The sequence below is a fragment of the Festucalex cinctus genome, chromosome 21 (genome assembly GCF_051991245.1).
Source record: "Festucalex cinctus isolate MCC-2025b chromosome 21, RoL_Fcin_1.0, whole genome shotgun sequence".
In the NCBI taxonomy this organism is placed as follows: Eukaryota; Metazoa; Chordata; class Actinopteri; order Syngnathiformes; family Syngnathidae; genus Festucalex; species Festucalex cinctus.
In genome coordinates, this window is record NC_135431.1 from 4,931,500 (window position 1) to 5,165,881 (window position 234,382).

The window sequence follows — 234,382 nt, forward strand, 5'->3', positions numbered from 1 at the left end:
CAATCGGATGATGGAGCTACTTGATCGATCGGCTCGAACAGATACGTGGTTTTCGAAAAAGAATCTCTTTTTTTTTTTTTGTACATATTTCGGTGAAAATAGCATTTGAGGAAGACGAGCTTTCCAGGCGTCCGGCGGCGGCGGGCCGCCCCCGTTCGCGTCCATTCGCGCTTGTTCGGTCACTCACGCATGCTACTGCTATGGCATTTATCATGGACGTGGGTGGGAGGGGAGATTTTCCATTTCTTCCTGTTTTTTTTTTTTTTTTTTAATAAAACGTGCCTTTTGATAGAAAAAATCGCCAGAACAATTTCTGATTTGCGTCTGCACCAATGAACTTTACAGTAACTTTGAAGAGTTCCTTTTTTTTTTTTTTTTCTCATTTAAAGGACAAAAACAGAATTTTTTTTTCTTTTTTGCATAAAGACATGCACTTTTCTTTCAGGCTGCTTCAGGACGTCCTCAAGCAGGAGAATTGAGGAAAGTGTGAGGAGGAGGAGTCATCTCTGACCCAGGATGATGCCATGCCGCTCCACCCCAGATACCAATCAGGTATTTCGTGGTTGCCGTCTTCATTGTCATCACAGCTAATTAGCTTGATGTCTCGTTCTGGGCGGCCATATTGTCTACTGAGTGACCCAAACTGGGTGGCCCATGTGAGCTTGGATTTGTAGAAGAGGGAAATATGGGTCATCTATGCTGTACTGGACCTGCCCAGTTCCTCCCTGATTGCTGAGGACAACACAAGAACAAGACAAAAATTAGCTTTAGATTGGCATGGGTCAGAGTTCATGACCTGCTATGTGTCTGTTTAGGTACTGATGTAACAAGTGTCTGTTTACAAGACGCGATGCTCGTGATGTCAACATTTAATCCTTTAGGTGATGTCTGGACCTTATGTGATGTCGTTCTTAAGTCCTTTACGATTCACTGTCTGTAGGTGCTAAAAAACACACAATAGTGTGTTTTGGACATTACAGCAATAAAAAATATAAATATTATATATAAATATAAAATATATGTAAAAATATTGAGGAACTTACTGGCTAATGCACGCACACATTGAGTTCCTCCACATATTGAGTCGACTCACAAGCATATTACAACCGTCATCTGACGAGTGGCATAGATTTTAAACATAGAAGGGCCAAAACATCCCTCATGAAAATTAAATTGCACTAAAAAAAAAAAGTAGCCACCAGAGGGTGCTACAACTGCACAAAAATAAAAAATAAAAATCAGTGTAATAGACAAAAGAACAGAAAAGCGTGATTTACCATCAATGAGCTCTTCTTTTAGCTTCGACAGCTCCTTCCTCATCTCGTCCAAAATGTCCTAGAGGGACACAAAACATTTGCATTTCCATATATGGTACTCCAAGTGTGATCAATGTCATTGAATCATAAAGAAAAACCTTATTGTGAGATTACTGTGCTGTTATTATGCTTCCCCCCCCTTGACCAAACTTTCTGCAAATTTTTCAAACAAATTCATGAAAAATGGAAGACAAACAAATAAATAAAAGGGTGATTTTTGTATAAATTAAATAACACCCAAAAATTGTGTCATTCATGCTTGGGTTATTCATTTAACTCAAAAAGTCAACAGAGAAAGTTGGGTCAAATTGAGCCAAGTCGCAGTTTGGTCCCTTTTTGACCCAAATTGTGGACCCAACTGTTTTTTTTTTTTTTTAAGAGCGCACAGAAAATGATCTGTCCATTAATGCTTGCTGAACTACTCAAAAGTAACCCAAATTGGATGAAATATCAGCCCAATACAGATTAAACCAATGCTAGCTACGCATTAAGTCATGTGTTCTGTGTGAGTTTATATTAAAAGCATATTTTGAACTGGAGTGGATTGACTGTCGAGGTTTACATACAATGCTGCTTCACAAAACTGCTCTTTATATGCATGCCTAGTATAAACCATCAAAGTAACTGAAACGTACACAGTATTACCGTCTATTATTATTATTATTATGATGTATATTTCACCAACCTGTTTCAATCTGTCATAGTCAACAGCTTCTGTTGGCACGCCGTTGGCACTTAAGGATGCAGAAGGTGTTGGAGTCGATTTAGGTCTGAAAGAGAAGAGTGGGAGAGTTCAACGGCGGACGGAAAGAAAGATGGAGGTCAGAAATCAGCACAACGTTTGTATGCAAATCAAGTCGCGTATCGAGTATGAACGCGTCTTATGTCTGATGCTATTCAATTAGTGCTGTCACACGATTTCAACAGACCCCAACAGAAGGGAAAACTACTAAATTACTTCATGTCAACATTCCCATCAAAAGTCGAGTCAATTTGAACAACTGAATATTCATCTGCACCTTTGGTAGCATGTACTCGCCACAATAAACGATTCCAAATGCAACCGACATACAAAGTCTCAATGCTACTGTTGACAAAAAGCAAATACTGCAGCTTTAAGGAGAGAGAGAGAGGAAGTAAGACAGGAAGGAGAAATGCAACCAAAGAAACGTTTGCTGGTGGGTCAGTCATTTTTTGTTGCTGTTAAAAGATATTTAAAGGGATACTTTACTTATTTAGCCATTTTTTGGCAGTCAAACATTAATATTTTGCCTAGAATAAATTGGATATTTTCATTATTTTTCCATGTACAATTAGTACCTTTAAAAACACGTTTTGCAACTTGCTGTCGACTGAAAATGACATCACAAGGGCTCAGGTAACCAATCACAGCTCAGCTTGTGAATGTCACATGACCAAACCTAGAAAACAGGTGATTGGTTACTGAGCCCTTGTGATGTCATTTTCACTCGACAGCAAGTTGCAAAACGTGTTTTTAAAGGTACTAATTGCACATGGAAAAATAATGAACGTATCAAATTAATTACAGACAACATATTAACTTTTTATTGCTATAATTGTCTAACCAAGTGACGTATCCCTTTAATTACTGTACACCATGTTATCCTTGCTTTTGTATCTTCTTTTCCACAATTTTGTACATCTGCAGTGTCTCCCACAAACCTCACTCTCAATGTGGGACACGTGAAGTCTTTTTCAAATCAAAATTGCAAAATGTAAACTGCAGTTGATACAAGCACACAAAGTGTACATGCATACAGACGTGCAACTGACACAACAGAGCGAGGAGCGCTTATCTCTGGAAGCCTGCTGGCGGTCCAACGATAATTACAAAGTCGACACTGCACTGGGCCTTCCTCTATATTTAGCGGGAAGGTATGCACAAGTATGTGACGCGCGTACGGATTTCCCTGCTTTCAGTTTAGAGCAGCAGGCCGAGCGACATGCACAAAAAGTGTCCATATCACACAATGCACACAATGTCGTTCTTCAAAACAACCGATGAGCAGAGCTGCACTGCAAGTTGGTCATGTAAGATAGTGTCGCGACAAAGAAATCCGGATTCAGTCCAAATGCTTGTATGAAAGCATTTCAATGTCACTTTTCCATTCATATCAAAACAGGGGAAAGGACTTTTTAAGTAAAAGGGTTTCTCAAACGCTCACAGGTCCTCAGTTCTACCTGTTGGAGGAGTCTGTTGCCATGGGATTTCTCCACGGAGAATCTCGTCTGTGTGAGCAGCAGAGACACTGGCTTAACATGGAAAACGTTCGTGTCTGCCAAGCGTGGAGAAATGGACCTAAAACTCGCTCGCGTTTATCGATTCATTGTAAGGAGAAAAAGCGTTATGTAGTAAAAACAAATTTCCATTTCACTTCAACGGGGCCTGTTGAGAGCAAACACTTTTACAGCGAAAGAGAAAGAAAGGTGAGATATTTGATAAGTTAGAAATTGCAGTTGAAAGTACTGCGGGAGGGAGACACTCTATAGTCCCACAACAAGTTTTTCAGTTAGCGTTGTCACCAGAGGTGGGAAAACCAGGTTAACTCATTCACTGCCAGCCCAGGTGTAAAATGGATCTTTGACGTGTATGGCCGTCAATGGCAGTGAATGAGTTAATAGTGTAGTGGTTCAGTTTTGTACAACTTCGATCCGGAAAGTGTCACAGATACAGTTGCCTTGTCAGCTGGGAGATGAGCGATAGAAGATGGTTGGATGGATGCATGATGCGTTGGCTGTTTTTAGCGTAGTGGTTCACAAAGCTGATTTGTGCAGCTTGGCTCAATCTGAACCCTGTAGTTTTGCAGTTGACCAGTTTAGTTGTTCACAGTCAACTTGGATAGGCTCATCCACAACCGTAAGCAAGCCCAGGTTGTAAAATGGATCTTTGACGTGTATGGCCGTCAATGGCAGTGAATGAGTTAATAAAGTCAAAACCATTTAGCCAAAAGGTGCTTCTCGTAATGACCTCGTTTACCTGTTAGACTTTATTGACCCCTTTGGGATGGCTCCGAGAGCCGCAGGTTGCATACCACTGAACTATACTTATAGCTCATATTCGAAAGTGGCAGTCATATGAGCGCATTAAGCCAACATAAGCAACATTAGTGATATTAGCAAGCACTGAGCAACCCCAACAGTGCATCATGCTGAACCTCGCCAAAGCTACTTCAATGATATGACTTATTTTTTCGGGTTCAGAAGCATTTTTTAGAACATGTACTCAAACCAAACAATAAATATAATAATAGAAAATTTTCTTAAGAAAAAAAAAAACAACTATTCGAGCAGGGGTGTCAAACTCATGTGGGCCACATCGGGGAAAAAAACGGTGTAAAAACGATTGCCGTCATTTATACGCAGATTTTCGTGAACCAGCCCTAAATTACGGTCAACTGTAATCACATTGTTCCGAAAAATAACACAAACGCAAATGGAACGCGGAGTTCTGGACGAGTTAAATCGACCTGTTTTCCCAGAATGCATTGCGTGGCGCAGTTAATGACGTTATAAGGACGTTAATCCTAGTCATATCTATTTGTGTTACCAGTAACTGAATTTGTGTCGTATTGAACGCGTTTATGTCGGCGTATGATTACAAAAAAAATCATAATTAAACAAACCGTAGCTGAAGTTGTGTGTAATTCAGGACGACGATTCCCCGTACAAGTTGCATTGCTCACTTGAGGACTGCTTGTGAAATTACAAATTTTGATTGTGGCCAGCTGATTACTTAGCCCAACATTTTTATTTTTTATTTTTTTTTACTTCACAAAATCATCTCGCGGGCCTGATCTGGCCCACGGACCGTATGTTTGACACCGCTGTTTCAGAGCATCAGTAGTGCTAGCAGAAATACAGTACCTTCCTATAACTGGTGATTTGCTACCATTCATAGTATTGTTGTTTGTTCTTTCCCATGGCTTCCTCGGCATGTCTGTAAGAAAAAAAAACAAAAAAAAAAACAGAAATATTCCTTATACGAAAGGTATGTGATGCCAGTGCAAACAATATACAAACGCTTTTGCTTTTGCTTCATGGCCCTTCAGTGTTATGACTCTCCCGACACTCACCTGGAGTGCTACATGCAGACACTTTGGGGGTGGCTGTTATCTCACACTCTTCCTGTTGGATGGACAGGAACGTTCTCAATGATGTCATGGCAGGCATGAAAGTGAACACAACAGATCCGACTTACCGATTTCTGGTCAGGCTCAGGCGAAGAGCCCTTTTCTGCAATTCTTCTTCTATAATAGAAAAAGAAAAGTGGCGAGACCATTTCACATACAATGCGACAGTTTAAAAAAAAACAAAGAAACAAAAAAAAAAAAAAAACACCCGATGGTGGTACCTTCTTGCCAATAAGGCGCTCATCTCCTCCATGAGCCCGCCCCCTCCAGGTAGGGGGCCATTGCCTCTGGACTCTGATTTGGCCCCCGCAGCCCCAGCTGTCCCCAACAAGGCTGCCGCCAGAGCTGCCCCTGCATCATCACTCTGCAAACATTTTCCCCAAAAATATCATGATCTTGTGACATTCGGGGTGTGAATTGCCTAGTACGACGATTCGATTCGTATCACGATTCACAGGTCACGATTCGATTCGATACCGATTAATCCCGATACGAATTTATAAGTCGATTGTCGCGATTTTTTTTTCATTCAAATTTAGAAAATACTAATCAGTAAGCTTGTAGAGTGTAAGATTTATATGAAAATGTCTTATTTATTTATCTGAAATTTCAGTCTTATAGAGGTTGTAATCTGTTTCATGTTTGAACAGCATTAAAATAAAATATTAAGGCTTAATGTTCCGTTCATATAACATTCTTCCATGCTCAAGGTGTGAATCCTAAAAAAAAAAAAAAAAAAAAAAAAAAAAAAAAAAAAAAAAAAAAAATTGATTCTGCCGATTATTGAATCGATTCGAGAATCGCGCGATGTAGTATCGCGATATATCGCCGAATCGATTTTTTGTTAACACCCCTATGTGATATTAAAACTGCCACAATATCGTCGTCGTCATGTTCACAATATTTAAAAGTAGCACATCTTTTAAAAAGTCAGGTTGATTTCCATTTGTGCAATTCTAGCAAGCTCTAGTGGCTAGTTTATTAGTGCAATTTAATTTTCATTAGGGATGTTTTGGCCTTCTATGTTTAAAATTATGAAATCATTAAAGGGATACTTCACTTATTTAGCCCATTATAGCAAAAAAAAAAAAGTTCATATTTTGTCTATAATTAATTTGATACTTTCATAATTTTTCACGTACAATTAGTACCTTTAAAAACACATTTTGCAACTTGCTGTCGACTGAAAATGACATCACAAGGGCTCAGGTCACCAATCACAGCTAACTTATCGTCCTCGTCATGTTCACAATATTTAAAAAGAACACACCTGTTTTAAAAAAAAATGTCAGGTTGATTTCCATTTGTGCAATTCTAGCAAGCTCTAGTGGCTAGTTTATTAGTGCAATTTAATTTTCATTAGGGATGTTTTGGCCTTCTATGTTTAAAATCTATGCTCGTTGTCAGATGAAGGGGAACCGAAATTGCTTGTGAAGCGATCAATGTGTGCTTGCATGAGCAAATAAGTGCCTCAATATTGTTATTAGAGATTGTAGGTGGTTTATATGCATTGCTGTTATGTACAAAAGCACAATATTGTTTTTTTTTTTGTTTTTTTTTTAGTATGAGCTCTCTTTTTTACAATATTATGATTTTTTTTTTAAATATCGCCAACCCCCTCCACAATATTGTGATAATTACCGTATCGTGATGTTTGGATATCGTTACATCCCTAATAAATACAGTCGAAACTGGTGTAAATCATCAAGGTAGCGCTCACCCTCGGCACTTTGCGCAGTTTCGCTCCTGCCAGGGCTGCAGCCAGGCCTGAGACGGGGCGGTCTTCTCCAGGAGAGAAGAGGCCAGCAGGGAGAGGAGGTGCCGGGGGAGGTGTCGGGGGCCCGAGAGGAGGAGGCGGCCCGGGTGGGGAGGTTGGGGTCCCAACCGGGGTCAATGCGGGAGGCAGAGGGGGAGGCGGCGGCGGGGGAGGGTGTCCGGACGGCGTGGTGGGGGTGGCAGCCGGGGTCGCCGCCGCAGATGTCACAGTAGAGCCGGGTGGCAGGGGTGGAGGTGGGGGCGGGGTGGGCGTGGTCAACCCTGCTGGCTGCGCGTTGTCTGTGGGTGAGGTGGGGGTTGAGAAACAAAGAAGAGTTTAAGGATAACACTGTTGACTTTTAGTTTACAATGCAAAAAAACAAAAAACAAAAAAAAAACATGGTTTATAAGCTTAAGAATGTCAAAACAATAAACAAGGATAGATTTTTCTCAAAACTGTGCAAAAAAATAGTTAGTCGTTTAGGGGCAGCATGCAAGAGTGAGAATTGTATAATTTAACTCATTCACTCCCAAAAACGTATTTATACGTTTTTTAGGTTTTTGTTTGCTAGAGTTTTTGTATGAAGGCTTTGATGCAGTTTCTAACCTGAAGTGGTCGCTTAACGCGATGGTAGTTATAAAAAAAAAAAAAAAAAAAAAAACGGCCAGCAGGTGGCAGCAAAAAGTATAAGAGATCAACCAGGTCCATTTTGCAGCAAGCTCTTTTTTCCCCAGTATTTTCAACAGGTTTGTGAATAATGATGAAACTTAGTTAATTCTAATACTAAATGCTACAAAACATAAAAACAGATAAAAAATACACCGTACTTTATTTTATTTTTTATTTTTTCTTCTTCTCCCTGATGAAAGAAGAGACACATTTTTCTTTTGGTAGGTTCCATGTTTTTATAGCAATAGAACATAAAAATGGCTGGGAGTGAATGAGTTAATCTACATGCCATGTTAGTGTGTGTAAGGCAGCAATAAGTGGAGTAATCTCAATATTTCAACACTCCAAAACAAAATTTCCAATCACATCTAAAGAGCCCTTCAGCACACAACAGGAGCAAAAAAAAAAAAAAAAAAAAAAAAAAGCACATTTAACACACTTAAAAGGGAAGTCAACCCACAAAATTTTCTTTAAAATTTTTTTCTATGCAGCCCCACTAGTCTAAACTCGATATTCTGATAAAAAAGGACACTAATCCTTACTAGGGATTGAATTTTTTTCGTATTTAACACGTTTGTCGATCTATGATAAAAAAAAAAAATATAATAATAGTAATAATAATAATATTCTTAAAAAAAAAAAACTAACTTTTTGTCCCCGTACAAGTTGAATTGCTCATCTGAGGACTGCTTGCAAAATTACAAATTTATACATTTTGATTGTGGCCGGCTGATTAATTAGTCTAACATTGCCATTTTTTATTGTTTTTACTTTACATTTACAAAATCATCTCGCGGGCCGGATTAAAGCCCTTTGCGGGCCTGATCCGGCCCGCGGGCCTTACGTTTGACACCCCTGCTCGAAATCGTCTTTTTGGTTAACGTTTAGCAGTCAAAGAGTTTGAAGCAGACAGACACACATTGAGAAGTAGGGATAGACCGATTATCGGCTGGGCCGATTATCGGCGCCGATATTCAGCATTTTGAGAAATATCGGCATCGGCCATTTTGAAGAATCATATGGCCTTTTTTTTTAAGTGTTAAATTCAGGGAACTAATTTAAATGTAAATTAAAAAAAAAAAAAAGTTTTTATTTTCATTTTTGTAGACCCTGGGAACTCTCTGCACCTTCTGTTTTTGATTGAAATTAAAACTAAGACAAGTAAACATTTAATACTTTGGATATTTTGAAATTTTGGAAGACTTTTATTTAAATTGTTTGTTTTTATTTAACTTTTAAAAACATGCTCCTGCGCCTGGGAGATCCCAGAACTTGTCTATTGACTAAGATTTTGTAAAAAAAAATAATAAAAAATTAAAAAAATATATTTTTACTAACCCTAAAAGTTGCTCAATAAACATGTGCTTGAGTTTGTATTTTTTCCAAATTTTGATGTCCCTTTTTAGTGAAAATGAATATCGGCTCCAAATATCGGTTATCGGCATCCTTCACTACTAATAATTGATATCGGTATCGGGCCCGAAAAAACCTTAGCGGTCTATCTCTATTGAGAAGATTATCGAATCGGGATGTGGTAAAAGTCACAAGATATCAGCTATGATATCGATCATCAAGAATGATTACTGTTAGTGTGCGAGTTCAAGGCGGTGAACGACAGCAGGGAGGAAAGCAGTCGAAAGTGGACTGGAAGTCTTACCCTGGGCCTGGGGCTGATCGGAAGACCCTGAACGCAGTTGCTGGGTTTCTTGGCTCGCCGCTGCGTCTGACTCCCCCGGCCCGGATGGGCCCACGCCCAGAGCGAGGCTGAGGTGCTCAGTGGAAGCGACCGCAGCGGTCGAGGGCGCTGTAGTGGGAGAGGGCAAACCAGGAGCATGGGATGAGGAGGGGGGAGACGAGACGCACGAAGACGAAGAATGGGGTGAGGCGAATGGCGGCGGGGTGGGCGGAGGCGGCGGGGTCGGGCAGGCTATGTGGCTGTGTGGCATGATGGTGACCGGGGAAGGCGCTGGGAACGTAGGCGGGCCGTTGGGTGATGGCGACGGGGGCTTCTGGGCGAGCGGGGACGGGGCGGCGATGGGGACGAGCGGCCGCGGCCCCGCAGCCTTCCCTGGCGGACTGCTTATCATGACCGGGGGCGACGGGGGCAAGGGAGTGAAATTGTAGGCCGAACACACCACCGGGCTGGGGGCGGGAGCAGGAGCGGGAGGCGGGGCTTGGGCAAACGCCTGCTGTCTCCTTGGGACAGTGGCGTAGTGGGGGAGGACCGGGTGGAAGGCGGAGCCGAGCGAGGTGGCAAAACGGGACGCCGAGTGCCTGAGGGGTGGCGTCGGGGGCGTCGCCGGCGAGGACAAAATGGCCCCCGGGGCTGGATAGCTCAATGTGGATGGAGATGTCGGCGTGGATGATGTCCTGCTATACTCCTGAGGGGCGGGGCTATACAGGCTGCTTTCGAATGCTAGTTGCACGGACAGACACGGTGAAGGACAACAACGCGGGAAGGAGGCAGCCATCGTGCACACAACGGAAGGACGACAGGTCAGGAGAGAGAGATGGAAGGAAGGTGGGAAGGGAAAAAAAAAAGAAAATGGAGCAGTGAAGCAAGAGAAAAGAGCACAGAACCTAAACCACAGTTGGATTCCAAATGCATTTCAATTAGCTGAGGCGATGCAGCTTTGTTAGTGGACAGAAAACAGAGACGACTTGCTGAGAGAGACGACTAAAACGGACATTATTAACAAGCACAAAGCCAAAGAAAAGTTAAAATAACACAAATTTACAAATTCACTACCATACAAAAAATATCAATCTGTAGCGCTTATCCTCATTCGAGTAGCAAGAAACGACCTCATCTTACTCAGTTTGAGCATTTTGGTCCATCTTTCTGGTTTCTTTTAGTAAGTAATGTACATGGGTGTGAAATCATTAAAGGGATACTTCACTTATTTAGCCCATTATAGCAAAAAAAAAAAAAAAAAGTTCATATTTTGTCTATAATTAATTTGATACTTTCAGAATTTTTCACGTACAATTAGTACCTTTAAAAACACATTTTGCAACTTGCTGTCGACTGAAAATGACATCACAAGGGCTCAGGTCACCAATCACAGCTAACTTATCGTCCTCGTCATGTTCACAATATTTAAAAAGAACACACCTGTTTTAAAAAAAAAATGTCAGGTTGATTTCCATTTGTGCAGTTCTAGCACCCTCTAGTGGCTAGTTTATTAGTGCAATTTAATTTTCATTAGGGATGTTTTGGCCTTCTATGTTTAAAATCTATGCTCGTTGTCAGATGAAGGGGAACCGAAATTGCTTGTGAAGCGATCAATGTGTGCTTGCATGAGCAAATAAGTGCCTCAATATTGTTATTAGGGATTGTAGATGGTTTATATGCATTGCTGTTATGAACAAAATTCTTGTTCTTTTTTTAGTATAAGCACTTTTTTTTTTCTTTTTTTTTTTTTACAATAATGTGATCTTTTTTTAAATATCGCCAACCTCCCCCACAATATCGTGATAATTATCGTATCGTGACCTTCATAACGTGTTACATCCCTACTATAAACAAAAGTATTAATTGCACACACATGATAAAAGTTAAACGTTAGTAGCACTATCTTGTCATCATGGTCCAAATAAACCTGCGTCGTTTTGCATCCTCACTACACCCCCTCTGATCTGAAGGATTTTGCAAGCACACTTACTAACACACACAATCACCCCCGAGGGTCTTACCAGCATTTTCCCTGATGTATTTTTAGCTTGTGAGTAACACTGCTGAACTGTGTCAGCCTTCATGTGTGGTCATGCGTGTATATGCTAATAGGGCCAAAATAGCAATGAAGCATGCCACAACGCTGACATTCTTTTTGACCCAGTAGTGAATCGTAATTCCGCTTCTTCTTACGGCAAATCAAACCCGAACCAATTTCATCGGTTTCTCATGGATTACGAGCGTTGGGTCCGCGCTGTAACGTCCTGCAGCTCCACTGTAATCTGCTAAGTATCAACATTTGAATCTAACAATGTGACATTTTTATAGTTCTGGATATGATCAGATATGGATGTCATGGCAATATTTGGCTTTCAATGATTTTCAATAGTAGTCTTATTATATAGTACTTTTACTCGTCGCTAAACTGCAAAAATTAAGTTTTAGACACCAATATTGTTTGCATAAAACAGTATCAGCTGCCCTCTTGTGGCCAAACAGGGAATATAAATTACAAATGAGAAGAATAATTTAATGCAATTTTAAAGGGGAAGTCAACCTTAAACATTGCTTGATAATAATTAGGGATGTAACACGAAGGGCAATATCGTGATATTAAAACTGCCACAATATCGTCGTCGTCATGTTCACAATATTTAAAAGGAACACATCTGTTACAAAAAAGTCAGGTTGATTTCCATTTGTGCAGTTCCAGCACCCTCTAGTGGCTAGTTTATTAGTGCAATTTAATTTTCATTAGGGATGTTTTGGCCTTCTATGTTTAAAATCTATGCTAATTGTCAGATGAAGGGGAACCTAATTTTTTTTGTGAAGCGATCAATGTGTGCTTGCATTAGCAAGTAAGTCTTTTTAAATATCCCCCCCCCCAATATCGTGATAATTATCATATCGTGCCCTTCATATTGTGTTAACTCATTCACTCCCAAAGACGTATTTACACGTTTTTAAGTTGTTGGGTTTTTTTCATTAATGAAACAGATGAAGCACACTTTTTTTTGTTTTTTGTTTTTTTGTAATAACTACCATCGCTTTAAGCTTCCACTTCAGGTCAGAAACTGCATCAAAGCCTTCATACAAAAACTCTAGCAAGCAAAAACCTAAAAAAAACGTATAAATAAGTCTTTGGGAGTGAATGAGTTAATATCATATGGTGATGTTTGGATAGCGTTACATCCCTAATGTGTTATATGTGACCTCACATATAACACATTGTGAAAATATGAGTTACGCAGCAAAATCCAGCTGTTTTTATCTCTCTCAGGGGGCAGCCATTTTGCCACCCACTGTTGACTGAAGATGATTCATACACTGTTCGCAAGTGTATGATGTTCCCCTTTATCTGACCATTATCATGGATTTTAAACATAGAAGGGCCAAAACATGCCTTGTGAAAATTAAACTGCACTAAAAAAAAACTGGCCACCAGAGGGTGCTAGAACTGCACAAATGGAAATCAACCCGACTTTTTTAACAGATGTGCTACGTTTAATGTCGTGACATGACAACGACGATATATTGTGGCAGTTTTAATATCACGATATTGCCATTATCGTTACATCCCTAATACACACTCCTAAAAAAAAGAAAAAGAAAAAAAAACTTGCAAAAAAGGCTTTGTTAATTTCCCCCGAAATCCATGTTGACTTCTCTTGAAAACGTACCCTTAGGCACCTCTATTCATCTTCAGCATCTAATTAGTTGAGGAACACACTATGTGGTATCCAATATTGGAATATGTAATACAAATTTGGGGAATTTAACTCTTTGTAACAGATAACATCAGATAGTTCTTCAAATAACCAAATATGATTCCTCACAAATTATTGAGCAAATACATCAAGACATGAACTGTCTTATCATATGAAATTAGGGGTGTGAATTGCCTAGTACCTGACGATTCGATTCGTATCACGATTCACAGGTCACGATTCGATTCGATACCGATTAATCCGGAGACGAATTTATAAGTCGATTGTTGCGATTTTTTTTCATTCAAATTTAGAAAATACTAATCAGTAAGCTTGTAGAGTGTAAGATTTATATGAAAATGTATTATTTATTTGTCTGAAAGTTCAGTCTTATAGAGGTTGTAATCTGTTTCATGTTTGAACAGCATTAAAATAAAAATATTAAGGCTGAATGTGCCGTTCATATAACATTCTTCCATGCTCAAGGTGTGAATCCTAAAAAAAAAACAAAAAAAAACGATTCAGCCGATTATTGAATCGATTCGAGAATCGCGCGATGTAGTATCGCGATATATCGCCGAATCGATTTTTTTTTAAACACCCCTATATGAAATACATTCGATTGTAGTTACCACAAAGTGGATTAGAAGCTCAAAAGCTGCCATGCTTTATTAATAAATTAGAAAAGGATTCGGGAGAATATTAATATCATCGCAAGTTTCGCAACAGACCCCACAGAGTATGAAAAAAAAAAAGCAAAGCGCATCACTCACCGGCATTCGAGATGCGTCTCCCTCGTTCCCAGTCTTGCTGCTCTCTGTCCAACTGCTCCTGCTGCTCCTTCTCCTGCCGCTCTCTCTCCACCGCCTCCCTCTCCAGCCGCTCGCGCTCGGCGCGCTCCTGCTGCTCCCGACGTTCACGCTCCAGTCGCTCCCTCTCGGCCTGCGCCTCCCTTTCGCGGAGCTCCCGCTCCTGACGCTCCCGCTCCTGACGCTCCCTCTCTTGCGTCTCTCGCTCCAGGCGCTCGCGCTCCTGACGTTCCCGTTCTTGACACTCCTGACGCTCCCTTTCCACCTCCTTCTGCCTCTGCAGCTCCTGGAGCTGCCTGGATAGGGACAAAAAAATAATGAAAGGAGACAATATCAATACACATGGATTGAAATTTTGTAATTCACACTGAGTGAAATTACAATAAAGGCCAGAATACGTAGTAAAAACATCCATATATTGTAATGGCTTTAACTGCTGTGAACATTTAAAAAAAAAAATACATAAATAAATGTAAAAATCATAATAATATTAATGTCAGATGAAAAGAAATTCATTAGTGTGGGCCAGGTCTTGACCCTTACTGACCCACAAGCAACTACTGATGACATTACATAACGCTCAATATTATTATATAACACTTGCTAGTTGCTGCTAGGCATAACAGCCATGTTATGCAATCTGAAATTTAGGTACACAGGATGCTGAAGTCACAACACGATCCTTAACTGAACAAAACAAAAACAAAAAAAAAGATAAAAGAGCATCAATTATTTAAAAAAAATATATGTACACATATTTTAAATGTTTAAAATGGTCAATAACATGTTGAGCAAGGATGCAAGTCATGAACGTTGCTGTGCATTTGAATGCATATTTATTTTGTGAAGTCCCCAGATTGGTCGGTAGGTGTCAGCAGAGGCAACGGTATGAAAACCGGACTGCGCGTGACAACAACACGTTTTCACGGGCTCGAGGCAAAAACACACTTTTTATGCTGAGTTTGTATCTCATTTGGCCAAACTGCAATAATGCTTGTAGAGAACTGAGCTGTGGTTTCAGCAGTTGGCTTGCACAAGACTAGAAATGTCTAGAAAAAAAGCAGCCTCAAAGCATGATGCCACTCTCTGCTGTGCCTTTTTTTTTTTTGTATGTCCTCCTGTGACATCAACTTTTGTTTGATTTAACATCGATTTGTCAACAAAGATTTTAGCGCCTACCCTTAAAGCGTTTAGCAAACAGTCTGAGATTCTGCTTCAACACATTTAGCATTCTGTACTCATGTAGTCATCAGTCAGAGGGAGATTAGAAACAATGCTGACTTTTTTTTTATTTTATTTTTCTCCATTTATAGTCTTATCATGGGCTGATGACCATCAAGGTTTTTAAGAGATACTTTCAGCCTGATGCAAGTCATTGTCGGCATTCTGAGAGCACATTTGTGTGAGTCGTAGTTCACATCAGGCAAAGCTACTCAAAGACGGAAAACTCAGAACTGGTGTGCATTTTATAGGGCAGGAAAGTTTGACTAACATCTGCAATCTTCAAACTCCTGACTATGATTAAGTGGTGACGAAATCCTTTGCTTAGGGGTCTACATACTTTTTTTTTTTTTTTTTTTTGTCATCATCAAGGATTTAGGTGAAAAAAAGCACCCATTATTTATGTTATTATATAAAGGGAAATAGACTGGAAATGCTTTACAACTCTTACGATCAAGGTCAGAAAATGGTCAGTTGGTCACTCGTACTGATTTCACAGAAATATGACTCAAAAAAAAAAAAAAAATAATCAAACATTGCTTCATTTTAACACAGTTGTTCCCTTTTTCCATTTGTACACTATGTTCTGTGAAGCCCAAATGAACGACTTAAAGCAGGGGTGTCCAAATGTTTTCATTTGAGGGCCACATGTTAGGAAGAGAAGTTGTGTTTAGTCCTAAAAATTGTATAAATAATTTATTTGTGCTTTTGCATATTTAGAAAAATGCTACAGTATATAAACCAATTTATTTGTAATATGGCAGTAGAGTTATTATAGTGTTGGAATTTTTCATTTTAGTTAGTTTTTATTAGTTTTCAGGGTGATTGTTAGTTTTTATTAATTTAGCTAAAAAATGCTTAGTTTTAGTTTAGTTTGTTAGTTTCAGTATAAGTTTTTTTTTTTAAATGTGTATTACTTATGTGCAATATTTAACTCATTCACTGCCATTGACGGCTATAGACGTCAAAGATTACATTTTTACTGGGCTGGCAGTGAATGAGTTAAAAAACAGCATGGGAGCAACATCATCTTTTGGTGCTTTTCTATTGGCTGCTGCTAGATGAAGTCACTTCTGTGTGACATACTTTCAAACGTTATTATTCCGGTTTATATCAAAATAAATCACTAAAAATCACATTTAAAATCATCTCCAAAGGCTCATGCATTAAATTAATTACCAAAGACTAAAACGAAGGACGTTTACAATAATTATAGTTAATTTTAGTTAGTTTTGTAAACAACAAATGTAGTTTCAGTTAGTTTTCGATTTTTAAAAAGCATTTTCGTTTTTATTATATTTCGGTAACAATATTGTTTTTTTTATTGTAGTTTTTTCATGAGTTTTAGTTCACTAAAATTACCTTTAACGGCACCTGTTTTTCGATACCCTCCCTTTCTTACTTTGACCATCTCCAAACATTTTTGTTTTGTTTATTTTAATTGAACTGAGTCAAACGCCATTTTTTGCATGTGTAGTGGGCCGCTGAAAAATGGACGGCGGGCCGCAAATGGCCCCCGGGCCACAGTTTGGACACCACTGACTTAAAGTATAATTTAGTCCAAATACACACGGTATCTTCCATTCAGAGCAACCCTGCCCACAAGTGCTACTTGTATGGATCGTCACCAAGTACTTCCCCACTTGGTTTCAGTGGTTATTTCAGTGAACAAATAAATCATAAAGTTGTAAAGTAAAGCAGGATTCTCTTTCTGTTGCACCTCTTTGGTCTTCCCCCCTCTCCACTATTCACCCAGATAATAAATGAGGCCCAGTGGGATCATCTGCACTGCAATAGCGGCGGCAGAACATCTTCATGATTAAACACGGCATATGATATGATGAAACGGAGTTACGGTTGTCACAAACGGGGTAATTGGGCAGATCAGAGAGGGCCATGTTTTATATTCATTACACAAGTATGTTTAAAAAAAAAAAAAGAAAAGATGGTCACATTGCCCAAATTTACGACTGACAAACTTGTGTAGTGGCATTAGACTTCCACCATGCACAGAAAAACCTTCCGTAAATAATGTCTTGCCATGAATTCAAGAATTGGGGTGGGTCTAAAATATGGATATATCGATACCCACTTAGAAAGTTGCTAAAAGGGAAAAGTTGCAAAAAAAAAAAAAGAAAAAAAAGAAGGTGATCCCGGTGAAGAAAAAGAAATGTGAAACTGTGTACTTTGTCTGAAGCATTGCTTCATTGTCATTCAACACATCAGTTGATGAAGTGGAAGCGCTTGATGCTCAAGACTCCTTTTGTAGCCATAAAAAAACAAAAAACAAAAAAAACACTCTTCTGGCGAGCTGAGAAGCTTTCAAAAGACAGCAACCTTTGCCAAACTCAACATCAAAAAACCAACAAAGCTGGTAATTGTTTGCTTTAACCACACAGGAATCTTTTCAAAAGAAGATCCAGACAAAAGCAACTTGATGTAACAGGAAATCAGCATTTTTCGACTCAAAATGACTCACAGTACAAAAGAGGCTGTCGTTTATCACAAATGACACCTTCGGTTTCCTGTCCATTTTGGCTGTTCGGCAGATGTCACGCGACGGTGGAAGCTATTCCAAGTCCCAACATTACACTCGCATTCTTCAATAGTAAGAACAGCGTCTGCCGCTTGCCAAGTTTACAAATAGAGCACAGTTTCATTCAAACTGGCAGAAACTTAAGAAAGCCTTCATGCATTCATGACTCAAAGCAACTGAAATATAAAGCACAAAGAAATGATATGTCATAATCACTCAATCAACCTTCTTTCATCATTTTTCTCATTCTTAAAACTTTGCAATTGAAACGAGAATGGAGAAATGTCTAACAACAAACACTAAGAGGCTGCTGCATTGATTAAATCAGGGTCACGTTAAAACAGTGCTCTCAATTATTTTATGTCATGAGCCCCCCCCCCAGTAAGAAGAAAACATCTTTAATAAAACTATAAACATTTTTTGACTGACCATGTCAAATCATATGATACAGAAAAATAAAATTACATAAAATCAATAAATAATAATGCATTCAAACTGATCACCAACATTAACTAAGGAGCACAATATTAAAAAAAAAAAAAAAAAAAAAAAAAAAAAAAAACCTAACCTGTAAAACAAAAATATGAAATAATTTGTGCTGATTTTGTTCAGTGCAAACAAAACCCCTACACCACCGAGCGAATGCTCCCTGCACACACTCTGCCAAAAATGAGTGCCACTGCCCCCTAATGTAGTGGAGGTGCAATTGCACTTTATTCTAGGACAATAAAAAAAAATAAAAAAAATAAAAAAAAATAAAAAAGCATGTTCCCCGAGGCCTTGATGGAGCCCGCCCCACTATTTGAGAAGAACTGCGTTAAAACAAGCTGAAAAACTTGTTATGCTGAAACGTTCAAACTCAGGTGAGGCCAAAAGTTCTCGCCTCACCCCCAATTGACCTAGAAGGGTGTCTCGATGCTTTTTTTGCGCATATGGAAAATAGAGGAAAAATCACCAAATGTCTTCCTGTTCAACTTGGTGGGAAACATCAGAGGGTTCAAACGCTGTGAAAAGCCCTCTGCTCTGTTTAACTGCCATCTTACTCGCCCCCTGACAAGAGTTGCCGAGGAAACCGTTGCCAGGGGAGCGTGGGTGGCAGTGAGGTCTGAATGCGATGTATACAATACATGCAACTAGCATACATGATTCTTTCTTTCTTACTATAAAACCCTTAAATGGCCACAGTTATATCCCACCTGGAAAGTGATGCTGTCGCTATTGTTTCGCAAAAAAAAATAAATTAGTGCTGTCAAAGTCAAAGCGTTAACTAATTAATTAATCACAAAAAATGATCGCATTAATCATTGTATTACCGCAGATTAATCACACTATTAATTTTGACCGCAGATGATCCTTTTTAGCCGACAGCGGATGGTTACGTTAAAGGTAGCTGTTGGAGTTTGAGCAATAAACATGACTACATGCATTAAAGTAAAGCATTTGATAAAATGTTTACATATACCGTAGGTCATTTTTCCCCATTTTAAATTATGCAAATATTTATTTTTTTTTCCTTAAAAAAAAATAAAAATAAAATAAAATAAAATAAAAAAACAATTATGCAAATAATTAATTGATTAGAAAAAGCAGGATGAGCGTGCAGTGAAATTGACATTTTTAAAGACGTCCTCATAACAGTAAATGTCGGAAAAAAATAACACGTAACAGGTGCGCTTCAAATTAGCGGGCAAAATATGTTGGGGGGGGGAAAAAAAAACATTTTTAAGTCAGTGATTTATCATGATTAATAAAAATTCTAAGATGTGATTAATCTGATTAAAAAATGTAATCGTTTGACGGCTCGAAAATGAATACAAATCTCCAGCAGTAAATTCAATTAGTTCGACTGACATTGGATCTATGAACCCTTTAAAATTAGGATTATGTTTTGCACATTTGCGGTAATATGTCATCAAATCATATCGTGGAGTCGTGCCAGGCTAAGAGAATTACGTGGCATGAAGCCCACAAATTACTCCCAAAAAATAATTGGTAGAGTTTTCACTCCATGTGACAATTTTAAAAGGTAAATAACACATTCAGATACAAATTGCAGCACTTCAGCAACAACAGGATGGCCCATAAAGTGTACCAAAAAAGCTTTGATTATTATTATTATTTTTTTTATTATTTGCTTTCAAGGTACCAACTACCTGTGATCCACACTGCAATGTCCCAATCCACAAGAAAACTGAAGAATGATTGGGAAAATGTTTATGCTCATTAAATAAGTTAGAGTGAGAAACTAATGAGCTTAATAACTTGTAACATGAAACGGAACTGTAAAGCAATGCTCGCTGGGTACAACAACCTCCCTCTGCTCTGTAAAACATTTACGCTTCAGGGGTTTTCCCACGTTCAAGAAACAAGCATCAGTTGCTGGGGAGAGCGCAAATGTTGTGAGCAGTTGCAAAAAAAAAAAAAAAAAACCCGGACAAACTGGGAAAACCGGGCGCAAATGTCATCAGTTATCAGAATGAAACAAGACACCAAAACAGGGCAGGCACTTTCAAGCCATTCCATTGGAGAACTTAATGTGAGATGTCTTCCATAATTTAATATGGCACTTGTAGGATGTTCGAAAAATGTTAAAAGGCCCTTGATTATTAAAAAAAAAAAAAAAGGCTCTCTAAACCTGTAAAAAAAAATAAAAATAAAATAAAAAAAAATGCCATTTATAGCTTTTAGCAAAATGTGATACAAATCAAGTGACTGGTATATTATCAAAAAGACAGAAGACAATTCATATCAAGAGACGTCATCCATATTTTAGTCACTGCTTGCCATGTTTATACTTTCTTCAACATCACACCTCTGCACAGACTATTGAAATTCTGCCAATGGATGGCAAAGTGAGGACAAAAAAAAAAACAAAAAAACAAAAAAAACGGGCATTTAACTTTTCCCAGAAAACTACAGCTCTAATTTTTTTTACATTTTTTTTTTTTATGGTGGAACAGGATTGTGTATCAAACTGATAAGCCCTTCACATTAAGCAGTACCCAAACAGATTTCAGTTTAAAAAAAGTTTGTGACCTCGGAATGCTACCAAAATATTTGGTTGGGAAAAAAAAAAACACCTCCAGTGTCACACAAAATTTTGGCATTTGACCTGTCACCATGCATGACATCACACTAAACTTCAACATACATATAAGTGCAGTGTATGTCACAAAAGAGTTGATTCATTCTTACATTTTGGAAGAGACTTACATTGAGCTAGCAAAAAGTCACATGATCAATTATTGTAGATTGACATTTAACTATGAATTAGAGGAGCAACAATGAATCCAACAATCAATAACTAAATTCTAAAATTAATCAATGGGATTAATCGATAACCATGGGAGAAATGGCTGTATTTTGGCAAACCTACATTTTTCTACTATCAATTATAAAAGAACAGGACGAGGCGAGAAGTAGGGAGTCTAATTCTCTCATTTAGTAGATTCGGCTTATATATAATTACTGAACGTAATATCACGTGGGTATTGAAAATTTTGACATTTTCTAAAATGGCTGGCAGTGAATGAGTTAAAGCAGGGGTGTCAAACTCATATTAACTCAGGGGCCGCATGGAGGAAAATATATTATTAAGTGGGCCGAATCGGTAAAATAATGGTATATAACTTAAAATCAATTGCGGCCATTTATAAGCAAAATTTCGTGGACCAGCCCTAAATTATGGAGTTCAACTGTCATTATATTGTTGAAAAAAAATAACACTAATGCAAATGAAACGCGGCAACATATTGCCTGTATGAGTTCTGGGCGTGTTAAATCTACCTGTTTTGCATATATATAGTTCCCAGAATGCACTGTGTGGCACAGTTAATGAAGTTATAAGGACGTTAATGGGTTAGGGTTAGCTTAACCCCCCTAACCCTAACCCTGTCATATATGTATTTGTGTTACCAGTAATTGAATTTGTGTCATATTAACCTATTTATGTTGGTCTATGATTAAAAAAAAAAAAAGTTTTTTTTTTTTTTTTTTTTTTTTTTTAAACAAACCATAACTTTTAAGTTGTGTGTAAAATAATGACTTCCAGGGCAATTCCGTGTACAAGTTACATTACCCATCTGAGGACTGCTTGTGAAATTACAAATTTATGGCTGGCTGATTAATTGGTCCGACGTTCCAATTTTTTATTTTTTTTTTAATTTACAATCGTCTCGCGGGCCGGATTAAACCCCTTTGCGGGCCTGATCCGGCCCGCTGGCCGTATGTTTGACACCCCTGAGTTAAAGGGTCTTGACCTGAGAGATGATTTCTAATATTAGCTGCACAGAGGTCAGAACGCTATCATTTGATATGTGTAGTATACTGTACACGAGTCCTACATGATGTCATCCATCTTGCTTTGCCACAATTTAACAACTGTGCTCAATCTTCCACCACACTGCAGTCTGGCAGAATCTGTCGGCCAGCTGGAATTGGTGGCTTGCCTGGTTGGCTCAGAGAAGCACGAAAAGTCAACTGAAAGGATACGAGTGCAGATGGGCCATATGGAGCGACGTCAGTCCAAAGGGTCTCGTCAATATACAATACACAAACTATTGTCTCTCTCCATGTGGTGTGCGTGCCCTGCTAACAAAACACCCGGAATGTTATCCAAGCCGAAGGCAAACACATTGTAGTTGCAGTAATCGTGTCAAGTGTGACTGCCAATGTCAACATATGTTCCATTAGCAACAGCAGTGAGATGCGAGCAGTTTGACTGAAAATACCACTTCTTATGAACGTTCAATATGTTTTGGAAATCATGTATTCATTTTCTGTTTCAATTCAACACATTCACCAAGAGGCCTGCTCACCCGGACACACTCGCGCGTGCCGCCGCGTCGCTATTTATACCGCAGCCCATTATTTGCAGCTCATGTCTTTTTAATCTGAGGGGAGCGCCCCGAATTCTCTGCAAGTGGTTTATCTTCCCACTCCCGGCCTTTCGTTAATGTGCTCATGCATGAGATAAATATGTCCGCCAGACATTCGGTCACCCTTGGAGGGTTCATGACCAAAGCTCAGCATCTTCTGCCTACAAAAGGAGGATTAGAGCAATGCGTCGTGGGAGCTGGATGAGGGGGGAGGAATTATTTAGTGATTTTTTAACTCCTCATACTGTTGTTGTTTTTGCTCCGTTCTGTCTGTCTGTTGCCTCTCAAGCCTCATTTGTGTCGTACGGACTTTCCAAACAAAGCGAAGAGAAGGAATTCAGACATCCCTCGCTATATCGCAGTTCCCTTCTTGCGGATTCGGTGATTGCATGTACCGTACCGCCGCGCTTTTTTTTTTTTTTGGGGGCCTACTGCGACTTATTGTTGCGTACTGAGAGGTTGGATCCCAAATGCAGACACAAATAAGATTTGATTTATTTATTCACATTGAGAAGCAGAACCTATGAGAGCTGCACACAGGAACAGTAGAGCAATAATCCGGCCAACCACACACAATTCACGGACCCACCTAAAGGATTTAAGGTTGACATCTCGAACATCACGTTTTGTAAACAGACACTGTTACATCACACCTAAACAGACACATAATAGGTCATGAACTCTGGCACATGCGACCTAGGCCATGACGCTTACACTCCGCAGTGACTTATAGTCCAGAAAATACAGTACTTGGAATATCCTACTATAGCAGGTTGTCACTTTTGATACAAATTATAACAATTTTGTTAAAAAAGGGGAACAATTTTGGGACTGTAATTTTTCCCAGAAACTCTTTGTGAGTTTGAAAATAAACACAAACAATATGCCATTAAACAGCTCTAAATCTGCTGCCTGCTGCTGAAAAAGTTGGCCGGTTCCAACTTCCTTTCCTTCGTAGAGAAGCAAAGGGCAGAATAGCACCATTCAAATTTTTTTTTTCTATCCATTTTACGCCTTTGTGCGTTCGTCACTTTCTCTGCCACTATGGCTGATTATTATTATTATGGCAGATGACATCAGCAACTGATCGATTGCACGTGTATGACAAAAAGAGGGAATGGAAAGGAGCCAGTATCATGAGGCACACATACTTGGCAGTTGACCTAAAAAAAAAAATCAAAAATAGCCAAACCATTAACTCACATCTGAAGAATGCATTACCACTGAGCCATGTCACAGTATTAGTTATGATTAAGTTTGCATGGAGGGAAACCAGACCTCTACTTGTAGCGCTCGTATTAACCCTACTTTTAACAGGACGATGACATCACTCGATGACTAATGAACAGGGTAATATTGGGCCACGCGTCATAGGCTGCGTATGGTCTGTGAGTCAGATTACTTGGTGTCCTAATGGCATAGAGAAAAGAAGACATGACCATCCATATTTCAGCACTTCTTCAATGTCATTTAGACAGAGAACGTGAACACTCTCAAACATATTTTAAAAGGGAAATGTTTTGGTCATCAGTTTCACTCGAATTGTTTTCACCTGCATGGTCACTACAGTATGAATTTCAAAAACAAAGAAAGAAGATGATGCCAAGAAGTGTGCCTTACCTTCTCCGAAGGTCGATTTCATCTGGTGTGGGGCCGTTGGGAACATGAGGTGACTGCCTGGGCAATGTGGGACCTGTAGATGGCAAAACACAGACTAACTCATTTGCCCCCCAATAACGTGTAAATACGTTGTTTTGTTTTTTTAAATGTTTTAAGTGTCCCAAAGACGTATTTATATGTTTTTTTATGCTAAAGCATATACAAGGCTTTGATGCAGCCTCTCAACAGCAAAGAACGGTTGCAGAAATGGTAGTTATTACACAAACGGCCAGCAGGTGGCAGCAGAGCAAAGGAGATCAACCAGGGCCATGTTGAAAAAAAGCTCAATTACTCACAATTTTGAATAGATTTGTGAAAACTGCTGAAACTTAGCTCTCTTCTAATGCTAATTGCTGCAAAACGGAAACAGATAGAAACATACTTTTTTCTCCTGATGAAAGGAGACTTTAATCTTTCTTTTGATAGGTTCTTATAGCAATAGAACACAATATTCTGTGGGCCTTGCAAAATCAGTCAAAATCCAGCAAAGCAGCCGGCAGCGAACAGGATTGCTTCTGTGAAAATAGCTGGGAGTGAATGAGTTAATAAAGCGAAACAAAGTGTGTCAGAAAAGTTCCAGGACTGGCATCACGAACGCTACATTATACACATACGAGTTTTCCCTTTCAATGTCAACAAAACGATCAATGAGCACTTCTACAAAGAGATGTTGTGGCATTTGTTTCGTTCCGTGAGCGAGAAGAGGCAAGGCAGGACAACGTCACCCTATTCACCAGACCTAGCATGATGTGTGCTCTCAAAAGAACATTTCCAGAAGTGCATCAATGTGTAGCAGAGAAGGGAAATACAAAAAAGCACACAGAGCACACGAACCGATAAACATAAAGTCAACACGCACACAGTACAGGAAGCATTTGGCAAGAGACCTAATTTACACTTGCTAATGAGCTAACCTTTTTGCTCACTCAAAGCAGGAGCAGATGGACCCACATGAGGTGTTCCCTCACACATTGCGTCCTAAATAAACATGCAAACACAACAGCAGGAAGATCCACGATTAAATTGAGGCATCGCTCACTGCAGTTGGTATTGAAACTGCTGCTGACCATCTATGAAAATATAAATGACCATAATTTTTTATTCCTTACTCTATTTTTTGTTTTTGTTTTTTACATTATGCTACTTATACTTGTGCAATAATCTAATTGTAACATTTGTTACATATTTTGATGCATTTTTATGCTTTATAAAACATTTATGTCTGAATTTTGGGAGGCTTGGAACCGATTAGGGTATTTACATAGAAAATGCGTCTCTACTTACAAAATTTTCAACTTAAGAACCTTCTTCCAGAACCAATTAATTTCGTATGTAGAGGTGCCACTGTACAGGGTGTTCCCAGTGCTTTTATAGGCCTGGCCGGCCACCAACCTTTCTTGTCCCGTCGTCATATACAATTTGCCGCATGTTGCTCGTCATTTTCAAACACAGGCCGAATTTGGTTCACAGTCCATCCGTGATCACCAAGCTTAGCAGATGTTCTGTTTTACTCAGTAATCAGCTGACTAGTGATTTTGATAATGAGCAACACAGAGCTAAAAGTATGTTCCAGTGTGTCGTGATCCAAATGATGATGATTGACAATGTGCAAACCAATTCTAACATCAATGACTTAAAAAAAAAAAAAACGCACAAAAAAATCAGCCATATGCCAATAGAGAGTGACATTAGCCTTTCCTCCATCTGCCAAGAACATTATCTTCCGCTGCCTATGAGCGTAATTGTGTTACTGTCCTAATAGAGCTCGTGCGCTAATAGCACATCTCAGTGCAACAAAGAATCAAAGCCGCAATGATGGACAGGAGATGTTCATTGTATTCTCGCAGAAGGCGGAACAGTAATGGAGTAATAGTAATCATTCGGATGAAAAGTATGCAGTTTGTTGGCAAATGTACTTAAGAAGAAATCTGAATTGATTTACAAAGGCTTAAATAACGTAACAATGCTGTTTCCACAACTGGCCCGAAGAGCCCAAATCAGTAAATACAAAAACAGAGCCAACACACATCAGTAACTGTCTCCGTTCTATGTACATACATGAAGGCAGCAGCAATGTGGGCCTCTTCTGGCAGCAGACGTAGCGCCACAGTCCACGTGGGGTCCCGTCTGACCCCTTGCCAGGTCTCAGTGCAAATTCCATCCCGCTGCCGTTTGCTCCACTCACTTGCCCAGTACATTCCTGGGAGCTCACATACAAAACCATAGCTGAGCCCTCAACTTCCCATGTAGCGCAACTCCGCATGACCTCAGGTTCTCCGCCACCAAAATATATACCAAATAAAAAAAATAAAAAAAATCTCTTCATAGATGATCAAGCCTTCCGATGTGGCGGGATACTGGCAACCGTGTACATGCTGTGCAGTCAGATGACTCCCAATCCCTGTTTGTAGACTATTAACTCATTCACTGCCATTGATGTGTATATCCGTCAATGGCAGTGAATGAGTTAAGGCAATTCCGTTCCCATTGACGTGTATATCCGTCAATGGCAGTGAATGAGTTAGAGATGGCGCACAAATACTGGGTGTGGTTACTTTGTGCTGCTTCTCCAATCGAGTACTGTTGATGGAAACAAAGGAAGAGGAGAAGGATGCAAGGAAAATAAGGTGGACGGACTTGCATATCTGGAAAGGAGATGAGATAGATAGATGGATGAGATAGATGGAGAGAAAAAGTAGGAGGAAGAGAGAGAAAAATCTCGACTTGATGGGTTGCTACTTCCTGGACATGATCTATTATTCATAACGGTGTATTCATAACGGGAAAGATACATAAATTATGTCCCTGAAATAGAACCTGCGTGTTGGCATTTTCAATTTAAACTATTCGGCTAGTAGCATTAAAAGGGGAAGTCAACGCAATATAAATAAATAAATAAATAAATAAATACTAATATTAATAATTTGGGTAATATGTTCTATGAGTCTCCACAAGTCTAAACATGGTCTTCTGATCCATCTCAGAGGGTGGCTAATTTGGCACTTTTTATGATCTAAAATTGGTCTATAATTGCCGATAATTAATCGGCAGATTTCTTTATTATCGGTTTTATCTGTCTGACGTCAAATTGGTCGATAACCGCCGATAATTATCGGCCACCGGTATTATCGTGCATCCCTACAAAAAAAGCAATAAAAATGTACCCCCCCCCCCCCCAACAACTATCAAAGACGTAAGACAACCAGATATGACAGACGGGGCATATGGTTGTAAAGGAAGGATAGCTTGTTGAAACTGGAGAATGTCAGCGTCAATTGAACGTTAGTATGTTCTACGACGTCTATACCAGTGAATTTGGCACTAGGGATATCATTCTCGGACAGAATTAGTAGATTATGGCGGTAGACATCTCGCTAGTAGACTGTTTACATCCGTTCTAGCATGACGAGCCCGCCGAGTTTGACCCTCCTCGCTAGACTCATGAATATTAATCAAGTGTGGTGACGTGAACATTTTCATTTGCTGACATTAACGTCATTCAACAGGTCAGGCCCGCCTTTTAAAGGCACACACACACACACACATGCAAGGTCACAGATACTCCGGTGTCGAACGTGACGATGGCGACCCCAAGTGGACAAACATGATACCTGCGCCTCACATTCGTATTCAGCATAAAACTTTAAAATATGGTGTAAATAATGTCACACTAGAAGAGCAGCTAAGCACACAGGTGACATTTTTCTCTTATATGTGGGGTCTATCACACTCATGGTCAAAGAGCCACTTTCATGTTAAGTACAACAAAAACGAACGACATAAAGCCAAGAGTCAAACCAATCTTACTCACTTCTGAGGTTGATATGAGCACGACTAATCTTGTGATGGTCCTCTGAGAATATCTGAACTCTTGCTACGGCAGGCATGACGAGACTTTTAGGAAATGTCCGTCGACAAGCGCGCTTCAGAGGTTACGCTAAATAAAATTGCTCAAAGTTGAACTTGTCTCACTCAATCGCTCGACTTCATTATTTTGATATTTGTGGTACACGCAAATGCTCTTCTAGCACAAATCTATCACCGACTTCTTTTCTTTTTCTCATTTATCTATTTCTATCTGAAAGCTATTTAATTTCCGTCTCTATTCCAGTCCCTCTGTGCTGTTGTCCAGCGATGTCGCAGTCTGTAGTCTGCCTCTTTGCGGTATTGAAGCCTGTGACTTTATGCTCTAGAGAAAAAAAATAGGGCAGCCAGAGAGGGGGGGGTAGGATTCTTCGAATAAAAGTTTGCTCACATGCTATCATGATCCAAACTCTAAAAATGTTTACTCCGTACTTTCAAACACATGACCTGTAAAATAAAACTAGTAGGCTGTTTCCATGGGCTTGAAGAGGCTTCCTCTGGAATTTGATGCACAAACAGCTGACTCAGGTTTCAACCCCTCCCCTCCACAAAAAAAAAAAAAAAAAAAAAAAAGACTGCTTGCTAAATGGAGCAGCGCTGTCAGAGACCATGACGGCACCCAAAATAAATGGCGATCCCTAGTTAGTAACTCGTTAAATTTCGACATGGAGACACACTTCTGCTCCATCTGTCTCCAACCGCCAAAGCGAACAGGACGGATATTTTAAATCTGTTTGTCAAGACCATCGCAATCATAATTCTGCCATCGAAATGCCCGGCACAGGACCCAATATCGCAGTAGGTTTGCAAAATTATTTGGCCTTTATTTTGAAACGGCTCTACATTACTTTATTAACTCATTCACTGCCATTGACGGAAAAAGACGTCAAATGATGCATTTTTTTTTTCTGGTCTTGCAATGAATGTGTTAATAAATAACTTAAAAAAAAATATCAAAGTGGCCCTTGCAGCTTTCTATTTTTCTGTATGTGGCCCTCAGAGGAAAAAGTTTGGACACCCCTGCTGTACAATATATCAACAATTTATAATTGCTTCATTGATTTTTACCATGTTTAACTCATTCACTGCCATTGACGGAAAAAGACGTCAAATGATGCATTTTTTTTGCTGGTCTGGCAATGAATGTGTTAAAGAACTGCCTATGTTCTGCTCCTCAGAACACCTTTCAACCAAACAGATATGACTCCATTAAGAAAAACCCCAATGTGACCCATTTCATTCTTTCCACCTTTGCATTTGGACAAGATGGTTCTCGCAAAAACTAATTCATATAATTCCCCGAATCCATTCAGCCAAGCCTCACACTAATACAGTAAAAGCAAAAAAAATAACACTTACCCAAACCGCATCCTTTTTTAAATGTAAATGTCTAAGCTTGGAACAATAACAAAGATTGGGTAGATGGGTTAACCACTATTACTATGTTTTTACTTTATATCAACAGAGGTTCTCATTTAGACGCACAATGATGACAACGGTAGAACGTTAATTTTATTGCGATCGTCAATCCGTCACTCCTCGCAAAAGTGCATCTGTTTGAAATTAAACTAAGTACAAATGTAATACTTAGATATTTAAAAATTTTGAAAAACTTTATTTACTATAGAAAACTTACTTGATTACATTTTTATTTAACTTCTGAAGACATGTTACTGCCCCTTGGGAGAGCCCTGAACTTTTTGTTAGATTTTTTTTTTGTAAACAAAAATGTCTGTTTAGTAAGATTTTTTTAAACTCCAATATTTTACAAATCTTAAAAGTTGTTCAATAAACATATGTTTAAAAATTCAACAAATTTAAGAGCTGGAATTTTATTTATTTATTTTTTTTCGTGAAAGTGAATATTGGCTTCAAATATCGGTTATTTGGCATCTTTGACTACTGAAAAAAACATATTGGTCTAATATCTCTACTTTTTTTTTTTTTTAACCACTTTATTTTACAAATGCAATTTACAAGAACAAAAAGTGAACTCAACAGTTTACGTACGCGTGTGCGCACACTCACACTAGAGCAGTAAAATAATAGAGCATAATGAGGCATATTACCTAGTGATAGACCGATATGGCTTTTTCAAGGCCGATACTGATACCGATTATTAGTAGTCAAGGAGAACGATAACCGATATTTCAAGCCGATATTTATTTGCTGTAGAAGAGAAAATAGTGTAAAAATTAAAAAGTACTTTTTCTTTTCAATTTTAAACGATATTGGCAGCTTTGTTTAAAAATTATATTTAAAAAAAATTGCAGAGAGTTTCAACATTTCTTTTTACTTTTTTTTTTTTATTCTTAAAAATAAAACATGTAGGGAATTCCCAGTGTCAGCATCCTTATTTATAAAGTGGAAATTGAAATAGATCCATAAATGAAAAGTTCCTGTATTTCACTGTGCAAAAAAATGAACGCAAACGTATCAAATTTGGGGTTTTCATCAGGATTCATAAAAAGTTTCAAAAGATTTTTGCAGAAGGTGAACAAATTGTCAGAATGTGTTCAAAATACCCGCTTTATTGGCTTTCAGATTGGTCAAAAGGCCGATACCGATATTTGTCAAACTGCCAAATATCGGCACCGATAATCGGCCCGGCCGATAATCGGTCTATCCCTATTACCATAACGAGGCATCACTATTCAGTCAATTAGAAGGTACGATTCTAATGTGATGAGAGACTCGCTAGCGGAAGGGTTGCTGGGCATAATAAAGACGGGCGAATGAGAGGCCGAGCAGGTCACGTGGAGAGCCACTGCAGCTGCAATTACTGTACATCCTCCACTTTGGCTTTGTTGGATTATAGGCACAAACCAGAAAGTATCTTCAGTCAAATGTATTCGGAGGTGATCGATCGAGCACAACAGCCGAGTTGCAAGCTCCCCGTTCCTTCAACTGCTTCTTTATCTCTTCCAGCATGCCAATAAATGCTGTATGCCGCCACAGGATGAGATCACTGTATGCAACGAGTGCATGAGTCATAAACTGAGGCCAAACTGTAACACCAAGGTCACGGCCAAGGACTATTTGTAAGATCATTGAGTACAGCTATGAATACCAAAGTGCTCCAAATGTGTTGCGAATATTTTTAAACGTGAGATATAGCATTACAGTACTTGTTGCACTGTTCCGTCCAATTTATTGACATGGCCAATCTTTTATTGCTGCCACCTGCTGGCCATAGTTAGTGGGTGTTTTGGATTCCACAACCCATTGACCTGGCAGAGCTCCATTAGACATTGCACTGCCCATTGATTTAAAAAAAAACAAAAAAAACAAAACGCAAACAGAGCAACAGAGGATAGCAACAGACAAACACTACTTTGCACGCTACCTGTCTCCTGGGAGTTCAGCACTTCCAGGGCATGCATCATGGCACTGGCAAATACGTTGGCATCCTCCTTGCTGCCAAAATTCAGGCCGTAGACCTGTCGAGCATCTCGCCACTGGTGGAAGGTCTGTGTGGCCTGGTTGTATTTCAGACCCTTGGGAATGGCACAGTTTATCACCACCTAGTGATGGAAGGGGAGAACAGATAAAAGGTTCTTTACATCTGACATGTGTGGCGAGTTAAAGACAGATTGGTGTGGTCAAAAAAAGAAGTTTTGTGTTGCAAACAAAGAAGGTGAAAGGTAAGGTGACAGCAAAGAGTAAAGATGTAATGATGATGGAAAATGGAACTTATTGTGACATGGGAAAGTGGTGCGCACTGTACGGCTCCCTTCTGGCTCCACAATAAAATATGACTATTTTGACAGCAAGTAATAATTACAAAAGAAGAAAATGTACAGTGAAAAATGAGCTGCATTTAATCTTAAATGGGGAGGTGGCAGTTTAAAAAAAAAAAAAAAAAAAAAAAAAAACTTTTTTCCCCATTAACTCATTTGCTCCCAATAACGTGTAAATACGATTTTTTTTTATGTTTTAAGCGTCCCAAAGACGTATTTATACGTTTTTTTTGTTTTTTTTTGTTTTTTATGCTAGAGCATACACAAGGCTTTGATGCAGCCTCTCAACAGCAAAGAACGGTTGCAGAAATGGTAGTTATTACACAAACGGCCAGCAGGTGGCAGCAGAGCAAATGAGCTCGACCAGGGCCATGTAGAAAAAAAAAGCTCAATTACTCACAATTTGAAATAGATTTGTGAAAAGTGATGAAACTTAGCTCTCTTCTAATGCTAATTGCTGCAAAACAGAAACAGATAGAAACGTTACTTTTTTTCCTGATGAAAGAAGAGACTTTAATCTTTCTTTTGATAGGTTCCATGCTTTTATAGCAATAGAACACAATATTCTATGGGCCTTGCAAAATCAGTCAAAATCCAGTAAAACAGCCGGGAGCGAACGGGATTGCGAAATGTGAAAATGGCTGGGAGTGAATGAGTTAATAAGAAACTTTGAGATTTCATGAACTGTTAAAATGAGTACAATCATTACAAATTGTCAAATTTCATGCACATAGATAAGTACGGGCTGGCAGGACTTTGTTTACTTAGGATTCAGATATTTTTTCTGGCCAAACCTCGTGTGCTGGTACTGTCTGTTTTTTTTTTCCCCCCCATTACTTGTATATAATCTCAACCAACCTTGGGGCCCTGTTAAGTTATCGTCACCGCTGTTGGGGAATGTTTTGAATTCCCTCGCTCATTAGTCTGAACACAAGATGCCACCGAGATTAGAGGATTTTACTGCACTACACATCTTTTCTGGGTATTAACGCGTTATCAGCTCAAAAGAGACAAAATCATTTGCGTGTGCGCGCACATCGTCCCCCACATTTGCTGCCAAACTAATACAGCTATAAATATTTCAGTCAAAACAGTTCTCGACTGTGAGCATACGGAAGTGGAAAACTCTCGAGGCGTTCCTTCATGGCTGTGGGCCCAATGACTTTGAAAAACATAATGATGGCACTTCATGCACTATGAACACACTCATTGGTTTGTGTAACTATTGAAACGCGCTACAGTAGTATAGGTTTACATTTTCACTTGGCAGTTGGCAGGTATTGGTTTGGGTTTGGTAAACCACCTACACCTTATTGCAGAAGGTCCTAACAGTACCAGCACAAAAGTCCAGTTCATTTACTGTCGTTATACTGTACTGTATATATGGCCTAAAAGTGTTTTCCATATGAACATTTATTATAATTCTAATTTAACTTCTGAGTTAGATCACCTAATTGGCTTGTAACAGACTACGACATGTTCCGACAGATATGGGTTACATTGCCACTTTGAACCAATACCCCTTTAGTAGGGATAGACCGATTATCGGCTGGGCCGATTATCGGCGCCGATATTCAGCATTTTGAGAAATATCGGCATCGGCCTTTTTTTTTTAAGTGTTAAATTCAGGGAACTAATTTAAATGTAAATTAAAAAAAAAAAAAAAAAGTTTTTATTTTCATTTTTGTCGACCCTGGGAACTCTCTTCACCTTCTGTTTTTGATTGAAATTAAAACTAAGACAAGTAAACATTTAATACTTTGGATATTTTGAAATTTTGGAAGACTTTTATTTAAATTGTTTGTTTTTATTTAACTTTTAAAAACATGCTCCTGCGCCTGGGAGATCCCAGAACTTGTCTATTGACTAAGATTTTGTAAAAAAAAATAATAAAAAATAAAAAAAATATATTTTTACTAACCCTAAAAGTTGCTCAATAAACATGTGCTTGAGTTTGTATTTTTTCCAAATTTTGATGTCCCTTTTTAGTGAAAATGAATATCGGCTCCAAATATCGGTTATCGGCATCCTTCACTACTAATAATTGATATCGGTATCGGGCCCGAAAAAACCTTATCGGTCTATCTCTACCCTTTAGTCAACATTTTTGTTACCTTCCGAAATAATAGAAATTGAATTAGCACAGGGAATGTTTAACGTAACATTTTTAGCTGTCACACAAGTAAAAAAGAAGAACAGCTACATTTAAATGTTGCATCAAGTTCATTTAAGTAATTTTGTCTGAATACGGTATATTTTTGACAAAAAAAAACAAAAGTCCCACATAATCCGAACCAGAATCGGTCAACAATGACGCAAACCAGATTTAGCCAGCCCGACATTTCAGTGAATATAATTATTTAGCTTTTTGGCTTTAGTATCGGATCTTAATGGATGATCGCCAAATAATGTTCTTAGTATTCAATAGCGGTGTGAATTGCCTAGTACCTGACGATTCGATTCGTATCACGATTCACAGGTCACGATTCGATTCGATACCGATTAATCCCGATACGAATTTCTAAGTCGATTGTTGCGATTTTTTTTCATTCAAATTTAGAAAATACTAATCAGTACGCTTGTAGAGTGTAAGATTTATATGAAAATGTATTATTTATTTATCTGAAATTTCAGTCTTATGGAGGTTGTAATCAGTTTGATGTTTGAACAGCATTAAAATAAAATATTAAGGCTTAATGTTCCGTTCATATAACATTCTTCCATGCTCAAGGTGTGAATCCTAAAAAAAAAAAAAAAAAAAAAGGCAATGATGATAAGACGTTGAATCGGTAAGACTACCGAATGAACAATTCTGAGCTCTTTAAAAAAAAATAATAATAAATAATAAATTTTTTGAGTACTTTTACGAGCAGATGGAAACCTAATACTTTAAATGTTCCCGAAAGCCATTATTAATGAGGAAAGTATACAATGCAATTCTTTTTCGGGGGGAAAAAAGCATGTGGTGTTGTCCGAGATTGTGCCCACCACAGAATTCCCAAGATGTGTTGTCATATAGCATCATATCTGGGTACATAAAACTCTAGGCTACAGTAAATTACATTTAGACACACCATATTTGTTAAGCTGATGTTTTTCGGAACTTCAAGCCGACTTGAACTGGAGAGCTGCTCAATCAAAAGTTACGAAACTGACCTGATGATCTTGGATCTTGCGCCCCACCACACGGAAGGCATTGTTTCCTGTGTGGTGGTAGATGTGGACCCTGCTGAAGCCAGTCGAGCCGCCGGCTGGCACCCACTTCTTATTGGCATCGTCGTACACCATGACAGCCGCTCGTGCCTGGCAGATACTCTGTTCACTAAAGGAAAACACAGCAAACACACAAACAGAACAGACGGGATTATAAAGCAATGATTGCAAATGTCGTTCTTTTTTCCCCCACTTTCAGATTAATGCCAACTTGAAACCCGTGGTGCCCAACGGCAGGTTCTTTTTTTCTCTACTGTTTCTTTCTGTTCAGATGACACAACAAATTGTATGAATATCAAGGTTGAACCCCCCAACATGGTTGTTGACTTTCAAACAATTTCAGGGAACAGGGAGCAGTCAGCCTTTAATATCAACGCAATCAATGCAATAGCACAAAAATGCATTTACATACTGTGTACAATTCTCAAGCAGTTGCAGTAGATTGTACACCCACTTAAATCTGATTACAGAATAGGCCTGCACGACAGTTAGGTTGTTATTACACCGCAATCAAAAGGGCACTTCAGACAATTATATCTGAGTGGGAATCAATTATGTCAAATTTGCTGATTTAGATATGCGGGGCAGGAGATGAAGAGACCGGAGCTAATTTGCATCTCATTTTCGAAACCCCAACACAGCCGCAAAACGTTACGTGCCTCATTTTACAAGAGATTCCACATGGCACATTTTGTCGGGGATTTATCAGAGGTTGGAGTTGTGTGCAAGTACTGTGAGAGAGACGACGATATGTTTTGACTTTTGCACAAAATCCGCTTACGTCGGTCACCTATTATTATGGCCACATTTTTAGACCAGACGTGTGTGGAACCTTGTCAGCTCGTTGAGGTCATTATGTCACCGATGGATTATTCTCTTTTGTTAAGTAGCTGTTAAACTCGACTGATGGGATCAGTCCAGATTAACCCTCACCATCTTCTCGTACTCAAATCGTCTTTGCCTCTAATTGTATAGACCCCTTCAAAGTTTGCAAACAAAGTGACGCAATTTAAAGGGCGGGGCTTAGCTGGAGCCAAAAACACCTCAGTGGCGTGTGGTTCTAACAGCATATTTTCACTCATTACACGTTACATCCCTAGTAAAAATTGGATGTATAGTACCATAACAACACTACTGATGTATTTTTTTTATTTTTTTTTAACAGTACTCATGGATATTGCTTGCCGTTATTTTCCTCTTAACTCATTCACTGCCATTGACGGCCATACACGTCAAAGATCCATTTTACACCTGGGCTTGCTTACGGTTGTGGATGAGCCTATCCAAGTTGACTGTGAACAACTAAACTGGTCAACTGCAAAACTACAGGGTTCAGATTGAGCCAAGCTGCACAAATCAGCTTTGTGAACCACTACGCTAAAAACAGCCAACGCATCATGCATCCATCCAACCATCTTCTATCGCTCATCTCCCAGCTGACAAGGCAACTGTATCTGTGACACTTTCCGGATCGAAGTTGTACAAAACTGAACCACTACACTATTAACTCATTCACTGCCATTGACGGCCATACACGTCAAAGATCCATTTTACACCTGGGCTGGCAGTGAATGAGTTAAAAGGTCAGCGATGGGACAGAGGTGCACACACAGGCACACACGATGTATAAATCAGACCAAGAATAGTAAGTGCAAATTGTAATGGAAGATGAGAATAAGTTCCTCTTCTTCATTAAAGTTAATGAGGGTCTGAGAATGGTTTCCTGACTTCAAAGAGGAACAGAGCCATTTTGGCGTCATGATGTCATATGCCAGGATTAGTCAAAGCGGTACCTATTCTGTGAGCAAGTTAGTGTTGTTTTGAGCCTGGGCAATTATAGAAAACAAAAATTCTAATCACAATTTTTCATTTTGCATTCATTCACAAACCTTAAACATAACTTTAAAGAGCCAGAAATTAAATTAATCACAAGTGAAATAATATGCGAAAATAATTTATAAAATTAAATACCCGCTGTGCGTGCTTTGGCCTCTTAGGGGCAGTGTGGTGCACGCAGGGAGATACAAAATGTGCAGAAAAAATGAAAAAAAAAAATCGTTTGTTTTGTGTGTTATTCATTTGATTCATTTTGGGTTATTTTTTTATCCTGGTGTGTTTTTTTTTGTGTGTGTGTGTGGTGAGTCTTGTTCCATACATCGACTCTTAACTTGTTTTGCTTAATTTCTGAATTGTAGATGATGAACAGGAACTACTAGAAAAGACTACGGTTAAACGTTTCCGCTGCTTAGGCTGAAAATCTGTGGAGAGTCTGCTGTGAGAGTAGATGATATCAAACTATGTCAACTGAAAGAAGTAAATTGAGGGAGAGGATGGAGCTGAAGGGTTATCCTCAGTATCCGTCTGACCGTTTCAGCGTTCAGAGCAAAAAAAGCATTCTAATTATACATGCAATTTTTATAGCGCTTCAAATGATTAGGTGTGCAAAAAAAAAAAAGCTTTGGTATGCTGTCCCTCAAGTGTAATTTCAATTATTATAAGCCGAACATTTGGCTAAAATTACAACGGTTATTCAAATACTGTTCAAATGCGAAACTTGGAAGAATCAGATCAAGCTAAATAATTTCTAAACTTTTCCACCATTTTTATGACCTACAAAATAAGGCAGCTATTTTGATTGCAGTGTATACAAGTGAATTTTTTTTTGAAATGTCTTATCTTGGTCACTTTTTATATGACAAAAACCCGGCATTTGATCAGGGATGCTTGGACTTTTAAATCATTCATTTAAATCAGACATTTTCACTAAAGCAACCCCCTTCGCTCTCGGCTGTTCTACTTTGACTGATTTTAAAAGCCCACAGAATATTGTATCTATTGCTATAAAAACATGGGACCTACCAAAAGAAAGATTAAGAGTCTCTTCTTTCATCAGGAAAAAAAAAAAGTATATTTCTATCTGTTTCCGTTTTACAGCAATTAGCATTAGAATATAGCTAAGTTTCATCATTATTCACAAATCTGCTTGTTTTCATCATGTCCCTGGTTGATCTCTTATACTCTGCTGCCACCTGCTGGCTGTTTTTGTAATTACTGCCATTGCTTCACCCATTCTCAGCAGTTGAGAGGCTCCAGCATAAACAACAACAACAAAAATTCTGAACCACTCGCTCCTCTCAAGGGTCGCAGGGGGTGCTGGAGCCTATCCCAGCTGGCTATGGGCATGAGGCGGGGTACAACCCGAACCGGTTGCCAGCCAATCGCAGGGCACACAGAGACGGACAACCATCCACACTCACAGGCACACCTCTTGGAGCGCCCAATTGACCTGCCATGCATGTCTTTGGAATGTGGGAGGAAGGAGACCGAAGTACCCGGAGAAGACCCACGCGGGCCTGGGGAGAACATGCAAGCAACACCCAGGAAGGCCGGAGCCTGGACTCGAACCCGAGTCCTCAGTACTGGGAGGCGGACGTGCTAACCAGTCATCTACCATGCGTCTGTGGGACATAAAACGTTTAAAATAGAACGTATTTATACGTTTTGGGAGAAAATTAGTTCTATCTGCTGTAGATTGATTTTCTCACAGTGGACACCAATGTTACTACTTTAATCCATTTGCTGATGGAGCCATGAGAAAATACCCTCTAACCGTTAGCATGAGTCATCTCAACCAGATGGTAGGAGAAAAAAAAAAAGATGGAGCAGGAGAGAACTGACACGTGGCGTGATAATGGGAAAAACACCTCAGGTGTGACAAAGCAGCCATCATCGCAAGTGACTAAATATAGTAGCTAAGATTAGCCGTGCAAAATGCACATCGATGGTGTGGGAATGAATAACTATGGCAGGACAATGTGCAGGCCTAAGATGAAAAGACATTAGGATTTGTTTTGAGCAAAACTTACTCCCAATTCCAGCAACCTAAAAAGTTTTCTTTTGTCACTTGGTCCATTGAGGATGTTACCAATATATCAATCATTCTAATCTAGTTAGTTGGACATGGATGCTTCCCTGTTAATTAATCATCTAATTTAAGTCATTATGGCAGAAAGCTTCATAGACTGGTAATTACTGGACCATCAACGGATCTAGTTAAGTAGCAGGCTTGTTTAATGAGTAGAATACATGCAATCCTCCTGGATTCAATTAGTCGTAGCAAGTCACTTACAGAAACCATTAACCTCGATGAAGTTCCCTAGAGGAAGAATCCACATGTGGTTTTCTAGAATTTTACTGCCCTTTTCCATGGGAGGTAATACTGATGTCATCGCCTCCCGTAGAACAATATCGGAATCCCTGCAACAAACCTGTGTGACCTTTCACTGACTAATATAACACTTTGTCAAGCAATAAAAAGTATGGCTTATGCCTTATTGGTGTGAGAGAATGTGCAGTTCATGTCAAGTGTCAATTTGCAATCGGTTGCAAAGCTTGCAACTCTAAATTGCCATTTTAGTTTTTGTTTTGCATCAGTCAGAAATCGTTTTAAGTGATGCTCTGATCTCAAACTTCAACTAGCCTACTGACACAAAATTATTTTCCAGTTTTCAAGAGTCATTGATGAGATGAAATCTTTACAACTAACATCCACTTCCGCTGAATAAGACTTTCTTCCCAGGGTTCATTCCCAGTAATCATGACATATATATCAGCTAAACAAGATGGATTTGTTCCTGTCATGTTATGAAACTGTATCTTCTCAATAATTAACAAGTGTGGGCTTAGGTTGCAGCAGCTAAATGTGGAAGTTGGCAATGTAGGTGAGCTGTATTTGAAGCAAGCCTTCAGGGTACTGGCAGCACTGCACAGAAGGGAAGGGAAATCCTTGGGAAGCTCTGAGAGGAGCAACCTCTGACAGTTCAGACAACAGGGGGGGGTAAAGAAAAAAAAAAAGATTCCCCACTGTTACGAGGCCAGATGCAACGTAAAAAGAAAAGTGTAGCGTAATTAAATTGATTGCAATTATCAAAATTATATTTTTTTTTATCATTCGAAGACCAATGTGGTGATCGAATCTAGTATGAGCATTGGGGCATGGCAATATAGCGTTATTGTATCGTTAGAGATTGGAACATTCGAGATATTAACACATTTACTGCCAGCCCAGCAAAAATGCCTTATTTGACGTCTTTTTCCGTAAATGGCAGTCAATGAGTTAAGATGAGATGTAACCAAAATTGACGGATTTTTAAGCAAAATTTGGAAAAAAAGGATGCTGCAATATAATCACAAAATATATTGGCACATTGTGTTTAACACATTCACTGCCAGCCCAGCAAAAATGCATTATTTGACGTCTTTTTCCGTCAATGGCAGTCAATGAGTTAACTCATTCACTCGCCGCCATTTTCACAGAAACAATCCCGTTCGCTCACGGCTGTTTTACTGGATTTTGACTGATTTTGTAAGGCCCACAGAATATTGTGTTCTATTGCTATAAAAGCATGGAACCTATCAAAAGAAAGATTAAAGTTAAAAAAAAAAAAAGTATGTTGCTATCCGTTTCCGTTTTGCAGCAATTAGCATTAGAAAAGAGCTAAGTTTCATCAGTTTTCACAAATCTATTCAAAAATTTTTAGGACTAAACACAACTTTATATGGCCCTTGCGTCCTTCTAATTTTCTGTATGTGGCCCTCAAATGAAAAAGTTTGGACACCCCTGCTGTAAAACGTCACTTTTGAAGAAGATACAGCCACCTTCTGTTTCTGCTGTCGAACCCAAAGAGAGAGCGAGACAAACAATCTGAGTACTTCAAATGCTACAGTAGAAAAAACAAAACAAAAAAACGAGTGAATGCCAAAAAAAATCTCAACGAAGCCAGACAGTTTGCAGTCGAATATCATTTCACATTGTGCAGTCTTCGAGAAAGTCCCTCTCTCCAACTACACTGAGCAAGAGAAGATAGCAAAACAAAACAACAATGAGTCATCTGAAAAGCATCTTTCGACAACAGCTACCTACCGATGGATTTCCATTTTGGATGGAAGCACACATCTTTCATTGAGGGCGAAAATGGAGGATTTGCAAAGTGGACCGGAAGACTGGACCTGCATGTTTCCACACACAGGTTTGTGGACTGCTTCTTGTTTTCTAAAAGCCCCCACCAGTCTCACTCCTCACCAGTCCTGACCAGCTTCTGTTTCTAATCGGCGACAAACCTTTCCCTGACCCACAGTTGTGTCCCTTCCTCAGGTAGACCTTCCCTTTCTTCGTATATTTGTGGTTAGTACCCCAGGTAATCCTTCTCTTTACCGAACTGTTGTCCTCTTCGCCATATCTTGGTTTCCAGTCACCCCCTCCGACAGAATCTAGGAAAAGCCACAGTATCAAGGGGATTCCTTACTTATTCATACGTGCCATGTCAGCAAGTCAGCCAGTAAGTGGACGCGAGCGAGCCGTCGAAAGAGTTGCCGGTGCTTTTCCCATGGCATCGGCACCCGCCACCAGACATACACGGTTCATTCGGTCGCTGCAGCCCCAACAGCAGTCGGGTATCCAGGCAACAGGCTCTTGCGCTCTCGGGGCTCCGCGACAGAGGCTGTGGGGAAAGCTGCTATTGGGGGAAACACCCCATGGTAGAAGCAGACAGCCCAGTTTGGCTCAGCTGTGGAAGGTACAACGGTGGCGGGGAGTGGCTGTCTCTCTCGCTCTGCTGTAAGCAAACTCGCTGCTTGCGTCCCACTTGATGTCACCGTCTTTTTCATGTGTCCGTGGCTCGCTCCCTTCCTCCCTTTCCTATCTTCACTTGCAGCTTATCAGCATGACTCTCTGTATGCGCTATTTGTAACCCGCCAGACGCCCACCTAACTCTGCTCTCTCGCTCTCTCTCCCTCACAGAGAGATAAATATGCTAAGGAAGTTAGGAAGACTGAGCCAGTCAGAATTGATCATGTTTGATGGCACTGGAACAAAGACCATTCAAACACGATGTTCAACATGCACTGGTGACAAGAATTCAGAGCACTTCCAGATCTGTAAGATCGTATGTTAAAGCCTTTGAACTTTACATACTCTCTGCCTGCAATGTAATTCTCTGCATTTCTTTCAGAATTAAATGTGGCTGGCTACAATTATCATACCAGTTTTACGATCAGCGTCACTGTGAAAATGATACCACGAGAAGGAATTACCCACTCGGATAGTTTCGCTTGTCGAAGTCTACGGGGGTTTCCAGCCAAATGTTTATTGAAGATGCTGCAAATCTTACTGGCTTTGACTGGTTGCTATGCCGACACTTATGCTTGCTTGGGAATTTGCCCTCCAGTGGAAGTAAAAAAACAAAACAAAACAAAAACTGCTAGCACAATCATATTTTAGCACAGAGCAGCTGTGGGCTTTTCTAAACATCACATTTAACAGATACGGAATCTTTGGATTAGAAAAATGTGATTTAGAAAAGACAGTTTAAATATTGGCCCTGATTTTTTATCCTGGCAATAGCCAGATTGATATTGTGATTCACTCAAGTGAGTTCTTGAAAATATCAATCTGGGATGCTCCACGATGATTTGCTCGGGAAAGGCGGGACATTGAGCACAATACTCCGAGCTGATTGGACGATGCGGCATCGTGCACGTTTGTTTTGACCAATCACGGCCACGGATGAAAATGTTGTGTCGTTCTCGTCAAAGGGGTGGGGGGTCTTTACCTTACCAGCTAGAAATGCACGAAGCGCCCCTCGCTGTTCAACATTCAGCAAGGAAACGGTGCGTAATTCTGCGAGAACAGAATTAATTGCAGCGTCCGTTCGTCCATGTTGGGTTTGTTTGTTAGCTCCGGCGTCGGCGCTGGCTTCCTGGTTTCGTCACAGTTGCATATCCCGCCCCCAAACACAATGTCGCTCTGTGATTGGTTCGAACCATCAGTGGTTCGGGAACGGCGGTTATCTGCGGGAGCGGTACCAGATGTATTCTCCGGAGTTCGTTAACGGCTTCCTCTCATATAAAAAAAAAAAAAAATACGTTTTTTGGTGACGTTAATGAAACAGAGTTTTATGTCGTAAGTAACGTTGCAAGTTTTGGTATCATACAATAAATTTCACTAAATTCGCTCGTCAATCTTGGTCAACAGTAATGCTAAAAGGAATTGAATTCCCTTTTAAATGGGTATGAATCGCTATGACAACTCATGCGTTTGACATGCACTTGGCAAAAAACGGGACGCTGGGATGGGACTTGCATATTATCGGGACAAAACAATAAGGTTGGCAAACTCCACCAGGACACTGGGCCCAAGGCTCAAAAATTTGACTGTCTTGGCCAAAACGGGACATCTGGTCACCCTAGGCTCAAATTATTTTGAGGTAGTGAGCAGTTACAGCATACTTGATGATGATCTGTCTGTGACATATGCAAAAGTCCAGTGAGGATCAGGATTTCAACTACTGAAACTCCCATGATACAAATATAACCAAATCTCTGGCACTGCTTCTGTATAGCTTTCTGTGAAATAGTTTCCCAAAGTGAACTGATATTTGTTGCATTATGTTTTCTCGACAAGTCTAAAGGAGCATCTCTCTTTAGAATGAACATTGTGTTGTGTTCTCGGGGTAGGGCACGGGATAATGTAAACACCGGAGAGGGTAACGTTCTGACATGTACACAGATTTACAATGACAGGACTGCAAGCGAATATTGTACCAAATTGTCAGGGGTTGAACAACAAAGCTTGAGGATAATCCTCTGCCCCTTTCTTCCTGCTGTAGATTAAAATCGACTTTACTTCCTGTCAGATGCTGGATTTGTATTTGTTTTTCAATAAAATACAGACTATTGGGGTCATTAAGAAACGTGTACCATGTTAAGTTTCAAGGAATAAATGTAAACAGTCTTGTTCTGTTTTAATTCTTACTATTAATTCAGTGTCTCATCACTAGTTAGCTATTTTTAGAAGAAGGCTACTCATGTTGTAATTGGGGCTAACTAGTACTAGCGGGCACCACTGTTTGTTGTTTTTTTAGTACAGTGCACATTAATCATCAGAGCAAAAAAACATTCATGTTTGCAATGTCTGTGTAGTCTTGCTTAGTCACACTTATCTTAATCTTATTGTAACATGTATTTGTTAGATGTTTTGATGCATTTTTATGCTTTATAAAACATTTATATCTGAATTTTGGGAGGCTCGGAACAGATTTGGGCATTTACATGGAAAATGCGTCTCTACTTACAAATTTTTCTACTCCAGAACTTTCTTCCAGAACCAATTCATTTCGTAAGTAGAGGTACCACTGTATACTGTATGTGGAAGCAAGTGTTGCTCATTTGCAGGAGACAGGACAGTTCCCCCCCCAAAAAAAACAATCTGCTTCACATGGCTGTTAAAAAGAGGATAAGTGGGCTGTAATACTTGCAGTAGTTTTACAAGAGCATGTCAGAGACATTTTATGAAGACACCTAGGGCCTGTTCTAATTTGTGGGGAAATTGATTGCTCTAATCAACAGCTGTCAATGCATCTTGAGGAGGACAGTGGGACATCACTTGCTCGGCGGTAGCTTGGCATAAAAATATCTGACCCCTCCGCAAACCCCACATTCAGACACCCATGTAAACGTCTCAGGGGGGGGGAAAAAAGCAACAATTCGGTTCCATATCAAGTGGCAAACAGGTGCACCGAAACCGCAAGGCAACGAAAACTGATAACAAATCTATTGTCCTTCCACAACAGCTGCTGTGAGAACTTTGAATAGAGACGACGCCTCTTTAATATTTCTTTGACAAGAATATTTATCAGAATATAGAGGGCAGAATCAACCATTGTACTCCCGTCAATTTGTATTGAAACACATACAGATGAGTTTACTACTGTAATAAGACTTTTTTTTTTTTTTTTTTTTTTTTTTTTTTTTTTTTTTTTTTTTTTTTTTTTTTTTTTTTTTAGGCAAGTCAATTCATGTCATTTGTCAACCCAAGAGTTAGGCTAGCCTCGACTTTTTTGTATAATAGCCAACATAGATAAAACTTTAGGGTGGGTTCCTAACTAACCGACAAACAAGCGCTGTTAACATTAAAAGAACAAAATATTTTTCCCGCTCTTTAAATGTATTGCCAAAATTACACCGTTGTCATTCAGGTTGCATCAGTACCCACTCCCAGACAGCTGTGGCTTCATTTTCCATTATGTATTCAAGTGGACTCACGGGTCTCAGATAGCCACCTTTGGATTTCCTATTATTACATTATCACCAGTCAATATAAAATTAGCTCTGAATAATCCATAAAGATGCCAGAAAGACAAAAGGTTAAAACTTATAACTTACAATGCCACAGAGTATGCAAGCGGCAGTACACTTCAATTCTCTACGCATGGTCAGCAACATAGCGTTGTGTTGTTGTCATATGACCTGCACTCGTTTTGCTGCCCCGCCTGGACAATTATGTCATTGTTGCCGGGCGAATTTGCCACATAAGGCAAGTGTGACACCATGCTGGCAGATGCACAGTACAGTATTTTTTGACACAAGGACACGAGACTGGCAAGTAATGTTTACAAGCTTGGCCTTTGAAAAGCTGGTACGTCCAGTTAACTTTATTTCAGGAGTGAGGAAATTGGGTCATTGAGTAAATCTCCTGTTCCCGTCCTTTACAGGTTGTGACCAGAAGGTTAAACAAAATGGTCAAACCAAGTTAACGTTATGCAAATACTGTATTGATCTTTTCCATTAAAGTTAATTGCAACAATAAACACCTGACTTGGTTTAATATTAAAAAGACATCCATCCATCCATCTTCTGCCGCTTAGCCAAGGTCGGGTCACGGCGACAGCAGCTTTAGGAGGGAAACCCAAACTTTCCTCTCCCCAGCCACTTCAACCAGCTCATTCGGTGGTATCCCAAGGCGTTCCCAGACCAGCCGAGAGACATAGTCTCTCCAGCGTGTCCTGGGTCGTCCCGCCGGTGGACATGCCCGGAACACCTCTCCAGGGAGGCGTCCAAAGAGGCGTCCGAACCAGATGCCCGAGCCACCTCAGTTGGCTCCTATCAATGCGGAGGAGCAGCGGATCGACTCCGAGTCCCTCCCGGATGACCGAGCTTCTCACCCTATCTCTAAGTGAGAGCCCGGACACCCTGCGGAGGAAACTCATTTCGGCCGCTTGCATCCTTGTTCTTTCGGTCACGACCCACAGCTCGTGACCATAGGTGAGGGTTGGAACGTAGATCGACCGGTAAATCGAGAGCTTCGCCTTTTGGCTCAGCTCTTTCTTCACCACAACGTACCGACCGATACAGAGTCCGCATCACTGCGGACGCTGCACCGATCCGCCTGTTGATCTCCCGCTCCGTCCTACCCTCACTCGTGAACAAGACCCCAAGATACTTGAACTCCTCCACTTGGGGCAGGATCTCATCCCCGACCCGGAGAGGACACGCTACCCTTTTCCGACTGAGGATTAAAACAACATATCTTTGATTTATAAGCCATTTCATAGGTCGTTTAGTTGTTCAATCTTGACAGAACAGTACATTATGAAGGGGACTTAAATGATTTGCATGTATTGATGTTGAAAAAGCTTAAAGACGTAATTGGATCGAAGCACACAAATACCAAATTAGACTCTCGTTTGCTAACAGATGCTGCAATTGCTTTCCGTACGAAAGCTACCCTCCCAGAGAGCTTTATCGCTGCCAGGAACAGACCCTTTCCACCATAACCTGAGGAAATATGTCTGCAAAGAGCTTTTTTAATGTGTTTTCTCTCCCTGCACAACTCCTTTAGGAAATTACAGCAACTTCAGAGGCAATGAAGGAGAAAAGCGTTCCTGTCGCCACATGGTGTGATGAGTCCTATTGTGTAACAAGAAGAAGAAGAAGAATTGTCCTCTGATTAGACTCGAAGGAGTAGAGCAATCACAACTGTTCTATAAATATAAAGGCTCCCCATTAAAAAAGGGAATCCAAATAATGAATGAATAGATGATGGCACTTAAAGCTAAAGTTAGTCACTCAACTGAGAGGTTAAAGGGGGGCAACCAAAGAAACGAACAAAAGTGCAAGTCGGATTGGCAGCCATGATACAGCAAGATTATTATCTTCAATCGTAAAGCAGCACTGTGAACTGTAAACCAGCTCTACGGGGTTAATACTGTATAAGGAAGTGCTTCAAAGAGGGTTGCTGAATCCTTAATTTGACAACGTGACCGAGACTTATCATTTGATCCTGACATCCAATAATAACTCCAACTGAGCAACCAGAAACTTACGAGTCACGAGTCATCTTGGCAACAACAATGGGCGAATCCAGCACCTCCTCCTCGCAAGAAAGTTCTGTTGTTGGAAGTATTTGTTCGGATTGTTGAGGTCTCCACTTTCTCCACAGACTGCTTGGCAGGCTGGAGGACTGACTGGCTGAGTTCAAAAGAGGGAAAGTGACCGGGGGGTTAGACCAACGGTGACAGTGGGAGGGCACACACCCACCCAACGGTGCCAGCCGGCGCCTGCACCCACCCATACTCATCACCTCACTGGAGCCCGAGCTAAAAGTGGAGTGGCTGGTTACAACTGGTGTACTGCTGGGGGCTGTGAAATTCTTCTGTAGAATGTATCTCTCCTCTTCACCAAAAATAGATATTGTGACCTGCATGCATCATCAGCCAGGATTATCCTGGGGATTTGTCGGGAGCCACCAGTACACGGTCTGTTCATTCCATCCAGATGATAGCATCTTTTAGGAATGGAGAAAACAATTGATGAAGTCATCAAGTTGTCGTTTACCTCATGCCGGTCCAGCATTGTAACAAGATATGCCACTAGAAAGCTCAAGCTTGCGTTGGGATCAACACCGGCGACAACAGTATCAAGATAGTAGGACTAGAATTCCCAAGATTCTTAGACACAAAAGCATAAAGTAGTTCTAGTTCCAGTATGACGAAAACACGTGTGCTAGCGGGTACATGCGAATAAGAACGAGAACGCAAACAAAATGTGAACGTAAATAGGAAAGAATTTATAAGTTAACTTCCCTTTCAATGGGTTTATCGTATGAATCACTCTGTGTGGTTGGCCAAATCCACAGAGAATCGGGACCCTGCAAGTCTCAAAACCACAACAGGACGTCTGGCCACCCTATTCAAAGGACTTTCACAAAGCACAAATCAATGGTTCCTCAATTTCCACGCGAATACTCTTAGGCATGTTGTTCATCAACTGGCACAGCCCGCCAACACCCGGTGGCATGTACACCATTCCAGTAAGAGAATTAAGGAACTCTTGGGCCAATTAATGTATGACTATGAGCTAGAGGAACCAAACCTGTGTTAAACAAATCATCCTGCTTGTTGACATCGTCATTCATCCAGGTCATTTCTTTTTTTAGGGCATTGAATCGATCACAACTGGACTGCTCTGGTTTTCTTAGATGATGATTCACCTCTCATCCGAGAGGGCTTCATCAGATCATGCAACAAAGCTTGGTTGCCGAACTGGGTTGGTGTGGGAAACGCAACTACTTATACTCCAAGTTTGAAGTGGAAACTCCCTCATTAATAATTCATCCAGCTGTTTGAAGGTAGTCAAGGGGGACTGTGCTTTTGTTGTTTGCTGGAGGCGAAATCATTGTCTCTTGGCAGGGCTCTACGCTAACTTTTCCTCTACTAGCATTGGTGCGACTAACATTTTTAGTTGCTCACACAGCACAGGATTTGGTCGCACCGTTTTTTGTGGAGGTGCAGCATGACCTTAGGCATACGCAACTCCATATATCTGCATAATATTTTATTGGAAGATGAGGTCTGTCTGCAACAGCAGCGGTTATCAAAACAAGTCAATCATTTCGTAAAATTTAACTCATGTGAACATTACTTTGTTTAGATCCGTAAAAGTCAGTAGTTTTTTTTTTCTTCACCTGCTCCTCGGCCGATGTTCCCCTGCCCTTTTCATCTGTATCGCTTGATTTGGCACCTTCCGCTGGCCCTCCTTTACCACCATCATTCTCCTCCTTATTCTCATTTAGTTTTAGAAAATCTTGTTTTTTTTCCCCTTAGATCTGTTTTTCACAAAGGACCACTTGAGGTAAGCACAGGTTTTGAGGGCTTCCCTCACATGCCTATGCGCTTTCTCTTTGGCCTGTGGGATGGTTGGCACGTTATCAGCTCTGAATTGTCGGGTGATGATAACACCCAGTTTGCACTCCAGTAGGTGGTGTGAGTCAAAGAGTAAAAATCTCCCCACATGGAGGCCCGTCATCTCCAAAGGCAACTTATGGTCTTTGTCATCCACATGTGTGAACTTGATGTTGTTGTCAACTGAGTTAAAACGCTCTGTGAAGTGCCTTGCACTTCTTAGCTTTTGGTTTTCAACCATGTGTCAGCCACATTTCTGTACCAATGACTTGGCGTTGTTCCCTTTAATAAGCTCATAGCACATACTTCTAAGTCCTCCATGTGCAGGGTTGCTATAATCGGGGACACAGTGGAGACCAGAGTATGTGTCAAATGCCATTTTTAGCATATGTCGCGGGCCACTGAAAAAAGTATGGCGGGCCGCAAATGGCCCCCGGGCCGTAGTTTGGATTTTTAATTACATGGGAAAGTGACAGTAAGTTCCTGATCCGTGACGGGGGAATGTTCAGCAGCCTGTGGCATGATTGTAATTTCAATATTCGGCATACTCATGTCAACTTGATAAAGCTGGCTGGCTATCACAGCAGCAGTAGTGTACAATGATTGGTTGTTGCCTCTTATCTCAAAAGAGAAATTATCTTTCACCTTGTGGCTCAAAATTAAGGTCAGCCCAGTCTAGAGTCATTTGTAAAACACAGTTTTGTGAAGCTTACAGGTTGATTGAGGAGGACAGGGGCATGCTAACGCAGTCTCATTGGGGAAGCTAATAAAGCACCCCCGCACCTGTTGACAAGCGTCTTGCAGCTTTCAAATTACTCTAAAGAAGAGAGGGGAGCAATTTGTAAAATGTTTTGATTTTTATATGCAGCCTCCGCTTCCCCTGCAAACACTTTGAGCTGAGCCTGTTTTGTGGCGCTTGATGTAGGATTGTCACAAGCTAATCTTTATACAACCTATTAATTATTCCATTGGTGGATCGAGTAATCGCCTTGAGTTACACTAATGTTCTGTGTTTAGAGCTTGGAGGAATATTATTCAGTAATCATGGTCACACCGGTGAAACATCCATCCAAGGAGCACATCATGAAAACAAACAAACGGTAACCAGGGTCTCAATTTGCCATCTGACTACTAGAATGTTTTTGTTTAAGTGGTTGAAAAAAAAAAAGGGAAACTTCTTGTTCACTTGTTCAAGTCACGTCCCATCCAGTCCTGTCGATCAGTCTGCTCACAGTCACTCCAATCATTTACTTAGTCAGTGTAAATAAAAGCTCCTCACATTTCCCTTCCTATCTATCTCCCCGCCTTATTTCTCCGCCATTGGGTCCATCCACCGCATCCATATTCCACACAACGTAACAATATTATTTGTAGATTATTTAACCAATCTAAAGAGCTGAAAATAGTGTGTTCTCTCTAACTTTGAAATGTTAATGGAAGTAGTCATTTTGTGAGGATTCTACCCGATGCCAGCGATCTTCAGATAATAAAAAACAAACCAAGCTCGTAAAATGTACACAATTTTAAAATGATTTTCGAGTTGCAAGCATCCGGAAGGGTGGATTTATTTCCCACTTGAACACCAGCAAGTTTCATAGAGAATGGAGAGTCGAATGATAAGGAACTCGTTCATGCATCAATCTCAACAGCCAGCTGCAGTTTGAGAATTTAAAGAGCAATTAAACAGCTAAAACCTGCTTGTGTATTCTAGAGGGGAAGAGCGACAGCAGCTGAATAGAACAAGCTACACTTTATCTCACCAAGTGCTGAATGACTCAGACGCATTAAATCTCTGTAATTTGATGGGAATACTAATGTAAAAAGAAAAAAAGAAATGAGGACAGAACACAAAGAAACATGGGATGGAGAGTATAAAGCTGAGGGGAAGAGAAAAAAAAAGTGTGATAAGGTGTACAGCCTGAGTGAAGTTCTTTTTATCTTCACCTGATAAGAGCAGACTTGACAAACTCAAAACACTAAAACACATGCAATACTAGACTAAGTACAATTTCTGTAGAAATTGCGTGGGAATGCTGAAAGTACATTGAGAGATAAATTATGAAATTATAACCTACTGGACAATACGCGTTACCAACTGTGCCACCAAGCAGTATCAGTCACCTGGTAATGATGATAGGTTTTATATATATATATATATATATATATATATATATATTAGGGGTGTTAAAAAAAATCGATTTGGCGATATATCGCGATACTACATCGCGCGATTCTCGAATCGATTCAATAAAAAAAAATCTTTTTTTTTTTTGTTTTTTTTTTTTAAGAGCTCAGAATTGTTCATTCGGTAGTCTTACCGATTCAACGTCTTATCATCATTGCCTTTTTTTTTTGTGTGTGTGAATCGATTTTTAAACTTCCATTTTTAATGGAAAAATATTCAACAAAACGTCTGACTTCGGGTTAGGATTCACACCTTGAGCATGGAAGAATGTTATATGAACGGAACATTAAGCCTTAATATTTTATTTTAATGCTGTTCAAACATGAAACAGATTACAACCTCTATAAGACTGAAATTTCAGATAAATAAATAATACATTTTCATATAAATCTTACACTCTACAAGCTTACTGATTAGTATTTTCTAAATTTGAATGAAAAAAAATCACAACAATCGACTTATAAATTCGTATCGGGATTAATCGGTATCGAATCGAATCGTGACCTGTGAATCGTGATACGAATCGAATCGTCAGGTACTAGGCAATTCACACCCCTAATATATATATATATATATATATATATGGAAAGTGATACTTAGAAAAAGTTCAATGACTGTCCCATTGAAAATGAATGGGGAAAAGTTTATATTAAATGTTCAATTGTGCAAATAATGTACGTAATGTGGAATCAGACGATATATATCCCGGGAAGCGTGAATTTTTGAAGCTAATTTGAACAATGTAAATTGAAAGTATTATGTGGGAGTTGTGATGCGGCAAAAAAATGTGGAGAATAAAAATCACAATAAAATATGTGGGAATGCTTCAGTATTCCCACAACTAGACTAAGTGCAATTTCTGTAGAAATTGCGTGGGAATGCTGAAAGCACAAGCAAGGATTACACTTGAATTCCACCAACACTGAAAGCTTGTGTCCTCAGTACTACAAAACAACCACAATACCTCACCGTCAGAAACAAAATGATACATTATTCTATCCCCAGACAGGGAACATTTCGCCAAGAACACCATAAATTTGCTATGGTTTTCAAACATTCGCCTCTCAGCGAAATAACTTTGGTGAAGGGCAAAACAGTTCCTAGCTAGGAACAAATGGTTTATAGGTATGTACGTAGAGACTGACAGAGACTACAGAAGGTAGTTTGTGAGTCTCAACCTGAGTAAAAACAACAGGCAGAGACAGCTGCTGGGGACAAGAGCAGACAGATGGACAAACAGAGCAGCCACCTGTTTTAGTGCTCACACATACACGTGCCAAACCCTGATTCATTTCAATGGCACCGACAAGAACACATCACAGTAACCTTCCAAATTGACACCTCAAGATTTGGTAAAAAAAAAAAAAAAAAAAAAAGTCAATTGTGTAACATGTGAATTAGCTTTTAAAAGTAAACCTTCCACACAACGAGCACATAATTACCCCAAAAGTCATTCCGCATAATTCCCACCCCCCAAAAAAAAAATCATGGAGCTGTAATTCAAACACTGGATTCAGACAGGCTTAGGCAGGCGAGTGTGTTTAAACAAAATAAACCAATAAAATAAAAAAAAGGCAACATGCTTTTCATTTGTTGGCAGTCATTCCTGGGCCGAGGGAACGGCAGTGAATGCAAAGAGGAAGCGGAGAGCATCTAGTTTGGACTGGATTATCACACAGCTCCCTCTAAAACATACACCAACACACAAAGCCTGGCTGGCAGGGTTTGGGCATTAGGATGTAGACGGCATTACAGGCTGCCATGCGAGCCTCTTCCAGGCAATGACATCTGCTGCCCGGGGTGACGTGTGGATACGGCAACTCACTTACTCTGATGATATATCAAAAACATAGGGGAAAGCTAAATTATACTGCCGTCAAGTCAACCTTCTGTCAAATGTTTACGGCAGTTAACTCATTCACTCCCAAAAACGTATTTATACGTTTTTTTGTTTTTTTTGTTTTTGTTTTTTAGGTTTTTGTATGCTGGAGCATTATGACAGCTTTGATGCAGTTTATGACCTGAAGAGGTCACTTAAAGCAAAGGTAGTTATACAAAAAAAAAAAAAAAAAAAAAAAAAAAAAGCAGCAGGTGGCAGCAAAGTATAAGAGATCAGCCAGGGCCATGTTGCGACTAGCTGTTTTTCCCAGTATTTTCAACAGGTTTGTAAATAATGATGAAACTTAGCTGATTCTAATGCTAATTGTTGCAAAATGTAAAAACTAGGGGTGTTAAAAAAAAAATCGATTCGGCGATATATCGCGATACTACATCGCGCGATTCTCGAATCGATTCAATAATTTATTTATTTTTTTTTTTTTTTTAGGATTCACACCTTGAGCATGGAAGAATGTTATATGAACGGCACATTAAGCCTTAATATTTTTATTTTAATGCTGTTCAAATGTGAAACAGATTGCAAACTGTTTGTGTACAGTGGCTCACGGTTATAAGCCTCAAGTTTTAGATAAATATATTCATACAAATCTTACAGTGTACATGTACAAATTTACTGATAGTATTTTCTAAATTTGAATGGAAAAAAATCGCAACAATCGACTTATAAATTCGTATCGGGATTAATCGGTATCGAATCGTGACCATTCGTATCGGGATTAATCGGTATCGAATCGAATCGTGACCTGTGAATCGTGATACGAATCGAATCGTCAGGTACTAGGCAATTCACACCCCTAGTAAAAACAGATACAAATATACTTTTTTTTTTTTTTCCCTGATGAAAGAAGAGACTTTAATCTTTATTTTGGTAGGTTCCATGTTTTTATAGCAATAGAACATGAAAATGGCTGGGAGTGAATGAGTTAAGATAAAACATCAGGAGGAGGAAAAAAAAAAAAGGAGTTTTGTAAACTAGAGAAGTGGTGAATCCACTGGAAAAACCAACAACTAACAAACACCCAACTGTGTGTACACCTTCTCAAGTGTCAAAGCGTGGTAACCTGGCAGTTCACGGGTTCACAGCTGCCAGTAGACAGAGAAAGCTTTGTGCTGCAGACCTCTGAAAGTTTCATTAGGGTCTCGTTTTCTTCTTCTTCCTCGAAGAAGTTCGAGGTGAAGAGAAAATACAGTCAAACCTCGGTTTTTGAACATAATCCCTTCCAGAAGGCTGTTCCAAAAGCGAATTGTTCGAAATCCGAAACCATTTTTCCCATTATAATTAATGTAAATAATCTTAATCCGTTCCATGTCTAAAAAAAACTTTTTCCAAGTTTTTTTTTTTTTTTTTTACACCATAAACTGCACTGTAGTTTACATACCTGTCGCACTCTGTAAACTTTCAAGCACAACTGTAGCATTGCAGTTTACATCGGGGTATGTAATGTAGCACAATTTTTTTTTCTTCAAAAAAGTCAAGGTGTACGAAAAAGTGTTGAATGTTCAGACTTGTATTATCAACAAGCCTTCTAATTCCCTCGTTAATTCAAGTCTGTTGGTATCGCAGAAAATCGTTCTCTAATTGATTTTAGTCCAAACAAGACATGCGCCACTGCCCTGTTGCAGTGTCGACAAGCGCTGTGTGTGCGTACTGAATAATTCATTTGGGTTGGCTAAGGGAGCATTTTGCACCCAGCTCACGGCAGCTTTGGGTTGACTTGAATTTTCTGCATAGATTTGGCTTTTCATTGCAGATTTATGGAAGGAGAAGAGGAGGAAGAATTAAATCATATATTTACTTGTGAAAACTGGTTTATCTTTGATTTGTTTGCCAGTTGGCTGGCAGATTAAATGCGCTTTACCGCCTCTTTGAGGAGAGCGGAACAGGAGGAAAAGAAACTCAGAATACGCTTTCACCGTATCGATCACTGATCGTATCTCACTCTCCTTTCTTCTACAATCAAACCTCGGTTTTCGAACGCTTCTGTTCTCGACCCAATCGGTTTTCGACCAGAAAATTCGAGAATTTAATGTCTCAGAACTCGTTTCGCAATAAGAGCGCGTACCGGAAGTGATGTTCTAAATGTCGCTAGCTTAACTGCGCAAATTTAATTTGCTTTGTTTATTAATGCGAGTGCCTTAACTTCCGTTTATACATTTACTTATTGGCCTATTTTCTGTCTTTCTTTAGGAAACCACACACTCTCACTCACACTCACACACAAACACACGCATACAGACACAAACGACTTAAACCAAAAGCTGCAAACAATGAACATATGTATGAAGATTGAAGAAATACTGTAAGTCCATTTTGTTTGTTTTTTCATCATTTTAGATAGGATATCTTCTATTAGAATAAAACAGTGTCTATTTCTACCCTTTTCTATTTATGGTAAACAGTAGGGGTGTTAAAAAAAAAAAAATCGATTCGGCGATATATCGCGATACTACATCGCGCGATTCTCGAATCGATTCAATAATCGGCAGAATCGTTTTTTGTTTTTTTTTTTTATTTTTTTTTTAGGATTCACACCTTGAGCATGGAAGAATGTTATATGAACGGAACATTCAGCCTTAATATTTTATTTCAATGCTGTTCAAACATGAAACAGATTACAACCTCTATAAGACTGAAATTTCAGATAAATAAATAATACATTTTCATATAAATCTTACACTCTACAAGCTTACTGATTAGTATTTTCTAAATTTGAATGAAAAAAAATCGCAACAATCGACTTATAAATTCGTATCGGGATTAATCGGTATCGAATCGTGACCTGTGAATCGTGATACGAATCGAATCGTCAGGTACTAGGCAATTCACACCAACTAATAAACAGACATATCAAACATATTTCCAAAAATCTGAAAGAACATTTTCCACTATTACTAAGTATAGGTGTCTCTCCTTTCTCAATTGGGGCGATCTTGCAAGGTCAACTGGGTGATACTGCCCTCTAAAGGATTATGTGTACAATGCATATGTCAGATCATATACGTCAGGGTTTTAATTGGGGGGGAATATTATGAAATAAAGGGCTCAAAATGTCTTGTATTTAATGATAATTTTGGCTTTATCGGGTTAAAGTTGAGCAGTCATCTCAGCCATGACACAAATGTAAATCTCACAAGGTTATACAGCAGCAACTTAAGGGTAAAATGTCAGTTTTTCCAAAAATGTTATCACTTCAAAAGTGACAATCACAGTTTTGAGAGCTCCTGTTGACACCCAGCCGCTTTAAGATCTTAGACCAAAACGTCACAGCCCTGAAATCAAGGCATTGAAGAAATTTATTTGCATTCCAAATTGGCCTCGGGCTGACCTCATTAATGTCCCCTTTAGATCGAATAGCATCACTGGTCGCAGGCCAACTCAAACTCGTGAGTTCCGACGTAAACAGGTCTCCACTTCTGTCTTTTATCTGTGGTGTCAACGGCAGCGCCTGGGAGGCACGACGCCTGTCCACAGTTGTCAAGGCGAGTTACCATGACTCTTCACAGTCCAATAATCCTGACCATGCCGCTTATCTTTCTTGCCTCAATAAGCCGACATCGGCGTTATGTGCGGCTTGACACATTGCAGGCAAGTTTAATTCCTGCGAATTGGGTCCCGTTAATGGTAAACATGGAACGGAAAAATAAGATAATCAAACCTGAAATTGCACGAATTATTGTGGAGCGAAACGCCTGGCTGCTCAGTACAATATGGCAGCAGTAATGATTAACTCTTTGACCGCCAAACACATTTCATAACAATCAGTAAAATCACAACGTATATTGCCATAAACGTTAAAACTTTAAAAAAAAAAACATATATATAGTAGGGGTGTGAATTGCCTAGTACCTGACGATTCGATTCGTATCACGATTCACAGGTCACGATTCGATTCGATACCGATTAATCCCGATACGAATTTATAAGTCGATTGTTGCGATTTTTTTTCATTCAAATTTAGAAAATACTAATCAGTCCGCCTGTAGAGTGTAAGATTTATATGAAAATGTCTTATTTATTTATCTGAAATTTCAGTCTTATAGAGGTTGTAATTTGTTTCATGTTTGAACAGCATTAAAATAAAATATTAAGGCTTAATGTTCCGTTCATATAACATTCTTCCATGCTCAAGGTGTGAATCCTAACCCGAAGTCAGACGTTTTGTTGAATATTTTCCATTAAAAATGGAAGTTTAAAAATCGATTCACACAAAAAAAAAAAAAAAAAAAAAAAAAAAAAAAGGCAATGATGAAAAGACGTTGAATCGGTAAGACTACCGAATGAACAATTCTGAGCTCTTACACACAAAAAAAAAAAAAAAAAAAAAAAATCGATTTTTTTTTATTGAATCGATTCGAGAATCGCGCGATGTAGTATCGCGATATATCGCCGAATCGATTTTTTTTAAACACCCCTAATAATATATATATATATATATATATATATATATATATATATATATATATATATATTTTATTTTTTTTTTCTCTCTCTCAGTGCAACGTCTAAGTGCAGCGCTGCCTGGTTAATGGGTTGTGGAATCTAAAACACTCTAAACTATGGCCAGCAGATGGAAGCATTTTATCTCTTTTCGTCAATGATCAAAGCCTCGGTCATATCAAAGTTTTTCTTTAATAACGTGTGGCAGTAAAAAGAGTATAAAAAAAAAGAACTTATCATAATACCGGACGTTTTTAAGTAGACTCAACTGAAGTGCAAGCAGAGAGAGTTTATACAAATGTTAAGTGGGGCTGTGCTTCCCATCTGCCGCTCGGCGTCCTGCGTGAGTCAGCTGTGGGCAGCTGAGACTGCCATTCATAGAGACACGTTCCACACCAAACACAGACACAGTAAAACACCACCCCTTCGAGATACAGATCTGCAAGGAGGACAAGGAGACAATTCTTCTCCGCTGTCATCAGTTTTTCAATGCCGTCAGCGGATCCACTTCCAAAAACTACGTTTTAAAATCTCATCTATCCAAAATGGTATGAAGAAGATGGGAACAGTCAGAACAATAAAATAAAGTTGTTTTTCATGCTGGAAAGTGCACAGCAAGCTGCTCTTTAGCCAACAACTAAAGCTTTTGTTCACTTCAGTTTGGCCTCCAGCTGGATTCAATTAAGGCTTTTCGTTTTTTTAAAAAAAAAAAAAACAGAAGAAGCCTCATCTACTTTGTATGTCTCCTATTTAATACAAATTCACAATGGGTTTTCTCCCAGATTTAAAAAAAATAAAATAAATGAATTGAAACCACACACGTGCACTGAAGTTATTACGGAATGAAATGAAATGGAGCAGATGCATTCCTGCAGCTTGGGATCATTGTTGCCCTTTCAAAAGACAGCCAGCATCATGTTTTTCGTGTTCACAGACAAATAGTGCATCAGCCAACTCAATTTGCCTCAAAATGAACACCTGGTACGTGATGTAGAAACTGTGTACACTTCTGTCATTGAGGTCATATGCATGCAATACAATATTGGAGAGCTTTTGGCATTCTCCACATGTGCGTGTGTGTGTCCTTGTCTTTCTATATTTGACATCCCCCCCCCGTGGACATTTCAGTGGACATTTGTTGGCTGTTGCACAGCAAAAATTCCAGGATGAACTCATTTCACTCCATTTGACTTGTATTCGTGTACTGTATGTGTGCGACTGTGTGTACATTTAACGTTGCATCAAATACACGGCAAGCCATCATAATCCCTTGCTGTGTTTGTGTGGGAGTCGCAGCAGAAAACAGCACACGCGCCATTCCGAGCCCAAAATGCTGCACAAGCAAGTTGCCGTTTGACAAGGCAGTCGGCGTTCACAAAACAGGCACTATTCACAACATTCTTTTTTAAACAGGCCATCGTACATGACGTGTGTGGATATTCTGGCATCTCAATTACATGCCTACTAACTTTCGGGAGCGTTGTTGCCACAAAAAAATCCACACGTTTAGCTAGTTTGTGCTCCAGGCTGCTCCCAACTTCACCATCATGTTGTCGCGCGGGCACCCATTCGTCATTTAACACAAACTGGGACTTCTTACCTCATTTTGGAAGTGTTGTCACGTCGACTATTTCACAGAAAGGCTGATATATTTCGACGACGTGCGACTCGCTTGGTAGGTTTCACCAAAGTTCAGGGGTACAAGGCGAGGAGGTGAATGAGACAAGCGGCGTGTCAGCTTGTCGACCAGCCAACAAAAGTACAAAAAAAAAAGGAAAGAAAAAAAAATAAACCAGAGAAGCGGTCAAACCCTACATGGTCTAATGTTCTGCTGCTCCACTTTTGATGACGGCTAAATGGACGTAAAGTGAGAAAGGGGGTAAAATCGCAGTGTTTCTCGAGGTTTTCGTGGCGTACTTGAAGAGATGTGATGCGGCGCCGAGCCGCTCGGATATCACTCGGCTGCAGCTCACTGTTCGCCTGTAACAAGTGCTGCGTTCGGGGACATGGCGTAAACTTTACGCGCCTTCACTACGTCGCACAAAGTTGGAAATTCCAATCAAATGCTAAAGCACACCTAATAAGTTATTTTGGTTTAAAAATTTACACAGTCTTCACTGTCAAATCATGTGTAAATATTATTTGGAAGCCGCGCTAATTTTAATCGGGAATTCTCTCACATGCGTAAATGTTCTAGATTTCCCATTGCACTTTAACGCAACATGTGACGCATTGGCTCGAGAAGCACGTCTAGGTTGCTCCTGACAACCAAACTGAGAAGCACGTCGCTGTTTCAGTCTTTCACAATTGATAAAACACTAAACCTCATTCTCTTCCATTTTTTTTCTTGACATAAACCAAATTTTCAAATCAAACATCCTTATGGCCAAACCAAAAAACACATGCAGTCACTGAACAAGTTTGACCATGTGATACACTTGAGTTTCAAAAATTGTAAACACTGACAGCAAACTTTTAAACCAGCTCCAACACTGCTGTCATCTTTCACACTAAAATCATAATTTAACACACAAGATCAAGAGAATCAGCATTCTCCAGCATCAGCATCAGCATCCCCATTTTGAGAAGAACTTAATTGGATTGATGAAATACGGGGTTCCATGCAAGAATGGCCTGTCAACAAACCATTTTCAACACTTTAGATGGGTCAATAATTTGTAAATAATAATAATAACAACAATAATAACAATAATAATAATAATACCCACATGTGGATTGACCAATTGTATCGATTTTCTGAAGAAGAAAAAATTACCAAACTGTGACATAGGAGGTTTCAGTGAAAATTCTACTGAACCTGCATTCACAAAATCCCAGACTTTTCAATCACAATCAAACTATCACTTGAAAATCAGTTATCTTGGCTTCAAAATATTTAAATGTAGCTAGACTAAGCAATTTTAATGAAGTTATTAAAATAAGTGCCACAGTACTGAAAGCAATAAAGACAGGCAATGCAATGGCTCTCTCTAGTGGACAGTTTTATATTGCAAGGATGCACTAAGAGCAAACGACGACGCAAGTAGCGCTGTCAGAATTATTTTTATTGGCCAACGACAAGGACCATTCAATGTACTGTCAGTGTTGAATTTCTATTTAAGTGTTTCTAATAGAGAGGGAAGCTTTTTTTCCATTCTTTATTGCGATGCTGCTTATTGCCCGTTTTCAGACGCATGTGAAACATTAAAAATTGTTTTGAGTAGGCATTCACTTAATTTTTTAAAAGCATCCCATCATTTCCTCGTTTAGTGGTACGGTGTTTTCATTTTGAAATATATCCACAACTTCCTGTCTTAAAGTGCTTGTGAGACTGACACTCCATGGCTGTAGCCAAAATCTATTGTGTAAACTTTCTAATTACGGATAATTCTTCACAGTCGAAGAATATTTGTTGTTATACTGGATGGTATTTGAGTTCTTCCACTCGAACAAAATTCTCTTGTTTTGAAAGGCTAACCCAGAACTACTTATTACGTCAGATCCTTCCCCGGATTGGCTAGGTTCACGTTGCTGCTGATGTGGTGCTTAAGAGTTAGCAAAGCTGTCACTTTGTCTCACCTGAGTTATTTGGTATAATACGCCTTTCACGTCGTCCGACACAATGCCTTACTTTCAGACTTGGGAGGAGTTTGCTCGTGCGGCCGAAAAACTGTACCTGACGGACCCCATGAAGGTAAAACGCTTCTTGATGTATGAGTTACCAGGCTAACCACCTAGCATTTTGTCCTGGAATGTCGTTATCTTGGGGAAAACAGCTGCTGGATTTATTGTATTTTTTTGATTGAGGTTGTTTGTTGTTTCCTCTTTTTAGGCAAGAGTCGTAATCAAGTACAGGCACTGTGACGGCAAAATTTGCATTAAAGTGACTGACAATTCCGTGGTAAGTGGTGTTTTTTTTTTTTTTTTTTTTTTTTTTAAATTGTTTTTTTTTTTATATAAACACAACCAATTTCGGAGATATCAAACCAAAAGCATTGTTTTAGTCACCAACATACACTGTTAGTTAAATGATCTTTGCATACTTTTCCGTGCGTGGATATTTTGCCGTGACCGTACGCTATTTTGCCGTGAATCCCGCGACGACAACAACAAGTAAAAATTCTGCGCCAGTTTGGGTCCCACTTAGAACATATTTTTTTTTAACTGCAATTTCTTTACAAACAGCCTATAATGCTCTAGGCTAGGGGTCTATGAGACTGATCAAAGTACTACTTGCAACTCATGAAATGGAAAAAGATACGTACGCCAAACCTAAAATTTGATGGGCAAAACCTATTTTTAAACAAGTCAGAGTGCGTTTTTATGAAACGAGCCATTTGTCACAACAACCGCCTGCCTAACCTAATTAAGCCACCATAGGTATTTGTAACACTATAAACATTGACTACTTTCATTATTTTTGACATGTTTTTCTCTGTGTCCCTCCTCAGTGTTTACAGTACAAGACGGACCAGGCTCAGGATGTGAAGAAGATCGAGAAGCTGCATGGGAAACTGATGAGGCTGATGGTGTCCAAAGAGACGCACAGCGGCGCTATGGAAACGGACTAATATCAGTCCAGAAAGGAGTACTGCTGCCCGGACTAAGTTCACTGTGGTTGCTGGAAGCACAGCACCACCTGATTGATGGGAGAGTCTGATGGAGAAGAGCAACGGGGGGGAGATTGAACACAATCGCTGGATGAGCTTATGAAATAGTCAGAGATGTGATTTCTCCATCATGGTCTTTGGATTTTTAAACAATAATTTCCTAGTTATTCTTCTGCTTCTCCTCACAAGGAATCGGATCACATCTCTGATTGTGTGTGACTGTAAAGATGGGCAAAATGAGCGGTATGTGCTTAAAATGTATGAAATGGACAAAATGTGCTGCTCATGTGGCAACTTTGGCGCCATCATTTATTTAGAGGAGCTTTCAATTCATTTAATTTTCCAACTGTGATGATCATGGAATATGTTGACAGCCTAATTTATAATGAATTAATTAGATGAAATTTAGTTTGAACGCTCAATTTCCCCCTCCTCTTTTATGATTATGAACACAACTTGAAGAGGGACCTGTGTGTATTTTTATTTTATTTTATTTTTTGAAGAAACCTCAGCATCCTACATAACATTTGCTAACAAGTTACATCTTCAATAAATGTTTATTTACTCAAGTAGAACTTGGAGTTTTTTTTAATGCAAATATTGATGCGTACTGTATGTAATATTGTGTGGCAGGTACCTCATACAGTACTGTAAATAAAGCAGTGCTCAGGCACACATTGCACAAGCATGAGGAAAAACCACAGTTACAGTGGGAGATTTTTTTTCCAGTCATTCAGGACGATTACTATTTTAATCTAACAAACCCCAAAATGTTTACTTTAAAGGATTAATTTATTCATAAATAATACTTATGCAAAATGTTCAGACAATAATGTATACTGATTCTGAATCAGTTTTAACATAAACATAACATTCATAAATTGCGCTTAATTAAATAGTTGGTAGCTATTGTCAACATGTCTTTCTTTGTAAGCCACCCATCCAGCATTCTGCAACTTGTGGAAACTTACAACTCAGAATAACATCTGGATGTAACAGAACATAACAGCTTTTAATAATCCAGAAGACATAATTCGATTTCATGATGTAGTAAATTTGCAACGATTCTGTTTTCAATGCCCAGCCATAGCATGGATATTGGATAGTGTGCTTTAAAGGGGAAGTCAACCCAAGAATTTTCTTTACCCCACTAGTTTAAACGCAGCATTCTGATTAATATTGCGCCATTTAGCCATTTTCATAATAAAAGAGCCACATTTTTTCTATTAATTTTATAACTTTTTTTTCATGTACTTGTATTAAAACCTTTTAAAAAAATACAACTTTTCCGGCCAAATTCACTTGAATTTCTGGTTAAGGGTTAATGGAAACAGGGAGGGACTACACAGTGGACGTGGCCACTGCTAGAACAGAAGAGCTTTGGTCACTGCAACACTATCGCAGCACAAGATCAGGTAAAAACGTTCACTTCAACTTTCACATGCACCGTAGCTAAGGTAACGAACTAATAAAAAAAAAAGTTATTTATGCTCAATAACCATGAGCAATATGGTACGTCTATGTTTTAAGTATGTTTGTAATGTACAACAGTCGCTTAATTGTTATCAGTACGTTACATAAATTGGTTGTTTTGTAACAATGGTCGCATAATTGCCGTGTAGTTGGTTGAGTTCTCGAAAACAAAACTTTTTATTTTCATTTCTTGGGAGTTGGACTACGCGTCATATGAACACAGTCGCATATTATACAGTACAGTTATGTCAAGCGTGGGCGTATTGTCGTTAATGTGTGATCGTGTTTCCGAATGTCCTTTTGTCCATGCATATTTCCCGAACGAGGGGCCTGTTTACGGCTGTTCTTTCCACAGTCCTCTGCGGGCCCCCAACGCAACACGCATATTTTTGTTTGACTAACTGTTCCCACATTTTTTTCTGCTAACTCATGGCTCGTGCGCTGCGCGTTAAGCCCCAGAGTCAAAGTGTCTCATTGTGAGCCCAACATAAATAGATTGTTGCCGAGTGCCCACATACTATTGGAGCACGCACTTTCCCCTTTATGTCTGACGCCGTCCAAAACATTATGTGCAAATTGTTCATTAAATATATTTGCTTTTTTTTTTTTTTTATCCTTTTTTTACCTAGTGATAGACCGATATGGTTTTTTCAAGGCCGATACCGATACAGATTATTTGTAGTCAAGTTGGCCGATAACCGATATTTCAAGCCGATATTCATTTGCAGTAAAATGGGGAGGGGGGGGAATTCTTTCAAACTATATATAATTTCTCACTGAGTAACAAATTCATGTGAATGTAGCTCATTTGGGGTTTTTGTTAGGGTTCGTAAAAACGTTTCAAAAAGATTTTTGCGGTGAAAAATTGTGTGAATATGTTCCAAATGTGTTTACGACAAATAAAAACTGACTGCGAACATCTTACAAATCCTGATGAAAACCCCAAATTCGCTACGTTCGCAAGTATCCCCTGCTCAGTGAGCTTTATCGGCCTTCAGATTCAAAACATGGCCGATGCCGATATTTGTCAAAATGCCAAATATCGGCGCCGATAATCGGCCTACCCTTCACCTTAACCGGATACTTCAGTCTTGCCAGAGTCGTGAAGCTCAGAATGTCAGGAGACCAGAGGAAAGGTCAAAGGAAAGAAAGATGAATCAAAGTGAAATCCAAATTTTCTTAACCTAATTTGGCTTTAATGCTGCTTTTCAAATGACTCGTCTTCCCTGATGTATAAGTACAATTTTGGGGTTCGAGGTGCAGGTAAGAGATATCCGCCATCTACTGGTGAACTTTGTTCTTACAACTTTATCGTGAATATTTTTATTTTCAAAAATGAATCAAGGGCCACTCCGAAGGCCAGCTGCCTCTAATTGCATGTCCTGTTCAACATTTTAGTGAAAGTGGGCCAATTCCACTTTGTGCTACTGTGCTGAAATGAAGAGGAATTTTGTTAATCTCAGAATCAGGATTATTTCAGATTGGGGACAACATAGAGCATAACTGAAATTCTGTGGCCTTCAGACTTTTCTAGCAGGCAGATAAGTAAATGTGATTATTGGATTCTTGAAACAGTTGTTGCATTCTCCATTTGTTACAGGAAGCATGTTGATCGAGGTTCTGATTGGCCTGGTGGTGGGAGGAGTCATCTTCCTGCTGGTGTTTCGAAGAAGAAGCCATGTTTTGAAGACTGAGGATGGCTGGTGGGCGTTGGGTCCAGTTCCTGATGGCGAGCAGGACGCTACCATCCAGCCTTTTAAAGTCACCACCAGCGATGCAGAGCTGGCGGTAACGTTCCTAATCAACCTGACTTTTTTTAACAGATGCGTTCCTCTTAAATATTGTGAACATGACGACGACGATATTGTGGCAGTTTTAATATCACGATATCACGATATTGCCCTTATCGTTACATCCCTAGTTTCAATCATGCTTATTAGTTTTGTTTACGGTTCTGAAATTACTTTTTATGTTTACAAAACTAACTAAAACTATAATTATAGCAAAAATGTCCTTCATTTTTGTTTTTGGTGTGAATTTTAGTAGATTTATTTTGCTATCAACCGGAATGATGACCTTTGAAAGTATGTCACGCAGAAGTGATGTCATCTAGCAGCAGCCAATAGAAAAGCACCTTCAGATGACGTCGCTCCCATTGTGTTTTTTTTAAATATTGCGCACAAGTAATACTTTTTTTTAAACTAATACTAATACTGAAACTAACAAATTAAACTAAAACTAAGCATTTTTAATAAAAACAGGACCAGCCTGAAAACTCATAAAAACTAACTAAAATGAAAAATTCCAAAACTATAATAACCCTACTGCCATATTACAAATAAAATGGTTTATATACTGTCGCATTTTCCTAAATATGCAAAAGCACAAATAAATTATGTGCACAATTTTTCGGACTAAACACAACTTCTCCTCTTAACATTATGTGGCCCTTTCGTCCTTCTGATCTTCTGTATGTGGCCCTCAAATTAAAAAGTTTGCACACCCCTGGCCTATTGTTTATGAATGAGAATTTTAGTCTAGTCTAGTCTAGTTTTAGTCCGTTGAAAAATGTGTGTTGACGAAATGATTTCCGTTTAGTTTTCGTTGACGAAACGAACACGACTCAGAAACACCCAAATATTGTTTTGAGAATTTGTCCTCATGTTATTTTCATTCAGGACCTACACAGAAGAATAGACCAGACGCGCCCGGTCCCCTCACTGGAAGACAGCCAGTTCAATTATGGTTTCAACTCGGCGTATCTGGAGAAGCTCGTCTCTTACTGGAGGAACGACTTTGACTGGAAGAGACAAGTGGACAAACTTAACCAATATCCTCATTTTAAAACTAACATTGAAGGTTTGTTTTTGTCGCTGACACGCACTTTCTTGTCTTAATGGCTTATCGTCTTGATTTCTCCTCTCAATTCCCATCCAGGCATCGACGTTCACTACGTACATGTGAAACCCAAACGGGTGCCAGATGGGAGCGATCCGATTCCTCTCATAATGGTTCATGGCTGGCCCGGCTCCTTCTATGAATTTTATGGGATAATCCCGCTGCTAACAGAGCCGTCAGATCCTCAGGGCCTTGTGTTCGAGGTGGTGTGCCCATCCATACCCGGTTACGGCTTCTCGGAAGCGCCGCATAAGAAAGGTGCGTCGAGGGGCCTGCTGGCTTGAATTAACTCATTCACTCCCAAAGACGTATTTATACGTTTTTTTAGGGGTTATTTTTCATTAATGAAACAGATGAAGCACACTTTTTTTTTTTGTAATAACTACCATCACTTTAAGCTTCCACTTCAGGTCAGAAACTGCATCAAATCCTTCATACAAAAACGCTAGCAAACAAAAACCTAAAAAACGTATAAATACGTCTTTGGGAGTGACTGAGTTAATATTGAGGCAATGTTCAATTCTTTCTGGGCAAGATTGATTTTATTTTCCCGTCCATTTCTCAATCTGTGCATTTGAGCAGGTTTTGATTCGGTGTGCGCCGCCCGCATCTTCCACAAACTGATGAGACGTCTCGGATTTCAGCAGTTCTACGCTCACGGGGGCGACTGGGGATGGCTCGTCACCACCAACATGGCGCAATTGGAACCCAAGTAAGACAACCCACTCGCTGACAAAAAAAGGGTTATTTATACTTTTGGTGTTTTCATTATCGTTCATCTTTATTTCATTTTGAGTTTTGTGTCTCAGGACTCAAACGTCACAATATATTATTATGATATGAAGCTCACGATACGATAATTATCACACTCTTGTGGGGAGCTTGGCGAGATTTGCATAGAACATATTATTGGCTATTTTTTATTTTTTTTTGGATTGACTTCCCTTTAAAATCAACCCCAAAAAAGGCTCATGTATTAAATTAATTACCAAAGATGAAAACAAAGGACATGATTACTGTAATTATAGTTAGTTTTGTAAACATAAAATGTGTTTTTAGTTAGTTTTCATTTTTTTATTTGATTTTGTAATCTAAAATGAACTTGCCTGTTCATTTTCGGAGCGCTATTGTGATGCAACACTTCATTCTATCCACTAGATGTCACTGTTGGTTTCCAATCAGTGTGCTGTGGCTTCATTCGTGTAAAATGTTTTCGTTTCTTATCACACATTTGTGTGGCCACTTGTTGCTAGGAAGAGTTTTCCTCTCAATTATTACACACCAATTATACTTTAAGCATTAGGACACGTTTATTAGAATCAGTTAACTTCGTATGTTTTTTAACGTAAATGTCAAATGTAAATCATTCTTCCTAATTCTTCAGGCTCATCAAAGGCCTGCATGTGAACTTTGCGCCACCTCCCAAACCTGGGCTGACCCTAACTTTATCACTCCTGCTCGGCCGCTACTTCCCCAAGCTGTTTGGCTTCACCAGCGTGGACCTGGAGCGTCTCTACCCGTGCATGCAAAAAATGTTTGTGGAGTCCGTCAAAGAGAGTGGCTACATGCACATCCAGGCCACCAAACCCGATACTGCGGGTGAGAACCTGTCACAACTAACGGCTTTGTCTACTTGCGCTCCTATTTATTTATTTATTTTATTTTTTTTCACCTCCTCAGGTCGAGGGCTAAATGATTCACCAGTTGGTTTGGCTGCGTACATTCTGGAGAAGTTCTCCACGTGGACAAGTAAAGACTTTAGAAATCTGGAGGATGGAGGACTCACCAGGTAGAGTAATTGTGTGGCGTTCACAAAATGGCAGCCGGTGATGATGCGTTTGTGCGGCTTGAAGGAAATTCTCTCTGGATGATCTGCTGACGAATGTGATGATCTATTGGACATCTGGCTGCATCATTCCCTCAATGAGGTTTTATAAGGAGAACTTTTCCCGCCTCGACTCTCCTGCCGTCAAGTGAGTTCAGTCATGTTGTTGTTAATGGTGGCTTTAGATTGTGTGGCCTTTGTCACTGCAAACAGAATTGTGGAATAATTGATTATTATTCCACATTTTTCATCAGTACTACTGGGGGTCACATACGAACGCGCACTTCCTAACTAGATGTATGACAAAATGATATTTTAGATATAGAGAAAATACGAGCATACTCTACAGTGTTTCATTTTTGACAATCTGATCATTTCTCAATGTAAATAATATCAACTATGCTATTTCAACAACAGTATTTGAAGCAAACAATAAAATAACCACATTCTGTATATTTCCACCAAAATACAAAAAAAAATGATTCGGCCTACCATGGTAATATTACAACTTAAAAACTACACTTGACCTTTGCACATTCACAGTTCGGCACCCAATGACTTGCATATTCACAGATTTTTTTTGTTTCATTTTTTTTCTTCATGTATATATATACTATTCACGGATTTGCAGCGAGCATTTTTCACAAGGTTAGTATATCAATGTTCATACATTTTATTAGTAAATGTACACTTACTACATACACTCTTAAAAAAATAAAATAAAATAAAAAAACTTTACCTGTAGACCGGCTCCTTTCCTTGTCTTCTTTTTTACTTCCGCCGTCCATGGTGGGGCCGTCACGTGATCACGTGACGTCGGTGCAAACGGTCAATACAATGTTCAAAATGGCCGCCTTTGCTATGCCGCATATTGAATGAATTGTGAAATTGCAGATTAAGGTCAGATGGAAGTTGTTGTGCACAACAGCAAAGTTCTTCTTTTCAGCCAATTAATAATTGTAAACTACACTTTGAGGTTCATATATTTGGTGATCTGATGGAGTCAGAACTTCACTAGTCGCGAACCTTGCCGCACGTCACTGTGGGGAACTTGCTGACAACATGAAATGTACACCATTGTTTGGATTAACAATCGAGTTCACATGGACTCCGCTGGTTAACTCTTGATTGTCCGTGTGTGAACGATTGTGTCTATAAATGGAGGTCATCGCAGTTACCGCTTCCAACTGCAGATCATGTAACCCATGTTCCACTCTTCACAGGATGCCCGTGACGGTGCCCACTGGATTTGCATGCTTCCCCAACGAGCTGATGCACACCCCAAAGTTGTGGGTCCAGCAGAAATTCCATAACCTCCTCACCTACACACACATGGCTCAAGGGGGTCACTTTGCAGCCATGGAGGAACCCCAGCTGATGGCTGAGGACATCAACAACTTCATCAAGAAAGGGGAGAAGAAGAAAGCACAGTAGAGGTTATGCTGAGGATGAGGCCAATATGATTTTTTTTTTTTTACGCCTTAATTCACCATCACAATGCTTTGGAAATAAAAAAAATCTATAATTGGAAGTGTAGATTTTTACTCACATAATTATTTCAGCATAATTATTAAGATGTTTCTGAAAAATACATAATTTATGAAGTACAAAGAAAATGACAATTTCATATTGTGAAAATTCGTTCCTATACTTCAATCATGTTGATTTCTTTATTTCAAATCCATTGTGGTGGTGTAAAAAGGCACAATTATGATATCTGTTCCTGTATAATTCTATATCGTGTTGTATTCCCTCCAACGCTTCATGTTTAACTCACCCAATGTATATAAATATGTTTTTAATACTTTGTCATTCACTCCCAAAAACACATTTGTTTTTTATGCAACAGCATACAGAAGGATTTGAAGCATCGTCTGACCTGAAGAGGCCTCTTAAAGCAATGTTGGTTATTACAAAAACGGCCAGCAGGTGGCAGCGGAGTATAAGAGATCAGCTAGGGCCATGTTGCAACAAGCTCTTTTTGCCAGTGTTTTCAACAGATTTGTGAATAATGATGAAACTTAGCTATATTCTAAAGCTAATTGCTGCAAGAGGGAAACAGATATAAATATATATTTTTTTCCTGATGAAAGAAGAGACTCCAATCTTTCTTTTGGTAGGTTCCACGTTTTTATAGCTATAGAACACAATATTCTGTGGGCCTTGCAAAATCAGTCAAGATCCAGTAAAACAGCCGGGAGTGAAAATGGCTGGGAGTTAATGAGACATTTCCGCATCCTATTCCATTACAATTGAGTAGATTACCAGATTCCAAACAATTTACATGTACTTCACCTCTCACCCAAAATCAGCTTCGAGTGGCTTCATCCCAGCTTTAGCCCTCAAGTAAAATTTGGTGCTAACCCGTGTGACTAAACAGTATGTGAATACATTGAAACAGTTTGAAAGTGAAAACGTCCAGCGTGTGTTACTGTTTACTCTTCCCCCCTTGCTGGTGTTTATGGTTTCGACCTTCCTCTGAGACTCCCATCATCCTTGCGGGCCAGCAGCTGCAGATGGGAGTTGAGCGGGCACGTGGTGTGATTGTGTTGACAGCACCAGAGAAGGCACCAGGCATTCCTCCAACTGATATCACATCAGTCGGTTTTGGCCACATGGATGACGTGTCATACGAGTTGATTTTTTGCATTGTCTACAAATACTTGCTGATAAGAACATACTGACATTTTGTCGCAATTTTAAAGGGGAAGTCAACCTTTACAATATGTTGAATAACGCCCCATTAGTCTAAACACAGTGTTCTTATTAATATTGCGTTTGTGGAATATGAATGAAGCACAGGGCGGCCATTTTGCCACTTGCTGTCAACTGAACATGACATCACATGTGCAGTTGCTCAGGCTCATCTTCAGAAAACAAATTAGCCTTGATTTGTTACCTGAGCATCTGTGATGTCATTTTCAGTCGACAGCAAGTGGCAAAATGGCCGCCCCCTGAGATGGCTAAAAGGTTGGATTTTGCTGCACAACTCATATTCCAGAAACGCAATATTAATCTGAATGCCGTGTTTACTTGTGTGTGCACATGCAACATATTGTAAAGAAAATTTGGGGGTTGAATTCCCTTTTGCACTTCTGAATTAACTTTGGTTGATTGACTTTTTTGTTGTTGTTGCAGTATCAAGCTCATCACTTTTTGTTTTAACACATTTTGATCGAAATAATTTCATTTTACCTAGTGTTTACTTGTTTCTGGAATTTATATCTATATATAGGGTTCACAAATTTGTACATTCATATTCAAAAACATGGAACTCAACAAGTTAACAAGAATTATTTACCGTACTTTTTAATTTGAGGTGATGTGAATGTTTATCCTGGAAAATAATAAAATTATTTTGTCACTTTGTTCTGTCTTGTATCGGTATAACTATTATAGTTATTTATGTCGATTTTATTATTTCATTAGGCTACAGCTCATTTGCGACCCAAATGAGGATATTAGAGTAGTCAAACTGGCTAGAAGTTTATTTAAAAAGTAAAAAAATAAAACAAATAAAAAAGAGAGAGAAAACAAGTACTCATTTCAGAAATAACGGGTTTAGAATTATAACCATACACATTCACAACTAAAAAGATGGTGTGATAACATTCAACTACAAGACAAATATAGTGGCCTAAAGAGTCGCAATCTGAATATAGAACAGTTCCATCAAAAGTACCTTTGTGAGTTGTGACCCCAGCAGACCTCTCCGAACCATGCGAATACCACGTATCTTGACCCCAGTGTGCTTTCCAAAGTTTTTCATCATTTTTAACTGAGTGAGTCTCCTGGGGAAGGAAAAAATAAATAAAAAATCTGACTTTTGCCGTCGAGCAAATAAAAATAAGGCTTTGCGTTTAAGATTATGTCTCAACCCCTGGCATTAAGAGAAAACACAGAAAAAGACAAAATGAAAAAAGTACTACAAACAAGTACTATGAACAATAGAAAAGCTAGAGAGATAGATATCAGCTAGCTAGATGTCAGCTCGCTAGCTAGATATCATCTATCTAGCAAGCTAGCTAGATATCATCTATCTAGCAAGCTAGCTATCTAGCTAGCTAGATATCATCTATCTAGCAAGCTAGCTATCTAGCTAGCTAGATATCATCTATCTAGCAAGCTAGCTATTTACCTAGCTAGCTAGATATCATCTATCTAGCAAGCTAGCTATTTACCTAGCTAGCTAGATAGATATCATCTATGTAGCAAGCTATTTATCCAGACAGACAGACTGATAGATATGGACAAAAATTGGTTGACAATTACAAACCGTAATTGATGGAATAATCCAATTAATTCTAAAAAGATTCATTCGTGACAGCCCTAGCTGGTATTACCAATATAGTAGTACCAATATGGAACACTATTTCTATTAAATCCTTCCATTGTTTACCTTTTTCAATTGATCACTAATACAAAATTCCATTACAAAATTTGATGGTCACCATGCATGTCGCTTGCGCTCAGGAAAAACAAACTAACAAACAAACGTGAATTTGATAGACCGTGCTACACCTCGATAGGCATTTCAGCATATTGCATTGCACATCCCCTTGCACATCTGGCAATTTGGTGACAAAAAAGTAAACTAGATTTTCGACTACATAAAACCAGGTCTAAGTTGTGGTGCAGATGATGTAACACCATTTTAGTTTATTTGATTGAAGCGCAGCTTTACAGATTCTAAGCTCTGCAGACGTGTATGGTGCATGTCATCGTGTTTCATTCATAAATATGACAAGTGTGATGTAATCCTTCTGAATTATTGTAGAATTCAATTCACTGAGTGAATTCTTATCATTATTGTCTTTGAAAAAATAAAAAATAGCACCCCCTTGACCACGAGGCACAACTGTGTGTGGTGGTATTTATTTTTTTGTTTGTTTATTTATAGGTTAGGCTCAAAAGAAAGGCCAAAATAGCAGAATTGTTCAACTTCTTGGTCATCATAGTCAATGTCGCGCTGCCCCTGACCCGCTCTGTCCCACCCGAGTCCAGCTGTTGCCACAATTTTGAGTTTCCCAAGCCCCCCAGAGTGCCCTGGCTCAGGACCCCCTTCTTGTCCTGCACTCCCCCTGGCCTTACTGCCCGCCTGCGTGCTCCTCTTGGCAGACACAAACATCCAGGGAGGATCAGGACGACCGGGCGGCCGAGATAAGGACCACATGAAGTTCCCCACATTACCTCACTTGATAAGGGAACAAGCGAGAAAGCGCAGAAGAGGCGAGGGGTGGAGGGGGGTGGGGGGGGTCCTATTTCCTATTTTTTGGTATGCTCTGGATGGATGCTGATGCGCTGTGGACTTTTCACCACTTGGTCTGTGAGCCGCAAAGAGTTGGGGACCCGAATCTTCTGAACGGATGCTGATGCAATCAGACTTTTCATTGCGGACTTCTCACCCCTTGTTCTTGTTGAGGTTTTGGAGATACCATCTCAATACTGAAAAATTCTCGAGCTCAAAAGAATAAATGCTAGAAATCCTTAGCGGAGATGTAAATAGCATCAGACATCAATGCAAACTCTGGCAATCAACGAGTATCCGGCCAACGGGCGTAGTAGACGCAACGGTTTGATTTGGTGAGAAGCCACAGTCTGCTTCTTTGCCAGCGCTCATGGCGGGAAATCCTTTGGAGAGCCTCATGTCGGTCGCCGTGAGCCACCAACCAGCGGAACCTGAAAGCCAGCGAGCCTCCACCAGCCTGCAAAGATGCAGGCACAGCATACGCAGCAACCGGGAGTTGTGTTATCTGGTAAGCAAAAAAAAATAAAAAATCAGCTCAATTCCAAAACAATTGAATACTTGTATATCTTTGTGACACACTCAATTAGATATTATGCCCAAATTTAACAACAAAGTAATAATATGACTGTATTGAAGAGTTTATTATGGTTCTGGTGGAGCTTTGTTGATATTTCTACACAAAAGTTGTTCTAATACTTTGTATTGCGGACCTGACTGATCAATCTATGCCTATATAGATATTCTTTCATTGTTTTTTTTTTGTTTTTTTAATCCAAGTGTGTACCTTTCAGTTGCCATCTGCTTGCGGGCCCAGATCCAACGCGAGAGATCAAACTCTGAGCATCGACAAACGACGGCACCACTCGCCGGAAAACGCGGCACGAGAGAGAAGCCGCGTACGCAACCTCCGTCAGGCCTTCCACAGTCTGCAGGTACTCAACTTTTTGAATGTGAATGAACCAGTCACGAATTGTTCAATTATTATTGATAATAGTACTTTTAGACAGGGTGTTCCAAAAATGGCTGACCGCATAATTGCTCATATCTCGGAAACTACTTGATGGATCTTAATGAAACTAAATACACTTTATGTTGAAGGTCATAAGTTTTATCGGTTAAATTTACAAAGAAAAGTACAAATATTTGTTGGTTCTATGACAGATTTTCATAAATGTTCCAACACCAAGTGGTGGGTTGAGCCCAAGTGCTTTTAAGGACGTTCAGAACTTCCTTTCTTGTGTTTTGTGTAAGCTCGATGTTACACACAAAAACTTGAAACGTTTCTACACCAGCTGTGGAAATTTGAGCACATTTCAACGAAAAATGTCAAAATTATTGGCCTAGGAAATGGGGTCAAACATTTTGGAACACCCTGTATTTGTTTGACAAGCTGGTAAAGTGAGATGACTCAAACTAAATATGAAGATGAATTATGACGCAAACTGAATCCATTTTTTCATGATGAATTTCTTTCCTAGGCTGCTCTGCCATCGGTCCCTCGTGACACCAAGTTGTCCAAGCTGGATGTTCTGGTTCTGGCCACCAACTACATAGCCTACCTGACACAAACGCTGGACCAAGGAAGAACTCTGAGCGAGCACACCTTGCCACCGAGACCAGGTGGTTACCTACACCCGGTTAAGGTAAAGCTGAGCGACGGTACAACTTTGGTGATGTTAGATGGTTCGGATTATTTCATCCTCACCTCCAGTGCGTGCGATCAGCACTGATTTACCCCCTGACAGCGTTCTGTGACACGAATTCTGGTCCTGTGTTGGACGAGAGGAAAATAGTCCAGCAAGCTGGCGGGGGTCACGGAAATAAAAATTTGCGGCGCCCTGTAGACAGCTAATTGACGTGCTGCAGACAGCTGATCCTTCCGCCTTCGAATAGACAAACAACTTGTAGATTAGTGCGCGTCTATCAGCTGCATGCGGGGCGCCGCGCAGCGATACGAACGAACAGAAAAGTAGTGCCCGGCGGGAATGGCGTCTGACTTTTTCAGAAAGGAGTATTGTGATGCAAATTATCACGATATGAAGCTCACAATATGATAATTATCACGATATTAGAGATAGACCGATAAGGTTTTTTCGGGCCCGATACCGATATCAATTATTAGTAGTGAAGGATGCAGATAACCGATATTTGGAGCCGATATTCATTTTCACTAAAAAGGGACATCAAAATTTGGAAAAAATACAAACTCAAGCATATGTTTATTGAGCAACTTTTAGGGTTAGTAAAAATATTTTTTATTTTTATTTATTTTTCAAAATCTTAGTCAATAGACAAGTTCTGGGATCTCCCAGGCGCAGGAGCATGTTTTTAAAAGTTAAATAAAAACAAACAATTTAAATAAAAGTCTTCCAAAATTTCAAAATATCCAAAGTATTAAATGTTTACTTGTCTTAGTTTTAATTTCAATCAAAAACAGAAGGTGCAGAGAGTTCCCAGGGTCGACAAAAATGAAAATAAAAACGTTTTTTTTTTCTAATTTACATTTAAATTAGTTCTCTGAATTTAACACTTAAAAAAAAAAGGCCATATGATTTCTCAAAATGCTGAATATCGGCGCCGATAATCGGCCCAGCCGATAATCGGTCTATCCCTACACGATATTGTCAAAAGAATGAGCTCATACTAAAAAAGAAAAGCACAATATTGTGCTTTTGTACATAACATCAATGTTATGTTATTATTGTTATGTTTTATTATTATTATGCTATTATTATTATTATGTTATGTTGTGAATGCACACACACTGAGTTCCTCCACATAATGGCTTGCTTCACTGGCATTTTATGTTCACCTTTATCTGACAATTAACGTAGATTTTAAACATAGAAGGGCCACAACATCCCTAATGAAAATTAAATTTCACAAAAAAATTAGCCACCAGAGGGTGCTAGAACTGCACGAATGGAAATCAACCTGACCTTTTTTTTTTTTTTTAACAGATGTGCATTTAAATATCATGAACATTATTTTGGCAGCTTTAATATCACGATATCACGATAGTGCGCTTATCGTTACATCCCTACTGCCAATGGTCTATGGAGTTAAATTAGCTACATGCTAACGTCAACACAGTTACACCGTTGAAATACATTTGAGAGTGAAATAAAAGTATATATTTTTTAAATTCCCCAAATTCTTTAAAAAAGAACACCAACAAAACAAAATGTTTTCCAAAAACAGGATTATTGGAGCGGGGAAAAATATCGCTGAAATATTAAAAAACAAAAAAAAAAAAAACTGTAGTTAAAAAAAAGTATTTAAATGTAAAAATATCCATATTTTTATTGACTATTTTTTCCATTAAAAATGCAAGTTTAAAAATCGATTCAGCCGCCTATTTAATCGATTCGAGAATTGCGAGACGTAATATTGCGATATATTGACGAATCGATTTTTTTTTTTTTTACACCCCTAGCAACTACATTACATTCCTAATATCTTTTTATTCTTTCTGATGTAACTCACTATGATATTAGGAGAAATCATCATTAGAATTGTTAAGTATAATATAAAAATGAAGGTGCTTTTCATAAAGCCATGATTTCATATGTATACAATTAATAAGTTCATAATGGATAAACTGTTTGTAAACTAAAAAAAATGGTTGTCTTTCCCCAGAAATGGCCAATGCGTTCCCTGCTCTACTGTGGCAGTGTAGGAGAGGTGTTCTCTGGAGTCCAAGCCAATCAGCGACCTCCGTCCGGACAGGACGCATACATGCTTGATCGCACAATGGAAGGAGACAACGAGTGTTAAGGCATCAAATCAAATGTCTGAACCTTTAAAAGGTTGCTTTCTATCAAACATAGGAAAATGAATTTGACTCCACTTCTCTTAGCATTGCTGACATCAGTCCCGAGTGAAACTACTACTTTCCGATGATGCACTTTGAAAACAGGAAATTTCTTCAGCATGAAGCAGAATCCAAAGTCAAATACATACAGTCCAAATTTGGGTCATTTTAGAAAAATCATCCCCAAAGGCTCATGCATTAAATTAATTACCAGAGATTAAAACAAAGGATGTTTTTGCTATAATTATAGTTAGTTTTGTAAACATAAAATGTAGTTTGTTAATTTTTGTTTTTTAAAAAGCATTTTCGCTTTTATTTTATTTCAATATTGTTTTTTGAATTTTAGTTTTTTTCATTTCATTCTTTTAACGGCACCTGTGTTTTTCGACACCCTCCCTCTTCTTACTTTGACCACCTCCAAACATTTTTGTTTTGTTTATTTTATTTGAACTGAGTCAAATGCCATTTTTAGCATATGTCGCGGGGCCACTGAAAAATGGACGGCGGGCCCCAAACGGCCCCCGGGCCGTAGTTTGGACACCACTGTTCTAATATAATAAGTTATTGTTTGTCATTCAAAGCAATTCAATTTACCAATGTCTATGAATTCCAAAATTGATATTTGTCACTTGTAATTTCTGATTTTAAGTATTAAGCAAATGAATCACTGAAGTATAACTCAGACTTATATGAAGTGTACGAAGGCACTTACTTAGTGTTATGTGTACTTAATATAAGCACTCAAAACATCCTCTCTGTCCGCCCTCCTTGAGCTATTAGCCTGACAGGTAATAACACATTTTCACTGGCTCTGTCTTCCATTCTTTATGAATTTGCACTCCTGATTTAGTATGCGCTTTTATGATTACGCCGTTCTTGCGCAAATAAGAGCAACCGAGCGTTGGAAGTCCAAACCAGCTCGTAAGTCACGTTGATATGCGAGCGGGTTGGACTTCCAGCCCTTAATTTCTCTCTCTGCTCTCATTGTGGACCCGAGCCCGGACCGACTGAACTCATCTCCCCAGAACATGATGGGCTCTGATCCATGTACAACAGGCCAGCATTCAAGGCTACTTCCATAAATCTGTCGGGGGGGGGGGGGGTTTGAGGCCTGGGGGACATCATCACCCATTTCCAGTATGTTGTGATGACTAATTTGGAGTGTCTGGATACTGCAAGGTGGAACTTTGTGCACACTGCGGATTTTGCATATCAAAAAAACACAAAAAACAAAATCAATTCAAATAAAATTACAGCAACAACAACAACAACAATAATAAAAATAATATTTTTTCCCATCCCATTTATCATAGAAATGCATACTGAATATTTATCACGTTTTTGAAAATTTGGGCAGACATTTTATTTGTATTTCATAAAGCAGAGAATCTACGGAGCGCCGAAAGTGACATGGGGAAAAAAAATAAAAAATAAACATGTTTCTTGTCCAGACGAGAAATTTTTCTTGTCCGGATGAGAAAGTTTCTCGTCCGGACAAGAAACATATTTTATCCCAACATCACATCATGATTTCCGAAAACAATAGTGAAATGGGGACTCGTCAGACCACAGCATACTTTTTTTCCCAGTTTGCCCAGAGAAGTCGGCGGCATGTTGGTGTTGTTGAGATCTGGGTTTTGTTTTGCATGGGTAGAGTTTGAATTTGCATTTGTAGACTGTATTAACTGGCGATGTTTTTAGGAAGTATTACTGAGCCCACGAAGCTAAACCCTTTACACAATGATGGTGGTGTCAAAGGTCATGAACATTTAATGTTGGTATGTGTTCAGAGAGTTCTCCAGATTGTCTTGTGTCCCACCATTGACTATTTTGCTGTCAAAACATCCAATGTGGAAAAAAAGTCATAAAAAATTACAAAGCTAGTGGTGGTCCATTTGAGCACCTCCATCTGCAAACTGATGTCTTTAAAGTATGTTTTTTTTTTAATCCATCCATCCCACTGAATCATGTCGAAGACAGCAAAGCGTCTGCACCCTCATCCGCTCACGTTTGCAGATAATAACCACATTTTTACTATCCTTTTGCTCATTATGGCCAGAACGCTGATGGCAAGGGTGGATTTATGGAGCTCTGTGGCCACACTCCCCATTTTTGGCTGGACTCGTTGCTCCAAATGGCCAGAGGCAGTGGGAGAGGATAACGAGGAGGCTGACTGGGGAGACGAAAGGAAGAAGAAGGGAGGATACACCGGAGACTTGAGAGGGAAACGACTGAAATAGAAATAAAGACGACAGACTAGTAATTCAACAGGTCAAAATAATAAAATCAAAGGGACGACACCATGAAGGGGAACAGAAAAAGGATTTTGAGCAGATTTGGTTACTTTTACCCAAGGTTGGGTTAGTTGTGTTGATCCAGCAAATTGGGCGGAAGACTGGAATTGCTGTTTTTATTTAATTTATTTGTTGTGAAAAGTAGGGCGTGCAAAATTATTCACCCAGTGCTCTGCAAGATTAGATTCATATGGCCCAAACCTTCTGCAAACCTCCACAATTTTATCCTGGACCTGCCTGGTGTGTTCCTTGGGTTTAATGATGCTCTTTGCACCCCAATAATTTTTTAACAGATCTAATGCCGCATTCGAGGATAGTCGGAAGTCGGATATATTCGAGTTGGTTTTTCCTAGTTCCGACCTGAAAGCGTTCGAGACAAAGTAAACAACCAAAATGGCGGATAGTGGTAAATTGTTTTTTTGTTTGGTTCTTAAAACTCATTTTTGACCTCCAGCAAACTTTACCTTCTCATAATTTTGCTTCCTTTATTGTTTTTATCTTATTTCATAAGCATTCCATACAGTTCAGTCGTTCACCGTATAATTTCAAGCAGGGATATAGCGGCAATACTGTCACGTACGTTGTGTGACGTGAAGTTATGTCGAATATTTATGAATGAAGAAAGCTATCTAAAGTTATACTCAAGTAAATTATGTTTTACCATTCACGGTCTGTGGTCGCCATTGTAGTATGGGGTCCTTCTCCCCCCGACTTCGCAGGTGGAATTTCCGAGTTCAAGGGGGCGTTTCCGTACACACTTCCTGGTTTCAACTCCGACTTCCGACCATAACCCCTTGGAAGTGAATTTGTTTTTGTTTTGTTGAGCTTTGTATTCATTGTTTTGTATTTGAAAGTGTGAAATGAGTAATAATAATAATAATAATAATAATAATAATAATAAAAAAAGTCCGACTTCCGACCATCCTCGAATGCAGCATAAGACCATCACAGAGCAGGTGCATAAATGCTTGAACTGTAACTAAATCCTTAAATCCATAAATCCTTGAACTCGGAAATTCCACTTGCGAAGTTGGAAGAAAAAAAAAAAAGGACCCCGACTTCACCGGCGGACTACAATGTGACGTCACTCTGAATGGCAAAACACAATTTACTCGAGTATAAAACTAGATAGCTTTCTTCATTCATAAATATTCACCATAACTTAATGTAACACAACGTACGTGACAGTATTGCCGCTATATCCCTGCATGAAATTATACGGTGAACTACTTAACTGCATGGAATGCTTATGAAATAAATGACTATAACTATAAATGAAGCAAAAATGCAAAAAGATAAGTTTTCTAGAGGTCAAAATGATTTTTTGAGGATCAAAATAAAAAAACAATTTATCACTAGTATCCGCCATTTTGGTTGTTTACATTCGCCTCGAACGCTTTCAGGTCGGAACTGGGAAAACCCAACTCGGATATATCCGACTTCCGACTATCCTCGAATGCAGCATTATACTGAGACCAGATTCTATTTATCATCATCAGTCATTTAGCCAAACAATTTTGTTTCTCTTCACAATTGCACCCCACTGGTTGTTGATTCTTCAAACAAAAATCCAACTTCATATGTTTATGTTAGATTTAAGAGTGTACCATAAAATATGATCAAAATCTTGTTAGTGTGTTAGCAGTAGATATATATGCATTGTATATATAAATTGTAAATAACTACAGCGCTGGTAATGAGTAATCAGACACGAGAGGATGTTGAGGACCTTAAAATCACTTTAATACCTCAATTCAAGTAAATAAAACTTAAAAAATCTATTATTACATCCAATGACGTGTGAAACATGATTTAAAGTAGCCATCGAATCAAGAGGTTACACTTTTTTTTTGTTTTTTTGTATCACTCATCATTCCTCATCACAGACAGGAATATTGTTCAAATCTCAAAATCATTCATTCATGAAAAGATTTCACGTATACAATAAATGAGATGTTACAACAAAATAAAGGCACATCCAAAGCTGAGGAATCAGCTCGACATCGAGGATTTTTTTTTTTTTTTTTTTTTTTGGAATGCATAAGGTAGAACTCTTGTGTGATGGGGACACAAAGAACAATAAATATTGTTATGAACAATATTTATTTAAGGCAGAAATTACTAAGTGCCATGCTTTTCTTGCACAGAATGGAATTTCTGTGCAGTGTTGCCTGTAATTACAGCGTCCTTTTTTTTTTTTTTTTCACTAGGCTGATGACACGTCAGCTTCGACTGAATACGGGTCATGTCTTTATTGTGCTTTAAATGTTTTACAGGGCATCAAGGAATCATAACAATTAAAAAATAACAGCAAATTCCAGTGCTCCAGTTTGGTTTCCTCACAGTGTCTACGGGGATTTATCCATGTTTCATTAAAGGGATACTTCACTTATTTAGCCCATTATAGCAATACAATGTTGATATTTTGTCTATAATTATTTGATACTTTCACTATTTTTTTTACATACAATTAATACCTTTAAAAACACATTTTGCAACTTGCTGTCGACTGAAAATGACATCACAAGGGCTCAGGTAACCAATCACAGCTCAGCTTTGTTGGGTCATGTGACATTCACAAGCTGAGCTGTGATTGGTTACCTGAGCCCTTGTGATGTCATTTTCAGTCGACAGCAAGTAGCAAAATGTGTTTTTAAAGGTACTATTTGTACGTGAAAAACAATGAAAATATCAAATTTATTACAGGCAAAATATTAATGACTGCCAAAAATGGCTAAATACGTGAAGTATGCCTTTAATTAAGGTAACATTACAGGCACATACACTTCAAGTAATTTCAGGTACCATGAAGGATCCGCAAGAATGCAATCATAAAAAAAAAAAAAAAAAATCATCACGTACACAAGATCTGTTCAAATAATGACATTAAAATGTGAATGCAGCAGCCTGAATGTGGGTTGTAGCACTGCGAAAATAAAATAAAATAAAATAAACAACAACACAGCTACATTCCCAATTCGGCCTGGTATTCACGACATCATCAAAAATCAAGGGTTCTTGCATATAGAATTCCACATTTCTACTCTTGAAATGTGTAGAGGCTTAATGTGAAATTATATTAAAAAAATATATATATACACACAAATGTGATCTAAAATAGATACTCTGTCAGTAGAAATGAAAACGAATAGGCAAGCATTATATTCTATATGCGTTTGGACAAATTGAGGTATTTCATAAGGACAAAACATTTGCGTGGCTTGAAACAGGACCAAAACCGGCAAGCTACAGTCCAATTCTTGTACAAAAATGAGACGTGCTAAGCTGCTTCTCTTCTGCACTTGGCTTTGTCCCCTTGATTGTCTGGACTGTGCTTTAGTTTTATCTTAGGAGAGCGTGTAAGGCAACTCAAACTTTTCCGTACCACACTTTTTTTATTTTCTTTTTTTTTTCAGACTAGTTTTGAAACAAACCCTTGGAAGCAACATGACCAAACATGGAGTTTATCACATCTTGATAAAACTCTCATTTCAAAACAAAGACAATGGATGGTTGAGTTGTTATGGGATGGGCAAGAATTCTTTGATTCCAAAAAAAAATTAATGGCGATAAAGCGACAGCAGAAATAAAAAAATAAAATAAATATATCAAAATAAGACACAGAGACATGACTACAATTCGTCACATACTGGCAATGAAAGTCTCCGATCACATTTGAACGGGTCTTCATTCAGGGCCACTGTGTTAAAAATAACATGAAATTCTACTTCACTTCCCATTCTCATAAAATGAGGACAACAGAGTGTGATTAGTACCAAAGGAGGCACACGTTGACCTTTACTGGTCGTTGCAGGTGAATGAAATGTTGCCGTCAGTGCGGTGTTGTGATGGCATGCATGTCTTGTTATTAAATAACCAGAAGTTTGAGGTGCAACAGCTTTAGAAAAAAAATCACTATGGACCTTTACTTCCATCCCAATTTTCTTGTACCAAAAGTAATGGGACAAAATTAACATTTAACTTCTTTGCCTTAAAATAAATCAAACAAAAACAAACTTTATTTGGCCGAAATACTTCAGAATTCATCCTGTTTTTGTCAGCAATAAATACAAGGGAAACAGTTCCATTGGCAGCCATATACGTCCATTTAGCCATGCAGCCAACTGTCCCATTACTTTTGGTCCCTTAAAAGTAGGTCACACATCGACAAACTGTTGCAATTCCAACACTGTTCACCCGATTTGATTGGAAATACCCTCAAAGCTGAAAGTCTCTGGTGAAAACAAATGTTCCACTGTGCCTTTTAGAGCCATAAATACACGTAATTGCGTCCAATGTCCATGTCACAATATTTATGCACCCGACTATTCCAACCTTATCAGTGAAGCGTGATGGCGAATGTATCATTTTAAATATTGCGCAACATGAAGGAACGGTGATGAAATCTGCCAATACTACTTAAGAAGAAAACGTAGCAAGTACCTAGAAACAATCGTAATAAATTATTGTTTAAAAAAAAATGATTGTGTAAACTAACAGTTAATTTAAAAAGAATGCATTAATCTAATATAAAAAAAATCCACTTCATTAACATCTGCGTAATCTTTCTGTACAGCAAGTTTAAATTACTCCAAGATTTCATTGGCACATTCTTACAGAAAGGTTTGAACTGACTAATAATTTTTATATAAATCCATAACCATGTCTTCTGTAGTCACGTCTGTCACTTCAATCATTTTTCAGTTGACCACATCAGTACTTAGTGTTAAATTAAAACTGAGGAGTGTGCAACAGCAGGGCTAGATGATGGCCCGATCTCACAGATAGTTAGATAGATAGATAGATAGATAGATAGAAATCGCTAGCTAGCTAGCTAGCTAGCTAAAAGTAGCTGGATCGCTAGCTAGCTAGCTAAAGGTAGCTGGCTAGCTATCGAGATAGATAGATAGATAGATAGATAGATAGAATCTAGTTAGCTAGCTAGCCAACTATCATCTATCTAGCAAGCTGGCTAGCTAGCCAGCTAGCTATCATCTAGCTAGCAAGCTAGCTAGCTAGCCAGCTAGCTATCATCTAGCTAGCAAGCTAGCTAGCTAGCCAGCTAGCTATCATCTATCTAGCAAGGTAGCTAGCATAGCCATGGGCCGATAACCAGTATGACAGTTTACCGTGGGTTCGAAAAGTTGGTTTCAATAACCGCTCATCCTGCTTCTTCATCATCTTCTTCTTTTTTTTCTCTCTTTTTTTTTAAAGACATCTAAACAGGGCACAATCTGATATCTGATTGGCTGCTTACAGAGTTGAATAAACGAGCTGACTCTGAAGTTAATTGGCTACTCCCCCACCCCCTTCTTGGTGAGCAGTACAAAAAAAAAAAAAAAAAAGCACGATGCCAGTGGGTACAAGTTAGCCTCAAGGACAATATAAATAAAACACACTAAAAATAGCTCACCAGTGATGGGACGATGTGACTTACAATTAAAACAGAGAATGTTAACATTTATTTATTTAAACTTAATACAGTACTTGTTTCTTCCAAGCCAAAAATATTCTATATTTTATCTAAAAATAAAATTGTGCTCAATTAAAAAAAAAAAAAAAAAAAAAGTTTGTATTTACCTTTTCATTTTAGAGCTACAGTATAATGTTAATACCACAATTATTTTTGCTCACAGTCATCATACGTCATAATCTAATATTGGCCCATGCCTGCTTCATAACTGTGAGGCAAACACGTTAGCCACTCGCCTGCTATGAAAATATGGTGGCGCAAGACTGATTTCCAGATCGCAGATAAAGACTTTAGGACACTAGTTTCAAATAAGACAAATGAGAGAGTCAATTGCCAAGAAAGTTCCTCCCGGAACACTGTGTATCTTAAAAAAAAAAAAAGAAATAAAATAGTGTTGGCTAAAGATGAAACGTAGCCATCTGATTTCACTCAGACTATCTCTGCCCTGATGTGAACATGCAGACTGACAGGTATGAAACATCCGACGACGTGCATCTACATTTAGCAGCTAAACATCACTTGTAGTAAACAAAGGTCATGTAAGTACACGGCACGGCACAAGAACGAAGGATTTGTTTTGGTTCATTCGTCATTTCATAGGCTCATATTTTTCTTGTCAACGGGTCTATATTCTCTAGATAAATAGAAAATGTGACATTTTTCAGCTTGCTACCTGGCTGAAATCAGAACAGCTACGTGCGCTCCTTTGACGACACACACGGACCAATCAGAAAGGTAATTCCTTCCTGGGCACTGGCTGCAAGATGCCACTTGAGTCTTATTTTTCAAGATAAAAAAATAGGTCAAATTTAGACAGTACTCTCCCGCAACCGTTAACAGAACGCACACATCTAAATGATTGCAATACCCCACCACGAGTTTTAGAGGGCCGTTTCCTCGACGCAGTGAGCGGTCAGCTTGCACGTTGGCAGAGCCGCCCTGCTTTCCTCGTCTTCCGTCTGCGCGCTGTCGCTCTCCATTTCTTTGTCCTCGGTGACCGTGTCCTCTTTGCGGTAAGCCGTCCCGTTTGCGCCTTTCTTGGCCCTCTCGTAAGGCTGCGCGTTGATTTCGCTGGACTGGTTGAGAGAGGAAAAGGCGTCCCAAGGTCACCATTATGTTTATTTGGACAGGAGGAGGAGAAAACAGGAGAGGAAAGGACGACACACAAACGCGGTTGTACAAGATGAGCTGAAAACGCGGTAACATTTGGAGACATTTTAATTGGTTCAAGTCAGATGAGAGAAGGAGCCGGATCAGCCCGTCCAAGTTGATGTTTTTTTTTTTTGTTTTGTTTTTTAATGCAAATTAAAAATAAATCAATATCTTTTATCCTGGACCTGGTGAGTAGCTAATGTTTGTTTTTTCGCTGCTGCTGTTGCAGTTAAATTACTACTCACTATTTTTATTTGATTGTTGTTGGTTGAAGTTTTAATTTTGTTTCTTGTTTATTATCTTGAGCCTATTAATTTGTTTAATAAAATGAGAAAAAAATCATTTTCTTTGCTTGATAATTGTTGCTATTTGCAGTCAGTAGAGTGCAATATTTAGCTCACCAAGTCATTTATCAAAACGTACGGTAAATTTGTCGTAAAAATTTCAAAGAAAAGCTCAAGTTAAAAGAGCCGTTTGCGAGCCAAAAACAAACGGCTCTTTTCACTGAGCCGATTCAAATGAACCGGCTCACCGAAAAGAGCCGAAAATCCCATCACTATTGCTGACACACATTGGGCTCATTAGTTTGATTAGCCAACTGCCTACTTAACCAGCCTCTCCTACCAATTTCTCCTCGGTCCAGGTGTGTACTGACACATAAATCATACAAAATGATTCAAAAAGATTGATCGGCAAGGTCACCTTTTGTGCCAGAGGAGTGATGCAGCAAAGCTTCTCTTTGTAGCGCTGAGGCAGAAAGAAAAGCAGATTCCCCAAGACTGGGTAGACGGTTCCTGGGGTCAGTTGCTTCTCCTTCATTGGTCCTAAGGTCGGTAGATTTAGAGTTAATTTATATGAAGGAAAACGATTAAGTGAGCCTCACATCTATAATGTGATGAACAACAAAATATTTAACAACTCCACTTTATGAAGTCGTATATAATTTGGTGCTGAACGACAGCGGTACCAACGTATTTTGGACTATGGACCCTTTTCACAAAAATGCATATTTTGTTAAAGAAACTAAAACCCCAAATGATTAAAAATACAACTCACCATTACGCTGCATGTCGTGTAACGTTGATGCGGAGTTGACTAATTGGTTCAACCACTAATGATTGACAGTTAACACGTTAACTTTTTTTGGTCCCTTCCATTTTTCAGTTTCTTTTCTTGGCTCTCAACTTTATTTACCATATACAATATTAAAACTGCCACAATATTGTCATTTTATAATAAAAATAGAAGCACTTATGTTTGAAAGGGCATTCCAGTTGTGCAGTTCCAGCACCCTCTGGTGGTTGATTTATTAGTGCAATTTAATTTTAATTAGGCATATTTTGGCCACCTACTTTTAAGTCCCAAGGTAATCGCCGGATGAAGAGGAATCTTAACATGCTTGGGTTCCCTCACAAATTGTTTCACATGCATTAGCAAGCATGTGCCTCAATATTTGGTGTTATTATTGAATGTAGGTTGTTTATGTACAATGAAGTATATAAATCTGATATTATCTCTACTATTTGAACTACATGTGTAATTATGACCTCAGCTAATTAACATTGAAGATTCGACATTTACGTGCTGCTCTGATTATTGCGTCCACAGACAAAACTAACCGGGCATACTGCAGCAGTTATCACGCCGATAAATTAATCATACCAGCAAATATACAAAAACCAAATAATATACAGGTTTTTTTTTTATAACTTTTTTTTTTTAACAATATCTTAGAGTTCTTATACAGTATTGCAAGGATTGTTCTTATATCGTGACGTTTGGATATCTTTGCATCCCTAGTATGCAGCATAGCACTTTAGCAAGAAACATAGCTATAGTAAAGTACTATACATAACAAAAGAATCAAATAATTGTAAAAATCTATGTAATCTTTTCTAAATACGTCTAAAAGTGCTCCATTTAAATTGGAATTTAGCATACATGAGGCACAGAAATTCATTCCCTCTTGTTGGCATCCATCTATCCATCCATTCTCGAAAAGAGGAAATAAAAGAAATACAACTTTGAAATCACGTGTATTTACCTGTAAGCAGGCTGACGAGCAGTCCCACTACAACCACAGTGGTGGAATTGTGAGCGCTGTACCACATGTAGGACAATGAATAAAGCGCGTCGACGCCCGTTGGCCTGAAAAGTCAGAATGGGACTTCGTATTCTTTGCGATGCTCCATGCAAGCAGCTAAAGTTCCGTTTCCGAAGACTGTACCTCGGTTTGGCTGTCGCAGTAGCGTTGACCAGCGAAGTCATGACTGTGGTGGTCATGTTTTCGAAAGGGGGCGGCGCGACGGTACTGAGCGGTGAAGCAGGCATCCGCATGACAAAACTGCCAATGCCAATCCAGAAGGCCATGGCGAGACCGGCTGCTAAGCCAACCACTGCCCCCTAGGAATGTTCCATGAGAAAGAGATGGCGAGAGACTGAACCTCATCGTGACATCATGCTCATCCACCTCATTGCTGGATAAATAAAACTGCACACTTACAATGGAGTTTGCCCAAGGGAAGAACATTCCCAGGCAGAATAGGCCTAATAGGGGTCCACCCACCATCCCAAAGATGCTCAAGGCTGCCTGAGGGCGGAGAGGACAAACAGATATACATGTACAGTGATGTTCTTTACAGTAAAACAAATCTTGACTCCTCACAGAGGATAAAGAACACATTGAGCAGGATTACCAGTACATATTTTCTTTTACTGAAATGTATTAATTTGTTGTATTAATAATGAAATAAGTCAAAAGATACAAAGAATAAGGGGTAGGACTAGATAAGTTTCCAACTTCTTCCTACTCCTTTTGAATATGTAAACTATCACTAATAATTGCATGTTTCTTCTTTCATTTATACTTTTTTTTTTATCTGCTACTTGTTTATGTTTACATGTTTAATAATAAAAAAACAGTTTATATGTTTAATAAACAAACAAACAAGGTGTTAGCATTAGCATTAAGCTAGTTTTGTGCTGGTGTTAAATATACAATTGACGAATTCTCCAAGATTCTGTTTAGCTTGATAGTTAACGTCAACTGGGGGTGGCATAAAATACCTTGAACCCTCTTTTATGAAGAACTGTTCACCATGTGACAAACTGTTGCTTATTATGAACTGTGTTGGGTTCATCGCCACCATACAATCATCATATCTCAAATTTGCGCTCACAAACCAAATCACAAAAATTGGACAAATGACTGTGCTTGTATCTTGAAAAACTTGCAAGTTTTAATCCTATCTTTTTTTTTTTTTAATACACTTATCACTCTCACAAATTTCAGCTTTGCTTAATTTAACATTTTGGGCCCCTGCCCCAATACTTGGCTGGATCAGCAACATGGTAGTGGTCTCAGAAGTACCTGCCCTCCCTTCTGCCTTCCCCCCACTTCAGGAAACATACTTCGTGGTGCTTATGTACAATTTCCTGCCTTTGTGGTGCCGAATTATTAATGGATAGGAGAAAGCTTCATGAAGCTAATATAAATTTGAGGTGAGTTCATCAAGCTTCATCCAATTGAGTCCCACAAGCCAAAGCTTGATGGCAATCTGCAATGCCATCAAGTGGACAAAACAGGTATTGGTGTGTGAACTTTCACATAGAACTGCCGTATGTGATTCAATTTAATAACCAAGAAGCGGTAAAAATATGCATCTCGACAGTGAATATTCATTTTCTGTCGTCCTCCATAGAAAAGAGTCAAACAAACCAGTCAAGTGATGCAGACATACAAAAGTAAAATGCAGGTATTATGACCTTAGGACTAGACTGATAAAATAAAACAGATCTAATCATCAGGATCATGTGAAAAGTTGTCTTACCTGCAACACGGATCCCATTATGGAGGCGAGGTAGGCCATGGCCAGACATATCAAGCCATAGGCCAGCGCTGTGGGGGGGCACAACGACAAATCACTATTTTTTGGGGGGCAAAATTAAAAACAGAATTCTTTTTGTATACACATAAAACGGACCAAATTACCAAGTCCTTTGGATAGGAGTGTGGCTTTGGACTCTGTCATGTCGGGAAAATGTGGTTTAATTAGGTCCTCCATGGTTACTGTTGCTAGGGAGTTGAAGGCTGAAGAGATGGTGCTGGATGGCAGAAAGATAAGTCATTTAGAAACATGTGTTTTTGTTTTTATTTTACTAATCTGAGGAAATGAAAGTTTTATCTCCTGTTTTTCCAGTCGTCCCTTTGACCGTAATTCAAATTAAGGAGGCAGGCACACTATCACCATTTCAAAGATACGGCATTGATATGTAAATCTCAATTCAGCAAGGACAGTAAAACCTAGCAAAACAAAAGTAGTCGCTGTCTTAAATTAAAATGGAGATTGCAAATTAATAGTGGTGCAACGGATCACAAAAGTCACGGCTAGGATCGGATCATGCTAAAATCTAAACGGCTATATTTGACATTTTGACATGAATGCTTTTCTTTTTTTTTAATGGCCAAAGGAGTTAATTACAAAGTAGCCTTGGTCCAGAATATTGAAAAAGAATAATAGTAAGCCAGGTGCCAGCCGTCAAACTCATTAACAGCTATCAGACAGACACTCGTTGGTAATGCTAACAGCTAGCTGCTAGCCACTTACGTCGGAGACTTAGCCATATCATACAACGGCATAATTAATTAGCGTTTTCTTAGCGTCGTTTTCTTAGCCTTGTATTGATGCTGGTCGAAACTTTAAATGTCCATCAAAACTATGACATAAAAATCTTAAACATCTAAAAAGGGAAGTCAAGCTAGCCATCACGCCACGACGTGGGCCAACTTCAAGTACAAATCTACTAAGGCTATTTGCATTGCCGTCAATGTATCATTTGGCAAACTTTTATTTTGAAGTTAGCCTTAGGGTAGGCGGCGTGTTAACATTTAGTATGTTTCAGTTTGCTTGACATGTCTTACTGGTGTCGAGAAAAATGGCTGAAAAAAAATCCCGTATCATTAATTTTAGGACTAATTTCACCACAAGTTGCCAATTTTATTTATTTTTTTTTCAAAAATGCTCCTATAGTTTTCAACTTCCTCTGCTGCTATAATAGTGAATGTGGACTGATCGTGTTGCTTTCGTGTGAATGCACAGTTTGTTTGTTTTTTCGTTTTCATCCACCAAGCAAGCCGCGGATCACGCGCGATCCGAACAAACCACGGCTTAATGATGCTCCGTTGCGCCACTACAAATTCATCGAAAAATGGTTAGCCTCAAAGATGTTGGTTTCCTGAATTGTCTACCTGAGCGCTCCACTGAAGAGACAGGCCACAAAGAGGCCTGCGAGGCCGGGCAGATCCTTGAATACGTCCATGACAAAGTATAACACCATCTGCCAAAAAAAAGACACAAACTTTCATATCCACTGATATGATGAACCATAACAAAATCCATGTTTACCTGATCATTTGTTTTGACATAGCCTTTATCTAGAGGACTGTCCTCTCCGTAGCGGGCAAACATAACCAGCCCCATCAGACAACCTAAACACAGGACGATCTGCTGGCATGGGAAGACAACATAACACGACCTAGAACAGACACAATTATTTAAAAAAAAAAAAAAACATGAATAATGGAAAGACATAACTGCACTTTAATAAGCAGCACGACACTCACATAATAGCCTCTTTCTCGGTGCGGGAGCTAAGGTATCTCTGGACTTGGGCCTGGTTGACGCCATACAGAGCCAGCATCAGGAAGATTCCACCCACACCTAATGTCCAGAAGGTGTGGCGCTCCAAAGGGTCTGGATTTAGGCTAAAACGATCAATGTTGGAACGTCATTGGTAGTGAAATTGAATGGTAAGGTGCCTCAGCCCCATGCATCGTGTTTCCTCACTCAAGTCCTGCAATGCGACTGCCGTTCACTGCTTTCCTCCAGACCTCTGCGATCCCCCCTGCCTGATGTGCCCCGACAATGATAACTGCCAGCTGCCCTGCAAACATGACGACTGTCTGGAAGACATCGGTCCACATTACCGCCTTCAGGCCACCCTGAGGGACACCAAACACCGAAGGTCAGAACACCGTAATAGTCAGGTCAGGTCAAAGATTAACCGTGTTTTGTTTTATTCCTGTTGGGTTGGTGACAAGAGAAGAAAAACATCCACTACAATTTATGGTGATACTAAAGGTAGCTGTCACGCAGTGTTTTGATGTCATGATAGTCGGAAATATTTGCCAGTATCCATTAGGGATGTAACGATAAGGGCAATATCGTGATGTTAAAACTGCCGCAATATCGTCGTCGTCATGTTCACAATATTTAAAAGGAACACATTTGTTCAAGGGCGGCACGGTAGTCGAGTGGTTAGCACGTCCGCTTCCCAGTTCTGAGGTCTCCGGTTCGAGTCCAGGCTCGGACCTTCCTGGGTGGAGTTTGCATGTTCTCCCCGTGCCCGCGTGGGTCTTCTCCGGGTACTCCGGTCTCCTCCCACATTCCAAAGACATGCATGCAGGTTAATTGGGTGCTCCGAATTGTCCCTAGGTGTCCGTGTGAGTGTGGATGGTTGTTCGTCTCTGTGTGCCCTGCGATTGGTTGGCAACCAGTCCAGGGTGTCTCCCGCCTACTGCCCAGAGCCAGCTGAGATAGGCGCCAGCAGCCCCCGCGACCCTTGTGAGGAATAAGCGGTCAAGAAAATGGATGGATGGATGGACATTTGTTCAAAAAAAAGTCATGTTGATTTCCATTTATGCAGTTCTAGCACCCTCTAGTGGCTAGTTCATTACTGCAATTTAATTTTCATTAGGGATGTTTTGGCCTTTTATGTTTAAAATCTATGCTAATTTTCAGATGAAGGGGAACCTATTTGCTTGTGAAGCGATCAATGTGTGCTTGCATTAGCAAATAAGTGCCTCAATATTGTTATTAGCGATTGTAGGTGATTTATATGCATTGCTGTTATGTACAAAAGCACAATATTGTGCTTTTTTTTAGTTTGAACTTCTTTTTTTTTTTTTTTACAATATAGTGATCTTTTTTATGATTACTTTAACGTGGTCTTCGTATTAAGATAAGCAATAACTTAAGTTTTACACTATACATCTGAATCATTAACACTAACTTCCCAGAAAGTGCGAAAAAAAAAAAAGACAGTATGGAAAATTAATATTGTTAAATTCTTGAAGGAAAAGAAACAAATGGATCAAACGTGCATGCTTACATATTCAAACTACAAGATATTCTGTAACACGCATATTCTATGAACAACTCCAGTATAGAAAAATAATAGAAATAGCCATCATTAATAAAGCATAGGGAACAAATGATGCCATTGAATTCCTGACTTACCAGAGCAGTGTAGAGGGTACACACAAGTCCCATGGCAAGCACTGCTCCCCATAAGTCAAAACCTGTGACTGGAAGCAAATACAGCAACACCGTTACCAGCGCATTTACATATTCTGCCATATGGTGGACATAATCTACTTCGTCCGCCCATCGGTACTCACGGAATCGCTTTGAGACAAACAAAAGCATTTTACAAAAACAAGGACGGCAGAAACACGCTTAAAATACATACGTGTCATTATATTGCAATTTGGACTGAGATGTATGCATAACTTATGTGCACATTTACAGTACGATTTTGATGTCTTTTCTCTCACCTGCATTAAGTGCCAAGGCTGGAGCATACAGGACCACTCCCATATAAATGACCTGCAGATAGATGCAAGGTAAACATGTTAGCACAGCAAGCTAACTTCTCCATACTGCTTTGTTTTTGTGTAATATTACTATACATGGCTAGCCTTTGAATTAGAGTACAATTGATGATTTTTCTATGGTCAAGATGAGTGCTTTATTGGTTACACTTTAACCAATTTCAGTCATGATATTTCTTTTCCCATCATAATGTTGATCAACAGCTGAAGCCTTTATTGTCATCATACAAAGAGATGTACAAGATTGAATTATCTCCTTCCAGTGCAGCACACATGCAAAACAGATTTACCTAAAATGTAAAAATATTTTTAAAACTAAAAAAAAAGAAAATGACTGTAAATGTGTATTGCACAGTGTGTTTAACATATACTTGAGTGGAGTCATTGGTGATTAACTCTGATTATATGCTGAATTAATAAATAGCTTCAATAAAACAATATTATAGTCAAATGATGGCAATAATAGCAACAACAGATTCAAAAAAACTGATTAGCACAAATGGTTGGACGGATGTAAAATGTAAATAACAATTTTCAGATTTTTTAAAGGCTCGACTTAGACTTGTCTTAAAATCTCACAAACTGGATTGAAAGAAATAAAGGGATACTTCACGTATTTAGCCCATTATAGTGATAAAAAGTTAATATTTTGCCTATAATAAAGAAAACATTTTCATTATTTTTCACGTACAATTAGTACCTTTAAAAACACATTTTGCAACTTGCTGTCGACTGAAAATGACATCACAAGGGCTCGGGTAACCAATCACCTATTTTCTAGGTTTGGTCATGTGACATTCACAAGCTGAGCTGTGATTGGTTACCTGAGCCCTGTGATGTCATTTTCAGTCGACAGAAAGTTGCAAAATGTGTTTTTAAAGGTACTAATTGGACGTGAAAAATAATGAAAATGTCAAATTTATTATAGGCAAAATATTCATGTTTGACTGCCAAAAATGGCTAAATAAGTAAAGTATCCTTTTAACATTACAAAAACAACTAATTGCGACAAAAATGTAAATCCAAAGATTAAGATACCATCTGAAAGATGAAGGTCACAGTCCCACATATGCGGACTGTCTTGTTAAAGCGCAGCTCCAGATACTGTCAAGAGAAAGAGAGAGAAAACAAAAAAAAAACAAAAAAGGGGGAAAAATGCCTGTTACATATAATCTCAGAGTCATTTACAGTTATTGATGACCAAGCAACTTTTTTTGGGGGTCACAGTACACGACTGAGTAGAAAATAACTGATAAGAGTCCTTGAATTTGAGGAGAAAGAAAAAACAAACAAAAAAACTTTCAGCACAGTCATTCAGCATTGCCTCTGTTTTTGCTGATTGTTAACACATCAAGGATAAGACTGCGAAGAGGACAGATAAGAAAGCTGACCTCTGAGATTATCATGAGACGACAAACACAAGGGAACTAGGAGAAAGGGGCATTTTGTGAGACAAAACAAAGACAAAAAGGGAAGATGACATTAGCATCGACTGTGATTCTACTTTTTTTTTTTTCTTCCTCACTGTGAATCGCTATTCACAAAAAAAAAATACAGTTTGTTTCCAGCACTGCGTACCTCATATGCGCTGGAAAGCCGCAGCCTGTAGAAGACTGGTATGAAAACATGAGCTGGGATGAGGAGTCCCAAGAAGTACGAACAGCCCAGGAACCAGTACTGCGTCCCGAACGTGTAAACCTCCGACGGCGCGCCCAGAATCGCCACAGCGGACTGGAAAGTGGCGAGCAGTGACAGCGATACGGGCAGCCAGCTCATTGAGCGGTCAGCCATCAGGAACTCCTGTAGTCAATCAAATGATGCCAACTTGAGACTAAGAGCTCAGCTTTCGTTAAGCTTAAAAAAAGAAAGCCCACCTGTGTCGTACGCTGGCGTCCACCGGAGAAGGCATAATACAAGCCGATTCCAGCTGACGCCACCAACAGCAACGCAAAGATGACATAGTCCACCGTGGTGAAGTGCATCTGGACGACTCCCCCCATGATGACCCCCCGGAGGTAGGCCTGGTTTGGCGAGTCTGGAGACAGGAGGTCGTTGAAGAGGCCTTTGGGGGGTGATCACAGTGTTAAAGACGGTACATCACCCATTGTGATACCCAGAGAGCTGGAGGGAGAGAGAGGCAAAGACAAGAAAAGAATAGAATGAGTGGTAACCCTCTCACTACCTGAGGCAAGAGTGAGAGAATGGTTCAAGTGCCAACATCAACGGGGGTATGTGGCGGTTGGCTACACTTTTATTTACAAGGTCATTCGTGGCCCACTTGCAGTGGTAACTCAATCACAGAGCCTGCACCGAGTTAAAAAAAACAAACAAAAAAGCTTTTGTCTTCTCCACCTTCTACAAGGAACTTGCTGCAGAAGGACCGGAAATGAACAGAACTTATCTCTAGTTTGAATGACTTTAAATCCAGAAATTCAATCACAATTTCTATTATTACCCTCCATAATTACAAAATAGGCATAATCGTACAAAAGCGATTATTCTGAAATGGCTAGCCGCTGAGATAGTCGTAGTCAAGCTAACGGCAGTATGAATGAAAGCACACGGGCCTGTGAGAAGCCACATTTCAAAATAAACCTTACTTTACCAAGTAGTATATGTAGGTCAATGCATTGTAGCACTTTTATTTTGAAGTTGTTACCGGAAGGGTGTCATCGGGGCTGAAGATGTGTGCCTCGATACGGAGTTTGTGAACAATGGCAATATAAATGCACCAAACTGTTGGGCCAGACGTTAGTAACACAACTTAGTCCTGAAGTCACGTTCAAGCCCCAGGTAAGAGACTAATAAGACATAATTATGCTGATGCTGTATTGTGCGGCGCCTGTTGTCAGCGTTTAGCCGTGGCTGCTAGCTAACAGCGAGCTAACAGCAGTGTTAACCGTCATGTGCAACCCTAAACCCGACGCTGGTTTGGCTGCCTTTTCAGCCACGTTAAGTTTATTAGGGAAGAGCTAATCGAGTCATTTGAATGGCTCTTCAATGTGACCGATGGGAACCGAGTCTTTATTGACAGTTTTGAATAATCGTGATTTCAATTATTACCACAATAATCGTGATTATTATTTTTTCCATAATCGAGTAGCCCTACTTGAGACAGCCTACCTTACTTGTAACTGCTTTACCTCATTTATATGTTATTTTAAATTGTGTTGAAACTAACGTTATTTGTGTTGCAAGTCTAACTTGTGCCGCCTTTTGACCAGGACTCCCCTTGGAAAAGAGTTTTTTAATCTCAGTGAGACATTCATGGCGAGATAAAGGTTAACATACGTGCGCAAAAGGATTCTCTGCCATTGACTTGACAACTAGGCTGGGCAAAGACGCATGATTTTCAAGTGGGAGAACTTGAAAAGTGCTCTCACGTAAATCAGCCAAGCAGAGTGCCGGTGTTAGCACAGATTAGCCTTAGCTAGCACAGTGTTCTTAACGTTACGTGCTGATTTTTAACACTACTCACAAACATTAATTTTATGAAGATCTCCAACATAGCCTACAAACCATTCTGTGTTGTTAAAAAAAATGCAAAGTTAAAGTAAAAAAAAAAAGATATATGTATAAATCAAAACACAAGTCGAGCGCACGTGTTAGCACAAATTAGCTTTAGTGTTTTTCAGAATGTTACCTTCTGATAGCTAGATTTATAATACTACGTATGAACATTTATCTTATGAAGCTTTGAGACATAGTATAAACCCTTCTGTGTTAGTTGAAAAAATGTAATGTTAATATTAATAATAATAATAATAATAATAATAACAATAATAAAGATATGATGCTGCTGCTACAGGTCGATTCTGTTTTATTATTAAAATCATTTAAAAAAAAATGAATAACATAATTCTAACAAATTAATAATAGTAAGTTAAAGAGAGTGATAGTAGTGTAAATGTGGGCAGCTATGAGCTCGTACTCCTGCACCTGAACCCTTTGTCACCACATTAGCCTGAAAGGCAATATTATAACAAAGCAGGAAACTCAAATTCAACGCCCGTGTGATCTTTTTCCCCGCTAAGATTGTTGTTTAATTTTACAACCCACCGATTTAAACAAACAAAACCTAATCCCCCCCCCATCGTGTTTTTGTAAAAATCAAACCTCATCCTTTTACAGATGTCATAGTGTGGAAACGCAACAGGGATCATTGCTTTTATAGTGGCATGGGGAGTGAGTCTCAAATATTAACATTTGCACTCTCAAATACATCACACTACCACACATACAGTATATAACACGTATACACTTATAGTAAATAGTATGTAAGCTTGAACAGCCATTCGCTCTAGTCATGCGAATGGAAGCAGTCTTTCATCATGGTGACCATAGAAGCTGTTGACATAGAGACAAGATAATAAGATACTGGCACTGCTACCTTCAACCACAAATGAAATCCGCCTAATAAGGAATGTCATGTGACCAACCCGGAAAACAGGTTAGTGGACTTCCTGTGTGCACAGTGATGGGCTGATGACATGATGGTTAGAGCCCGAACTTACTCAAATAAATATTTTTTTTTCTTTCTTTCGCTGCCATCTATGGACAAAAGTGAAATACACGTACAGTAGATCATTTATGTAAACATAAGCCATCTTGTGTAGCTCTTGGATGGATCGCTTCCGTATAATAAACAACTATATTATTAATGTCCCGGCAGGTGCTCTGTTCCGATCTTCTGCTATAGTGACCCAAATTGGAAGCAAGTGTTTATGTCAAACATCTTCCCTGAGAAAAGTTAATGAATAAAGAGCCAAACATTAAGATGTTTTAAAAAACCCAAACCAGAAATCTTGAGATTGACTACTTTAAAATAAAATAAGAGTTGAAACTTAAGGGAAACATTGGAAAAGCTTCTTACATTCCCGTCTAAAGGTCTGCTTTCCCAGGCAACCAGTTTACAGCCAGTCACTCCACATGCAATCATCACATGCTAGCAACCGCAAATGGCACACAAAGTGACTACCGAGACTTCACATCTGAAGTTGATACCTTCTAGATCAGGGGTGTCAAACTCATATTAGCTCAGGGGCCGCATGGAGGAAAATATATTACTAAGTGGGCCGAATCGGTAAAATAATGGTATATAACTTAAAAACAATTGCCATCAATTATATGCAGATTTCTGAGATTTTTGGGCCAGCCCTTAAATTACGGAGCTCAACTGTAATCTATTGTTTAAAATAATAACACGAATGCAAATGAAAGGCGGCAACTCTTTGCCTGTATGAGTTCCGGACGTGTTAAATCTACCTGTTTTGCATCTATATAGTTCCCAGAATGCATTGTGTGGCACAGTTACTGAAGTTATAAGGACGTTAATCCCTGTCATATGTATTTGTGTTACCAGTAATTGAATTTGTGTCGTATTTAACACGTTTATGTTGGTCGATGATTAAAAACAAACAAACAAAAAAACACTTTTTTTTTTAAACAAACCATAACTTTAAGTTGTGTGTAAAATAATGACTTCCACGGCGATTCCGTGTCCAAGTTACACTACTCATCTGGGGACTGCTTGTGAAATTACAAATTTATATATTTTATTGTGGCTGGCTGATTAATTGGTCCGACATTACAATTTTTTTTTTTTTACTTTACAAAGTCATCTTGCGGGCCGGATTAAACCCCTTTGTGGGCCTGATCCGGCCCGCGGGCCGTATGTTTGACACCCCTGTTCTAGATTATCTACCTTTAGCGTACACACCAAGATGTCCAGATAATGGCAAAACTTGGGAGATGTTGCGTGGTCGCTAAGAAAACATTATATACTTGAGTTCTCAGAGTATTTCCACTTAAAAAACTACTTTGTATTAAATATAAGAGAGGTCTACCCTAAACTGACCTGTGCATGTATTGGTACAAAGTGAGCTAAGTGAACCGGTTCAGGGTGCACCTACTAGGGATAGACCAATTATCGGCCGGGCCGATTATCGGTGCCGATATTTGGCATGTTGACCAATATCGGCATCGGCCTTTTTACGAAACTGAAGGCCGATAAAAGCTGGAATCGCTTGTTTAAAATTAAAAGAAAAGGCAATTTATTTTTTTTATGCTATTATTTTCTCTTTTACTGCAAATGAAAATCGGCTTGAAATATCGGTTATCGGCCTCCTTGACAACTAATAATCGGTATCGGCCCTGAAAAAGCCATATTGGTCTATCACTAGGTTCAACCTACTCACCCAAAGTCAGCTGTTCAAGAGTTCAGGCCTCACCTACAACCATATTGAGAAAAAAACGGTGTAGAAAATGTCATGAAAATCGTCGGATAAATACTTACAGTCATCTTGCGGTATCAAGTATGCTACATTGATCACATTAAGTATCCTTAAAGGTGCTCTCATATGAAATACTCACTTTTGGGGGGGGGGTTGACAGAAGTATGTCTTACCATAGCTTGACTAAGTCCCCAAAGTTGTGAAATAAACGACCTATGTTTCCCTTTCCTATGGCCGTTTGTATCACATTAGCTCAAACAGCACTCTCAAATGGATTGTTTCAGCAGGTCGGTTTTACACGTCACTAGCCACACCTTTTTCGGTTTTACACGTCACTAGCTCAGCGCGAACTCCACCCTCAAAAACTTGTTTTTCCCAATAAATTAACTGCTGGGTATGGTCAAATCCTCATCCGTCGATAACCCAGATACAGCATTTTATTTATGATTTGTTTGTTTTGTGCGAAGCACTTAAAATAAATAAAATTCCAGTTAAAAGTTGAATTGGACGTTGGTGTTTTGTTTTTTTTGTTTGTTTTTTTTAAATAGAAAAATATAAATTAAAATATTACAGCTCAATGAACTTGGTTCCCAATCTCAGGGTCCTGGCCACAACACCTCTTCTATGACACATATTATCAATCATTCAAGAAAATATATTTTAATGTAGTTTTATAGTTTTTTTTGTGTTAAATCAGGGTTAAGTAAGTTATTTTTACACACCTAAATAGACTCTGTAATAGATTACTACATTTCATTGGACATGGAAAAACTGAAGGTCAACCAATGACAAGATACACACACACACACACGCTTACACAAGCGACGGTCTTCTTCGGAAATAGGCCTCACTTTTGTTTGTCTCTCTGTGACGCAGACTGCCAATGATTTGAACAAACATTAAACCTCGAGTTGAACCCTGGACAAAGTGATAATACATCTGACACACAGCTCACGTTTCAATCAGCGTTCATAAAGATGGGCAAAATGCAGCCACAATCAATGATAAGTGTGTAGTCAGCACTTCATCACCAATCCAAGAAATTAGATCTGTCAAGTGTGTAATAAATTCATGCATGCAGGGGACAAATCATCAAACACAAATCATTCCCACGTCAACAACTTCGCCAAACATTCAAATAGATGCCAGTTATCAGAAGCTTACAGATCTCCTTATGTTGACTGAAAACAACAGGAGATAAAAATCCACTGGAATTTCATAAATGTTCGTCAGTTATTCAAGCTGCAATTTAACGAGCCAGGATGAGTTAGTGACTATTTGTTCATACATGACCGAAATAAAAAGTAACCACACGCAATGGTTAAATCCAATGACAAAAGAGCGGTACATAAAACGCGGCCATGTTTTGCAAGTGTGCGATGACGTTCTTTCTAAGCGACAATGAGTAAGAGAACTACATTACCCAAACGACAGTAATGTGGCAAATATGCTACCATTGGCTAATTAATCCGCACGCGATTGGCGTGTCGTTCATTATGCAGTCCCATACTATATTTATTTATTTTTTTGCTAACTGTGCGAACTATGACAAGTAGTGGAGAAGGCAAAAGGAAACTACAATAAAGAAACAGCAGGAAAAAAAAAGCTAATTTGACAGCGCGACAACGTGGTGCTGTCGCCAACTCTAAACTTTGCTAAACTGCAGCGCGTGGCACTACACAAATTAACCCCCCCCGGTCTTTAACGTCCACCAAATTTCAAATTTCAATTAAATTACCTGAATAATTCAATTCCATTCACTTACCTTCCGGACCTGGTAAAATACAGGACTACGTCAAGGTCTAGTCTGGTCTGGTAGGTTAGTGCGGTCGAACGTTATTGGAGTGGACCGCCCATTCTCCTTGACGCGCTGGATGTTGCGTTCACTTACACTAAGTAAACTAGCAAATCATCACGACAGTGCATCTGTAATGTCTCCGTAGCCGAAGGCATCATTATACGTGAACGGTTGGCGACACACTGCGGTATATGACAATACTGAACTAGATTTAGAACATCCATTTGCTGGTTCCGATAGCATTTACAGGTAGTACGGTCGTTTACCAACACGACCGTCGTCATTGCGAGTGATGCATCTCGAGGGCAATATGTCGTGACCACGGCGGAGGTACGACTGGACACGATAGGTTTAGTACCTCCGACGCCAATAGTTCACCCTTTCCTCTTACCTGGACATCAATTTGGGTTCAGTTTGACCGGAGCATCTTTTTACAAAACCGCCCACCTCCAGTTAACGTGCATTTTCCTGCAGCTGCGCGGGTTTACCACCACATTGCAGCCCCCTCAAGCTGATGACGCATGGCTCTCCAATAATCGTCTGTGACACCAGCTACTGTTCATCCAGGACAGCTCACCACTTCACCATGTTTAATGGCAACTACGAACCAATCACTGCAATTTGTATTGTACAATTTTATTATAAACATCACAAATGTTTTAAACAACACTTCATTGTATCGTTTATCATGAAAGCAGTCTTTCTGTTTATGAATGAGACCGAAGAATGTATGAATGTACAACAACCGAACAAAACTTCCTAAAATTAGGCTCATTCAGCCTTATATACAGTACAATATATTACAGGTCAACAGATGAGCACCACTTCCGAGGAGAACAGCTCCCCCTAGTGGCACATAATTTCGCTCATTTTGTTCTTTGTCCATCTCGTGTATTTTTCCTCAGTTCTGTTGCCTGATGATGGTGTTAATGTCCGTGCCGCGAAATCCAGGTTTGCCGAGGTCCTTGAGGAGCCCCGCCTTGTCCCTGGCAGCATGACGGGCCACCGACAGCTTGAAAGGCATCAGGAAGTTGTTTGCTTCCTTGAAGGCCTTGCCAACCGAGTAAACCTCATGAATCAAGTCCTCCAAGCAGATGATGCCGTGTTTGCCTACAAATCAAGGTCAGAGTCAGTTTATAGTTGTACGCTGGGGTCGTTTCAGATTTGAAGTTCAGTAAACGTACCCATGCGTTCTTCAATGAAGGTGTTATCTGTTAACGGAACCGCCTTTGTGCCCACCTTGGTCTGTCCCCTCTTCAGAATGAGCTCGCGCACAGACTTTAAGTTTGGATATCTATTCGGTAGAACAGGAAGGTGTTGACATGAAAACAACCCAAACAATTTATCAATTGCAGCGACTTAACACCCACCCCCAGGCCACATAGGGCTCGACCATCTTCAACATGGTGAGAGAGGTCTTGCCGATTCTGACAAACGCTCCGCTGAAGATTTTTCTCAGCCTCAACATCTGGATAACCTTCATCACTTTGGGACTCACACCTTTAATACTAACAAAGTCGTAGAAAAATGTGCTGCGTTGAATTACTGACCAGGCGGTTTCACATTTTCGATCGTCACACTTACTCTCTAATGCGGACAGCAAAGGCTAATTTATACTTTGCTGGAGGCATCGGGGCGGGCGGCCTCTGCGTGAATCGACGTATGCGCGTATCATCGCGATGTTTTTTGTGGCTTTCCTTCAAAAAGTCTTCCAAGCGCTTGAACTTTATGGGCGCACCTTTACAGACCTGAAGCGAAAATACAAACACAAACATTATCACCATGATGTAATTGTGGATACTAGACATCCTTTTTAATTTCTGACCAAATGTTCAGGGAGCTCCCAAAGTTAAAAGTACATCTTAAAAAGTTGAATGGCAACTTAAACAAGAAAATAGCATAGCTGTCTATAGTTTTCTACAGTAAATAATTGTTTTTCCAAAATAAAAAAAAAATACCTGAAATCTTAAACTTTTAAATTTCTTTGTTTTAATGTCGAACAAAAACAAAAGGTTCAGAAGGTTCCCGGGATCAGCAGCATCACTTATAAAGTTAACTGAAAATTTAAATTAAATAAACAGTTGGCCTTCGTTGGGTACGTCCCAAAGGAAGGCCCGGGTACCAAAAGCAATGTCTACCACTTGTCCACAATGTAGGTTAGTGAGCAACTTAATTGCATGGACTTAACAGGGGGTTATCGGGTAAGCGCACGATTACAAAGCCAACATCAAATGACATACTCACCTTTCTCTTTTCAAGAAGTGCCTGCTTGGCTTGTCTGGCTTTAATGGCCTGGTACGCTTTCCTCTTTTTCAAAAGATACTCTGGGACCAACTTGATCACTTTCTCTGATCTGGGAGAAGACGGGGGAAAGAGAGAGATCAAGAAAAAAATACTCAAAATATTCGCTGGCTAGCATTTGACTAATTGTTTCAAAATTGTCATGGTCAGAAATACATATTTGATTTCCTGTACAGGACTTTACTATCAATGTAGCTTTACGCTACTTGGCTACCAGAATAGTCCCAAGTATTATCACCAAATTCTTTCCCACTAACAACTACATTTTAAACCATAAATAACATTCTAGCACTTTACTGTACATTGCACACGCTAACATTTCGCCCAAAATGGGAAGATGTCCGAAGCTTTACACAGTAGCAACATGTGAAACGTAATCAATTCAAAACTTATTTTCTAACAAAGCAATGTTCGAAATACAAACAGTAACCTGTACAGGGGTGTTATATTAATCAAAGCAAGTCAAACCAACAATATGGTATGAACAAACAGAGGCAGATGGACTACGATGTAAATAAACTCAATACGTACTCCGATTCTGCCATGTTGGAAACCTTCGATGAATTCGAGCTACTCTTCTTCGACGGCTTTTTTTCTTCCTCGCCTCATTTGCATTTGGTCAAGTCGCAAGGAAGGGGCAAAATCACGCCCTCTAGACGACCGGAGTAGAAGTATAAAAACATGATGGCACATGAAGACCGGTGGGGGCAGTAATGTACATGTTGTGCCTAGTCTACTTGAAATAAAAGTATAAGAAGAAGAAGTGTAGAAAACACGGTTAGCGGAAGCCAGCATATCCGAGCATCGAGCAGACGTGGCAAATATTGAAAGTACGAGCTTTATTCTTTGGTCTTATTTATAGAAATGTTTTTTTCTTTTATTCGACGAACTGCTAACTGTTTGATAACGTTATCTTAATTTACAGACGATGAAGCATATTTCTCGTCAGCTGTTTCTTGCTGAATGAATTTATGATGGTTCCCGCTAACATAGGCTGTGGTTTATATTAGCTACGTGGTATAAAGGCTTTTATTTTTAGTATTTATTGAATTATTCACACAACGCTAATTCGACACTTGTATACGGAACAACATGGGAGAAACCAATTCTTTGCATTCCCTCGCAGAAACGTTCCGCTTGTGTTTTTTTTTTTTTTTTTTTGTTTTTTTTTTGCGAGGGAACACAACATTGAATGAGCTTTTATGTACTTCCGGGGCAGCGTCAGTATGTTGGAGAGTGAGCGTCATTGCTCTTTTGGCTTCAATGGCTTGGAACTGTTCTTGGCATCAAAAAATAAACATCTCTGTGATTTTTTATGTCTTAACATTTTGCCAATTTAAAAGTTACACTCAATTGCACTCTCCCACGGGCGCTCCACATTTGTTGCGTTTACCCGGAAATACATAAACTTGCATTAAAAAAAAAAAGTTTGCAAAACGGACTGACGTGGGGGGGGGGGGGGGGGGGGGGGGGGAAGTTGAGCAGACGGCCCTGGACTGCCCCCATTGGAGAGCCCTGGTGGACTTTCTTGGCTCTACGCCTCTGATGCAAGAGCTCTAACTAACAATAAACTATAATAACCCCGTAATGCATTAATCCCATTGAAATGATTCGTGACAGCATGCACTTGGGTATCAAAGTGGCTTTCGACAGACCAGTAGCTCTGTTTTAAAGCATGAATGCGCTAAATAGTACAGTATAGAAAATTGTCAGTGTTATGTATAAAACATTATATTCACCTCCTCTTTTCTCCTTATCAGTCAACAGCCGTTCCTGTCCATACTGCTCAAGACGTAAGTAACAACCCAAGATGGAAGCAAGGATTGTTTCAAGGTCCACTCGTAGAAGACGCGCACAAAGAGACCTTGAGAGAACGCTACAGGATATTCGTGATTGCAACAACAGGTATTTGGCTGCCAGTACACAAGACAAACAGTGATGGGTTACATTTATAATGAAAACTTTGTTGGGTGGGAGCCTGGGAGGGACAAATCAACAAATATTGACATGGGCACCAACATACGATATGAATGCTAACACAACTCTCTGGATGCAGGCATGTATAATCTCCCTTTGTGTAGTAGATCATATCTCTAAGAATATTATCTCATCAATCAACTGTCTAAAAGTGTCAGAACTTGCGTACAAGAAAGCGCATGGACCTCCAGCATAACGAGGTTTTGTTGTCATGTCTTTATGGAAATTGCTAAAAACTAGTTGAGTGTCATTCAATGGGGTGTGGGCAGTCTAGTTTATGAAAACCAGTCATTGTCGATTCATATGAACATATGTCAAGCCAAATTTATATATCTATTTTTTTCCCTCTCAATTTGCAGGCTGGTTTACTTGGTCCAGTCTTTGGATGAGCAGGAGGATGCGTTTGTGGTGCCAGAGTCTCGGTACAGCAACAGGTCAACATATAAAAATGATGATAAAATCAACAGAGGTATGAAATTAGAAGAGCATCCAAGCCAGTCAAAACATGATGTCAGGAATCAAAAGACATGTGGTAAATGTTTTGGATTTCTAATGTGGCCTTTAACTCATTTGCTCCCTAAAACATAAATGCATTCTATTTGAAATATTATCATGCTCCCAAAGGCATTGTTTTTTTTTTTAATGCTAGAGCATACAGAAGGCTTTGATGCGGCCTCTGAACTGTCGAGAATGTTTGAAGCAATGGTACTTATTACAAAAACGGCCAACGGGCAGGGGACTTACGTTTTTCTAAAGGTGTCCCTCAGGGATCTGTTCTAGGTCTACTATTAATGATTTGTCAAAATATGGCAAATGCCTGTTTCTATTTGCATGCAGATGACATTGTTATTTATTGGTCTTCCAGGGTAATTGAAGAAGCTATAAAATCTTTTCAGTCTCATCTTGATTTTGTGCAGTCTCATTTATAACAATTAAATAGCTTTAAATCCAGACAAATCTAAATTAATGATTTTTTTTCCGTCTTCTTCAAATGGAAAACAGTTACTCTCAAGTGTACATCTAAGATTGAAACTGTTGGAGTACTAATTCAAATGGTATCTAGTATTTACCTAGGTTTGTTTTTTGTTTTTGTTTTGGGTTTTTTTTTAATGAACAAATCTTGTTTTTCTTTTCAGCAAGGACATGTCTTATTTCAGCAAAAAAAAAGATTTTCTTTTTATGAATGAATCCGCACAAAACCTGAAGCAATTGGACAGTGTGTACCATTGTGCTCTGTGTTTTATTACTCGTTTTGGAAATTGTGTTCCATGTTTTTGTAGCAATAGATCACAATATTTTGTGGGCCTTGCAAAATCAGTCAAAATCCAATAAAACAGCCGGGAGCGAAGGGGGGGTTGCTTCAGTGAATATGGCTGGGAGTGAATGAGTTGAGTACAAATTAGAATTTTGTCGTCATTACACATTTGTTTGTTTAACCAAATGAACCGTTTCCTAAAACTGTTTATTTTAGATCACAATTGGTCAGCGTGGCAGGTGCTGGACACTGATCATGCTGAGGAGGAGGTGGCGGGAACACAACGGCCCAAAAGGAAACGTAAAGCCACGTATGTCCAAATTGCTATGTGATTTTTACTGTTAAAATGACACATTTTCTTTGATGGTAATGGATATTACTTTTGTATTAATAGCCACTGCTTGGGCGATACAGATTCCGAAAGTGATCAGGACCTACATGAGACCAACTCAACAAGATGTTCCCGGAGATCTTCGCCAAAAGTGCCAGCTCCTTGCCCATCGTTTCCGGAGGCGGAGCCATCACTTCCCCAACCACCAATGTCCTCTCCACGGGCACATTGTCAAAGTCCAAGGTAAATTACATTTAAAAGATTGTATTTGCTCTGTCACAAAAGTAGAGAATGAGATTTTTTTTTTTCTTCAATTGATTGATTTGTCATCTTCTTTTTTTTTTTCCCATCATCAACCTGATCCACCATCATCACGCTCACAATCGCCTCATCGTCTGCCAAGATTGTGCCAATCGTCACCTCCCCGTCCCCCATCATCTTGGACTTCACATATTGAACTCTTCAGGCCGTCTTATAAATTGGGGTTATCTGGAGAAGATGAGATACCGTGCTCTGGTAAGTATTTATGACTGAACTTCCTTACAACATTGCTTGTCACTTTCAGTGTTTTTATTTTATTTTATTTATTTTTTGTTAATGAACGTTGTCTAACATCTATCAGTTGCGGATCTAGCATTCCTCTTAACACTTTGACTGCCAAAAACGGTTAATAGCGATTAGAAAAATCAGGACGTATGCCGCCATAAACATTAAATGACGTCAACTGTGTTTTTTTTGTTTTGTTTTTGTTTTTTTGTTTTTTCTTTTTTATCTAATTCACAGAGCGTCACTAAATTAAAAATATTAGTTTCAAAGTCACTGTTGTGGAGAAAAAGTATCTTCACAAAAAGCTTTTTTTTTATTTTTTTTTTATTCTTCTCGCTTATGTCACTCAAGTGACCTATTTTCAAATGGTGATTACTAAAGAACGGAATGGTAGAAACATACTTTTTTTTTTTTCTAATGAAAAGATGGAATCCGATCTTTCATGTGTACCCAAGTTGTATATGTAGTAAAAGCACACAATATTCTGTTTGCCTTGAAAAATGACTTAAAATGCTCGAAATCGGCTGGCACTGGAGGGGCAGTTTTTTAATGTGTGGCAGTAAAAGAGTGAAGATCATGTGTAACCCTAAAGGCCAAGTGACGGTGATGATGAATGACGTGATGCTTTCTCTCAGCTGCCGAATTTTACCTGCTCTCAATGACCGAAGACATGAAGCGTCAGCTTGATAACATGCAGCACCAGCTGACGCAGCTGACTGACGTGGTCAATAACCTGACCGCCGGCAGGACGGCGGATGAGCCGTGCTCCGCGGAAGAACCTCAAGACATCGAGTTTCCTTTGGCATCGCTGGAGCAGGTGGAACACATGGAGGATTGGCTGAAAAATAAAGACAACTCTTCAAAGAAAAATAACTTGGTATGACCTTTTTTGTCCTGGTATTTTAACAACAATCAAATGGTTATTCTCTTCACTCTTTCATAGTGGCTAAAATGAATGTCCTAATTTAGTTTTTCATTTCCCTAGATTTATGCCCTCAGTTCCATTGGCGGGCAGGACATCAAACATGTTACATGGAACATCCTGTCACATGTTTTTAGTGACAGTGTGGCGAAGAAAATCTGTTGGAAGGGAGTAAATGGGAAGATGGCATTCAGCCAGATGGTATCGAAGACAATGATTGCACGTGAGTATAGACTGCGTGAGCGTGTTAAAAAATTCTTCACAATAATATCTTATATGAATTGAATTGTAAGGAAAAAGTGCCTTTTTCCACAAAGTTTGTACCACAACTGCTAAAATATAGCTAGCTATATTTTATCGCTTTTACAGTATATTCTGCCCTTCCTAAGTAGACTGAGTACAGTTTAGCAGACAGCGAACAGTCCCTCAAAAAGAGTCTAATGCTGCTATGTTTCACCCTGTTCCATTTTCACTGACTATGTGGACGATTAACGCATTTGCTCACAAAACGTATAAATACGGTTTTTTTATGTTTGTGTCCCAAAGACGGATTTATACGTTTTTTTGTTGTTTGTTTTTTATGCTAGAGCATACACAAGGCTTTGATGCAGCCGCTCAACTGCAAAGAACTGTTGCATAAATGGTAGTTATTACACAAACAGCCAGCAGGTGGCAGCAGAGTAAAAGATCAACCATGGCCATGTTGAAAAAAAGCTAAAAAAAAAAAAAAAAAAAAAAAAAAAATGTCTTGTATGTGCCCATACTAGTTTAAACTAGTTTGTGTAATATGAGTTGAGGAGCCCACGCCAACCATCTTTATCTATCTCATGTGGCGGCCATTTTGCCAACTGAGAATGACATCACAGTTGCTCAGGGCTGACGTAACCACCAATCACAGTTCAACTTGCAGACATCACATGACCAAACTCCAAGGGAGCTATGATTGGTTGTGATAAAAAATTAATCAGAATACTGTGTTTAGATGAGAATCTTTTTGTGCAGACTTCCTCTTTTAATGATGTACCGATACTTTTTCGTTTGTAGGTGCTGTACGCCAATGTCATGTTGCAAGGGAAGCAACAGAAATGGAAATCAACAAACATGTGATCAGGTGGTTCAACTTGGCAAATGACCGAGGAGGTGGTCGTCGGAACCGTGAGCTCAGCAGGTACCGCTTGATGAAGCTGATATTTTTTCATCAAGTTATACATATGAAATATTTTTACACTTATTGTATGATATTGGCATGATTTTTTTTCTGGTTCATTCTTTCAGTTAAAATAAAAAGTCACGACTAAATTTTTTTTTGTAATTTCATGTTTGTTTGTTTCCCCCCCATAGGTCTGCAGCACACAACCAATGGCAGCCTGATGACTGACATATTAAGATGCGCAGCAATTAATTGGCAACTCATTTTAAAAATTTATCAATTATTGTTTGTGATAATTGATTGATTGACTTTAAAGCTGCCCAATGCATCAACAAACTGACATTCAAATCGCTATGGTCAGGTGTGGACAAAAAAATGAAACCGCACACTCCCTTTTTCCACATATGCATGACGTCACAGCCGCAGACAGAGAGCAGGAAATTTTAATCCCAAATTCAGTAGGAAAACTACTGGCCAGAGGCTTGCAAGAGGTACCTATTGCCAACAGCAATCAAATTAAAAAATATATATTGTCAAGAGATTTTTGGGCAAATTCCTCCATAGAGCAGTTTTAAAAGCAGCTTTTTTTTCTTTTATTTTTCACTGTACAATGTTAGGATGCTGTCATTTTAAATAAATGTAACCTTAAGTAAAAAAAAAATGTACATATTCATTGTCATTGTGTAATGAAGAAACACAGTACCCGCAAATGTACGAATGACTTAATTGTTTAGCCTTGTGGAAATGTTTTGGTATGACAAAAAGTCATTGGATCATTTGTATCCTTGAATTTTGAGGAAATCAAAATTAAATATAACTTGAAAATAAATTAGTATCTGATAAGTTACAATAATAATATGATGATAGCAATTAATAAAAACGACTATTTCTGTGTGGGTTGACCTCTTGGGGGCAGTGTGGTGCTGTGCATGGGTGGAGATTCTAACTCTACACGACTGTACAACGTGAAACGTTTTGTTTTTTGTTTTTTTCCATTCATTATTTGCCCACACTTACCTTCCCAGCCAGCTGTGCCATGTGGTCAAGACATGGAGGAAACCCCGGCGAAGGTCAATCAGAAGATGTGTACTTTACATTTAATAAATAAAATGATTTCCTGCCTCCAAGGACCATACTAATATCAATAATAGTGTAAGTCGCCTGCAATGACACTTAACCAGCCAGCAGGTGTCCTCCTTTAGCAACATGACAGACCGTGACTGAGTGTTGACGGGAATTTGAAAGACTTGACAAAAATAAATGCCTCTATAAAAACACTCGCAGTCACAATAGGTTGGTGTCATATTGAAATTACGAGTGCACCATATTTATGAATGAAAAAAGTGTCACTCACGCCTCACAACTGCGGTCAGATACTGAGACGGTTTCTATTCTCCCTCAGCGGACTGGGTACGTGACAACAGAGTGATTATTTTAGAGCATTATTTAAAATTGGAAGCATTGAAGTCCTTGCGTATTTGTGAAGCTTTTATTTTGAAGGTGACTAACACAACTGTCTTTCCGTAATGCACAATCGGCTCGACTTCCTCCACGTGGAGGCTGCCTGGCCTTAACGCAATCTGATAGGCCAATCGTACTGTCAATCAACAAAACTGGCACATTCGTGTACCATCTGTAAAATCCGAATTCTTGGAATTTAAAAATGATTTCAACAGACCCCGAGTTTAATTAAAAGCAATTAACAACACCAGAAAGACTTGAACCTGAACAAATTATCATTATTACCGCTTGTATGATATTTTACAAATGAATTTTATAATTTAGCTCACAGTCAAAGCATTCACAGCACTGTTTGATAAAAACTTTGTGTTATATTATCGTTCTGATAACTATAGAAAGACAAATAAAATGTATAAAAAAACCCGTAAAAATGAACAATATCATCACACATTATATTAAGTAGCGTTCATGAGCCCGCGTGTTATTGAATTTCTGCGTCAAATTTAATAACTCCCACCGTTCACGAAGGCACCAGTAGTTTCATTGTGGCCCTGCAGAGCTAACGCCATCACACACAGTGGCGACGACAAGAAGAGCTGCGATTTGATGAACACAACAGCAGCAGCCTTTATTGCACTTCTGTAATTCCATCACAACGCCCAATGGAATAATAGTGCTACGGATTATTAAGTGCACTTTAAACGGGTAAGATTCATCATTTTATTTATTTCACCTCGTGGTTCTGTTACTCCGGTGAATGCATTAGCCAATGAATTACTGCAACTGTCTAGTTTTTATTTATTTTTTGTTCATAACGTTAGATATCTCTCGCCTGGTGCTTACTTGACTATGTTTTGCTGAGGTTCTTTTAAACGTGATGTACCATGTGTGTTGAGTGGCAAAATATACACCAGTTTAAGGTTTGGTCGTTGAAAGTGGGATGAACCAAACGAAGTTAATTAGTCGTGTAGATAAAACATATTTGTCCCAGAAGGTTCGTAGCGTGTTTTGCTTTTAGGCTTTTCTTTTCTTGTTTTTGTTTTTTTGTTTGTTTATTTTCACGCCCGGTTCCGTTGTTTACCATTCCTCCCACCTTCAAAAGCCTTCTTCAGCATCATCAGCATCCCCTATTGATGCCTTGTGGAGTCATATGAAGGACACAACCTCTCAGGCAACTCAGGCTCTGTTGTGGGATGCTTTTCACTTCTGTATGTAGTAGAGACAAGAAAATTAGGTGAAGTTTTGATGAAAGGGAATGTCTTATTCCACTAAGATGTGGTTTGTTTTGGGGGGTGAGTCTACTGTTTTGTAGTGGAATAAACTTCAGTTAGTTCTCCTTGCATCCGCCTTTTAACTCATTTACTCCCAAAAACGTGTAAATACGTTCTATTTTAAATATTACCATGCCCCCAAAGATGTATTTATACGTTTTGGCTTTGATGCAGCCTCTGAACTGAAGAGAATGCTTGAAGCAATGGTAGTTATTACAAAAACGGCCAGTAGATGGCAGCAGAGTATAAGAGATCAAAAAGCTCTTTTCCCCATAGTTAAAAAACAAATTTGTAAATAATGATGAAACTTAACCATATTTGAATGCTAATTGATGCAAAATGGAAAAAGATAGAAATATACTTTTTTTTTCCTGATGAAAGAAGAGGCTCTAATCTTTCTTTTGGTAGATTCCATGTTTTTATAGCAATAGGACACAATATTCTATGGGTCTTGCAAAATCAGTCAAAATCCAGTAAAATAGCGAAAATGTCCCGGGAGTGAATGAGTTAATGACTCATTCGTCGCCATGTGGTTGTCTTATGTATATTTTTCTATGAAGGCTGGAAACTAGGCAGGGGATAAATAATTGATCATATTGTATAGCACAATCTCACTTGGTGAAAAGTCGTCAACTGTTGGAAAAGCGTCTTCATGATATTTTAAATCATTTGGCCTCAAGTGTCAAAAAGGGCCAGCAAATCTGTAAAAGCTCTAATCTTCAACTTTATGTAACAACTAATCCATGTTACTCAAGAATTCAAATTTCTCCGAAATGTCCTCAATCCTATCCGGAAATGGTTAACACGAGAGCGTAACAAATCGAAAATGAGGATTTTATTTATACGGAAATTGCGGCGTAAAAATTTTAAGTCGAAATGGCCATTCAAAATATTGATGATGGAAAATTACTGTAATTTTCATTGAGAACTCAATGTAGATTTTTGAGCAGCTTCCAAGAAGGGTAATTTAGTACGGTAAATAATACATATGGAATCTGTTCAGGGGTTTATGGCCAGCTGATTTCAGTTGGTTGACTTGAGTAAAGTACAAAATATTCGACAACTGTGGAAAAGGCCCAATGGTTCTGCGGTTTTATGTCGTCACATTGTTAGGTCAGATGGTCTGAACTCGTGTGTCTGCGTGTGTTCCCGTCCCGCAGCATCTTCCAGAGGTCAGAGTCATATCACAACAAAGTTGCCCCTTGTGTTATTCCTCCACTGAATAGATCAACTCAGTCTTTTTTTTTTTTTTTGTCCCTCTCGTACCGTTTATGTTCACAGAGGGTCTTCGGTTTATTTTTTCCGAGAGTAGCAACAGAACCCAAATTTTGTAAGTCTTGATGCTGAATGTGCGGTGGTCTATAACTAACCTACTGCTAACAGTCATCAAGTCAGAATCACAGTAAATACATTTAAAGCAATCAAATGGAGAACAGAAAGTGGTGGGAACGCAGCGTGCCTTTGTGCCATTTGACGACTTTGATACGCCACTTCACAAAGTACCTCATTGTGTATACTCGTTTAGTAATCTTAATAAATACAACAATTTGTATGGAAAGCTTTTAGTAGCGCTGTAACACAACATGCCTTCTTGTGCTGCGTAACAATGTATTCTTACGCCATTCTTAACCACGAAACGTCGCATTGTATTGGGACAAAGGGCTGTATTTTGGTATTCAGATATCGAATAATTCTTCTCGAGACTAAAACAGCAGTCTGGCCTGTTAAAACTGGATCGGCATGAACTGCAACTGCATCATGCTGTCATTATCCAAAGTTGTGGCAAGTCATCTTGGCCTATAAACCGCCTTTGAAAAGAAATTCGGCAGATCTCGCCAGCCCGTACGTGGCACTTCAGTGGCTAACTGTTAGCCGCTAGCTGCTAACACTTGGAACAGGCGCCGCATTTCACAATGTCGGTGTAATTCTTTTCTTTTCATTTTTTAAAATTGTCCTTTAATTAGCAATTGGACATGATTTCACGACGATGTCGTGTTCATGGCAATTTAATCCCGCTGATACGTTTAAGATCGGCGTTTAGAGTGTAGGCGACATGAAGCTGTGACGAAACCAGGAAGTGCCTCTCTCTCTCTCTTTCTAGTTGCCTCTCTTACCTTGCAAGATCTCCACATAACGTCACACCCAGCGACGCATTTTATTGGCTACGAGCTACTTCCTTGTCACTTGTCAACCTACGGCAGCAGCCGTGGTCCAAAAATGGCTAAGATGCCGTTTGATGTATTTCATGTAAGAATTGAGAATTATTTTACGGGACTTTTGAGATCTCGTACGGGACGTAACAATTTAGTAGTGATAGACCGATATGGTTTTTTCAAGGCCGATACCGATACAGATTATTAGTAGTCAAGGAGGCCGATAACCTATATTTCAAGCCGATATTCTTTGCAGTAAAATAGAAAAAAAAAAGAAAAATCCTTTTCAACTATATTAACAGATTTGTTTCAAAAATTATAACGAAATTTGAAGTGAGCTTCCAGGGTTACTATTGATAATAAAAATTATTGATCATAATAAAAGAATAATAAATCATTATATTATTTTTTGTTATGTATTTTTTATTTTAATGTATTAATTATAAAATAAAAATGAAAAAGCTCAGTGAGATTACCAGCTTTATCGGCCTTCAGATTCCAAAAATGGCCGATGCCGATATTTGTCAAAATGCCAGATATCGGCACCGATAATCGGCCTGGCCGATAATCGGTCTATCCCTACAATTTAGCCCAAAAATATGGGCCAACTGTCCCGGATAATACGGGACAGTTGGCAACCCTAATGATGAGACAAGTTAGCTGCCACAAACAAGTCAAAAAAATAAAAGCACAGCAGGGCACTAATGTCAGTGTATTGCTGTATTTGGGAAGATTTTATTTTGACAACGTTGGCATGGATAACCTTGCTACAACTAGCTTGACTGTCTTCTCAACCATGCGCACCAAATTAACAGGTACCCAAGGCAGATTTTATTTTATTTTTTTGGAATTGCGCTTCTCGGATTACTTGGCCTTGATTTATAAGCTAGGCTAGTCGGGACCATTGTAAATTTAGGGCCTCAATAGTTAGTGTCTAATTGTCCATCCATCCATTTTCTTGACCGCTTATTCCTCACAAGGGTCGCGGGGGCTGCTGGCGCCTATCTCAGCTGGCTCTGGGCAGTAGGCAGGGGACACCCTGGACTGGTTGCCAACCAATCGCAGGGCAGTGTCTAATTGTGACAAACATATTATTCTAAGTGAAATGCACAGATAACAGTTTCGCAGGGACATATGCTGACATGTGAGTGTAGCGCTACAGATGTGATATGAATTTCATGTGTGAAATCATAATGAAAAGAGTAATTATCCCCCGGGGGCTGCGGAGCAAGCGTTGGGATCAAAATCGATGCAGTCTGACATTCTGTTCATGCTTTGATCTTGTGTTGATAAGATGACCATGACATTGTTGCTGCGCTGATATTTACTTGAAAAAAATCCAGTAAAGTTTTTTTCCCACATCAGAAATTCTGGTTAAACGCTTTGTCAAATTTATGTCAAATGTTTTTCAGTGTGTTTTTGTCTCAACTTCCATGAATTCTATTTAAAAAAAAAAAAAAAGAAAAGATTAAATTGATTTGATTGATTTCATTTCAGTGACATGCGATGAGGCTCATGGCGGGTGAGATCATCGATTCTGTCACAGTCAGCGTTTCAAATCGATGAACCCAAAATAGTAGCTTCCAATTATTATTATTTGGCTAAAAAAAACAAACTTTATGCTTGTATAGTGGTGTGGGTGTAATTGCACCTCACACCTCATTTGTTCGAAATGTTCAATTAATTCTACAAGTCCTGCTCATTCAGTAAGTACAATGATTGTCGTACACATTAAAGTTTTGACCACCTTTTTTTTTTTTTTCAAGAGCTTTCAAGTCTGATGCTTTAATCAGTGTAATAGAGAAAATGATGATACAGTAACAAGGACAGCGAAAACCATTATAGTTATACAAAAAATACGTTTTTGAGTATTGTTTTAGGGCCCGACCGATATGCATTTTTTGAGGCCGATTGCTGATACCGATTTTTGGCAGGGGGGAAAAAACGATTACCGGTTAATCTGCCGATTATTTATTAAAAATATATATATATATAATACAAATACTGACAGCTAAGGCTGTTTGAAAGTACTACATAAATTAAGATGACTTGACTGTTCCTATGCGTTTTGGCCTCTTGGGGCAGTGTGGTGACGTGCATCCATTGGGCTACACACTTAACGTGAGTACAGAAGAAAGTTGCGATTGAATTCTGGAAGAATTTGTGCCTTTGCGTAGTGTTATCTGTGGATATTCTTTATTTGAAGGAAAAACACTCCCGAAGTCGACGCTAACTTCCTGTCTTCCTGTTAGCATTTGCTAACTTCCTGTTAGGGCTAGGCTAGCGATGTTTTCCAAATGAACCATGTTTTGTATTTAAATAAACAGTGGATGTAATTCTTAACGTTGTGTTTACAGTTAACGACTACTGCGGTGTCATTAAAAAACTTAAAAGGACACTTCGGGACAACATAACTTATGCTCACAATTGCTAGTTGCTAATGCTACGAAAGTAAAATGGTGCATTCAGGGCACTTTCACAGCGCCGGAAACTTTGTTTTTCTTTGAGAACGTTTTAAGGGGGAAATAATAATCGTCCATTTGGCCCAATTGGCCGATTGTTTTGGCTGATGTTTGAAGGCCAATAATCGGCCGACTATAATCGGCGGCCGATTAATCGGTCGGGCCCTAGTGTTTTTATTACTATAAAGTAGATTTATGTAAATGAAGTCCATTCTCCATTTCCTATCCGCAAAAATCTCCCCAATTTTCTTGTAAAATTCCTGATGAGCCAAATCAAATAAAATACAATCCTTACAGATGATCTGTTCTAGTTTAGAAAGACGCACAAAAACGTGATAACGTTCCTCGTGAAGTTTCATCTGGATTTCTTTTTCAATAAAAATAAATAAATAAAAATGTCAATGTTATTGCTGGTTGAAGCGAAGTTGTGGTTTCATTTCCTCTGAAAAGAATCACAGTTGCTCATTTACATCTGGCGCGCAGGCGAGGCATGGCGCGCAGGCGTTCTCTCATATATCCTGGTCGAGGTTTTCCATTTTTAATCTACCTCATTTTCTTTTTTTTTAATCTTTCAATTCCAGTCTGCTCTTAAGTCCCTTTAGCCCCTAGTCAGGGGTTCAATAGTGCGCTGATGTGCGCTGGTCTATATTTAAATTCTGAATAAATCGAAATCTTTAACGCAGCTAACCACCTCCAAGATGGAAAGTTTATACTGCAGCTGAAGCAGAGGTTGGAAATTGGGGGTTCTTATAACAGGTTTGAACCACAGGCGGGTGTGTGGAGCAGTTGTTTGAGAGGCAGTTATGTGTATTAAACTCCCAAATCACATGTCTGTGTATTTTGCGCTTTTCTCAAGTGTCTAAAGAACACAATCTTTGCCTAACTGTACACTTTAAAGCTTGCAAGTCAACTTTCCCGATATCAGTAAACAACATGCTATGCATGCTAATAAAAAAAAAAAATAGCAACTTTCCAGCCGTTGAAACGTTTCTATCAGAGCCGATTCCGTCGGATCCAATTCATTTTCAATGACCGTTTGGTAGTTTTGCCTACCCACAATGCACCTTGAATTCGGGCTGCACGATATTGGAAAAACATGCGATATGCGATATACTTGCTGAACATAGCGATATCGATATTATTGCGATATTTAACATGTACCTAAAGAAATTACATTTTTGTAACCTAATGAAAGAAAAACATTTTTCATGGGGCAAAATAAGCAACCTTCATGTAATCTTAGTTAATTAATTGTAATTATGTCTTGATCATTTTCAACTATTGAATGGAGATGCACATTTTAGTTGGCATCTGACTGGTCAAATTCATATAAAAAGCATAAAATTCCATATAAAACTTATTGTGTGCCTTTGCGATATGCATATTGCAAGGGCCAATATCGCAATATCGATATTTTTTCGATATATTGTGCAGCCCAAGTTGAAACGTTTCTGTCAGAGCCGATTCCATCGGATCCAATTCATTTTCAATGACCGTTTGTTAGTGTCGTCTACCCACAATGCACCTTGAATTCGAGATGCGCACTTCGCTATTCTGGTACGTCCAAATGTTTTTGTGAGTTGTAATTTTGCACGAGTGGCAGAATGCTGGATGGTCGGGTTACAAGAAATGTTTACAAATAGCTACCAACTAGCATTCAAAACATTAGGGGCATATTTTTTACCATGTCAGTTTCCTTAGTTTATTTTTTATTTTTTATACATAATTCCGCTAAAAATAGCACAGTGGAATGGTTGAAATTAGGGGTGTAAAAAAAAAAAAAAAATCGATTCGGCGATATATCGCGATACTACATCGCGCGATTCTCGAATCGATTCAATAAAAAAAAATCGATTTTTTTTTTTTTTTTTTTTTTTTTTTTTTTTTTTTTTTTTTTTTAAAGAGCTCAGAATTGTTCATTCGGTAGTCTTACCGATTCAGCGTCTTATCATCATTGCCTTTTTTTTTTTTTTTTTTTTTTGTGTGTGTGTGTGAATCGATTTTTAAACTTCCATTTTTAATGGAAAAATATTCAACAAAACGTCTGACTTCGGGTTAGGATTCACACCTTGAGCATGGAAGAATGTTATATGAACGGAACATTAAGCCTTAATATTTTATTTTAATGCTGTTCAAACATGAAACAGATTACAACCTCTATAAGACTGAAATTTCAGATAAATAAATAATACATTTTCATATAAATCTTACACTCTACAAGCGTACTGATTAGTATTTTCTAAATTTGAATGAAAAAAAATCGCAACAATCGACTTATCAATTCGGATCGGGATTAATCGGTATCGAATCGAATCGTGACCTGTGAATCGTGATACGAATCGAATCGTCAGGTACTAGGCAATTCACACCCCTAGTTGAAATCAGCCCACACAACTAACAATCAAGTGGGTGTATGCTAGTTGTACTGCAGACTGGTGGCGATTTTTTATTTGGATGGAGGAAACAAAAGTGCTTTCTGTATATGTAAATGGTTGCATGGTTTTAAACATAATTAACTTGTTGTGAAACTTTTTCTAATGCCATGTGGTGGGACAAAAGGGCGTGTATTTTAGTCCACAAAGCCCCCTTGTATTCATGAGCATAATAAATCTGCATTGCAAAGAAGCTGCCGCGAATTTGAACGCGGATGCGCGCTGCTGCAGATTTGGCTTCATGCGTACAACTGATGTCCTCCCAAGCCCCACAGGGGGAGGTTGTATAAAAGGCGTTAAGGTATTTTCCCAGCATCGCCTCACGTATGAACTTCTTGTCGGACGCCACGCTATGATACGAGCTGCTTCTATTACAGGCAATTTCCACCGCAGTGCACGGTCCGCTCTCGTCAACTCTGCCGCCTGCCCTTTGCGTTGCCCTTCGCGCTGTGCTCGAATGTGCCGTGTCATTTTCTCTGCATTGCTCATGCAGCTGTGGGATGCTGACAAAGGAGATGATGGCTCGTTTGCCTTATTTGCAATGTTAGCTCGAGACGCATGGAAGTCATATGGAAAAACTATCCCATTTTTACAATCCATATCATGAGATGATAGAGGTGGCGTTTGCGCTACGTTGTCGGTTAAGAGAATGGATTTATAGGTCATTAGAAAGTTGGATTCTGAATTCTCTTTTCATGGATTAACTGGTGTAACTGCAACATTTGGGCTCGGTAAAGAAAGATATGTTATGTCTTTTGGTTGTTTATAGTCAGACAGTCTAGTTGATGTTTTTATTTGTTATTATTAGGGGTGTGAATTGCCTAGTACCTGACGATTCGATTCGTATCACGATTCACAGGTCACGATTCGATTCGATACCGATTAATCCCGATACGAATGGTCACGATTCGATACCGATTAATCCCGATACGAATTTATAAGTCGATTGTTGCGATTTTTTTCCATTCAAATTTAGAAAATACTATCAGTAAATTTGTACATGTACACTGTAAGATTTGTATGAATATATTTATCTAAAACTTGAGGCTTATAACCGTGAGCCACTGTACACAAACAGTTTGCAATCTGTTTCACATTTGAACAGCATTAAAATAAAAATATTAAGGCTTAATGTGCCGTTCATATAACATTCTTCCATGCTCAAGGTGTGAATCCTAAAAAAAAACAAAAAAACAAAAAAAATCGATTCTGCCGATTATTGAATCGATTCGAGAATCGCGCGATGTAGTATCGCGATATATCGCCGAATCGTTTTTTTTTTTTAACACCCCTAGTTATTATTATTATTATTGTGTTTGATATAGGGGTGGGCGATACGGTAAAAATAAATTCACCATCTCGATTTTATCGCAATTTTTTTCATATTTCTAGACTAATCATCACATTTCTTAACATTTTTGTAAATTTTAAAACATATTTACAATGTGTATAAAACCCTAAAAGAAAAAAAAATAACTGACATCTTAAGCCAACTAAGCTTTCTGAACAGGTTTCAATTGAAATACAGTCTTCCCTCGCTATAACGCGGTTCACTTTTCGCGGTCTCGCTGTATCGCGGATTTTTTTTTTAAGTGCAATTTTGCATATTTTTTTTGCAGTAATATACCCATTTTATAAAATTTCTGAAGTTTTGAACATTATCAATGTTTGAACAAGAGAGAAATGTGAGAACATGTAAATGCCTCAATGAGAAAAGTGTCTAAATTGTGTGGTAGGGGATTTTAGAGCCTTAAAACATTTATAAGAATTGTAAAACATAAAGCTAACTACTTCGCGGATTTCATTTATTGCGGGTATTTTTTGGAACCTAACCCCAGCGGAAAACGAGGGAACACTGTAGTGCAATTATAGCAGCTGTGGTCGATATTCTCCCAGACTACAGGAGGCAGTAAAGAGTGCCAACGGTGTATGAACAGCGCTAGTTAACACCACAATAGAAGATGAACATATTTTTTCCCTCCATAAACTATCGACAAAAACAGTTTGGAATGAGTTAGCAAAGTAAATAAAACACAGAATTGGAAAGTAGAAAACACTGTTTACGACAGCGTTTGCTCGTCCGCGATTTCGCGTAGTTTACAAATTCTCGTAGGTGCGCGTGTGGGCAATGTGGACGTGTCGCGGCGCGGGGGAGAGTTGCGAACATGTCGGTTGTCGGGTAAGCTTCCGAGTTTTTTTTTTGTTTTTTGTTTTTCCCCCCTTTATAAGCTTCCGAGGTGGCCCGGCCGCGCTGGCTTTTTTTTTTTTGCTGAGGGCACCTTGCCCTCACCTGTCAATCAAATCACATGCACTAGAATTTGTGTGAAGAAAAGTTAAATGATGTAATTAGTATGCTAACACGAACAATGGAGGGCGACTAAGCTAGGTAAAAAAACACAGTATGCCTACTTAATCGTCCCACAATCTATAGTTTTGCTAAATCTTTGTAAACGATGTTGCCAGCAGTTGTAATCTTGGTTAAATTTTGACAAGTTAACCCAAAGATTATAGCCCTGAAATGAGCTATAATTAGTGACTGACAGTTGGTTATACAAGGCAATGGCATAGTGGTGGCATATAGAGTTAACAGTTAAAACAGTTAGCTAGGTACTAGCTACGTATAGGTAGCTAGCTTGGGCCAGTATATCAAGTATATCAAGCTTCGGATCATGAAAGTGTTCTGTCCTAGTCTGTGAAGTCTCAAAGTGAAGCTTTTAAATTTGGAATTCAACACACTTTTTTTTTTTTTTTTTTTGAGGGCTCTAGAGGCGAAATGTAACCTTTTCCTCAACAGAATAGTTGCTTGTCTACACTACATTTTTCTCAATCTGGTATTCTGTTTTTAGTATCTGCACTGAATTTGTACAGGTTTGGTGTTTCATCACAATTACAGCTAGTCTTTCCTACGCAGTAAATTCTGTGGAACAAATTTGACTCGAGAGTAAATTTGACTCCATTTAGAGTGGGACCAATTAGACTCAGTTTTAGAGTAGGCTAATATTTGCACTTGGAAGATAGTAAAATAAAGAATTAGCAAAAAAAAAAAAAAAGTAAAAGTCACTCAATGGTTGTGGAACAAACTCACAACCTTCAGCTTGGGAGACTGCCAGACTATCACCTGAGCTATGCCCCTCCTACTTTTTGCTTATCACCAAGAGGAGACAAAAAAAAACAAAAAACATTGTTGTTGTTTTTTCTCTTGAAGCTACGAAGATTCCAGCTGAGACAAGTGATATACTGACAAAAGAGCAGGAGCTACGTGGCTCATGGAGTATATCGGCTCTCTCCCAAGCTGTAGGTCATGAGTTTGTTCCTCAACCCTTGAGTGACTTTGATTTATTTTTTTCAATTCTTTATTTTACTGTCCTCCAAGTGTAAATATTACTCTAAAACTGAGTCTATTTGGTCCCACTCTAATTTACTGTGTATTCTTGTGTAGTTTGCATCTTGAAATCTGGAGCACATGGACGTCACCATTTGTCAGTAAAAAAAAAAAAAGATAAAAATGTCGTTCGCAGGAGCAAAAAAGTTTGGGCGCAGTTTGTGTTTTTTGTTTTATTTACTATACCTATACAGAGGAAGCACATGTTAAAATAGCTAATAAAAGGTAAGGCATCTCTGACTGTATTGTCCAACATTTTCTTTTTTTTTTTTTTTAAATTAATTTATGTATTCATTTGCAAGTCTGAATGGGAATCTTTTTTTTTTTTTTGACAGCTTTGTCAACCTTGAAAAACCAGATGGCTGAATTATTTTTGAAAAATACTTTGAGAGCAGGCACAATTTGATGTTTTTCCAATGTGATGTTGTGGCCTGACTCGCTGCCCACTTTGCCTCAGTGGCATCTCGGCACACGAGATTTTCTCATTTTGTATGGATGCTGCTGTCTTTCCGGCCAGTGAATTAGCCCACACATTTGTCCGCGTAGCTGAGCGACAGTCAGCAGAATGACAGAGTCCTGTTGTGTCTTGGCCGGTCATGTGACAACTCCGTGTGGCTGAGTGACTTTCCCTTTGCAGCCTGAGCGCTATTATGTTTTATTAGCCAGGGAGCTGATGAAAGGGTTCATCTCCCCCTCCCGGGGCCCTCTCCCAAAACTCGGAGCACACCCCTCTGAGATGCTGTCACCATTACTGTGTTAGCTTAGCAAGAGAGATCAATGGAGAGGAAGTTTAGAGTGCAGACAGCGACGTGAGTGGCGGCCAAATGGCAATTTTATGCTGGTAAAAGAAGACGCAAATCACATGTTTCGCTCACACTGTGGCCGGCACGAGTATTTTGGGACAGCGTTCGACACCAATCACGCGTGCGCGCAACCTGTTAAGGAGATTGAGAAAATGCCTTTTCAAGATTCAACATGATACTTAAGCGTTTCATCAGACGATTACTGTTTGAAATATAAAACAAAAGTGTGTCTTTTTATCTGCCTGACTAAAAAGTTAAAAAAAAAAGAACCTCAAACTTTGTTCCTTAGCACGTCCATGAAGATGAATATGACTCATATCTGCCCGAATTTGCTCTCAGATTTGAATTTCCTGTTTAGTTGACTTCCCCCATGAGGGATTAGATTACAGGGGTGTCCAAATTTTTTCATTTGAGGGGCACATACAGAAAATCGGAAGGACGCAAGAGCCACATAATGTTATGAAGAGAAATTGTGTTTAGTCCTAAAAATTGTACAAATAATTTATTTGTGCTTTTGCATATTTAGAAACATGCTACAGTATATTAAAAAATGTATTTGTAATATGGCAGTAGGGTTATTATAGTTTTGGAATTTTTCATTTTAGTTAGTTTATATGAGTTTTCAGGGTGGTTCTGTTAGTTTTTATTAGTTTTAGTTTTTTAATAAATGTTTAGTTTTAGTTTAGATTTAGTTAATTTCAGTATTAGTATTATTATTATTATTATTATTTTAATGTGTATTACTTGTTCGCAATATTTAAAAAAAAACACCATCAACACTTTATCGGCCTTCAGATTCGGAAAAGGCCGATGCCGATATTTGTCAAAATGCCAAATATCGCCACTGATAAACGGCCCGGCCGATAATCGGTCTATCCCTAGTTTGGACACCTCTGGATTAGAATTACTGGACTATAATAAATTGAAATAAAATAAATAATATTCCAACTTTATTCTCATTTAAAAAATATGAAAGATAAAGTAGTTTGGACACATTTTCTTCATCACTAGCAGATATTAACATATTCACCCTCACCCTTTTAATATAAACAACAAAGTTTTTCCGTTGCTATATCCTGTGTTGGTGAAAAAAACAGAGACTCTCGCAAGTGCAGTCTCATTGCCGCCTCACGTTAGCATTGAGCAAAGCCACAAGAGACAGATTAAATGAGATTAGCAGACCTCAGCCTTAAAGTCAAATGAGGCGCTAATGGGCTCTGAGATATTTGGCAGCCGCGACAGCACGTCTGGTGTAAATAAAGGACAGTTGTGGAGTGGCAATGCAGTTAACCTCTGCCCAAATATTACACCCACTTGTGTAATTCTGCTGTCGACATAATCCACTCATGATGGAGATGTACGTTCAAGTTTCCATGTACCACGTCATAAATTCCATTTTTTGTTTCATTTGCCACTTCCTTCAGATATTTATTTAGAAAGTTATCACACAAATATGCAATGTCGACTCTGCTGCCTTTGCTCATTTATATCTGCAGCCTTGAGTCAAAATTCACCCTGTTGATGTTTTTTTTTTTTTTTTTATTCTATCTTTATCTATGATTACTGACCTTGATCTTTTTCATCGCATAGTTTTAGCTCTTATCATTTTCATAAATATGTTAAAACGTAGAACACATTCATGGTGCTGAGTTGGTGCCACCCAAAGCATTCCGGTACAATTCACCAAGACCTACTTTTGACAGTGCATGGCACATTGACTTGATAGTCATGTATTATTAAATTGGACAATGAATAATTGAGGGTGTCTTTGTCCCTGCAGGGCCTCTGTTTTGGTGGCGAACAAGGCAATGTGGAGAAAATAAAGATCCTGATACGGAGGAAAAAACAGAGGTACGATTCTTCACACGTCAGTGGGCTCGTCTTTTTCTCACGCACGTTTGTAAAGTTGCAAAGCACACCTGTGGAAGAAGTCATTGACGTGTCCTTGTTTGTAAAGAATTTCGCCTCCTGTTTTTGCTTGCTTTGGAGCATTTGTATTACAAAGTACATGTTGGTTCCAAATATAGCAGTACGCCCGTTGGTATAATCCACTTTGCTGTTACCGTTTACTTGTACATCTCTCTCTTGTGTGTAAAACACAAAAATGAGAGTTTATACACATAATTGTGTTTGTGTAAAGTGCTACTGTGCATATTTGTGTGCCCGTGAGTGATGTTATGTCAGTTTGTGCTAGCTTGTTATTTAGGTATGCTAGCTCGGTAGTATCGCATGCTATTAACGAGGCTCATGTGAATGTGGTTTGCTTGTATTGAATAATTTAACTCTTACAAGCCCAAAAACGTGTAAAAACGTTTTTTAATACTTTGTCATTCACTCCCAAAAACGTGATTAGATGTTGTTTTGTTTGTTTGTTTGTTTGTTTGTTTTTAATGCAAGAGTATACAGAAGGCTTTGATGCAGCGTCTGACATGACGAGGTGGCTTAAAGCAATGGTAGTTATTAAAAACACAGCCAGCAGGTGGCAGCAGAGTATAAGAGATCAGCCAGGGCCGTGTTGCAAGAAGCTCTGTTTGTCAGTGTTTTTACCAGGAATGTGAATATTGATAAAACTTGAAGACAAGTTTCAATTTTGGTATTTTAGCAAGAAACATGAAGTCGTCGATTATGATTTGCTTTTGTGGGTCACATAAAACGATGTGGCGGGCCAAAGCCGGTCCATGGGGTTTGAGTTTGACACCTACAGCATGCTGTACATTAACTCTTTTACTGCCACACGTTATCAAAAAAAAACTTTGATATTGACAAAGGCTTTGATAATTCATGTCATCCTTGAAAACTGACTATTTCATCAGATTTCATCAAATTTCGTCATACAATGCTGCCATCTGCTGGCCATAGTTAGAGTGTTTTTGATTCCACAACCCATTGACCAGGCAGCACTGCACTTAGACGTTGCACTGCGCATTGATGAGAAAAAAAAGGGAAAAAAACTTAGTTGGCGTCATTTAACGTTTATGGCGGCATACATCTTGATTTTACTCATTATTAAAAAAATTTGGCGGTCAAAGAGTTAATTACAACTAACACATTTTTAAATTACTTTATTTGTTCTAATTTGTCAACTTTGTCTTTAGTATTACTTTTCCATCTCTTCCCTTTTTAAATATAGTCATATAAAATCACGTTCTTGATTTTTAACTGCAAGAATGGCATATACGCAAACTCGTCCACACGGCAGTAAATTACCTGAAACGCTCCGCTTCAATCCTCAAACAGTGCACAACCTGACCTTAAAGTAGTTCAACTTCTTCCATCTTTTAATCCGCAGTGCAGCAGTTAGGTCAGCCCATAAATTGCAGCAGAGGTAACCGTGAGGTCGGCCAGTGCAAGATGTGAAATCCCTTCCTTAGCCTCAAACTCCACTGCCGTATACCCTCCGTGATGACGTTCCTCTGTTCTTTGCAACTGACAGTTGACAATATGAAAATGCTTAGACGTAGACTTTGACTTAGACTTGGCTTTATTGATCCCTTTGGGATTGCTCCCTCTGGGAAATTTACATTTCCAGCAGCAATCAGAACAGATAATAAAATAAAAAACAATTCAATCAATCAACAAATAAGGTTATTACACCAGAGATTGAATTAATAATAATAATACTCTACTTTCACATCTACTACTAGCATTGTAACAAAACTTCTTTTTAAAAATAGACATTTATTCAAATCCAATAGTTGTTGTTGTTGTTTTTTTTTGTTTTTTTTTACAAAACAGGTCAGCATGGCATTGTCTGCAACCTTCACAGCATGTCTTTTCTGTCTCAGTCATTGTTGGCCTAATAGCAACTTGTATTATGTGTGTCCCAGTTTCATATCGTGCCCTATATCTCGCTGCTAACTGACATCGCCGGCAGAGCACAATCACGACTTTCTGTGAGCACCAGTACCTATTTCCTGTAAAGATGGCAGAGAAGAGAAGACATACCTCACTATAAAAAGGAGTAGCAAAAGAATCGCAAGCATTTTCAGTGTGCTAACGTGTCATACGTACATAGGCACAGTATGTATGAACTCAGGATGTCTCATCGAGTGGGTGGTGTTGTGGGCTGGTGAGAAACAGAAAATGAGTCACTAAAATCAATGGTGTTTCCGTTTCAATTTTCCCCTTTAAAAATCTCCTGTTTTGGGGTTACAAGAGGAGCCAAAATGAAGTTATGGAATTGGAATCATTTGTGAAAAACAAACAAGCAGTCACAGAAAAGAAAGCTGACATTACAATAATTTTTGATGAAGATGTTTTTGTCATGGTTTGGGTTGGTTTTTTTTTGTTTTTGTTTTTTTGCTTTTGTCAGGGTTCTAGTTTTGAGTGGGTGTTGTTGGAGTTTGTCATCATGTTATGAACTTTTTACTACGTTTGTCTTTTAGAAGTTTGCGTTTGTTTTATTTAATTAAACTTTTTTTTATTTATTTTTTTATTTTTTTTGGCTTCACCCCTGCCTCGGGCTGCAAAGAGTAGAAACTTCTTGCTCTAATTTAACGCATTAGTAAAAATATGAATATTTACATTAGGAATTGAATTCATTGCAGTTACATTAATCTGTTTTATTTAACATGGCATTATAAAAACAATAAATAATAGTAATTTAAATCAATTACAAACACAGTACAGGCTGTGTAAATGAATTGACAAAAATCGTGGGGGGTCGATATAGCGATACATGGTTTTATGTATCGATATTGGGATATGAAAAAGTGTATCGATACTATATCGATATAGCGATATTTTAAACCCAGCCCTACACCTGCCTCCTCGTCCTGCTTTCCTGCGTTTGGGTCCACAACTACACCTTAAACACGACAGTTTTGTTTGATTTAACTCGTCCTGAGAGTCTAATTTTTGTTTCTGGCACTTAAAAAAAAATGTTTCTCACCACAGAAACCTACAATCAAAGTGGAAGGTGGTCTACAAAGTGCCCACTTTAAATATCTGTGATCTCCCTTGTCATGCGCCCATGGGGGCCGAACAAATTGGTCCAGTCCGCAACCACAAGGGCGCAAAACTCACTTTCTAAAATGCACCCTTCTACGGCTGCAAAAATACCAAACCTGTCTCTAGCCTGCCCCTGCGTAGATTAATGCATGTTTCAGATGGTTTTTTTTTCACAGATCGTCTACCATTTTTGTCCTCTAGATATGGAAGGAGAGAGGGTTGCAGAGAGCCGCCATTGAACCATTTTATTGCCACATCTGGTGGCACTTTTCACGTTTTCATCTGGCTGTTCCTTCCTCCGCCGAGTTAAGTGATCGGCTCAGTATCAAGCCTGCGTAGTGGCGTGCGCCTGCCATAGCTCACACAGGATGTAGTGTACTGTCGGAGTCTTGAAAGAGGCCCCTTGGATTCCCAGCATGACACATCACCAGCAAGCCTAAGCTTGGCTTTTAACTACTGCTCACACTCTTTTTGCTCACACGATTTGTTCGACCATGTGTTCATTTGTCTCCTGATTCCGCGTACTGTATGCAGTGTGACAAAATTGGCTGTTTTCTATCGTAAGATGCTGACAGGAAGCTGCCCATGCAAGTTAATAAGTACACAAACCATTTAAAGTGAGAAAGTGAAGGATTGAAGTTGTAAGTTTCATGAAAGTAACTGTAATCCTTAATTCTGTGTTGTATGTTTAATATTTTAAAATATTTACCATTATGCAAACAAAGTGTTTTGAGAGAACATAGAGGTGAATACAGAGATCACATAAAAAATAAAGAGGGCAACTGCTCATTTTAGACAACTATAAAATAGGGATAGACCGATTATCGGTGCCGATATTTGGCATTTTGACAATATCTGAATGTATAGTATCTCACGCTCTAATTAGTTTACCAATAAGAGTAGAGTTAGGCCACCATGTGAGACGAAAACAAACGCACACATTTTTTTATTGGTCTGTGGAATCCAAGTGCCAGATCTGCAGCTGCATTGCCTTATATTCCGTGGTTACCACCCAGCCAGCCCGACTATTATGTTTTGACAGTTTGATTGGCTGCAAGGGGCTGCAAGCGGCTGCCGGTTGCACAAAACATTCACTTAATACTCTACTGGGGTTATTATGGATTTGGCCACACAGAAGCTCAGAACAGCATTTCAGTTAGCTGGGGTTTGCGGAATATTTCTGGAACTGGGGGTGGGGCAATAACATCAATCCCACAAAACAAATCTCTGAGGTAGAACACCCCATAAATTGTAAATCTAGAGCGGAGATCAAGCTTGTGACGTTGTTTGGAATGCAATGGACTGCAGATTGATTCGTATGAAATCCTCACAGCTCAGCATTTCTGTCAGTGTTGTTCTTACCTAATTTATTTGAGGACAGTTGACTGCAAATGTGTCGTGATGTGAAAACACCTACCTTACTTTTTCATGGTTTTCTAGTCCCCCATTGCTCAGCTCATTCCGGAATGTAAATAATAAGTCAGTGCCACATTAGCGCACAATGCTGTAGCGTTAGCATTTGATGTTGTTTTAATCATTAGGGGATGCTGTGACCATATGCAACCTCAGGTCCCTTTGGACTTGGCGAGCAGCTTGATAAATAGCCAAGCAGGAATTAGTATTACTTTACCCTCAGTGTTTTGACTGCTCGAAGCAGACTGCTGCTCAGTTGATTTATAGTCTACTGATGATCAGAGAAGCTAAAGCGAGAGAATTTTTCCTTCATAAAGGAGTGTTTCAGGTTAAGGTGTAAACAGGTCTTACCTAATATTAACTCATTTGTTCCCAAAAACGTATAAATATGTCCTATTTTAAATATTACCATGGTCTCAAAGACGTATTTAAATGTTTTTAGTTTGTTTGTTTTTTAAATGCTAGAGCATACAGAAGACTTTGATGCAGTCTCTGAACTGAAGAGAAGGCTTGAAGCAATGGCATTTATTACAAAAAGGGCCAGCAGGTGGCAGCAGAGTATACGAGATCAACCGGGGCCATGTTGCAACAAGCTGTTTTCCCCATTGTTTTAAACAGATTTGTGAATAATGATGAAACTTAGCCATATTCTAATGTTAATTGTTGCAAAACTGAAAGAGATAGAAACATTTGTTTTCCTGATGAAAGAAGAGACTAGGTTCAATGTTTTTATAGGAATAGAACACAATATTCTGTTGGCCTTGCAAAATCCTATAAAACAGCCGGGGCGTTTATGGTCACTCCCTGATGTTCTTGATGCTATATTGGTTATATTGTTTCGTATTTTTTTTTCTCTTTTTTTTCTTTCTTTTTTGGTAGTTGTTGTTGTTTTATTTTTAGATGGGACTTGTTTGTTTTTCTAGAGAGATGAATGATGATATGCATATTCTTGCATGTGTGAATTGTACCCATCTGTTAAAGTCTGAAAAGTTACAAATAAAGAATAAAAAACAAAAAAAAAAACAGCCGGGGCGAAGGGGGTTGCTTCAGTGAAAATTGGTTGGGAGTGAATGAGTTAAACGAAGGTGCGTCTTTTCAAGTAGATTGTAATATCACATGTCAATTCTCCCAATTCTCCGATTTGTTAGCACAAAAGTGAAATTGCTAGCTTGTAAAACATTGTTGTTCCCCAAAGTATTTGGTTTGGATACTGCTATAGCAGCAGTTTTTCAACAATGGGAAACTAAAACACCACCAAAGGATTTAAGCAAGAGGCACTGGCAGCAGTCGTATGCACTTAATATTTGATCTGATGAGATGCAAGAAACCTTTCACTTCTATTCATCTCTGAAGTGCTTTCCCCCCCAGATAGACATGAGAAATAATCTACAGTATACTCTATTCCTCCTATGCTTTTATGGTCTGCTTCACTCTGTGATGTGCAGCAAAAAATACACATTGGAGTTTAAATTAAATTTCCCCTTGAGGGATCATGATCAGTCTAAACATTAAACTCTTTGTTAAAGACGAAACCAAAGGTAGAAAATCCTATTAACATTAGGGCCCGACCTAATGCCCCCCCCCAAAAAAAAAACGATTCCCAATTAATCTGCCGATTTATGTATTAAAAATATATATAATACAAATACTGACAGCTAAGGCTGTTTGAAAGTACTACATAAATTAAGATGACTTGACTGTTCCTTTGCGTTTTGGCCTCTTGGGGCAGTGTGGTGACGTGCATCCATTGGGCTACACACTTAACTGGAGTACAGAAGAAAGTTGCGATTGAATTCCATTAAAATAACTCGTTTTTCACACATTGGGAAGAATTTGTGCCTTTGTGTAATGTTATCTGTGGATATGTGTTCCCACAAGATTTGTGTGTGGATATTCGTTCGACTCCCGAAGTCGACGCTAACTTCCTGTCTTCCTGTTAGCATTTGCTAACTTCCTGTTAGGGCTAAGCTAGCGATGTTTTTGAAACGAACCATGTTTTGTATTTAAATAAACAGTGGATGTAATTCTTAACGTTGTGTTTACTTTCACAGTTAACGCCAGCTGCGGTGTCCTTAAAAAATTTAAAGGACGCTTAGGGACAACAGAATAACCAGAATAACATACGCTCACAGTTGCTAGTTGCCAATGCTCCGAAAGCAAAATGGTGCATTCAGGGCACTTTCACAGCGTTGGAAACTTCGGTTTTCTTCAATAGTGTTTTAAGGCCAATAATCGGCCGATTATAATCGGTGGTCGATTAATCGGTCGGGCCATAATTAACATCTCTCCATTTTCCATTATCATTATTCCTTTCCGAGCGGTGTGCAAGCTGGATCCTATTCTCTCCGATTTAGAGACAAGGATTGATCACAAATCAATAACAGGGTTGAAAATGGAGGCAGACAGCTATTCACATTGACACCAAAGGCTAGTAGTGTACCTTCAATTAACTCTGTAATCGTGGCAGTCAGGCCGGAACCAAGATTTAATGTCCTCGATTGTGGTGGGCAGCAGTGATAACCACACGCACCACCATGCTGCCATCCCACAAATAATCATAAACTGAAGCCGTTCTCGTCTGGGTGCTTTCTGCATGTTGCTCCATATTAAGGGACATGCTGTGCTTAAGCCGCCACTTGTGTAAACTGTTGCTAAGAACTGCTAAGAGTCACAGCTGGATCAGGGACACAGAAAGTACATATATCACATAATAAAGATACACATAGAAACGGTCACTTGTTCCTCTCTGACACCATTTTGAATGATATCTCTCTAAAATGAAGTTATCACATGGCCTCCCAAAATATTCCTCACCCCCAAACTTACTCATTCAGACGCGATTGAATTCATACTGTGCCATTTTCCACTCCATTCTAACACCCTAGTTCTGCCAACTGAGAAACACCCCATAGTACTCGCCGTGCTCAGGAATTTAGTAACCTAGCAACGAGTCCGGAAGGATGGATCACTCGGAGATGGCTGAACATACGTCGTCTGGTTAGTGGTAATTGCTGCTCCTAAAGGGCAACTTTGACGTCAGCTTCTGAAGTGTATTAGTCATCCTTTGATTCATAATAAACTCTTGGACTTTATTACGACACGTATGTCAGATGACCATGAGCAGCCATGAAAACTGTTGAAAAATTGACAAAGATTTGTTAGTGTCACGCCGCCACCAGAGTGGCGGTTCATGCTTTTGTTTTCAAAGTCAGGTTCCCGTTTTATTTTGAAAGTATTAACTCTCCTCTCACCCCAGGTCACTTACCCTTCCTGCAGCTCACTGATTACCGGTCCACGCCCATGATCACCACCACCTGTTCCCAATCAACCCGGACATAAAAGCCACCTGCATTCTCCCCTCCGTTGCCGAAGTGTCACATCTCAGTGCATGGAAGCGTCCTCACAGTCCTTGTTCCACAGTCCTCGTTCGATGTCTAGCCTTGCTTTGTCTTGCGCCCTTAGTTTGCCCCTTGTTTTCCTCCCTAGCGGAGCGCCTTTAGTTGTCCCTGTTTTTGAGTGCCCTTGTTTTATCTCCAGTTTGGAGCTCTTTTTGTTCTGCCTTTTTTCCCTCCTTGAGAGGTGTTTTTTGTTTCATTGGATTAAAGCTGCAGCCTTGTTGGCCAACTTACACTCTGCGTCTGAGTCCTACCTCCTCGCTTCGTGTCAGTACACTTCGGCCAGCATGGACCCAGCGGAGAAGTTGGAGATCTGGCTGCAGACCCAAGAGACTCGCATGTCGCACCAGGAGAAGGTCCAGCAAGCCATGGACACCCGGATGGGGGAACTTGCTGGACAAGTGCAGGAGCTGGTGAGCTACCTACAACTCTCCAAGCCGACCGTCACGAAACCAGAGACCGCAGAACCACCGATCCCAACTCCAGCCTTGACCGGGGCTGGGTTGAGACTGGCTCCCCCGGAGCGATACTCGGGAGACCAAGGACAATGTCAGGCATTCCTGACCGAATGCGACTTACACTTTGAACTCTCGCCACAGGCTTTTCCCACCGACCGTTCCCGTGTGGCCTTCATGATTTCCCACCTGACGGGACGAGCCAGAGACTGGGCCACCGCAGAATGGGCACGGCACTCCCCGACTTGCTCAACTGCAGCCGGGTTTAGCAGGGCACTTCGTCTTGTTTTCGATCCCACTAACATGGATCGGGAAAAGACTCGAGAGCTAAGTAATCTCAGACAAGGCCGAGAATCGGTTAATGACTATGCGATCCGATTCCGAACTCTAGCGGCCAAGAGTGGCTGGAATGAGACAGCCCTCTTTGATCATTTTTTGAAGGGGCTCTCCGCCGCTATGCGAGAACTCCTACTGCCCGTGGACTTACCTCGCGACTTGGACTCATTGATCTCGCTGGCCATCCGCACCGATCTCCCAAAATCCGTCCTCCTGGAGCAAGAACTTGGTCTGGGTTGAACTGGCGCATAACTCCTTACCCACCTCTGCCACAGGAATCACGCCGTTCAAGTGTGTTCACGGATACGATCCACCGTACTTCGCGGACCTGGAGGAGGAAGCCTCAGTCCCCTCGGTCCTCGCCATGATCCGCCGATGTCGCCGAATCTGGTCAGCAGCTCGACTGGCACTTCAACGTCAAGGCGACAGGGTGAAAAGAGCTGCTGACCGGAGGAGGAGGGTCGCGCCACAGTACCAGCCAGGGCAGAAGGTATGGCTTTCAACAAAAAATCTTCATCTCAAAGTTCCCTGTCCAAAGTTGGCCCCGAGATTCGTGGGGCCATTCCCAGTTGCAAAGACTATAGGCCCTGCCGCCGTGCGCCTTCGCCTGCCTCGATCCCTCCGCACCCACCCCACCTTCCACGTGAGCCAGGTCAAGCCAGTCCAGGACAGTTCCCTGGTCCCGCCCGAGCCCGCGCCGCCCCCTCCGGAGATGGTGGAGGGGGGCCCGGTCTATAAAGTGAGAAAGTTGTTGGACGTCAGAAAGCGGGGCCGGGGACACCAATACCTGGTGGATTGGGAGGGTTACGGGCCAGAAGAGAGGCAGTGGGTGCCCGCCCGGTTCATCGTGGACCCCTCCCTCATCGACGATTTCTATGAAGAGCACCCTGACATTCCTGGGCCGTCGAGAGCCGGCCGTTGAGGGGGGGGTACTGTCACGCCGCCACCAGAGTGGCGGTTCATGCTTTTGTTTTCAAAGTCAGGTTCCCGTTTTATTTTGAAAGTATTAACTCTCCTCTCACCCCAGGTCACTTACCCTTCCTGCAGCTCACTGATTACCGGTCCACGCCCATGATCACCACCACCTGTTCCCAATCAACCCGGACATAAAAGCCACCTGCATTCTCCCCTCCGTTGCCGAAGTGTCACATCTCAGTGCATGGAAGCGTCCTCACAGTCCTTGTTCCACAGTCCTCGTTCGATGTCTAGCCTTGCTTTGTCTTGCGCCCTTAGTTTGCCCCTTGTTTTCCTCCCTAGCGGAGCGCCTTTAGTTGTCCCTGTTTTTGAGTGCCCTTGTTTTATCTCCAGTTTGGAGCTCTTTTTGTTCTGCCTTTTTTCCCTCCTTGAGAGGTGTTTTTTGTTTCATTGGATTAAAGCTGCAGCCTTGTTGGCCAACTTACACTCTGCGTCTGAGTCCTACCTCCTCGCTTCGTGTCAGTTAGCAGGACACGTGTCATGATCCTATTTGACTCCAACTTGGCCCATTAGTGAGTGACGAAAGGCATAAATCGGGAGCAGGACAGAGAGGCCTTCATGGCCTATTTATAGAACGAATGATCAACCGAGAGGCACTTCATCAACTTAACTGCACAAATCGAAATGATAGCATTGGGAGGGCGTACTTTCAGCATCTGCGTCTGAGCCATAAAGCGACACATTCCTCTGTTGCTCTCTGAGAGGCAGGCATAAACTTAACACCCGTCAGGGAGACTTTTTAACCACATCCTGCAAGCAGCGTGTTGCGTTTTCTTCAGCATCTCTGCAGAGGTGCATCACCCACAATTGCAGTGTGTGCTCGGTTACAGTTAGGATTGACCTTTTGGTCACGTCTGATGTTGATATTTTCACATTGAATTAAGTCAAGAGTTTGTGTTGTTTTATTTTGTTTTTTTGTTTTTGTTTTTAACTCATTCACTCCCAGCCATTTTCACAGAAGTAGTCCCGTTCGCTCTCGGCCGTTTTACTGGATTTTGACTGATATTGCAAGGCCCACAGAATATTGTGTTCTATTGCTATAAAAGCATGGAACCTATCAAAAGAAAGATTAAAGTTAAAGTAACTTTCTATCTGTTTCCGTTTTGCAGCAATTAGCATTAGAAGAGAGCTACGTTTCATCAGTTTTCACAAATCTATTCAAAATTGTAAGTAATTTAGCTTTTTTTCTAGATGGCCCTGGTTGATCTCCTTTGCTCTGCTGCCACCTGCTGGCCGTTTGTGTAACAACTACCATTTCTGCAACCGTTCTTTGCAGTTGAGAGGCTGCATCAAAGCCTTCTGTATGCTCTAGCATAAAAAAAAAATAGAAGAAAAACGTATAAATACGTCTTTGGGACACTTAGAACATTAAAAAAACATATTTACACGTTATTGGGAGCAAATGAGTTAAGAGGGTTCTCTTAAAAAAAAAAAAAAGTCTAGAGTTTGTGGTCTTGACATGAAGTAGAGAACTTTCCAATTCTGTTTTTTATTTATTTTATTTTTTTATTGTTGCTTACCAGAGTTAAATAACCAGCCAAGAAACTATCATGGTATCTTTTCCTGCATTCTCGCTGGGGTTCATATTCATGTTCATTCATGACAAAATCCAGTGTTTTCATGGCAAAACAAAAACGAGGAAACCTTCATCGATGGCCTGTAAAGTTGCACCCACGTCAGCCAGAGGCACAAAATTGAGTGAGCTGCTTGATGTGAGCCCTGCAGATGTGTGCTGACAGCTGACCTTGTGTTAATAATGCAGCTGTGGCCGAGACTTGACCTGACAGCCCCGGCCGACTGTGCGCCATTCCGCTGGGCTCCGGATGCATTAACACTAGTGTTGTTCCGATACCATTTTTTGGCCCCTGATACCGATTCCGATACCCGGCTTTGCAGTATCGGCCGATGCCGATACCATACCGATACCTAAGTTGTTTTTTTTCAACATGAAAAAAGTGCCATTGGGTCAGAGCATTCAAGGGCCAATAGGATATCTTAGATCGGCATGCAGTGAAAATGTCACATATCTGAATGTCGTGCACGTGCAAGACACAAGATGCTGCATCCAAAGTCCTATATCAGTGTCGGAAATAATGGTATCGGCATGTTTCTTGTAAGTACTCCAATTTGTATTTAACAAGAGACAACATAGATTGACTTATTTCTTTTTTAATTATATTATATATATTATTATTATTATTATTATTATTATTATTTTATTACCATCAAACGAAAGAAAACTGTTTCCTTATGAAACAATGGAAGTAGAAACAATGTGTTTGGGTGTCAAACTGTTGCCATCGTACCGGCAGATTTCATGAATATTTTTAACAGTACAGTAATTCTCAATGCAAGGTAAACCAAAGTGAAAGTTCAAATCATGTGACACTCAAGTTCTAGAGTAAGGAGTTAGAATCATGCCAAAACCCCGTAAACACAAAAAAACGTGATCTACGTACACAAAACGTGTGATCTACCTACTCAAAACTTCACGATACGATAATTATCACGATATTGTGGGGGAGTTGGCGATATTTAAAAAAGTTTTTAAACATAGAAGGCCAAAACATCCCTAATGAAAATTATATTGCACTAATAAACTAGCCATTAGAGGGTGCTAGAACTTCACAAATGGAAATCAACCTGACTTTTTTTTAACAGACGTGTTCCTTTTAAATATTGTGAGCATGACGACGACTATGTTGTGGCAGTTTTAATATCACGATATCACGATATTGCCCTTATCGTTACACCCTTAGTATCTATCAGACTCGAAAAGGTAAATTGATTCAAGATCCATTATTCGATTTTTTTTTTATTTTTTTTTTAAACCCGGCCCTACTTTTACATTTAATTTATACATTTTATTTTCATTATGTAATTATTCATTTCCTCATGACCTTTTGAACTGAAATCATGTATGGTTCCTATAAAGTCAAATCATAGTCGCTTAGTAGTACATCATGTGAAATTAGGAATACGTCTTCCATTTTATTACCTGTGATTTCATGTGGGATGGCAGAAGCGAGGTGAGGATTTGGCTTTGGAAGCTTTGGGTCCGGGTTTGAATTCATGCTGGTCTGCTTCCTTCTGTCGAGGTGCCCTCAGCAGCTCAGCAGTGCTCCATCAGTCTGACATCTGTGCTCGCGTGTGGTCTGCTTCTCTGTGCGGTGTAATGCATGCAACACAAATATACAGCCCGGTGAAAATTAAAGTTCCCTTTGTGGATTCAAATGAGCGTACCAAATTGAAATTAAAGGCTTTCCATTTCTGTCAAAAAATTTTCCAAGGTCGTCTGCCCTTCAACTTGAAGCACTTGTTGTCATTACTCAGGCCGTCTAAAAATAGTCCGCTTTCCCGTTTCATGCCCATCTGGATGATTCTTCGACAGTTGTTTTTGGTCAGCTTGCATTTTCCGTTTCCGCGTCGTCACAGCTGAGGCTTGTTTCCCTGGAAAAGGAAAGACCACTCTCTAATTGTGGCGGAGCTCGCCTGGGGGAGGCTCGCATCACAGCTGCCGTGCCTCGCGTGTTGCGTCGACGGCTGCTTTGCGAATCCAGACGGATTCAAAGGAACCTTTTAGACTGCAGTTCGAAGATATTATTAAACCATTACTAATAATAATGCTTATAGTTGGTGTACCGGTGCATATAATTAAATGAGGATGTGATATAAAACTGAACGATGATCAAAAATAGTCTAATTGCCATTTCCACCCTAACCTGCAATCATTTTTCACATATTTATAAACAAATACAAGCAATGATTAATCTGTATTATAAAGTACGATAAAGAATATTAGATTTATTATCCATAAATAGGTTATGCTCACTCTAAAATAAAGGGAAATGATTAACTCTTTAAATCCCACGCATTTTCTGACAAGATAATCCCACCAGATTTCCCACGTTTTCACCCATTTTCAAGACTTTCTAGAATATTGTGTGCTATGACTAAATAAACATGGTGGGTGTCATTTGAAAGATGGGGTTCTTCTCTTTTATTAGGAAAAAAAAAGTATGGTTCTACCTTATTCTGTTCTTTAGTAATCGTTCTTTAGTGATCGCACCCACAGACACACGAAAACCACAACATGGCGGGGCACAGAAGTACCCTGTAAGGAAAGGCACCCAGGGGGAGTTTGTCCACAGTGAGATGGATGAAGACCAGCCATCCCTGACACTGTGGAGGCTCCCCCATGAGGAAGCACTGGAGCTAAAAATTTAATAACTACCAAATAAAAACATTTAAACACTAAAAGAAAACAGTTAACACTATAGAAAAAATTGACTACAATGCAAACGCGCCGCCGAAACGCCTTCCCCCGCTTTTGGTGTGAACGCAGCATTAAAGTCTTGAATGACCACAGTTTTATTTTCTGTTCTTCATTCTTTTTTTCAATCTCTATTTCCAAAACTAACTTCACACAACCAACTAAAACAAAATTACACACTGTTAAGGTTCATGTGAGCCACCTTCCATCTGGCTCAGAGAATTCATTACACTTGTTTTGTTTTGTTTTGTTTTTCCCCAAAAGCGGATTCACTCAACCTGCCAGTCACAGGTTACGCGCAAAATAAAACTGGAGAGTGAGTTCTTAGTTCGGGTCACTGTTGTAAGCATTTGAGATGCTCTGCAGTCTATGACGGAGCTTAGCATTGCCGCCGCCGCCGCTGCCTGGCCGCCTGCCAGCCTCACATCCCGTCACAACAGATTACAGTGTCTGTTGACAATCGCGTTGCGCGGGGAGGCTTCTTGTGCAAGCCAGCTGTTTAGCTTAACACCAGTCAGTGACATGGCTCCCACCAAGTTGATTAAAAACACAAATATAAGCAACCTGTTCTCACCAGCTGTTTGTGGAAGACGCAATGAAGAGTAACCACAAGGCAACACTGTAGAATACGCTCACAATTTCATACATTCTGCTCCAAAGGAGAGTGGAACAGCAAAGCCAATTCCTTTATTTTTGTTTTATAGTGGAGAGATTTGATTTTATGCTAAAAGATGATGTTCTAATACCTTCCATTTTTCTTTCTTTCTTTCTTCCACTTATTCCTGATGAAGTTCTTTCTTGTGTTGGCAGTCTGTTTTGGGTCAGTATGTCATTAATACGTTCACTACATATTGTTGCTTGAGGAACTTTTTTCCCGATTAGTTTGGATATCACACAAGATCAGGAAGCAAGGTGGAGGTAATGACATGGCATATCACACCAGGCCTGTATGAAAGCGCTATGTAAATAAAGATGACTTGACTTGACTTGACTTAAAGCTTTACACTGGCTCCCAGTCAGCTGTCGAATAGATTTCAAAATTCTGCTACTGGCCTATAAATCGCTGAATGGTTTGGGTCATGAATATACTCAAGAAATGCCGATTGAATTATAAACCCAGCAGGGCTCTGAGATCTGCAGACTTGAGTCAGTTAGTGGAACGAAGCAAACATGGTGGAGCCGCATTTAGATGTTATGCTGCACACAAATAGAATAAGCTGCCAACAGAAGTGAAGTCAGCCCTGAGTGCAAATGCTTTTAAATCCAAGTTAAAAACTTTTCCCCCCTATATATATTTAAATCATGTTTTTTTTCTTTTAATAATCTTAGAAAATGTCTTTACTCTAAATGTTTTTAAAGTTTGCTGTCAACATTGTCTGCATGTTTTTTTAGTAAAATTTGTAAGCTACTTTTGTTTTCTCTTCTTTGCTTCTGAATGTTGCTAACTGCTGTTTTTAAAGCACATTGAGTTTGCTTGTGTATGAAATGTGCTATAAAAATAAACTTGCCTTGCCCTACAGCAAAAAAAAAAGGAATTGACCTTGCCGTTCCAGTACAGTACATTTAGAAGGGACGGTGTATCGATTAGTCTTATATTAGAGAGATGCGTAGCCTTACTAACAATTCATATTTTTTCTGCTGGTTTTCCCGTTCAAGGTCAAGAGGAGGTGGAGCTTATTCCTGATGACTGACTACAATAGGCTAGTGAGTTGCGCTACTCAGATGTTGCGAATATGTTTGGATCTGTTTTCGTTGCCAAGCATTTTTCGGTGTTTTAGTCATGCACAACTTCGGCATTTGAAAAAAAAGTCTTGATTATACTTTCAAACCCTTATTTAAATAAATTAAATATACTCTGTAAAATGCTGTAAATACTGGCCAAACTGACACAGTTTTTAATGTAAACAGTCCCGTGTAAACTCCGTAGGTTGAGAGGGAGGCTGCACCAAAACACATCATCTTTTTCAACATAAATTCATATAATTACAAGTCGAAAGTGCATTTCAAAGCATAACATTAAATATCAAAATGCTGTAAATAAGGCCACTCTGCATTCAGAGCAGAGGCGGTGGTCCATTTATAAAAATATATAAAATATACATTATAAAAGGCCCACGTTAACCACTTTTATCCTAAATGTCCACCACGTGCAATCGGAATGCTACATCTTTGCACTAATCTAGAGATCTCGGTGAGAGAAGTGCCCAAAACCAGTGTGCAAAGCCGTTTATGGGGTATTTTTGGGCAGTAGCTCAACTTGAATCGGCCATCCTCCAGTACCCAAGCCAAGTCCTACACGCTGAGCTCCTGCCAACCCACACAATTTCCTTATTACTCCTGCCTTGCCAACAGAGTACGCTCAGGATTTTGGAAGGGAGAAGGGAAGACAAAGTCAGAGAAAGATGAGCGCTTCAAATGTTCTCCTTTGCACACAACAAAACGATACACCCGCACCTGCTGTGACAACGTTTGATTGTGCTGACAGGCGTTCCGGGAAGTGTCTGTTCCAGCGGGTTTTCTTGATAAATCAATCCGTAATGAGGTGAAAAGAGAGAGCAGTTACAGTGTGCCACTCAGTCAGGCTGCTGCAATAATTGGCAGAGAATAGTGTCGCTTTTTGGTGATAACCCTGTCATGAGAAAGTTCAAATTGGGTTTGTCAGTTCATCGCTGAAAACAAAGACCTACGCGTAGTCCCGAGTGACAGCTGTGCTGCTTTTTGTGTGTGTACGTGTTTTAAATGTTTCTAATTTATCCATTTGTTCACACTTTCAAAGTTGTAACTCGGGCCTAAAGGTTAAACTGTGATTAAAACTCTATTTTTGGCTACTTATACACAACAACGGTGTTTCGACTGAGATACATTCCTCCAATCTAATTTCAGAAACACAGTGTTGGTGCACGTACTATATGTGTGGTACTGGCCCGGTATGCAAATTACAGTGTTTTCAGGCGGTTTTGCAAAGCTGTTCGAATGGGAATCATGTTGACATTGTCTACATGGAATACAAAGAAAGACTTTTATTTTTTATTTTTTAAAGACTTCTTGAGATCTTTCGCCCTCAAGCATGCTTTTGTGGTTTTGGATTTTTTTCAAGTTCCATATCTTCCTAAAGTTGAATTCTACGATATTGACTGCTGAAGAACCGAGATGCCAGACGCCATAGCGTATTTATTTCATGACAACGCAAAGCCAGCTGACTCACACTGACCGTCAGAGCGGCATGAATAAGATAGTTTATAGCTGTCTACAAAGAATATCAATCTGTTTCCCTCTTCATACAGCCTTTTTCTTTCTGATAGCAAGCGTTGCATGCTTGATTGGTCTGTGATTATGTGTGTACAGAGAGATTATTGTTGTGAGAGCTGATTGAACGGCACAGCTCCTTCCTATGATTGCATACTGTTGGCCATAATTATACTTCATGCCATCCTCACAGTTTGTCACAAGTGAATATGTAGCAGTCTGAGATGTGGCTACTTAGACAGAAGAAAAAGAAGGAAGTAAATGGTGTTTAAGTGACATTTTTGTGGATAACTATTAGCTGAAGGCTATGTTGATACTGTGGCTAGTTTTGTAGCTGTCCAGTTGATTGCGTTCCCTCGCAAAACAACTTTGCGTCTTCGCGAGAGAACGTGACCCAGAAGTGTTTATGGAGCCCCAAAGGTGACATGGTAGAAAAAAAACAACTTTGCGTTCCCTCGCAAAGTGTATAAACATTAACATAAACAAAAACAAATTTCAAAAAAACATTTCAGTAACATTCTGTAATTTGCAAATCATCACATTTAGCTAGAGATCAACACGATGACCCACAAATACCAAAATGATCCCTCCTCTGTCTAGATTCCGATTTCTAATTTTATGTGGTTAAAAGTTGGTATAAAGTTATCATAACACGCAAACCGTCATTGACGTTTTATTGGTAGCTATCATGCGGCTGCCTGCACTCAGTCAGAGAAATCATTCCTTTTAGTGTTTCATAAGGTAAAGTGTTACATGAGATGTGTGTCTGCACCACAGAGCACAAAAAAAAGCAGTGAGAAGAGCAGCTTGTGATTCCGTATTATTTGTGTAGTACTAAATTACCAAGTGAAGTTATTTGAGGGCACAGTGGTTGAAGGGGAAAATTCCCAGCTGAAGAGAAACAAGAGACAATGTGGCTGTAGCAAAACAGACAGACAGAGGAAAAGAAGGGTCTGGGGGGGTTTGATGATTCAATATTGCATTGCAGAACCAATTGTAATTGTATGAAATTACACTAATGTAAGCCTGGGATCAAGTGACATTTGTGAAAGTCTCAAGTAAGTTCCATTTAAGACTCAAGCAAGTTGAGCCATGGGAGGAGTCCGTTTTGAATTGTTTGTTTACAAACAGAAACGGTCAAAACTTTAACCTTTAATTAAAGCAAGACTACATCATTGACAAAATATTACATTTGAAAGTGTCTTGTCCATAGACATCAAATATAGATTAACTCCACCTTGAGTAGACCCTAATGGCGATGCCATTAAAACGAATCGTTATTTCAGTAGAATTCTAGCTAACCGCGAGCAGCAATGCATACTAATAATGTCAGGCATCCATCCATTATCTGGACCACTTATTCTCACGAGAGACGCAGACAAGATCAAAATTTAAGTGAAGCCACAAACTCTGTCATGTTGTAGATGTGCGGACCGAGTGGATGAGGGGAAATGGACCCAATGGCGGAGAAACAAGGCAGGGAGACAGATAGGAAGGGAAACGTGAGGAACTTTATTTGCAACAAAGATGGTGATGGACATGACGAGACGGAACGTGAGCTGACTGGTGGCCATGACAGGACCGAACGTGGACAAGACTGGGCAAGACGTGGACAGACGTGGCAGGACAGACTTGGCAGAACGTGGACAGACTTGGCAGAATGTGGAGACTTGGGATTGACGTGGAGACTTGGGATTGACATGGAGACTTGGGATTGACGTGGAGATTTGGGATTGACGTGGAGATTTGGGATTGACGTGGAGACTTGGGATTGACGTGGAGACTTGGGATTGACGTGGAGACTTGGGATTGACGTGGAGACTTGAGTAGACGTGGAGACTTGAGTAGACGTGGAGACTTGAGTAGACGTGGAGACTTGAGTAGACGTGGAGACTTGGGATTGACGTGGAGACTTGGGATTGACGTGGAGACTTGAGTAGACGTGGAGACTTGGGATTGACGTGGAGACTTGGGATTGACGTGGAGACTTGGGATAGACGTGGAGACTTGAGTAGACGTGGAGACTTGGGATAGACGTGGAGACTTGGGATTGACGTGGAGACTTGAGTAGACGTGGAGACTTGAGTAGACGTGGAGACTTGGGATTGATGTGGAGACTTGGGATTGACGTGGAGACTTGAGTAGACGTGGAGACTTGGGATTGACGTGGAGACTTGAGTAGACGTGGAGACTTGGGATTGACGTGGAGACTTGAGTAGACGTGGAGACTTGAGTAGACGTGGACGAGAGAATACTTGAGAGAACACTCCCAACAGCAGACTGCGGGGGACAAATTCAAAACTCCATGACGTTTTAGAATAGAAATTCATTCGTATTTTCAGGTCATATAAAATGACAATGTATCATTTACGCATGATTAAATTACTTCTAAAACTCAACCCACTCAGTAGTTCCCGATGCTTTCTTAGCCCTTTATCTTTGGGAAATCTTCATAGTAGGGGTGTCACGATTCGCCAACTCCACGATTCGATTTAAATTTCGATTTTGGGGTCACGATTCGATTTTTTTTTCGATTTTTTTTTTTTTTTTTTTTTTTTTTTTCCGCTCCCCCACTTTATAACACAGAGGCATATGCTTCTGTAGGCTAAGGCTAGTCTATGATCATTGGTTCTATTCATTGTACAGTAAATCTTATTTCAAAAGATCGGCTACATATAGGTGATGCAATTTCCATATTATTTTTGTGTAAATTTATGTAATATATGATAATTGACATTAGGCAGGAATGATCAAATTCAAAGAATTTATTTACAATATAAAGTTAACCGTCTTGTTCTTACTGAAGTGTAAAATAAAAAATAAAAAAACAAAAACAAAAAGTCACAGTGGGTGCCTGCCATCTATTGACTGTTTTTGGTTACAACAGTGTGCTGTGCGTTCCTCTTAAAATAATGTGCAATGTGCAACAACAACAAAAAATATATTGTATCCAAAGTCATGGAACAAATACAGCCTGAACAAACTATATCCCAACATTTACAGTTGCTGGGTATACTGTAGCGTGGTTCAAGTACACTAATTAAATGTTTGAATCCAGCGTTTTCCAAGGCTGCAGGTCTGCTGCTATAAATAGACCTATGGATCTGGCGTTTCGCGCGAGCTGAAGTGTGTGGAAGTTTCACTGTAAATGAGGATGAAATAGTTGGTTGGACCGTTGTTTTCCCACTTCTAGTTGAATTTGATAAATCTAAATCTTTGTGATGCCTGCGTAAATGTCCCGTCATGTTTGTCGTGTTTCCCGTTGTTACGGCTGGCGGCTCGGGCCCGCCGCCGGCTCCGCTCCCCTAGTATGTATGTGTGTGTTTGTGTCGGCTGGTGCCCGTATAATGGTACTTCAGTTTGAATGCGCCAGCGCGACACTCTGATTGGAGGACTGTGCCAGCGCGACACTCCGATTGGACGACTGTGCCAGCGCGACACTCCGATTGGACGACTGTGCCAGCGCGACGCTATTGTGTATCCGTGTATTATACCCCTATTGGTTATTGTTGTTTCTCCTCCGTTCTGTCAGTTCTGTCAAATGCGGTTATTATTTGTTCACCTTCCACTTTCACTCCCTTGTCAAACCCCTGCCTGAAATTTCAATTAAAACTACTCAGATGTTAAAGTCGACCCGTGTTTATCTACTCTATATTTTCTGTTATTGTGTTACTTCCCTTCCCCTTGACGAGCCGGGCGTAACACCGTGGCCGAGTACAGTACGCGCACATAGCATATCTTGCAACTGTGGTCTTTTTATCGACAACGTGAACGTTGTCGACATAACTCACCGGGAACGCAAAATGTTTCCAAACTGGTGACGAGAGAAGCGGGAGCGGCTTGAAGCACCATTGCTGTGTCTGTCCGCGCTTGCCATCATGACTGCAGGAGAAGTCAGCTAACAAGTGCCGTTAGCTAGTAGCTGAATGGCTGCGTCTCATTTGCTTTCCTGGGAGGTGGCGGTGGCGGCGGTGGCGGCGGGCGCGGGGGGGGGGGGGGGGGGGGGGGGGCATCGAATCGTGTGTCCTCTCTTCTATTTCGATGCTCGAAATCGTGACGTAATTTCGATCGATTTCGATAAAAAATCGAAATCGTGACACCCTTACTTCATAGTATCAAAAATTTTAGCTCAGCAGAGATCAGAGATTTCATTAAGGTAGGAAAGAACCCTTTGTTTGGAGGCTGTTTTCCGGCCGACATGGGTGATATGAGAGGGCATATTCTCCATTGCGAGGCGTTTGACTGACAAGCTAATCCTTCAAATATGGCAGGCTATTCCTAGCAAGACATTTTATGTTATAGACTTAATTCATTATGTATCATATTTTTAAATAAATACTGTACAGAAAAGTCAGTTTTGATTGGATGAACTAGTGTAAGTTCCTTGTTAGTTTAAATCATCTCCCTCCATGCTACACTGTTGTCAGCAGGGTGATGTTGTCACCACAGCGCAGTGTTATAACGTGGGACTTCTCTCCAGCCCATATCCCTGACACCATTATGCCTCCTGACCATGAAAGAGATGCACTGTTTTCGTGACTCATCCAGAGACTGAGCTGTGGTCAGGCTATAAAAAAATAAATAAAAAGATGGCTTCTTCCCAGGGTGCAGTGCTAATAAGTGCCGGAATGTCATCTGAAATGAAAGCAGTGTCAAGTGACACACTTTAGTGATGAGTTCACTTGTATCTGTTTCATACATCCAATCTTATCCAACCTACAGTGTATTATTTTGTGAGGCTTCTGGACCATTCAGGACTTTTAAATAATTAATTTTTACTATTTTATTTTATTTTATTTTTAAAGATCCACACGGAGCCACAGGAAGAGGGACTAAGGAGCCAAATGTGGCTCCAGGGCTGCAGGTTGCAGACACTTTGCACTAAACTAACCTTTAGCATCTGCTGTTTTTTCTCTCATGTCCTCTCAGATTATAGATAATGGGCTGTGTGCAATGCAAGGATAAAGAAGCAACCAAACTCACAGACGACAGAGACACCAGCATCTCCCACGGTGCGGGCTACCGATATGGGGCTGACCCCACGCCGCAGCACTACCCCAGCTTCGGGGTCACGGCTATCCCCAACTACAACAACTTCCACACACCGGTCGGACAGGGGATGACTGTTTTCGGCGGGGTCAGCACTTCCTCCAACACTGGAACCCTCAGGACCCGTGGCGGGACAGGTAATGTGTGAAGAAAGCACAACCTCTATTGATTTACTCCTGAAAGTCACGCGGTATTTTTTTCTTAACGTGAGCATTCAAGGGCCAATCGGATATCTTAGATCGGCTTGCAGTGAACATGTCACATATCAGTGAATGTCGTGCACGCGCAAGACACAAGATGCTGCATCCAAAATCCTATATTAGCGTTGGAATTAACTCATTCACTCCCAGCCATTTTCACAGAAGCAATCCCGTTCGATCCCGACTGTTTTTCTGAATTTTGACTGATTTTGTAAGGCCCACAGATTATTGTGTTCAATTGCTATAAAAGTATGGAACCTATCAAAAGAAAGATTAAAGTCTCTTCTTTCATCGGGGAAAAAAAAGTATGTTTCTATCTGTTTCCGTTCTGCAGCAATTAGCATAAGAAGAGAGCTAAGTTTCATCAGTTTTCACAAATCTATTTAAAATTCAAAGTAATTTAGCTTTTTTTTCTAGATGGCGCTGGTTGATCTCCTTTGCTCTGCTGCCACCTGCTGGCCGTTTGTGTAATAACTACCATTTCTGCAACCGTTCTTTGCAATTGAGAGGCTGCATCAAAGCCTTCTGTATGCTCTAGCATAAAAAGAAAACAAAAAGACGTATAAATACGTCTTTGGGACACTTAAAACATTAAAAAAAAAAACGTATTTACACGTTATTGGGAGCAAATGAGTTAATGGTGTCGGTATGTTACTTGTGAGTAGTCACCGATACCACTGTTTTAATGCAGTATCGGCGCCAATTCCAAATGTTATCATCATTTCTCTCAAAATTTGCTCCAACATCCTGAATTCCCAACAAATCCACATCTTTACAGCACTTGACACCCCCGCGCACCCCCGGTGCAGCCCAGCCCTGTCAGGAACGTCCGGCTGGTATTAGCACATGGCTTTGTGTGGAGAGGACATTGTTTCGGAAACGAATATCCCCACTCAGGATATCCTTTGTTTGGCTGAACCCTGTTATCTACCTTGAACTCAAGATTTTTCCCGCAATTTATAGGACTCCTCTTTCTCAAAGCTCGGTTAATTTCTTTCAGTGTATAATCCAAATCCACATAGTGACAGAGGTGCAAAGAGAGGCTTATCTTTCAAAAGTCCTCCTTCCCCAACCTGCAATGTATTACGAACACCACGCCCCCCCATTTGGCACTTCATCAGAACTTGCATCACAAATTTAATTGTTGTTTTGCTGATGTAATATCTTTCAATGGAATCCGGCTAGTCCTCTGACCTTATATGTAACTCACCGAGCGTTGGGCTAACATGAGTCAATAAATCCATTTATACTTCCCAGCTACTGCATTGGCCTAGTGGAAACATGCACAAACTGCGATCTTGTGATTCGTAAAACTTGTGAGCGTTTTCCTCTCCCTTTTTTTTTTGCCATTTTCATAAAAAGCAGCAGACCTTTCTCATTAGTTCTATCAATACAAACCTCACATGCATTGAAAAACATGTTGCCCAGAGCTTTCTGGGAGCCCGGTTAGAGTCTGAAGTCAAATGACTTCAAATATTATGATCAAAAGAATCTTTACAGGACTCTCTCGAAGGCTCCTTTCAACTTCCATTTGTCAAGAGGGAGAACCGCGAAAGCAGATTAAAGGCAAACACAGGCTTGATCAAATACGTTTTAGTGATGCCTTTGGCTTATCAAAGTCATTTGATGGCTAAGACAAAACCATTTAAACCCCACTTAAAGTTGTTCTAAACAAAGGATTCATTCAGACGTTTTGGGTTGTTCTTTTTTTATTTATTTATTTTTTGCTAGTTTTAGACTTCCTTAGAATTGCAGAATTGGCCATGGTTGTTTTCCACGAAAAACAAAGATTTCAGTCACTGTGAGACACTGCAATGGTTGTGATTGAGCAGTGAAAATCAATTTGCTATCAGATGTTGAAATCGTTATTATAAGATTTTGTGTAATACAGTTTCAGTCAATTCTATTTTTCGGCTCCAATTATCTTGCAAGTTTCACAGAACTGTCACTTATCATGTCATTACATTATCTATTAACTCTTTGACCGCCAAAAACGTTTAATAACGAATAGTAAAATCACGATGTATGCCGCCATAAATGTTAAATGATGTCAACTACGTTTTTTGGTTTTTGTTTGTTTTTCATCAGTGGGCAGTTCAACGTCTTAAGTGCAGCACATGCTGCCTGGTCAATGAGTTGTGGAATCAAAAACATGCACTATCTATGGCCAGCAGATGGCAGCATTGTATCTCTTTTTTCAATGTGTATGAAATTACAATGAAACATGACTAACGCTGATGAAATCTGATGAAATAGAACATTTTCAAGGATGACGTAAATGATGATGAAGTTTGAGGCCATGAAAAAAGTACAAAGAATAATTTTGTGCTGCATTGAGTGTTTTTAACCCACGAAAAAAAGTACTTCATTTTAACAGTCTGCTCTAACTGTTAGTCCATTACATTGTGCGGTTCCACTATTCGGCTTATTTTGATGCAACGTATTTATTTCTGTTATGCAAGTTGGCAGTTCATTTTATACATTTTTGGAGGAGTATTTGCAAATGAGCACGTGCAATGTGACTTATCAAACCCGAGAATAATTGTGATGGATGATTTTGTGTATTTACAACACAGAGAATGGATCTTTTCTGCTTGTGTAAACAATTTTGAAATGCCAGAAACAAACTGAGGCTTTTTGCTTCAGAATAGTCTATGGGCTGACTTGAGTTAGCCACATATGACAAAACTCCTTTTTATTTCTTTCCACCTGAGTCATTTCAGCGTATTGTGAAAATTGGACTGGTGTCTCTCAGGGCAGTTTTTTTAGGTGTGCTGTCCCACGTTTTAAGCACGGGGATGAGCATTTATGCATGGTTTTTTGTGGTTGCAGACATCGCCAACACTATCGCGCAATAGATATTTTTTTTTTTTTCTGTTACTTTTAGATAAATGGTCATCTTCATGCAGAGGAATGTTGATGTTACTTTTTAAACTTCTTTGTACAGGAGTCACCCTCTTTGTGGCACTTTATGACTACGAAGCACGGACAGAAGATGACCTCAGTTTCAGAAAAGGAGAAAGGTTCCAGATTATCAACAGCACGTAAGTCACAGCAGTCTCTTGTCAGAGATTTTACTGTTGGGGAAAGTGTCGGTTCTCAATAGGGCCCGAACTTATGAAACGTTGCACACACGTCATTCATCAATATTTTAGAGATTTATTGTGCAATTTTCAATAAACGGCTCAATAGCGCCTTCTACAAATATTTAACTCATTCACTGCCATTGACGGCAAAAGACGTCAAATGATGCATTTTTGCTGGGCTGGCAGTGAATGTGTTAACAAAGCATTCCCGGTTGTACGTTTCACCTCGACCTACAAAAAAAAAGTCTTTATATGCTTTATATGCCTTTTAATAGAGGTCCTATTTTAATAAACTCTTCCTGCAAAATGTATCCAATCATCTTCAACCATTGGGTGTTTGATTTAAAGACGTTTAAGATCAAAAGTTTTTGAGATTTTTTTATTATTATTTTTTGCATGCTGTTGCCATGGCGATGAGCTTATTTGCAAAGAAAATTATTTTGTTCTTGAGAGTGAAAACCTAAAACTTTCGGGGGAAAAAATCACCACCACTCATTAACAGAAGCCCAGAGGTGTAGACTGAGAAGGAGTTCATGTGCATACATCCTGTATTTATATAGTGCATTTTCCTGAGTGAAAACGGAGGACCGTGCCTTTAATATTCTCTATTTTGTTTAAAAATTAATAGCTTGTGTTGAATGAAAGAAAGAGCTGTTATTTCCTCAAATATTATGAAAAAAGGACAAAAATAGCAGCATAAATACAGAATTGTATAGGATTTCACTACTGAAAAATTCACAGTCTCTGAGAAACCTTCGAAATATCGAGGTAAACCCCCGAAATGTATGATTTATAGACCCAAATAAAAATCCGCGAAAGAGTGAACCGCGAAATAGCGAGGGACCGCTGTAAATTTGACAGGGTTGTCCTATGTGCCAGTACCACAACATGCCAGGGTGGTTGAGGGCCCTTTATAGCTGTTTGCAGCTGCAGTTCATCACTGGGGTTGAGCTACTGGGAGGAGAGGAGGAAGCGCTTTGCAGCTAGCTGAGCTAAGTGGATTCATTATCTGCAAAATATGTGCTTTCTTGGAATTGCAAGAAATATCATTCATTTATGCACAGCAACATTTCTTAGAAGCAGTTTCTTATGCAGAGAAATGCTCAAATTAAATGTCAAATGTTTGAGAAAACAACTGGCAAGTTATTTTAGTTTATATAGAGCGAAATATTACCGACCACAAATCCTTTCAGTGAGCCCAAAGAGGTGGTTTGAACAAGAAAATTACAATAAGCAATGTGCACAGTTTATTTAAGGTTTACAGTGGGTGGAGCAATGAGCCCTGAAATGTCGTGTTGCCTCTGAACTTGGCACAGGAAAGTGCTCTGTTACACCCACAAGGACGTTTTGCTAATTTCCCTTTCAGAAAAGCTGTAGACGAGCAGTATGAGTCGTAAGGAATGGAATGACGCTAAATCACTTTCATTTGACTTGATAGACATGCCTGCCCGTAAACACATCGTAAACTGTTGCCATTTAAATGCCAATTTAAGACACTATGACACAGAATCAAAGTAGCTCCAAGACAGTGTTTCCATATGAGTAACGAATTATAAAAACCAAATCCTCGACTCAACCTTTGGCCCAGCAAGCGCCACTGATGGGATTGCTGAGGATCTAGTAAGCATCTTCTACATACCACAACATGCCTCTGTCGCTCGTCAGCCTCCGAAGAGGAAAACACTGGGCACAGGCTGCCTTCTTCATTTTTTCCCCCCCTTTTCTCTCGACTTGCTCCTTAGTGGAACCCACAAAGAGCTTCATCACATCTTCAATTTCTGTCTTCAGCTCACCTTTCTTCCATGCAAGCCAGCGTCAAATATTTATTTCTTAGCCACAGTGACCCCTGTTGGACAAACACAGAAAAAAATGACTCATGATTAGTATTGATTGTCCTTTGAGGGGGCGCAAGCAGACATACAGTTTAATAGATTCGACGAGTTACGCCCGTCTCTTATAAAAAGCTCAGATATGCGGATGCTGCTTTATTATTATTGTGACCCATGAAGGAACAGCTCTCGTTTTGACTGGAGTTTATTGAACAAATATTGTTCAGGGCAGCAGGCGATCATATGAATGCACTCACATGGTGGAGTGAATGAATGCGAGTGGATCACAAGGCGCAGAGGAAGAGAGGATATGAATTCATTCAAAGACACGGGGGAGACTCTTTGTTTATTCTTCTTTATTTTCAGTAATAGTCTGTCTTGTTTCTGGAGACGAAAGATCTGCAGCATGGGACAGACAGGGGACCCGCCAATCCCTAGTTTAGAGTCTCTCCCGGGCTCCATTGAGAGACACGTTTCAACACGTTACACAACACAAACACGTTCTGCCCCCCCCATATCAATTCCAAACTGTCAGTGAATCCAGAGATATTCTGTACATTGAAATGTTCAGTGGCACGAAGCATGCAAGTTCATGAGGTGTAAAATGTATAGCAATCGTGTCTTATTCCTACTTTAATCTGTCTTTTCCAGTGAAGGCGACTGGTGGGATGCTCGCTCGCTCACCACCGGTGGCAGTGGTTATATTCCCAGTAATTATGTGGCTCCGGTGGATTCCATCCAGGCTGAAGAGTAAGTAGCGAACGAGAGTGTTCGTGTGAGACGGTCAAAGTGTTAAATTGGGACAGAATACTAATGTTTCTATTCGTTAAAATCAGAGGTGGCAAATCCAGGTCCAGAAAGTAAAAACCCTGCCATTGTTTGGTGCTAGCCCCTTGTGCTAGCTAGCTAGCTAAAAACGAGCACCTGTGGCTAAAGCTAGACTGTAGCAGCTAGCTAGCTAGCTATCAGTAATATGTTTTTAGCAGACGTTAGTAGACGCTAGCTAGCTAAAAACGAGCACCTGTGGCGAAAGCTATACTGTAGCAGCTAGCTAGCTATCAGTAGTACGTTTTTAGCAGACGTTAGTAAACTCTAGCTAGCTAAAAATGAGCACCTGTGGCTAAAGCTAAACTGTAGCAGCTAGCTAGCTAGCAGGTAAACGAGAACCTGTGGCTAAAGCTAAACTGTAGCAGCTAGCTAGCTAGCTAGCAGGTAAACAAGCACCTGTGGCTAAAGCCAGACTGTAGCAGGGTTCTAACTTTCTGGACTTGGATTTGCCAACTCTGATTAAAATCACTATTTACAAAATGACAACTACTGTATTGTCCTGCAGTGCTAAATGCTTGTGTTAATGAATCACTTGTGTGTGTGTGTGGCGATTTTAAATGTTACACTTTAATTTTAATTTGTTGAGGTGAAGTTACAATTGTCTCCCACTAGTACTGCTGTTGGTTAACAAATGCTTCCTCCTTTAATTACAGTTGGTACTTTGGTAAACTTGGCCGAAAGGAAGCCGAGAGACAGTTGCTGTCCACCGGGAACCCACGGGGTACTTACCTCATCCGGGAGAGTGAAACCACAAAGGGTAAATGATCAATATTTTTTGATTATTAGCACCAAAAAGTTCAACCGCGCAAACCTAGTCGCTCTTCCCAGGTGCCTTTTCCTTGTCCATACGGGACTGGGATGATGTGAAAGGCGACCATGTTAAGCATTATAAAATTCGCAAGCTGGACAGCGGCGGCTACTACATCACCACCAGGGCTCAGTTCGACTCATTACAGCAGCTGGTTCAGCACTATTCAGGTATGACTATTCTTTGTATTCATGTACAAGCTTGTTTTCATTGGTATGAGTTTGAAAATTGCTTTTGTTGTTTGTTAATGTTCGGCCTGCAATAGACTGGCAACCAGTCCAGGGCGTAACACGCCTCTCACACAAAACCGACTAAAAGTATTACAATTCCTAAGTACTTTACCTCATTTGCTCCCAATAACGTGTAAATACGTTTTTTTAGTAAGTGTCCCAAAGACGTATTTATATGTTTTTGTTTTGTTTTTTTTTGTTTGTTTTTTGTTTTTTTATGCTAGAGCATACAGAAGGCTTTGATGCAGCCTATCAGCTGCAAAGAACGGTTGCAGAAATGTTAGTTATTATAGTTATATGGGCCCTGATGAGCACAACTGAATGAGTACAATTAATTCACATTGAGGCTTTGCACCAGTACAATTAAACTATCACAATGAAAATGGATGCAATTGGCCCTATTCTTTGAAATCCTTCATTCTTTTTGCAGGTCATCTGAGCTTTGTGCCCCCAGGGGGAGCCAAGTGTTCGCTCTGTGACAGCGAATGTCTTGTGCACCGACCCCAAAACGGAAAGAAAGCTTTTAAACGGAGAGCAATTGATTCAACTGAGATCAAATTGTTATCATTCCGCTCCATCTTTCCGAGCCGCTAACATTTCGAGGAAAAAAAGCTTTGTTTCTCTGTTTGCTGTGGATACGGTTCACATATTGGCAGGTTTTATGACAGGCTCCAACGTGAACAGAGCACCAAAATTAAGCAGGCAAATTGGCCCAGATGGGCTTTGACGGCCGGCTAAGCACCCTCATGGGTGAGGCTTTGGCCTTTATCTCATCTTAACTGCCCCCGTGTAAACACCCTCGGGATTTATCCTGTTTGATGATAGGAGAGGGGGGTCTTTGCACTTATCAGCTTGGAAACACGGCCCTAATCTACTGGTTGAATCAATAACAAGCAAACACAAGAGCTTCCTCTGGGGTAAAAAGCAAGACGTTTGATTTCACGAGACAGCGTCAGCAGCTAAAGTGATGCTGAGCAGCGCTAATCGAAATGGAAGCAGCTGGTGAAACCACGAAATCTATTATGTTTAACCACTACTTACGTATACATTCTTAGAACTCAGATTAACGCATAACATTAATTACTGTCATTATCATAAAAGCATATGCATCTTGAGAAAAAATAATATGATCATACGTACACTATAAGGACAAACGTAATGGGACAATGCTCTTATAAGTCAAGTCAAGTCATCTCAAATATTCAGTCTGTGATAGGACTAAGACCCGGAAAAAAACAAAAAATTCTGATTTTTAATAATAATAATTAGTAGTATTGTTTCAATACCATTTTTTGGTCCCCGATGCCGATTCCGATACCCAGCTTTGCAGTATCGGCCGATACCGATACCATACCGATACTTAAGGTGGGTTTTTTTTCCCCCAACAATTAAAAAGCTGTCCTGCCATTGGTTCAGAGCTTTCAAGGACCAATAGGATATCTTAGATCGGCATGCAGTGAGCATGTCACATATCAGTGAATGTCGTGCACGAGCAAGAGACAAGAAGCCGCATCCAAAATCCGATATTAGTGTTGGAATTAATGGTATCGGCATGTTACTTGTGAGTAGTCACCGATACCGATACCACTGTTTTAATGCAGTTATCTGCGCCTCTGCTGATACCAGTAACGGTATCGGAACAAAACTAATAATTAGGGCTGGGTTTAAAAAATAGAATAGAACATCCACCTCACATGTCCAGTGAAGCTCAGAATGTGTCTGCTTGCACCTGGATCAAATTGACTTCAATCATGTAACACTACCTGCGCCAATACTTAGACCTGGTTCTAGCAGGTCGAAACAAATTGCCAAGCGAGCATAACGAGGACTGCGTCAGCACGAAAATTAGCATATGCTACTTTTTAACAGTTGAACGCAGCTGCGCTCTACAAATAGAGACAACCAATTTTGACAAATGTCCTCCAAGATCTCATAGAAAGTCTCACTAGAATTGTAGCTGTCCTAATACTTTTGTCCTATACAGTAACTCTCTCAGAATATGTCAATATGTACTTTTTGTAAAGCCATGTTTCAACCACGGTGCAGCTCACCTACCGTACGTAGCATGACGTGACCTAGAAACAGCCCATAGGGCCATTTAAAGCAATCGATTTTCAGCTTTCGTCGGCACTCTGTCCACATTTTATCGTCACTGTGGAATTCACTCGGAACAGCAGTTCAAGTGAATTCCTTCTTCCTCTTGCTGCAGATTTGTCTTGTCAACTCCCTGTTACATGTCTTTCCTCTCTCATTGCTGCGTCGCTGTGTGGCCCGAGCAGACCGAGCTGCCGGCCTCTGCTGTCGCTTGGTGGTTCCCTGCCACAAAGGGATGCCCCGCCTGGCCGACCTGTCAGTCAAAACCAAAGACGTGTGGGAGATCCCGCGGGAGTCACTGCAGCTGATAAAGCGTCTCGGGAATGGGCAGTTTGGGGAAGTCTGGATGGGTACGGAGCCAGTCGCCTCTGGAGCAAGGGGCTGCTTGGAGGAGGCCACACCCGGGGCGGTGGAAACTAGGGATGTCACGATAAGGGCAATATTGTGATATTAAAACTGCCACAATATCGACGTCGTCATATTCACAATTTGTGCAGTTCTAGCACCCTCTGGTGGTTAGTGCATTAGCGTAATTTAATTTTCATTAGGGATGTTTTGGCCTTCTATGTTTAAAATCTATGCTAATTGACAGATGAAGGGGAACCTAATTTGCTTGTGAAGCGATAAATATGTGCTTGCATTACCAAATAAGTGCCTCAATATTGTTATTGGAGATTGTAGGTGGTTTATATGCATTGCTGTTATGTACAAAAGAACAATATTGTGCTTTTTTTTTTTTTTTTTTTTAGTATGAGCTCTCTATTTTTACAATATTGTGATCTTTTTTAAATATCGCCAACTCCCCCACAATACCGTGATAATTATCGTATCGTGACCTTCATATCGTGATAATATCGTATCGTGATGTTTGGATATCGTTACATCCCTAGTGGAAACCCCAAAACATTCGCAAATCACTCGCAATGGGCTGCAATGGGATAATTCTTCTGTTTTATTAATCCAAAAATGGCCTCCTTCATCATCCTTAAACTGCATGTGTGTGTGTGTGTGTGTGTGTGTCCTCCCCCCCCCCCGCACGCCTTCCCTCCCATCCCTGTAGAGAGTGCGGATGGTTTGTGCTGTAAACTAACTGGCGTGAGTGTGAACTACATCCCTGACACTGTGGGCTTGAGTCATGATGCCTGGGAGATCAGAAGGGACGCACTTGAATTGGAGTTAAAGCTGGGCACAGGATGTTTTGCTGAGGTTTATTACGGTAAGAGTACACAATCCCACCCCCAAAGAATATGACACTTTCATCAATGTTCACCTTGGAATTTAAAAAGATTCCCTTGAAGCCTTTTTTCGCTGTTTTCATCAGATTAGAAAACGTTTTTGTTTTATCATTGAAGATAAAAGCATTAGGATTCCCCTGAGATTTAAATTTTGTTTACACCATAACTGAATAACCAGTTACAATAATAAATATAATACTCACTGTAAAGTCTTGCTTTATTAATGTTGTCTTTTAGTAAATAGCCTTAATTCCATGGCAGTGTGCTACATTGATGCCGACACTTTTGCCTGTATATTTTCACGATGCGGCTAATATAATATTATAATTATAATATAATTATAATATATTCTGTGCCCCTAGGCTTGTAAGCTAACATTAGCATAGCAAACACATGCTCGCTCTCGCCGGCCTAAAAGGAACTCCCTTAAATACTAAAGGGATACTTTACTTACTTAGCCATTTTTGGCAGGCAAACATGAACTCTTTGACTGCCAAAAACGTTTAATAACGATTAGTAAAATCAGGATGTAAGTTTTTTATTTTTTCCTCAGTGCAACGTCTAAAGTGCAGCACTGCCTGGTCAATGCGTTGTGGAATCAAAAACACTAACTATGGCCAGCAGATGGAAGTATTGTAACTCTGTTTGTGAATAATCAAAGCCTTTGTCATATCAAAGTTTTTTTGATAATGTGTGGCAGTAAAAGTGTTAATATTTTGCCTATAATAAATGTTATATTTTCATTATTTTTCATGTACAATTAGTACCTTTAAAAATACATTTTCCAACTTGCTGTCGACTGAAAATGACATCACAAGGGCTCTGGTAACCAATCACCTGTTTTCTAGGTTTGGTCATGTGACATTTACAAGCTGAACTGTGATTGGTTACCTGAGACCTTGTCATGTCATTTTCAGTCGACAGCAAGTTGCAAAATATGTTTTTAGAGGTACTAATTGTACGTGAAAAATAATGAAAATATCACATTTATTATTGGCAAAATATTCATGTTTGACTGCCAAAAATGGCTAAATAAATAAAGTATCGCTTTAATGGTATTAGCATGAAAACATTCCGGTAAGTTCTAAAATAGAGTCAGGATTTGTATGTAAAAATAAATTAATAAAATTAATGGTGACATATTCTGTTTATTATTTATTTGTTGAATTAAATGTAACCGCAGCATATATATTTACAGTTCCATGTGCAGACTAGTAGGCTGTGTGTTCTTTCCAGCTGGACAGATGCTGGGATTTTTCCCAGATGGCACCTAGCTTCTGAGATCCTTTTCCTTTCCCAAGCAGATGGACCAATCTTCCCAAAAAGTCGGCACCACTTTAATATTTGGACTGAGCTTAAAACCTTCCGAGCATGCTAGTTGATGGTCTCTGTCCTCCGTTTGAGTCACCCACCCCTCTTCTACATCCTCTCACAGAATGAGATCAGTAGAACTATTACAGCGGTCCATATTTTTGGTTATGCAATTCATGTTTAGCTGACAGCAGTGCCACAGTCATGTTATATTAGAGCAACTGGCATGGCCACAGTTAGGAGCTTACAGGCTTGTTCTCGTTAATCATCCCATGAAGGATTATCTGCTCCCGTGTTGGCGCATTGTGGCTCTCCAATCCTCCCCGGATTCTACTGATGGCTTTTGAAATCCATTTCAAATCAAAGCACCTTCTGAATCTTTTATCCAATTAATGATCCATCTGCTCAAGCTGTGTGCATGAGAAGTGAAGATGATCCGATTCTCATAGCGTCTCCTGATCTCATGCTGTTTGGCATGTTTACATCAAGTGTCTGTAATACAATTTTTTTTTTTTTTTTTTGCATGCCGAACAAATCATCTGTGGTTTAAAAAGTGTGACTGAGGTATTAAATACGGTACACTGATGCTTGCACATGTGCGTGGTGACAGGAACATGGAACGGCACAACAAAGGTGGCAGTGAAGACTCTGAAGCCTGGAACCATGTCCCCCGAGTCCTTCCTGGAGGAGGCTCAGATCATGAAAAAACTCCGCCATGACAAGCTGGTGCAGCTGTACGCTGTCGTGTCAGAGGAGCCCATCTACATCGTCACCGAGTACATGAGCAAAGGTACGTGGATGCTCGCATAAACACGCGCTAAAGGTTGCTAAGGATGATTTTATTTATTTTTTTCCCATTCAACATTCTATGGTTATTCAATTTATGGACATTTGCCACAATGGGAATTGGCGTCATTTGCTCCAATACAGTCAAACCTCGGTTTTCGACCGTTTTCTGTTCTCAACCAAATCGGTTTTCAACCGGAAAATTTGAGAATTTTATGTCTCCGAACTCGTCCAAAATTTCGGCTCTCGACCACAATACTGTATTAATCGGAATTCCGTGTTTCGACTAGTGAGCACACATACAACATATGACAAAATTGACTTCCACTTTAAATAGTTAACTGCAAAGCCCATTTGGAGCTCTGTTGCTAACAAAAACAGCAGCACCTACTTAAAAAAATGAGTTCCCTGTGCAGTGTTACAGACAAACATAGTTGTCTTGAACAAAAATGAGCGTTCGAGTAGACTCTGACTTGACTGTTTATGTTTAGCTGCACTGCTTGTTAGTTACAATCAGTTTTGGTTGCAATTCAACAAAATAGCCTGTTTTTTTATTTTGTTTTAAAGTTTCTCTTGACATAAGTTATGTTCTACCAGTATTGGTTGATATTCCAAAGTATTATTGCCCTGCAGGAAGTCTACTGGACTTTTTGAAGGATGGAGAAGGGCGAGGCTTGAAGTTGCCCAACCTCGTCGATATGGCTGCCCAGGTATGTTATGTACAAACACAAACACCCCTTTTTGCGCTATAATACACACAATCTCCTCTGGCAAGCTGGTGACGTATATTTCATCTTTCATCTTCAGTTGTTTCATCAAAAGTTTTCCTTTCAGAAATACAGTAATCTGTTGATCTGTAGATCAAACGGTTGCCATCAACAAGACCTTTATCAACTGTAGAGACAATGTTTTTTATGTTCACAATTAAAACCACATTCTTTGCGTTGTTTGTTATGCATGATTGGTTAAGATGTAAAACTTTGTAAGACCTGCGAAGAGATGATTTTCTGACTGTCACCAATATAAAAAATATATATATATATATATCCACCTGAGTGATGCATATGCTAACTAGGACGCATGTTTCTAATCAGGGCAATCAACTTCAAGGGCACAGATATGGAACCCCTTGAGAAGGCAGCTCTTAATGGAAAAATGAGGGACGTGATGTGTGTCATCGACAGTATCACAAAGTACAGTCGGACCAAGCTTCTTCAAATATGGAATTTGACCAACTTGGATGATATAAATTTACCAGGAATTTACATCAAACGGTCATAATTTCAGGTTGATTTCCATTTGTGCAGTTCTGGCACCCTCTAGTGGCTCGTTTATTAGTGCAATTTAATTTTCATGAGGGATGTTTTGGCCTTCTAAGTGTCAAAATTCAATAAATAAAAAGGTCATTTTGAAAAATAACTATCCTGTCAATAAATAACAGACAATTATGCAATATGGCCATTAAATTTTAAAACCATTATCGTTACATCTCCTACTTGTTAGCTGATGTTTAATGCAGTCGTGCTCTTCTGCGTCGTGCTCCCAGGTGGCAGCGGGTATGGCTTACATAGAGAGGATGAATTACATCCACAGAGACCTGCGCTCTGCCAACATCCTGGTGGGAGACAACCTGGTGTGCAAGATCGCTGACTTTGGCCTGGCCAGACTCATCGAAGACAACGAATACACGGCTCGGCAAGGTGGGTCTTCAACATCCGTCCTTCCTTCATCCATTGGACTCCAGGTCATCATCAATAATTGAACGAGAGCTTCGGCCGCGCAAAAAAAACATCACCGCTGACGTCATCCATGCAGGAGCAAAGTTCCCCATCAAGTGGACGGCCCCGGAGGCCGCGCTGTATGGGAAGTTCACCATCAAGTCGGACGTGTGGTCGTTTGGCATCTTGCTGACAGAGCTGGTCACGAAAGGTCGAGTGCCTTACCCGGGTGAGCCATACTTTTTTTTTTTTTTTTTTTTTTTTTTTTTTTTTTTTTTTTTTGGACAGCCTCCGGCCCCCCGCATGCCGTTTTATGAGAGGAAAAGGTTTCTTTAATGGTTGGATAATCTTTGTTTCCCTGCCCAAATGTGAGATAACATTTCATTAATGCTGTTTGCCTGTGGGACAATTTCAATTTCAGCCAGGAAAAAACATGAAAGGCTGAGGGAAGCGTAACGTGTCTAGATCAGTGGTGTCCAAACGACGGCCCGGGGGCCATTTGCGGCCCGCCGTCCATTTTTCAGTGGCCCTCGACGTGTGCTAAAAATGGCATTTGGCTCAGTTCAAATAAAATAAACAAAACAAAAATGTTTGGAGATGGTCAAAGTAAGAAGGGAGGGTATTAAAGGTTATTTTAGTTAACTAAAACTAATGAAGTTAGTAAAAGTTAGGGACCATCCATAAATTAAATATTCCAGAGGGTATTATGTGGGACTCAAATTACTATTTACATATGTCACCCTGGAATATGTCATTTGTGGATTGTCCCTAAACTGGATGGTAAACATCCGGCCAACTTTGACTCGCTCTGCAGGCGACATTTTGTTATGCTCATCCTAGACTAGGAGAGATTTTTCTTGCACCCAAAGGACACAAAAGCCAAAGAAAAATCTGAGTATTACATTTGCATATCCATTGTACATTTATTTATTTATTTTTTTTTATGTTTGTCATGCCGCTGCCCGTGCGTCCCAGGCATGAACAACCGCGAGGTGCTGGAGCAGGTGGATCGAGGCTACAGGATGCCGTGCCCCCAGGACTGCCCCATCTCCCTGCATGAGCTCATGTTGCAGTGCTGGAAGAAAGACGCAGAGGAGCGGCCCACCTTCGAGTACCTGCAGGCCTTCTTGGAGGACTACTTCACAGCCACCGAGCCTCAGTACCAGCCTGGAGACAACCTCTAAAAATGTGCTTCTTCCCTGCCTCTAGGTTGGAACTGGATGCAAAAAAAAACAACAACAAAAACTGGAATCTTTCTGGAATTGCCACTATTTTATTTGAGGGGCTGGAAAGCATCCGTTGCTCAACTTGATCATTTCATTTCCTTCACCTACCTAGTGTATAAACTCTGCTATACGATGAAAAGTGGTTGGGTTGGAGCTCGGGCTTGGACGATGCAATGCGATACTTTTATTCAGTGTAAATATTTTTTTAAAGGATTGTTTTAATTTGTATGTTTGCTTCACTTGAAAATGTGGTTTTCATCTGCCAAAAATGAAGGTTAAGAACCATTTCATCCGTCTGTGTATTCCAACAGATTACTTTGCAACCCAGTTGATTTTTCCCCATTCTCTGTCGGATGATATCTTCCATTCTATTCTTGCCTCCTGCAGCCGTTTTATTTTGCTTTCCCCAGAACGCTTATCATCTTCTAGCTACTGCTGTCTGTCTGGAATTACACTATACATGTTTTTTTTTAAATAAATTAAATATGACCATGTACAGATTGTGAACATATCCCTCTTCTTTTAACATTTTCACAAATTGTGAGCAAAACTGCGGAAAAGTCATTGTTGCGCAATTAGGCGTCATTTTTTTTTGTACCTTATTTCCTCAAATAGTGGAAATATGGTTTACATAGTTGCCAGGTGCGTCGGCAGGTATGAACAAATAAAAGCCTCTGCACAAACAGGTGCCTCTTTTTTTTCCCTTTTTTTTTTTTTAACAGCATTTCCTCAAACAATGTAGTTGTAATATCACCCGATATATGAGCCACTTTAAGAAATAAACACAACTCCCCATTTTTATTATTTTTATTTTTTTTTTAACCCAATTTCCTCAAATAGTAGCCGCCAACCAATAGACACCTTAGTCACTGGGCTTGCCGGCCTATTGAAAAAAAATGAATGTGTCTCCCTAAATAGATGACAGAGTGGATAGACGCGCACGAATCTACTAGTTGTCTTTTCGAAGCCGGAAGTCTCGACTATCAGCTGTCTATAGGGCGCCGCGCAGTGATACGAACGAACAGAAAAATAGTCCCTAGCGGTAATGGAGTCTGACTTTTTTTCAGGAAGGGGTTTTGTGATGCAAATGTATCACAATTTTGAACACAAATTGTTTTCAGAAGAAAAACGCTTTTTTTAACTTGACTCCAGCCAGCTTGCCGGACTATTTTCCTCTCGAGCAAAACCGGACCAGAACTCGTGTCACATTCACAGAACGCTGTCAGGGGTAAGTCGGTGTTGATCGCACACACTGGTGGTGAGGAAATAGAGATTCATGTAAAAAATAAATAAAAATCCGAACTTATCCATTTAAGCATAGCTGCCTCTGCTAGCATAGATTAGCATTAGCTTCTGATAACCGACACATTCTTAATGTTTGGCAAAGTTGTTGCTGTTTTGTGTTTAGTCGTATAGAATTGCTACATCCCGCAACAAATATTTTTAAAAGTATTTGTTGTTGAGAATAAAATTAAGTTCATTCTACACTTCTCATATCTTGGTGTGCTCTTGAGGGATGTCACACGTAAAGGAAACAATATTTGTGGCCATCCTTTGACAAGAAAGCAAATGAGAACCCCTTTCAAGAATTTGGGGGACTTCACAAGTGGACTGAGGCTGGAGTCTGTATCAAGAGTCGATTTTATATTTTATTGCAACGCATTTGCATTATATGCACATTATCGAATGAAAATCCAGCTGATAAGACGCCGACAATGCTCTGATGTCATCCTTGCTCTTCTGCTAGTTTAGTATTTGCATCATATTTGGACATTACTATGATCCAGTGATGTATTAACTTTCTTTGTAACAATTTGTGTCTCTGTCTGTCTGTTGCCTGACTTCCTCATGATTCTCAACAGGAGACATAATGTTGTCTTGACAAAAATGGCCACAATTGTTCAGCATGAAGTTAGTTTTTTTTTTTTTTTTTCAAAATCTTCAGAGTTCTTTGAGAGCTGTAAGACCAAATTTTATACACCTGTTCACACCTGACACCTTGTAACACTAACGAGTCACATGACACTGGAGACTGAAAATGACTAACAGTGCTCAATTTGGACATTTTCACTTTGGAGTGTAATCACTTTTGTTGCCAGGGGTTTAGCTATTAATGGCCGTATTTTGAGGTAACAATAAATTTACACTGCTATATAAGCTGTATTTTTTATTGTGTCAAAGTGCAATTTTTTTTTTCAGTGTTGTGCCATGAACAGATAGAATTGTTTCACAGTGCAAATGGGAAATGACCCCACACGTAAAGCAAGTGACGACTTTTTGAAGGAAAACAAATGAATATTTCATTCTATTCCAAATCTAACGTCCAACTCTGTGAACTTATAGAACATGCTTTTAACATATTCTTTTATTGAATGCTTGAAGTAATGTTTGTTTAAAGCGTGAGTCCCATCATCTGCCAGGTGGGCTGACGACCTTATCACCCCTCCCAAAAGCTTTTACTGCAGTCACGCCCATTCCTTCCACATTTTCAGCCACATACACGCGTAATAGTGGAGCCATAAACAGATGGATTGTACCTTGAGACAGCTAGGAGAGACCGACATGAGATAATTGGAAGCACCAGGTATGTGCAATGTAATTTTTTTTTTTTTTTTTTTTTTTTATTTCACATGGATCAGGATATTCCTTATCTACTTGTTATATTGATAACAAAGGATTGCATGAACATTGCTTTGTTTTTGTTCTTAACCCCCCTAACCTCATAAGATATAGTTCCTGGGAAATATTCCCATTGGGAAATAAAAAAAAAAAAAAAAAAAAAAAGTAATTTCTGTAAATTTTTGATATAGAAATGAATGAGATCAAACACTAGGCCCCATTTCATTTTTTTTTTTTTTTTGTACGAGTAACTACAATTACATTTAATGAAGTTGTGTCAAGTTGCATACACCCTACTTATTAAGTAATGCAATTTAATGTTAACCACATTATGTGTGACAGCTTCATTGCAGAGATGAGATGAGCATGTAAGCTCTTGCCTGGTAGGGAATTCATCATGGAGGGATTTGGCGTCACCATCTTTGTCACCGTTCAGAAGATCTACTACCCATTGCTTTGCATCTTGGGTATTCCAGGTACCTGATGTCATTTTGTTTATTGAGTTGCCACATGCCAATTCTAAGCGTGTTTCGAAATTAACTCATTTGCTCCCAAAGACGTATTTATACGTTTTTTTTGTTTTTTGTTTTGTTTTTTTTATGCTAGAGCATACAGAAGGCTTTGATGCAGCCTCTCAACTGCAAAGAACGGTTGCAGAGATGGTAGTTATTACTCAAACGGCCAGCAGGTGGCAGCAGAGCAAAGGAGATCAACCATGGCCATCTCGAGAAAAAAAGCTAAATTACTTACAATTTTAAATAGATTTGGGAAAACTGATGAAACGTAGCTCTCGTCTAATGCTAATTGCTGCAAAATGGAAACATATAGAAACATACTTTTTTTCTTGAGAAGAAGAGACTTTAATCCTTCTTTTGATAGGTTCCATGCTTTTATAGCAATAGAACACAATATTCTGTGGGCCTTACAAAATCAGTCAAAATCCAGTAAAACAGCCGGGAGAGAAAGGGATTGTTTATGTGAAAATGGCTGGGAGAGAATGAGTTAATTATTATTTTATAGTTATTGTGTAGACACTAGCTTCTCTTACAAATAAAAAAAAAAAAGAATACTACAGATTTATGTATTTATTTATTTCACATTGAGGTTAATAACAATAAATAAACCGATGTTTAGAAACATAAACTGAAAAAAATTGAAAATTATACTTTCAAAATTGTTTTTGCAGCAACCTGATTTGTATTTACATATACATGTAAACAATTATCTGATTTTCACAAGCGACAAGTCGGTCAAGTAGTTAGCATGTCAAACAGGACATCAGGACTGTATGAAACATACAATTGACTGTAAAACTCTCGCATCACATCATACGACATACTCTGATACATAATAACATGCTGTTTATTTAGTTGAAGGCTCTCATAGCTTTGACAGTCAGTTGCTGCCCTCTTGCGGTGGAAATACTCTCTACAGTTTGACTAACAAGGTTACCACGGGTGTCAATACGTCCTAATAACTCTTAATACCAAAAGTAACAATAATTTAATACACAACTAGAAAGAATAACACTGTAAATGTATTACATACTGTATGTACGAAAAACCACAATAAATAGGCGTAACACTTTCATAATGTTTGCGTCAGTCAGATAAGTGAAAGGTGTGGCTCACATTATTCTAAAGACAATATAAATATTGCAGACTAAATATAAATTATTACAATGAAGACTCACTATGAATGTCATGAAAAGTAAAACGTTCGTCTTTAAAACCTGTAGAAGTAAATTAGTTTCTACGAAATTTTACAATGTATCATGTTTTAAATGAACGCGCACTATCGCGAAGGCATAAAAAGGTATTTTGTTCTACTGTAGTTGCTGTAGTTAGCGATCCAAGATGGCTGATATTTTGCGCATGCGCGTCAACGATCGTGCAGGGTCACCGATAGCGTCAGCAACAGACATGTAAATCAAACTGAGCACACGCATAACATAACCGTGCTGCCGAGCCAGACAATAACAAAAAAGAAAGAGAAGAACAAGGAAAAAAACTCAAAAAGGTCTAATTAGACAATAATTATCTTCAAGTTATTAAATACCAGCAAGGCTTGCTTCGTCTTAACCCTTCCTAATGTCCTTAAAGTATTAAGCATCATTTCCTTTTTTTTTTCTGTCCTATATTACTATCCCAAACTTAAAATTCTTGAAATTCAGTGTGAGTGAATCAATGTCGACAGTGCTTCTTAGATATGATTTAAACGATTGAGCTGCCAGTTCACAATATGCAAAATGGCGCCGGCTAGTGGTGACAATTGATCACTCTGATAGGCGAGTTTGCTTTATGTGCGGATTTTATTTGAAGAAATAGTGTTATGTGTATGTTTTTTGTTTAATCTCTGACCCATGGTTACTTGTAAATGAATATTCTCCTGCATTCATTTGCTTGTCTTGTTTTCCAGCAAACCTCTTCACCTTCTACATGATCTGTTTCCGTAAATGCGGAATGTCTGACACAGCCGTGGTATATCTCAGCTGCCTGGCTATCGTGGACACCTTCTACCTGGTGTGGGTGATCCTCATCGACCTGACCCTCACCTTCTGGCTGCTGCAGCCCTTCTGGCACTCGCAGCCGTGGTGTGGCATCCTGGGCTTCCTGCAGTACGGCTCCCTCTACAGTTCGTCGTGGATCGTGGTGGTGTTCACCATCGAGCGCTACCTGGTCCTTCGGCACACGACGCCCAAGCAGCAGTTCTCGCAGACGAGGGCCGCCAAGCTGACGTGCGCGGCCATCGTGGTGGCGTCGCACGTGGTTTCGGTGCCGCTCGGCTGGATCAACGTCGTCGTTTCTGTCGACGTTGCGGTGGATGGAGAGAATGTGACTCTGCCTCGATGTCAGTACCGGGATGAGATCTACTCCACTGCCATTGTGTGGGTGACCACCTTTCTCTCGGGAGGTATCCCCATTGTGCTGGTTATCATCTTTAATTACCTGATCGGGGATCACCTGTGCCGTGCCAGTAATCTGTTCACGAAGGAGGAACGTCGCGTCATGCGCGGGCGCAGCACGAGGGGCATGTTAAGAAGGACCCTCCTCCTGCTGGGGACCGTCTCCGTGGCCTTTGTGGTGCTCAGCCTGCCGCGCTTCGTCACATACTGCATCCTGAGAACCGAGTACAACACCAAACACTTTGACAGGAACGACTACAGCATCCCCCTCAATGTCGCCGGTGACCTTGCTAACATGCTCCAGAATCTGAACTCCACCACTAACTTCTTGCTCTACTGCATGGTCAGCGGGCGCTTCCGACAGGAGCTGCTTCGGGTGGTGACTTGTAAAACCGTGACAGGAGAGGCTAAATCCTTCCTCATGCACACCATTCAAGTCTTTTCGGTGTCAGAACACGAGGCCACGTCAACCCATAACCGTGACGTTTACCAGTCGCAGACCAGTCAACTCAAGGAAACAGAAATGTGTACATAACCTCAACCATCAAAAATGATTGCCTACCCCCATTCCTTACCCTAACCTCAACCATAACTAGTGAGGTGCCGATACCGATACTGGTATCGGCAGAGGTGCCGATACTGCATTAAAACAGTGGTATCGGTATCGGTGACTACTCACAAGTAACATGCCGATACCATTAATTCCAACACTAATATAGAATTTTGGATGCAGGATTAAGATATCCTAGCCCTTGAATGCTCTGAACCAATGGCAGGACAGCTTTTTCATGTTGAAGAAAAAAAAGCCTTAAGTATCGGTATGGTATCGGTATCGGCCGATACTGCAAAGCTGGGCATCGGTATCGGTATCGGGGGCCAAAAAAACGGTATCGGAACAACACTAACCATAACCCAATTGACCTATCTACAAATCATATTTTCCACTATGTGACGCCATCTTGACGTTTTTTGACACCAGTCCTGTTCTGGATTATTTTTTTTTATTTTTATTTTCTGAAACAAACACCTATAGACAAAAATGTTTGTCTTTCCCAGATCTCATTTGTAGATGGTTGTAAAAAGACTAACCTTAAAAATGAAAATATGTGTCGTGTGTGTTGCTTTTAGATTCACGTTTGTATTTGAACGTTGGCTGGACATGACTTAAAAAAAAAAAAAAAAAAAGAAAAAAAAAAAAGACTCCAGTCGCAGCAGCCTTGTTCTGATTGGCCGTTCAAGCTCAGGGGCAGGCAGCAGGAATGTTTCCTGTTTGTGTCAGAACAGGTTTGTCCTGCGGTTAAGGGCGAAGCACTTCGACAGAATGTTGTGATCTTTCTAATTCATCACATCCACAATTAGCAGACTTTATCAATCTTAATAAACTTCTAATTTAGTTTGGATTTTTTTTCTTGGAAGAGCTACCTGTCAGGTGTTCCCGAGCACTGGTGTTGGTTGACCTTTGTACTGGTGAGCACATAATATTGTTACGCTTCATTCAGCCCAGACTAAAGGCACGTAAAATGTTGTCAATTTAACACCAATTGATTGTATGGACGTGACATTTATTTGACATTTCGTGACATTTTGAGTTTGGGAAGATTGGGAACACTTTCATAATGCAATGAAATCCTAAACCTAAAGAGAAAGTACAAATAGTCACTATTCTTAGTGAAAATCTGAAAATAATAAATTTCCCTTTTGATTGACACTATCAGAAAGGAATTAATGTAATGTTTTTTGTTTACCACGCGCAGTCCCTAATCGTTTACTCTGTCCATAGCTAAAAAGTAAACAAATTGGAAACAGCCTTTGTATGTATATGTGACTTTTACACTTAGAGTAAACAAAACCTACTGTTGATGATGTGTATTTCTACTCTTAATTTTTCCCCTTTGACCCTGTGCAGAGTCTACAGTTGCTTTAACATAAGCAGTCGCCAAAATGGCCACTCCGAAAAGTAAGAAACATTTTACTAAACATTCAGCATTAAGAACGCAATTGAACTCTCTTTTTTTTTGTTTTATTGCTACATCCTTAGGCCTTTGCTCTCATCGGAGCATTCCTGTCGAGGTGGACGAGAGCATGCCACCCTCCTGTCTAGACTTCGACTGGCCCCCGAATTGCCAACAGTGTAGTGGACCAGGGACCGGTAGAAGCTGGGAGCAAAATATGGAAAAGAACATCCACATCAACCGGGAGAGACTTCTTCAGCATTATTTCCAGAGTGAACTCAAAAAAACAAGTCCTCCTACCTCTGGCCAGGGCGCCTGCGTTTGGCTTCCAAGCCAACCAGAGAATCGACGTTGTGGTTTTATCCAACCTCAGAATGGGCTTGAGTGTTCATTGGGTGAGGCAGACGGTTTGGAGCCCCCTCTCCCACTTAGGTCTGATGTCAACGCCACCCGCTATATCCCAACGCACAACCCAGAAGCACATATTCGTGGCCAGTGTAAGTGTTTGGAAAGAATGGCTGGTACTCTGTATATGATTTATATTTGAAAATATCATTTTGATTTTTAGCATTGGTTTTTCTTATTAACTCATTCACTCCCAGCCATTTTCACAGAAGCAGTCCCGTTCGCTCCCGGCTGTTTTACTGGATTTTGACTGATTTTGCAAGGCCCACAGAATATTGTGTTCAATTGCTATAAAAGCATGGAACCTATCAAAAGAAAGATTAATGTCTCTTCTTTCATCAGGAAAAAAAGTATGTTTCTTTTTCCGTTTTTCAGTAATTCATCAGTTTTCACAAATTATTTAAAATTGTAAGTAATTGAGCTTTTTTTCAAGATGGCCCTGGTTGATCTCCTTTGCTCTGCTGCCACCTGCTGGCCGTTTGTGTAATAACTACTATTTCTGCAACCGTTCCTTGCAGTTGAGAGGCTGCGTCAAAGCCTTCTGTATGCTCTAGCATTTAAAAAAAAACCAAAAAAAAAACCGTGTAAATACGTCTTTGGGACACTTAGAACATTAAAAGAAAAAACGTATTTATACGTTATTGGGAGTAAATGAGTTAATTTATCACCACCCCAAACCTCAAAATAAGTGGGCTTCGCGTCGCAGTTTGTGTGTCAAAATTTACGCTAATTCAAACACACTGAATCGCATAACTCAGAAACAAATATTTTAAACCCCCCCCCCCCCCCCCCCCAAAAAAAAAAGCTGCTCTGGACTGTATGTACGTGACCTAACATGTATGTCAACTACTCGAGGAAAGTCGGCGGTCGAGGCAAGCGTAGCGCTGCGCCACATCAGCTAGCTAGCAATGAGCTTCAGCTAGCTAGCTTGTGCTGCTCAATGCTCATGCTCAACATGTTGCAAAGTCCCTCCTAAAAGTAATCATCACCTCCATCAGGCCGAGAATAAGTTGCACAGCTGACAACAGTCCTCACGACAAAGGGGTGACAGGAAAGAAGGAGAAGCCACGCTAAATGCTAAGCTAGCCTCATTAAAAATATGGAAAGCCGCTCCTCAAATTGACTAGCAAAACTGCTCCTCAAAGAAAAGGTTCTGAACCTTGCACCATAGTGATTGAGTGTCTCCTATTCTGTGTCATTGCAGGCCTCAGTCCAAAGCAGGAGGGTTATCTTCGACACTGCATGTGTCCAAACCAGAGAGCTGCTCGACCCTTTGAACAAACACGGTAGATCGTCACTCATTCCTGTCATATTTTTACTGTCAGCTCTCATTCGTGAATGATTTTCTTCTGCAGGAACCATCCAGGAAACAAAATGCAATATCACAAAGTTCCAAATGCCACTAATGCCCCTCAACCACAAGCTGGGGCAGCTCCCAGGGATGTCATGTGTGAGGTCAGTTTCGATTACCCTTTTCAAGCAGATCCGGTTACGAGGGAGACCCGAAAGACTGTCACTCTCCCCGCTGAATATCGTAAGTGACACGTAAACGTATTCATTCTGAGTCAAACACTACACAGCCTTGTAGAAGTGTGCCATTTTCTTTGTGTACTGTATTTGCAGGGAATGTTTTCATCACATATTCAGTGGATACAGCTGAGGAAATGACACCCTTCACCACATTTCTAATAAGTCAGGGCTTCAAACCAGCTGTAAGCTTCAACAGGTCTTCACAATCCTCTCTTCTCAAGTGCCATTCGCACACCTTCACCGTCAATTTATTTGTAGATTGACAGATTTGAAGATCCAACCATACGGATGGGCATCATCAGATGGATGGACAGATATTTGAATGATGTAAGTTCTCGATTTGTGCAGCAAAAAAAAAAAAAAAAAAAAAAAAAGTCGCCACAATCTGATCATGGAAACTTTACAGAAATCCGTCCTCATCATTGTGGCAATCAGCCCCAGGTACAAGGAGGACGTCGAGGGGGATGGCGATGATGAGCACGGACTACACACCAAGTACATCCACAATCAGGTGAGCTCGATCACGAGTTCGAACATATTGGTAAAATGTAGGCCAAATGCTACTGAAAACATAACATTTCTTCCCATAATTACCACGGCGTATTTTCCCATAACGCCATGGGGTAATGTGCAAGTCAGTAGCCAACCGGAATAATGACGTTTGAAAGTATGTCACACAGAAGTGACGTCATCTAGCAGCAGCCAATAGAAAAGCACCAAAAGATGACATCGCTCCCATGGTGTTTTTTTAAATATTGCGCGCAAGTAATATACATAAAAAAAAAAATTAAAAAAAAGTAATACTGAAAATCACTAAAACTAAGCATTTATTAAAGAACTCAAACTAACAGAAGCACCCTGAAAACTAATAAAAACTAACTAAAATAAAAAATTCCAAAACTATAATAACCCTACTGCCATATTACAAATAAATTGGTTTATATACTGTAGCATTTTTCTAAATATCCAAAAGCACAAATAAATTATTTGTACAATTTTTAGGACTAAACACAATTTCTCTTCATAACATTATGTGGCCCTTGTGTCCTTCTGACTTTCTGTATGTGGCCATTAAATTTGTTACAAAAGATATAGAGGGCATATACTATAATTGTCAAAATTACAATCCTCTATTTCTATCATTACAGATCCAGAATGAATTCATCCAACAAGGGTGCCTGAACTTCAGACTTATACCAGTGTTGTTTTGCAATGCAACTAAGGTGAGTAAAATATTACATTTTCCAAAATAAAATTAAAAAATAAATAAATAAAATAAAAAATAAATAAAATTTAAAAACAAAAAAGGCCCAAACTTGTCAACTCCACACTACTGTGCGGCTTTCATAATGTTTGGAAAAAGTACAACTGTATTTGAATGTGATTTCTCTACACCCTTGCGCCGTTTGTGGAACAGAAACATGTCCCCAGGTGGCTTCAGAACACGAGGATCTACAGGTGGCCCCAAGACATGCAGGACCTGCTGCTGCGCCTGCTTAGGGAGGAGCGCTACATCATCCCACAGCCGGAAGCATCCCTCACCCTCACAATTCGGCCACTCTGAAAGACATCAGTAATAACAACGTGATGAGTCGACACATGAACAGCCTACAACCGGAAAAAGTTTGTCTCCACTTACCTTGGTCTTTCTGATTATCCGGTTCTACACTTAGCATAATCTTATTCTGAGCATGAGCTTTCTGCATTGCATGAATTTAGAACAGATGAGTCAAATTAACGCATTCACTGCCAATGACAACTATAGACGTCAAAATCCAAGCAAACAGCCAGTGTTAATTTTGGTGGGGAAAGACAATTTAAAATTAAAATTTTTATTAAAAAAAATAATTTAGTTTGTTATAGTCTTCTTACTAAATTTAATTAAAGCCTTAGTCATAACTCAGTCACCTGATTGTATTTTAGTTTTAATCCAATTTTAGTCAACAAAAATAAAGAGCAATTTTAGTCGACTAAAATTGACTTTTGGAGGCCGAGACCCAGTATGTGGTCTCAGTAAGACCAAGACCGATCACCCGAACGTCAACGCCCGTGTTGTCGGGTAACAGGAATCCGTTCTACGCACGATTGTAGCACTTAGCAATGAAATTGTTATTCATAACAACAATGATTAATAACTATGAATGAAAACAATGAATAACTAAAACTAAATTCAAATTTCTTGTCAAAATTTGCACTGGCTGTTTGCTTGGATTTTTTACGTCTATAGTCGTCATTGACAGTGAATGAGTTAAAATGCAGATTTCAATGCTGTTTTGATAGAGAACAATGATTGTTTTAGGCATTTACATGCTGGTGTAAATTAATTAGTGATAAATAATGATTTTGTTCTGTTTCCATCCATACACGTTTTTTTACAAATATATTTTACATCAGTAAACTCAGATTTCTGTAGTATTAACAATTATTAGTGTGATTAATAAATAACTAGCCAGGTTAGTAACTCTTTTGCATATTTGTAAGACGCTGCACTCTTTTTTTTTTTTTATATACACATTTTTTTTTTATTACAGTACTCTGCTGTAAAAATCAACAAATAAATAGACACGATGGTAAGTTGACAACGGTGTCAAAGGCCTTCATTTTCCTGGCGATACATGCATACTAAAATACGGCCAGAAGGTGGCAGTGCGTCTCCAAAAATGAAAATACAACATCTCTTAGCACTAAAAACACACAAAGCATTAGTTTGTATTTTATTTAAAAATAAATAAATCTTCTATTGTCAGTCATCTCATTTAAAACAGTATGTGTGAAAATAGAAAAAAAATATACGTGTCTACTTATATGTGTCATGAGCACACAAAAAAAGACTATTTCCGAATGAAAACAACTCCTAACAATAATCTCAATAAATCAGCCTTTTAAAAAAAAAAAAAAAAGCATGAAGAGAGAGTTCCAGCCCCACCATCCTGTCCCCACCTGACTCAAAAAGGTTTATTTTCACGTAAGTGCTGCGCTTCACGCGTTTTATCAGATCCGGCATGAGGCCACTTCCTGCCAACACCAGGCTTGCCAAGGCCAATAAATCCAGCTTTTATTGTTCCACAAAGACCTGCCACTCGTCTCAGCCTTATCTGCTTTAGTCCAAAGCAGCCAGACACTCACAGATGTGTTTTCATAAAGGGCTATAAAATATATTTCCCTCTCAGACCTATCTACAAATCATATTTTCCACTACAGTTATTTAGGGGACATGGCTGGTTTAGCTTTGTTTTAGCAATTTCAGCTTTTTATATTGGAGTCTGAGTCACGGGTTGAAAAAGATACTGCGAATTTGTCCACCATTTTCCAACTGCATCAACAGTGATTAGGTTTTTGTACCCCATTACATGGATTTTTTTCCCCCTGCATGATGTCAGTGGATTTTCGAAATATATGTCAACATGAAATACATTAAGTACAAAGTGTCTTAATGACTGGTAGCTAGCTACTATCATGAACATTATTTATTAACCAGTAGTAAAGTGTCAGCTGTAGTACTTGATTGATGCCTCACTATATAGTAACATGTTTTGTTTTGTTTTTATGTGCAGAAATATTCAGTACTGAGGGACAGTACTGTAGGCTACTGGAAAAACGTCACTAGTAACCAGTGGTCATTGTACTAGTGGGTTGAATAGGCAAGGCAAGTTTATTTGTATAGCACATTTCATACACAAGGCAACTCAAGGAAATACAACACATGTAAACATCAACAAACATTAGTTAACAACATTCAGAGCAATGAGGAGGAAACAAAAGTAGGTTACAAAATTTAATTTTATCCATTGACAATGTTAAAACATTATACATCAAACTTTAAAAACATTTAGCGTAAGGAAGTTTAATAATAATAATTAATAATAATAATTAATAATAATAATAATAATAATAATAAACGTGATTTAAAACTGTTTAAAATACCTTAGTTTCAACCTAGATTTAAAAGCATATTCACTTCTGTTGACTAGTGAGCACAAAAATGACCATACTAGCACGTCGAATGAACGAACGTTCAAATGTTAAAAGTCCAAAGACAATATTCCAAACTGCTTTATTAGATAGGCTTTGCCAGACAACACCCCTTCAAAATAAACGATTATTGTTGTCATTCTTTATGGCATCATATCGCGCAACCTTAATTTATTTTGAAAATGTCCACAGGAAGTTGTTTTCACTGCAATCTACCTTGTCGCGCCACAGTCGGGCACTGTTGTCGCCTCATAAGGAAGTGTAGGCCTGGAGGGAGTGAGCGCCAATGGAGGGGGGCTGGCGGCTTCGGCTAGTTGATTTGGGAAAGACGCCGCATACCGGAAGGCGGGCATACGGCTTCCTGGCTGAAAACAAAAACACCATGGACTGTTAAAATCACGGGACAGTCTCCGAAGAACATGGAGCCGACGGCGTGGGAGAGTTAAATTACCGTCCGACGTCGTTTGCTGTAGCTCCTCTGCACAGCTGGACGTTAATTGTGGATTATTAGGACGCGTTTTCGCCGCGGAACCTTTTGTTCTGAGCGTTTTTTTTTCTTTTCTTTTTTTCCCAGTGGACACAACCGGGCTTCCCCTACGCTTCGTCGTCGTTCTTCGGGAGTGACAGCACCCCGGTCGACTCCTCTCAACTGGTAGCAGATTATTTGTCCACAAATGGACTATTAGCAATTGTTCCCCCCCCCCTGTCTTTGCCGTGTGTGTAGCGGCCACAGCAGTCATGTTTGCAGTGCGCATCGTCACCGCAGACTACTACCTGGCAAGTCCCATTCAAGACCTCGACGTGTGTTATTCAGAATTCAGGGAAAGCGATGTGAAGAAGGTGCCAGTGGTGCGGATATTTGGAGCAACGCCCGCAGGTCAGTCAATGAATTGTTGAGTCTTTTGTCAAAGAAACCACAGTCGTCTACTGCATTCGCTGTACACCACGCGGCACGAGACGTGGATCGTGCTAGGACTGCATTTTTGCACGCGCGCTCACCCACGGGACCGCAAACAACAAAAAGGGTGGTGGACTGTGGAACTACCTCAATATTACACAATGTCATGTCGATGTGGATAATTTAGTCGTGTGGTTGCACATTGTTGCAAAGCGTGGAGCACCTAACCCACGCATGCTGTGTCTGCCTGCAGCGGAGTAATTCTCCCCCCCCCCCCCTTTCGACCAGACTGCTTTATGGAGGCTCCCACAAGCCCCATCATGGCGTGGTTGGCGACCACCTTAGCTCCCAGGGCTCAGCGTTATACTGTCATTTTAGGACTGCTGACAACGCTTGAATTGATCACGTTTTCAATTTTCATGCAGGTATATGGCTTAAAATAGAAAACCGATGATATATTGGTTGAAAATAGGCACCCATTCACATACATATAATTATCTTTATGTATGTATGTATGTATGTATGCACACCTCGAATATATTTGTCCATTACTTGACTTACAGTAAACTGAAAATGTGCCCAAAAGACCTAAAAGCTTCATGATGTCAGTCAGTTGTTGCATGCTGCACCTATCTATCATAACACCAAACAACAATGGATGGATAATCTATCTTAGATTAAATGTCAAGGTGTGCTTTGCTTTCTGAAAATTTGACAAAATGCTCATGCATACCCAAATATACATGTACAGTACACTTTGGGAAAAGGAGTGGCAACTACGCTCAGATACCCCAAAAAATGTGGGTACCTTTTCCCCTTGTTGCTAAACAAAAGCACATTTTCCTGCATTATGGCTCATCTTTATCCCAGATTAAATCATTTTCTGTCTGCCGCATCCGCTCTGAAACTATATTTAACAGGTAGTGACTCTGTATTTTGTAAACCTGTGTCCCTGTATGCTTCCTCAGAGAATGACCGGGCAGATTACTCCGTAGGGATATAGCTCAAGGGTCCACAACCCCCGGTGCGCAGACCAGTCGCCACAAAGAATGTATAGCCTTGTTTAGAATTGCTCTGAAACTCTTTGACCGCCAAAAACGTTTAATAACGATGACTAAAATCACGACATATGCCGCCATAAACGTTAGCACATTCATTGCCAGACCAGCAAAAAAAATGCATCATTTGACATGTTTTTCCGTCAATGGCAGTGAATGAGTTAATGACGTCAACTGTTTTTTTCTTTGTTTTTTTTTAATCAGTGTGAAGTGCTAAGTGCAGTGTTGCCTGGTCAATGGATTGTGGAATCAAAAACATGCACTATCTATGGCCAGCAGATGGCACCATTGTATGTACAATGAAACATGACGGAATCTGACGAAATATAACGTTTTCAAGGGCGACATGAATGTTCAAAGCCTTTGTTACATTGAATCTAATTCGTCACTAAACAAAAACAAAAAATTTGTTGTCAAAAGTCACTGTTGTGGAGAAAATTTATCTTTTCACATAAAGCTTGTTTTCTCAAATTACATATTGTCAAATGAGGATTACTAAAGAACGGGATAAGTTAAAAACATACTTTTTTTCCCCCCCCTAATGAAAGAATGAAATGCGATCTTTCGTGTGGTACCCACCAATGTTATGTAGTAAAAGTACACCATATTAATTAAAATGCTCGAAATCTGGCACCGTCGTGTTGTTTTTTGGATTATGCGTGCCAGTAAAAGAGTTAAATTTGAATGAATGGTATCACACTTACCTATTCCTTCTTCTAATTTCTTTTCCACACAATAGTCACTATGGCAACAACCTGAGGGGGGACGCACACAGATTCATTGTCACTGCATTTAGAACGAAATTAGTTTGTTCGCATACTGATTTTTATTTTATTTTTTTCCCCACAATAGATTTTGTATTTGTCATATCAAGAAAACGAGACGGTCGGTTGCTGCATTTGCGTGCCACTCTGATCCGGCCTGAATTACAGTACATTCCCCAATGTGGTGTGTTTTAAAATGGGCGCCAGTCTCTCATGAGATCATGAAAGGCTTTCACTGATTAAATACACAGACCCACCGCACAAGTTTAAACATTTCACTGTTGTTTTGCTGTTTTGAATCAGACTTAACAGCTTGTTATAGTGTTGTAGCGACACATCTGTTTGTGTGCTGCATGATCCCCCTTGGCGTGTCAACATGACATCAGTCTGTGTTTTTATTGATTGATTTGTTTATTTTTAGAAATAAATTTGTCTTTACTGTCTGGAAAGGCTTTATATTTCTCAGTTTTCTTGTCAATGGGGCTTGGAAGCTGAGATTTTGAACACACAAGCTCTTGCTTTTATGTCTACTTTTGTCATCTGTGCTCTCTCGCTTGTGCATCTGCTCTGCACCACGTGGCTTTGGCTGCAATTCCAGACCTCGTACTGCCTGTCCTTCCATGACCTAAGCCGTGAGCACTCCCACCAGTCAATCAGCTCTGTGTAATTCAATGCCTGCTTCCTGTTTTTTTATTTTTTTTAAGCTAACATCTAGCGTGTGGCCTGTCTGAGCATGCTGTGTACTACACACTTGCATCTGAAATGAATGGAAAATTCAAACACAAACAGTAAAAATTGGCCTTTCCTCACACGGCGAAGAATTGCTGATGAAGGTGTGTTTAACGTCTTGGATCTCTTGGTGTCTTGCTTGGTTCAGATTCACAGAAGAGCTTTCTAAGACTGTTTTGGTTGCTCAAACGTGCGAGGCAAGAGAAAGGAGAGGAAGTGAATGACCAGCAGAGAGAGGAATGAAGTGGTGGGCCCCTTTCACCCCAGGTTTAGCTCTCCCCAGGGGAACCTTTAATGCCATCTAAAGGAATTCCTCATGGACCCAGTAATAGGATAATAGGAAGTTTCAAAAGGACTCCGCCGCTCATTAGGATGGACATTGTCCCCTTAAGTGTTTTCAGTTTTTCGGATTCATTTACAAATGCTCCACTCGTATGAAATGACTTTTGTTGATAGCACATGGTTTTGAGTGGGTCCATTTGGATTTTTAAACCTCGCACTTGGATTTACAGTAGTCGTCATCATCACTCTGATTTGTTTGATCAGATGAGATTCAGAGGAAGGCCATGTAGCAAGCAGCAGTTTTCCCCCAAACAACTTTACTCTGCACTAAATCACTAATCCTTATCCTGTGACAGTTTTGTGTCTGGATTTAAGGCCCAGCTTCATGTCGGAGGGGAAACGTCGTCCATGCAGTCCATGTAGTCGTATAAAAATAGCCTGTACGATTCATTTGGAAGTCATCTCAACGTAGTGGTACTCATTATCAAATCATTTCAGTGCTGCAGACAACATTAAAAAAACAAACAAACAAAAAAAAACAGTAGTTGTCGGAGAGAATATCATTTACATTTCCGATTTCGTGTTCTCATTTTGATTCCAGTTACAAACGATTCTCAATACAGATTCTCTTGGGGGCAGGGTTAAAAAAAAAAAAAAGTAAATTATGTTTTTTTTTTTTTTTTTTTTTTTAAGCGGACCGCAGCATAGACTAAAATTAACATTGATCATCGAATCCTGGTAGCCCCCTAGTGCTGCTACTGCGGATTCGCCGGATTGAGATGAGTTGAGTTTGCTGACTGCCACCTTACAGCATTCTTGTCTCAAGTTTGAACACTCAAGTCCAAGGAAAAAAACAATTGTCCGTCTCCAAAACCTTGCAGATTGGGTCACTTGTATGATCTCAAGGCACAACTATTGCTACGTGCAACCGGGTGGTGCCTCTGATTGTTCGAGTAAGGTTGCAGCATGGCTCTGTGTGGTCTTTAGGAGACTCCCAGTTAGGTACTCGGCTCAGTTCTGTGGGCTTCCTGCACCAATAACGCACCGAGGCAATCTTTTATCTCCCAAGCTTCATGAGTGTGACTACTTATCTTTGCCTCCTCCACTCGAGTTCTGTGATGTTTCAAGGCAGATTTTAATTGTACAGAATGTACACAATGGAATGAATGACGGCTGTAATCGGTTGAACACTTGTACAGTACTCTTCTTTGCTTCTTGTATGTTGCTAAATAGATAAATCAAAATAATCCACTTTTATCAAAACATTGGTCTATACTGTTTTTTTTTGTTAAGATTATAAATAGATTAGCCCCATTCTTTGCAGTCCTCCCGAAGGCATAAACTTGCCTCCCATCCCATCCCCATTATCTCCAAATATGGTCACACCTTCCTCTTAAAATAAACAACATTGCACAGCCACACTGGTGTCCACGGACCACTTTTGGTCTGAGACTGCAGTGCAGACCAAAGGGTCTGTTTTGATCAATTTTTAATTCCATTGCAGCGTACAGTCAGTGTGAGGGTAGGCCTATTACAAAATGGGAGGGGATTCTCTGCTTAAAATAGCATAGCTGTTGTGAGTTTCTGTGCATTTGCTTTTGCGTTCAGTCCAACTTGCATGTGCACCGTGTTCCACTAGCTGCTTAACATGTCATCCCTACTGGTCACTTGGAAGATACAGTACAGAATTTTGGATGCGTTTGCCAAAATTGATTGGAATTAAAGCTATTCTCCCTTGAGGAATGCAGTCAAGAACCATTCACAATCACTCAGCTGCAATTCGGTGTCTTCCTCTGTGCTTTTATGACTGTATGTGGTGGTGGTGGGGGTGGGGGGGGTTCTCTGTTGTTGTTCTCTCTTGCTCTCTGTATGTGCATGTTTGCGTGCATTTGCATTCATCAAGTTTTGGGGACAGATCTCCATCCATCCACTCATTTTCTGAACCGCTAGGGTACCGTGGACTGAAAATCAAGTCCCCATAATGGAAGCACTTTTCATTTGAATCCAGCATCTATTCTGAACATGTCTATGGGTATCTGTCTGGCTGCATCGAATGCACCATTTCGAAGATGCTTTTCATCAGAGGGCTACTGCGTATGCAACTATAGCTCAGGAAAACAACCATTTTGAATAAAAGTGAACGAAGGCGGTCACTATTCAATCTTGATAGAATCAGTCAGCCCCCCCCCAACCCCCTTATAGGGCAAGCAATGAGTGGAACAATAACTGGCCGTGTAAACTGGCATTTTCAAATTGATTTCCCAGAGTACAATCGAATCAAACTGATTCATCTTAAGTGCACCAATCACCTTAGTGATGGCTAAGCTAAGGAGGCAAACATGTATAGACAAGTCTCGGAAAAGAGTCAAGCTGACGCTCAGCACTGCCTCCTGCTGTCTGTCTGCCAGCTATCGCAGAACCGTGAGCTGAAAAAGCAATGGCTTCATTTTCTTTGCACCTCCGCATGTGCAGCATATTGTTTTAATTTCGACACTGGACTCGTGCTGTGTGAAGCTAAAAAAGAACAAAATGTACTTCTGCCCATACTATGCACTGCAGCAGGAATAGGATCAATAGTGCAGCGTCTGCAACACAGCTCACCCCCATATGAGTCTTCAGCAATGTTTATGAGGGAGTCATGTTCCGAATCCCATATCTCTTCTTCTCTCTGTACCAACCGACATATATTCTTCCTCAATCCATTTGATCAACCCCGAAACCTTGCTGATGCTCCTCCTCCATAGTTGCTGCCTTGACTCTGTGTACTTTTTTTCTTGTTATAAACATGGTATAATCACATTTTCTCTTTTTGCAAGGTATTTGATGGAGGGCGACAGACACTCACCACATCAGTGGATTTGCATCTGTTAATTATGACTGCTGAACTGTTGAATTTGTAGCGTAATACTGTAATTGCGTCATACAGAGTGCTTATATAAAAAAAAAAATGCGGCCTTCTATTTAGTCAAATGCTCGATATTGATGACACGATGCTGATCTTCATGTCATGTTGCAGGTCAGAAGACATGTCTCCACCTTCATGGAGTGTTTCCATACGTCTACATTCCATACGATGGTCATGGACAGCAGCCGGACCGATACATGCGTCTGGTGGCCTTCAGCATTGACAGAGCCCTCAATGTTGCCATGGGAAACCCTGCTTCCAATGTCCAGCACATCTTCAAGGTGGTGCTGGTTTCTGGCATGTAAGTGCCCAAATGTTTCTTTCACGCGTTCTCCCAAATAACACTATGAAATAGAACTTTAATCTGTAGATCCTTTATTAGGAATAATACATTTGGAATATGCTTTCTTCCAGGCCTTTCTATGGATATCACTCCAAGGAGAAGCACTTTATGAAGATCTATTTGTACAATCCTCAGATGGTCAAAAGGTACGTTTAGAGACCATGTGAAAGGTTAATGGCATTTATGAGGTTTGGGAATGATTTATGTGTGTGTAATATATTGCACCAGAAATCTATGAGCACTTAGTGACTTCAATTGCTATATATATTATTCAGTCATACAAATTGTGAGGATGGCGAAGTTTGTAATCTGTTTCAGTATGTGAACACAAATCTTCAATCAATTGATTTGAAGTGATGGTGTGAGGCTTTTGAACATTGTGTTTCTGACAGGGTTTGTGAGCTGTTACAGAGTGGAGCAGTGATGAACACGGTTTACCAGCCCCATGAGGGCCACATCCCATACCTGTTGCAGCTCTTCATCGACTACAACCTGTATGGCATGAACCTGCTTAACCTCGCAGCGGTTAAGTTCCGTGGCCGCAAAAGCAAAGGTAGGGAACAAGCTGCAATTGCCAAACTTCGTTTCATCCAAATCGATCTTAAATTAATACGCATATGGCATCAATTTGAGCTGGATTTGGAAAAGCCCTTTTAACATGATCAGGTGCTGTTATCTTTCTGAAATCTTTTCTTTTTTGTCTGACTTTTTTGTTGTTGTTATGATTTATGACATGTTCTTGAGCGATTCAGAAGATATTCTAAACCTTTCATCTATTAATATACAAGGACTTTGCTATTTACTCATTGGATTCCAGATAGCGATTACTGTAAGCCTGGTCCAAGGTCTGTGCTTTTCATTTCTGTATTAGGCTTTCCTTACTTTTCATGGGAAAAACACCTACTGTGGGGCCGAAGTGAAAGAATGATGAAAGAGGCTCGACTGATTACATGCAGTTTAAAATTAATGCAAACGACACATTCAAACTTGTGCAGCAAACTCCGGCTGCTTCCATTTAAAGTGTCTCGGGTTAACACAAAATAAACGTCAAACTTTTGCTGCACTTTCAGAGGACGTGCCAGCAGACCCAAACCAGCAGACCCCAAGCGCTCATTCCAGCAACACTCCCTGTAAGAGCCCGTGCACCCCCAAACTCAACTGCAGCACGCTTGGGGGTACCTTTGTCCGCTGGGAGGAGAACGCCATTCCCTGGTAAGTCCTATCTAGTATCGACCATGCATCTGCTTTACAAATAAGTACACAAGAGATTTAGGTTCTATTTTTTGAACCACCATCTAGTTGCATTTGTTTGCTATTTATTTCCACTGCAAATGATTTTTTTTCTTGTCTGCGCTTTTAAAATTATATCAACTTTTTGGAGGATGACTCACTATTTTCCCATCTTGTTACCATTAGAATTGGTTATAATCCACACGTTAACATAATCTTACAGGGATTTTAATAAATGTGATAGCGTTTACATGCAGGCAATATTTGGGTTATGGTTAGAATTCGGGTGTCTGGAACAATTGGAATAACTCGTTTACATGCGCAAGTTGACAGAGTTCCCGTACATGGCCTTTCGAAAAACCCGATGTAGAGGAGGCGAAGCATGGACGACGTCATGGCAGAAATGGACGTCATTTCCGCTTCTATTTTTAAACGGTCAATAAAATACATATATTCATGTCACTCACCACGCTAAATGAAGTAGTCGGTTTCCTACTCGCTCTAGAAGTGTGGTTCTTATTGGTGCACGCCAGAGTCACGGACTTATTCGTTTGGATAAAGTGGAACTATGTGTGTGTGTGTGTGTGTGTGTGTCATCTAATGTTCCTACACGGACGTGTATCGTTGAACACTGAAAACTGGAGATAAACATTGTTTATGCATTATGAGTGGTGTCGCGTCTGTCTCACATGAATAGTTACGGTGTTACAACTTACAAACCATGGCTTTTTCGCCATTTTCTGAACATTGATGAAAATGTGTTGGTATAACTTTTTTTTTGCGATGGTCCACTTCAGTCGCATTTGGCTGTGTTGCTCTGTGTGCGATAGGTATTAAAGTCATAGGTGAGCTACCTGAGCCGATTCAAGCTGAGAGGCAGGGTAAACGCTGGACTGGTTATTTGTCAACCCTAACTCACCAGGGCACATATAGCCAAACAACAACAAGCAACCTTTTGCACTGACTGAACCAATAGTAACTACATTTGAGACCTCATCTTATGATCCTAAGTTCGGTCTGTTTGTCTGCAGCTCTCTCGTCCTGAATGAGGTGGAGAGACAGAGCACCTGTGAGCTGGAGGTTGACGCTGTTGCTGTAGATGTCCTCAACCGTCTCGAGATTGACAGTAAGGATCCTCTGGAAAATCAAAAGAGCTTTTGGGGGATTAAAATGGCCCCTTTGCTAAAGTAGTCAGATCCTGTTCAGGATCACCACATTTGAGTTCACCGTTGCAGTTGTTTTGATCATCATGTACTGCTGGAAATCGTGCAATTAAGATTTCAGAAGTCATACAATGACGAGAAGAACATGCAATCTCCACGGGCCCAAGATGAGGCAGTAGTGCCAACACAACTGTGCTGCTTTTCCCACGAAAAGCAGAACTGTTTTGCTTGGGGTTAAAGTTTGTGTTTTTGTTCCTTGTGTTCATTATTGGTGTGCTGTCATTTCCTCAGATCAAATTGGAAGGAACCCCGGCCTACAAGCAATCTGGGAGGATGAGAAGCAGCGGAGAAGAGAAAAGGACAAGGACTCTCAGATTGAAACTCCAGAATCGCAAGGTCAGGAAGTTGTTGAAAGGTGGTGCTATAAATAAAACGGGTTTCTTGTTCAACTTTTTTATTATTCGGATCTCAATGGGATTTTTTAGTTAATTAATGGCTGAATTTGTTTTCCAGCATTTGACTAAAATTGATTTTGCGTATAATTAAGAATATGAGCTCCGGAAAAACAATCAGTTGAACGTGCTTTACTTGTTTTCCAGACCGCGCATTTGTCACTTCAACTGAGAGTGAGCAAATCTTCATGAAAAGATTCAAGGAGATTCTGAAGGAAAATAAGTTTGATGTGTAAGTTACGCCTTTCCTTTCATCCGTCTTTTTCGCTGGCAACCAACCCAGATAGCAAAAGATGTTAAATCAATGTCGACTCAATATTGAGAAGGTTGATTTAACATTGCCAAAAGGCGAAACTCTCGATTTACCAGTCATTCTACGTTCCAAACCTTACCTGTGGTCACGAGCTGTGGGTCGTGACTCGTGACCGAAAGAACAAGATCCCGGATACCGGGGGCCGACATGAGTTTCCTCCGCAAGGTGTCCGGGCTCTCCCTTAGGGATAGGGTGAGAAGCGCGGCCATCCGGGAGGGACTCGCGGTCGAGCCGCTACTCCTCCTCATGGAGAGGAGCCAGTTGAGGTGGCTCGGGCATCTGGTTCGGATGCCTCCTGGGCGCCCCCCTGGAGAGGTGATGCAATTATCGGGACAAATCCACTCTTAACATATCTCACATATAAAGAAAATCTTTTAAGATCATCGTATCAGAGAAAAGATTGTCGGGCGTTTGACGTCCTTGGTCGGGAAGGGGCAATATCGGGACAAAAACAGCCCGACTCTCTTTATGTCTGAACCAGGCTTTAGGTCTGAGAAGAGTAAACAGTCATGATTCTCAGCATCAACGCAGTTGTGTGGTGCGTACTTGTAAGGGGGTGTGGCTTGATAGCAGAACATGTTAATCACTGCAGTAATCGCTTGACACCTGGCAGGCTTCATCCCTTGACACTTTTTCAAGTCATTAAGATGACTAATTAAGAGGCAGCCAGACATGCACGGACTATTGGGAGCCCTTTCCTCATGAGACTTGCCAGCACTTGGAATGATAATGAGGCTGAAGTACAATTTCACTTCGGTAGTCTTGTCATGCCACACACACTGGAGAAGAAACTTGATGTTAAATGTCATCATTTTTAATTATTCATTTCCCTGATTGTACTTATTTCAAAGTATGTTACTCACCTCCCTGTGGTGAGTTGCTAGGCAGTCAGATGAATGTAAAGCCCAGTTGTTTGCTGGCCGTTTTTCATTCATATTACGTCTCAACCAAAAAGACTTCGTCACACACTACTTAAGCTGTACACACACGCGCACAATTGTGAAAAAAAGATATGTCCGACATGTCTCCAGACCTGTGTTTAATTAAATTTACACTCGCCACCACTGCATATGTACACAACGTAGACCTAATGTGTGACTGCATGAGCACCATCACACGGTCCTCTACTTTATCCATCATATAGCAGCCGTTCCTTTTTGTGTCTTTTTGATGCTCATTCGAGATGCATTAATTGGAAATTCTCTTGTTTTTCAGGACTCCGGCTTCCCCCGTTAGTGATGGAGATTCTTTCAGTGATCTCACCTTGCATTCGTCTCTCCATTTGACACCAGAGGAAGTGCAGTGTACGCCTGCTTCCGTTGTGGAGGTGCACAGGGACTCTGAGCCAGGTCAAGATGAATGCACATTTACCCTTTAAAAAAAAAAAAAAATCAAATCGTATATATCATCCATCCGTTTTCTTAACAGCTTACTCCTATTTTTTGTTTTCATTTCAAAGAGCCATATGTATATTGTGAAAGAATATTAAAGTCACAAGGTAGACCTTGCTTATCAAATATATTAATGACCTTCAGTTGTTTTAAAATGTAAGACATTTTTCATGCATTGTAACAGGACAGAACAAAATACAATATGAGAGATTTTCAGAAAAATAATGAACTCACTCCCACACTTGATATTTTACATTGCAATTTCCACTTATTTAGGCCTCATTGTGCCCTCATATGATCGTAATGCTACAAGGTTGGAGCTCTCGTTGCTCTGTTATATTGCATGATTATGAGATGCTAACCATGATTTTCATCTGCTTCCCTAGAATTTGTAAGCAATAGAGGTAAAATCCCAGAGGAGGCTATTGTTGATGAGGAGGCCATTTTATGTCTCCTGGAGAACAGTCAGAGCTTCCTACAGCCCCCTCAGACGCCCAACCACTCACCTTTATTAGGTAAATAAAGAAGAAAATGATTATCTCAAAGTAGCATTGTTGATCAATTTTTACATTAATATTCTGCTATACTAAGATGCATTTTTGCAGGGGTGTCAAAATTAGTGCATCCATTTAAAGTTCCAATAATGCGGTTAATTTTTTTTATTTTTTATTTTTTTACACGCGGTTAATGACTGCCTCTTATTTTGAAAGCACATCTATATGAAAAGAGTTCCTTGAACATAATGTAATTGTCTTTTTGTTATCTATGCAGACAGCAGCCAAGACCGTGCCATGCTCGATTTGCTGGCGGGCTTGGCAGATGACATCAGGACTCCTGGTCTGCACAGTTCACAGTCCCAGTCCCTTCCAGGTAGCAAGAGCTGTCACTACAACAGTGACGATGAGGAGGCAAGGCCGGAGTTAGACAAGGAAGAGACACAGCTCAGCATGACAATGTCGCAGCGGTGGGACAACGAGCCCCTGGAAAGCTCGTCCCTACCAAGGTCTGATTTTGCAATGGCACTATTGCTTGTTTCAGTGGTCTGGAGTAGAGAGAGACGTTTCACTGCTTGTCTGTACAGCTTATTCTGTAGCCCTGTTATGTGCAGGTCTGGTGTCAAGGAGGTGCAGGACAGCTTCAGTGACGAGCATCAGGAATCGTCTGACGACGACATGGAGTGGAGTGCAAATAATTCCTTATTTGCGAACTTGTCGATCCCTCAGCTTGATGGGGCAGCGGATGAGAGCAGCGGTAAGACATTTGAAGTGTTTGCTTTGCTTTGGGGTTTACTGTATAAAGCCTTGTTTCCACCGCCAGTATCTACTCTATTCTACTCTGTATTTAGCACCATCTCCACCCACAAATCCACCCGGCTCTACTCGCTTTTTCTGGTACCTCCTCCTGTGCGTTTCTTTAAAAAAAAAAAAAAAAAAAAAAAAAAAAAGTAGCCCAATTCCAAAACGTGACATAATTATTTTGGAGGCCAATGATTGGTTCGAGACATGTCGTCATCAGTGTGCAGTTGCGCAAACCACCAGCCTGGGAAAACAGCTGCCATTAATGACGGAGAGAGGACAACAATGGCTTTAGCATGACGTCGCTGGCGAGGTGAGGAGGGGCTCCCGGTTGGTGGCCGTGGCAGTGGAGATGCACTGCTTTTTGGTGTGGAGCAGAGCAGAGTAGAGTTGGGTAGATTCCGTCTGTGGAAACAAGGTTTTAAGATACTGAACCCCACTCGTTCCTGGTGTTAGGTTGTCAGTGTGTGAAATAGCTGTTCCTTTCCTGCCTGTTCCACTAATCATTGGGAACTTTTTTCAAATTGACATTCTTTGTTGTTGTTGTTGTTTGTTTTTATTCGTAGACTCATCCTTAACAGACAGTGGCTCCAGATCCCAGTCTTCCCTTATTGTCACAGAGAAGATTATAATGAAAAGAACTCATTTCCCAGGAGAGACAATCCACCCTGAACCCCCATCCTCAGCTAAGACCTTTCTGGATTGTCAACACCCGGAGCACAGACAAGTTCATGTGTTGGACAAGGAGCAACCACTCGACAAACACTTTCAATCAAAGAGCAGTCAGGACAGCAGTAGTGAATGTTCAACAGGCTTAAAATTGAATAAAAAAATTCCTTACATCCCACCAGTCAAACACCCTATTCCTTGCAAAACGATTAGTCAACCAGAAGTATCTGCCATCTGTGTAGACAAAGAGGACATTGATCCACTGTACAGCTATGACAAGAAAGCATCTTTAGCTTTGGATAGGGCCGATCTTGAAAGTTTCCAATTTAGCAATAATAAGGTCACCAAAGGAAGAAAGGGCATGAAGAATGTAGAAACAAATTGTCTGTCCATTCTTCAGAACCACAGGGCCGTCTCCCTCTGCTACTCGGAGCTGAGAAACTGCTCAACCAAGAATGACCTTGATCTAAGCCAGTTGGATAGACATAGCCCCCTCCTGAGGAGTATTTCCTCAGCACCTCCAACTCTCGAAAATGAGGCCTTTCTTAAACCTCTGGAGGGGGAGATGGGTAAAGATGGTGAAGAAGGAGATGTTGGTGAGCTCAAAATCAGGTATGAGGACTATCAGGAAAATAAAACAGAGAAGACTATTGTCGCCCAACAGGAAGCACACTACAAATTCTTCCCAAGTGTAATTCTCTCTAACTGCTTAAACAGGAAAAAAACTTTAAGCAAAAAGCTGCCAGATTCATGCAGCAAACTAGAACTAGCCCAAAATCGCAGGTCGAGGCTAAAAACAAATAAGAAAAGATTGCCAGGGCCGAGGAACAAATTAAACATAGATGAAAGCTGTTCCTCTGACAGCCAGGTTAGCATTGGTTGTACCTCTGTCACTCCTGATCATCCAGGGATTGGGGACACGGAAATGCTAGTATGTGAGGATAATTTAGTGAAGCCGGAGTCAATTTTAGCTGAGCCAATCATGAGGGAAGAGTCAATCAAGAAAGATGAGCTAGAAATTGGAGCGAGATCTGATAGTAAACTACCCGAATTACTTCCAGTATGCACTGCCATTGCTCCTAGTTTCTCAGAGGAAGCTAAAGATACATCAGAAGACAGCTTAAATCTCCTGCAAGATTTAGCAACAAAAGTAACTTGTACAAAAGCCTCATCCCTGCCTGGTAGTAAATACACGCTGAGGACCAAACGCAAAACACTTTACGATAGTGATGGCGAATACTCGGGAGCCACACGGTCTAAAAACACAACAACTGTAAAAGAACGTCTCAAAGGCTCCAGTGGGCAGGAGCTAAAATGGCAGAAACGACGTAAGAAGGAACCCCCGGTCATCATCAAGTACATTATCATCAACAGGTTTAAAGGAGAAAAAAACATGTTGGTGAAAATGTGCAAAGTCAATGCAGAGGAGCAGAGGGTAACACTGACAAAAGACAAGTTGAATCAATACAATAAATTAGCGCCCCTAAAGGATTTCTGGCCAAAAGTGCCTGAGTCAACTGCAGTTGAGTTTCCTGTCACTGAGTCTAAGGCAAAAAAACAAAATAAGCGGAAGTCTAAACTCAGCTCCTCAAATAAGAAAACACCTGACAGCATCTCCAAACTTCAAGCTGGACGACGCGAAAGGGTAAAAAGAACTAAAGGCTGTGAAAGGCAGAAAACTTTACCCTCTTTACCCCCTCCTCGACCATGTTACTGTGAGCTGGCAGATGACAATAGCAGTGACTACACGGACGTTATGTTTGAATTAGGCTATCTCTCTGATACAGCTCAGAGAACAACAGAGTCAACACCCCCTCGCTGTTGGTCTCCTACAGACCCTGTCATGAATGAGAGTACTTCAACGCAACTAATAAACACGCTCAATGATCCATGTCTTAGCTTTGCACAACAAATGCCACAGTCCTCAACCAAAGGAGTTCAAAACAGGCGTAAAACTAACAGGACTCAGAAGTCATCACTTGCTAAAAGGAAAGACATGAACAGTTCTGCATTCAAGCCGCCAGAGGAAGAGTTAAAAAAACGGAAATCTTTACAAAGCAGTAAAGCTCCTCCAAGACAGAGAAAGAAAGCAGTGGGGACAGCTGAGAGAATAAACGCCTCGAAAAACATGACCGTACCTAGTCGATCATACAAAAATAAAGGTGTGGCCCTTAAAAATCATGATACAAATAAAGACATCGCGCAGGTAGTCATTCCAGGGGATTATTCACCTCGGTCCGAAAAGCTGGTAAATCAAGACCAAAATATATGTAGACCAACAGTCCAGTCTGTAAAACCAAAGTTGGAAGACGGTGAGCTTTCGATCATGGAGGCCAACCAAAACGTGTCGCTACATGTTCATATGAAGCAGCAAGCTTGTCAGACCACTGTTGTGAAGGTAGAGCCTTGCGTGGAGCAGTTCAAAATTTCAACGCCGTCTGTGTCTCAGACGCCTTCCCGAGAAAAACCAAAAGACACACCATTAGCAAAAACCTCCGTTAAGCATAGACCCGTTCCCAGTCTCTCTCAGACGCCATGCAGCTTGCCTGTCCTCAAGAAACTTTACCAAAAAAGTCAACGTGGTCAAACGCAAGTATGTGACACTGTCAACCATTCAACCGCTGTAGCTCAGTCTGAAGCATTGCTTGATCCTGCAACCAAACAAGCCAAATCCAGAAAAACCTCAACCACTCCAAGAAAACCCCGGGCTCCCAAATCTACCAACCCCAAAGATGCAAAACGTAGGATTAGAAAAAGCAAGCCAAATAACAGCCAGCCCAACGTCTCAGATGAGTGCATGCTCTTTCCATCTGACCCAGATGTGGACAGTTGCAACTTAATAGAAGACAGCTTATCCCCAGAGCTCCCACATAACTATTCCTTTGATATAAATGCCATTGACCAGACACAGTTCTCTAGCCCTTATAGCGGCACTCAGTTTGTCCTGACTGATCAAATTTTACCAGTTAAGTTCTTGAGTGATGCAAGTCAGGAAACTCTCTCTGCTCATACGTTGGCCTTTGAGAAGAAACTGGAGAGACTGTCAGGTTATGGGGAGGAACTGAAACAGGACGCAGCGTCGGACTGGCACAAGGTGAAGCCTGCCAGCCCTGACCTGTTTGACAGACCTGAGCAAGGGTCTACATCAAACCACCTCACATTCATTGACTCTGACAAATTCCAGAACAGAGATGGTGACTTATCTTCCGCCAATGCCCATACCCTCAGCCCTTTTCAAGACTTTCACTGTGAAGGAAAAGAGCTCCTCTTTTCAGCCTGTGAGCCCATCCTACCGTTGCCTTTGAGCTCTGCTTGCTTTGTCAGCCACGAGGGCTCTCCAACAGGCGAGCTCCCGGAAGGCATGGACGGCTTGACGCCCACCACACCGAGTAGCTCTCCTTGCTCAGTCAGCTCACTCTCTCAGGTGAGGGCAAGCCAGGTGCAGCGTGGAGGAGCCCACATTCTGAAGCCCCTCATGTGCCCTCCAAGCAGGGAAGAGATACTCGGCACTCTGCTGGACCTGGAGATATCAGAGGCCGCCTTCCAGGAGCCCTTCTGCAGCGACCCCTCTGATGCTCCAGGAAAACCAATGTGAGAATACCAAAACATTTGATGTTGTCTTTCAACATAAGAAACACTACAAGGATCATGATGTTATACTGAATTTTATTAAATCTTATAATCTGTTAAGTATTTGTAAAATTTGAACTACCTACAGAATTAGTTATAGCCTCTTATTAGCCTTTAATCAGTTTGAACTTTCCAGATTCATTCGAGGCATGGGCATGTGCTTACATTACCTTAAATGACAATAGGGAAAATACATTAATATCCCTTAAAGGGATAGTGTGAGAATTTTTTGATTTTTTTCAATGTTCATTCATCTTAAAATAATAACCTACATTTTTTTTTAAACATAATCGTTGGTCTAGTTATTGTTAATTATATTAGGTCGTGCCACACCTTGGAAGAGGGTGACATTTTTTCACGGCCCTCTTTCTGCTATGGATACCCAAAGGAGAAGAACTTGCCGAACGTAGTAATTGGTGGTGAGCTTGCGAAGTGTGGCTCCTTTAAGTTCTTGTAGTAATAAGGCATGTGCTTCAAACTTCGGTCATTGCATTCTATTTGTTCACCACTAGGTAGCAAAAAAATAATAATAATCTGCACGCTGTCCCTTTAATTTTCAATTAATAAAATTCACCACTCCCAAAAATTAGTAATTGGTGCGTTTGTTGTTCACATGAATAATTTACAGAGTGCATTTTCCTTTATATAGGAATTATGATAAAAACATATTTTAACCTGCAGCTGTTGGTTAGTTCGTTAAATATGTGCTATAATCACCACAACTTTGAAATATGAACATGTTGTCAAATTAGTAATTACTTAATGGTAATGATCTTGCTGGCATATGGTCTTCAACTTATTGTGCTTGTCTTCTTCCCACCCTTAGGGAAGTTGGCGGTCGTAAACTAGCCGTGGGAACCAGACTAGTCAAGGAGTTAAAGGAATTCAGTGGAGAACTGTCTTTAGAGGGGCTGCATTTCTGGAAGACTGCTTTCTCGGCCATGACACATTATGCCCCCACCCCTACACCATCCGTGCCAGCCCAGGGAGCACAAACGAGTAAAGATCAGGTTTTGGCTGACCCGTGCTCGACCAGTGACAAGCAGGTAGTCCTCCTGCCCTGCAAGATGGCACCAAGCCGGGAACGCGTGCAGCTCTGGTTGGAAGCCAGGAAGCAGTATGAGGCTTTACAAAAGGGGATAAGACACGCAGACCTGCTAAAGAAGGAGAGTGCAGATGCGCACAACGAGCGCAACCAGAACACCGCGGAGTCAGCTGCTCCCAGCTGTTCCACTTCTAATGTCAACTTGTGTGAGAAATTTAGCCTAAGAACACCAAGGAGAAAGAAGCGTAACCTGTCGCTAAGATTGTCTCCCAGGAAGAATCCAGGCGATCAGTGCGACTCCTCAGAAGTGAGTCCGATATCCGATGAAGGTTCCATGCAGCTTGAAGTGGATGATGAAAGAACAGTCAGCTCTCCAGAGTCCCCAGGACTGCCCTCGTGGCAGCAGCCCAGTAGTGTCTCAGCCATTGATGGGTTCAACCAAAAAAGGCAGAGCGAAAACTCTCCTGAGGCGCTGTCACCTGGACTCTCTTTGCAAAGAGCGGACGGAAATTGTAGCTCCAGTATCATGAACGAAGAGAACATCAATCATGACCACCTTCAGCGCACACCCTTTTTAAAGAGGCATCTGAGAAGCATTGAACATCTGGAACCTGTGTGCAGCACCCCTATATCTGAAGGTAAGAAGCCGTTTTGAGTACAATTTCCCTTCTTCTTTTCAAGCTGTTCCTTTTCATTGCTGCTCCCTTGGCCTTCCTACTGCAGAAGACGCCACTGCAATGAGAATCCAACAGAGGAGGGCAATCCAAGCAGAGCCCCTGAGAAGAGTGTTACTCAACACACAGATGAAGGTTAGACCGTACATTGGCTTTTAATGCGTGTAATGGAAGGACACAATGAGATTTACAGTGTACAGTGGACCCCCGCTCTTAGTGACAGAGACATACTGCGAATAGTGTAAATCCACATATAATTGACGCACATTGAAATGCGTTGGGTAGGAGTTGGGTATAAAAAAAAAATCAGAAAAAAAGCTATTTGCAGATAATTTTAAAAATAAAATCCAAATCTGTGGGTGTCCTCCACTGTATATCAACAGACAGAAGGTTTTCCACCTCACTGTTCCTCTACAATGTTATTGTTTTCACTGTTACTTGTATTTGTCTTACACAGAACCATTTTGCTGCTTTGAATGCTCCAAAGAGAGAGAATTCTCAGATAGAAGGTCCCAGCATTGCCAACTCATACGGCTTCCGAGTCAGCATGCAAAACTTGCAGGATGCCAAAGCTCTGCACGAGGTGAGAAGTGCCTTCCTGTCACCCACACGTCGCATTTTCAACATAATGCCGTTTATTATTATTATTATGAAGGCAGTGGTGCCCGGTCATTCAGCCATCTATTCCATGGGCTGAGCCAACCGAGCACATCTCTCAAGACCAATAGTAAGCCCATTGCGACAAAACACTGGCATTAGTTTTGAGTTAATGAGAAAAATAAATTGTTCGGACAAACAATAGCCGCCTTCAGGTCTCTATTTTCATGTCCTTGCATCATAAAAGTTAAAATTGTAATAGTAGTGCATGAAAATAAGCAATTATTAGAAGAAGTACATCTTTAGCAAATGATTGATATAAAATGGACATAACAACAACAACAACAAAAATACACCATAATGTGACCCTTCAGCATGAAAGTGAACAAAAGACCCACGTTTTATGAATGTATTATTCATGCACTAAAGCATTTCACACTGATGAGGGCGAAACTCGTGCGCACAGCCTAGCTCGAGTGACAACGAGTCGGGGTGCATAAAAGTTGTGAAATGTCTTCAATGTAATAACGTATTGTAAATAATCTCATGTTTCGATCACTCCTCGATGTCATCAGTTTCATGAGATGGCATCTACGAAAGATGACGCGTCACATATGAACCTTCTGCCTGATTTGTGGAATATCGCCACAAATTTTCATTTTACGCTCTTTTTAAGTGGGATGAAATTAAAATCAAGTATGAGCGATGAAATATGAAACTTGAAGATGAAAATTGATCGCAATGGTCCACCCAAAGAATCTCCCCGCCCCAAATGCATATTTGGATTGGCTTGCAAGTACTGTGCAGTTTGTATTTCGTTGAGGGGGGAAAAAACAAAACAAAAAAACTGTTGAACCATCAAAACATTTTCCTTTTCTTTGTTTGACCAAATGCATTTGTTATACATCATGCACAATAGTTATTAATAAACTTGTCACAGGCCACACCAAATGGCAAATAATCTTTTACTCGACACAAAATGATTAAATCAAATTCATTCCTGCAATACTATGACCTAATTTAAAGCTAATTTTCTCCTTTCTCCGTGCCAGGTCCAGCACCTCACACTAATGGGTATGGAGCTTCATGCGCGAACCCGACGTGACCTCGAAGCTGACCCTGAGTTTGACGCCATATGTGCCTTATTCTACTGCCTGACTTCTGACGCTCCCTTGCCGAATGTCGACAGCTGCCAGTTGACCGGTGCCATTGTGGTGCATAAAGACCACAACACTTGTGACCAAGGTGACAAGATAGTACAATTCAAATCGTTAGTTTGTTGTAAAAACTTGTTTGGTCACAATAAGGGTGACAAATGTGTTTTAACAAACTTAGCAGGCCACAGAGGAAGAGCGCCCCTGCTGGTCAGGTCGGGCGTCTCTGGGCTGCAGGTGAAGTACGCCACAAATGAGAATATGCTGTTTGAAGAACTCATCGTCATCATGAGAAGGTTGGTGACAAAATATTTACACCGTTGTCATTTTGAAATATTCATGTGATGTTAAAACTCTTAAGAGGTGAAGTTGTATTTCTGCGTTTCTGTAGGTTTGACCCGGATATCCTGTTTGGGTATGAGGTGCAGATGCACTCATGGGGCTACCTTCTCCAACGAGCTGCAGTTGTCGGAGTAGACCTCTGTCAACAGCTATCACGTGTGCCAGGTAAGAATTGACTTTAGTTAGCACTGATGTTAAAAAAACGCATGACAAAAGATGTGCAGATAACAATTTAATTCAGATTTTTTTTTCTTTCTGATATTCAGGATTAATTCCATTTTCCACTTATTGTATAATCATTTGTTTTTGAAAACAGCTTTTTTGTTTTGTGACTTGGTTAAAATGGTCTCACTATAAGGGATCCCCAGTGTCATCTTTTGATTTGGTGTTTCCATGACTTTCTGAATACACTTCCTCGAGAGAGAAAAATTAATATTAGGGGTGTCAGGCGATTAAAATTTTTGAATAGTATAATTAATCGATGACTTGAGTAGTTAGCTCATGATTAATCGCAAATTTTAAATCTGTTGTAAATATACAATAATTTTTTTTCGCCAGGTTTTCATACCCTTAACATTAAATTTGGGGAAAAAAGTTAAACTAATAGAAATATGGCTTCATCTTTTAGTCAGTGACAGGAGTAATTTCATTTTAATTGATAAAATAGCAACCTGTAAACAATTATTGTGATATGATTTGTGTTAGTCAATTTTCTGCCACTAGACGGCATAATTGCATTTGTAATATCAATCACTTGCACTCTGTGTACATGGTGTTCATTACAATTTATTTTTCTTCTTTTTCCCCAAATCAAGGCTCTATATTAGTATGCCACTGTGTTTTAGGGTGTGTCTAATAATCCACATGCAAGCTATAGCACGTGATAGAGTGTCATAGTTGACCAGCCGAATGGTAACCCTCCTGTAATTGGATGTCTGTCTGGCTCCGTCCGTCCTCAGGTGACTCGAGAGACAACCGCTTTGCTGCAGAAAGAGATGAGTATGGAGCGGACACAATGACTGAGATCAACATCGTTGGGCGCATTATCCTCAACCTGTGGAGGGTGATGAAAACGGAGGTTGGTGTCCCGACATGACCTCCCCGCCTCTTTCTTCCCAGCTCTCTTCATCTCCAACAAAGTTGTACTTTAATACCAACAGTTTTCAAAACTCAGCATTCTGCCTGATGTTTTGATCTGGTTCATATTTTTTTTCCCGTGGCCTCTTGCCCTCCCCAGGTGACGCTGAACAGCTACAGTTACGAGAATGTGGCCTTTCATGTGCTCCACCAGCGCTTCCCCTTGTACAGCCCCCGCACGTTGTCTGACTGGTTTGATCACAACACTGACCTCTACAGGTTTGTTTTCAGTCCTGCATGCACTGCAGATTATTTGTCGTTTTTATACTCTTAAGCAAGATTGTGCTACATCATACTGAGAGATATTAAGATTGTGTTGGCAGGGCCTATCATGAAATTTGTTATATCTAGTGGCATTTTTTAAATAATAAGCAGTATTCCTTTGGAAGCAGCGGGAGCGATAACCATGTGCTGCTGCATATTTGTGCTAGATGGAAGATGGTGGACCATTATGTGAGCCGGGTGCAAGGCACCATGCAGCTTCTACAGCAGCACGACATCATCGGCAGAACCAGCGAGCTGGCCAGACTGTTTGGGATCCAGTTCTTCCACGTTCTCACTCGAGGGTCACAGGTACCAACGCTGAACTTTCGTTTCATTCCGTCAGTGCATTTTTCACCACTTATCCATTGCATCCTGTATAACAGTGAGAAATCTGATGAGCATAATATTTGAAATGAAATTTTCCCGCTACTTAATCTTGATTCTAAATTCTGGATTGTCTGGTTTTCAAAGTGCATCTAACAGGAATGAAATTGAAGCAAAACACATTCAGAAAGACCAATTTGATGAAAGAAAATGACACAGATCAACACGTTGTCCTCCTCTTCTCCATATGCAGTACCGTGTTGAGTCCATGATGCTGCGCGTGGCCAAGCCGCTCAATTATATCCCGGTAACGCCCAGCATCCAGCAGCGAGCGCAGCAGCGGGCGCCTCAGTGTCTCCCCCTAGTGATGGAGCCCGAGTCGCGCTTTTACAGCAACTCCGTGGTGGTCCTGGACTTCCAGTCGCTCTATCCCTCCATCGTCATCGCATACAATTACTGCTACTCCACTTGCCTCGGCCATGTGGATGACTTGGGAACGTAAGAAGTAGACAGGCTCAAAATGAACAAAATTCTTTAAATCTCCTGTCCTCATGACGTCTCATGCAGACAAAGAGTTGATTTTGCTGTCGTCTTTTAAAATTAAGAAATACAGATGTTAGGAAACAATTGTGTTACTTTTGGAAGGTTAAGAGGATGTGTTTGTCTATTTCAGGACAGATGAGTTTAAGTTTGGCTGCACCTCTCTCAGGGTTTCCCCAGAGCTCCTCTACCAGCTCCGAAATGATATCACTGTGGCACCCAATGGCATCGCCTTCGTCAAGGTACAATACTTAAAATAGAAATATTTCAGTGTGACTTACTTTTTTTTTTTTTCCCCTCTCCCGGCTTTCTGCATGCCCCCTGTCTCCCTCTGTATTTTTACATACTAAGTGTTATTAGAGATTGGAGGCTGTTTATATGTATTTCTGTTACAAAAGCACAATATTGTGCTTTTTTTTTCTTTTTCTTCCAAATATTTAAATATTCACCTCCAGTTTTCACATAGATTGACCAATTGAAACCAACTTCAATGTATTCTTGTTCAGTATTTTTTCAAATTATTTCATGTGCTTCAATGTTTCTTATTCACCCTTTCAGCCTTCGCATGCAATTTCTCCAGAAATTGTGAATTTGATAATATCACAGCCCCTTCCCCTATTGTCGACATTGTTTTTATTACGTACAAATCAAACGACCTCTTCTAATCTGTGTTGTGTGCGTGTGTGCAGTCGTCAGTGCGGAAAGGCGTCCTTCCCAGCATGCTCGAGGAAATCCTCAAGACGCGCATTATGGTCAAGCAGTCAATGAAAGCCTACAAGCAGGAAAAGGCGCTGATGAAACTGCTGGATGCTCGTCAGCTCGGACTCAAGCTCATCGCCAACGTCACCTTCGGCTACGCCGCCGCCAACTACTCTGGACGCATGCCCAACGTGGAGGCGAGGATGAGGACGTCTCACGTTTGGTGCTCAATTTCCGTTGCAACACTAAAACACACTATTTTTATTTTTTTCATGCATGTTCAGGTGGGCGACAGTATAGTCCACAAAGCCCGAGAAACCTTGGAGAGAGCCATCAAGATGGTCAATGACACGAAAAAGTGGGGAGCGCGTGTTGTCTATGGAGACACTGACAGGTACCAGACTCGGCTGATTCTTCTTCCATCTTTCCCCGAAAGTACGCTGATATTTTGATGAGCGGTTTTGACGTTAATGACGAGATGCTTCCTGTTGTGCAGCATGTTCGTTTTGTTGAAAGGCGCCACCAAAGAGCAGGCCTTTAAGATCGGCGATGAGATCGCGGAGGCGGTGACTGCGAGCAACCCGAAGCCAGTCAAGCTCAAATTTGAGAAGGCACGCAACACAATCGAGTCATCACTTCCCCCGTGGAGGTGCTAATAACGGAGTTGTGTGCCTCAGGTGTACCTGCCCTGCGTGCTCCAGACAAAGAAGCGCTACGTGGGCTACATGTACGAGAGCCTTGACCAAAAGGAGCCGGTGTTCGACGCCAAAGGCATTGAAACGGTGCGGCGGGATGGCTGCCCTGCTGTTTCCAAGGTAACAGGCAAAGCAGTCGTACACGCCCTTTTTCCTTCCTTCCCGTCCCCCCCCCCTCACTGGTTGTCTGCTTCACACCAATCACATCTTTGCTTGCTCTGCTCGCGCCTTCCTCTTGTTCATTCCCATTTGATGCGTCAGTCATGAACAATCCAGCTTTTTTTTTTTTTTTTTTTTTTTTTTTTTGTGTGTGTGTGTGTTTTATCAACTATAATGCCCTTTTTGCTGTCTTATATATTCTTTATTACATATTTTAAGAACTACGGCAGTTTTTTGTGTGCATCATTTTATTTTTTGTAACTTTAAAATTCATGAAAAATAACTAGGTTGGCAACCAGTCCAAATTAATCGCGATTAATTTGGTAATTATTGAAATCACGATAAGGACAATCTTTTTTTTTTTTTTTTTTTTTTTTTTTTTTTTTTTTTTTTTTTTTTTTTGGCACAAAACTAAAAAATGTTTAAACGTAAAAAATATTAAGACAAATACATTTTGTCGAAACACTATAATTATGTATGTTTCTTTTGGACCAAACAAGATTTTTTATTAAATTATTTTACAATTAAACAACATAATAATCATTTATTTTTGTTTAAGATTATGCCAATTTTGTAATTATGGAGTGGAATAATTGAAATTGTAATTGAATTTCGATTAATTGCACAGCAATATTGTGATATCGTGATATTAAAATTGCCACAATATCGTCGTCGTCATGTTCATGATATTTAAAAGCTACACATCTGCAGCAAAAGTCAGGTTGATTTCCATTTGTGCAGTTATAGCCCCCTCTGGTGGCTATATTTTTAGTGCAATTTAATTTTCATTAGGGATGTTTTGGCCTTCTATGTTTAAAATACACTAATTGTCAGACGAAGGGGATTGTAAAATGCTTTGAAGGGATTGTAAAATGCTTTGAAGTGAGTCAATATGTGGAGGAACTTGCATTAGCGATTTAGTGCCTCAATATGAAGAGTTATTAGAGAGAGTTTATTTGTATATGTTTTTTGTTTTTTTTTAAGGAGGAGCTCTTTTTTTTTTTTTTTTTTTTTTTTTTTTTTTTTTTTTTTTTTAAGTATCGCCAACCTCCCCACAATAGCGTGACAATTATCGCATTGTGAGCTTCATATCGTGATTTCGCATCGTGATATTTGGATATTGTTACATCCCTAGTATTTGTGCTCTTGTTGCGAACGAGAAAAATAAAACATTGCCATTAATTTCATGTATTTTGAAGATAAAATGACCAAGAAAAAAAGTGTTGCTATGATTTACCTAGTTGTCAACGTTTACACAACATACTTAAATAATAAACTCAAAATAAAGTCTCCAATTGAACCATCTCCGTTCAGATTCTGGAGCGTTCCATCAAGCTGCTGTTTGAGACGCGCGACATCAGCCAGGTCAAGCAGTTCGTCCAGCGTCAGTGCGTGAAGGTTCTGGACGGCCGCGCCAGCATGCAGGACCTGACCTTCGCCAAGGAGTACAGAGGCGGCGCCTCGTACCGGCCTGGGGCCTGCGTCCCCGCACTGGAGCTCACCAGGTACGCATTAAGAGAGCACAGAAGGACCGAATCCTCCTGCTGCTTCGTTGTCTGGCTGCACGTGTGCAGTAGCCACGTCTGTTGCCTAGCAACGCAGCTTGTAATTACCCGTTGAGGTTACTTGAGGCAAGGCTGCAGCGCCTGATTCGAGTTGCAAGCGTATTACCGTTACAGCAGATACGATGTTGCCGACTGTCGGATTTGTGTGACGCGTTGCGCCCGCAGACGCATGATGGCGTACGACCGGCGGCTGGAGCCTCGCGTGGGCGAGCGCGTGCCCTACGTGATCGTGTACGGGACGCCCGGCGTGCCCCTCATCCAGCTGGTGCGCCGGCCGCTGGAAGTGCTGCAGGACCCCGCCCTCCGCCTCAACGCCGCCTATTACATCACCAAGCAGATCCTGCCGCCGCTGGGCCGCATGTTCCAGCTGATTGGCGTCGACGTGCTCAGCTGGTACCAGGAGCTTCCCAGGGTGAGGCGCTTTGGGAGGAAAAGGAGATTCGCGTTTCCTGTTAATTGAGTGGGGGGGCGGGGACAAAAGAGAGGGAGTGTAGTGCACAAAGTGCTGCTTTGTGTCAACTAGCCAGTGTGCTGTTCTCTTGAATGAGCACACACGCCCCCTGCTGGTGGAACTTCAATTAAATATGACCACAAACTCACGACAGTATCTCCCGAAATGGGTGAAAATCTGAGATTATAGAAACACTTTCAAATTGTAGGATAATCTTAATATATGTATAAAATCATTTTTAGGTTTACCACGACCACACACTGAAAAAAATGCATGTAAACCTAATAACACACAGTTTTTAAAGTATTCCACCTGTTGGCCTGTCAAGAATGTTCACTTTGAAGAAAACGGAAAAAAATAAATTAATTAATTCACATTGACAAATGATTGATTTAAAAAAAAATGTCCAAAAAAAAAAAAGAGGCAGAAAATGACCATAAAATGTCTTGGGAAATGGCAAAAAAAAAAAAAAAAAAAAAAAAAAGTGATTAAAAAGGTCATAGACAAAAACGTTCAAAAAGTAATTATATAATGTCCAAAAAACAAAAGAAGAAATACAAAAAAATTGCCAGAAAATGTCCCAAAAATTGCCAACATGTGTGAAAATTGATAGCAAAAACGCAAAAAAAATTGTTTTTTGAATAACCATTAAAAATGTCCAAACCATGAAGAGGCACAAAATGACCAAATGTCCATAAAATTGACAAAATGTCAGAAATTGACAGAAACTCGGAAAAAAATGAAGTATGAAAAGTAACATTGTTTCCATCATAACAATTTTTAAATGTTTTGCGGCTCCCGACAGATTATTTTGTATTTCTTTGGCCTAAAAATTTGCGGACCCTGGCATAGGTGTTTAGTAATAGTACTGCTAACTAGTATAGTAATAAGGCTGGCTGAAATACGCGGCTTTGTAAAAGTGTTTTTTTGTCCAGATCCAGAAGGCCTCGTGCTCGTCGGCTTTCGGCGGGGAGGACGTGGCGAGGAAGGGCACCATTTCGCAATATTTCAGCACGCTCCACTGCCCCGTGTGCGACCAGCTCACCCAGCTGGGCGTGTGCTCGCGGTGCCGCGCGTCGCCCCAGCGCGTGGCCGTCACCCTCCAGCAGGACGTCAGGCAGCGGGAGCGGGAACAGGAGCAGCTGCTCAAGGTCCATCTCGTTTCGTGGCGTCGCGCGCGGCAGCAAAAAAAAGCCAAACGTGAACAGTTTTTTGTTTTTGTTTTTTTGGTCCCGCAGATCTGCAAGAACTGCAGCGGCTGCGCGGAGCGGCAGGTGCCGTGCGTGTCGCTGGACTGTCCCGTCCTCTACAAACTGAGCGGAGTGAGCAGGCAGCTGTCCAGGGCGCCGTACCTCCGACAGCTGCTCGACGCCTTGTGATGGCCGACCTTTGACGTCGCAACCCATTTTGGTGCTAATGGCCGCCTCGCCCGCCCTCATCTCAGTGTTCCACTTCTCAACGTTTGAACGGTGCTTTCATCTAAACCCTGTTGGGTTGTCATTGTCTCGTTCAGAGATGGCAAATCCAGGTCCAGAAAGTTAAAAACACAGCTACAGTTTGGCTTTAGCCCCTTGTGCTAGCTAGCTAGCTAGCTCAGGTTTCTGAGCACTGGGGAGCTAGCGAGGGAGCTCGCTAGCTAGCAGCATAGTGACAGGACTACAAAATTCGGAGTTTAAGGATTATGCTAGAAATTACATTAACTACACAACATATTACAGAGGTGGCAAATCCAGGTCCATGTGCTAGCTAGCTAGCACAAGAGGCTAAAGTCAAAACTGGCAGGGTTTTTACTTTCTGGACCTGGATTTCCCACCTCTGGTCTCGTTAACTACTAATGGTATTTGTTATACAAGTATTGTCTGCTTTGAGCCTCCCTCATAGGGCGTGTGTAACGTCTTCGGGCTTATTTGTTGATTACGGCTGAGATGCCAAAACGTTCAAAGAAAACGAGACATTGAGTCTTGTGCGCGCTGTCGCAGCTTCACATCATTAGCATTAATTGGACTTCAATTTAATGTACCTTGTATAAAAATCATTGGTAAGTTCTTACTGTATCAGCATAAAACCAATTAAGTCCCCAGTCTGAATGCGGTTTTGATACATTCTATTGAGGGATGGCTTTTTGATTGTATTCATGGCTTCATGCTCATCTAGTGTGAAGTTGGATCTTTTTTTTTTTTTTTTACTTGGGACTGTTGCAATACTGTGTTTTGATAATTTTATGTGCATTCCTGTTTTGCAGTATGTTTCGAAGTGTGCTGCCATCGAAACATGTCAAGAATTGAATCCTTGGTTTGTAAAAATGTAAAAACAAAATGGAACTTTTTTTTTTTTTCCTTTTAATGGATATTGCTGTGGGTTGGAGTTGATATAATAAAAAGTCGACATATTCAAATGTTTTCGAACAAAATTGGATCACAGTGATAGTACACTTATAACACGCACGTAAGAACGTTTCACCAAAGGCTCATGAAACAATCACGTTTTGACAGATATCAGCACTTCATTGTGGCTTGCGGAGATGATGAACATCGATCTGCTCAACTGTCCTCGTGCAAGGCACTGAATTTCCATCAGGTAATCTTGTCTTCAATAGCTTACAAACACTGCCTGGCCAAAACAAAAAAAAAACGATCAATTTGCAGTTCTTTGTTATATTGTTACGGATTGGATTTATTCTAAAAAGCCGTCAAATTATGAAACCTTTTTTATAAACCCCTCATAGAAGCTATGTGACACAATACAGTGTAGATTTCCCGTAACTTCATGCACCTCTGTTTTGTGGCGGCCATGTTGGAGGGCAAATTATGTTTTTAATAATTTACTAATATTTTCCATTGCTGTATTGCACAATATTGTGACTTTTTTTTTTTTTTTTATCGCCAACCTCCCCACAATATTGTGATAATTATCGCGACCTTCATATCGTGATAATATCGTATTGTGATGTTAGAATATCGTTACATCCCACCTATAGACTGTATCAAATGTTGGATATCGGTCAATTGTTGTTATGGTGTTAATGTTTTCTTTTGACCTTACGTACTTTTTATCTTCCAGTCAAGGATGGTTTGAGTTCTTATACTGGCACGCCTCCATCCGTTTTTTTATTCTTTTTATCCTGATAAGCAGAACAGCAGTAGCTTAACGGGGAGGCTCTTCATACTATTACCCTGAAATCACTCTGCCAGCCAATTTGAATTTCAGGTTTTTCAATTTCTACGTGCAACCAACATGACATGGCGTTGCTAAGTGCAGTGTGAAAAGGCTTTTAGGATAAGTGGTGGACTTGTAAATAATTTAGATTTAAGTGGGTCCCCATCCTGATCAGTCTTGTCAGTCATTTGCATGTGTTTAATTGTTTTTATTATATCGTTAGACTCAACTCATTCGATGCCACTCACGGCTTTAGAAGTCAAAAATCCATTTTAACTGGGCTGCCGGCGAATAAAGTAAGGCAATTTACAGGCAAAATTTGTGGCCAGGCAGTGAATTAACTTCTTGTACACGTCAACATCTCAGTCATCAGGCTGTGGACAAATCATGGCTCAAATTAGGTGTTGAGAAATCTGAAAATGAGGTTTCAGTCTCTTTTCACTCTGTCAGGGAAGAGCAGCAGTTTGCGTTTGGGTGAGTCTCCGACCAGGGAGACGGTGTCGGACGATGAGGAAGCCTTCGCGGGCTCGGTCAGACCGCCGTCAGCCTTGGAGGGGGAACCCTCCTTACTGGGTGAACTGGTGACACTCGCCGTGTCGTCCATTTCAATGACTTCAAAGTCCGCATCGTTCCACTGATCGGCCTCGTCCTCCTCCTCCTCCTCCTCGTCAATGGCTCCCGAATCCAGCAGCGCCTGCCGGTACTCGCTGTCGTCGGCGTCGGGTCGGCCCCTCCGGTGGCGTTTCCTGACGGGGCCGGCGGATACCGACGCCAGCTTGTACATGACGGGGAAAAGGATGGCGGTGAAGGTCGCCGTGATGAGCGCCAGGTACATGAGCAGGGGGTGCCCGTGAATCCTCCCCAGCAGGAAGCCGACGAGGGCGGGCAAAACCATCTCGCCCAGGGCGGCGCCCACCACGAACGCGGCCGCCGAGCGGCCCGTCACGGTGGTGTACTGCTCCAGCCAGGAAATTCCGCTGGGGAAGGTGGAGGACATGGACGCCCCGTATAAACCGGTGCAAATCCACAGCATGGTTTTGTCCTTGCTGAAGAGGCAGAGAAAGAGCGCCGACAGCGTCGTGCCCACCAGGCTGAGCAGTATCATGGTGCCCGGGTACATGCAGGAAGCGCAGAAGATGGCCAGCCCCCGACAGGCGGCAAACGCCGCCCAGAATAAAGAATTCAGCCCGGCCGCTTGCGACGGATTCATTTGCGCGTAATCCTTGGCGAAGGTGAAGATGAAGGAACCGTACGCCACCTCGGCTCCGACGTAGGCGAAGAAAAAGAAGAAGAGCAGGACGACGAGCGCAGTGTGGTGTCTGGCCACCAGGGGCTTCGCCGCCGACGCCCGGCCTCGCTCGCGGGACGTGTCGCCGCGGACGGAGAGGAGGAAGAACGGGAAAGAGGTGAGGAGGACGAACAGGCCGATCACGATGTAGGCCCACATGGATTTCAGGCTGCCGCCGGGGATGAAGCGGACCGCGGCGTGGTCGTCGTTGGCGATGGGCCACGCCGCGACGGTGGACGTGGTGTTGAAGACGCTTCCGGCGCTCTGGCTGCTGGTGTGCCCAAACAGCAGCTTGGCTATGATGGGCGACACGAAGGCGCCGGCGGCAAAACTGAAGTGGAGGGCCTGCATGTGAGGGCCGGCCTGCTCGCCCCACGTGTTGAGGATCAGGACGTTGCCACCTGCCGCACGAGAAAACTCAGTCAATGTGGAAGACTGGACGAAAGAAATGTCAAAAAGGTAATTGAAAAAACATGCCATATAGTTGATGAATGCAGCAATATCGATGTTATTGCGATATTTAACATGCCATTTTTATTATCTAATGAAACAATTACATTTTTCATGCAACAAAATAAGCAAACTCAATGTAATCTTAGTTCATTAATTGTAATTACCTCTCGATAATTAACTACTGGATGGCGGCGCACATTTTAGTTAGCGGCTGACTGGTCAAATTCAGATAAAAGCATAAAATTACGTATGAAATCTAGACTAAGTGCAATTTCTGGAGAAATTGCGTGGGAATGCTGAAAGCTGAATGCTAAGATTTGAATGCTTATGAAGTAAATTGAGAGATAAATTATGAAATTATAACCTGTGCCACCAAGCAGTATCAGACACCTAGTTATGATGATGATAAGTTATATATCTGGAAGTGGGCGTGGAAAGTGATACTTAGAAAAAGCTCAATGTCTGTCCCATTGAAAAAGAATGGGGGAAAAGTTGATATTAAATGTTAAATTGTGCAAATACTGTAAGTAATGTTGAATCATACGATAATACCCCGGGAGGCGTGAATTTTTCAAGCTAGTTGAAATTTGAACAGTGTAAATCGGAAGTGTTATGTGGGAGTTGTTACGTGGCAAAAAAAAAATGTGGAGAATAAAAAATCACAATAACATATGTTATTGTGATTATAAACATCAAATGGGCACAGGCGTATAGAAGCTGTTGTCATACCCGTGTCCAGAATCCCCATCGAGATGCCGATGCTGGACATGAAGCCGGTGAGGAGCAGAGCGTGTTTGCAGAAAGGGATGGCGCACATCCCACACGAAGTCATCAGCATCGAAAAACCTGACGGGCAAGCAAGGTTATGCGCGAAAGAACGAAAAAAAATGCAGTTGAGGAAAACGGCGACCCATCGGAGACGACTCGATGAGATGTGAGCGGGCCTTACCGAGCAGCAGGTTGGGGTTCATGCAGTCAAAAAGGACGCCTCCCAAAAGCGAGCCGCCGATGTAGCCCGCGGATCGGCCGACGAAGATGTAGGAGATGTTGCTGATGTCCTTCTTCACGTTTAAAGCCAGGTCCTCAAACGTGGGTCCGATAACCGAGATCCCCATCCCCTTAAAAGCAACAAGCGTCTTGGTCATGATGGTTGAGGGTAAAATCCAGTCTTGCTATTCCCCCCAATTAATCAAAATTCAATTATTACTCACCACAATTACAACATTTGCATAATCATGAACAAAAATAAAAGATTCGTATTGTCATGCAAGGGTAATGTTTGGGTCTTGTCTCAATTCTGGGGTCACGCCTGGGTTAAGTTTGAGTAGAGTTCACGACCCGTTCCGTGTCTGTTCTGGTAGTGATGTAATAGCATCCAGTTTCAACTAGTTTTAGGCTCTATGATGTATGTCAAGGACCTTTTATGCTATATGATGTTTGTTGATGTCAGGAACTATCTGTAATTACGGAGTCAACAGCGAATCAGAGAATTCCATGTCAGTACTAGTACTCATATGTGTAGCCACAACCAATGAGATTGATTGACTGTCTATTTAAGGGTTTGAGAATTGTGTGGGTTTTGTCGGATTATTGCTCAACTGTTCCTGTGTACCGCTCTCTTAGTTTCTGCCCTCTCAATGTGAATAAACAGATAAAATCTTATTTGCGTCTGCGTTTGGGATCCAACCTCTCAGCACACAACACATATTAATTTTGAGTTGTTTAAATGTATATATTTTTATTTTAAAATAACTCATTTAGCTTTTGCCAGCCTCAAGTTATTTCATTGATCCTTGTGGATCTGCTTTTCTTCCCAATAAGGGTACCAACATTTTTCGTGTATTTCAAAGCTGATGTATTTCTTATTTCATTTGTTTTCACTTGGCTATCTTTCATTTTTGAAACCGACTTTTTCAGTGTTTGACTTTCCTCACTATTTGTTTGTCTTTTGCAAGCAAGAAGATCAAGTTTTTCCAGTATACCGAGTTAAATGCTACTGCTAATGCTTTTCATGTTCAATTAACTCATTCACTCCCAGGAAATTTTTGCTGTTTTACTGGATTTTGACTGATTTTGCAAGGCCCATAGAATATTGTGTCCTATTGTTATAAAAACGTGGAATCTACCAAAAGAAAGATTAGAGCCTCTTCTTTCATCAGGAAAAAAAAGTATATTTCTATCTGTTTCCATTTTGCATCAATTATATGGCTAAGTTTCATCATTACAAAAATTTGTTTAAAATAGTGGGGAAAATCTCTTATACTCTGATGCCATCTGCTGGCCGTTTTTGTAATAACTACCATTGCTTTAAGCATTCTCTTCAGTTCAGAGGCTGCATCAAAGCCAAAACGTATAAATGTCTTTGGGAACATGGTTTGGTAATATCTAAATAAAAAAAAAAGGAAAAAAACGTATTTATACGTTTTGGGGAGTAAATGAGTTAACGAGGCCTAAGAGTTTACATTGAGTATAGTGGTACCTTAAGATAGCCTACAAGTTTCATTCATTAAGTGAGCACGCTTGTAACTTACAAATAATCGTTTCGGGCTGAAATGAACGGAAATGCTATGATTCAATTCCAGTCGTCAGCCTTGTTTTTCGAATGCCGTACTGTTTATATGCGTGTATATATTAGGGGCGTAACAAATAAAAAAAAGTTTTTTTGAAATATGAAAAACAACAATTTGATTCAAAAGATGCACGTGCATTGAATCATCCCATTTTAAAATATATCGACATATGTATTGGAGGGATATCTCTTTATGGATATTTACAGAACTGACACATGAATTCAAATGTATTTGGCTGCTTTGTTGTCCGCACAACAACAAGCAATGATGTGACGAATTTCCGGTGCGATTAATGTCCGCCAGTTGCCCCCATGGCCAACATTTCCGTCGAAGGGGGTCTGTGGGCAGCCCTCTGTATGACTCTGATATCCCTCATCCTTTATTTGCCCAACAAAAAAAACAAAACAAAAAATTCTCTCCCATTCATTTTGATAGTCATTCAAACGTCTTCTTCTTACCAGGCCGAGGAAGGATGCGCAGAGAGTGAGGCTGACCATCCAGCGGCCGCACGACGTGTATCCGCCCCCTCCGACCACTTTCACCCGGTCGCCGCATCCCGCTTTCGTCTTCCTCTTGGCCGCCTTGAGCGCGCTCTTCAGACCGCCTCGCTCCGCCTCCTTCCTCTTGTCAAACAAGGTGTCCTCTTCCTGCTCGTCGTCCATGCTAGCGAAGCGAACGTGTTTCTTTTTCACCGCCGCTGCTGCGGCTGCGGCGGCGGCGGCGGCGGCGGGCGAAGACGCAGCTGACATGAGCGTTACGGTGCTGTTGCCACTTGGACGGTGGTGAATATTAGGCAAAGGCCATTCAAGCCGAGCTGGTCGCCTTCGCTTTTCACTCCACAGGTAAACCTCCCTCCGTCGACCAGGCGAAGGCTCCCGGCTCGTCCGTCATCATGTAAACCAGCGGGGCGGGTCAGAGGTGACAGAAAAAGAGCACTTGCGCCGCCTTGCGTCGAGTACTTTTGTAGTAGTTCATTCAAGTATTTAAAGGACACTTAGCGCCCTCTAGTGTATGGAAGAACGCGACAACGGCTCGTTCACACCAACTTTCATTTTTGTTGTTAGCTATATGACACAAGAGATGGCACAAACTGCTCCACGTTTTTAAAACAAATAAATACATTTGAAAATGCAGTCTGAAAAATCATAGCCACGTTCGGTTTGTAATAAACCAATCCGGTTTTAAATCAGTCAGGAATTCTGCGAGTTATGAATGTAACACCGGGAACAAATTGTGTCTGTGTGTACAGTGTTCCCTCGTTTTCCACTGGGGTTATAGAATAACCTGTAACCTTTTGCCACAAATCGTGCTTTGTACTTGTCTCTACCATTTTCATCTCTCTTAATAGAGTATACCCATTTTGTTTTGTTTTTTGAACGACCATGTATAGTCAGCCGTTTTTTTTTGTTTTGTTTTTAAACGACCATGTATAGTAAGGCGTTTTTTATTTGATAAAAAAAAAAAACGACCATGTATAGAAAGGCGTTTTTTTATTTTGTTAAAAAAATGACCATGTATAATAAGGCGTTTTTTATTTGATAAAAAAAAAACGACCATGTATAGTAAGGCGTTTTTATTTTGTTAAAAAAACGACCATGTATAGTAAGGCGTTTTTTTTCCCCTAAAAAAACGACCATGTATAGTAAGGCGTTTTTATTTTGTTAAAAAAACGACCATGTTATAGTAAGGCGTTTTTTTTCCCCTAAAAAAACGACCATGTATAGTAAGGCGTTTTTATTTTGTTAAAAAAAAAACGACCATGTTATAGTAAGGCATTTTTTCCCCCCTAAAAAAACGACCATGTATAGTAAGGCGTTTTTATTTTGTTAAAAAAACGACCATGTTATAGTAAGGCGTTTTTTTTCCCCTAAAAAAACGACCATGTATAGTAAGGCGTTTTTATTTTGTTAAAAAAAAAACGACCATGTTATAGTAAGGCGTTTTTTTTCCCCTAAAAAAACGACCATGTATAGTAAGGCGTTTTTATTTTGTTAAAAAAACGACCATGTTATAGTAAGGCGTTTTTTTTCCCCTAAAAAAACGACCATGTATAGTAAGGCGTTTTTATTTTGTTAAAAAAAAACCGACCATGTTATAGTAAGGCATTTTTTCCCCCCTAAAAAAACGACCATGTTATAGTAAGGCATTTTTTCCCCCCTAAAAAAACGACCATGTTATAGTAAGGCATTTTTTCCCCCCTAAAAAAACGACCATGTTATAGTAAGGCGTTTTTTTTCCCCTAAAAAAACGACCATGTATAGGAAGGCGTTTTTTTGTTAAAAAAACAACCATGTATAGTAAGGCGTTTTTATTTTGTTAAAAAAACGACCATGTATAGTAAGGCGTTTTTATTTTGTTAAAAAAACGACCATGTATATAGTAAGGCGTTTTTATTTTGTTAAAAAAACGACCATGTATAGTAAGGCGTTTTTATTTTGTTAAAAAAAAAACGACCATGTTATAGTAAGGCATTTTTTCCCCCCTAAAAAAACGACCATGTTATAGTAAGGCATTTTTTCCCCCCTAAAAAAACGACCATGTTATAGTAAGGCATTTTTTCCCCCCTAAAAAAACGACCATGTTATAGTAAGGCGTTTTTTTTCCCCTAAAAAAACGACCATGTATAGTATCAATCAATCAATCAATCAACTTTATTTGTATAGCACATTTAAAAAATCCACAAGGGAACCAAAGTGCTGCACATAAAATAAGAAAATAAAATTTAAAAACATACTTAGAAATCACAAAACACATAAAATAATATAAACAAATTCCTGCCAGTCTACTACTTGTAAATATCAGTTATGTGCTGAAGGCCAGAGAAAAATAGTGTGCTTTTAAACGTGATTTAAAAACCAGGAGTGAAGTGGCCTGTCTAACATACAGTGGTAATTGATTCCACAACCTGGGAGCAGCAGTCGCGAACGCTCTGTCACCCCTAAGCTTCCGCCTTGTTTTCGGAACTACCAGAAGCAACTGGTCAGCTGATCTTAGTAATCGGGGTGGGCTATAAGGGTGAAGCAACTCAGATAAATAGGGAGGTGCAAGATTATTCAAACATTTAAAAACAAACAACAGAAGCTTAAAATTAATTCGATAGTGCACAGGGAGCCAATGCAGTGATGCTAAGATAGGCGTAATATGCTCACGTCTACGTGTCTGAGTAAGCAGACGAGCAGCAGAGTTTTGTATAAGTTGCAGACGAGCAAGAGCATAAGTAAGTATAGTAAGGCGTTTTTATTTTGTTAAAAAAACGACCATGTATAGTAAGGCGTTTTTATTTTGTTAAAAAAAACGACCATTTATAGTAAGGCGTTTTTTTCCCCCTAAAAAAACGACCATGTATAGTAAGGCGTTTTTTTTCCACCAAAAAAAACCCGACCATGTATAGTAAGGCGTTTTTTTTCCCCTAAAAAAACGACCATGTATAGTAAGGCGTTTTTATTTTGTTAAAAAAACGACCCTGTATAGTAAGGCGTTTTTTATTTTGTTAAAAAAAAAACGACCATGTATAGTAAGGCGTTTTTATTTTGTTAAAAAAATGACCATGTATAGTAAGGCTTTTTTTTCCCCCTAAAAAAACGACCATGTATAGTCAGGCGTTTTTATTTTGTTAAAAAAAACGACCATGTATAGTAAGGCGTTTTTTTCCCCCTAAAAAAACGACCATGTAAGGCATTTTTTTCCCCCTAAAAAAACGACCATGTATAGTAAGGCGTTTTTTATTTGATTAAAAAAACGACCATGGATAGTAAGCCGTTTTTTATTTTGTTAAAAAAAAAACGACCATGTATAGTAAGCCGTTTTTATTTTGTTAAAAAAAAACGACCATGTATAGTAAGGCGTTTTTTTTTGCCCCTAAAAAAATGACCATGTATAGTAAGGCGTTTTTTATTGTGTTGAAAAAAACGACCATGTATAGTAAGGCATTTTTTATTTGATTAAAAAAACGACCATGGATAGTAAGCCGTTTTTTATTTTGTTAAAAAAAAAACGACCATGTATAGGAAGGCGTTTTTATTTTGTTAAAAAAAACGACCATGTATAGTAAGGCGTTTTTATTTTGTTATAAAAACGACCATGTATAGTAAGGTGTTTTTATTTTGTTAAAAAAATGACCATGTATAGTAAGGCGTTTTTATTTTGTTAAAAAAAAACGACCATGTATAGTAAGGCATTTTTTTTTTAACTAAAAAAAAAAAAACGACCATGTATAGTAAGGCGTTTTTTTCCCCTAAAAAAAACGACCATGTATAGTAAGGCGTTTTTATTTTGTTATAAAAACGACCATGTATAGTAAGGCATTTTTTTTTTAACTTAAAAAAAAAAAAACGACCATGTATAGTAAGGCGTTTTTTCCCCCTAAAAAAAACGACCATGTATAGTAAGGCGTTTTTATTTTGTTATAAAAACGACCATGTATAGTAAGGCGTTTTTATTTTGTTAAAAAAAACGACCATGTATAGTAAGGCGTTTTTATTTTGTTAAAAAAAACGACCATGTATAGTAAGGCGTTTTTTTTCCCCTAAAAAAACGACCATGTATAGTAAGGCGTTTTTTTTTCCCCCTAAAAAAAAACGACCATGTATAGTAAGGCGTTTTTTTTCCCCTAAAAAAACGACCATGTATAGTAAGGCGTTTTTTCCCCCCTAAAAAAACGACCATGTATAATAAGGCGTTTTTTTTCCCCCCTAAAAAAACGACCATGTATAGTAAGGCGTTTTTATTTTGTTAAAAAAAACGACCATGTATAGTAAGGCGTTTTTTTCCCCCTAAAAAAACGACCATGTATAGTAAGGCGTTTTTTTCCCCTAAAAAAACGACCATGTATAGTAAGGCGTTTTTATTTTGTTAAAAAAACTACCATGTATAGTAAGGCATTTTTTTCGCCCTAAAAAAACGACCATGTATAGTGAGGCGTTTTTAGGCGTTTTTATTTTGTTAAAAAAACGACCATGTATAGTAAGGCGTTTTTTTCCCCCTAAAAAAAACGCCCATGTATAGTAAGGCGTTTTTATTTTATTAAAAAAACGACCATGTATAGTAAGGCATTTTTTTTCCCCTAAAAAAACGACCATGTATAGTAAGGCGTTTTTATTTTGTTAAAAAAAACGACCATGTATAGTAAGGCTTTTTTTTTTTTTAACTCCAAAAAAAACCGACCATGTATAGTAAGGCGTTTTTTTTTCTCCTAAAAAAAACGACCATGTATAGTAAGGCTTTTTTTTTTTTTTTTTTTTACTCCAAAAAAAACCGACCATGTATAGTAAGGCGTTTTTATTTTGTTAAAAAAAAACGACCATGTATAGTAAGGCTTTTTTTTTTTTTTTTTTAAACTCCAAAAAAAACGACCATGTATAGTAAGGCGTTTTTATTTTGTTAAAAAAAAACGACCATGTATAGTAAGGCGTTTTTTTCCCCCTAAAAAACCGACCATGTATAGTAAGGCTTTTTTTTTTTTTTAAACTCCCCCCCCAAAAAAACACGTCCATGTATAGTAAGGCTTTTTTTTTTTTAACTAAAAAAAAAAAACGACCATGTATAGTAAGGCGTTTTTTTTCCCCTAAAAAAACGACCATGTATAGTAAGGCGTTTTTTTTCCCCTAAAAAAACGACCATGTATAGTAAGGCTTTTTTTTTTTAAACTCCAAAAAAAACCGACCATTTATAGTAAGGCTTTTTTTTTTTTTTTAACACCAAAAAAAAAAACCGACCATGTATAGTAAGGCGTTTTTATTTTGTTAAAAAAAAATGACCATGTATAGTAAGGCGTTTTTATTTTGTTAAAAAAAAACGACCATGTATAGTAAGGCTTTTTTTTTTTTTTTTTTAAACTCCAAAAAAAACGACCATGTATAGTAAGGCGTTTTTATTTTGTTAAAAAAAAAACGACCATGTATAGTAAGGCGTTTTTTTCCCCCTAAAAAACCGACCATGTATAGTAAGGCTTTTTTTTTTTTTTAAACTCCCCCCCCAAAAAAACACGTCCATGTATAGTAAGGCTTTTTTTTTTTTAACTAAAAAAAAAAAACGACCATGTATAGTAAGGCGTTTTTTTTCCCCTAAAAAAACGACCATGTATAGTAAGGCGTTTTTTTTCCCCTAAAAAAACGACCATGTATAGTAAGGCGTTTTTATTTTGTTAAAAAAACGACCATGTTATAGTAAGGCGTTTTTTTTCCCCTAAAAAAACGACCATGTATAGTAAGGCGTTTTTATTTTGTTAAAAAAAAAACGACCATGTTATAGTAAGGCATTTTTTCCCCCCTAAAAAAACGACCATGTATAGTAAGGCGTTTTTATTTTGTTAAAAAAACGACCATGTTATAGTAAGGCGTTTTTTTTCCCCTAAAAAAACGACCATGTATAGTAAGGCGTTTTTATTTTGTTAAAAAAAAAACGACCATGTTATAGTAAGGCGTTTTTTTTCCCCTAAAAAAACGACCATGTATAGTAAGGCGTTTTTATTTTGTTAAAAAAACGACCATGTTATAGTAAGGCGTTTTTTTTCCCCTAAAAAAACGACCATGTATAGTAAGGCGTTTTTATTTTGTTAAAAAAAAAACGACCATGTTATAGTAAGGCATTTTTTCCCCCCTAAAAAAACGACCATGTTATAGTAAGGCATTTTTTCCCCCCTAAAAAAACGACCATGTTATAGTAAGGCATTTTTTCCCCCCTAAAAAAACGACCATGTTATAGTAAGGCGTTTTTTTTCCCCTAAAAAAACGACCATGTATAGTATCAATCAATCAATCAATCAACTTTATTTGTATAGCACATTTAAAAAATCCACAAGGGAACCAAAGTGCTGCACATAAAATAAGAAAATAAAATTTAAAAACATACTTAGAAATCACAAAACACATAAAATAATATAAACAAATTCCTGCCAGTCTACTACTTGTAAATATCAGTTATGTGCTGAAGGCCAGAGAAAAATAGTGTGCTTTTAAACGTGATTTAAAAACCAGGAGTGAAGTGGCCTGTCTAACATACAGTGGTAATTGATTCCACAACCTGGGAGCAGCAGTCGCGAACGCTCTGTCACCCCTAAGCTTCCGCCTTGTTTTCGGAACTACCAGAAGCAACTGGTCAGCTGATCTTAGTAATCGGGGTGGGCTATAAGGGTGAAGCAACTCAGATAAATAGGGAGGTGCAAGATTATTCAAACATTTAAAAACAAACAACAGAAGCTTAAAATTAATTCGATAGTGCACAGGGAGCCAATGCAGTGATGCTAAGATAGGCGTAATATGCTCACGTCTACGTGTCTGAGTAAGCAGACGAGCAGCAGAGTTTTGTATAAGTTGCAGACGAGCAAGAGCATAAGTAAGTATAGTAAGGCGTTTTTATTTTGTTAAAAAAACGACCATGTATAGTAAGGCGTTTTTATTTTGTTAAAAAAAACGACCATTTATAGTAAGGCGTTTTTTTCCCCCTAAAAAAACGACCATGTATAGTAAGGCGTTTTTTTTCCACCAAAAAAAACCCGACCATGTATAGTAAGGCGTTTTTTTTCCCCTAAAAAAACGACCATGTATAGTAAGGCGTTTTTATTTTGTTAAAAAAACGACCCTGTATAGTAAGGCGTTTTTTATTTTGTTAAAAAAAAAACGACCATGTATAGTAAGGCGTTTTTATTTTGTTAAAAAAATGACCATGTATAGTAAGGCTTTTTTTTCCCCCTAAAAAAACGACCATGTATAGTCAGGCGTTTTTATTTTGTTAAAAAAAACGACCATGTATAGTAAGGCGTTTTTTTCCCCCTAAAAAAACGACCATGTAAGGCATTTTTTTCCCCCTAAAAAAACGACCATGTATAGTAAGGCGTTTTTTATTTGATTAAAAAAACGACCATGGATAGTAAGCCGTTTTTTATTTTGTTAAAAAAAAAACGACCATGTATAGTAAGCCGTTTTTATTTTGTTAAAAAAAAACGACCATGTATAGTAAGGCGTTTTTTTTTGCCCCTAAAAAAATGACCATGTATAGTAAGGCGTTTTTTATTGTGTTGAAAAAAACGACCATGTATAGTAAGGCATTTTTTTTTCCCCCTAAAAAAACGACCATGTATAGTAAGGCGTTTTTTATTTGATTAAGAAAACGACCATGTATAGTAAGGAGTTTTTATTTTGTTAAAAAAACGACCATGTATAGTAAGGCGTTTTTATTTTGTTAAAAAAAAAAACGACCATGTATAGTAAAGCGTTTTTATTTTGTTAAAAAAAACGACCATGTATAGTAAGGCATTTTTTTCCCCTAAAAAAACGACCATGTATAGTAAGGCTTTTTTTTTAAACTCCAAAAAAAAAAAACAACCATGTATAGTAAGTTTTTTTTTTTTTAACTCCAAAAAAAACGACCATGTATAGTAAGCCGTTTTTATTTTGTTAAAAAAAACGACCATGTATAGAAAGGCGTTTTTATTTTGTTAAAAAAAACGACCATGTATAGTAAGGCGTTTTTTCCCCCTAAAAAAAACGACCATGTATAGGAAGGCGTTTTTATTTTGTTATAAAAACGACCATGTATAGTAAGGTGTTTTTATTTTGTTAAAAAAATGACCATGTATAGTAAGGCGTTTTTATTTTGTTAAAAAAAAACGACCATGTATAGTAAGGCATTTTTTTTTTAACTAAAAAAAAAAAAACGACCATGTATAGTAAGGCGTTTTTTTCCCCTAAAAAAAACGACCATGTATAGTAAGGCGTTTTTATTTTGTTATAAAAACGACCATGTATAGTAAGGCATTTTTTTTTAACTTAAAAAAAAAAAAACGACCATGTATAGTAAGGCGTTTTTTCCCCCTAAAAAAAACGACCATGTATAGTAAGGCGTTTTTATTTTGTTATAAAAACGACCATGTATAGTAAGGCGTTTTTATTTTGTTAAAAAAAACGACCATGTATAGTAAGGCGTTTTTATTTTGTTAAAAAAAACGACCATGTATAGTAAGGCGTTTTTTTTCCCCTAAAAAAACGACCATGTATAGTAAGGCGTTTTTTTTTCCCCCTAAAAAAAAACGACCATGTATAGTAAGGCGTTTTTTTTCCCCTAAAAAAACGACCATGTATAGTAAGGCGTTTTTTCCCCCCTAAAAAAACGACCATGTATAATAAGGCGTTTTTTTTCCCCCCTAAAAAAACGACCATGTATAGTAAGGCGTTTTTATTTTGTTAAAAAAAACGACCATGTATAGTAAGGCGTTTTTTTCCCCCTAAAAAAACGACCATGTATAGTAAGGCGTTTTTTTCCCCTAAAAAAACGACCATGTATAGTAAGGCGTTTTTATTTTGTTAAAAAAACTACCATGTATAGTAAGGCATTTTTTTCGCCCTAAAAAAACGACCATGTATAGTGAGGCGTTTTTAGGCGTTTTTATTTTGTTAAAAAAACGACCATGTATAGTAAGGCGTTTTTTTCCCCCTAAAAAAAACGCCCATGTATAGTAAGGCGTTTTTATTTTATTAAAAAAACGACCATGTATAGTAAGGCATTTTTTTTCCCCTAAAAAAACGACCATGTATAGTAAGGCGTTTTTATTTTGTTAAAAAAAACGACCATGTATAGTAAGGCTTTTTTTTTTTTTAACTCCAAAAAAAACCGACCATGTATAGTAAGGCGTTTTTTTTTCTCCTAAAAAAAACGACCATGTATAGTAAGGCTTTTTTTTTTTTTTTTTTTTACTCCAAAAAAAACCGACCATGTATAGTAAGGCGTTTTTATTTTGTTAAAAAAAAACGACCATGTATAGTAAGGCTTTTTTTTTTTTTTTTTTAAACTCCAAAAAAAACGACCATGTATAGTAAGGCGTTTTTATTTTGTTAAAAAAAAACGACCATGTATAGTAAGGCGTTTTTTTCCCCCTAAAAAACCGACCATGTATAGTAAGGCTTTTTTTTTTTTTTTAAACTCCCCCCCCAAAAAAACACGTCCATGTATAGTAAGGCTTTTTTTTTTTTAACTAAAAAAAAAAAACGACCATGTATAGTAAGGCGTTTTTTTTCCCCTAAAAAAACGACCATGTATAGTAAGGCGTTTTTTTTCCCCTAAAAAAACGACCATGTATAGTAAGGCTTTTTTTTTTTAAACTCCAAAAAAAACCGACCATTTATAGTAAGGCTTTTTTTTTTTTTTTAACACCAAAAAAAAAAACCGACCATGTATAGTAAGGCGTTTTTATTTTGTTAAAAAAAAATGACCATGTATAGTAAGGCGTTTTTATTTTGTTAAAAAAAAACGACCATGTATAGTAAGGCTTTTTTTTTTTTTTTTTTAAACTCCAAAAAAAACGACCATGTATAGTAAGGCGTTTTTATTTTGTTAAAAAAAAAACGACCATGTATAGTAAGGCGTTTTTTTCCCCCTAAAAAACCGACCATGTATAGTAAGGCTTTTTTTTTTTTTAAACTCCCCCCCCAAAAAAACACGTCCATGTATAGTAAGGCTTTTTTTTTTTTAACTAAAAAAAAAAAACGACCATGTATAGTAAGGCGTTTTTTTTCCCCTAAAAAAACGACCATGTATAGTAAGGCGTTTTTTTTCCCCTAAAAAAACGACCATGTATAGTAAGGCTTTTTTTTTTTAAACTCCAAAAAAAACCGACCATTTATAGTAAGGCTTTTTTTTTTTTTTAACACCAAAAAAAAAACCCGACCATGTATAGTAAGGCGTTTTTATTTTGTTAAAAAAAAATGACCATGTATAGTAAGGCATTTTTTTTCCCCTAAAAAAACGACCATGTATAGTAAGGCGTTTTTATTTTGTGAAAAAAAACGACCATGTATAGTAAGGCGTTTTTATTTTGTGAAAAAAAAACGACCATGTATAGTAAGGCTTTTTTTTTTTTAACTCCAAAAAAAAACGACCATGTATAGTAAGGCGTTTTTATTTTGTGAAAAAAAAACGACCATGTATAGTAAGGCGTTTTTATTTTGTTAAAAAAAACGACCATTTATAGTAAGGCGTTTTTTTTCCCCTAAAAAAACTACCATGTATAGTAAGGCGTTTTTTTTCCACCAAAAAAAAACCGACCATGTATAGTAAGGCGTTTTTTTTCCCCTAAAAAAACGACCATGTATAGTAAGGCGTTTTTATTTTGTTATAAAAACGACCATGTATAGTAAGGTGTTTTTATTTTGTTAAAAAAATGACCATGTATAGTAAGGCTTTTTTTTCCCCCCTAAAAAAACGACCATGTATAGTCAGGCGTTTTTATTTTGTTAAAAAAAACGACCATGTATAGTAAGGCGTTTTTTTCCCCCTAAAAAAACGACCATGTATAGTAAGGCGTTTTTTTCCCCCTAAAAAAACGACCATGTATAGTAAGGCATTTTTTTCCCCCTAAAAAAACGACCATGTAAGGCATTTTTTTTCCCCTAAAAAAACGACCATGTATAGTAAGGCGTTTTTTTTCCCTTAAAAAAACGACCATGTATAGTAAGGCATTTTTTTTCCCCCCTAAAAAAACGACCATGTATAGTAAGGCGTTTTTATTTTATTAAAAAAACGACCATGTATAGTAAGGCATTTTTTTTCCCCTAAAAAAACGACCATGTATAGTAAGGCGTTTTTATTTTGTTAAAAAAAACGACCATGTATAGTAAGGCTTTTTTTTTTTTTAACTCCAAAAAAAAACGACCATGTATAGTAAGGCGTTTTTTTTTTATTAAAAAAACGACCATGTATAGTAAGGCATTTTTTTTCCCCTAAAAAAACGACCATGTATAGTAAGGCGTTTTTATTTTGTTAAAAAAAACGACCATGTATAGTAAGGCTTTTTTTTTTTTTAACTCCAAAAAAAAACGACCATGTATAGTAAGGCGTTTTTTTTTCTCCTAAAAAAAACGACCATGTATAGTAAGGCTTTTTTTTTTTTTTTTTTTTTACTCCAAAAAAAACCGACCATGTATAGTAAGGCTTTTTTTTTTTTTTTAAACTCCAAAAAAAACGACCATGTATAGTAAGGCGTTTTTATTTTGTTAAAAAAAAACGACCATGTATAGTAAGGCGTTTTTTTCCCCCTAAAAAACCGACCATGTATAGTAAGGCTTTTTTTTTTTTTTAAACTCCCCCCCCAAAAAAACACGTCCATGTATAGTAAGGCTTTTTTTTTTTTAACTAAAAAAAAAAAACGACCATGTATAGTAAGGCGTTTTTTTTCCCCTAAAAAAACGACCATGTATAGTAAGGCGTTTTTTTTCCCCTAAAAAAACGACCATGTATAGTAAGGCTTTTTTTTTTTAAACTCCAAAAAAAACCGACCATTTATAGTAAGGCTTTTTTTTTTTTTTAACACCCAAAAAAAAAACCGACCATGTATAGTAAGGCGTTTTTATTTTGTTAAAAAAACGACCATGTATAGTAAGGCATTTTTTTTCCCCTAAAAAAACGACCATGTATAGTAAAGCGTTTTTATTTTGTTAAAAAAACGACCATGTATAGTAAGGCGTTTTTTTCCCCCTAAAAAATTGACCATGTATAGTAAGGCGTTTTTATTTTGTGAAAAAAAACGACCATGTATAGTAAGGCGTTTTTATTTTGTGAAAAAAAAACGACCATGTATAGTAAGGCATTTTTTTCCCCTAAAAAAACGACCATGTATAGTAAGGCTTTTTTTTTTTTAACTCCAAAAAAAAACGACCATGTATAGTAAGGCGTTTTTATTTTGTGAAAAAAAAACGACCATGTATAGTAAGGCGTTTTTATTTTGTTAAAAAAAACGACCATTTATAGTAAGGCGTTTTTTTTCCCCTAAAAAAACGACCATGTATAGTAAGGCGTTTTTTTTCCACCAAAAAAAAACCGACCATGTATAGTAAGGCGTTTTTTTTCCCCTAAAAAAACGACCATGTATAGTAAGGTGTTTTTATTTTGTTAAAAAAATGACCATGTATAGTAAGGCGTTTTTTTCCCCCTAAAAAAACGACCATGTATAGTAAGGCATTTTTTTCCCCCTAAAAAAACCACCATGTAAGGCATTTTTTTTCCCCTAAAAAAACGACCATGTATAGTAAGGCGTTTTTTTTCCCTTAAAAAAACGACCATGTATAGTAAGGCATTTTTTTTCCCCCCTAAAAAAACGACCATGGATAGTAAGCCGTTTTTTATTTTGTTAAAAAAAAAACGACCATGTATAGTAAGCCGTTTTTATTTTGTTAAAAAAAAACGACCATGTATAGTAAGGCGTTTTTTTTTGCCCCTAAAAAAATGACCATGTATAGTAAGGCGTTTTTTATTGTGTTGAAAAAAACGACCATGTATAGTAAGGCATTTTTTTTTCCCCCTAAAAAAACGACCATGTATAGTAAGGCGTTTTTTATTTGATTAAGAAAACGACCATGTATAGTAAGGAGTTTTTATTTTGTTAAAAAAACGACCATGTATAGTAAGGCGTTTTTATTTTGTTAAAAAAACGACCATGTATAGTAAGGCGTTTTTTATTGTGTTGAAAAAAACGACCATGTATAGTAAGGCATTTTTTTTTCCCCCTAAAAAAACGACCATGTATAGTAAGGCGTTTTTTTTCCCCTAAAAAAACGACCATGTATAGTAAGGCGTTTTTTTTCCCCTAAAAAAACGACCATGTATAGTAAGGCTTTTTTTTTTTAAACTCCAAAAAAAAACGACCATTTATAGTAAGGCTTTTTTTTTTTTTTAACACCAAAAAAAAAAACCGACCATGTATAGTAAGGCGTTTTTATTTTGTTAAAAAAACGACCATGTATAGTAAGGCATTTTTTTTCCCCTAAAAAAACGACCATGTATAGTAAAGCGTTTTTATTTTGTTAAAAAAACGACCATGTATAGTAAGGCGTTTTTTTCCCCCTAAAAAATTGACCATGTATAGTAAGGCGTTTTTATTTTGTGAAAAAAAACGACCATGTATAGTAAGGCGTTTTTATTTTGTGAAAAAAAAACGACCATGTATAGTAAGGCATTTTTTTCCCCTAAAAAAACGACCATGTATAGTAAGGCTTTTTTTTTTTTAACTCCAAAAAAAAACGACCATGTATAGTAAGGCGTTTTTATTTTGTGAAAAAAAAACGACCATGTATAGTAAGGCGTTTTTATTTTGTTAAAAAAAACGACCATTTATAGTAAGGCGTTTTTTTTCCCCTAAAAAAACGACCATGTATAGTAAGGCGTTTTTTTTCCACCAAAAAAAAACCGACCATGTATAGTAAGGCGTTTTTTTTCCCCTAAAAAAACGACCATGTATAGTAAGGCGTTTTTATTTTGTTATAAAAACGACCATGTATAGTAAGGTGTTTTTATTTTGTTAAAAAAATGACCATGTATAGTAAGGCGTTTTTTTTCCCCTAAAAAAACGACCATGTATAGTAAGGCGTTTTTATTTTGTGAAAAAAAACGACCATGTATAGTAAGGCGTTTTTATTTTGTGAAAAAAAAACGACCATGTATAGTAAGGCTTTTTTTTTTTTAACTCCAAAAAAAAACGACCATGTATAGTAAGGCGTTTTTATTTTGTGAAAAAAAAACGACCATGTATAGTAAGGCGTTTTTATTTTGTTAAAAAAAACGACCATTTATAGTAAGGCGTTTTTTTTCCCCTAAAAAAACTACCATGTATAGTAAGGCGTTTTTTTTCCACCAAAAAAAAACCGACCATGTATAGTAAGGCGTTTTTTTTCCCCTAAAAAAACGACCATGTATAGTAAGGCGTTTTTATTTTGTTATAAAAACGACCATGTATAGTAAGGTGTTTTTATTTTGTTAAAAAAATGACCATGTATAGTAAGGCTTTTTTTTCCCCCCTAAAAAAACGACCATGTATAGTCAGGCGTTTTTATTTTGTTAAAAAAAACGACCATGTATAGTAAGGCGTTTTTTTCCCCCTAAAAAAACGACCATGTATAGTAAGGCGTTTTTTTCCCCCTAAAAAAACGACCATGTATAGTAAGGCATTTTTTTCCCCCTAAAAAAACGACCATGTAAGGCATTTTTTTTCCCCTAAAAAAACGACCATGTATAGTAAGGCGTTTTTTTTCCCTTAAAAAAACGACCATGTATAGTAAGGCATTTTTTTTCCCCCCTAAAAAAACGACCATGTATAGTAAGGCGTTTTTATTTTATTAAAAAAACGACCATGTATAGTAAGGCATTTTTTTTCCCCTAAAAAAACGACCATGTATAGTAAGGCGTTTTTATTTTGTTAAAAAAAACGACCATGTATAGTAAGGCTTTTTTTTTTTTTAACTCCAAAAAAAAACGACCATGTATAGTAAGGCGTTTTTTTTTTATTAAAAAAACGACCATGTATAGTAAGGCATTTTTTTTCCCCTAAAAAAACGACCATGTATAGTAAGGCGTTTTTATTTTGTTAAAAAAAACGACCATGTATAGTAAGGCTTTTTTTTTTTTTAACTCCAAAAAAAAACGACCATGTATAGTAAGGCGTTTTTTTTTCTCCTAAAAAAAACGACCATGTATAGTAAGGCTTTTTTTTTTTTTTTTTTTTTACTCCAAAAAAAACCGACCATGTATAGTAAGGCTTTTTTTTTTTTTTTAAACTCCAAAAAAAACGACCATGTATAGTAAGGCGTTTTTATTTTGTTAAAAAAAAACGACCATGTATAGTAAGGCGTTTTTTTCCCCCTAAAAAACCGACCATGTATAGTAAGGCTTTTTTTTTTTTTTAAACTCCCCCCCCAAAAAAACACGTCCATGTATAGTAAGGCTTTTTTTTTTTTAACTAAAAAAAAAAAACGACCATGTATAGTAAGGCGTTTTTTTTCCCCTAAAAAAACGACCATGTATAGTAAGGCGTTTTTTTTCCCCTAAAAAAACGACCATGTATAGTAAGGCTTTTTTTTTTTAAACTCCAAAAAAAACCGACCATTTATAGTAAGGCTTTTTTTTTTTTTTAACACCCAAAAAAAAAACCGACCATGTATAGTAAGGCGTTTTTATTTTGTTAAAAAAACGACCATGTATAGTAAGGCATTTTTTTTCCCCTAAAAAAACGACCATGTATAGTAAAGCGTTTTTATTTTGTTAAAAAAACGACCATGTATAGTAAGGCGTTTTTTTCCCCCTAAAAAATTGACCATGTATAGTAAGGCGTTTTTATTTTGTGAAAAAAAACGACCATGTATAGTAAGGCGTTTTTATTTTGTGAAAAAAAAACGACCATGTATAGTAAGGCATTTTTTTCCCCTAAAAAAACGACCATGTATAGTAAGGCTTTTTTTTTTTTAACTCCAAAAAAAAACGACCATGTATAGTAAGGCGTTTTTATTTTGTGAAAAAAAAACGACCATGTATAGTAAGGCGTTTTTATTTTGTTAAAAAAAACGACCATTTATAGTAAGGCGTTTTTTTTCCCCTAAAAAAACGACCATGTATAGTAAGGCGTTTTTTTTCCACCAAAAAAAAACCGACCATGTATAGTAAGGCGTTTTTTTTCCCCTAAAAAAACGACCATGTATAGTAAGGTGTTTTTATTTTGTTAAAAAAATGACCATGTATAGTAAGGCGTTTTTTTCCCCCTAAAAAAACGACCATGTATAGTAAGGCATTTTTTTCCCCCTAAAAAAACCACCATGTAAGGCATTTTTTTTCCCCTAAAAAAACGACCATGTATAGTAAGGCGTTTTTTTTCCCTTAAAAAAACGACCATGTATAGTAAGGCATTTTTTTTCCCCCCTAAAAAAACGACCATGGATAGTAAGCCGTTTTTTATTTTGTTAAAAAAAAAACGACCATGTATAGTAAGCCGTTTTTATTTTGTTAAAAAAAAACGACCATGTATAGTAAGGCGTTTTTTTTTGCCCCTAAAAAAATGACCATGTATAGTAAGGCGTTTTTTATTGTGTTGAAAAAAACGACCATGTATAGTAAGGCATTTTTTTTTCCCCCTAAAAAAACGACCATGTATAGTAAGGCGTTTTTTATTTGATTAAGAAAACGACCATGTATAGTAAGGAGTTTTTATTTTGTTAAAAAAACGACCATGTATAGTAAGGCGTTTTTATTTTGTTAAAAAAACGACCATGTATAGTAAGGCGTTTTTTATTGTGTTGAAAAAAACGACCATGTATAGTAAGGCATTTTTTTTTCCCCCTAAAAAAACGACCATGTATAGTAAGGCGTTTTTTTTCCCCTAAAAAAACGACCATGTATAGTAAGGCGTTTTTTTTCCCCTAAAAAAACGACCATGTATAGTAAGGCTTTTTTTTTTTAAACTCCAAAAAAAAACGACCATTTATAGTAAGGCTTTTTTTTTTTTTTAACACCAAAAAAAAAAAACGACCATGTATAGTAAGGCGTTTTTATTTTGTTAAAAAAACGACCATGTATAGTAAGGCATTTTTTTTCCCCTAAAAAAACGACCATGTATAGTAAAGCGTTTTTATTTTGTTAAAAAAACGACCATGTATAGTAAGGCGTTTTTTTCCCCCTAAAAAATTGACCATGTATAGTAAGGCGTTTTTATTTTGTGAAAAAAAACGACCATGTATAGTAAGGCGTTTTTATTTTGTGAAAAAAAAACGACCATGTATAGTAAGGCATTTTTTTCCCCTAAAAAAACGACCATGTATAGTAAGGCTTTTTTTTTTTTAACTCCAAAAAAAAACGACCATGTATAGTAAGGCGTTTTTATTTTGTGAAAAAAAAACGACCATGTATAGTAAGGCGTTTTTATTTTGTTAAAAAAAACGACCATTTATAGTAAGGCGTTTTTTTTCCCCTAAAAAAACGACCATGTATAGTAAGGCGTTTTTTTTCCACCAAAAAAAAACCGACCATGTATAGTAAGGCGTTTTTTTTCCCCTAAAAAAACGACCATGTATAGTAAGGCGTTTTTATTTTGTTATAAAAACGACCATGTATAGTAAGGTGTTTTTATTTTGTTAAAAAAATGACCATGTATAGTAAGGCGTTTTTTTCCCCCTAAAAAAACGACCATGTATAGTAAGGCATTTTTTTCCCCCTAAAAAAACCACCATGTAAGGCATTTTTTTTCCCCTAAAAAAACGACCATGTATAGTAAGGCGTTTTTTTTCCCTTAAAAAAACGACCATGTATAGTAAGGCATTTTTTTTCCCCCCTAAAAAAACGACCATGGATAGTAAGCCGTTTTTTATTTTGTTAAAAAAAAAACGACCATGTATAGTAAGCCGTTTTTATTTTGTTAAAAAAAAACGACCATGTATAGTAAGGCGTTTTTTTTTGCCCCTAAAAAAACGACCATGTATAGTAAGGAGTTTTTATTTTGTTAAAAAAACGACCATGTATAGTAAGGCGTTTTTATTTTGTTAAAAAAACGACCATGTATAGTAAAGCGTTTTTATTTTGTTAAAAAAAACGACCATGTATAGTAAGGCATTTTTTTCCCCTAAAAAAACGACCATGTATAGTAAGGCTTTTTTTTTTTAAACTCCAAAAAAAACGACCATGTATAGTAAGGCGTTTTTATTTTGTTAAAAAAAACGACCATGTATAGAAAGGCGTTTTTTTCCCCTAAAAAAAACGACCATGTATAGTAAGGCGTTTTTATTTTGTTAAAAAAAACGACCATGTTTAGTAAGGCGTTTTTTTCCCCTAAAAAAAACGACCATGTATAGTAAGGCGTTTTTATTTTGTTATAAAAACGACCATGTATAGTAAGGTGTTTTTATTTTGTTAAAAAAATGACCATGTATAGTAAGGCGTTTTTATTTTGTTAAAAAAAAACGACCATGTATAGTAAGGCGTTTTTTTTCCCCTAAAAAAACGACCATGTATAGTAAGGCGTTTTTTTTTCCCCCTAAAAAAAAACGACCATGTATAGTAAGGCGTTTTTTTTCCCCTAAAAAAACGACCATGTATAGTAAGGCGTTTTTTCCCCCCTAAAAAAACGACCATGTATAATAAGGCGTTTTTTTTCCCCCCTAAAAAAACGACCATGTATAGTAAGGCGTTTTTATTTTGTTAAAAAAAACGACCATGTATAGTAAGGCGTTTTTTTCCCCCTAAAAAAACGACCATGTATAGTAAGGCGTTTTTTTCCCCTAAAAAAACGACCATGTATAGTAAGGCGTTTTTATTTTGTTAAAAAAACTACCATGTATAGTAAGGCATTTTTTTCGCCCTAAAAAAACGACCATGTATAGTAAGGCGTTTTTAGGCGTTTTTATTTTGTTAAAAAAACGACCATGTATAGTAAGGCGTTTTTTTCCCCCTAAAAAAAACGCCCATGTATAGTAAGGCGTTTTTAGGCGTTTTTATTTTGTTAAAAAAAACGACCATGTATAGTAAGGCTTTTTTTTTTTTTAACTCCAAAAAAAAACGACCATGTATAGTAAGGCGTTTTTTTTTCTCCTAAAAAAAACGACCATGTATAGTAAGGCTTTTTTTTTTTTTTTTTTTTTACTCCAAAAAAAACCGACCATGTATAGTAAGGCTTTTTTTTTTTTTTTAAACTCCAAAAAAAACGACCATGTATAGTAAGGCGTTTTTATTTTGTTAAAAAAAAACGACCATGTATAGTAAGGCGTTTTTTTCCCCCTAAAAAACCGACCATGTATAGTAAGGCTTTTTTTTTTTTTTAAACTCCCCCCCCCAAAAAACACGTCCATGTATAGTAAGGCTTTTTTTTTTTTAACTAAAAAAAAAAAACGACCATGTATAGTAAGGCGTTTTTTTTCCCCTAAAAAAACGACCATGTATAGTAAGGCGTTTTTTTTCCCCTAAAAAAACGACCATGTATAGTAAGGCTTTTTTTTTTTAAACTCCAAAAAAAACCGACCATTTATAGTAAGGCTTTTTTTTTTTTTTAACACCAAAAAAAAAAAACGACCATGTATAGTAAGGCGTTTTTATTTTGTTAAAAAAACGACCATGTATAGTAAGGCATTTTTTTTCCCCTAAAAAAACGACCATGTATAGTAAAGCGTTTTTATTTTGTTAAAAAAACGACCATGTATAGTAAGGCGTTTTTTTCCCCCTAAAAAAATGACCATGTATAGTAAGGCGTTTTTATTTTGTGAAAAAAAACGACCATGTATAGTAAGGCGTTTTTATTTTGTGAAAAAAAAACGACCATGTATAGTAAGGCATTTTTTTCCCCTAAAAAAACGACCATGTATAGTAAGGCTTTTTTTTTTTTAACTCCAAAAAAAACCGACCATGTATAGTAAGGCGTTTTTATTTTGTGAAAAAAAAACGACCATGTATAGTAAGGCGTTTTTATTTTGTTAAAAAAAACGACCATTTATAGTAAGGCGTTTTTTTCCCCTAAAAAAACGACCATGTATAGTAAGGCGTTTTTATTTTGTTATAAAAACGACCATGTATAGTAAGGTGTTTTTATTTTGTTAAAAAAATGACCATGTATAGTAAGGCGTTTTTTTCCCCCTAAAAAAACGACCATGTATAGTAAGGCATTTTTTTCCCCCTAAAAAAACGACCATGTAAGGCATTTTTTTTCCCCTAAAAAAACGACCATGTATAGTAAGGCGTTTTTTTTCCACCAAAAAAAAACCGACCATGTATAGTAAGGCGTTTTTTTTCCCTTAAAAAAACGACCATGTATAGTAAGGCATTTTTTTTCCCCCCTAAAAAAACGACCATGGATAGTAAGCCGTTTTTTATTTTGTTAAAAAAAAAACGACCATGTATAGTAAGCCGTTTTTATTTTGTTAAAAAAAAACGACCATGTATAGTAAGGCGTTTTTTTTTGCCCCTAAAAAAATGACCATGTATAGTAAGGCGTTTTTTATTGTGTTGAAAAAAACGACCATGTATAGTAAGGCGTTTTTTTTTGCCCCTAAAAAAACGACCATGTATAGTAAGGCATTTTTTTTTCCCCCTAAAAAAACGACCATGTATAGTAAGGCGTTTTTTATTTGATTAAGAAAACGACCATGTATAGTAAGGCGTTTTTATTTTGTTAAAAAAACGACCATGTATAGTAAAGCGTTTTTATTTTGTTAAAAAAAACAACCATGTATAGTAAGTTTTTTTTTTTTTTAACTCCAAAAAAAACGACCATGTATAGTAAGGCGTTTTTATTTTGTTAAAAAAAACGACCATGTATAGTAAGGCGTTTTTTTCCCCTAAAAAAAACGACCATGTATAGTAAGGTGTTTTTATTTTGTTAAAAAAATGACCATGTATAGTAAGGCGTTTTTATTTTGTTAAAAAAAAACGACCATGTATAGTAAGGCATTTTTTTTTTAACTAAAAAAAAAAAAACGACCATGTATAGTAAGGCGTTTTTATTTTGTTATAAAAACGACCATGTATAGTAAGGCATTTTTTTTTTAACTAAAAAAAAAAAAACGACCATGTATAGTAAGGCGTTTTTTTCCCCTAAAAAAAACGACCATGTATAGTAAGGCGTTTTTATTTTGTTATAAAAGCGACCATGTATAGTAAGGCGTTTTTATTTTGTTAAAAAAACGACCATGTATAGTAAGGCGTTTTTATTTTGTTAAAAAAAACGACCATGTATAGTAAGGCGTTTTTTTTCCCCTAAAAAAACGACCATGTATAGTAAGGCGTTTTTTTTTCCCCCTAAAAAAAAACGACCATGTATAGTAAGGCGTTTTTTTCCCCTAAAAAAACGACCATGTATAGTAAGGCGTTTTTATTTTGTTAAAAAAACGACCATGTATAGTAAGGCGTTTTTTTCCCCCTAAAAAAACGACCATGTATAGTAAGGCGTTTTTTTTCCCCCCTAAAAAAACGACCATGTATAGTAAGGCGTTTTTATTTTGTTAAAAAAAACGACCATGTATAGTAAGGCGTTTTTTTTCCCCTAAAAAAACGACCATGTATAGTAAGGCGTTTTTTTTTCCCCCTAAAAAAAAACGACCATGTATAGTAAGGCGTTTTTTTTCCCCTAAAAAAACGACCATGTATAGTAAGGCGTTTTTATTTTGTTAAAAAAACGACCATGTATAGTAAGGCGTTTTTTTCCCCCTAAAAAAACGACCATGTATAGTAAGGCGTTTTTTTTCCCCCCTAAAAAAACGACCATGTATAGTAAGGCGTTTTTATTTTGTTAAAAAAAACGACCATGTATAGTAAGGCGTTTTTTTCCCCCTAAAAAAACGACCATGTATAGTAAGGCGTTTTTTTTTCCCCCTAAAAAAAAACGACCATGTATAGTAAGGCGTTTTTTTCCCCTAAAAAAACGACCATGTATAGTAAGGCGTTTTTTTCCCCTAAAAAAACGACCATGTATAGTAAGGCGTTTTTAATTTGTTAAAAATAACGACCATGTATAGTAAGGCGTTTTTTTTTTGTTAAAAATAACGACCATGTATAGTAAGGCGTTTTTTTTCCCCTAAAAAAACGACCATGTATAGTAAGGCGTTTTTTTTCCCCTAAAAAAACGACCATGTATAGTAAGGCTTTTTTTTTTTAAACTCCAAAAAAAAACGACCATTTATAGTAAGGCTTTTTTTTTTTTTTACTCAAAAAAAAAAAAACGACAATGTATAGTAAGGCTTTTTTTTTTTTTTAACACCAAAAAAAAAAAACGACCATGTATAGTAAGGCGTTTTTATTTTGTTAAAAAAAAACGACCATGTATAGTAAGGCGTTTTTATTTTGTTAAAAAAACGACCATGTATAGTAAGGCGTTTTTATTTTGTTAAAAAAACGACCATGTATAGTAAGGCATTTTTTTTCCCCTA

The 234,382-nt window shown here is 39.3% G+C and overlaps 12 protein-coding genes across 29 annotated transcripts; 8 read left to right on the forward strand and 4 right to left on the reverse strand.

The window, feature by feature from the left end:
• Nucleotides 1-399: 399 nt before the first annotated feature.
• On the reverse strand, nt 400-70,029 carry enah (ENAH actin regulator). 5 transcript variants are annotated; one of them, XM_077510193.1, is made up of 15 exons: nt 69,279-70,029; nt 68,501-68,742; nt 35,137-35,302; nt 31,587-31,764; nt 24,338-24,410; nt 14,048-14,379; nt 9,550-10,308; nt 7,188-7,522; nt 5,689-5,831; nt 5,536-5,584; nt 5,411-5,462; nt 5,202-5,274; nt 2,002-2,086; nt 1,278-1,335; nt 400-732 (listed from the first exon to the last, which is right to left on the reverse strand). In XM_077510193.1, exons 3-15 carry the CDS (start codon nt 35,266-35,268, stop codon nt 695-697), a joined length of 2,307 nt encoding a protein of 768 aa, XP_077366319.1. In that variant the 5' UTR covers nt 35,269-35,302; nt 68,501-68,742; nt 69,279-70,029; the 3' UTR covers nt 400-694. The 5 variants fall into 5 exon arrangements, with proteins under 5 accessions (XP_077366319.1, XP_077366318.1, XP_077366320.1 ...); XM_077510192.1 differs by lacking the exons at nt 68,501-68,742; nt 69,279-70,029 and adding an exon at nt 59,334-59,461; XM_077510194.1 differs by lacking the exons at nt 68,501-68,742; nt 69,279-70,029 and adding an exon at nt 47,355-47,749 and having other exon boundaries at nt 9,550-9,696.
• srp9 (signal recognition particle 9) lies at nt 61,220-62,918 on the forward strand. Its single transcript, XM_077510658.1, has 3 exons — nt 61,220-61,427; nt 61,566-61,634; nt 62,185-62,918. Exons 1-3 carry the CDS (start codon nt 61,356-61,358, stop codon nt 62,302-62,304), a joined length of 261 nt encoding a protein of 86 aa, XP_077366784.1. The 5' UTR covers nt 61,220-61,355; the 3' UTR covers nt 62,305-62,918.
• ephx1 (epoxide hydrolase 1, microsomal (xenobiotic)) lies at nt 63,692-70,155 on the forward strand. Of its 2 annotated transcripts, none has more exons than XM_077510195.1 (9): nt 63,692-63,758; nt 65,417-65,604; nt 66,495-66,675; nt 66,754-66,972; nt 67,297-67,426; nt 68,099-68,313; nt 68,395-68,503; nt 68,568-68,687; nt 69,763-70,155. In XM_077510195.1, the coding sequence occupies exons 2-9, from the start codon at nt 65,422-65,424 to the stop codon at nt 69,971-69,973; spliced, it is 1,368 nt and encodes a 455-aa protein (XP_077366321.1). In that variant the 5' UTR covers nt 63,692-63,758; nt 65,417-65,421; the 3' UTR covers nt 69,974-70,155. The 2 variants fall into 2 exon arrangements, with proteins under 2 accessions (XP_077366321.1, XP_077366322.1); XM_077510196.1 differs by lacking the exon at nt 63,692-63,758 and adding an exon at nt 63,778-63,800.
• Nucleotides 70,156-72,767: 2,612 nt separating this feature from the next.
• On the reverse strand, nt 72,768-102,774 carry slc5a6a (solute carrier family 5 member 6a). Of its 2 annotated transcripts, XM_077510151.1 has the most exons (20): nt 101,590-101,775; nt 101,243-101,343; nt 96,067-96,313; nt 95,771-95,992; nt 95,584-95,619; nt 95,231-95,296; nt 94,136-94,187; nt 93,819-93,886; nt 92,367-92,521; nt 92,144-92,284; nt 91,926-92,055; nt 91,769-91,857; nt 90,512-90,624; nt 90,351-90,418; nt 89,024-89,110; nt 88,748-88,923; nt 88,565-88,668; nt 87,223-87,344; nt 85,025-86,444; nt 72,768-74,292 (listed from the first exon to the last, which is right to left on the reverse strand). In XM_077510151.1, the coding sequence occupies exons 3-19, from the start codon at nt 96,190-96,192 to the stop codon at nt 86,250-86,252; spliced, it is 1,950 nt and encodes a 649-aa protein (XP_077366277.1). In that variant the 5' UTR covers nt 96,193-96,313; nt 101,243-101,343; nt 101,590-101,775; the 3' UTR covers nt 72,768-74,292; nt 85,025-86,249. The 2 variants fall into 2 exon arrangements, with proteins under 2 accessions (XP_077366277.1, XP_077366278.1); XM_077510152.1 differs by lacking the exons at nt 95,584-95,619; nt 101,243-101,343; nt 101,590-101,775 and adding an exon at nt 102,615-102,774 and having other exon boundaries at nt 72,770-74,292.
• On the forward strand, nt 73,815-78,674 carry tcf23 (transcription factor 23). Its single transcript, XM_077510157.1, has 4 exons — nt 73,815-74,295; nt 74,579-74,719; nt 75,266-75,430; nt 77,427-78,674. The coding sequence occupies exons 1-4, from the start codon at nt 74,158-74,160 to the stop codon at nt 77,562-77,564; spliced, it is 582 nt and encodes a 193-aa protein (XP_077366283.1). The 5' UTR covers nt 73,815-74,157; the 3' UTR covers nt 77,565-78,674.
• A 69-nt stretch (nt 102,775-102,843) lies between the features above and the next one.
• On the reverse strand, nt 102,844-105,189 carry rpl7l1 (ribosomal protein L7-like 1). The gene is made up of 6 exons (XM_077510156.1): nt 105,056-105,189; nt 104,468-104,576; nt 103,808-103,971; nt 103,594-103,731; nt 103,408-103,517; nt 102,844-103,333 (listed from the first exon to the last, which is right to left on the reverse strand). Exons 1-6 carry the CDS (start codon nt 105,067-105,069, stop codon nt 103,125-103,127), a joined length of 744 nt encoding a protein of 247 aa, XP_077366282.1. The 5' UTR covers nt 105,070-105,189; the 3' UTR covers nt 102,844-103,124.
• Nucleotides 105,190-105,238: 49 nt separating this feature from the next.
• LOC144010067 (uncharacterized) lies at nt 105,239-111,671 on the forward strand. 3 transcript variants are annotated; one of them, XM_077510153.1, is made up of 10 exons: nt 105,239-105,354; nt 106,285-106,429; nt 106,861-107,033; nt 107,973-108,066; nt 108,151-108,330; nt 108,491-108,603; nt 109,269-109,510; nt 109,619-109,778; nt 110,600-110,723; nt 110,897-111,669. In XM_077510153.1, exons 2-10 carry the CDS (start codon nt 106,335-106,337, stop codon nt 110,931-110,933), a joined length of 1,218 nt encoding a protein of 405 aa, XP_077366279.1. In that variant the 5' UTR covers nt 105,239-105,354; nt 106,285-106,334; the 3' UTR covers nt 110,934-111,669. The 3 variants fall into 3 exon arrangements, with proteins under 3 accessions (XP_077366279.1, XP_077366280.1, XP_077366281.1); XM_077510154.1 differs by having other exon boundaries at nt 106,861-106,970; XM_077510155.1 differs by lacking the exons at nt 105,239-105,354; nt 106,285-106,429 and having other exon boundaries at nt 106,865-107,033; nt 108,171-108,330; nt 110,897-111,671.
• Nucleotides 111,672-112,714: 1,043 nt separating this feature from the next.
• Nucleotides 112,715-164,608, forward strand: fynb (FYN proto-oncogene, Src family tyrosine kinase b). 6 transcript variants are annotated; one of them, XM_077510129.1, is made up of 14 exons: nt 112,715-112,871; nt 126,450-126,520; nt 148,642-148,898; nt 151,909-152,005; nt 154,528-154,626; nt 155,358-155,461; nt 155,533-155,682; nt 158,022-158,186; nt 158,897-159,052; nt 160,993-161,172; nt 161,802-161,878; nt 162,715-162,868; nt 162,984-163,115; nt 163,862-164,608. In XM_077510129.1, exons 3-14 carry the CDS (start codon nt 148,652-148,654, stop codon nt 164,068-164,070), a joined length of 1,770 nt encoding a protein of 589 aa, XP_077366255.1. In that variant the 5' UTR covers nt 112,715-112,871; nt 126,450-126,520; nt 148,642-148,651; the 3' UTR covers nt 164,071-164,608. The 6 variants fall into 6 exon arrangements, with proteins under 6 accessions (XP_077366255.1, XP_077366258.1, XP_077366259.1 ...); XM_077510130.1 differs by lacking the exon at nt 112,715-112,871 and adding an exon at nt 122,475-122,663; XM_077510131.1 differs by lacking the exon at nt 112,715-112,871 and adding an exon at nt 122,761-122,870.
• Nucleotides 164,609-164,901: 293 nt separating this feature from the next.
• Nucleotides 164,902-170,753, forward strand: LOC144010057 (putative G-protein coupled receptor 139). 2 transcript variants are annotated; one of them, XM_077510136.1, is made up of 4 exons: nt 164,902-165,340; nt 166,605-166,696; nt 167,074-167,207; nt 169,150-170,753. In XM_077510136.1, exons 3-4 carry the CDS (start codon nt 167,129-167,131, stop codon nt 170,169-170,171), a joined length of 1,101 nt encoding a protein of 366 aa, XP_077366262.1. In that variant the 5' UTR covers nt 164,902-165,340; nt 166,605-166,696; nt 167,074-167,128; the 3' UTR covers nt 170,172-170,753. The 2 variants fall into 2 exon arrangements, with proteins under 2 accessions (XP_077366262.1, XP_077366263.1); XM_077510137.1 differs by lacking the exons at nt 164,902-165,340; nt 166,605-166,696; nt 167,074-167,207 and adding an exon at nt 168,604-168,750.
• A 162-nt stretch (nt 170,754-170,915) lies between these two features.
• traf3ip2a (TRAF3 interacting protein 2a) lies at nt 170,916-176,105 on the forward strand. Its single transcript, XM_077510135.1, has 10 exons — nt 170,916-171,103; nt 171,543-171,593; nt 171,675-172,085; nt 173,198-173,279; nt 173,349-173,527; nt 173,617-173,705; nt 173,782-173,850; nt 173,930-174,034; nt 174,672-174,746; nt 174,941-176,105. Exons 2-10 carry the CDS (start codon nt 171,578-171,580, stop codon nt 175,085-175,087), a joined length of 1,173 nt encoding a protein of 390 aa, XP_077366261.1. The 5' UTR covers nt 170,916-171,103; nt 171,543-171,577; the 3' UTR covers nt 175,088-176,105.
• A 1,636-nt stretch (nt 176,106-177,741) lies between these two features.
• rev3l (REV3 like, DNA directed polymerase zeta catalytic subunit) lies at nt 177,742-210,822 on the forward strand. 3 transcript variants are annotated; one of them, XM_077510027.1, is made up of 34 exons: nt 177,742-178,372; nt 184,243-184,432; nt 184,546-184,620; nt 184,867-185,027; nt 185,545-185,686; nt 186,736-186,830; nt 187,159-187,263; nt 187,467-187,551; nt 188,848-188,981; nt 189,410-189,538; nt 189,795-190,026; nt 190,132-190,274; nt 190,885-194,578; nt 195,444-196,300; nt 196,386-196,471; nt 196,794-196,919; nt 197,986-198,178; nt 198,269-198,383; nt 198,479-198,594; nt 199,389-199,507; nt 199,667-199,785; nt 199,998-200,139; nt 200,408-200,652; nt 200,828-200,936; nt 201,384-201,590; nt 201,678-201,787; nt 201,890-202,004; nt 202,071-202,208; nt 203,562-203,752; nt 203,978-204,224; nt 205,199-205,414; nt 205,502-206,840; nt 207,870-209,166; nt 209,867-210,822. In XM_077510027.1, exons 1-32 carry the CDS (start codon nt 178,234-178,236, stop codon nt 205,640-205,642), a joined length of 8,916 nt encoding a protein of 2,971 aa, XP_077366153.1. In that variant the 5' UTR covers nt 177,742-178,233; the 3' UTR covers nt 205,643-206,840; nt 207,870-209,166; nt 209,867-210,822. The 3 variants fall into 3 exon arrangements, with proteins under 3 accessions (XP_077366153.1, XP_077366152.1, XP_077366154.1); XM_077510026.1 differs by having other exon boundaries at nt 209,900-210,822; XM_077510028.1 differs by having other exon boundaries at nt 198,272-198,383; nt 209,900-210,822.
• slc60a2b (solute carrier family 60 member 2b) lies at nt 207,613-212,674 on the reverse strand. Of its 2 annotated transcripts, none has more exons than XM_077510029.1 (4): nt 212,189-212,674; nt 210,110-210,278; nt 209,890-210,006; nt 207,613-209,108 (listed from the first exon to the last, which is right to left on the reverse strand). In XM_077510029.1, the coding sequence occupies exons 1-4, from the start codon at nt 212,477-212,479 to the stop codon at nt 207,847-207,849; spliced, it is 1,839 nt and encodes a 612-aa protein (XP_077366155.1). In that variant the 5' UTR covers nt 212,480-212,674; the 3' UTR covers nt 207,613-207,846. The 2 variants fall into 2 exon arrangements, with proteins under 2 accessions (XP_077366155.1, XP_077366156.1); XM_077510030.1 differs by lacking the exon at nt 212,189-212,674 and adding an exon at nt 210,372-210,681.
• Between the last annotated feature and the right edge of the window lie 21,708 nt (nt 212,675-234,382).

Excerpts from the sequence above, each read along its gene's own strand:
- ephx1 (XM_077510195.1), top strand. The coding sequence starts at position 65,422 with ATGTTGATCGAGGTTCTGATTGGCCTGGTGGTGGGAGGAGTCATCTTC. Across the intron at positions 66,973-67,296 it reads GGAAGCGCCGCATAAGAAAG|GTTTTGATTCGGTGTGCGCC; the intron begins GTGCGTCGAGGG and ends GCATTTGAGCAG. Across the intron at positions 68,314-68,394 it reads CACCAAACCCGATACTGCGG|GTCGAGGGCTAAATGATTCA; the intron begins GTGAGAACCTGT and ends TCACCTCCTCAG.
- fynb (XM_077510129.1), top strand. The coding sequence starts at position 148,652 with ATGGGCTGTGTGCAATGCAAGGATAAAGAAGCAACCAAACTCACAGAC. Across the intron at positions 152,006-154,527 it reads TTCCAGATTATCAACAGCAC|TGAAGGCGACTGGTGGGATG; the intron begins GTAAGTCACAGC and ends TGTCTTTTCCAG. Across the intron at positions 161,879-162,714 it reads TCGTCGATATGGCTGCCCAG|GTGGCAGCGGGTATGGCTTA; the intron begins GTATGTTATGTA and ends TCGTGCTCCCAG.
- tcf23 (XM_077510157.1), top strand. The coding sequence starts at position 74,158 with ATGGCGGGAAATCCTTTGGAGAGCCTCATGTCGGTCGCCGTGAGCCAC. Across the intron at positions 74,720-75,265 it reads AGGCCTTCCACAGTCTGCAG|GCTGCTCTGCCATCGGTCCC; the intron begins GTACTCAACTTT and ends TTTCTTTCCTAG. Across the intron at positions 75,431-77,426 it reads GTTACCTACACCCGGTTAAG|AAATGGCCAATGCGTTCCCT; the intron begins GTAAAGCTGAGC and ends GTCTTTCCCCAG.
- rpl7l1 (XM_077510156.1), bottom strand. Across the intron at positions 103,732-103,807 it reads TTTGCTGTCCGCATTAGAGA|TATTAAAGGTGTGAGTCCCA; the intron begins GTAAGTGTGACG and ends CGACTTTGTTAG. Across the intron at positions 103,334-103,407 it reads CTTCATTGAAGAACGCATGG|GCAAACACGGCATCATCTGC; the intron begins GTACGTTTACTG and ends CTTGATTTGTAG.
- LOC144010057 (XM_077510136.1), top strand. The coding sequence starts at position 167,129 with ATGGAGGGATTTGGCGTCACCATCTTTGTCACCGTTCAGAAGATCTAC. Across the intron at positions 167,208-169,149 it reads TTGCATCTTGGGTATTCCAG|CAAACCTCTTCACCTTCTAC; the intron begins GTACCTGATGTC and ends CTTGTTTTCCAG.
- enah (XM_077510190.1), bottom strand. The coding sequence starts at position 47,734 with ATGCAGGTCACAATATCTATTTTTGGTGAAGAGGAGAGATACATTCTA. Across the intron at positions 35,303-47,354 it reads GCCAAGATGACTCGTGACTC|TGAACAGAGTATCTGCCAGG; the intron begins GTAAGTTTCTGG and ends GTTTTCCTTTAG. Across the intron at positions 10,309-14,047 it reads GAGACGCATCTCGAATGCCG|CATTCGAAAGCAGCCTGTAT; the intron begins GTGAGTGATGCG and ends CCGTGCAACTAG.
- slc60a2b (XM_077510029.1), bottom strand. The coding sequence starts at position 212,479 with ATGTCAGCTGCGTCTTCGCCCGCCGCCGCCGCCGCCGCCGCAGCCGCA. Across the intron at positions 210,279-212,188 it reads GCGCATCCTTCCTCGGCCTG|GGGATGGGGATCTCGGTTAT; the intron begins GTAAGAAGAAGA and ends GTTGCTTTTAAG. Across the intron at positions 210,007-210,109 it reads GAACCCCAACCTGCTGCTCG|GTTTTTCGATGCTGATGACT; the intron begins GTAAGGCCCGCT and ends CTTGCCCGTCAG.
- slc5a6a (XM_077510151.1), bottom strand. The coding sequence starts at position 96,192 with ATGGGGGGAGTCGTCCAGATGCACTTCACCACGGTGGACTATGTCATC. Across the intron at positions 95,993-96,066 it reads GACGCCAGCGTACGACACAG|GAGTTCCTGATGGCTGACCG; the intron begins GTGGGCTTTCTT and ends GATTGACTACAG. Across the intron at positions 87,345-88,564 it reads GCTCGTCAGCCTGCTTACAG|GACCAATGAAGGAGAAGCAA; the intron begins GTAAATACACGT and ends TACCGACCTTAG.
- LOC144010067 (XM_077510153.1), top strand. The coding sequence starts at position 106,335 with ATGGAAGCAAGGATTGTTTCAAGGTCCACTCGTAGAAGACGCGCACAA. Across the intron at positions 106,430-106,860 it reads ATTCGTGATTGCAACAACAG|GCTGGTTTACTTGGTCCAGT; the intron begins GTATTTGGCTGC and ends CTCAATTTGCAG. Across the intron at positions 108,067-108,150 it reads AAAAGGAAACGTAAAGCCAC|CCACTGCTTGGGCGATACAG; the intron begins GTATGTCCAAAT and ends TTGTATTAATAG.
- traf3ip2a (XM_077510135.1), top strand. Across the intron at positions 173,280-173,348 it reads CGACCCTTTGAACAAACACG|GAACCATCCAGGAAACAAAA; the intron begins GTAGATCGTCAC and ends TTTCTTCTGCAG. Across the intron at positions 173,706-173,781 it reads GTCAGGGCTTCAAACCAGCT|ATTGACAGATTTGAAGATCC; the intron begins GTAAGCTTCAAC and ends ATTTATTTGTAG.
- rev3l (XM_077510027.1), top strand. The coding sequence starts at position 178,234 with ATGTTTGCAGTGCGCATCGTCACCGCAGACTACTACCTGGCAAGTCCC. Across the intron at positions 204,225-205,198 it reads GGTACCAGGAGCTTCCCAGG|ATCCAGAAGGCCTCGTGCTC; the intron begins GTGAGGCGCTTT and ends TTTTTTGTCCAG. Across the intron at positions 205,415-205,501 it reads AACAGGAGCAGCTGCTCAAG|ATCTGCAAGAACTGCAGCGG; the intron begins GTCCATCTCGTT and ends TTGGTCCCGCAG.
- srp9 (XM_077510658.1), top strand. The coding sequence starts at position 61,356 with ATGCCTTACTTTCAGACTTGGGAGGAGTTTGCTCGTGCGGCCGAAAAA. Across the intron at positions 61,428-61,565 it reads ACCTGACGGACCCCATGAAG|GCAAGAGTCGTAATCAAGTA; the intron begins GTAAAACGCTTC and ends TCCTCTTTTTAG. Across the intron at positions 61,635-62,184 it reads AAGTGACTGACAATTCCGTG|TGTTTACAGTACAAGACGGA; the intron begins GTAAGTGGTGTT and ends GTCCCTCCTCAG.